The 216,661-nt window shown below is 48.0% G+C and overlaps 5 protein-coding genes across 11 annotated transcripts; 4 read left to right on the forward strand and 1 right to left on the reverse strand.

Annotated features, from left to right (window-relative positions):
• Positions 1-51,139: 51,139 nt before the first annotated feature.
• MYT1 (myelin transcription factor 1) lies at positions 51,140-115,630 on the forward strand. 7 transcript variants are annotated; one of them, XM_068207877.1, is made up of 24 exons: positions 54,991-55,057; positions 55,713-56,161; positions 73,517-73,617; positions 80,689-80,743; positions 82,639-82,669; positions 85,766-85,828; positions 86,542-86,789; positions 87,593-88,465; positions 89,094-89,228; positions 90,567-90,657; positions 91,137-91,250; positions 92,698-92,912; positions 95,431-95,636; positions 96,546-96,815; positions 97,545-97,699; positions 99,606-99,668; positions 99,875-99,943; positions 103,980-104,042; positions 104,613-104,696; positions 109,045-109,266; positions 110,008-110,099; positions 110,967-111,070; positions 111,170-111,313; positions 112,915-115,630. In XM_068207877.1, exons 4-24 carry the CDS (start codon positions 80,689-80,691, stop codon positions 113,053-113,055), a joined length of 3,438 nt encoding a protein of 1,145 aa, XP_068063978.1. In that variant the 5' UTR covers positions 54,991-55,057; positions 55,713-56,161; positions 73,517-73,617; the 3' UTR covers positions 113,056-115,630. The 7 variants fall into 7 exon arrangements, with proteins under 7 accessions (XP_068063977.1, XP_068063976.1, XP_068063975.1 ...); XM_068207880.1 differs by having other exon boundaries at positions 55,713-56,042; XM_068207876.1 differs by lacking the exons at positions 54,991-55,057; positions 55,713-56,161 and adding an exon at positions 51,140-51,248 and having other exon boundaries at positions 95,512-95,636.
• An 11,595-nt stretch (positions 115,631-127,225) lies between these two features.
• Positions 127,226-137,344, forward strand: PCMTD2 (protein-L-isoaspartate (D-aspartate) O-methyltransferase domain containing 2). The gene is made up of 6 exons (XM_068207884.1): positions 127,226-127,409; positions 129,729-130,057; positions 131,307-131,409; positions 133,174-133,345; positions 134,177-134,300; positions 135,814-137,344. The coding sequence occupies exons 2-6, from the start codon at positions 129,751-129,753 to the stop codon at positions 136,194-136,196; spliced, it is 1,089 nt and encodes a 362-aa protein (XP_068063985.1). The 5' UTR covers positions 127,226-127,409; positions 129,729-129,750; the 3' UTR covers positions 136,197-137,344.
• Positions 137,345-140,270: 2,926 nt separating this feature from the next.
• On the forward strand, positions 140,271-185,973 carry LOC137484206 (peroxidasin homolog). Its single transcript, XM_068207881.1, has 23 exons — positions 140,271-142,911; positions 152,182-152,253; positions 159,745-159,816; positions 160,061-160,132; positions 162,495-162,566; positions 164,072-164,143; positions 165,673-165,842; positions 167,918-168,035; positions 169,564-169,733; positions 170,206-170,478; positions 170,643-170,759; positions 172,871-173,029; positions 174,837-174,949; positions 176,199-176,355; positions 177,793-177,901; positions 178,657-178,814; positions 180,094-181,597; positions 182,060-182,194; positions 182,742-182,950; positions 183,730-183,844; positions 184,195-184,288; positions 184,484-184,601; positions 185,864-185,973. The coding sequence occupies exons 1-22, from the start codon at positions 142,748-142,750 to the stop codon at positions 184,577-184,579; spliced, it is 4,221 nt and encodes a 1,406-aa protein (XP_068063982.1). The 5' UTR covers positions 140,271-142,747; the 3' UTR covers positions 184,580-184,601; positions 185,864-185,973.
• A 3,084-nt stretch (positions 185,974-189,057) lies between these two features.
• LOC137484207 (tyrosine-protein kinase Srms-like) lies at positions 189,058-198,986 on the forward strand. Its single transcript, XM_068207882.1, has 8 exons — positions 189,058-189,818; positions 193,785-193,906; positions 194,749-194,915; positions 195,824-195,962; positions 196,418-196,576; positions 197,444-197,625; positions 197,773-197,929; positions 198,317-198,986. The coding sequence occupies exons 1-8, from the start codon at positions 189,463-189,465 to the stop codon at positions 198,508-198,510; spliced, it is 1,476 nt and encodes a 491-aa protein (XP_068063983.1). The 5' UTR covers positions 189,058-189,462; the 3' UTR covers positions 198,511-198,986.
• Positions 198,987-203,995: 5,009 nt separating this feature from the next.
• PPDPF (pancreatic progenitor cell differentiation and proliferation factor) lies at positions 203,996-206,664 on the reverse strand. Its single transcript, XM_068208311.1, has 5 exons — positions 206,529-206,664; positions 205,675-205,763; positions 204,812-204,886; positions 204,563-204,659; positions 203,996-204,348 (listed from the first exon to the last, which is right to left on the reverse strand). The coding sequence occupies exons 2-5, from the start codon at positions 205,727-205,729 to the stop codon at positions 204,240-204,242; spliced, it is 336 nt and encodes a 111-aa protein (XP_068064412.1). The 5' UTR covers positions 205,730-205,763; positions 206,529-206,664; the 3' UTR covers positions 203,996-204,239.
• Positions 206,665-216,661: the final 9,997 nt, after the last annotated feature.

Raw genomic sequence — 216,661 nt, forward strand, 5'->3', positions numbered from 1 at the left:
CCCTTTGCTTCCTAACCCAGCCCAGCTCTCCCTGGGGATGTTGGCTGTCAAGGGTTCTCCTGAAATGGAAGCCCACTTGACAAATCTAAGCACAGCTTGGCAAAATGTCACCGAAATGAAGCCATTTGGATTAATCACAAAACACCCTGAACTTAACAGGGCCAGGATTTTGTCCTGAAATCCCCCTATTGCTCTTGCATTTTAAAACAGTCCCAATCATGGAAAATGGGGGTGGAGAATGTGGTATTCACATGCCCTCTGAACAGAGAGAGACTTAGCTTTCTCAGAATTTCTCCTGAGAGGAGCAGAGAAAAGAGAATCAAAACAATTCTTATCTCATTTGCTGCTCCTGTCTTTGTGCCCATGTGGAAAGGTTCTGGAGATTGTTTACCCAATGTGATTGCTTGACTGGATTCTGGTGATGGTTGTTTAGATTCATTGACCAATTAGATCCACGTGTGTGTTGGGACTCTGAGGAGAGAGTCAGGGGTTTTCTGGTTAGTTAGCTAGTTAGTGATAGTGCTTGTTGGTGTAATATAGTGTAAAATAGTTATAGTATAATAAAGTACAATAAAGTAATTAATTAGCCTTCTGAAATCATTGGAGTTCAGACATCATTCTTCCCGCTGATCAGACACAGCATTTTACTATAGGAGAGGGCATCAGGATGTCACAGATATCTGCTCCTCCATCCACCTTTATCTGATCTATCATTTCCATTCCTGTTAACACAAATCTCGTAGACTTGGAGACTCAACTTTCCCCACACACCTGGCTCCGGTGCCCTTGTCCCTGGGGAAGCCTTCCCAAAGCCTGACTCCCACCTGCTGTGGGTTAGGGAAGTTCCAGAGGTGAGTTCAGGGTACAGATAACCTTGCCTGTCTTTTGAGAAGTGATCAAGTGGAATATTTTTGTTTTATAAGACACACCGTTGGGCAAGCTGATGGCTTTTTATGTATCAGCCCCAAATTTTTAAACCCACCTCTTTTCACCTGTGGCACAGCACTGCTTAAACAGAGCTGCTCATGGAGAAGCCCAGGACTGTTCAGGGGAAAGTCCCTTGGGAAATGCTCCTCTGGACCCCCTGTCCCCTCCCTCCTTGTTCCCCAATTCACATGCTCTGCAATCAGACCTGGTTCCAATCACAGCTCCTGTACTTATATTCTGGGTTTTTTATGACTGCAATTTTGTTTAACATTGCCCCCAAAGAGCTCTGTAGTGTTTTGCAGAGCTCCAAGTACAAGAACTTGAATTTTTCCCCTAAGTATTCCTGCTGCTGTCAGGAAAGAAATTAGAGGCGTGTGGTCCTGCCTTCCCCTCTCTCATTTGGAGGCTGTGATTCATGTTTTACAGCATCCTGCTCCCATTACCCAGCTCTGCTTTCCGTGGTTTGTTCTCTAGCATCTCATGCAGCAGCAGGACTAATGAGTTTTTCTGTCCCGTGGGTTTGTATCCTTCATCTCATATCTGCTCTCTTTGATTTCAGTAACCCTGATCCTGTATCCTGCCCCTTGGCTGTCCTGTCCAGGTGAGACGGGGCAGAGGGAAGGATGTTTTCCAGCTGCATGGATGCAGACTGGTCCACCAGCATGGTCTGACAGGCCAGCAGCACACTGCCACCAGAAAACGCAATTTTTGGTTGTTTCATTTACTTTACTCAGGCCATACTTTTCACAAAAGTTGTTTCAGGCACTTCCTGCCTTCCTCCCACCCACCCTTCCCCTCATAAATGAGTGATTTGAAACATTGGTAATGAACTGAACATGAGAAACAGCCAGAGCAACCAGCACAGTTGTAGAAACCTCTTCTCCTTTAGAAACCAGGATAAAAATCCAGCTGCAAGGACTTTGAAAATGCAGGGAGAGGATTCTACAAGCAATTCCTACCAGGGAATGCTTGTGAATGCCATTTGATAAGAGCTTGTCAGCATAGTGGGGTGGAACAGCTGAACTTGTTAATGAAAATGCCTTTTCTATCACCATTCAACTATTTTGTAAGGCAGGATTGTCTCAAACAAAATTATTTTTGTAAAGAAGAAAAGATTTCTCTACTATCACATCTAATTGTGGTATTAGGGAGCAAAATATAATTTTGAATGGACTTTTTGGAAGGGAACTGGTTATTTATAGCCATACTTCGTAAAAATTGGTCAGAGAAATTGTTTGAATTGAAAAGAAGCTCATTAATTTTGTTCTCTCCTTTTCTTCTGCCAGGGCAAACAGCTGCTCTTGGGCTGTGCCCAGTGTGGAGCTCTCTGCAGACCAGCAGTGCCACTGCACCAGTGTCAGGCTACAGCAAAAAGGTGGCAAAAATATAATCTGGATGATCATTATTTCATTTCAAACTCTTTTGGTTAGAGGAGGAGACTCTTGAGGTGAGGGTGAATTAGGAATATTCGTTGCTGGTGACTTCCCTGGGTTTGTGTGCTTGAGCTCAGGGCTGGGATTTCCATCTAAGGTGTCCATCACAGGAGAGCTCCTGGTGGCCCTGGAAAACCCAGCCATGCTCCATCACTCCTGCTGCAAGGATGAGCTGTGCTCCCCCTGGATCAGAGCTCATCCTCCTCGGGCCTCCTGCCCCTCTCCAGCTGCTGCTCTCAAGCAGGTCTCTGGTGAGCTTTGCCTTTGCTGAGCTCCTGAGAGGCTGAGCTTTGCTTGTCCAAGCTTTCCAAGGAGATAAATGCTGGCACAGGCCCTGCATTGCTAATTAGCACTCAGTAAATGAGCTGGCATCCCCTGCAACGGGCTCTGGTGATGCACTGACACTGGCTGGTCTTGCATGGTGATAACTGGCATCAGAGCAGGGATAGCAGGGACTGTTTTCACTGCACATCTCCCCTCGTGAAACCTGACTGGCATGGAGGGGGTGTGGTGATGGAGCATGACATCACCACCTCACCTTTGCTTCTGGATGGTGCAGCCCAAGCTCATTCCCAGGCCAAGACGCTGTTGGATATTTTCCCATGGATGTGTAGGAGGAACAGACAATTTCAGGCTGTGACGTGGACTCAGCTCACCCCAAGCTGGCCCCAAACCCACCCCAGAATCCTGAGAGCTTTCCCCTCTCCCAGATTTGTTCTGCACCTGAGCTGTTGGGGGTGGAAAGTGTTCGGCATCATGTTCACAACTCATCTTGCCACACAAGGGAAGCCCAAAACTCTGGTTAAAATATGAGAGGGGAGGATGGTCCTGACGTGCAATTAATGCAGGGATTGAGACATAAAAATCCATGAGGAAATGTTATGTACATTTGTAAAATGGTACTTGCTAGGTAGGAAAGAATGTAACCATGGTGCTTTATTTGAGAACTAACATGAGCCCATTTCACTGCCTGGGGAGAGCCAAGGGGAGAATGTGGCTCTGTGCTTAGATCTTCACACCAACTTCTACTTTCAACTGTTCAAACCCAGCACCACTTTAAACTTTTTGTACAAATAAGAGTGAAAACAACACTAAGCCCTTCATTGTGAAGTACAGAAACATCATTCTTCTTTGTAAGTCATCATGAATTACAGCAGCAGAAGCAAACAGTGCTCCACCTGTGTGCCCAGTAAATCAAACTAAGCTCCTATAAAATACAATGCTCTCCCCACGGACACAAAGTCCTTGCTGAAAAGCACAAGGATAACACGAACTGACCAAAGAAGTGAAGCACTTTAATCTTTGTTTTGAAATCCCCTAAATTGCAGCCCTGCCACTGCTCAGAGCCACCTGCTTCCTCTTCCCACTAATGCAGCCCAGGCTGTTTAGCTCCAGCCTCCAATTTTGCTCTTCATTATTTGCTGGCTACTCAGAGCTGCTCCATTTGGGAAAATTGCTGCTTCCATGTGCCAGCCTGGCTGTGCTGTGCTTTTTGCTTGGCTGCTGTGTGTGCAAGACTGCATCCAGGTGCAAACAGCTGGGAAACCTGTCCTGCAGAAATGCACGTGCTTCTCTTTGGGTTATTCCTTCCCCCTCTCCTTGGCTGTTCTGGAAAAGTTCTGTCTTAGGGCTGTGCTGAGGAAGGGGATTTTAGTGTCCCTGTGAGTGCAGTGGGGTGAGGTGTTCCCTGAGGTGAGAGCTGGGTTTGGGTGGGGTAAAACAAGCAAAGCTCTGGCTGGGCTTTCCCTATGGGAGGAAAGGTGAGAGCAAACCACAGCTCAGGCTTTGTGTTCCAAAATCTGGCAGTGCTGAAAACCTGCCGGTGTCTGGGAAGCAGGTGAGGAAGATGGTGGTTCCCAAGGGAGTCTCTTTGTCCTAGTTCAGGAAACTTAATTACCAGCAGTGCATGCTTTGTTTAATATGAGAGAAAGTTTTCTGTATCAGAAAAATTCAGGCAGCAGAACCCATGGAGGCATCACACCCAGCAAGAAGGGCAGATAGCATTTTATAACTCTTGCAGTATCCTTAATGCCACCAAGTCCCAGGAAGGAATAGGAGCAGACAAAACTTTCTCTGTACAGCACAAAGGTGTTACTAGAGCAAGCTGGAAGTGGGACCTCCTGGCATGTCAGTTTTTGGCTGGGGGAGATGTGGGGGTGGCATTGATTGCGTTGTGGCTTTGATGCATTGTCACTCCAAAGCGCCAAACTCCCCAGATAGCTCAGGATCTGCACAGATGTTGGAAGGTGATGATAAATCCATGCAGAGATGGGAAAACCCAGTCTTTGGGGAGAGCTTCAAAGCTGAAGCTGAGAACATTGCAAATGTTATGAAATATTTCAAAGTCTGTCAAGTGGGAGCTGTGCTTCCACCTAGATTAGGTTAAGAAATGTGTGGGCTAATTTTGTGAGACTCTCCAGCATTTACTGTGGATTATGGAGTCTCTTTTAATCTTTAAATGGCTGCACTTTTCTTTTAGTTTTCAGAAAAGGAAAAAAGCCTCGAAGAAACCTGACAGAAGTGTTTCTCCATACACTCAGTTTGAAGACAACTCCCAAATGACTGCAGTTAGTGAATTATACAGAGCCTTTTGCTAACAAAAATGGGCAGATGGATCAAATGGGTTCCCAGCTCAGAACCTGCAGCACTCCTGGCACAGGGAAGGAAACAGCATCAGGAGACAGCTGCAGAGGAACCACAGCCTGCTCACAGCTCCTCCTCCCATCACCTCCTGTTTTGCTTCTCTTGCTCATCCATCTTCATCTTTCCAGCTCAGTGTTTTCCCAGCCTCACAGGAGCAACACAGAGCTGAGAGCAACCTGGACCTCCTTGGCTGCTGCATTTCAGCAGAGCTTCTCCCTTACTGATACAATCCTGGAAGTGTTTGCGTTGGAAGGGACACAAAGATCATTTAGTTCCAACTTCATCTGCGACTTGCTCACCTTCCAGCCGTGTCCAGGATAAATCCCAATGCCGTGTTTCTTGCCGTGAATGACCTTTTAACGCTGCTTTGTTTAACTGCCTCTGCCCTCCAGCCAGATGCGGCACCCGCCTAATTTTAGTCCCATGAGTCAACGCTAATTTTTTGACAGGGAAATGTTTACTGCCCGTTAGCCGGTGTGGGAGCCCTCTCCACACACCCCACGGACCAACAGTTCCATTAGTGGTGTCACTGTAAACTCACCAGCAGCTTTGGGCTTGCAGGGACAGACTTTTAGCAGCGTGTGCCACCGCAGCCAAGAGCTCTGCTCATTAAAACAAAGTCAAGGACCGGCTGCTAATCGAGTGCCAAGTGGCTTTTTTTTATCCTCCTTTTCCTTTCTGTACACAGGAAGAAAAAAAAAAAGAGTGAGCTTCTTGAACCTCCTAATTGTAAGCTAATGTGTTACTCGCTCAAAAACCTGTCAAAATCAAGAGGAAAGAATTATAATTTTGATGTTCAATTGCACGATTTCTTTGTCTCTTTGAGTCAAAGCATTGTTTTAAATTATTTCATCCATCAAAGCTTGTTTAGCAGAGATTAAAATTCAAAATGAGTTTAAGAAGAGATAAAGAACCATTTGGCTTGTTTTAATTCCTGTTGTCTTTGTGGGAGTTAGTGTGAATAAAATAGAATAATACATTTGGTGCTGGAGAGCAGAAAACTGGAATTTGAGCCTAAAAATCAACACATACTTATGCAGGCACAGTATATTTTTTCAGGAATTCTTTATTTCAGATACTTAAGGGACCCAAGACATTACAGAAATGACAAAAAAAAAAAAAAAAAAAGGACAAATATCTTACTTTATAGCAGCTCTGGAGCTGTGGAGGCAGCTATTGCTTCTCTTGAAGGCAATTTGCAGTGTGGGAGCTTTGGTCTGTGCATTAGGCTGTAAACCTGGTATTGTCAGTACCTGCTGTACATTCAGACATCTAAAGGTGGTGAGCAGGGGTCACTGAGCAGGAGTGAATGAAAAAGCTCCTTTGGGATTTCATTTTGCGATAATTGTCGAGTTTCTTTTCGGTTAGAATAAAGCATTTCTCACAGCAGTGAGTCCTGTGCTTTTCCCAGGTTTCCAAACCGAGTTCATGAGCCTTCAATAAGGGAAACCATGTGAATCACTAAAATATAATGTTTGCTGCTGAGCCTCCGTGGCAAAGCTCGTTCCCAGGCTGCGAGGGGCACTGACATTCCAGAACCATGTTCCACCCGAAGGCTGGTGCCAAGCAGAGAGATAATGAGGCTCAGCCCTGCTGCTGGCCCTGCCTGCTGCTCGGAGAGGTGGAACGAGGTCCTGGGAGACAGCATCTTAAATCGATTCACAGCCAGCAGCTTTGGGGGATCTGTCACACCCTGGGTGATGCTGGTGCTGAAATGACATTTCCCTGGTGCTGAGGGGGAACTGGAGGGACAGTGGCTGCAGTGTCAGCTCTGCAGCATCACATTTCCTGTGGAAGCCCCTCCAGGAGGTTTTTCAACAACCTCATCTTGACCAAAGACAGGGCTACTGCTTCTATTTCTGTTTAAATTTCCCACTGAGGACACATTTCAGCAATGGGAGGTGGTTTTGCTCCCCAGACCAGCTGGGGTGGGATCCTGGGATTAGATACAGAAAACCAGTCCTGGTCCTTTCTGCATCTGTGCAGCAAAGGTGTAACATCTACATGTGTCCAGATGTTAAACAGGATTTATGGCAATGCAGCATAAATAATGTATGTGGATGTAGTAGTCTTTTTGTGAGTGTGTTAATGAGGATATGGAGAATGAAGATCTGCAGGGATAATATGAATCTCGTTTATATTTATGCCACAGAAAAACCCCAGCAAGGATTTCCCTCCACTTCAAACCAGAAGCCCCATAAAGGGTAAAGGAGAGGAGATTTATTCCCAAAGTTTGCTGTGTTCAGCCACAGCACAGCTCAGCAGGAGGAGGGCACTCAGCCTCCTCTTCCTTGGCCTGCCCTGAGCAGAGGGATCTCCACTATTGGAGCTGGGGAAAGAAATAAGCTCTGATCAGGTGCAGGTAATTAATGAATTCACCCTCCTCACCCTGCCCCTCCTCAGCCTCCTACCCAGCCAGCCCTGGAAAGGAGTGGAGCTGCTTCTGGGTTGAGGTGATGGTGAAAGTGGTTATTTTGTCAAGATTTTGGCCAAGATTCATTTAAATGAATACAAGTGAGGCTCTAGGGACAGAAGGGTGTGATTTTTTTTTTTTTTTAACTGCTTCTTGTACCTTGAAGTGCTGCCTTTAAGCCATCATGAAGGTCCCTAAAAGCCTCTCTGGGAAAGCAGAGCCTCTTCTCTGAGCAGTGGTGGGAAGTTATTGTGCAGTCAGGTGAACTTTTAAAGGATGAGTTGGTGTTAAAAGTCAATATTCTGTGCAGTTTTCTGCCAGGCATGGAGCATTTTAGAGCTACAGACTCTTACAAAGCTGTGCTGTTGGGCAGCTTTACCTCTTCTTTTCTTGTCCTGTGTCCTACAACAGGAAAAAGAAAATTAAGTGGGGACTGGTCATCCAGTGATGAAATGTGGGGGTGAAATGGGAGAGTCCCTGAGCACAGAGAGCTGAAGGAGAAGGGAAAGTTAATTAATCCATCAGGCTGAAATCCCCAGTGTTGAATACTCTTTTCCACCGAAGTTTGTTGACAGCTGGAGCCCATGAGCAGCCTGAGGATGACAACCAACAGGAAACCTGGGACCAAAATGAGGGAAGAAAACCTCAGTAGTGTTTTCTTGGTAAAACTTGTGGCAGACGCCACATGAGAGTCAAGAGAAATAAAAGAAGCAAATATGAGGTGCCAGGGGAGGGAAGGGAGAAGCTAGCATTTTTCTAATCCCAGAATTTGACAGCCAGTTTATATGAAATAAACTCTGAAGGCTCCTGCCTTCCCCAAGGTATTTTCTTTCTAAATAGATCTATAGAAACACTAATTAGTCAATGGAGAAGCACGGGAGTTAATCCCTAATCATGTAAATGGGTTGTTTCAATTAATTAATGCACGTGGCACTTGTGCTCTAGTGATCTGCACCCTAAGGAAAGGCAGAGGAAAATAATCATATTTAACAGTCTGCTCCCATTAATTCCTCCAAATGGTGTCAAAGCTTCCCATGGCCTTTCTCTATAATTCAGTGCTGTTTTGCAGTGGTGTGTTATAAATTAGCCAGAATCACAGGCTGGAAGTGACAGTTTTGGAAAAAAGAGGAAAACAAAAAAAATTTTGGAGGGAGTTTTTTGGGTTTTTTTTTTGATGACTCCATAAAGTGGTGCAGAGAAGGGGAAAAGTGAAACACTATTTAATGGGTGTTGATGGGGCTTTGCCTGTCTATAGGATTATAGGGGGATTGTTGGAGCAAGCAGAAAGACCTGGAAGAACAAGTCACCAAAGAGAATATTTTCAGCCATGAAACAACTCTTCCATTAATTAAGCACCTTACGACTGACCTGCCTAAAAGAGCTGCCCAAAACATTTCAACAGCTTTTTTTTTTTTTTTTTTTTTTTTTTTTTTGCTGAATGTTAGCATTTCAGCTCAGACAGTCATGATGAAGGTTAATAAAAAGCACATGTTTAAATAAACCTGAGGGGACTGTAATGTCCTTTTTGTGCTGTTACTGAGAACTGGAAGCACCAGAATCCGAATTAAAAGCTGTTTTGTTAAGGAAAAGGCATAAAAGCAATATATGAAACAAGGTAAGTGAGGGATGGATGAGTCCTGCAGAGCAGACAGCACAGAATGTGGCTCCCAGGAAAGTTCTGGCTCCTTGGCAAGATAAAAATACCCACAAATGGGGGGACAGAGGCATCTGTGGAGCCAGTAATTACCTCCTGACCACGCAAAGGCTGCTTTTATGAAAAGGCAGAGCTCTGTTTGGTTTGTCTGGGGTCTCTGTGGAGAGGTGTGATGTTTGCAGAGGTTGTTCTATTTTCTGTTTTATTTTCACTGACCAGCAGCAAACATGCCCTTATTGCAGCCCATCTTTTGGGATTTGGAGCTCCAGGGTGAGGGGTGATGCTCAGGATGGAGGATGTGCAGGTTGCAGAAGCAAAGTCCTTGTGGAGCTGGGGGGACCTGCAGAGTTTGGGGTCTGCAAAGCCCCTCGTGCTTGTCCTGACAGCAACAGCCTCCTCAGCCACAAAACACCCCCAGACTGATGGTTCTTCTCCAGCATAAATGCAATTATTGCAAATAACTGAAGAAGTAATTAAAGCAAAGCCAAGAGTCAACTGAATTGCAGAGGCCACTGTGGCTGTAAAAAGTGGAATTTTTGTGGCTGTTCTCTCACCATGTAGCTCATGGGCTGATCTGAGAGGAGCCCTGGGGCACTGGCAGCCCAGGGAAGCTGAGGTTCATGGCTCTTGGAGTACATTTGGTTTTGGCTGCTTTGCACCTGACTGCACAGTTCAAGGTCTGCTCAGTCCTGCTGGAAACAGCATTTTCTAGAAAACTCCTTGGAAATACACTGCACAGGGGCTGGGGGCAAATGCACTTGGACTTCTTTGGCCCCATGGGCCAAATCTGTCTACTATCAATTTGATTTTTTGGAAATTTTCCTTCCCTTTCCCGCAGAACTCACACTGCAGCTCCCTCAAAGGCTTCCTCCTTCTCCTAGAAAGTAGGCAAAGAAAGCTCTTCCCACATCAGCCGGCGTTTCCCAGCTTTTCTCAGGCTGATGAAGAGGAAGGGCTGGCAGTAACAAACTGTGAGCTCTGCCCTGGCTCTGCAGCATCCCAGCACAAACCTGCCTGAGCCACTGCACATCTGTGCACTCAGTGCAATGAGAAACTGTTTTTTCCTCAATTTACTGGGGGATAGGGGAATATCTGAGCTTTCTGTGACATTTTTTCCCACCTGTTGCTACAGTAACTGTTTTATCAAGCTGCTGATTAGGGTATTTGAGTGACAGAAGGTTTAATTTTGCTTTAGCAAATTATCTCTTTTCTTTGAGACCGATTTCCTCTGGTGAAAAATTCCTCCTGAAGCTTCCCCTCACTTCAGAGAGAATTCTTTTTAAAGATCATGTCTCTCTGATTTCCACTCAGGAGCACGAAGCCTTCCATTTGTCCATGTGCTGGACTGGCTGTGATTCACTGCAGCCCTGTCTCAGGGTTTGTGTCCTGGTGGTTATTTACAAGCAGAGTCCCTTGCTGAAATGTATTTATGACCAGTTTGTTGCCTGTTGTTTAACTGAGCTGGAGTGGGGCAGGTACCGAGAAGACAGGGAGGAATTTCCCATTTCTGAACGGCTTAGAAAGAAATCTGAAAATCTGAAATCCCAATTATTTTCCCCATTCACTTCTGGAGCACGGTTATAATTTACAAAAGCAACATTTTCCCGCTTGAGACTTTGCATTTTCTTTCCCAGTTTACAATTCCCTCGAGTGGGTTAAGAACTTCTTAATGGCTCCCAGCAAAATTCTTTTAGAAACCTCAATGCAGACAAAAAAAAAAAAAAATTTAAAAAAAATTGGAGTTTTTTCTGTTCACCCGTGCCCAAACCCCCGAGAACTGTTGCTCCTTTTTTCCGAGCACATTTACACCTGATTTATTCCCATTTTCGGGGAGCTGGGGAAGGCTCAGGCAGCCCAGCTGGGGGCCCCGTGGCATCAGCGCTGTCGCAGGGTCCCCCCGGGCTGGAGCATCCCGGAGCATCCCGGCAGCGTTTGGTGCTTCCAAATGAGCGATGGAGCTCTGCCACCTTGTGGGGCTGTCGCCGTGTCGCCTCATCTGCCTGGCAGGTTTCACACCCAAAGATCCCTTTTCTTACTTTATACCTCGCAGGGAGCTCCGAAAACAAATTTGTGAGGTGTTGGAGAGCATGGCTGGGAGTCCTTGGTGTCTCAAAGGTCAAACTTGATGCTGAAGTTGTGATTTCAGTGCAAGATCTTGGAAGAAATGTGACATGTACATTGACTCCAGCGCTCTTCCCTGATGGGTTTTTGGTGCTCCCAGTGTTGCTGTGCAGGATCTCGATGGATGTGGAAGGAGCAGGGTGAGCTCTGCAGGTCAGGACCGCAGGGTAGGTGGTACCCTGGGGTATTTGCTGGTTTTGGGAGGTGCCTGCTGCCAGCTGAACCCCACACTGAAGCAGTGCTGTGTCGTTGTGGAGGTACTGAGTGCTGACCTGTGCTCACATACAAAATGTCACCTTCCTCTGCCTCGGGAGGCTGATCAAGAGAGCGACCTGGAGCTCCCTGTGTCCACCCCAGCTGCAGGGGGATTTTTGAAATCCTCAGATTAATTGAATCATGGAATGGCTTGAGTTGGAAGGGAGCTTAAACTCATCTTGTTCCACCCCTGGCATGGGCAGGGACACCTTCCACTATCCTAGGGTGCTCCAAACCCCAACCTGGCCATGGACACTTTCAGGGATGGGGCAGCCAAAGCTTCTCTGGGCAACCTGTGCCAGGGCCTCTCCACCCTTACAGGGAACAATTCCTTCCTAATATCTAATTTAATCTACTCTCTTTCAGTTTGAAGCTATTGCCCCTTGTCCCACCACTATGGGAGTTCCAGCAATCCCTCAGAAGTCCCTCAGGTTTTGAAGATTCCTTCACTCCACAGGTGGGATGCTTTTGATGATATACTGTGGAGCTTTAGTCTGATCTATTGGACAGAAAACAAATACTCTAAAGCAGTTATTCTGAGGTAAAACTTTATTTTAGGAACATCCTATATGTCCTAGGAGTAGCAGAGTTATTCTCCCATCTCTTCAAGTTTACACCTGGGAAACTTTTCAGCCAGAAATAGTCAAGAGTTGCTATTTTGGATGTTCAGAGCTGTTCAAAACAAATAAAAATAACCCTCCAAAGCACAGAACAGATTTCTGATCTCTGCTGCCTTAGGACTGTGGTACTTTGCAGGAGAATAAATTCCCACAGATTTCATTTGTTTTAAAAGAATATAGGTGCTAGATTTGGAAGTAAATCTGCTCTGTTTTTGTTTAAGTGGTTGCTATTGTTTGCTCTGCTCTTTTGGGAAGGAATGACTCACCACCTGAAATCAGTATGTGCCCAGAAAAGGTTTCAATTTAACTAAAAAGTCAACAAAATTAATCTCCAAGCAACTATAGACAATTTATGATGTCAGGTCTCATTTGTGGAAATACAGAATATAAAAACACTTCCCTCCCCCAGCCAGAAGGAGTTGCAATTCTTAAAGGAACTAAAGCAAACAAAGGAGCTTGAGCTAACAGCACCAAACTGTAGGATAATCTGCAGGATTATCCTTTAGGTATTGATCTCAAGAAAAAGAGGAGCAGCTGCAGAATCCTCTCAGGGCAAAATAATTGTGTCTGAAAGCTTGTTTGCCAGCTGATCTGTATCCAGAGCAAAGGAATTATTTTGGCCTTTGGAGGGGCAGGGGAAATGTCAGACATGATCATTTCGTTTGCTGCTGGGATGATGCTGGGAAAGCCTCGTTACCTGCTGAAGCTTTGCACCACACTGAGTTTCCTCTCAAAATATGGCTTTTTAAATTTTTACTCCTTGGAAAAGCCATGCTGTCCTGGTGCCTTCTCAGATGTTTAATGGAGGGAAGTGCTTTCACTCTGCAAAATCCTTCTGGAACTGCTGGAAATGAGTGTTCACAGTCCTCTGCTCCCTCATTCCCCATCCTGTCCTGTGGTGGGAACAGCAGTGTGACGTTGGGGTGGCAGAGTCCCTGTGAAGCACAAAGGATGCTCCAGGCAGGCTCACAGGAGTGTGGGCAGAGCACAGATCTGGGTGGTGCTGGCTGCCAGGCTAAACTGAGCTGATATTTAGGCTGGGACTGTGAAATTGGTGTGTTATGCTGAGTGTGGCAGAACAGGGCTGTGGGAGGGGGCAGCTGGAGGAGGGATGTGCTCGGCCCAGCATCTGGGGGACATGCTCTGTGCTCCCTTTGTGCCATCCAACAAACCTGGCTCTGTTGCAGCCTTGAGGCTGGAGGAAGGCAGAGCAGGAAGGAATATTGCCTGTCCTGGAAGTGGGAGCATTACAAAGCCTGCATTGAAGGAGGGGGATGAACTGAGAGCATCCTTTTAGTCCTTGGAAACCTTCCTGAGTGAGACTGAGGTGCTTTGGGGTTGCCTTTGCTTGCTGAGGGATGCATTGACAGAGCCTGACCTCATTTCCCCTGGAGCACAGACCCCTGTGTATTCCCCCTGCTTTATTAATCCACAAGGTCTGTCACTTCCCTGTTTGTTTGAACAAGACCCCCACGCATCTTTCCTAGGTGGGGCCTGTCCTGCTCTCTTTCTTTGTGCATCTCCAAGCCAAACCACCTCAAAACTAACTTCAGAGTAATTTCTTATTGTTCTGTTCAACCTCAACCCCCCTTGCATTAGATTGGACACCTTTGAGCTCTCCAGAATGAACCCCGTTGCCAGTTTTATGACAGTTCTGGCCTGGGTGGCAGCTCCTTTGGGAAGCCACTTCTTGCTCTGGCTCCTGCTGCAAATCCTTGGTCACCTGAGGTCTGTGTGTCTCCTTGCCATTGCTCCTTGGCTGGAACAGCTCTGCCCTGGCCTTTTGGTGTGGTTTGACTTCCTCTCTCCCCTCTCTTGAATGGAGAAGGGACCCTCTCCATCCAACACACCACCCAAGTTGCACAGGGCATGAGAAACAAGCAGATCCAAAAGCTGCCTGGGGAGGATGAATGTGCAACTTAATCATGCAGAGGAAGCCAAAGATGATACAGGACGGGAATTTTGACTCTAAGCCAGGAAGTTACTCAGCCATTCTGCTCCTCTCTCCTTTCCTCCTGCAAAGGCTCTGCATGGCACCCAGGGAGACGCCGATGTAGGGATTCTTCCATTTGCCATCAGCTACTTCTGGAAGAAGATATGCAGGAGACTAAAAATGTTGGTGCTCCTGGAGGAGGAACAGGACTGAAATCCCATCTGGAGTTTGCAGAGCAGTTTTCAGAGTTGAGGGGGATGGCACTGAGAGGATATTGTTCCCTCGTGTCATTGCATCTGAGCAGGAGACCAGGGCAGGGAAGGTGAAGACCAGCCTGCTTCAAAAACACGGTGTAAGAGCTTTCAGTTCTGGGTGAGTTTTTGGGAGAAAAGGGGAAGGGCAGGCATCTTCCTGGACACCCAGCCCTGGGTGTGCATGTCTTGTTCCCAGGGTTTTGGCATGGCAGAGCTCTATTCCACCAGGACTTTGGAGAAAATCCCTGGGGGCCCTAAAATCACATTGGAGTGGGACAGTGTGGTGATGGAGACCAGGGTCACTGGGGTTCAGGGTGCTCCTCACAGCAGGGAAGGACTTTTTGAAGTGACAAATTAGTGCTGGAAAACCCAGCTCAAAGAAGGCCCAGGGAGGTGCCTGAGGGGGTTCCAGCCTTTGTCCTCCCACTTCAGCCAGGGAGAAACTGCTGAGCAGGACACGCTGTGCAGCACATCAAGCTTGAGGCTGGCTTTGGACTTCTTCTGAGGGAGAAGATTTTTCGAGCGGGGACTCAATCTCCCGTTCCAGTCTCTGGGGTGTGTGTCACTCGTGTGCCATGAAGTTATTTCCATCCTGCCTGTTGATCCCTGTGCCGGCCGCCCTCACATCAGTAGATGGCAGCAGCTTCCCGGGAGCTGGTGGAGGAGCCTTCGCTGGGAAGAGCTGTGATAGACACTGGAGTTCAGCCTTTCCCTTCCCTGCCTTCCCCTGGCTCTCAGCCCAGCCTCCTGCCACACTCCAAACTGTAGATGGCAGCAGGAAAAAGATTTTCCTATTTCTTTGTGACTTCTGCTCTGAGTGGTATTTTCCTGCTGCTGGCTCTTGGAGCCTGCTGGCTCTGAGTTTTTGGGTCACTTCGAAGGCTTTGATGAATGGGTTGAGAGAATTTGCGTGTTCCTGCTTCCAGCAATCTGCATGGGAAACACCTGCAAGTGTCCATGGGGATGTGAAGGGGGGAAGCGCCCAGCAAACCACACATCACAGCAGTTCAAAAGTTGTGGTACAAACTGGTGCCTCACAGCCAAGAGGGTAAAGTGGCTCCTGTTAAAGGAGACAGGGTTTAAGCAAGAATTGTTCAGGCAGAGAGATTTTGCCATTTCCATCCTTGGAGGTTTTCAAAGCCTGACTGGGCAAGGCTCCAACATCCTGAGTTAACTTCAAGCCCTGGTCAGAAAGGAGGTTGGGTCAGGGATATCCAGAGGTTTTCTTGGCAGTCACCCTGACTTTCTGCTCTGCTGTGCTGATCACACTCAGCTGGGCTAATGTACCGTGGTTTTCAGTGCCCTGTAGGTGATCGCATCGTCTGTGACCCCTTCTGGAGCTGGGGTAGATGAGTCTTCAGAAGCTTCATCCAGGCTGTTTGACACCTCACAAATAACAGTCAGTGTGTCCAGGTGTGTCTGTAGGACCCTGAGGCCACATCCATCCATCCATCCATCCATCCATCCATCCATCCATCCATCCATCCATGTCTCCCAGGTACAGCCATAAACTTTCCTGAGGTGCTTTTGAGACTCTGTTTGGTGAATTTTTTTAAAGTTTCACTCTTGATCAATGCAACTGGAGTTTAGCAAGCTGATGTCCTAAGGAACTTGGATCATTTGAAGAAAATACCTTGCACTGGAGGAGGAAATTTCACTGTGGCACTTGCCAGCTAAGAAGAAAAATCTAGATTAAGGTGAATCAAAGAAAACACTGCCTTGAAATGAGAGCTATTAGCTATTAGAGCAACTCATGAGGAGAGAATATTTAGGCTATTTAATGCACCATAAATTATACAGGAATTCTCCTGCTTTAACTCAGTAGTCATTTGATTTAAATCTGCCTCTCTCCCCAGCTTCCTATAATTACAGCATAGCTACCAGCCACATCCCAGCCACCTGCAGTGCCTGTTCCCAGTGAAAGGGACTCCCAGATGTTCGACACCTCTCGGCACAGGGTCCCACATCTATGGGGTCTCTGTGGTGGAGCTGCCGAGTCCCACTCCCGCCCCGCCAGTGGCTCTTGAACCGCCCGGCTGCTTTTCACTCTGCCTCTCTCTTTGTGGAGCTGGGAAAGCATCCAGAGCAGCTGTGTTAGGACCTGTCAATCTCAAATTGCAAAGTCATAAGGAGGGAAAATAATCATCGTAATAATAATAATAATAAAGTCATCAACTTGTCTTACCCTCTAACAGAAAAAAGGTTTTGGTTGGAGGTTTGCATTAGCTATAATTTTCTCCGAGCTGATTTCTCTCTGTGATGCCACTATACAGCCTCTAAATGATGCTCAGGCGAAATCTCCTCTGACATTCATCTCTGTTTACAGAGCTCATCCAAAAACAAGAGGCCTTTTCTTCACTTTATTCAGCATTGCCACGACTCGGTTGCCAAGGCATCAGCCTTTGATTCCTGCAGTTTGGCTCTCACCAGCGATGCCCCACACTTCCCCATCACTGACTGGTGAGTGCAGCCACCCCAGCACGGATCCTGCAGCCCATGGCACCGTGTCCCCAAGGTGGGACATCTTCCTGCACCTCCCAGCCTTGAGGGGCACTTTCCCTGGCCTGACATCGGGACCTACCTTCAGGCCTGATTTGTCAAGGGTTAAAATGCAGGTGGAAAAGGCTCTGGAAAAATATTTTGTTAGAACTTGTGCATTTATGGCTGTTCAGCCAAAATCAGCTTAATTCTCTGGCTGAATGGATGGGCTGGTCAAGAAAACCCTGAGGAAGGGCTCATGAAGCCCTTGATGGGTCAGGAGCAAAAGTGTGGCTGTTGTAAACTCTCCTGTCTGCTCACTCTTCCAACCGCACCACCTTCACCCCCTGAAGAACATCTGTCCTCCAACACCCTGGGATTTCTGGAAAAACAGTATCTCATTGCACTACCCCCTGTCCTGAGTCAATCGGTTGTTCAAGGTCTGATCTGATCTTGGATATGAGAGCTCTCTTAGCAGCCCCTCTAAGCCACTCATCCCTGCACTGCTGCTAAAACTGCCATTATTTATTAATAGCTCTGAATCCAAGTGTGATCCATGGAAAAAAGATCCATGGAAAACCTTTTCTGGTTTTCCACCAAAAAAGAAAGAAACATGTTCTAAGCTGCACAGCATGCCAAGGGAAAAGAGTGGAGGGAAGCGTGTTGGGAAGGGACAGAGAGTGAATCTTGATGCCTTTAAGTCACTCAGATGAAGTTCATTTCTCCTTGTCTGTACAAGGTTGGACTCTTTGCATTTTCATGGTAAATTTGTTTACCGAGCCGTTGTTGAAATTCTGGAAGCAGAGAAAATGCATTTGCTCCATAACCTTTCCGGATCTGACAAGTCCTATAAAATCTATTAAAGCCTTTAATGAAATCCCCGCTTGGAGCCAGCTCCCATGAATGAATGTGGAATCGGAATTTAAATTAAAATGTTGTTTTTGTAGTCTGTGGGCTTTAGCCTTGACAGAAATTAAAGGGACAGTTCACATTTTGGGGTCTGTTGCTTTCTCCCTGTAGTTTTTTACTGCCACAAAATGCCTCTCCTTGCAGAGGATGGGTGATTGAAGCTCTTTTCCTCCTGCTGAGCCTGTGGCCAGTTGTGAGCACTCAGCTGCAAGAGCAAAACCTGCTATACTGAATAATCTTAATTGGAAATGAGTAAATTGCTTAATAGGCAGCACTGTCCTTTAAACAGGATGCAGAACTCTCGTTAGCAAATGGGGGGGTTTTGGGTCCGATCGCCACTCTGAGGAGCATGGAGCTGGCCTTGCTGCAGGGATAACCACGGTGCCACTGTGGGCAAGAGCGTCCTCAAACACTTCTCTGTCCCCTGCCATCAGCCACTCAAGGACACGCTGTGACTCAGCCCACGAGCCTTGGCACTGTGGAGACACTTCCAAGCAAGCCTTGGTGAGGAGCCTGGTGTAAATCCACTGGCTGTGCTTGGCTTTGCCTGCCCAAGGATTTAATTTCCATATGTAAATACAGGTCTGCATATGCAGGAAGTGTGCAGGCAGTCCTTTATTTTTGATCTCTTCTGCACTGAGCAAAGAGAAGTGTCCCACTGTGGAACATGTGTCTGAGCCTGGAAAAGAAAAGGCTGCTCAGGGCTTGGATCTCCTTCTGCTGAGCTTTGACCCTGCTCCAGCCTGGCCCACAACAGCAGCAGCAGGCCAGGGTTATCTGGGTCTGTAACTCCTTCCCCCAGTGAAAATTTGCCAGGGTTTGCTGGGTTTGGCTTCCCAGGGAGTGATGCCACCAGCTGTCCTCGCTGCCTCTTTGGGTGTGTGTTTTCCAGCAAGAAGTGACAAAAGTCTGCCTTTGTTCCCTCATACAGGTTTGCTCTTTTTTGACATATTTTGTATTTACATATTTGCCCACGACTGCATCAGCTCTTTCTATTTCCTGCAAGGAATCAAGTCTTTATCAGCTCTGGGAGGAAACATCCATCCTCCTTTCCTAGGAGCCAAAACTGTTCCAGCTCTGGAGCTCCCCCAGCTGCAGCCGCTCATCCCTGGGTTGGAACCTCACCTGAGGGAGCTGCAAAGGTGCCCAATTCACTTAATTTTGGGGACTTGAGATTCTACTTACTCTTCTCACAGCTTGCAGCTCCTTCTGTTTATGTTTCTCCCTTTGCAAGGGTTATTTTTATCCAGAGGGGCCCTTTGGCCTGGATTGATGCCATGTCATGGGCTCCTCTTGCCAGGCTCAGGGGTCCTCACCCAGTGCCTCCGAACAAATGGAGGATGCCAGGTACTCCATGGTCCCGTGGACTTGAGTGTTACTCAGCTGCTTCTTTATGTCCTTTCCATGCAGACTGATTCCAGAAACACCTTCCCAATCCCCAAGCCTGCACTGGTCAGTGTTAGACTGCAGGGTCTCAGCACAGGACAGTGACTGTTATGAGCAAGGCATTAGGAGAAGGGTGGCAGACCACAAGTAAGTGCATAATAAACACATGTAAACAGTCATTTGGTTCATGGCTGATAAACTTTCATGGTCCATTTTATCGCTGTGTGTGCAGAGGAGGAGGGCTCAGGATGCTGCTGGCTGTGGACCAACCCTCTCCCCTCTGTCCTGCAAGAGGTTTGGCTGGGATACCAAGTCATGAATCCCAGAACGGTTTGGGTTGGGAGGGACGTTAAAAGACCATCCCATCCCACCCCCTGCCATGGGCAGGGACACCTTCTATTATCCCAGGTTGCTCCAAGCCCCGTCCAACCTGGCATTGGACACTTCCAGGGATGGGGCAGCCACAGCTTCTCTGGGCAGTCTGTGCCAGAGCCTCACCACCCTCACAGGGAAGAATTTCTTCCTAATATCCAATCTAATGCTGATCTCTGTCAGTGGGAAGCCATTCCTCCTTGTCCTGGCCATGCCCTTGTCCAAAACCCCTCTTGATCTCTCTTGGAGCCTGCTTAGGCACTGGAAGGGGCTCTAAGGTCTCCCCAGATTCTTCTCTTTTCCAGGCTGAGCACCCCCAGCTCTCCAGCCTGGCTCCAGAGCAGAGCAGCTTCAGCTCTTGTAGCATCTTCATGCCCTCCCCTGGACTACAACAGGTCCACATCCTTATGCTGGGGCTTCCCAAGCTGGACACAGCACTCCAGGTAAAGTCATGGACTCGTTTGGATCATGCACTGGTTCAGGAACTACTACATGCCTGGGATTCAGGAAGATCCAAAGTGTGGCCGGAGCCGAAGGAAAAGGGTGATTTCTGCTTGAGGGATAGCACAGAGAGAGGTTTCATTCTGCAGGATTCTCAGCACCTGAACAGCAGAGGATGAAGCTCATCTTCCAAGGAAGCTGCTGGTGTTGAAACCTCTTTGGGCCAGGAGAGCAGCAGTGGGCAGGAGATCATCCAGAAGGTGAGAGCCTGTTTTCAGTGCAGGAAAGGAGGGAAACTCATTAGTGCAATGTGAAGTGAAACAGAAAATGCCTAAAATTGTTGGCAAAATGACAGGAAGAGGGAAGAAAATGCTCTATGTCAATGTGTTGCTGGAAGGATGGTGAAAAGTTTTCTCCTTGTTCCTTTTTCTTTAGCTCAGGTTATTACAAAGCAATCCATGATGTTACTAAGAAAAAAAAATCATTAAGTTTCACTTTGAAAATGTCAAAACAAAATGTTTTGGCATTTCTGAAGTGAAACATTTCATTAAAAATGCTGCATCTGAGTGTTTTGACATTTTTAAAATTCACTCTCCTCCTCCTCCTCCCATTTTCTCAGACTGAATTTGTTAATATTTTTAGTCCTTCTAAAACTTAATTTCCCAGCAAACATAGTAGTACTGAAAAAATGAATTGCAGCTTTGTGTATACTGAAAGCTGTGAGCAATGGGTAACCTGGGCAGCCCAGCTGAGGTTGCCACTGTCTTCAACCTCAGCTGTCATTTCTGTGGTGCAAAAGGATTGTGCAATCATGGGATTGTGCAGTGAGAGCTTTATTCCCTTTTGATTCCTTGAGAGCCAGAGTGGTAGGAATACCTGACATGCAAAGTGGGGAGTGGAGCTGGAGCAGGTTGGGAGCTGGGTGATGATGCTGATGTCCCTTTCCCTTCCTTCTTCTCCCTTGTGGCACCACTGGTTCAAGCAGTGGCTGTCTTGGAACACCAAAATGACTGCAGGGAATTGTCCTGCTGCTGCATCCAGGGGAGCGTGTGGGGGTGGAGGGGGGAAAACAGCCCTGCAATACAAGAGGGTGGGCTGTTTCTGAGTGTTTCCCACCTGACAGCAGCTACCACCACCCTTCCAACCCCCTGGCACGCCCTGGGCATGCACAGGGCCCCTCCAGCCAGAGCCAACTGCTGCTGCTCCGAGGCTGTTCAAAAACGGGCTGAGTCAAATGCCATCAAAAGCTGCCTTTCAAGTGATGCTTTTTGTGCAGGGGAGGGAAGAGCTGGCAGGACATGTCACTTGTGGCAGAGTGTGATAGTCACCTACAAAGGCTTGAGGTGTTTGTCAAAGGGGCTGGGGAAGCCTCTGAAGCCAAGAGATGCTTTCAAGAGGAGAGCGCTCTGTGCGCACCCAGTCACTCGGAGATGAAAGGATCCAGGCTCCGCTGCATTGCTTGTTGCTGCAGCCCCAGCCATTGCACACCCTTTCCCTGCCAGCGCCTCAACACTGCCCAAATTAAAGGGGAAAATGGAAGAAAATGTGGAGGCTTTATATCTGGCTTCAAAGCCCCTGGCTCCAGGAGCTGGGGTGCTGATGGGCACAGCCCATACAGGCTCAGGGTAGCGCTGCTGCCTTGGCTGGTGTGGCTGGATGAGGGGAAATCGAGTCAGTTCCCCCCGATCCTCTTGTCAGGAACCTGCTGGCAGCCAAACCAGAGTCCCACCACCAGCTTCTGCCACAGGAGAGGCTCACACCAAGTTCTAGGTGGGGGTGATGGAATATGGCACTTTTGCTGCCCAAACACAAAGCACCTGGTCTAGTGCAAAGTGTCCAGGCTCCTGGCAGGGGCTGGGATCGAGATCACCTTTAAAGTCCCTTCCAAGCCAAACCATTCCAGGATTTCTTTGGTGACTAGTTGCTTTCTCAGGGCTGCAAGGACTTTGTCCTGCATCACTGTGCACTCGACCTCTGCAGAAATGACCTTCAAAGAAATGACCTTCCAGCCTAAACCACGCTTTACTGTGCTCATCCAAGCCCGCCTGTCTCCTTGGAGCCCTCCACTTCTCTTTCCTAAACAAACATTAAGAAAATAAGGCGGAAGGGAGGTGGTGGTTCAGGAACATAAAGTCCCACAAAGAAAATTATCTCCCTTTCACTTGAGTTTTTTGAAAGCTGCTGGGTTGCAAAGGCGGTTCTGTTGATTGCAGTTTTAGTCCTTGATTATGCAGTAATGGAAGCATCAGAAATCATCAAGCTTCCTTCCTCAATTTGAGTTTGCCCTTCATCCCGTGGTTTCAGACTAAGGATAAAATGGTCATTTGGAAGAGGAAGGAAGGAAAAAAAAAAAACGCGATATTGTTTATCTCCCTTAAAGTCACAGCTCTTTATTTGCCATTCCCGTTTTACAGCTTGGCCATTTGACAGATCAATTAGCAACTGCCTTGTACAGGAGCAATAAAACCTTTCAGAGGGAAACTTTTCCCCAGGCTGAAAAGTACTTTTCTGTCCTTCTGAAGAAAGAGGAAAGGTCAGGTGGCTCCTCAATCCAGGAATTCCCGGGTAAGAAGTTCACAGAGGGTTTCAGAGGGGCTGTCACCCCCTGCTCAGTGGGCTCTGGGCTGAGGGTTGGCATCAGTGAGCAAGAAATGAAATCAGAAAGTGAAAAAAGGAGGAAAGCACCTGCAGTGGGAGGGTTTAGTGAACCTGCCCATCCTCTCCCTTTCAGTGTGTTCATTCTCTAATGGTTGGGATCACCGGGGTAGGGACTAAGCAGTTAAACCACTGCATTAGGTTCATTCTTTCTGGGGCAAAAGTACAGCTTGTATTTTAAAGTTTATATATGTGCACATCTGTTTACCCACAGGATTTACATTTGTGTAGATAAGGAGGTAGATAAGGATGATCCAAAGTTCACAAAACAGGGCCAAAATTACTGCAAACCCCAATTGTAGGGCACTGCAGCTGAACAAACCCCTGGATTTTGGGGTACTGGAGCTGCTGAGAGTGACTCTGCCACCTTGGCACCTCATTTTTGGGGAGAAGGTGAAGCTTTGGCCATCCTACTATTCCTGAGAGACTGCTCCTGCTCTCATGGTGCCCCGGGCAGCTGATGGGTCTGCACCTCTCACAGGGGCTGAGCACTTTTCTCTCTCTTGTATTCTTTTTTTTTAACTCCAATCTGTTTGCACTTCTCCCCCCTCCCCATCACCATCCCTTAGGCCTTCTGGGGAAAGAAAGAAACAGCCTCTCTGTTTTTAATCAACCTAATTAGTGTATCTTTAATACAATTAGAGGGAAATTTTACCGCTCCCCCTCTCCCCCTGTATCAATTAAAGCCCCACAGTTGCAGGGTAAATTTTTAATCCATTTAGGACCATCTCCCCCAGCCCCACATCCCCCTCCTCCTCCCGCCTGGCAGAGTGTTGCTTCCTCCTCCGTTTTCTTTGGGAGTCTGTTCAAACAGCACATTGTGAGGAGTAAATAAATTACTCTCTGCCCCCTTGCCCTCTCCTCCACGGCAGCCGGCCCCGTTCCAGGCAGCTGCCCTGATTGTAGGGCAGGCGCAGGGGGGAAGGGGCTCGCACAAAGCCGGGGCTGCACGCTCCGGGTCAGGGGGGGTCGCGCTGTTCATCCTCCTTTCTTCTATTCTTCGTCCCCTCTTCTGCATCTTGATGGGGTTTGTTTTAATTTTTTTCAGATCTGGGGGTGGATGAGGATTAGTGTCTATTGTTTCTGGCATGTTTCCACCCCCCCTCCCCCAATCCCAGTGGGTTTTTCTCCCCTCGGGGGTCTCAGTGGGGTTGTAGGTTATGGTCCTGTTTCAGTGGTTGTGGCTCCTGTCCCCAAGGTGCTGCTTGGGGAGTTGTGGGGTCCCAGTGAGCCTGGCTGCCTCCCTACCCCACTGCCATTCCCATGTGGAAAGAGCCTTGGGATTAACTAAATTTGGAGTGGACAGCCCCATGCCAGCACCTACAAACCACCTGGCTCAGCCCCATCCTGCCCTGCACCCAGCGAGAGCTGCTTGGGGAGCACGAGGAATCTGCAGGTGGAGCAGCACCTAAATAACGAGAGCATTTTCTTGGGTTTAGGATCTTTTCATGTAATAAACACAGATGGCTGCTGGATCTGCAAAATGGGAAACCACCAAATGTGGCCTCCTGCAGTTGGAATCACAGAATTTCCCATCTCTGCTCTTCTGAAGCTCCCCAAGATGGTCTCTGCCTGGGATGCTTCACTTCAGTTTCTGCAGGACTTGAGGAACCAGCCCAGAGAGCTGCTTAATTAGTGTGTGTTCGTTTGCAGGCTCCTGATATAGACTGGGGGCTCTGGGCTGGGTACCTGGAGCGTGGCACCCTGAGGGGGTGGAAGCTGGAAGGGAACTAGGAAGGAGACTCCACTCTCCACTCTTCACATGTGAGTGTAAGAGCTCATTCACAGAGGTGTGAGGGAAGCTCTGGATGCTGTGGGGACAGGGGCTGACCCTACACAGTGCCTGGCACAGTCCCAGCATGGGCTGGTGGCCTGGCAACCCAACCACAGCCAGCAACTGAGCTGTCCTCCAGAAAGTCCTGCCAGTGGCTCGTTATCATCATGCAAACACAATTAGCAGCTTTGCTGCTGTCTTTTCGAGGTAGATGAGTGAGTCTTCCCCTCTCTGAATTTCTCCCCAGCTGGCCCACAACTACAAGGTCCTGCCTTTATGGATCACCGAGTCCCTGCGCTTTCTTAATGAACCTGTGTTTAATGCTTGACTTCTCCGTGTCGTGTTTAATTACAGCAGCTGTAACTTCCTCGTTGGCTGGCTTGAAATAATATCTAAGTGCTTCTGAGCTTTAGAGCCTTGTTATTCTTCTATAATTAGAGTTTTAAGGCTGGTGTGAGCCATCTCTGTAAAATCGGCAGCCATTTGCCAGGCATGCTTAGTGCCAGGCTTCAGGTTTCCCAGAGATGGCAAAGAGAAGCTGTTAATGAAATCTGGCAGGTTTAGGTGGAAGGAGAGGTGTTCCCGGGGTGCAAGAGGTGGCAGCCATGATCTGCTGCTTGCTGGCACTGGAGCATCCTGCTGAGCGTTTCAAAACTCAAATGTCATCAAGGAATAGACACAAAACTGCACTCAGGATGTATCAGACACAGGAGCATGGGGTTTCTTTTGCTTCAGGTTGAGTTTGCCTCCTTTCATCTTTGAATCTGCTGTTTTTCCCCTGGGAAGGGCTGGGGTTGGGGAAGATTTGGGGTCCTCGCTGTCTCTTCATGTCCCCTCTCCTTCAGTGTGTGCCTGGGGACCCTCCTGGGAACAGGGATGAGCATCAGCCTGCATGAATGATCTTTGAGACCTGAGGTGACACGAGGGGTGAGACAGCAGCCAACTTGCAGAACAAGCGGCCTTTTAGGACCTGCCAGCTCGGGAGAGAAGGGGGCTTTGAGCGGGTAGAGAGCACCCCATTTACAGCACATCTGCGCTCCCACAGAGGGGCCCGAGTGTTCCTCCTCTCAATCTCCCCCTCTATGTTTGCTGCCTTTTAAAGGAAGGGTTTTATTCCAGCAAAAGGGAAGGGATTGATGCCTTTTTCTTCACTTTCTCTTCAGGTACCTGCGTTGTTGAGGCAGCTGCAGTGAGAGGTCGAGCATGCAGACACACAGCCCAGCTGGAGGGGCTTCTGCTGGCCCTGGTGGGGGACTGAGCCCCAGTGACCCCCCCCCCCCAGCTCTGTCCTTGCTCTGCCTGGGGGGTCTGGAGCTTCGTGGGGGACACAGGGACTTCTTGGCCCAGGAGTGGCTCCTGCCCTGGTGGGTATGGTGTGTTCCAAAGTGTTCCACAGCCAGTGCAACTCTGAGAAACAAGGTGAGAAGACCTCAAATATCTATATATTCTCAAATAACTCTTCTGGTGTATATTAAACGCACACACTTTTTTAATTCCCATCAACTGGAGGGTCTCACTGCCCCAGATGAGGCAGAAAAAGCCCCAGACTGTGATGGATTTTGAGCCACCTCAAAGGGTGGCTCACTGAGGCTCAGCTCAATGAGGGTACAGTCTCAGCTGTGGTATGTGTGAGGATTGAGCCCCAGACCCCACAGTACGGGACAGAAATTTGGGAATAGACTGAGCTGCAGAGTCAGGGAAGCACTGGGCTCACAGGGGCTGGGGCAGCTGCAGAAAGGACACGCCATGGGCCACAGCAACTCCTCAGTGTGGCTTAGGGAAGGGCTATGCCCTCGTCCCTTCGGAAAGCTGTTCCTTCGCAGGAAAGGACAGCCTTCTGATCCATCCTTAAACTGGGATTAGTTTAAAAAGACCGGGGCAATCCACCCTGATACATCAATTTACACTGTAAACTCTTCCCTGAAGCATCTGCATTTGGAGGCAAGATCCCAAATCCATCGGGGCTCAGGATGAGTCCACAGCGTAGGACTTTGCAGTCGTGGAACCTCATCTCCTCCCAAGATCCCCATGGAGTACTGCGTATTAAGAGGGCTTTTTCCAGCGAGAAGGGGATGGTGAGGAGTGACAGTCTCTGAATTGCAATTTGAAGCGTTTACAGCCCAGTCAATCCTAATTCATTATTAGCTGTAATTGTTTCAAAGAAAGTGTCCACTGTTATGTAAAATGCAGTCCCAGATGCTGCTAATGGTCCAGGCTCTCTGATTGCTGTAATTTGCAAAGCTTTCGCCTTTTTGTTTTCCCCTCCCTCTGTAGTTATGATGTGCCTTTTATGAGCCAGCTAGGAAGAAAGAGAAAAGCAGCCATTAGAGGAAAATAATAATGTTGTACCTGAAAGGCCATTAGTGAGTCTCATATAGAAGTATGCATCTGGTCTGTGCCTGATGCTCCCTCACACCCGGACACTGCCTGGGGACCTTGGGATGGGGACACGTGAGGCTGGGGACAGCTCTGCTTGCAGGGCAAGGGCTGCAACCCGGGCGTGCAGCCCAAAGCTGTGCTGCCCTCACCCAGGCATCAGGATCTGTCAATGACAGCTTGCCTCAAAATTAATTTTCACGATTAATTTTCATGATTAGAGATGGATATGTGGATGGGAAATCAGCTGGGGTGGAGTAAATTTTGGCTGGTAAATTTGCTGTGGGGGGTGTGGTTTCTGGCGAGGGGGGTTTTGTCTCTTTTTGACATGAAGGAAACACCCATTTCCCATTTGCAATCTCTGATTCTCCTTTGTGCAAAGGCAGAGCCACAGGGATGTCTCTCACCAGGACACCCAAGCTGTGAGCTGGGGGGCATTTCAAAGCTCTCATGACTTGCTGTCTTTCGCCTGCACCTCTGCTTTCAGCTCAGGTGTTTGTTTTAGCCTGTCTGTGTCGATCCTGTCACCAGGAGCTTCTTAAGTCCATAATATCAACCTAATTTAAGGAAGGCTTTACTTGATGAGACAGGTTTCAGCCCCTGCTGTGTGCAGAGGAAAGAAATGAAGGTTGATTTGGTGTTTCCATCACACCCTAGCCGAGGCTGAGCTCCCATGGGATGAGGCATGATCCTTGGGCTGAGTTTGTCAGTGCAGTTTGCCTGGATGAGCTGCACTAGATCTGCAACTGGGATCAGACAGAGAGGCACTTTTAGCTCTTTTGGGGGTTATTTTTTAGGAAAAAAAAAAAGAAAAAAAAGGGAATAGAATAGTATAGAATAGAATAGAATAGAATAGAATAGAATAGAATAGAATAGAATAGAATAGTTCCGTTGAAATGGACCTGCAATGATCATCTAGTCCAACTGCCTGAATAACACCCAAATTTACTGTGATCAAGCCTAGAGGGTGTGAAAGCTGAGTTTAAGTCTAGTGTCCACCCCATGTCTAGCAGATGCTGTGTCCGTAAATTATCTGGGAGATAAATACCCCATGAATTATGCTGGGATTTCCCTCGTTCCGAGGCCAGGCTGGGGGAGCAGCAAGACAGAGCAGCAAAGGGCAGGAGGAGCGAGCCGAGGCGGTGGGGAGGGCTGGTGGGAGGGGAGCGCTGCCCTTTCACCCCTGCTCCTCCAGGACTCTCTGCCGTGCGACCCAGTCTTGACACTTCCCACCAGACAGCGCTGCCCGGCCCCCTCCCCAGGACCCGCTCCCCCAGACAGGCTTTGTCTGGGCAAGATTGAGAGGCTGCGGAGCGGGGCGGCCGCCGGCCCTTCCCCTCCGAGCAGGGTGGTCCTGGGGGTCATTGCCGGGGGCACGCAGGCCAGGGCGCGGTGGCATTGTCTGCTCGGGAGCCTCGGGACGGACCTTTGGCGGGGAGAAAGGCACAGAGAGCCCATTCCAGCACTTCCCGTGTGGCAGCGCCCATCCCAGCCCCTGGCGCTCCTTCCCCTGCCCCGCTGCTGGGGATTTCGCGGCGCTGCCAATACAGGGGATAACTCTTATTCATAGGGAGGGTTTTACACGGGTTAGCACGGGGGCCGTGGGTCTGGCTCTGGCAATTAGCAACATGCATGGGCTTGTCAATTAGGCTTTTGAGTCATTGTTTACTCATTAACACAAGGTCTCTAATTACCCTGACCTGATGCTCTGGGGCTGCTGAAGTTGGCTAATCAAACATGTAGAGCCTTCAAAAGGAAATTAGGACTCAGTATTGAGTGCAAATACCCTTTCCATGGCTAAGCCCGTGTTGTTCGGGGATTTATAACTTCACACTCTCCATCCCTGCGGAGGGCGAGGAGGAGGGAGCGGATGGCCGGGCTCTCCAAGCGTCTCGCACGCTGCCGGAGCAGCCGGCAGGGCTGGGATCGCTTTATTGCCTCCGCTGTCTGCGGCAGAGCGGGCCCGGCAGCCCTGGCTCCTGCGGGAAGTGTTAATGCAGGTCAGGGTACGGCTGGACTCGCCAGCCCCGGCGGGAGTGGACGGATGCGACGACAGCAGACAGGCAGCAGTGACATTCCCTCTGCTGCAGCGGGAGATGGGGTTCGTGTGGCTGGAGAACTCAGCTTAGCACCGAAATGCTGATTTTTGGGGTGAGGTAAAACACACTGAACTCCCCAAAATCAGAGCTAGAAAATGGATGCCACGATCGTGAGCACAATGGTCACACAGGAACCGAAGCTGCCTTTCTTGTTCGATCCCCCAGCCCGGCCCCCCCATCTCAATTAACTCTCTTTATTATTTCATCATGGCAATAGTTTGTGCCTTTAACGAATGGGAGGAACACTTGCAAATGCCTTTTTTTTTTGTCTGAAAGCAAAGCTGCTTGGTGTTACTGAACTTCAAGGGATCATTCCCTGTTTCCGCTCCTCTCCCCTTCTTTGCTGAGGCAGAATGTAGCGTAACTTAAAAGTCAGTGATTCAGACTGCAATTATAACCTAAAAGCACAAATAAAAGATAAGCTGGCATCCTACTGTTCCCCATTTGCATCTGTGTCGCATGGGATGAAGGGAAAAATAAAATCTGCTTTTATAAAGTGTTGAGCCAGAGAATCTCGTCCAGCAGAAAGAAGAAAATAAACAGATCCCCCGAGGCATCGGCTGTTTGAGCTGCAAATGATAACTGGGGTGGAAGATGCACCAGAGAGGCACGAGGGGTTTGCACACAGGTTGGTCACCCTGGCCACAGATGGAGCCAAACCATAAACCAGACCCTGGTCAAAAGCCACCTTTTGGGATTTTTTTGCATGTCCCGTAAGCACCACGCACCTAAATTGGGTGTTTCCCATTGCCCACTTAAATATTTGCTGTAATTTCCAGTAGTGAGGAAGGGAAGTGGTGGCTGTCCAGGTTTACCCAGCCCGTCAGTCACCCCACACAGCTGCTCAGGACCAGCAGCTCAAACCTTGATCTCTGTTTTGGGGAGCAATGGCTCGTTTTAGCACCTGCAGATTTCTAGTGCTCCTGTCTTGGTCGATTGAAAAATCACCTCCCAGAGTGTTTCAGGTCTCTGTTTGCAGAGATGGCTGGGAACTCACCGGGGCCTTGTAAACATTTCTTGCTGAAAATAAACTGTTTTTTGAGACAATAGATACTGTTGTGGCTTTTTTTTTTTTCCCCCAGAATGTGATGGGTTTTTAACCGAAAAAAAATCCAAAGAGAAGGTAGAAGGAGGAGTGGTTTGGCTGAGACACTGAAGAAATCCAAAGGTATTCTATCTGGGGGGACTGTGCTTTGTGTCTTGGGCTGGAGGGAACTGAAGCTCTGTCACCAAGTCCCAGCTGCAAGAAATTGTCTTCCAGCCTGGGAGCAGACTGTTTCCCAGGCTGGACAAGAGGAGCCACATCGATACAAAAAATACTCTGGTTTGGTCTTCTAACAAGGCATCGTCCTTCACCTTCTGCTTTCCCAAAGACCTGCCTTGATAGATCCTAAAGGCAGCTTGATTTTTTTTCTGTCCCTATCCAAGACCCTTCAACACTTCATGGCAGAGCCTGGCTGTGGAACCGGCAGCACGCAGAGTCTTTGCCTAATTTTGCACCATGCTTTAGTCGGTGTGGCCGCGTTCCGAGCCCCGCGGTGTGTCTGGCCGGAGGGGCTCGGCCCGGTCCGCCCGGCCCCGGGAAGCGGAGCAGCTGTGCCGGGGATGCTCGGAACAAAGTGCCTCTCCCGGTGCGTCAGCCTGTGATTTGCATACAGATGCGTAGGAAATCCTGTCAGTCCCGGCCTGAGGGGGAAGGGGACCTTGGGAGCGCGAAGAGAGGTGAGGCTAGGCAATGTGTGTCCCCCAAACCTCCGTCTTCTTTGGGCAGACGGGCCCATCAGCCCGGCAAGCCTGGGGTGCACGATGCTTCCCCCGGTGCAGAACCATCCTGCCCTGTTTATCCTTTCTCCCTTTCCTGCCACTTGTCTTGTTCCTCCTCGTCCCTTCTCCATCAGCCAGTTCTCCTCTATCCTCCTGCTGTTGTCTTATGCTGAAAATCTCGGGTAATGCCTCAAAGAGGTGTTTAGATCCTGCTCACCAGCTGTCTGACTGCTCTGCTGTCTCACCCAGAGCAAACCCCCACCTGACTGTGCAAATGGTGTCAAACCCTGTCCCACCACCCTTGCTCTTTGAGTCCCATCCTATGTCAAAGGTCACCACCAGCAGTGGATTTTGCAAGTTAAAGGAGAGTTGAACAAACCCTCCAAGGCAGGGATCAACTGCAGCCTGTGATCCCTTCACCTCTACTCAGCAGACCGACTCCAACTGGAGACTGCCATGGTCCATCTACTCGCTTTACTTTAAAGAAAAGTTATCCATCAAATCTGTTTGAATAGCAAATAAATGCAGGGAAGCTGTAAGTGGCCATGAAGGGTCCTTGGGCAGAAGGGGAGGATGAATTTTTCAAACCCACTGTTGGTACAGCTGAACCTCTGAGTGTTTTGCAGCATCTAGAAGGCCGAGGCTGACTATGAATGAAACCCTGAATTCATTCCCTGCTTTTTGTGTTTTCTTTCCCAGATGCTGATGGCTCCATGTTGCCTTTGCTGCTGGACTCCATATCCCACCTGACATGACACTGGTGACAGAGGGACTGGTGACAGAGGGACACACAGCATTGTGCAGCAGCACACACACTGGCTTCCCAAGCTTTCCAAAGGTCTTGGAGAGGTAAAAAAAAATGGAGATACAAGCATCACATTTCAGTGAGGAGCTCAGAAAATCCCTCTCCTCCACACATGCAATTAAAGAGAACAAAACCCCAACGCCTTGGAGGTGCTGGAAACGAGGCCACTCCCTCGCTGTCCTTGTCACTCCCATTAACAAATACTGTCCGTGTCACCCCAAACGCATGACCTCGGCAAACAGCAAATTGAGTCTGTTTGTCACGTGGCTCCTTGAGAGGTGCTTGCCTGGTGAATGGCCTTGGCATACATTAAGTGAATAAACCGCCCCATTGTTCCGCTCCTTCAGCCGCTCTGCTCAGTTGACCCATTCAATAACTGTTTGTTTGCACAGATTTCCCCCATACAAGTGCAACAAGCTGAACCCTGGATCTGAGCAGATGTGTTTGGAGTAGGCTCCCTCTCTTCGCTTCCTTCCCATCAAGGTGTATTGTTGTGTCTTTTGAGAGCTCAAACTCTCCCGAGCGTGACTCATTCAGGCAAAATTTCTGTGCTGTTCTCAGGCACCCTCAAGGATTTCCAGGCATGATTCACCTCTTCTGTGGCCATATTTTGAGGCTCAAACTAACCCACAACTTCCTAAGAGTTTGCTTTGTCTTTTATCACAGCACATCTGCACTTGAGAAAACAGGGAATACAATGGGGAATGGAAAAGATGTGCTACTGTTGTTTAAGATCAGAGTGTAATCAGATGTGTCAGCATCTCCTCTGCAAGGCTGTCTGGCTCTGCAGTAGGTGCCCTGAATTCCTCTGGGAACATTTCCTCCTCAGGCATGCTTTGCCTTGGCCTCACAGCACTGTGAGGTCATCCCAGCTCTTCCCAGCAACCTGGAGCTCTGCCTGGCCTTGGAGGTAGGGAAGGCCCAACCTGCACTTCTGCAGTGCTGGGAGTGCCGTGGGTTGAACTTTTCATTGCCAAAAATGACGTTAAACCATTTGGTTAAACCCTTGTGCTACAGCCAACGCTTGCAAGTGCCTTTGTTTCAGGAAGCCCATTTTTCAGACATGGGATCAAGAGAAATTTCACAACTATAGAACTTGGTCTGAAAACCATGATTTGACCCCTAAATTCTCTGACATACAGAACCCACTGTTCATAGATTGTGTCTTCTTTACCCAGAAGCACTGGGTAAATATCATGAGTTCAGGCTGATCAAGCACAGTCTCGCCTTGGTGCAGGGACCCAATAGCTGCAAGGTTCATGGAAAAACAGTTTTCAGCAGGAAAAGTGAAGGGGTGTACCCTTGTGCTTTAAAAACGTGGGTGACTTGATTTGCAGAAAGGGTACATTCTTTAAAACAAAGAAAAGCTCCGGAGTGTGGGATGTTGCTGCCTGAAATCAAAGTCAGCTCGAGGTTAGCTAAAAATACAGTAGGCACGTTCCGTGGGACTGTGGGTGCCAAGACTCTGTGAGCTATTAAAAGTTCTGGAGATTTTAAATGCTTTTTTTTCCCATTGATGCATCACATGAATCACAAATACCCTCAAAAGAGCCATTTGTGCATCTCCCTCCAGACGGAGCTGACAGGGGGATAAACCAAACGCATGCAAATATTATCTCAGGGCAGGCTGAGATTGGATGGGGTGAAAGAGAAAAGTTAAACATGGAAGCATATTTATTTCTGCATAATTTTGTCAGCTTTCTGCTGGCAGTGAGAGACTAAACTTCGGAGGAGCCTGACCCCGGGATTATCCGAGGGAAGACATGTGCTCGCTGCTTCGGAGTCACCATCTGTGAGGGAGATTTCGGGGAGTGAAGACGCGTGGCAGGGACACGGCTGCATCTGCCCAGCCGGGAGAGGAACCGCCGGGACGCTCAATTCCTGAGCATCCTCCCAGCCGTGAGCATCCTCCCAGCCCTGCCCCGTGCGTTTATCACCACGAGTTTCTGCTTGACAGGAGGGTTCTTCGGCTTTTCTGTTCCTTCCCCACCAACCCTCCAGCCCAGCTCCGGGGGACTTTCCCCCCTCCCTCAATCAGCCCCGGCGGGTCCATTTGCTTTTGTCTCCCATTAATTGCTTGCTACTTTTCATTGCCTGCTCCTCCCCCTTTTAAAGATAAATTTTAAAGCCCGAGCGGGGTGGAGAATGGCTGAGCCCGCTGTTATTTTTGACATTCGCCCCAGTGACAGCTGGACCTTGCAAGGCTGGGGCCGTTCGCACACAAAGCCTATTAGCTATGCCCACTCACTTAATGAGCCCTGAAGTCTGGAAGGAAAATTTCCTCCCCTAAGTGTGGCAGAGCCCTTTGTCATTGTAAACAGGCGCTGCTTGCCGAGCCCTGCCTTGCCTTTCTCCTTCCTGCCACCGTGGCTTTTCTATTTACTCAGGAAACAAAAGCGGAGCCGTGTCAGCGCGCAGGGAAGAAAATGTACCCAGCGACTGGGGTTCACACGGGCCCGCCTCTGCCACCCACCTACCGCGGCCGGGGCTCCCCGGTGCCACCGGCACCAAGGGACATCCCGGCCGGACTGCGGGAGGGCAGGCAGCGAGAGATGCGCCCGGGTTTGCAGCTCCTCCAACTGCTCCCTGTAGGGACCGGCTGTGCAGCTCAGAACAGCCCCGGGAAATCCTTCACCCGAACACGGTGATTCGGCTCTCCAGAAAATCCCGCATTCCGCTCGAAGTTGGTTTGGAGGGGTATTCTGTGAATTTCTGTAGAAATTTTCTGGATTCTCAAGAAAGGAGCTTCTGTCCCAGCTCTACAAATAATTCACAAAGGAATCTTTCCTTCTGCCTCTTTTGAACCTGCAGCCTGCCCAGGCTTGCTACTTTTTAAGCCCAAACATGTCCCATTTTATGCCCGTTTCCAGTGCAAATCACTACCCCACAGAATAAAACCTTAAGTGCCAATAAAGCATGTTAGCAATGAGAACACTTTGGTGTAACTGGCAGAATATGTTTATTGAAACTACTGGCGATTGCAAGGGAAGTGGGAAAAAACCCTACCCAACTGCTTGCACTGAGCAAGGCCACATCACAGATGGTCCTTCCTTGGGCTGAGGGTGACCAGTCACTTGACACAGACCTTCTCACCAAGGGCAAGCAAAGTTACTGGGGTGAAAGATATGGAATACAGGTCTGGAATACAGGTCTCTAGGTCTCATGATTTGCAACATAACCTTCAATATCTGCCGGCTGTAAAAATGAGCTGGAATATCTGGTCTTCATTCAGGCTGGGAAAGAGCTGTCACTGCTTTGTAGTGCCACTAAAGGAGCCTGAAGAACATTTAAATGTCCTGCTCTGAGTGTGTGTGAGGCTGCAGCAAGCATCACAGCCTGCACAGCCATGGTTTGCTTTTCAGGTTCAAGTGTGCTTGAGAGCTGGACCTTGAGGATGTCCTCATGCCATTGCTTTCCTGGGCTGTCCCTGGTGAGAACTTCCAAGAGGCTTCAGAAAAGCAGCTCCCAGCCTGTGACATCTCTATATTCACTGGCACCCCTTCCCCCACTTCTTTTTTGTTCCTTCTTCTCTAGGGATTTGCTTGCTAGTTTTTAAATATTTGCATATTTCAGTGCTTTCTTTCTGTTGGTAACCAAGACTGTTTGGTAAAAGCTGAGACATTTCTGAATGTAAGTCAGGCAAAAAATTACCTTTTCTGTGTGCTTTGCAATTATCACAGCAAAATGATTCCTTTCTTCCTCCTGCAGTCAGTAATTTATTTTTTAACAGAAAATCTAAAATGTTACTTCAAGAATGCTGGGTTAATGCTGTTCTTGTTTTGCCTGTGAAGTTAAGCTGGCTTCATGACTGAAGTGTTTGTCTTCAATTTATAAAATTGCTTGTGGGTATGTCCCAGTTTGGGAAGACACAAGAAGCATTCACAAGCAAGAAAATTTCAGGTTCCAAGTTTGCTGTTTGGTAATGAAAGGAAAAGACCAATCTTCATCCCGTGTTTTCAGCTTGCCTTTGCCAGCGTTTCTAAAGTGGCTCTTCCCTGTTTATTGCAAAAATCCTAAGGCGTAAAACTGACTGTCAGGATCCTCACAGGAATCTTTGATCACCTCTTTCAGCATCTCCTGCTTGTTCCTGCTGTTCCTGTGCTGGTGCCAGCCCACGTGGATGAGGATTCCTGTGCCCAGCTTGGGGCAGCCTCTCCTGAGCAGTGTTTCTTCAAGAGATGATGGAGACAGAACCGGAATAAATAATGTTGGTGAGAAATCACCAAGTCTTTCCCTTCCCAAAGCCCACAATTGTCTTTTTGGTCCATTTGAAGTTCTGTTGCAGCAGAAAAAGGGATTTTCTTCTCTTGTTTGTCTTTGTGTCCACTGCTGGGACTGCTGTGGCTTTTGGGGGGCTCTTTAGTGACCACCCTGACTCCTGCCAGCTTGGGCCAAGACCAGCCTTTGCAGCAGCTTAGTCTGTTTGGGGTAGTGAGGTCCTGAGAAACAATGGTTTGGAAGTCCAAGTGTCCCAGTTTAATGAGTATCCAGTTTAGGGAAATGTGGGTAAATGCTGATTGTAGGATAGGAATATGAAGGCCAGGGCAAAAATGTAGCTTTTCTGACTGCTTGAGCAAACTTTTTAGGTTCTCTGCTTGACAGCTGCTGCATGTCCAGCACACCTGAAATCCTCTCAGTCACAGTTATCCATAAATGCTTGGAAATTTTCCCCGATGGCAATAGAGAACCACTTTGCTGCACCGTCACCTTGTTATAGAATCACAGAAGAGTTTGGGTTGCAAGGGACCTTAAAGATCACCTGGTTCCTGTCACCTTGCCTAAGGTGGTGACTGGGGAGCAAGGAGCCTGCTGTGGCTCATTTCTTCTCGTTCTGCATAATTTGGGGGCTGGATTTTGACATGGAGAGTCAATAGAAGCCCCTCTTTCCTCTGGGGTCATTTAATCCCTGTGCAAGGGGATTAAGACATGGCAAAGGAGCTGCAGAAGTCAGTAAGGAGGTTGTGCTACAAACCAAAGTGAGGGCCAGGAGCCTTTCCCCACCGTTGTGGTCCCTCCATCTCAGTATCCTTCTAATATCTGCTAATCAGCTTTTCATTTGTAGGCTCCCTTTTAATTCACCGGTGTCCGAACCTCCGACATTAAGTTGGCAAGCTCGTGTCTGTGTAAAAACTGTAAGTCAGGACTGGGCAAACGGCTCCTGGAGTGCCGTGAGCCTGGCGTGTGTCGAGGGGATTTGCATTTTGAAGACGGAGCTAATCCCTTTTCTATGGTCTGCACTCGTAGGCAGCTGCCCCAGGAGTGTTTTGCCCATCCTCTTCTCCATCCACCCTCGCTGTTAGAGGGGATTTCAGAACAAAGAGGGCCGTGGGTCAGGGCTGGGAGCACGGACCTGGCATGCAGGGAGCTGGCTGCAGTCTCTGCTCTCACACAGCCTCTCAAGGTGACCCTGGATAAGTCCTGCAGGCTGCACCTACCGGGCACCAGGGCAGGCTTACGCATGCGGGCACCCGATCCATCCATGAACCTGGCCCCCAGCCCAGCCCTGGCTCTGGTGGCCGGCCCAGGCCAGGAGACCTGCTGGGAGACACTGCTGGACAGGAATAAATACATAAACACCTTAGCAGCACTTCCAAGCAGCCTGTTACATCTTGAATTGCCTCTGCTCGGTATTGCTGGGGGTTGTTTTGAGAGGTCCGTGGAAATCTGGGCAGGTTTCTGCTCCTCTGATCTGCAGAGCTTTCTAAAGAGCTGATATCCAGTGAGGTCGGTATTTCATATCATCTCAGCTTGATGATGCATGTGCTGCAGAATCTGCTCTACCCAGCAGCTGACGGGGGAATGTCCAGGGTCCCTGGATGAGACACGATGCTCAAAGTCAGCTGCAAGATGCAGATCCTCAGCACTCCCAGAAATGGAGTGTTAAAGCTAAATGTTCACCTGGCTTTGCCAAGCAAGCACAACTCTTGTGAACATCCCTTTTGCTTCTATTTCGTTAGGAGAATTAACCTCGAGATCTGTCCTGAAAGTAGGAGAATTGAATGCCAAGAAATTTGGCTGCGTTTGACTTCTGTGCTTCATTTACAGAGGCCACAATGATCTTCCCACACTATGGGCAATTATTTGCTCCAACCATGTGCAATGACACTTTTACACATTTGGGATGAGGGATTTGGAAGCTGAGGAGGATTTTTTGAACCATTTCCAGCCCCTTCTGTGTGACTCTGGAGTTACCCACCAGGTTTCTCTTAGATTCAAAGAGGGCAAGCTGCCTGCTTACCTTTTGTGGAAGAAGAGCTACAACACCAATTTCTGTTCCATGAATTCTTCCCTTTCCAATCTACATTATCCAGTTCTGGGAGGGAAAATGTTTCCCTTAGAAAATCTCCCTGCAGCTTCACAGCTCCACACCAAGCCCATCACTAGGTCAGGGAACTATCATTATCCCTCAAAAATTACAAAGTTTACAACTGTAACAAACAAATATTACCAAATACACATCTTTTAAAAAATTTAAAAAGATTCATGTGGCTATAAATACATTTTCAAATGCAACTTTTACTTCTACACTCACCAAAAAACCCCAACCAGTCATGTTGGTATGTGTGATAGTGTTTGGTCTCCGACCCCTTCTCTTGGAGTGGGAAGACTTGCACCAAAGCAGACAGTCCTCACCTCTGTGTTAGTCCTGCAGAAAAAAGCCCAGTGCTGACTATCTTTGATGTGATTATTTCATATCACATCTGGTAGATGCTGCCAGAGCAAGGAAACCACCCAGCACAGCACAGGCAGGTAGCTCTTGTTGGCCATGCAGGATTGAAGAAAACAGAGATGGGTTGCATTTGAAATAAAGCTCATGTGAAAATTTGCATAATAACATGTAAAAATTGTGCTCTGAAACTAAATATAGTGCATTGCTATTTTACCAACCTCTGGTTAATCAAAGTTAACAACATTATAATGTAACAGACGTTGTCTCACTGCATATCAAATTTCCGTTCTTCCAAACCATTGGCATGGCTCTACATAAAGAGTGCAGTGGAAACCAAAATCCCAGTGATACTACACTTCAAATCATGACTAAACTTGCTTTTACATGATTAAAAAAAAAGTTTTAATTCTTTCAGTCTCACCATGTGATCTGAAGCAAACCTGGGTGAAAGGATTGTGTAGAAGGGCTACTGGAAGGAAACACCTGTTTCCAGTGCTCTGGAAATAGTCAGGTTTGTCATGGCTGGAACAGACATATAAATATTTACTTGAATCAAACCCACAGTTTTCTGTAGAAAGAAAGAATGTTTTCAGGTAAAGCCTTTCAGCTTGCTCTATTTAATCTGCAGTGTTTTGAGGCTCTCATAGGAGCATTATCACTTTGAGCATTAGCCAAGGCTGGTCCTACAGGAAAGTCAGAGAAGAAAGCATCAATCCTTTCTTTGAGTTTTCTGTTTCTTTATCTTTTTTTTCTTTTTCTTTTTTAAGAAACTTGTCCTCTAAATCTCACATCTTTCCATTTTCTCCTTCAGTATCTATCACAAAGTGTGATCTCTGTCCTATCAAGTGCTCGCTGTGGCTCCAAGGTGCATTGCATGTATTTCTGTGTAATCTTGATTTGAAAAGCAGAGGCTGTGTTGTAAATCAGAGGCCGAGCAGTAACCCCGTGCAAGTTGGACAATCCCAACCTCTCGTGGCTATTCCTGTAGGAGCTAACAGCAGCTCTGATGGTGTTAGATCCCACACAAACCCCTCTGGAAACCGTGCTGAGCGAAACCCTCCCATTTCTGAGGCGATGACTGGGTGCCCTCAGCCAGGTTTGACGCCACAAGGACGCCGGTGTTGGGCACGTTCCTGGAAAACCCCGCTCGGAGCCCCTGTGGGCTGAACTCCTCCATCCACGGCTGCTGTTAATAGGTTAATGAGCCCCTCGTCTGGCGGAGTTAGAGTGCCTGGCTTTCCAAGATAAAACTATCCAGCCACATTAGGAGGATGGGCCTCTTTATGACTGAACGCCATTCATCCTGAGTACACAAGAGCTCGCAAATTTAATAAGCAGAATCCATTTCAGCCCCGTGGCCTACCATGGCAACAGGAGAGAGGGGCTCCAGCCTCCGCTGCTCAGGCATCATTATCTCCAGGGCCATCTGCTCCAGAGAAGCACAATCCCAAACTCATTTAAATAGAGCCAGCCTGAAATATGTGACGATTTTTCCCAGTCTCCCACCCCCTCCCCGCACACGGCTACACCTCCGCACACAAGCGGGAGGAGATGTAATATTCAAAGGGTGAGGAGAGGGTACGGGAGATAAGATTATAGTGATAATGAACTGAGGGAAGGAGAACGGGGGAGGGAGGAACTTTCTGCCTTTGGCTGCTGTTCCCTGACAAAGCAAGAGGTTCCAATAAATTATAAATGTATTTTTTCAAATTGTCTTCTTGGAAGAAATATTTCCTAAACAATGATTCATCATCTTCCCCAGAACTCTGCCTCTCTGGAACAATTAAGTAGTGAAGAAAACTCGTTCAGTTAATTCATCTCTTTCCATGTTTTCTGACTGACGGTTTACCGTCTTTGTCATAAGTGGATAAAATAAATTACTTAAATGTGTTCACCCCTCATAACTGGTGACACTTTAGAAAGCAAATTGCCATGGCTAGGGGGAAAAGGGTAAGGATTTGAACCCATGCACCTGCTGTCTCATGCTAGGGGCTCCCAAACCAAACTCTGGGAGAAGGACATGTAACAACTTGCTGAGATTAGTGGCCTCAAGAGACAGGGACTTTGACAGAGGGAGATGAACAAGAGCGTGCAAAGTTTCACCATGTCTCTGCTTCAGGACAAAGTTTTTCTGAATGGATCTTGTTTATTTCAGACACAGGCAAGGAGGCTGCAGGAGCTTTAAGGAGCCAAAGCAGGAGCAATGGGGGATGCTGGCAGGTGGTTCTACAAATCATTGCCCCAACAGTGTGTAAAGTTTGAAGAGCACTTCAGGCTGTAGCAGGGAGGATATGACCAAGAGCAGGCACTGCAAAGCCCTGAGGAGACATCCTGGTTGGCACCCAGGCTGGAACAGGTCTCTCTGCCTGGCCTGTCCCCCATGGATGTGTGTGGTGGGAGAAATGCAGTGGGCAGAGGGGAAAGAAACTACTGCAGGAATTTCTGAAAGATGCCATTTCTCGTTTGTTTGCTGTCAGGGCCTTCTGACCTCTGCTCACTGGGTCACAGGAGTAAATCTGTCATGGGCTGAAAGACGCGTCTCCTCCGCCGAGACGGAGGCAGCGCCTGCCCACCTGCACCCCTGACCCTCCCCAGAGTCTGCCCTGTGTCTGCAAACACTTGCCCTGCTCTCACATTTCCAGGTCATCAGGACACGTACAGCAGCGCGAGCTCACGTGCTCTGAGGTGCTCAGGTGGTTGATGGGATGGAATGGGATGGAACGGGATGGAATGGGATGGAATGGGATGGGATGGGATGGGATGGAATGGGATGGAAGCTGCATCCCCTGTAACTTTCAGGCCAGGCATGCAGTGGGATATATGACATTTCCAGCTCATATCCATGCCTGTGTGGTGCCAAGGTTTCTCTCACCTGAAGCTCTGACCTCACAGATCTCCCAGCTCTGCTCCTGGCACAAGGAGCTCGTGTGGATTATACAGAGTGAAGCCTCAGTACATCAACAAGACCAAAGTGCAGAAATGCATCTAGCAGAGGGGGGCGGAAATGAAATCATATATACTCATTACATTTATTTAGTGATGTGAAGCCTCCCAGAGCCCACAGCACCCCGTATCTGCCGTCATCATTCACCCAGAGTGTGGCAGATGGCCAGGAAGCCAGCACAGCACCGCCGGGGCGGGACGTGATGGATGCCTGCAAGGACAGTCATCTCCACGCCAGCCCCAGGGAGAGGGCAAGGAGGCAGAGTGGAATTATGTCCCCTGGAAATTGGAGGCTTTCCCCCATTCATTGAGTCCTGGGGTATTTCAGCGTCCCCTCGTGTGGAGAGCGGGGCTTGCTCAGGTGAGGCAGTTGTGATGCACACACGTGGAGGACACCCAGAAGGATCAAGGTGCCCGGTGTCCCCTGCTGGAAGCTGAAATGCTTTGGTCACATCACTTGGCACAGATATAACCTTTAAGTGTTCACTAACTCAAGGTGTCAAGTCATTGATTAGGAATGCAGACTCAGCAGACCCTGGGTGATAGATGGCCTGTGACATATTAACTTACACAGAGAGCCTCTATTGCTTGGAAATCTTTTTAGGTTGATAAATTGGAGGATCTACCACAAAATCTATAATTATGTGTTTTTCTCTGTAGCACAGTTAGAAATGATAAGGTACCAAATGTTATCAGAGATGAAAAAGCCTCAAAGTATTTGCAGAGGTATTTTAATTAATCGAATCTGCAGAATAGTTGAAAAAGTAATAAAAACAGTCTTGCTGCAAATTTCTCAGCATTTTATTTTCCTGGACAGGCCAATGCCTCATAAAGACCTGAACCTAATCAGGCCTTTGAGTTTTCATCCTGGGCAAAGATTTGGAAAACAAACAAAAAAACCCTTATGAAGATCCTTATGTTTAGCTCTTATGTAGAAGAAACATTATTTCCTTTAAAGGAATTTTGAATCTTTGTATCTCCTCATGTAAATCCTTGTCAGAAATGTTCCAGGAATTGATGCTCACAGCAACACTCAGTGTCTACTCCAGATAAAAGGAAATGTAGATATCTTCACAGAGAGACTGGTGCTGCCAACTCCAGCTGATCCTCTGTGAGAGCTTGGCCTGGAGTCACCAGCCAGCCTAGACCTTTGCCTTAAGCACATGCATTCAATTATTTAACAAGGAGAATGGGCTCCTGTAACTAATAAAATGTCTGATTTAGCCCCTTAATCCCACACTAACATCTTTAAGCCACTGCCAATACAGTTGAGACCTCTGGGAAAGCTAAAGATTGCTCCCTACCTCGTGGCTTGCTTTCAGACCTACATTTCATTCCATCTCTGTTGTTCAGAATTAATGTTGCAGGGAGAGTGGCAGAGAGCTTTTCTAGGAAAGCATGGCAAACACCCAGCTCCAGCAGGAACCAGCCTACCACCGTGCAGATCTGCTGGAACACGGGGAATTAATCTCATTCTGGGTGGCAAAGGCTGGGTTATTTTTTCTTTTTTCTTTTTTCTTTCTTTTTTTTTTTTTTTTTTTTTTTTTTTTGAATGCTCAACTTTTAGAATTATGAGAAAACCAACTCATAGGTCAAAGCTCTCAGAGTCAATCTTTCTGCCTTATTTTCCAGGTTTTAAGAGATAAAGCCCAGCAGGTGGGAAGGGAGAGATGGAACAGGGCAGTTTTTCATTCTTCCGTGAGTAAATTCTTGGTTTCAATCTCTCCAGCTCCTGGAGTGCAGGCCTGACGTAAGGAGACAGCAGAGCCCAAACCTTCCCTGCAGAGCTGTGTGCTTGGCTGGGCTGACACCGGGAATGGATTTGGCTCTCCTGAGGCTCAGCTGGAGGTGGGGGTGCTTTCAAAGAGCTTAGGCTCTGTCCCAGCATATCGCCCCGACTGATTGATCACTTTTACTGCAGACTCTGACAAGAGGTAGGAAATTATCATTAAAGATGCCCCTCAGAATGGCTCTGAGCCATTTTCTATCAGATTTACACGGTGTTGGGAGGAGTAAGGCAATGAGCTTCTCCCTTCACACCCTGTCCTAGGCAGCCCATAGAGCTGTCTGGGGTTAAAGGGATGTCACAGAGGGAAAACTGTGCTGTGAACCAGGTCTGGGAGATCAGCAGATACCAGTGTTCTGCTTTTGGTCTGATACAGGTCAGCTCTCAAATTTGATCACATTAGCAAGAGTAAAAAACAAACAAACAAACAAACAAACAAAAAACTGGCAGAAAGTTTGACATTTTCTGATTAACAAAAAATAACATTTGGGTTGCTCATAGTGAAGAAGCATTGGGTTAAAAGTCCAGGAAAATTTGGGCAGGCTGTAGCTATAAATGTACCGAGCATCCTTCCCGGTATCTGTTCTCACAGAGCCTCGGTTTCTTGCGTATTTTCTATTTTTGTTTTCTTTAATGGGTTTCAGCCGTGATATTTTTAAGAGCGCTGTTCTGTGCATAGCAGCTGCCATTGCCACGCTCCCAGCCCGGTTGCCATGGCTGATACACGGGGCTTGTGCCAGCATTTTGTTGGTCAACAAGTCACTGTCAGCGCTGTTGGGCAGCGTGTTTCCATAGCTATCCGTGGAGAGGGGCATCCTCAGCTGATGGGATGCTCAATCTCCTTTTTAAAGGACTCAGCCTAAAGCACTGCAGGTCTGTAGTGTTTAATGTGACTATTTAGCACCCTAACAGCTGAACTCTTTCCAAATTAGCCGGAAAAGCAAGTGAGACAATTTTTAACACAGCGCTGGTGGAGCAGCTCGTTTGTGCTAATCAAAAGAGAGTGATCAGCTTGAAAACGTCCCCTCTTAATTTAATTCATGGACTTCAAAAATAAGTTTCTTCAGATGCAGGTGCCTTGAGAACATCCGTTTTTAACTCATTTGAAGTAGCGAATTCCTCTCACTGGACTTAATTAGGGACAGGTATTAAAACAAATTGGGCAAGAAGACCTTAGAAGAGAAGCGATTTTATTAAGAAAGAACTGTAGGGCACTTTAATTAATGCCAGAACAGCTGTCCTTAAACTGTTTCTCTCTTATGAGCAGATTATCCCAGCAAAGGCTGAGAGGCCGTGGAAAACAAGGTGCAAGCTCTGTTCAGAGATTCTGTCCCTGCCTGTGCCACGGTTACCAGAAATCACAGAGCATTTGTCTGGTCCTCCCTTGGATTGCAGCATTTCTCTGTTTTCTTACAGTATAGACTCTTCACAGTTTGTTTCTGAGCAAATTGCTTTTTTGTTCATGTTGCATATTCCCCAAACAGTCGTATTAGTGGTGGCAGCATGTCATTTTGATGGTGTTATGACAGTGTGACGCCAAACTCGTATTAACATAACATTTCTTTTAAAATCTTGTCTGGAAACATATTGTTCTCCCTTGCCAGCGCTTCTCTGTTTCTCTCACCCCTTGCCATGGTTCTGGGTTGTCTTTTGCTTTAACTCAGTTGTTGCAAGAGGGCCAAAACACTGCATGTACAGAGGAATTTTACTGATCATTCAGGTGATGGGATCAAGGGAGAAAAGAACAAACCTGTTTGCCCAAAGCTGTCCAGAAGCCTCTCCTGCAGGAAACCTCCAAGCTCACATTTCTCTGGCTGGCATCCTCCTTCCTCTTATCTTTCTCTTTGATCAGATTTATTGAGTCTAGATTTATGAAGTTTAGGTTTCAAGATCTCCCATTGCTTCCACGGAGTTATTTATATTTCTTTGATATTTTCTTCTACAACCTCAATTAAAAGATGGACTCTGACATCCCCAAATGGTGAAGTCAGTCTGAAATTCAGAGAACTGCACCAGGAGCTGGCAGGGAGCCCCAAGACCGGAGGCTCAGCCTCCCTGTGGGACTGAACCAGCAAAATCTGGCAGAATCATCCCCCAAGCATCCTCACCTCCCAAGAGGGGTGAGGATGCTGTGCTCCAGGATGCCTTGGAGTACTGCTGGCTGCAGGATTTTCCTGGCTCTCAGCCCATTAGTGATGAAGGGAGGAGGGGATGTGACATGGGATATCTCCCTGACAGTCACTGATGGGGTGAAACACCTACTTTGCTCTGCAGGCACCATCCCCATCACCCTGGACCTCTGCACCCCACAGCTCCTCCTGCCCCTTGTCCCCAGCCCCTTCCTCAGAGCAAACCTTTGCCCAGGTTTGGTTTTCACCTGTTTGTTTTCCCACCCCTCCCTCTGCTCCCTGACCTGACAAGTGCTCCTTTTAGCAGGGTATTAATTATCATCACAGTGCTGGGACTGGTAATTATCCCTCCCTTGTGCTTTCTGGGCTTCCCAGCACGGGTTGTGAGGAGGACAGGGTGAAACAGCTCAGCTGGCAAGGGGCTCAGGGTTTGTGTCTCAGAGCTGTGGTAATCTTCCTGTGCCTGAGAGCAGGGAATGAGACCAGGAAGAAGAGGAAAAGGAGAAAATTGTGTCTTTGTAGTCAACGGAGAATGGAAGAACTCAGCTTGTAGCCTTTAACCAGGGTACTTTCTTCCCTGGGGCTCCCAGAGTTTATAATGGAGGAGAAAAATAGGAGTAACTTCAGACTGTCCACCAGGAGAGGGAGAAGCCCTGGAAGGCTGTGAGGATGATGATGCTTGCCAGTGCTGAGCTACTCCCTTGTAACAAGAAGCATAAGAAAAAAATCAGCATAAAGCTCTTGTGAGGGGTCAGAAGGAGAAGATTTCAAGGATGTGGGTACACCTCTTCCTCTGTGGGTGTTTACAAGGGGCAACTGCAGCAAATTCTGTTTTTTGAGGGTCACTCAGTCACTCATGTTTCCTCACAGGGCTCGTGTGGGCAGAGCAGGCATTGGTTCTCTCTCTGATATTAATTACCATGCCTGGTTTACTCATTTAGGACCTTGCATTTCGCTGAACATTTTAAATGAAAAATGCTGTGTTTAACTCTTCCTCCTCACACCAGCACAGTAATTCTCTGATACTTTGCTGTATTTTGATGCCAAAATTACCCAGCTAGGGCTGATGCTCTGAAATGTTCATTATTCCAGTGCTGCCCTGGCCAAAGGCACCTGCTCTGGGAGGTGAAGGCCATGCTGAGCCCAAGGAGGAGGCACCACGTGGGATGGCAAAGCCAGAGAGCATTGAGGTAGGAGTCCGGCTGCCTTCCAAGGCACAGAGCTACTGCCACTGCCAGAAATGCAACAGCTCTCTGACACCAACAGAGTGGGAAAAAAAAAAAAGAAAAAAAAAAAAAGAAAATACTCCTCTCTGTCCAAAACTGTGAATTTTTCTTCGGCAAAATGACAACACTGTGCTAGTGAAAATTGCCTTTCCTTGCAGCAGGGAGGGGAAAGGGAGATAAAAATGAAATAAGCTGTGCTTTCCTCCCCTTTATGTCTTTTTTTGCAAACCTGTAAGGATTCTTCCTGTGTTTCCCCCCACCACATTTTCCTGCAACAGTGAGACATTTTATTACAATTTATTTCAATTTGTTGGGCACTTGTCTAGCAATTTAGGGGTCTCTAGCAAATCACAGCCCCAGCCTGCTAAGCACAGCTAATAGTTGTAGTAAGAGGCAGGATGTGCTCTGAGGACCTTTTATTTGAAATAGAGAAGCCAGGTGTTGGAGGGAAAATGGATGAAGATCCTTTCCCACAGCCACCCCTCCAAAAATCAATGCCAGGAGTAGAAATGAAATTCACATCTCCCTCTGTGGGAAAACCTGCGCAATGGGGGACTTTCCCCCCAATATTATGGATTAATTGCAGCAATGGGATACTGAAGTCCCATGGATTAATTATGGATTAATTGCAGCAATGGAGCTGGGATACTGGAGTCCTGACAAGAAACCAGCAACCTGCCCTGGCTATTTCTCTGTCCTATGCTTGACTTTGGGACAAATGTCACATGGGAGACTTGAGGCCATGCACTGACCCACTTGTTCACTGTCAGCACACATTCCCACATGCAGTGTCTCGGAGGTTGGGGGATCAAACTCTGCAGCTTGTCCCTATAGCGGTCCAGAGCACACGAGGTTCTTGACTCCCTGGAGGACATTTATCCCACAGCGATGCCCTGAGCAGGTAAATCCCACCCCATCCAGGCTGGACACCTTGTCCCTGGGAAGTTAGGCAGGAACATTAATGGGAACAGACAAAAACATGGCCCAGGGCCATGATCAGCCCTTGGGCCAAGACAGAGTTATCCTGGGACATTTAACCCTCAAACACATAAACCTGGGACATTTAAGCCTCAAACTAATGGGGAACTCTGAGCCTCATCTCTTACACCATAGAGCCAGCCTGGCTTTTGGCCTTGGGGCCAAGGAAGATGATTCTTGGCACTGAGTTCTGCCTGCGACTCTCTGTGTAACTTTGGTCAAATCACCTTGAAGAGGATGGAGGAAGGTTCAGTGCAGCAGTTCCTGAGGGTGGACAGCCCCAGCTTTCCATGTGCTTGAAGGAATGGAGCAGGTAGGCAGCAAACTGGCGATGCTGAGAGTTCTCGCTTCATCCCCCTCCTCCTCCTCCTCCTCCTCCTCCTCCTCCTCCTCCTCCTCCCCCTCCTTCATGGTTGGTTTGGGGCAGCCATGGATAACAGGCAGTCTGCTTTGGCCGCCACTTTTTTGGCTGCTCTGTCTCCAGCTCAGCAAAGACAGTCTAAATACGATCCAGGATCACCACATGCCTCAATTTCCCCATCTGTTAAACAGGGAGAAGCCTTGATTCCAGCGTTGGGCTGTCAGGGTTGCACTGCCATGCAGAGCCTGACAGAAAAGAGAGGGGGATCAGCACCCTGGAATGAGCAACTCCCCCAGCTGGGCATCCCCCATCCATGGTGGCTCTGCTGATTTTGGGAATGTGCTCATCATTCACGCCAGATAAGGAACTGGCTCAGGAAACTGCATCCATCCTGCATCTCGTGCGAAGGCAGATTGTTCACGGGCGGAGGAAATCTCCTGGAGAGTGAACCTTGTCAGCAAAAATGCAAATATTTAGAGACAAAGTGTTCATTACAGCAGAACTTGATTTCAGGGTCAACCCTTTTTGCAGCAAATTGTTAGCCAGCTAAAATGTTTATTGTCACCACACTCTGGCAGTTTTGACAGTACCTATCAAGTTGAGCTTGACAATATCTGCATACGGCTTCTCCAGCTTTCCCTCACGCAGCCATGAAAGGGATTTAAGACAGAATAAAACAGTCAACAGATAATTGGAGCTATCCTCTCCTTTGTGGAAAAGCCGGGGTTGCCATTGGCCAGGGGAGATATTTAGGCTGTTGGTGAGATGGTGCTGGGGTACACAGAGAAATATCTTGGTGAATTTATTTATTTCAGATGCAAAACTGCACACATGGAACAATAACCCCCTCCCAGTCTGGCAGTGCATCAACAGAAATCAGACCACAAAGGGATGATATTTCCTTTGGTCTTTTTCTGTGTGAGCCACATGGCTTCCCAGGCCCCTCAGCAGGGAGCCACCCAGATACTAGTGGAGTTTCTGTGATTCTTCTCCATTCCCATTTGTGTTCTCTTCTGCTCCCCTTAATGACTGCACAGGACTAAGACTAGTGACACCTGGGAAGAGGATCACACTGCTGGCAAGCTCAGAGCTCTCAGGGATGAGCTCCCATCTCTGCATTGTGCTCCAGGCCTGGGAGATGGATGGGGCCAACTCTGCCTCGCTGCTGAACTGGGGAAAGGAGAGGCAGCAGCAGGAATTTTGGGATAAAAAGAACCAGGGTGAGATGCTGATGAAAACACCTAGGAGTGGATGAGGCAACTGCAGCCACAAGGCCTCTAATAAAATTTTGGGTCTTGCTCTGCTAGACAAAAGACAGCAGCTTTGCAGCTCAAGGAGGGACTCTTTTTATCCTGCTTTTTGCTCCTCCGTGCCTTTACCTCTTCTCCCAGCTAATGCTCAGGGAAGGTGAGCCAGTCTGGGGCCACTGTGAAGGGGTTTTATTTCCTTGCTTGCTGGAGCTGAGTGAAGGCTGTTTCATCTCAACAGGCTGCTCCCAACACCCCTTAATTTGAGAACTCCTGCATGCAGGAAGCAATGGAGTTGAGTGACCTTGCTGAATCCCGGCCGCTGCAGCTGCTGGAGAGCAGGGGAGGAAAAGAAAAGAGGGGAGGAGGAAGAGGCACTTTGCTGTCTCCCATTAAAGCCCCAAGAGGCTGAAGATGAGAGAGCGGAAGTTTCAAATTGCCAGAACGTAATTCTGAAAGTCATTTTCCAAGCGCAGAGCTCTCCGCAATGTCACCTCTCATCTTCCAAGGTGGGGATTGAAGGGACAATAAAGCACAGAATATTCTGCAAAGGCAGAGCTGCTAATTCAAAGAGGGAAGAGGTGCCAGTCCCCAAATGGGCTGTGTCACACCCCTTTCTGCTGGAGAGCTGTGCAGTCAGATGTAACCGTACGAGGGGCTCAGCTCCAGCTCCTTTCCCAAACCATATCCAGCCTGATGCAGGACCCAGCTGCTTTATCCAGGTCCTATTAAGAGTAAGGATCTCAAAAGGAGTCCCCCTATTCAACAGTTAGATTTTTAATTTGACTCAAACTCCTGACTTTCAATCCAATGGCAGTGATAATGATTATTGTGATCATTATTTTCTCAGACCTCCCCGAGACCAGCAGAAGACCACGTAGGATGTGTAAAAGAAAAGGTGCACTTTGCTATTCACACGCCCCCTGCCTCAACCCATCAAAGTTGTCCCTCCCTGCTCTCTCTTCCAGCCCTCTGCCTGCAAAGAAATCTGAATTAAGGAGTTAGATGTATTTGACAAAGACTTTGGCCCAGGGTCTTGCCTCAAAGAGTGAGTTCTCCTCTTTTTCTACACACTTTGTCAACCTTTATTCCAACTGCATCTCCCGCTATGTTGATTAAAAAAAAAATCCAAATATGCAGGCATGTCCTGCTGAGATGAATTGCTTTCAAATCTCCCTCAGTTAACATCAGCTTTGTCCCATCTTCCTTATTATTGGTGCCAACTGTCCCTCCAAGCTCAGGTTTTTTCTCTTTCCCTTTCCCAAATTGCTGGAGCTGAGACTGGATCAGGGTTGTTCTCTTTTTGTAAATGCACTTATTTGCTCTTCCAGGTGAAGGTGCTGAGTTTTTACACTGACATTCAATTTTTGCAGGAAATCCCTTCTCTCTCTCTCTCAGTTTTAGAAAAGACACTTTTCCTTCTCTTCAGGCCAAAGCTGATCCATGGAAAAAGCTGGCTTTGTTTTAACCTCAGGTGATGAGCTGGGAGCAGGGGGTCCACAACCTAGAGACAGCACTTTGCCCTCTAAGCCAATGGGATATTGAAGTTCAGTGCCATCCCTGGTTAGTAGTTTATTATTATTATTATTATTATTATTATTATTATTATTATTATTATTATTATTTCCTGGTAACTATTTCTCTGCTTTTCCATCTGGGAGGCCAATGAGAGTATTGCTTGCTGGCCTGTATCCAGTTTTCTCCAGCTGGGATCAGTTCAGTCCAATGTTGCCATCTGTCCTTTGAGGCAGGGGGACATCCTCTTCCATTCTGGATCTCTCCCAGAACCAATTCCTCCTTTCCCTTCCCCAGTACACCCTGGACTCGACCAAAGTGTTCAAAAAGCTCTATGTGACCATAATTAGACTTGTGAATTTCTAAATTGGCTTGGGCATGTGAGAGTCCAGTGACTGTTGGCTGTGCAGAGCGCTGCCACACTGTGGGTTGCCCTCAGGGTGGTGGCTTCTGTCCCTGTCCACTGGGTCAGCTGGGGGCTCAGGTGTGCACAGGCTGTCCAGAGAAGCTGTGGCTGCCCCATCCCTGAAAGTGTTCAAGGTCAGGTTGGACAGGGCTTGGAGCAGCCTGGGATAGTGGAAGGTTTCCCTGCCCGTGGGAAGGGGTTGGAATGAGATTATCTTTAATGTCCCTTCCAACCCAAACCATTCCATGGCTGGGTTCTCTGGGGATGCTTCTCCTGGGGTTGTGTGTCTGCCCCACCACCCCCCTGCGCTGGGACGTGCCCATTGTCACTACTCCTGTCCCCTAATTACCGGCAGGAGGGATGCGCGGAGCCCCCGCCCGCTGGGGAGGACGGGTCCCCTTCCCCTGCTCCCCCCGCCGCCAGCCCGGAGGGGGGGCCGGGAGGGGGTGCGCATCCCCGGGCCGGGGGGGAGCGGATTGGCCGCCGAGTGCGCTGCGAGGATTTTGCGGCGCGGCCCCATTGGCCGCCGCCGCCCATAAGTTTTTGCTCCGGACGGGAACTTTTCCCAGGGATGATGGAGTAACCCCGGGCGGCTCCGCGCCCGCTCCCCCCGCCACCCCGGGCCAGGCAGCCACCGCCACCCGGCAAGGATGAAGCTCTGCGGGACTTTCCTCGGTTCGTAGCCGTTCGCCGGGGGGTGCGGTGGGAGTGTAGGGAGGATATTCCTTAGTGGGTCTCCCTCGTTTCTCCTCAATTCTGCCGAAGTCACGCCTTGGCAAAGGGGCTCAGTGGCCGAGGGCGGGGGAATACGGACCCGCAAACTATCCCTCCTTGTTTTATAGTATTTTCCCTCCTTTAGGCGGTAGAAGGAGATTCCCGAGTACATTTCGGGGCGCAGGTCTCCCGTGTTTGCGTTTCCCGAGCCAGGTGCCGGTCTCACCCCGCCCCTCCCCGCTGCGCTCCGGGCTCAGCTGCGAGGGGGCTTCAGGTGCGGGGGGTGCGCGGCCCCCGGTGCTGCTCCGAGGCACCGGCGGGGCTTTGTCCCCGCTGCCGCGGGTTTCACCGAATTACAAAAGGCGAGGAGCGCAGGGGAGGGGGACGAGGAGAAAATCCTGTTTTCTGCAGCTTCTGGTAGCAGTTCTGCTGGGCAAGGGGTTTGGTTTGGCTTTATAGGCTCTTTTTCCACCCCTCTTGCACATTGCTGGATAATAAAGAGGTGAGGGTGATGTTATTAAATAAAAAGTTAGTTCGTGCCCGTTCAGCTGGGTGAGTATTTCAGCGCCTGCATTAACCGAGGCACAAAGGAGAAAGTTTTGGGATAATGCGAGGTGCCTTTTGCAAAAGATGGTGATTGCTCCAATTATTGTTCTTCAGGGAGAAAAGAGCTCTAGATTTGGCTTAGACAAAGGCATTGCCTCTTCGGGAAGGACCCGCCCAAATCGGAGCGAAGGGGCGCGCTGGAGAGCGAGCAAAGGGTTATTAAAAGTTTTTTTGTGCCTGTGCATGTTGTTCCATCTGCCAGGGGCCTGTAGTGGGCAGGTTTCTTCGCAACCCTTCAGCTGTTCCATATACAATATTAATGCTGGCCATTTCTATTCGGCATACAACAGCACTAATTGTAGTCTGAGGCATTAAGGCAGCCAGCCCATCTGCATAGAAGCTTTCAGAAAGAAACAAGGAAAAAAAAAAAAAATCTTTCACCCCCAGCTGGTAACCGGAGAAGTTGGTGCCAATTACAAATGCATAAAGTTTGAGATCTAATTTTCTTTGAAACAGACTCAAAGAAGCCAATGGAACACAGTGCGGTGGGTTTATGGCTGTGTTTACACAAGCAAATGGAGTTTTATTTAAAATAATTTCGAACTTGAAGAGCTTGATCTGAAAACACGAGGGGAAAAAAATGGCATGGAGAGCAGGGGAGGGGCGTGAAGGGAATCTGCTTTTAAAAATCCTCTCTGGGTTCAGCTCTGCAGGCACCCTGCAGGCAGGGACTCTTGGAGCCCCCGTCTTAAACCCCCTGAAGATGAAAATACATGAACATTTATTTTAGACCTCTTTGCTGCGCGGCTCCCTTTAGGGAAGCGACGGCTCTTTGAGACCTGGAAACCCACGATAATTATCTCCTCCCTGAAAACAGCTGTGGAGTGACTCTGGAGCGGTTTAGAGAGAGTGTGTGGGAGAAACACTATTTTAAAAAAATAGCTGAAAATTACTTTAAAAGGTCGAAACGGCGCAGGAGGGAGCAGGCGGAGCTGTCCGTGGTGCTGACCCGCCGCTGCCTGGAGCCCACGCGTGGCCTCGCGTTCTCCCGCGGGCTCCTCCAGCGCGGGGTGTGGGGCTTTTGGCCTAAGCCGGAGATTTTCTGGGGGTGGGAAGGGATTTGGGGGCTGCGAGATGGGCATTCCTGCCGCTGCTAAAGTTGGTAGCGGTGAGAAACTCGGGGAGAGGCGCCGCTTCTTTGCAGCATTTTGGGAGGAGAGCAGAGGGAAGTCCGGCGAGTTTGGGAACAAAGAAAAGCCAAACACCCTCTGGCAGCCCAGAGCTCAGCCGGATGCTCTCAGAGCTGTCAGCTGCCTTAGGGCTTGTAGGTGCGTCGCGTGTTAATAAATGCAACAGCAGCAGTAATAAAATCCCTCTCTTAACGCTCCGAGAGGCACATGTGTGTGCTCATATCCATGCAGGCTGCGTGTGCTCCAATTTATGGGGGAGCACACGCAAGTAAACACACTTCCCTGCTGCCTCCCAGGCGAATCTATTGTGCTTTTGTTTCTCAAGTTTTAGCATTACGGCTCTAAATGAAACAGCGGTGGAGAGGAGCAGGCAGCATTGTGAGCGGAGGGGAGCCGAGTCCACCCAGCCCTCCCTTTGATTCTATCGCGGGTGCAGAACAATGGAGATGCAGTGTAGCACCAGGCCTGCTGCCTGCAGATAAGAGTTTAATAGAATTTCTGAATGCCAAAGGTTTAGGATGTAAAATATCCCTGTCTTCGTGGTGTGTCCAAAGGAGATAGAAAACAGCTCTTCAGGAGTACTCTCTGCTGAATACTCCTTTATGTTAATGGTTTAGGTGCACACCAGGCTGGCAAGCCGTGGAAATTGGCATCCTAACAACCTCCAAAGCAGCCTCAACATATTAAAATTAGTATTTCTGCCACCCTCTCATCAATAAAATTCCTGAGATGGGAAATCAAATCCTTTCTTCCTGCCACGTGCCCTGCAATGGCCTGTGAGTGACACAGAGCTGCCGGCAGTACCCACCCAAGCCCAGTTTGCCAGGTTTTGGGCAGTCTGAGAGGCTTTTCCCATTCCTGCCTGCACCTAACCCGCCCAGGGTGCGGGTGAGCTGGAGAGGAGCCTGGGGCCCGTGCAGTTCCGGAGCTGGAGCTTCCCACAGGAGAGTGCATCCTCAGCAGGATTCAGCTTTCCCTGCCAGGCTCTGCCTCAGCTCTCTGAGGACTCCTGGGGTTTCTGTCCATTTGTGAGCTCCCGCATCTTTTTGGAAATCTTCATTAAGATGACAGGAAAGTCTTAATTGTCTCGGCGATGCTGGGGATGGCACGAGGGTGCAGGGGAAAGCGCTGGGTGGAAAAGTGTCGCTCCCCCTCTCCTCTCCCCAGCCCGTGGGGCTGCAGCCTGGCTGTGTTTTCCCTCGCTATTTCCGAAAAGTTGCGATCCAAGTGCTAATGCTCCCGTCTGGCAGCGGGCAGGGATGGGATGTGCTAATGCCCTTCCTGCCGCTCCGTGCCGGGGTCTCTCCCCAGAGCCTCCCTCCCTCCAGCTCGGCGAGGACTTTCTCCTCCCGGGGTGGCCGGATCGCCACGAAACAAGCATTTTCAAGGAGAAACGATGCTATCTCCTGGAAAGTATGACTCTTTCTGGGCGGAAAAGATGCATAATGCAAGAACGTGCACTTCTGTCACTTAAAACAGCCCCTAAACGGTTTTAGTAACAGTTTTCTTTCAGGACTTTTCATTATGTTGTTCTTCCCATCCCAACATCCATAATGTAAAATGTAAACCACCTTCCCCGTGGTGAGGAGTTGTCTGCTGGGAATACATTGTGTCTATTTTTTTTTTTTCTTCCTTTTTTTTTTTTTATTTTTTTTTTCTTTTTTGCTTTTAAGGGGAGGGAAAAAAATTAAAATATTTATCCACCTTTTAACCACCGGCTTTTGAATATGTATATCAGCTAATATGCAATACTTCCAGGTTCATAGAGGCGATAAATTTCCCAGTCTGTTCTTTATGGTGATAGGTCATCTTCCTAACCACCAATAAATATTGTAAAGTACTTTCGCTGGAGCTGTGCTAACCCAGGGCATCTGTCACTCGCTGCTTGCTGCTATTAGGAATTATTGGGCCGTACCACGCGCCGGGATGCGCGGGGGGGACACGGAACGGCGCTCGTCGCGCTCGCCGTCCTTTTGTGTTGCCGCTGTCAGAGGAGCCCCGAGCCTCGTGCATATTAATTATGAATCAGCTCGGGTAAAATCATTCACCTTCTGCTGGGTCTTGGGGAGGGGGGAGCGCGAGGAGAGAGGGGCCGGCGGGGCCGGGAGAGCCCCAACTCTCGGTGCACTCAAGGCAGCCGCTCCATCTCTCGCTCGCTCTCTTTGATGCTATACTGTAAATTTATTTCACCTCAGAGAGTAAACAGATATATTGCAACCCCAAGGGTTCATGGGTAGTGTATTTACAAAGGGAAGGCGCAGCAAGCCCCCTCTGTGCCATTTCCATTAATGAGAGCGGTCATTAAGTAAATGAGACATTGCCTTTAGCAGGCTTAAGAGTTCACACACTAAGGAGTATCAGATATTTAATTGAAACCAACAACCCGTCTTACACGCGTGTTACTGGTGTAGGGAAGTGGGCTGCCCTCCAAGAACTCTCCCCCCACAACCTCCCCCATGCAAATTTCATGATTGGTTTCCGTGATGTCATTTTGTAAAGGGGCAGACAATAGCTGTGGGGAAAGGTAAGTCAATATTATGTTCTTTCGCTGACAAAGGCAGATAATGCTGGCTTTTTTTTCTTTTTTTTTTTCTTTCTTTTTTTTTCCCCTCTTCTTTTTTTTTTTTTTTTTTTTTTTTTTTTTTTTTTTTTTTCCCTCCCTCCCCTCCCTTGCCTTGGATTGAGACAGAGGGGAAAGGCTTTCGGAGCACACAGTTGATGTAAACAGACGCAGGCGTTTCGCCTTTACAGCACGAAGGCTGGGTTGTTGTTTTGAAAATTGCACTGGAGAACCGAGGGGATTTTTATGATGATCATCATGCTCCTAGGTCCATCTTTGCTCGCTCGCTCTCTCGCCGGCTGCGAGACGCTAGTGGACATGTTATGCTTCTGACTGAAAAGAGGTTGAATAAGATGAGAAAGGAGGAGATTTATTAAAAAAACAAAAAACAAAAAAAGGCACAACGTCGCATTCAACCGGGAAACTTTCTGAATATTTCTGGAAGAGGATGCTTGCCGGGTTTGTGAACCGCGAGATCGGTGGATGTTTATCCGGAGGGAGGTGTTAGCAGAAGACGCTCCCGGGCGCCGGGAGGAGTTTGCGCCGGCGGCGGCCCCGCGGCCGCGGAGCTCTCGGAGGTGCTGACGGCCGGGCGGGACCGGGGCTCCACGCGTCCCTCACCGCGCTCCCCTCACCCCAGGCCCCTTCCTGCCAAAACTCCAGCCCAAGTCCGCAGCTCCGCACTCCTGGGGCGCTGGGGAGCTCCGCTCCCCCCCTCGCCCGGGGACGCGGGTGCGGAGGGCTGGCGGCTGCTCCCTCCTGCCACCGCCAGACTTTTCTTTTTCTCCTCTTTTTCCCCTTTCCTCCCCTCTTCTTTCCGATTATTGCCTACTTTAGAGCTCTCTATTTATAGCAGAGAAGCACAAGGGAAGTGTGCCATGTTTGTGGATTTCTCTCTATACGTTGACCACGACAGAAATCTGCGTGTTCTTATTTTTAGCTTGCTCGGAAGAGGCTTTGCTTGGCTAATCTCTTTACCAATTTTAGCAAAGTTTGTTGTTGCGGTTGTTCCGTGGGTTGTTTGGAGAGGGAGCGAGGGGCAGGGGACTGGTGCCGGAGGATGTGCTTGCGCTGCCATCGACCCCGGCCAGTTGGGCTGAGTTTGGGGTGCACTTTGCCGGCGGGTAGGACGGACCCTCCTCGGGGAGGCGGCCCCAAAGAGGGGTCGGCACCCTCGGAGGCTCTCCCACACAAAGGGGCAGGTCGTGGGGATCAGCTCTCGGAGCAGGAGCCTTGGGGCATGCCAGGCTCCCCGGAGCTGAGCTGGGGAAGGGGGCAGGTTGCCCAGTGCCCCCCTTGGTCGGGCCTGGCAGCGGGGGCACCCGCTCTCCTCCCGCTATTGTTGAGCCCCCTCGCTTCGAGCAGCCGCTGAAAACAAGTGCGAAAAGCCCCGGCTAAACCCTCGCCATCGCCCTGCCGCTACTTTTAGTTATTCTTTTTTTTCTTTCTTTCCCTTTCCTTCTCTCTCGTTGGCTCATCTGCTGTTATTATCAGCCTTTTCCATATGGCCACTTTAATTAATGGCAGACAAAAGGGAGTTTGGGGGGGGGGGAGGAGGAATCTAGGAATTAGAGTTTATAGTTGGTTTGTCTCTCTCTGATGCTGTCATAGAAACCAGAAGCAAAGATGCCGCCTTTCCACTTCTTTGTATGATCCTGTTTATTGTTCCCGAGCGGCGCAGATTGGAGCAGGCGCGTGTTGCAAAGCACAAACCAGCGCCGGCTGCTACCGCCGGGAAAGCCGGGCACAACTTGTCCCCTTCGGCTCTTTCAAACCTGCCTGCCCTTCCCCCTTCTCTGCCCTACTTCACCTGCATCGGGAAAAACAAGGAAAACTTGGTTTTCCTCTTTTTCCTCCTCTCTCTTTTTTTTTTTTTTTTAATTTTCCCCCGTGTTTTCCTTTTTTCTTTTTCATTTTTTTTTTCCCTCCAAGTGATGTTGTGGGTCTCTGGGATCCCCGCCGCACAAAGAGTAGGAAAACTCTGGAAAGTTGGGGTTTTGCCTTCCCAGAAAGCAGACGGGAGCTGTCCCCTGCGTGCCGCTGGAGGTGGGGTCCGGAGCGGCGGGTCCGGCTCTGTCCCGGGTGCTGTTACCGAGCAGTCCCGGCTCCCCCAGGCTGGGGGGCCGCGGTCGGGGTAGGCGATTTCCCGGGGGTCCCGTCGAGGAGGGGCCCGGGCTGGCAGCGCCGCTTGTCCCCTGCTCGGTCCCAAGTGAGGAGCGGGCATCCCTTTCCCCCGCAGGGTCGCCGCTGTCCCGGAGCAGCTCTCGGGGAGTCGGGGGGCAGCGGGTGCACCTCGAGCTGTCGGAGAGACAGAATTTCGGCCCCCTCTCTTCCCCTGGGAGTCCTGGAGCTTGGTCCGGCTGGAGGGGTGTCCCGCTGCGGGATGGTGCTTAAAGTCACAGCCGAGGGTGGCCTTGGTGACTTTGGGACCGGGATGCTCCCTCCCCTTTTGGCAAATCCTGGGCTGGAAGTGGGCGAGAACCCTCTTCCCTGAAGATCCCAAACCTCCCTTGTTCTCCTCCCCACCTCCACCACCTCTACTCCCTGTCTGTCTGATCTACTCGGTCCCTTTGCCCCCAGAAACATCCTCGTCCCCGAGGCGGGGCGGACACGAAGCAGGGGGAAGCAGCCCGGGGGTCGGGACGGCTGCCGCCCCTACATTTCCCGATTCTCGTTTTGGAGAGCCGGGCTACACCCGTGAGTGGGAGAGAAGGGGGGCACAGGGACCTTGTGGCCTGTGGCTGCCCCGCGGGGCCGGACTGTCCCCAACAGCCCGGAGTGACAAACTGGGGGCTGGGGGTGCGCAGGGGCAGGCGAAGCCCCCCCGGTTCTGCGCCTCCCCCGCCCCGTCCCGCAGAGCCCCGGGAACCGGAGCAGTTCCCGGCAGTCAGATGCTGATGATGATGGTGATGATGAGGGCAGGGCTGACTTCGCAAGACGCAGCTCGGCGTCAGAGCAGCTGCCATTTTAGCAGACGGTACTTAACCCCCCCTCCGCCCCCCGGAAGGCTCGGCTTTGGGGTGCTGCCTCCAAACTTGGGTTCTGGATAGGACACGCTGCTTTTCTTGGGCTTTGGGGGGAGCAGTGCACCCTAAGTCAGCAATACTCTCAGAAGAGGCTGAATGACACAGCTCTAGAGCTCGGGAAATAGAGACTCTTTTCCCTTCCTGAAATCCCACCGCAGTTTTGCCTCAGGGTTTGAGGAGGACAGATGAGGTTACACTCCTGAACCCCAAAATCAGTCTGTGTAATGCAGAATGGTCTCTCTCTCCTTTTGCAGAGCCCTGCTTTTGCAGCCTCGTGGGGGTTGATTTTGCCAGGGATGCTGCTGTCCTCAGCTCAAAGGCTGGGGGCACCGGGACCCTCTGCCCCTCGAGAGCAGAACGTGGTAGGGGAAGCGGAGGATTTACAGTAAAGGCTGGAGCCAGGGCTGGGCCGGGCTTCCCAGAAGACACGAAATGAGGAGTGTGAAGGGGAGGGAGAGGCGGAGAAGCATCGCCTTACCACGGGCAAGTCAGATGTGGAACTTTAGTGGCAAAGTGGGGTACAACCCACACTTTCCTTTGCTTTGTGAGTTTGTAAATGGAAGGGCTTTTTTTTCCCATCTGTAAACTCTGTGGCTGAGTTGTTAGAACCCTTTCCTTAATGACAAAGTGCATCTCCTCTTGTCACTTTATAGCTGTTCCCCATTCTCATACAGGGGAGCTGAGCATGAAGGATCCATGCTTCAGACTTCCAGAGCTGTGTTACTGTACCACTGTGTGTTACTCTTCTTTCCCCAGCAAACCCCCTTTTGGGTTATTTATTGTGCAGATGCTGCTTGCTCCCTGGCACTGTGGACAAGGAGGGAGCCTGAGGTGTCCCACACTCCAGGTTTATTTGGCTTTACTGTCCTACAGCAGCTGTGAAAGGTTTATCAGCCTGGGGTTTACTGCCACACAGCCTCTCAGTTCCCAGGTATTTCTGGAGTTTTGGCAGGGTGGAAGTTGCTGTCAAGAGCTTTTCCCACCTTTTTCTCTGCCTTTTCCTTCTTTCTCCTGTGTCTTACTGGTTGCTACAAATAATAATTCCACCCATGTTCCCATGCTGGTCTTCCTGGGTGTGTGGTGCAGAGTCCACTGTTGTCTCTGACATCCTTGAGGTGGGATAGTATGAAACTTCCCATCTTAAAATATTTTTTATCACTTCTGAGGCTGTTTACCTTTGCAAAGTAGAAGTTTGATCTTTAGCCCAGGCCTTAGATAGGATAATGGTGACTGGAGAATATGTGACTAGAGAAGTGAAGTGGTAAGTTTCTGGAGTGGAGAAAGGCCACAAATACTTTGTTCCTAGAATGAAATGAAATTATGTGAGAGTTTCTTCTCTGGAATCTGGGAGACAGGTCTTGAGTAATGGCAGAGAGCAGAGTTGGGACATCCCTTCTGCTCCCTTCAGAGCTGGGAAGGGAATCTGTCCCCTCCCACTCCCCACAAATATTTTCACCAAGGAGAAAAGGGCTTTGTGGGTTTATATTTGGAGTTTCCCCTCTTGGCAGGTTAATCTGTCAGAGGGGATTTCTGGAAGTGCAGTGTTTGCCCTTGCAGAGCTCAGGAGCTGCCTCTCTGGGAGCAGCTGTGAGGTGGCTTTGCCCTTTGGGATGTGGCTGACACACAGAAGGTGAAGAGCAGTTTCCAAGCATCTCCTCCCCGTGCAGGTGCCTTGGGAGCAGCAGCACAGGAGGGCATCCCTTGGCTTCCCTGAGCTGCTTTCCCACAGTATCTTGCCTGGAAGGGAGCTTGTTTCTGCCTTGGGAATAGCTGAAGTTGGGCACTGAGGTGAGGACATCTCAGGGTTATAAACATGTGTTGAACAATTATGTTTAAAGTCTGTAAACATTAAAAATCACCAGAGTGGAGCAGATCTTCAAAAACTTTAAACACTGGATTTTCTCAGGACTGTTTCATAGATGGTAGAAATTGGAGTTTTAAGGAAAAATGGCAAATATGCATCCCAAAATGAGTGATTTTCTATTGTTGAGGTTATTCATCCCTGCAATGCTCCTGTGACATTTTGCTGTGGGTTTGCAGGACAGGGTGGGGAGGCAGAGAAGATTTCTGGGCTGGAGAGGTCCAGGAAAACACACTGACCACTTTCTATGAAATGCTGGTCTCTTGAAGCAGGTGTTTGCCTTTTGAGAGGCTGTATTTTGAACAGCTCTGGCTGCTTTTTAATACCATGCACCCCTCCATGCTACAGCAGCCTTTGGGGAGGCAATGCCTGTAGGAAACTGGTCCAGCAGTGCCCTGGATGGGCCCAGCACTGGGAGCTGTGGCTGGTTTTGGGCAGACCCAAGAGGGGAAAGGCAGATGTGGCCGTGGCTTGTTTAGGGACAGGATGTGGCCTGGGGCTCTATCCCACTGCCTTGTTCCTCCTCTGCTCCCATCAGAGCACCCTGGGTGCCAATTGCCACACACACATTCATGTGTGACAGCAGCAAGGAAATGAATTAGCTGGGAAAGCTTGTCCAGGGAAGGTTGGTCTGGTGTGAAAGGATGTCAGGAATGGGAAATAGGGAATTCCCAGGCATAGTTTGGTTGAGGAAAAAGTGGCTGGGATCACCTTGTTCTGCCAGTTGGGCTGTTCCCAGCAAATGTCAGTCTTAGAGCAAAATACTGAAGTGCTGGGGTCTGCAATCCTCTGATTTTCTGTTTGGTTTGGTTTAGGAAAAAAAAAAAATCACCTAAATTAAAATACTTTTGATCTTTGTCTTTCATTGAACTTTTTGCTTCAGAGAGAATAGATTAATAAACACTTTCAAATGGAAAAACATAGTTTGGAAAGGTTCCCCTTTCATCTTTAACACAGAGCTTTAATGCTAACTGGAGTTTGAGTAGGCTGTTCCCCCATTACTTTTCCCTTGCTTTTTTTTTTTAATCTTAACAACAATACCTTTGCTTTTATTGTGATCATGCTGGCCTATACTGGTCACTTTTTATTCTTTCCTTTTTTTATTTTGAAGTCAGCACGATAAAAGAAAAAAAAAATCGCAATGTTATTTTAATCAGACCAAATGAAAGAGCAAATCAGAGCGAGAATTTTAATCTGCCCCAAGCAAAACTGCCTTGTACATCTGTCATGTTGGGATTAGTGGAACTCTTTAAAGAAGCTGCAGACTTTTTAAACAAAGTATTAAACATTTGTGACCTGATTTCCATTCTTACAATATTCTCATTAATAAGAGTGCAGGCTGAAAAGACATCTGTTAGGTCCTATTTGTTTTAAGAATATTAAAGGCTAATAAGAATATTGGAGGGTGGGGGTGTGTGTGAGGGAGTCTAAGTGTAATATTTAGAGCCAAATCTCAGAGCTGCAGTTTTCCAAAGTGATTTTGGATCTAACTTGGTGTAAGATAGAGGGAAACACAAATCTTGGACCTCGAATTGGATGCTCCATGTTGTTGTTTGGGATTGGTTTAGGCTGATGGTGCTTGTGTGAGGCTTCCCTTTGGGCTGGGAACTTTGCCTGGGGCTCCATCTCTGTTTAGGGAGTGGAGAAGGGGAAACTCTGCCTTTCCAAGATAAAATTTAGGCTGAAATGGTGCAGAAGCAGAGATAAAGTCTTAAATTGTACACAAACAAAACTAGCATGCGTGTGTCACCTGCACTCATCCAGTGCTGCTTTGGACTAGCCAGGAAACAGAGTAGAGAGGGACTGAAAATGTCCTTCATGGGTTTGCTGCTTGTTTCTTGCTGAATGGGAAGGTAGTTAAAGAAAATGGCCTATCTTAGACCCCTAAGGAAAAAATAAAGCCAGGCATGTGTTGGGTAAAGTACTCTCTGAAAGAAGCCTTCAGTATTAACGTGCATGTATGGTTTAAGAGAAGGTTGCTGTCGACTGCAATCTTTGCATCTTGTTTATGCTTGCTGGGTAAAATATTAACTAAAGCATCTGAACATAAAGTTCTGGTGTGAAAGAATATCAGCAGGGGAGAGCCATATGGTGCCAGGCTGCTAACAAAATACCAAACGCTGGAGATTCCTTTTTGCAGAAGCCTGAAAACTCTCGTTCCCATCCATAATACATGAGTTCACGCCTTTGATTACTCCAAACATTAGTCCAAGTAGTGCAGGAGTCTCTTTGGAGCTTACACAACTTAGGGCACGCTGTGCTCTTCCCCCCTCTTCCTTTACATAAAAGAAATCGATGTTGAGCTGTTAAGATACAAATATCCAATATGCTGTAAGACAATATGTTTCTGAAAGTGCTGCGTAAGCTGCCTTCCCTCTAATTAAATATAAACTGCAGCAGAGACTCGGCTTTCTTCGTTCCTCTGCTTGAAATTGTTTGGCAAGTGTGTGGCTCTCCCTAGGACAGCATCTGCAAGCGAGGCTGGTGCCAGTTTTGGGGAAGCCTCCTGCTCCTTGTGGGTGCAATCAGAACCTCTCTGACCAATGCTGGGGGCTGTAATCGTCTCTCTGAGCAGCAGCTGCCAGGCAGGTTTATCTGAGCCCTCTCTGCAAGGCCAGGGTCGGGTGTATTCAGCAGCAAAGGGTTCAAGCCCAGCATTAGGAGGATTCCCTTGGTGAATATTATTATAAGGTACAAGACATGGCTCAGGGGAGCTTTCATGCACACAGTATTTAAAAAACTAGTAATTGCTGGCAAAATCTATAGGTGACAGTCTGAGGGCTTTTGAAAATCTTTTCTCTTCTTTAAACAATCCCTTGAAAGCAACAATTTGATATTGAACAACTTGTTCTTGTTACTGGGCTCCCTGAGTGTGGCTGGTTAAGGTTTGTGGTGAGCACCCCATTACCTGAACACCTACAGCGTGCAGAGAAACCTCCCCAGCAGCTGTGGTTAACCCACATTTCAGAGCTGGAGCCTTTCCCTGCTCCTGGTGTTTCTCCAGCCTCGGAGATGCAGGTCTGGGGATTGGAAGGCAGTGGCTCTCTGGCAGCCATGGGTCTGGGGCCAAAGCTTGCATTTGAGTCACCTGTTTCAGCTCTTGGACATCCAAAACCTCTGGAAGCACATCAGGTTTAGCACCTAAATGCAGAATTAGGCTTTCCTTTTAGCATTGGCTCTTCCCATTGTGGCTGTGTGGGCAATGAAGGGTGATGGAATGGAATCAAGTCAGTGCCAAAATGCTGCTAGCTGAATGTTTGGCGGAAGTTTTACAGCAGGGAAGGGTTAAATCTGCAATACTGTGTCCCAAAGAAAGGCTGCTCTGGTGAGCTGCTGGGATAAGTGAAGGTGTCAGGTGGGCTTTGAGAGACGTTGTCTGATTTCAGCCTAAAACTGAATTCTAGTGGGGCTTGAAGCCTAAATTGAGCCTTCCTGAGGGACATGTGTCTAGTCCTTGCTCCCAAATGCCTGTGTGAGAATGAGAGGAAAATAAATAAATTCACTTCCACGGCAAAGCAAAAATATTCTTTATTTGTAGGAAATCAAAATCTTTGGGTGGGTGAGATTCTGGGTGAAATTAGGTTGGGTGCAGTTTGCCCAACTTGAGTGGCTCTGCAGAGAGGAAAGGGTTGATCTCTCTAAAAGCCGATGTGGCCATGAGCATGTCTGGAGTCCAAGCTTCTCCTGCTTTTGCATACATTTCTCTTCCATAATTCTGGAGCTTTGCATCTAGCGAGCTTCTGGCAAGTGGAGTTAAAGGTTTGTTTGTTGCCCTCAATATTTTGATGTAATTAGTCAGCGAGCAACTCACTGCTTTTGCCCAGAGAAATGTGCTCTCCAAGAACACAAGTGACAGGAGAGGATTAATAGCCTTCTGGAGAGAGCTGCTCTGTTTTTTATTTAATAAAAAAGAAAAAAAAAGTGCCTGGGAGCAATGTTGTTGCTTTAAAAAAAATGACATTTGAAATGGTTAACTCTGCCTGTGGTGTCTCAGCAGAGCACAGAGTTGTCAGCTCCTGTCCCACATTCCCTAGAAACTTTCAAGTCCCTCTCATCATGGAGCAGCTTTCCTGGCTCCCAGGGAGGCAGGTGGCTCTGGCAGGTTGGCTGCTCCTGCTGCACTCACCCACCCAGCAAGGACACCCTGCCAGAAAGGGGGGGATTGGGAGAAAATGATTTGGAGAGGAGAGAAACTTCCAACTTGTGGGATATGAGCTGGAGCCTGGCCGTGGAGCCTGGGGATGACTGCACTGCTGGGGACTGTGGGCTTCCCCTGCTCCTGGCTCAGTTTTGGGACAAAAAACTGCATTTGGGACAAATGCAGCACAGAGGGCTCAGCCCGTGAAAGAGGCTGGAAGTAGGGGTGAAAGCTGCTCTAAGAGCACTGCCCGTGGGCATCCAGCTGCTGCCTCACCCTCCTCCTTGTCCCTGCCTTGCATTCCCAAGGAAGTGAAGGCTGCAGGAAGGACAGAAAGGTATCACTCGCCTCTATTTAATTTCAATTACACAGAGCCCACAGGAGTGCTCAGAGCAGTGCCAGCAGGGCTATAAACTCAACATATTTGATGATTCTTCTTTTTTTTTCAGGCAAATGGTGCACAGCAGCCGCCCCATTCAGCAGCAATAATCCTGGGGGGCTGTGACGCTCGTGCTGCAGTGGTGACTGCTGTTTAATGAGCTGACCCTTCAGAAGGCACTAATTGCCTCATTTCGTGGTGGGCAGCGTGGCACCCTGTGCCTGCCCCTGGTCTGGGGGCTGTGGCGAGGGAATGGTTTGGTTTGAGTGTGCCAAGCCCGGGAGAGGGATTCTGGTGGGGGCTGAGAGCCAGCGGGCACTGAGCAGAGCTGCCTCGTACCCCTGGGGAGTTGTTGCTGCACGATGATCTCACCTCCTTTTATGCCTTATTGCTTCTGTCTCCCTGACTCCATATGACACACGCTTACGTGTCAAGTTTTCACTTCTTATATGGCAGCAGAGAGAAAAGGCTTAATATCGTAAAGACAAGCTGGCAGCTGGGAAGTAGCCCACTTAGTCATCTAACTTCGCGTCAGAGGCACTGCCAGCCCCTTCCCTGGCTCTTCCAGGCAGCTTCTCCTGCCTCGGCTTGACCTGGTGTCACATGTGGTAGAAATCCCTGTCAGGTAAACACCTCCCTGAGCAAACACTCTTGTTGGACCCCAGTCCTGTGCTGGGGCAAGGCAGTTTGTGCTCCACAAACACATCTGTGTGCCCAGCTTGGGCCAAATTTGGGCAGAAAAAATGTGGGGTTTTGTTTAAGCTTCTGGTGTTGTTTTGCAGTTGTTTGTTACCCAGAACCTACAGGGCTGAGGGTGAAGTGTCACAGATTCAAAATAACTTGGGCTGTGACAGTCAGGAGTATCTCAGGAGGTTTGGAGCCCAGAAGGAACCCAAGAATCATTGACAGCTGAATCTATGGATGGCTAAAATGGTACAGGAAAGATCAGTTCATATTTCCCCTGTTTCTTCTACTCTTTCCCTACACACTGGGGAAATCTGCATTTGCTGCTCAGAAGCAGGTGCTGAGCGCTGGGCTGCCTCATCCCAGGAAGGTTGTCTGTAGTTGGCTTTTGACATTTGGCTTCCCCTCAGTGCTCAGCCTTGTACCCTGCTGTGCAAGCACTGTGCTCAGCCTCTCTCTTCTCTCATCCCTTGGTTTCCAAAGTGATGATGGAGTGGTTTGGCTGCAGTGTGTCAGATACTTGAGCTGGATCAACGCCTCCAGCTCAGTCTGTTTGACATCCATCATGCTGGGAGTACTTCCCTGTGCAGGCTTACAGCAGCTGTGGGGAAGGGGACTTTGGTTTCAGCAGTTGCTGATGCCTTCTTTCACCCCCAGCTTGTGGGGCTGTGTTACCAGTTTGAGGACAGCCCTATCCCCATGCCCACAGGTGAGGAGATGCACAGGGGGCTGGTGCTGTGACTGCTGTTGTGGTGGAGGTGGAAGCTGCTTTCCACCAGAGGTGTCTCAACAGCTGGGAGAAAGAGAGGTGAACTAGGGGAGTCTCTGAGCTGAAATCCCCAGCTCTTATTTGTTCCTCTGAATTATTGCGGCTCCTTCCTCAGCGGCCCCTTCTTCAACCACGCTTCTCCCTGTTCATCTTCAGGCCCACAGTCCTAATGCTGCCCTGGAGCCCCTTTGTACAGCCCAAAGAGCACACACAGCCCTGAAGGTCATCCCAGACCTCCTCAGGTGGGGAAGGACATCCTTGCCCAACACCTGCACTGCCAGTGGACACGCTCTGTGTTCCTGTTCTCACCCCGGCTTACACAGCTTGTTTTCCCACTCCTGGGGGCTCCTGATCAGCAGCACCACGGGGAGGGTTTTACAAGACTCGTTACCTCACCCTGAGCCATCAGGTGGTTTCCTTCAGCAGCATCTGTCTTGAGGCTGCTTCCTTCCCACTGGTCTGAGACATGCTTGTCCAAAAGCATCTCCAAGAATTTATCCACACTGAATTCTCCTGCTGGTGTTTCGACACTTTGGCTCCACAGAGGCTTTCAATTTGGTATGAAAAGTAATTATTGCCAGAGTGCAGTTTAGCTGTTGTGTTTTACAGTGCTGGTAAGGTTAAAAGAAATAATAATAATAATACAAGAAAGACTCAGCCAGAGTAACTGCCTGCAACATGCTATTTGCATTTTTAAGGAAATACTTCTTTGAGACAGCTTGGGTGAAAGGTCGGCATTTGCATATAAATGGAAAAGAAAGTGTGTGATGCTGGAAGTTACATCTATATTATTTTCTCAGCAGTGAGCTGCTGTTCTGGAGATTAAGGGACGCCGTTTGCATTTGGCTTTTGTTGAATAGAGAAGGTACCAGGAAAGGCAAATTAGAACAAAATAATGAGGGAAATGTGCAAGAAGAAAGAAGCAACATCCTATTTCTGAGAGATGCTCTCGTGCGTTCCTGACACCTCACACGCCTGCTTGCACACGCGCCGGGCACGCGTGGATGAGTGTGGCTGAGAAGGGCTCCCTTTGAGTGTACAAAAGGATGGATGCTGGGGAGGGGTCCCTGCTGTGAATAAGCCTGGCAGAAATGAGGACGATGGTGCTTATCATTTGGAAGTGATATGCTGGGGTTTGCTTGTTTTTGTTTTTTTTTTTAATATTGTTATTTTCTATTTTCATCAGGCTCAGGAATTATCAACCATCTCAGTGAGGTTCCTTCAATTGCAGTAGGAACATTCACACTTTGTGGCTGGCAGGGCAAAGGCAGGAGACAGAGAAATCCACAACTCGGGTCTTGCTCTTGCCTTGAAGGGGGCCACAGTGGCCGAGGGATTTTCCAGGCCCTGTGGCTGCCCTGGGCCTTGGAAACACCAAAGGGATTCTCTGGTGGAGAACTCCAGTGCTTTGTTTCCCCTCTTGCTGGTGGCCTCGCTTGCCACACTCTGAGCAGCTTTGTGCTCTGACAGCTCCCCCACGGAGCTGGGGGAAAATGGGATGTTGAACAATGTTCACTCTTTAATCTTTGTGATCAATACTTAAGAACACCGTGCAGACAGCAGCGGTGCTGTGGGCACACGGCTTTTGTTCCTCTCTGAAGAGTACACAAGTGGTTCAAGGACGGAAAGTGAAAAACACCTCCTTTTATACCTTCTGCTGTGTCCTGCTGCTGTGTACTGTGCTGCTGCCACTTGGTAGGAAAAGAAAAAAGGCTCTAATAAAAAACTCTTATTAACTGGCCATGAACACTGGAGCATGAATATTGCTGCTAATGAGGAGGCACCACAGCCTCATTTGCTTCCCTTGCATTGTAGGTGCACAGGGCTTCAGCTCCTGCAGCCCTGGGTGATACAGAGAAACCAGAGGGAATGTTGGTCCTTCCCCACAGCACAGTTTGGTGTGCAGGGGTGCAAAGAGGACCCCAGATGAAGGGTGGCACAGCCATCACCAGGGTCTGGGGATGTCAGGTCCCATGGCAGGGTGGTGTCTGTACCCTGCTCCTGGTGGATTTTGAGCTTGTTAATGAACCCCGCCACTGAGGGTTTTGTTCCCCTCTCTAAGGAGCAGTTTTCCATGCTTCTTCCCATTGCAATATGTTTTTTATGTTTGGGAAATTTGAATCTTTTTGTGGTTCAACTAGTTGCTCACTGTCCTGTCCTCGAGCCAGGGGAAGGTGTGATTCCCTGTTCCCATCAAGGACCTGACAAAGAGTTCAAGAGCATGCAAAGGTGCCAGGTATGACAGGACAAAGCATGAGCTGGCAGGGCTGAGGTGAGCACAAGGGCTGACAGCTGCCTGGGCAGGGGTGGCAGCTGCCAGCATCAGAAGCAGGATGAGCCAAGAGGTGAGGTGGCAGGGGCTGGGAAGGAGGATGTGAGTCACTTGTGCTTCAGGCAGTGCTGGAGGAGGGAGGCAGACAGGGGATGCTCCCTGGGCTGCAGGAATGGCTGGAAGGAGACTGGCAGGTTCTTGTGGCTGGAAATGGGGAAGCAGCAGCATGGTGCTGGTGGTGACCTGTCCTCTTTCCCTTGGCACAGTCTGGTGCTCCCCTCCTGAGTCCTGAGCAGAGCTGAGCAGGCTGTACTTGGCTGTCAGCATCGAACACCTTGGAGCTGTGCTGGTGCTGAGCCAGTGGCTCAGTGTGTCAGCAAGGCACGCTGTGCTGCAGGGGGCTGCTTGGCAGGGAAAGCACTAGAAAGGCTTGTTCCTGCTGAAATCAAACCCTTCCTTTCCTTTGGGTAAGAGGAAAATAAAAGGTCAGAATGCACATCAGAGATTTCATGACATCACAGCATGTGGTTTGGTGGCAGGGTGGGTTAAGCCAGCACTGTGTGTTTGCTGGGGCCGTGGAATCACAAATGCAGTTCACTGGTGCAATGAGTGGTTGGGTCTCTGGACAGCCACGTAGTGCTCTGGCTCTGTGCTGCCGTGAGAGGAGCCCTGGCTGGGAACGATGCGGGGATGAGGAGCAGAGAGCTCATGAGCAAACTTGTGAGCAAGCACACACAGTGATGGGGTCAGGTCCCTACAACTCAGCCCCAGCTTTTAGGAGGAAGCTGCTCATGACCCCTTAATTTTTCTTTTTATGGAGATTACAAACATTGGGACTTCTTCCAGGGGTGAACGTCAAAGCTCAACATCCGCATCCCTGGAAGTGTTCAAAGCTAGGCTGGACGGGGCTTGGAGCAACCTGGGATAGTGGAAGGTGTCCCTTCCCATAGCAGGGGGGTTGGAATGAGATGAGCTTTGTCCTTTCCAACCCAAAACATTTGATTTGGTGATTGCCCAGCTCCTCTCTAAATGTGATAAAGAAAACTATCTTTAGTTTAGCAAATGAACAAAGTAAAACCACGATCCAGCCAGCCCTGCTAGATCTCCCATCCATACATCCCATCTTAACTAATTATTAAATCATATTTGCTGATAAGTATGAGATGTAATATCTATTACACAGCTGTTAAACCTCAATTAATATGTTTTAATGATCAGTCGTTTACTGTGCAGTATACAATTAACATCCGGTATTAGATCTTAAATTAAATGCGTGTTTGGGAAGCTAAATTTGCAGCACTGAACACAGCCCTGCTGCAGTAAACAGACATAATTGCCTGGAATAGGCAGCATTCCTGTGCCCTGAGAGGGGGCTAAACCAACCCTTCTGGCATTGGAGATGAATGGAGGAGAATTACTGAAGAACCTGGGTTCTACTTGTTCAGTGTATTTTGATTCCTACAGAGGTTTTAATTCCTTTCCTTTGGAAAAAGCACCCTGATGCAGAGTTGCTGTGTTCCTGCAAGTGGGGGGGTTGAGTTGCGTGGGGTGCTGGCTCGGAAGGGTTTTTACTTGGCAAATGTTGAGCAGGAGCGTGGGGCAATTGATTGTGCTGAGTCCTGGGGCTGTGTGAGGGTGTTCAGTGCTGCAGTTTGGAGCTGAGACTGAGGCCTTACATCAAAGATAAGGCTCATGTTACCTGCCGGCAGGAAAGCTCTCATTGCACCAAGGGCTTGGGGCCATGCAGGGAAGTAAATTCACTCATTGGTGTTCTCCAGGCAGTGGCCACAGAGCTGCGTGTGTGGGCAACAAACTGCAAAATCACACAGGAAGACATAATGGCCTGGGCTGGGACCTTAAAGGTCATCTTGTTCCAGTTCTCTCCAGTCAGGGACACCTTCCATGGTTGCAGAATGCTCCAAGCCCTGTCCAACCTACTCCAGGGGTGGAGTGGCCACAGCTTCTCTGGGCAGCCTGTGCCAGGGCCTCCCCACCCTCTGAATAAAGAACTTCTTCCTGACAGTGAACCTAAATCTCAGGTTTAGTTTTAACCTGTTGCCCCTTATCCCATCACTATCTACCCACGTAAAAAGTTGCTCCCCCTGTTTTCTATAAAATGCAGGGGTGCCAGGCAGCCAGCAGTGCAGAGGGGTGCAGCAGCCCAGGAGAGCCTTCACCAGATTAGAGAAGGTGTAAAATTTGGTTTTGAGATTTTTTTTTTAATTTCACATAAAAGTTGGAGCCACAAAATTCTCCCTCTGATCCCTTACACTGCTGCAGTGTCTACTCTGAGAAGTGGGCTCACATTGTCTGGTGGGATGCTGAAGGACCCAGCCTGCTCTCAGCATGCTGCTGCCTCCTTAGCTCAGGATTCATCTTCCCTGTGAAAAATGGGCCTGAACAAAAATGAAGAAAAATTTTCCTCCCTTTCTTTTTCCTTTTTACCCTTGGAGGAACAAATGAAGATTGATATGTTTTCCCTTTAGTCTTTCAGTTTGAATATGCAGTGATGCATCTTACAAGGAAAGGAAGCCTTCACCCCCCATGTTTTGTCTACAGAACCTTCCCCTCACCCCATCACTTTGTTATAGCAGGTGTAACCTCTGCAGAGATTTGGGGATGGGGTGGGGCTGCAGCTGGGGCTCCTCTGGCACTGTGAGGACATGTGTGAGAGCTAACTGCCACCAGGCACCCCCCTCCTCATTTTCTATTCATCCTCACCCCAAAGCTTCCTATAAGGTTTGTTGTGTTTATTTTTTGGGGGACTTTTTTGTGATTATTTAGAGTTTTTTTTTTTTCCTGGCAAATTAATGCTTTCTTCTCTTTTTGGAGAAAAGAAAAAAACACACATGAGTCTGATTAACACTCCAAATTGCTGTGGTCTCCCTCCCAGGTTTGCACATCATCTTGTTTGGGGTTGGATGAAGGTGACTCAAACCACCAAGGAACTTGTTCTTTTGTACCAGGATTCCACAAAACTTGCTGTGCTTTTTTTCACAGCTGTAGATATCCCAGAAGGGGACAGATAGTTTCGAGGTTTGGGAAGAACCTCATTTAGCAGAGGATGGTGGTGGCTTGTCACAAATGTTGATGGGGAACAGCAGCCTAAGACTGTGTGTGCTCCAGCCTTGCCTGGGTGAATGGCACTGGGGAGGGAGGTGGTGGGGGAAAGCTGGTGGTTTCCTTTGGGATTGATCCATCAGACCAGCTGAGCATCTCAGTAATTTTCCAAGGGGGTGTGGATGCAAGTGCTGCAGGCCCTGAGCTATCACTGTCCAACCTCAGTGCCAGGAGGGGACCCCAGAATATGCTGCTCCCTCTGGGATCTGCTTCCCATGGGCTAAAAAACATGTTTAAGGCAGTATCCCACAGCTGCTCGTGGGTGGCCCAGGCAGGGGTTAACAGACATGTCCTTCACACAACCAGTGAGCTTCGTTTCTGCTGAAGCCAGGATCCAGAGGGAGGTGGAAAGGGCAGAGCCAGCAGTGCAAGCTGATCCTCCCTGGAGACCAGCTGCATTTAAGCAGCATGGAATAGAGGAAATCTGATTCCAGTGTTGACAGAGCTGCCTTGGCCATTCCAGCTGGGCTGGGCAGAGAGACTGGAGCAGGCTGGAAGGCTCTGAGCTTCCAGCTTGTGGCCAACACACCTTCAGCCAGGCCAAGGCTCCTTGCCCCAATACTCAGTCCTTCCTCACCTCTTGCTTAAAGGGATGAAGGCATGGGACATCAGGATGGGGCCTTTGGCAAGGATAAGATGGCACTTTGAGCCAGATTTAGCCACAGCAGCTTCCAGGATTCACCTTTTACTTGGGCTCACATGAGAAAACAGGCCCAGAGAGGATGAATCTGCACGTGTTGCTAATTTTTCCTCCTTGTGGTTGAATCTCATGACACCTCATCCTTTCAAAATTCTTCTAAGCTATCTTTCAGGTTATTCAGGATCCATTGTTCGTACAGTTTAACACTCTCTTTGCTTCTGCCCCTACTGTATCCCATAGAGGATGTTCCTGTTTTAAAATGTGCAGTTGGGAGAGGGATGCTGAGGGAAATGCTTTAGATAAGCAGGCAGGCAGTGCTGATTTATGAATGGGCTATCGAAACATCTTTATTTCTTCTTATTTGATACATTCCCCTTTTGTTCTCCTTTCTTCTGTCCATTTCTAGCTTCTTTCCCTCTTTTTTTTTTGGTTTTCATCATCTGCTTGGCCATCTGTGCCTCCCCACTCCCTTTCCTCAGAGCTTCTCCAAAGCAGAATAATGTTTCAGCAACTCTTGGATTTTGTCTGCAAGCCCTGAGCCTTTTCTGAAGGTCCAGGCCAGAACAAAGTGCTTCAAACAGGGTTTGGAGTCTCTAACACAAATTATTCTCCTGTGACACCTAGAAAAGTCCCCCCAGCTGCCCTCTTTACTACAGAACAGCTGTTTTAGGACAAATACATAAAGGGGACTTTGACAGTCACCTATCCTAAGAACCATCTTGGAAGTACATCACCCTAAGATTGAATTATCCCAGTCTTTCCATGTTTATTTTCAACTGTTAACAGTGGGTTTTCTGACTGAGGACCAAGCTGAGCAGAGCTGCATTGTTTGGGGTAGGCTGAGGGTGGAAATTCTTTATGGTTTGGGCTCTTGGCCTTGGCACAGTACCCTGGGGTCTTGCTTGGGGCATAGAGACCCTCAGGATCTGTATGGCCATTAAAGAAAGCAGGAATAAACACTGCATTTCTACCTATCATTGATGCTGCTGAGGGGGGCTGGGCTGACTCTGGGTCCTGACCCTGTTTTCCTCTTTCCTTGCCCAGAAAATGAGTTTCGGGGTGAGCTGCTGAATCAGAGGTGGACCTGTGGAGAGAAGATCAGCAGCTGCGAGGGAGCCGCTGGCCTGCACGGCACACGCATCAAGGTGAGTACACAAGCAAAGACATTTTTAGGACAGTGACCCCCACACCCCAGGAGCTGGCCATGGGACAAGGGCCACATGAGCTCCAGCTCCTTCTGGACCAGCTGCTCCTGGGGGAACGGAGCCTTTCCGGTACCCACAAAGTGATGGGCAGGACTCGGAAATCTCTGTCTCCTTGCTACAGCCAAACCTCCTGTATAGTGAATCCGGGCAGGGAGGGCTTCCAGCTGTCAAAGTTTGGCTTGGAGTCCAGATATTTAAATCCTTGCCTTCCTCTCCGGTGCCATCCTTCAAGGCTGGCTCAGATCTGGGTATTTAGGTCACCCCCAGGCCTGTTAAAATAGGCCCTTTCTCCAAGGCGCCGGCTGGTCGGAAGGAGCCCCTTGAACACCAGGTGAAGCTGTGGCGCCTTTGGAGGGGACAAGCGAGTCATTCATCCCCACCGGGACCCTGGACAGCTCCTGGGGCTCAACACAGCCACTTATTTACTGCTGCAGCTGTGGCTGATGAAAGAGGTACAACTAGGGCTGTCAAACCTCCCGGCAGATTCACTGCCAGCAGATTAGGAAGCTTTAATTAAGGAGAGAACTGGGCTGTTCACTGCACAAGTGGTGCTTCCTGTCCTATTTTGGCCTCTCGGTAGTCAGGCACCGCCTCCAGTGAGTGGATGGACCCACCTGGGTGATGAGGAAGCTTCCTTAGGTGACTGATGTTACCAACTCTTCCTGTATCCCTAGATAAACCAAACCCTGGGAAAAACTCCAAACCAGCAAAAATCCACACTTAAAAACATCCTTCTTCACTAACAAGCTGTCAGCTGCACGCAGGTGTCACCAGGAAAGCTCGCACCTTCTTAGAAAGCAGAGTAAGCAGTTGTTGCTATATTTAAAATGAGCTCAATTAAGGCTTTTCTATTGAACCTGCCAAATAAGCACTTAGGTTAGGTTTAATAAGATTGTCGTATGTTAATAAAGTAATGATTACAAAAGGTAACATTCCCAGTACCTGGCGCTCATCTGGTGCTCTGTCTCTAACAAGCACATCACGAATATTAACCATTCCTTGCAATCCTCAGCTCTGCTTATCCATGTTTTATCTGAGTGCCTGGCTCAGGGGTGACAGGAGGGGATGGGGAGGGGGAGTCTGAAGGGAGCCTGGATATTGTGCGAGTGTGCAGCCCTCTTCCCTCACAGGGGGAGAGGTCCTGATCACTCTCTAACCTTTGGATCTGCATTGTGTGCACATGCTTGCACTTTTCTGTGTGCTCATAAATATATATTGTATTTAAATGTAGTTTTTCATGCCAGTCACAGCTCGTAACCCACAGGATGCGCAGTGGTGAAGGACAATGGGATGTGGGGCACATTTACTTATTTATTTTTGCCTCTAAAGAAGTCCAGGCATGGGATAAAATTTCCCATGACAGGTTTGAAATGAGATCTCTGCAAGTGCTGGGGAGAGCTGATCTCTGCATGGAGCCAGCTGAGCCCAGACGCTGCTGCCAGCGCTCATCCTGGACCACGGTGTCTGGTGGCGAAATGAACCTTTGCCTCCCAAATCTCTATTTTCCTGTGCCATTGGGATCTAGCTGGGAGGCAGCTGAATAGCAGACAGGTTGTTGGTGAGGGCTGACTGCTGTCAGGACAGGTAGGGTGGATGGTGGTGGGGACACCAGAATCCATCCCTGCCATCCCTTTCGCAGAGATGAATCTCAGCAATCCCCTCACACTGTGCCACCCAAGGATAATCTCATGGAAAAGGCAGCTGGCTTATCACAGAGCTGGAAAACAATTAGATTGAAGAACTACAGTTTCCCCCCCCCTCTTCCCTACCCCTCCTCTTCTGGCATGAGAGCTGTTGGCACGTACGGAGCCACTTAGGTCTCGCTGGCATTGGGTTTGCGTGCTGTAGCACTTCCCAAGAGTCGAGAGGAAGGTGTGTGTCAACTCCAACCACAGCCTCTGAAATCAGCCAGCCCAGTGCTGGGCTGCCAGCGCTGTGGAGGCAGCGGTGCAGATGCGCCTGTGTCAGACGTGATGCTCAGGAGCAGCTTTTCTGCTCCGCTTCCCTCGAGTGCGGAGGATGCTGCTGCCATCGCGGCGGAGCAGCAGCGCTCGGGAAGCGCTTCACTCGCAGCGCTGGGTGATACTGGGGGGGCTGGACTCTTTCTGCAAATGCAAAGTGACAGCACAGCTTCAGGAGTATGTTTGTGACACAGCTGGAGTGTCAGGTTTGAGGTGGGTACATGCTGTGGGTTTGCATCTCGACATGTCAAGGCAAAATCATCCCCCTTCCCCGACTCTGAGCCCGGGAACACCGTGCAGGGTGTCCTTTCCTGGAAGCAGTCAGAGCAAAAGGCAGAGGAGAGCTTATTCAGCTGAGAGCAGGACTTACAATAGGTGGAACGTCAGGGGGATTTAAATCAAACAGCTAGGAAGACCCTAAAGGAAGAAGAGGGAAAAAAAATCCTCCTAATCTCAGAGTGTGGTTATAAAATAGCAGCTGGGAGCTACTATTGAGCCTTTTTTTAAAAGTAGAGGTACACTGTTGATCAAGAGTATTTCTTCCTCCATCACCCTTTTTTTATTTATTTAAAAAATTCACAGCTAGAGAAGGTCCAGCAGGACAAAGTCCTCCTCATTCTCTGCAATGAAAAAAGATGTCATGGCACTTTATAGAGAGGAAAGGGGAGAAATTTGGAGAGCCAGATCCAGGTCTCTCCACCTGTGTTCAGCCTGCAACAGCAAAGGAGGAATTCCTCATAAGAAACAAAAGGGAGGAGAAATCAGGATAGGACTTCAAACCCATCCTCACTGAGAGGCAGTTTTGCTGCCTTTTCCCTAGAGGAACTAAAGCAGGGACTCTTTGGATCTTCAAGAGGGGAAGGACCAAGCAGAATACCCCTTTACAATAATTCTGTAGGAAAAAATGTCATTTCTTCTGGCATTTTCTTTCTGCTGCTAGGCAAATATAAGTTGGGGGGGGGGTTTAAAACTAAAAATAGAGGCCGTGTGTGTCTGTCTGTCCCTCTAAAGCTCAGATGCTGCTTCTTGCAATTGGCATTTTGATACATCTACAAATAAGCACTGATGGAAGCTCTGCTGCTTTCAGTATAAAATAAATATTCCTGCTGAATCCTCACCTCCCTTTGTCCAGCTGAAGGGTTTTTCAGCATGTTTATTTTCTCTGAGCTCCGTGGTGCTCTTGAATACATATAAAGTATTACTGCTGACCGGGGGGAATTTCAGCAGGGCCTTTAATGGCAGATTTGCATAGAGCTGTCGAAGCCCAGGCACACCTGGGCATCAGCACGTGCTGGACTCCCAGTGGGTTTGTGTTCTGTTACGTTCCTCGGGCTTCCAGTGGAAAGGAAATGTGTATTAAGACAAGAAGGAAGAAGAAAATGTCAACCCTGTAGGTACTCCATAAAATGAAATTTCAGATCTGTGCTGTATTGCTGACTTGGCAGCAGAACAAGACCTGGACTGTAGACTCTGGCTGTTAAAATTCACACTGTGCTTGGGTTAAACTCTTTTTCAAGTTTATCTTTCTGAACATCATTGATTTCAGTCTGCAGCATTGACAAATTTTCATTATAACTTGTATTCTGTTCATGTCAGGGAGCTCCTTAGTGCAGGGTAAACAGGGTAGGGGACATTTCTTACTTTTAGAGAGAAAAGAGGGGGAAAAGGGAAACATAGAGATGAAGTCACGTTCCCAAGGTTACCCTGACTACCACTGATCTGGATCCTGAAGGGAGTACCCTGAGACCCAGAACAGGGTCCTTTCCTGTAGTGTTGGGCTAGGAAACTTGGGAGATGCTGACTTTAATTTAATCTTAGAGATAACCCATTGATAAGGTGAGGAGGTGTGGAATAAACCTCTGTCTTTTCCAGCCAGACTAATGTGTTTGTGACTGGCATCTGGCAGCAATAATTTATTTGCAGGTTTCCTTTTGGGCTGCTTTGTTTTCATTCAGAGTTAAAGCAATAAGACTGAAATCCAGACAGCTCCTCAGCCTGGCTGTTATGTGAACAAGAGAGAGACCTAATGAAAATAGCCTGTCGGTCTCCAGGACTGCAAACATGCACTGTGTGACCTGAAATTTCACATTAAAACGATCTGTCTAGAGGGCTTCTGGCTGAGAAGGCAACAATAAAGGACAATGGTTTCATGTAACCTTCCTGCATCCGAGCCTGATATCACGGAGTCTCCAGAAGCACAGTCAGGGCTCTGCCAGTTGTTTAGGTTGCCTGGGAGGAGCAGGGGCTGAGCTCCGAAGTGGATCCTATTCCTGGTGTTTCTGCACTTTGGAGGGAAATGCGGATTTTTGAGGATGATCCTGATGTTGGTTTGAACTAAAAAAAGTAGCTTGATGGTAGAAAACAGAGTCTGGGAGCACAGAGCTCACCCCATCCCAACAGTGATGTTAGTGAAACATTATAAATACACAGCAGTGAGGCTGTGTCAGGGTCTCTAAACAAGTAATGAGGTCTTCTCTATGGAGAAAACTCCCAGTAATCTAGGAATTTGGAGTTGGGTTGTTTTGGTTTGTTGTTGCTGTTGTTGTTTTTGGCGCTTTTTTTTTTTTTTTTTTTTTTTTTTTTGTAGAATAGGCCAAACAAGGCAGCCTATTTGGCTTTTCCATTCTTTGGTCCTTAGCAAGGTTGGGTCACCAGATGTCCCTTCCAGCCCTGAGAATTCTGTGACTCTGTGGGTCTATCCCTGCCTCAGGTGGCTCCTGTCCCCTTTGTCCCTGTGGTGACTGAATCTGCTCCTGCCTTCCCAGGGTGTTAGATCCTGGCTTCAAAGAGGAATGGGAGGCAATGGGAGGAATTGCTCTGAGGTGCTTCAGTGTAGTGAGGAGCCTGCATGCCAGCTCACATGATATTTAACTCCCAAAGACAAATGTGACCTGAAATGGGATCTCCTCTATTTATAGATAAGCAGCTTGAGCTCATCCCACCTGTCTGGCTAAGAAAAATGAAATTTTGCTTTGCTTTTTCATGCTGTCTGCGTGGGTCCTGGCCCCTCACAGGCACTGCCCATTGCCCTTCCCACAGCCTGACCTCCTCTGCCCCTTTGAAACCCATATTGCTAGGTCACCACCCCAACACACACCAATTCCCTGTGAGAATAGGCAAAACAGGAATAAAAGAGAGAGAGAAAAGAAAGGAAAAGCCCTCTGTGACATTCCTGTTGGTTGGAGGCTCCCAGCGATCCAAGGTGCCATTGCGTTGGTGGCGTGCGGCGGCATTAGGGAGCGAGCTCAGCGCACGCCGGCGTTGGAAGGCTCATAAATGTAATGAAGTCCCTGTGACACCTGCTCCTCTCCACACTTTAAATGGGAGCCATTGGTCCGCAGGGAACTGGGGCTTTAAAAATACAAATTATAGTAATTGTCTGCTGTGTTATTGGGAAGATTGTAATAAACGTGGAGCACAACACTGCCGTGCCATGAGCTGAATGCTGACAGGATGCATAAATTACTCCAGGTTTTGATTCCACTCACACCCCCCCCCACTCTTATTTTTTTTTTTCTTCTTTCTTCTCCAACCCCCCCATCTAACAAATCATTGCACGTTAACAGTGCATTTGTGGAAGGTGGCAGTGAGAAGGAGAGAGGCGCCTGGGGAAAACTTCATCCCTCCTCTGAGGGGTTTTTAGCTGTTATGCGCCAAGGAGACCTTGGTCCCCTCTCCCTGCCTAATCCAAAAGCTTCCTTCCCTCTTTGCTGCTCCCAAACCTCAGGGAAAGCACCAAGCAGTGCCTCTTTTTAGGGTGAAGAGCCCTGGTTCTTCTGCTGGGAACTGCGAGTAGCATTCCTCAAGATGTTTCTAGGGCGCGTGTAGGGATTCAGCAGCACATACCCTACCTGCACCATCCCTACTGCCAGTGGAGCAGCACATGCTCTATGTGCATGTCCCTTCCTGCCCCTGGACCAGAGAGTAGAGGTGGTGTCCCTGCTCCACAGGGGTGCTGGAGCCATGGAAACTCCTCATTTAGGAATGATACAGGAGCTGGTTTGTTCCTTCTCTAACTGGGCCTGTAGAGGGTATTCCAAAGAGTTGTTTTTTTTATGTCACATCACACTTGTAAATGGTTCTTTCATCTCTTTTTTTCTCTCCTTGTAATCTCTGGAGGAATGCCCCACATGGTAATGCTGCAGTAAAACCCAAATTGTCTTCCCAACATGGGAGGCTCTGATCCCCTTCCCTGCTAACACCCTCATCTTGCCATTCCCCCTTGGCATTTACTGCCAAACACTCCTGCCTGCAGAGAGAGCACCTGTGTCAAGGGTGAGATGGAAAACAGTTCTTTGACCACTTCAGCAGCTCCTTTGACAACTTTATGAAATCCCATTTGTATCATTCCAGCCATGCCATGGAGGTCCCTGCTTTCCTGCTCCCACCTCCAGGCACTGCCTGGTTTCAAAGGTGCTGTACCCCAGAGGTGACTGCACTTCAGACTTCTGATACCTTGTGGCATGTGGTGATGTTTAATTAATACCTAGAACTTTGAAGTCCCCGATGTTACTTATTCATGCCTGTGTTCCCTGCAGACCTCGTGTTTGATGTCCATGTTGTGAGTTATTTAGATGCAGTCATCTTTGTGGCAAATTTAGGCAGAGAGGAGAGGTTGTTCTTTAGGGCACTTGTGAAAAATTGCTCTTTTCAGGCAGAAGATCAGCTCATACACATACTTGGAGATTTCTGATTCTGTGTTGGCATTCCACCCAGGTGCTCACAGCAGTTCTCTGCTGTAAATCCAGAGAAATCAGCTCTGTCTATAATAAGGGCTATCTCATATACAGCCAGCACATGTGGATGATTGTCCCTCTGTGCTACTCAACAGACAAAGTCCTTCCTGTGTCCCAGGATGTGGAAATTAATTTAAAATTGCTAAGTCTGCGCACTGTGGGTTGAACAACAGCATTAAGGTAAGAAGTTTCCATCTCAACAACACGGGAAAGCTTTGTCAGCCACCCACAAAGTGACAACCACATACGAGCTTGTCCTTTAATGATGATTTTCTGGTTAACTTTCAGTAATGATTTTTTTATTTCTGTTGCAGATGAGTTTAGAAAATGATGATAAGAGAGCACGCACACGATCCAAGTCTATCCGAGGTGAGTGGGAGCACTGGGCTGTGCAGACCTCAGCTCCCTGCACTTTCCTTGTTCCAAATAGGCTTTGGTTTTCCAAGTCCAGGCTTAACTCTTCAAGTTATGCTCATGACCCCTGCCCTAACCACACTGAAATTTGTCTAAAAAAACCTGCAAAAGTCCCACCCACAAAACTTCATAAGTCTTTATGATACTTAACCCTCATCCTCTACACTCAGCAGAAGGAAAATAACAAGCAAATAAGGAAAAAAAGCCCCTGTGCCTGCTTTGCTGTAGGGGATGGCAATCACTGGAGCTTCAGATCAGCTCCCAGGGCTTTCATCAGGCTCATTCTGCCAGCGGCTTTGAAGTCACACATCTGAGAGTGCCTGGCAGAAGTAGCTCATGCTGGAGAAGCAAATGGGCCGTGACCCAGCAGGGATGGGAGGACAAACAACTGGTTAATGCAAAGATTGATTGTGATTTATTTCCGGATTAGAAACAAAACCAAAAGCAACAACAACAACAACAAAAAAGAACTGAAATTCTGTGCATGTTTTCTCTCCGGGAGAAGCGAGAGGCTCTGATAGAGCCCAGGGTGTCACCTCAGGTAGTCCCATAGCCATGGGTGATGGTTACAGACCAGCGTCTCTATTTTTTGGTTCATTTTTGTGGCTGTAGATGTGACGAGTGACAAAGGTGGCTGGAAGTGAGGAACCAACAGGGTTGGAAAGGTGTGATGGCTGCAGGGACTGTAGCTTCATCCTGCAGCTGGGCTGGGCCACCTTCCTTTTGTCCTCACCTTCCTTCCTCCTTGCGCTTTACAGCATCTGCACCTTTTAAAAACAAAACCAAACCCAGATGTTGCCAGCTGTGTTGAACTGAGCTTGTATATTTGGATTTCATTGCTTTGTTGCACATACACAAAGGTGCTCATTCAGGTTGCAAATGAGAGAGCCCTGATTCTATTTATTTTCTCACACCCTGCCTTTTCCACACTTGAATCTGGGTTTCTCGATGTGAAAAGGTAATTTATTGCCTGCACCCTGGGACTCGTCACTGCCTCCAGTTTGTTGAAGCTTGTGAGTCATCCCACTGGGAGCTGGATCCCAGGAAACCCAATTAGCTCAAACAAATTGAGCAAACGTGTTATGGTTTTTAGCCTGGGCAAATTTAGACTTGTGCTGAGGGATTTTTTTTTTTTTTTCTCCTCTTGATTATTTGGATTCCTGGCTGGATGTAAGGTTTCAGCTGTGATGTGAGGTTGTTGTATATTCTTCTTGTGAGCAGTGAGAAGCCCTCTTATTCACAAGTGGGGAGTAATCCCTAAAAATCCTACAAACTCTTGTTTACCCCACATCCCAAGTAACAAATCCCCACCATATGTCTGAGCACTGGCAGGGACACCTGCATCAGTCTGATGGGACAGGGAGAGAAGAAAAATGCTGGTCTTATAGAAGTGAATGTGTCCTTTGCAGGAAAACAGTTGTGAACTGTGAAAGAAAAAACTGATGAGCAGCTTTAAAGGGCAAAAAAGAGAGATGAAGGCATTAGAAAACTCAGTCTTTTTTTAGAAGTGTTTGAGTTACATGCATGCATGTCAGAATAGTTCCATCGACTTCAAAGTCATCACGGATTCAAAGAACAGAGGTAGTCCCTGATGCTGCCAGTGTGCACTCACCTCCTTGAAAATCAGCACAGGCGTGAGGATTTACAAGGCACGATTATAATTTGCTACAGGCTGGCATGCAACAAAGGACAGCAGAATAAATTGGCTCTTTCTTTTCCAAATGGGATGTCCGGGGAGGAAATAGAGACCCAGCTGCTGGCAGGAGAGCTTTGGTCTTGGGGTCTGGGCACCTCTGGTTTGTTTCTGACTTTGTGTTTGTTTCCATTGCTGCATCCTGCCCTTTGCCCAGTGCCCACGGAGCTCATCGGCCAGGAGGTGAGGTAAGGACCCTGCTCCTCCTCGGCCATGGGAGGGATGGGGGGGCACATGGTGGGACTGGCTTGAGAGAAGCCCCTCAGCTGGGAAACCTGGGTGAGGGGAGCAAACCCATAGGACTAATGGGGTCTTGCTGGGGGGCTTCTATTGGTGGTTGTGTCCAAGTCCTCAGGGTACCAGTAGACAACACATCAGGGGAATCACAAGAGTTAAAGAAATAAACTGCAGCGGTTTGTATTTCAGGATCACTGGGGACACCATCCTACTAACCAGAGGTTTTTTCCACATATTTGTCATGTCACTTCTGGTGCTGGATGCTCCTTCAGCCCCCCCGTCCTCTGTTCAGTCACCAAACTCCTGTTGTCACTCATTTAGCAGTGCTGGGATGCCAACAGCAGCAGCCAAAAGAGCAGGAGCAGAGCCTGTGCAGCCCTCCAGAGCTTCTCATTAGATGTAACAGCCTCCCCCACCTGCAAGCTCCCACTAAACTTGGCACAGGGGCTTATGCCAGAGGTAGGAGCCTTTAACCTGAACAGGCACTAAGAGCAGGGGCTGCCTCTCCCTGCAGCCTCCCGCGTGTGTCAAAGAGTAATTGGACCTAAACCAACCCAATTTTAGAGCATTTTGCTCCTCCACTCTGGAGGATTACTCTGGAGAGCCGGGAGGAACCAGCACTGGGCATGCCCCTTCTCCAACTTTTATTGCTGAACACTTGAGTGGAGGTGGTAATTGGAGCAGGTGACATATCTAAGGGGCAGGACAGAGTGCTCCACAAAGCCATCTCTGCAGCTGTCACCTAATTGCCTGAATAACTGGACGATTAATCGACTAATTGGAAGCAGGGCATCGTCTGCATAACAATAAGAAGTCCTTTTGTCAAGCAGATGAAGGCAGCGGAGAGGGGGAGAGCTGTTCGGTGTGGTGGCTCTTGAGGGATGGAGAGCAGCTTTAATAGACCTCGAAGCCCGTTTCCTCTTTCGGGACTCCTGCCAAAATACACGAAAAGTCCCCAACGGAGAGTGGGGAGGGGAAGCCTGGCCCAGAGCATGTAGAGCATCACCTTTGTGCTGGTGCTTTTTAAAGGCATTAAATCAACAAAGTGAAGCCAGAAACATCCCGAATCGACACCTGCTTTGCAAACCTCGATGCTGAACCACTTGTCTCTTTCCTATATACTTTTTTTTGCAGGCTTCATTAAACCACATTAAAAATGGGGTGTTGGGTAATCTGCATTTATTGATACAGGGAAACTTATAAAAGCCTGTAACATCATCAGAGCTGCTCCTGTTTGCCATTGAATAAGGCCTTTTTCAGACAAGTCACTGGTGACATAAACACTGCTCTGTCTTTTGGTGTGCAGTCATTGAAAATGTGGCTGGGGCTGCTTGGGACAGAGCTGCCTCAGTCAGGCCTGAGGGCAATTAAAATTAAATAGACTTTTAGATCATAAGCAGCAAAGAGGGAAGCTCCCTCTTCCAATTGCACATGTTAGTGGGATGAGACCTTGTTCTCTATGACCTCGAGTGTCCTGCTGGAGAAGGGACACCGTGCTGTCAGGCCAGACCCCAGGTGTGGTGGGGCTGGAGCTGTGTGTGGATGCCAGAAGAGCTGGGAGCCATGCCACAAGAGATGGCACTAGAGGATGTGCAGCATCACGGGTTCAAGCCAGGTCACAAGCAAAGGGGACAGCAGGAAGGGGGGACTTATCTGGAGGAGCCAGGAGGTGCAGCTTCCACCTCCCCAGAGCACTGTGTCCTCTTAGGGGATGTGGTGCCACCAATTGCCCTCTCAGCATTTGCTTTGCCAACCTAAAGCCAGTCAGTCTCCCTGAAGGAAGGATTCCCTCTATCCTGACAGCTCAGCAGCACTGTCCTGCCCTGGTTTTGGGTTGAATTATAATTTTTGAACACAAATATCTGACTTGTATCCTAGAGAGTTGAACCATTAATAACCCACCAGTGCTCCCAGAGCTGCTGCACCCATTAGTGCAGCCAGACCCTCCATGTCCTCAGCTTTCTTCAAAGGCTGAGCTCTGCTGAGAGCAGAATTGGAGTCCCTAAAGCCTGACTTGGCACTTGATGCTATTTAATGTTGTCCCATGTCTTTTACTCTGAGAATAACAGCCTGGCGAGATCCCCTCTGGGCTGGCAATGCCTTCTCCCTTTGCACTGTCATCAAGAGATTTCATTAGCGCTTCCAGCTTCCCAGGCTGAGGGTGATACTGTGCTAAATGAGGTTATTAATCCTACATGACTCCAGAATTCCTCAGACATCAGGCAAGTCACTTGGGCATCCTATAATCAATGCCATAATCTGGTTTTGCCAGAAAATGTTTGCTTTAATGCTTCTTATCTGGAGCCCTTACAGCTCCTGAAGCTGGGACTAATTACCCCTGCAGGGGAGGCGCGTGGTCCCGTGCAGGGATGCTCAAGTGAAGGCAGCAGTGGCTGTGAGCGGGCTCAGAGCTCCCTGCAAGCCTTTAACTCATTCTCTTCTGCACAGCAGCAAGAAAAAATTGCAGGGATTTGGGACATCTAGTCATCTAAATCCCATCTCTTCCCCCAAAAGTGAGGTTTTGAGGATTTTAGTCCTGGGGATCTGCATGCAATGTGTCTGGCTAAAAGCTCCTTGATAAAGTCCCAGTTGCTCTTCCCCAAAACACACACGTTTCTTACTGTAAGTGGCCCCAGTTCCCTGACAAGCCACCAAACAAGGGAAAATCCCATGTTTTCCTCCTGAGAAAAAGAAAAACTGGAGAGTAGCAGCGGGGAGGCAGAGTGCAGTAGCTGTCTGCCTTCAAAAGCTTGCTCTCACACATGCAAATCTTTAATTAAACATACTCATAAAACTATAGCAAACTGTTCATCTAATTAACTGGGGTGAGTAATTTCATTAGATTTTAGCAAACTGCAAGGCTGCTCTCCTGCCCTCCTCCCTTGGAATTCAAAGGGACAAACTGAAGCATTTGAAGGAAATTAACTTCCTGTTTGCAGTTAGCTTCTTCCTTGGGCACAGGACCTGTTTGACTGTGGATTATACAATCCTAAATAATTCTTTGAGTCCTCTTGCTGTTCCTGACGGTTGTTTGTTTTCCTCCCAAGCTGTCCAACCCCAGGCTGTAATGGCTCAGGACACATCCGTGGGAAGTATGCGAGACACAGAAGGTGAGGTGGGGTTGGAGGTAGTGGGGATGGAAAAATGTGAGCAACAGAGCCAAACACAGGTGTTCACTGGAGAAAGTCTGGTTCAGAGCAGCAACCCAACTTGTGTGCCGCAAATCTTTTTGTCTCTGGCTCTCCATCAGTCCCTAAGGGATCCCAGGTGGATCTGCTTCTCCAGACTCATAGCAGCCTTCCTGTAGACCCAAACTTGGCCAGAAGTGTCTGACTCAGCTGTCTGGGGTTGGTGGGAGCTGCTGATGGGCAGAGATTTTGGTCTACCTGGTGCCTCTATGGATGGAGAAGGCAAATGAGAACACATTGGCTGCCTTGGAGGTTTTGCAAGCTTTAACTGAGGGTTTTCATCACCTCATGAATAATGAAATTGGAGCAGTTGGTGGATGCGTCCCAGAGGCTGGTTTTGCATCCTGTGCCTGGTTTCATGGTGCCCATCACCAACATTAGTCCTGGGATGCCACATCCCAGCATTTGGGTGCTGATTTCTGGAAAAAAAAGTGGATGTAGTTGCACCAAGTCAAGGTCTCAGAGCACATACAGCCACAGAGGTTAAATTAGCTACAAATCTGGGGTGCTGGATGACTTTTTGGTAGTATTTTTGTATTGTCCTATTTACTTTTGCCTAACTGGTTGGATTGAGAGGTAGCCAGGCCTTTCTCATTCAGCAATGCCTCCTCTCTGCTCCTTGATTCCATCTGCAGTTTACAAAGCTGCCCTCTAGCCAAGAAGAGGAAACTTCAGGATGCTGAGGCCGAACATCTGGTGTCCAAGAGGAAATCCCATCCGCTCAAACTGGCCTTGGATGAAGGCTACAACGTCGATAGCGATGGCAGCGAGGAGGCCGAGGCCAAGGAGGAGTCGGGCTCCGATGAGTCGGAGGGGATGCTGGAGGAGGACGAGGCAGAGGCGATGGAGCAGGAGGAGACCCGCAGCCCCGAGGCAGCAGAAGGTGCTTTATCATTATTGATTGCAGAACTGTGTTCTGCAGATGAAGAAAGGGCAGAAGTGTTAACAGCCAGGAGTTATAGCTCCTCTGAATTATGTACAGGATAGGTCCCTCAATTACCGGGGGACCCATTGTTGGGTAGAAGAGAATGGCAATGCTCTGGTCAAGCTGAGAAAGCACAGTGCCTCCAGTGTTTTAAAAATGAGAGCTTTTCCTTTAGGGATGCTCCCTAGGGAAGGACCCATGGAAAGAACAGAGGAGCTTGCTGTGTGGTGGGGAAGACAGCCAGGGTCCCACACAGGTGCCAAGAGGGGCTGAGCAGGATCTTCCTCCCTGGACAGATCTGGCCACTATCCAAGAGCAGAGGAATGGCAGGAAAAGGACAGGGAGAAGGACATGGATTTTCAGCTGGGGTCTTGACACTGCCTTGCTCACTGGTTGGAGCCCTGGCCTGGGGAGCACTGACATTGGGGTGGCAGTGGGCAGACGGAGCATCGGAGTCTTATGTGGAAATCCACCTTCCGCCTGCCATCCCCAAATTCAATAAATTAGAATGCTCCAGAGGTGGAACTTCCAGGCTCTAGTTTCAATTAAGTTTAAGCACAACAAAGTTGTATTTTATGAGTTTATATAATTACTTACTTTGCCTCCTTTTTGATTCCCTCTTTTTTTCTCTTCCCCCTCCTTTTCTCTTTTACTCCTGTCTTCTTTTCCTCCTTTTCTCATTTCCTCACTTTTTTTTTTGTTCTTTTCCATCTTTTGTTTCTTTTCCCTTTCTTTCTTTATTCCTTCTTTCCCCCCTTCAGAGAGAAGCCCAGCAAAATCAACCCACTATGGACAAAACACAGCAACAAATACATCTGGGCCCAGCAAGGCCAACTACAGCAGCTACCAAGAAATAATCGCCAACTCTCTCCTAAACTTAGGCCAAATAGCAGAGGAAACCCTTGCCATCGAAGGGCAGCTGCCCGAAGCGGAGCTGCAGGGCTCCAAGCCGGCGTCCAACGTCGTGCATTTGGTCCATGAGGATGCAGGAGAGGAGTTGGTGGAGGAAGAGTGCGACAAGGAGATCATCATCCAGACGGAGGACGCGGAGGAGGTCATCGAAGTCACCAGCGAGCGCAGCAGCGAGTTGTGTCCGGAGCCCCGGGACGAGACGAACGGAGAGGAGTCCTGCAAACTGGAAAAGGCTGAAGCAGAAGAAGAGGATGAGGAGGATGATGATGAAGAGGATGATGAGGAGGAGGAAGAGGAGGAAGAGGATGAAGAGGAGGAGGAGGAAGAGGAAGAAGAGGAGGAGGAAGAGGAGGAGGAGATGGCTCCTGAAGTGATCTGCGAGGAAGCTCCTCACACTTCTCAGGACCCCCAGAAAAGCCACTGTGAGGGGCAGTTCAGCCCCAAGCCTGAGTACTCCGTCATCGTGGAGGTCCGGTCAGATGATGACAAGGACGACGATGCCCGCTCCCAGAAATCAGCAGTGACTGATGAGTCGGAGATGTATGACATGATGACCAGGGGCAACCTGGGGCTGCTGGAACAAGCCATTGCCCTGAAAGCCGAGCAGGTGAAAATCGTGCGGGAGCCCAGCCGGCTGCCAGGAGAGCACGTGAAGCACTTCCAGGTGGAGGACAAACAGAACAAACCGCTGGACAGCATCCGGAAGAGCTACTATGGCAAAGGTACAGGACAAACCTTTGTGTATCTCCCTCCTTCCCATCCCTGGTGGAAGAGCTGAACTTGTCTGCTCAGCATGGACTACCAGGCTGATGTGGGGGGAGTTCACAGCCCACAGGGCGAATTCAACCACGAATCCTCAATGCCCAAAGGGATGGGGACATCCTTGAGGTCAACAGTGAATGCATAAAATGATGGTGTCCTCTACACTGTCATGAGGGTTCCTCCCTCTGTGTAAAGAAATTGCTTGGCTAAATTGTCAGTTGAAAATTTCAGCCTGAGAAGAAGGGCTGGTTTAAAATCAAAGTGGGTTTTAAAGTAGTAGTAGGAGTCTAGCCACAGAATCATGAGGGCAGGGGCTTCAGCATCCCCTAGCTCTGAGCCAGGCTGCCTGCTCAGTAGCTGTGAGTGTCTCCATGCCCTGAGCTCTGTCAGTTCCTAAAATCACTTTACTGATTTCAATTTTTGAAAATTCCAGTGTTACACTTTCAACTCCAGGAAAAAACCCTCCAAACCCAAAGGTTTCCCCCTGCTTGACTTGAAGGGTGGTGAGAAGCATCTTCAGCACTTTCCACTTCTTTGCCTCCAAATCCACTAACCTGCTTCCCTCTGCCCTTTCCCCACAATCCTTAGATCCCTCAAGACCCGAGAAGCGAGAAATCAAATGTCCAACTCCTGGCTGCGATGGGACTGGACACGTCACGGGACTTTACCCCCACCATCGCAGCCTCTCCGGTTGTCCGCACAAAGACAGGATCCCCCCCGAGAGTGAGTACATGGTGGGATACCAAGGACTGCTTCAGTTAGTCTGGGGCCTAATTTTCTTGGGGGAATTTCTCAAATGATATGAATTTCATGACGGAGTCCCTAGACCAAGTCTGATGTTATTCCTTGGAGTATAACAAGAGTTTTTGGCGTGGGATGGTGCTTTTCCAAGTTGATCCTGGATGCTGTTATCCACCAAAGTGTTATCACTAATCACAGGAAACATTATGGGGATTTACTTGGAAGTCCTGTCCTTCTTAAAGGATTTTTAGCACCATCCTGTGGAGAATGAGATCCCTTCTCTGAAAATCAAAGAGGGACTTTAAAAATGCCTGCCCATGTCCAGAGGTGTGTTAAGCAGTTCCCATCTTTACACTGGAAGTCACGTATTTTTCCCTACTTGGGACATCATGTTGGGAAAAAAGGGATATTATTCTTCTTTGCTGACCAAATGTGTTGCCATGCAGAAAAGGAGTGATGAGTGATTTAGGATGTGCAGGATTGCTGAGTCTCCTGTGCCCTAATCACTACAAAATTCCCAAACTGCTACACCAATATTCACCTATTCTACAGAAAATATTTATCATCCTCATAACAGATTTTTGTATATACATATGCACAGAGAGAGACTGTGTTTCCACCTCTCTACCAGCATCCTAAATAGCTTTCCCTGTATAGATACATAAAAATCAATGTTGTATGTTTACGATAATGGCATAATAGACCAAAAGAAAGAGGATCCCTTCCTTATCAGTAATTTCAAAGGTTGCAGACCTGACATAAACACAGAACTGGAAGAAACAAGGAGAAAGTACAGTTATCTTCACAGGCTGGAATCCAAGCAAAAATATTAATAAATAATAACACAAGCTGTGGGCTTTACAAAAGCTTGCAGATCAAATTATTTTCTTTACTTTTAAGGTCAGCACTGCAGGAAGCAATAATCCTGAAGATTAAAAATAAAAAAAATCAAACAAAGACTAGTCCTAAGGATAAAAGCAGAGCTACAACTTCAATCACTTAAAACTACCTGAAACTGGAGACCTGGTTCCAAAACAGGGGTGGGGAGGAGGGGCTGGATGGGGGAAACTGGATTGCAATCAGAAAATGGGGAGGCTGTGTGCAGAGATGCTAACCTAGTGCTGACCTGGGCACTGCTGCCTTGTAAATCCTTTATTTTTCCCTCTGCAAACTCTAATTACAGCATTTCACATTCCCTGATTTCTAGGAAACCAGCGTACAAGGCTTGATGATTTTCTCTTTTTCTTTTTTTCCTCTCTGATTTTTATTAAGTTGTTTTTCTTTCCCTTCCCTTCTCCCCTTCCCCTTCTTGCTCCGAAGTCCTGGCGATGCATGAGAACGTGTTGAAGTGCCCCACGCCCGGGTGCACAGGACAGGGTCATGTCAACAGCAACCGCAACACGCACAGGAGGTACCGGCTTTGGCTTCTTCTTACACAGGCACGGGGTGGCAGGATGGGGGAATGGCCTCAAAGTGACAGAGGACAGGGTTAGATTGGAAGAAATTTTTCCCTGTGAGAGTGGTGAGGCTCTGGCACAGGTTGCTCCATCCCTGGAAGTGTTCAGGGCTGGGTTGGATGGGGCTGCAAGCAACCTGGGATAGTGGAAGGTGTTCCTGTTCATGGCAGGGGGGTTGGAATGAGTTGAGATTTAAGGTCCTTTCCAACCCAAACCATTCTATATCATTCCATGATTCTGTGTTGATGAGGTGCAGGGTGAATTTGTCTTGTTTATAGAACTTGTTCAGTGTGGAGGAAGCAAACACTTTTCTCACAGGCTCAGTGTAGCTCTGGGTCCATGAAATGAAGGTTTTTGTGCTCATTCCTCATGCTTGGTTTCCTTCTCTCTTTTTCTTCTCCTTCAAAAAAAAAACCCCAACCAACTCCCACAGTTTATCTGGGTGCCCCATTGCTGCTGCTGAGAAATTAGCCAAATCACATGAAAAGCAACAAACCCAGTCTGGTGATCCTGCAAAGACCAGCTCCAATTCTGACCGGATACTCAGGTAAGGGGGACAGGAAGGCTCAGCTCCATGTCCCCACGCTGCCCCAGCCCTCTGTGCCCTGCCACGCTCCCAGGAAGAGCAGCCACGGCTCCAGCTGTATCTTGATACTGCTGAGTCCTGTGATTATGATCATAGGTCTCGCCAAGGTGGGGATATATTTAATTGATGATCCCAGGGAGAGCATTGAGGACAATGAATTGCTTCTGTAGCATCAATTAATGCTGAGGCTACAGGCCAAAGGGTTTTAGCAGTGCAGCAGAAGGCACTTGTGCCGATTGCTCTGCAGCACATACTGCCAGTGAGGGCTGGTTATTATATCAGCATTATAAGAAGGGTGGGCTCGGGGAGGGGGTAGGAGGAGGAGGAGGAGATTTAGGCTACACACAAATCACTCCATGGCAGTTGTGCATTAAAGTCCACCTGCTTTTCTTCCTTAGCCCACAGGTTTCAGAGGAGAGGAACCTGCCGCTCGTTTCCAAACCAGTCACATTAATTTTGATACTTTGCCCATCTCTCTCTTCCCGGGAGAAAGAGCTGTCTCCCATTAAGGATGTCCCTGATAGATGCTGGCTTCCGTAGCTGATGTGATTCATGAGGCTACAGATGGATTGGAATATGGTTGGTTATTTTGCAACGAGAGCAGGATAAAAACCACGGCGCGAGCCCAGAGCAGCCCTCCCACAAAGGCATTGAGCTCTGATTCATTTATTTATTTGCTCCCCAGGACTGCTGAGCACCCTGGTGCTCCAGCTCTCGCTACTTTGGAAAGGCCATTTAGAGCCATTACTTATTTATTTGCAGCGGAGCCCGCGCAGAGCACTCTGAGCGCATCACGAGGATGATCCATGCTCCAAGGAGCTCCCGCTCCAAGGACTCTCTGGTGGAAAGAGGTCACGGGAAGGAGAATAACAATGGGCCATTTATATACAATTTATATGCAAGACAAATTGATTCATGATAGGCAGCCCTGTAGCAGTGGGTCTCGAGGAGGGGCTGAGGCAGGGGAGAGGCCCTGGTGCCTCTGCAATGAACCTGCAGCAGGGAGCCGAGCTGAACTGGGGTCCTCATGCCTTTGTGTGCCACCCTGTGTCATGGGTCCCATGAGGGAGTTATTGCCCAAGTTTGTTCTCTTCTGGAAAATGCTGCCACACCATGACAGCCTGCAAGAACATTGTGCTGGATGAGGTTGACAACTTGATGTTTTACTTAAAAAGAGGGGGGACAAAAAGAAGATAGAAAAGGATAGAAAAATAAAACTGTAGTCTGTGAGTTCCAAATCAGATGCAGACTTGCTGAGGGAGAGCAAAAGGGCTGTCACTGCCTCCTCGTTCTCAGGAAGTCTTTAGGAAGAAGGTGCAGCTGTGCCCCCATTGTGTCTGGTCTCCTCTCAAGAGTCACCTCATCAAGGAAAAAAAGAAATAATTGCTGTTTTTTGTTTCATCCTCAGGCCTATGTGCTTTGTGAAGCAACTGGAGATCCCTCAGTATGGAAGCTACAGGCCCAACATGGTCCCAGCAACCCCCCGGGCCAACTTGGCCAAGGAGCTGGAGAAGTACTCCAAGGTCACCTTCGATTATGCAAGTTTTGATGCTCAGGTTTTTGGCAAACGCATGCTTGCCCCAAAGATTCAGACTAGCGAAACCTCACCTAAAGCCTTTAAATGTAAGTTGGGAGCAGGGATGGACTCAGTTTTTGCATTTTCTGCCTTTCTCAGCATGTTGTGAAGCTCTTGGGATTGTGGCTTTGGGGTGATGGGAGACTCTTGGTGCTGAGCTGTTGGACCCTCCTGGGATGGGGAGGGTGAGGGGGGTCCCAAGGTGGGCACCTTTGATGGTGAGGGGAGTCCATAGCTGCTGGGAAAGCTTTGTTTGGAAGAGAGTCGCTTTGGCTTTGGCTTTGGGAAGAATTGTGGTGGGAACATTAATCTGAGTGATGTCTTGAAGTAGGATAAGTTACACAGTTGTCCTCAGTTGGTCCCCATTGCTTTGCAGCTCATATCTATTGATCTGGCTTTCCTCATCTAGCTAAATGGATTACAGTTTTCTTCTCTTCCATCTTATATATGACCCATTCCCCCCATTTGTCTTCCCTGCCATGCTCTGCTCTCCAGCTCTACCTATCGATCACCCACCTCTGTCTTCCAGCTCTTTCCTATCGTAGCCACCCACGTCTGCTCTATTCTGAGGACTTTGCACTGATTATAGCTCTGGGTGAAAATGAAATGGCTGAAAAAACCCTGAGGGGTCAGGCTGCCAAAGGCAAGAGGGACACTGCATGGGGACACAGCCCTTGCAAACGTGTTATTTGACACTAATTGTGTACCTCAAGACATTTTTTTGAGGGGCAAAAGAAAATATCTAGGAGCCCAGTTTGTAGAAATCAGCAGCCTCAAGAGGGCTTTCTGTCTGGCTAATCCCACTTCCACAATCCTGTTTAATCCTGATGCAGCTGCTCTCTAAAAAGTGCTCGTACTTGAAAGCATCCCGGTTGTTGCACTACAATGGGAGCGCTCTTTATTACAGTACTAAATCTGTACAGGATCAGACAATGAAATTGGATGGAGGCCAGAGAGCACAACTGCCACTGTCATCCTGGGTTAGGGCTGATGGAAAAGTAATTTGTTTCCCAGTACAAGTGATTCTCTCTCTGAATAGATTGTGTTATTTGCAATATTAGCAAAGAATTTTCAGGGTAATTGTACTGACAAAAATAATTCCAGCAGACCCACTAGGATAATCCTTTCTATTTTTTCTCATCGCTTATTTCACTAATTTGCTGATTGCGAGTCTATTAGTGGTAGAAATACTTATGAAATGGAAAAGCATCACTGAGCCTACGGTGTGAAATTGAAATTGGCATCTCCCAATCCTGGATATTGTCAGGTTGGGTTGGCGAATACTCACACCCCACCTCGAAGACATGGATTAAACCGGACAGGAAAACAAGCAGCCAGACACAAGAATAACCATGTGGGCAAGCCTCCAATGAGTTAATCAAAGCGACAGGATGAATATGATTGCCAATCATAGCAGGGAAATCTGCTCCTTTCGCTGAGAACTTATTTTAAAGAGATCTTCATCCAGAGGGATTTATATTCCCCCGCATGTGTGTGCGTAACTCCCATTAATGTCAATATGCATTATATACACACGCAACGAGGAAGAAAGCAGTGCTGGGGAAGATTAGTATTTTATAGTGTCTTATATTATGAGTTTGTAATGGGAATAATGAAATCACTTTGCTCCGTGGCTGCATCAACTGAGGTTGGCTTTGTTTTGCCATGATCAGGCCAAAGCTGATGAGTCTTCCCTGGGTGAGCCTCCCACTAAAGTGGGGATGGTTTCCCTCAGAAAGAGCATGGTGGAATGAATTAAGAATTTGAATATTTTGATAATTGATTCAGAATACAATCTGTGTTCTAAATCAGATGATCTCCTGTTTGCCCCCACTGAAACTACTGAGGGCCCCTAAATGGGATCAGCTTCGAGTTTTTTATTAGGGAATTATTAGTTATGATTAGGGAAAGTTTTACTGTGCATCCACCCTGAGAAATACTTTAATTTCACAGGCTATGAAGAGAAATTGCCTCTCCAGGCTGGCTTTGCTGCTGCTGTGACATACAGGAGCAGAGCAGCAACGTGGCTATGTGCAGCTGTGCAATAAATCCTGTTACTCTGGCATATTTAAATGATATGTCAGCTGTCAGAAAATCCATATTTCACCAGTGTCATCCTTGGAAGCTCATATTTTATGACCATGCTTTTTCCATTAATGTAATTTTATAAATTTAAAATTTTCAAACATGCTACTAGAAATCTTACTGTAAGGCAACCCTGCAGATAAGTTATGGACAGAGAGAGAACAATAAAAAAAAGAGTCAGGAAGCTTCTCTAAGCTTTCTCCTTTAGCTGCTTCCACTGAGGAGCAGATCTAGTGAAGAAAAGAACTTGTGTTTTGGGTATTTATGGCAGACTCAGTTAATGAATTAACCTTTCACACCAAGCACAGGCTGCAGCCACTACTGCTCCTGTTGCACGTCCCAGGCAACAAACCAGTGTGTGGATTGGGAATAACCCCAGGAACTGTGCATACATTAACCGTGTCACACTGAATAACCTTCCCCTGCTGCTCATGCTGCTTATACATTAGCCTTGTGTTGTTCCTTCTCTTTTTATTCCAGCCAAACCTTTTCCAAAGGCCTCTTCCCCCAGCCACAGCCCCTCAAGCAGTTACGTGAAGAGCACTTCATCTTCCTCCACAGGCTTCGACTACTCCCACGACGCTGAGGCTGCGCACATGGCGGCCACCGCCATCCTCAACCTCTCCACCCGCTGCTGGGAGATGCCCGAGAATCTCAGCACCAAGCAGCAAGAGGCCCCTGGCAAGGTGGGTGAATGTGGCCAGTAACCACTGCTCAGGGGCCAAACTTAAAATTCAGGATGGGAGAGACACCTTGTTTTCCCCTTCCTTTCATTTTGTTTTTTTAAATATAGAGGCAATGCAGGCACTCATCCAAAATCACCCTTTTGGCTCCCCACTTTGGGTTTGGAAGAGGGAATATTGGCTTTTTGGGTGATGTGGAGATGCCTTGTGGTTCAAATTACCGGTGTGAGATGAGCATCAATCCCAAGACAAGTCTTGGGCTGAGATTGGATATTAGGAAATATTTATGATTTATGATGGTCAAGCCCTGGAACTGGCTGTCCAGGGCAGTCATGGAGTCACCATCCCTGGAGGAATTTAAAGGACATGTGGATGTGGCACTTGGGAACATGGTTTAGTGGTGGGCTTGGCAGTGCTGGGTGAATGTTTGGATTTGATGGTCTTCAGAGGGCTTTTCCAACCCAAACAATTCTGTAATTTCATGATTCTCAGAGCTGGTTTCAGTTGTTTCCTGACCTGTATCTGATGCCATTTGAAGCTCCCCAGTTGTGCCCTGTCTGATCTCCAACTGCTTTTCAGAGGAACACAGGTTTTCCCAAAGTCCCAAAGAGCACTCCCAACCTAGAGCAAATGTTTTGGATACCATGAGGCATCCTAAGTGGCACTAGATGCCTTCATTCAATCAACTGAGTCAAAATGCCACCCTGCTGGTAGTAGAGGGGTGCCTTTGCATGACATGTTCCTGAAATATTTAGGAAAGAGCAACGCTTTTTATTCAGTTTCTCCTACCTGACCGTGGAGAGGCTGGGACATGAATACCTGCCCACTGCACTGCAAAAGACAAATAGGGGCAAGATCCCCATGGGGACTTCCTGGCAGCTGCTAACATTGGTTGTGTTTCAAACCTTTCAGTCCATGGACATTGAGGTGGATGAAAATGGAACTCTGGACTTGAGTATGAACAAACACCGCAAACGGGAGAGCACCTTCCCCAGCAGCAGCAGCTGCAGCAGTAGCCCCAGCATGAAGTCCCCAGATGTGTCCCAGCGCCAAAACAGCACCAGTGCCACGAGCAGCACCATGACCTCCCCCCAGTCCAGCCAGACCTCCCGGCAGGATGAATGGGATGGGCCCATTGACTACACTAAACCAAACCGTCAGCGGGAAGAGGAACCAGAGGAGGTGAGCAGCGCCTCTTGATGCTTGAATAACATCTCAGGGGACACTGAATGCCATGTTTGTCTGCACAGTTGTCCTGTTTTTCCCAGAATCCCCAGTTTGTACACTGAGCCAAGGACAGAAATACTCCTGGCTTTGTCAGTGTTATATATCAACCAGGCAGGAAGCAACTGCTCTTGGATCTGTTGCGATTCCCTTGCAAAGGAAGAACCCACCATTTTACTTGTCCTGGGTCTGCAGTGTTTTCTTCATGGTAAATCCTCTCAGCTCCCTTGCAGCAGTGCTGCTTCTGGTGGTGTTTTTCAGGATGATTTATATCTGCCATTAGCAGCTACAGCCCTGCTTGTCACTGACATTAATCCTGCAGGTGGGGAATCCAGCCATGACTCAGAGCTGGGGTGGGGGTCCTGGCTCTGAGAGCATTACCTGCCTCTCCACCCATGGGGAGGCTGCTGAGGAAGAGTGTGAGGGGGTTGAACTGATCTTCATTCCTTCAAGACCTTGGGAAAGCCACGTGTAAATCCCTTTACAGACGTGGTTAACACAATTCTCCTAAAACCCCAGGAAATTACAGGCTGTTGGATCTCCAGGCTGGGTGCTGTGAGGTGCTTGCAGGGGGCTCAGGAGTGCTGGCAATGCTGCACTAACCCTTAGCTGTGATGAACTTGGGATTCTTTCCCACTACAGCTCAGCAGCAATGACCACACCACATCTCTGCCCCTTTTCTTGCAGTCAGAGCCTGCTGCTCACTCTTTCGCCTCCTCGGAAGCTGATGAGCAAGAAGTGTCAGAGGAGAACTTTGAAGAGAGAAAATACCCAGGTGAAGTTACTTTAACCAACTTCAAGCTGAAATTCCTCTCCAAGGACATCAAGAAAGAGCTGCTCACGTAAGTCCTGTCTTGTCTTTTCCACCAAAATCTATTAATATGTACTTAGCCAGGATGGTTCGAAAAAAAATAGTAAATACATTTCAAAATAAGGAATGTAGCTCCCTTTCCTGCTGTGATTGATCTTACTCATTCTCCTGCAACTGTTGATCAACGAGGCAAAATGTGTTCCTGCATTACTTTGCAGTGATGAAGGGAACCTGAGAGCTTCATGGTCCGTATTCATGGACAGGGTTCTGGGAAACTCCTTTCAGAGCCAGTTTTTCCTGGTATTTTCCTGCAAGAGTGTTTCTGGCACAGTGATGGCATCTACCCAATGTCCTAATCCCCTGTTTTGGAACACTTGCTGATGTTGTGGAGCCAAGGGCACCCAAGGGAACTCAGCACCTTCTTGAAGAGGGTGTTGAACACAAGATGTCTCATTGAGAAGATAGAATCTCTTGGCTTAGAGCAATGGGACACAGCACTGTGATACTGCAGGAACACAAAGTGTGACCTTAGGCTGCAGCAAGTTTGCTATTGTGTTGCATTTTACATTGGAGAGAGATCTTGACCCAGCTCACATCTGTCTGTCCATCGTGACGGTGGAAGCACAGACCCAGAATTGCCCTATTGGATGGAATATGGCTCTGCATCCACACTGATTCCCACAGGAATGGCTAATGTTTAAGGGTTTGAGCCAAACATGGCAGCTTGGACCTGGCTCTGATCTAAGAGCCTGTCAGGATCAGCCTGGAGGTTGTGATGGGGAGATTTCCCCTCCCAGGCATCCCAGCTGTTCCTGGCATCTTTCCTGTGCATCTGGCCCTCCCACACATCACACAGGGAGTTGGTGGGCACCCTTTTGCTGATCTCATCCAACTCGCTCATTATCTGCAGGCAGAAGGCTGAGGGAGCAGCCAGGCAGGAAGGAGATCTGTGGGGGCAGAGCAGCAGCATCATCTTCCCTAAATGAGCAAAGCTCAGATCAGCTCTAAAGGGTTTTTCAAAACCCACCAGTGATGTGAACAGCAGTTTCTGAGGTAGAGCCCTGAAGTTCTCCTGTGCTTTAATTTTATTGTGATGGTAGAGAAATATCCTAAATGCAAACTGCTCTGGAATAAATAAATGGTGTCATGGGCAGCCCTGAGCCTTCCCTCTCCATTTAATATCCCTGTTCCTCTCTGGCCCAGGGGCTGTAATGAATTAGCTGTAGTTAACTCAAGAGCAGACTCACCCGCTGTGTCTGATGCTCTGTGTCTTGTTCTTGTGCCACTTCCAGGCAGGTGCCCCTCACCTGTATCTGCCCATCACCCCCAGGCACAGCCAGAGATTACTGTCATTCCCTTCCAGCAACAAACAGTCCCTTCTTCACAGCTGTAAGGGGTGGGGGAAAAAAAAAAATGTTTCAGAAAGCTGAAATCTGAAGCACCTTATTCAGATCTGAAATCTAAACGAGATGATTCCTGCAGCCAGAGCTTCAGCACAGCAGGAATGATCCAACCTGGCAGCAGCAGCCAGGGGTGGCAACATCTGTCAGGCCGTGCCACCCATCAGGCTATGTCAGTCCCCCACTGCCACCAAGCCCTCCCATCAACTAAGGCTTTTAAACACTTTCTTTGCCTTTGCCACAATTTTTTCTCAGTTTTTTCTTTTCTAAATATGTTTTTAGGATCCTTATTATCTTTTAAAAGTAAAAAGGGAGGAAGGGGAGCTGAAAGGGGAACAGCTGGTTTATATCCATGCAAACATAGAAACAAACAACAAGATCTGATGGATGGGACTGGTGTCAGGGGTCTGGCAGCAGGGCTGGACTAAGATGACCCAGACAGACCCTGAGGGGGCTCTGCTGTCTCTGCCCACCCATGGGTCTTGGGGAATCCATTCTTTTCCCACACTTATGCTCTTTGTTGTTGTTGTTGCCCAGTTGCCCAACCCCAGGCTGTGATGGCAGTGGACACATAACGGGGAACTATGCCTCTCACCGCAGGTGGGTCGACATTTTTTATGTGGTTTGAACTTTGAAAACAACTTTTTTTTTCTTTTGGTATAGTTTGTGACCATGTGGATAGTTTGGTTCTGTTTCCTCCCCCCTTCTGTTGCCCCTCTCCCTCCCCATTCCCCAGCCCTTTTTCTTTTTCTTTTTTCTTTTTTTTTTTTTTTGCTTATCCAGATATTCCATCTCTTCTCTTTCAGCCTTTCTGGTTGTCCTCTTGCTGACAAGAGCCTCAGAAACCTCATGGCTGCCCACTCTGCTGACCTCAAGTATGTTTGCGCTCAACTTGGAACTCCCTTTTTTTTCTTTATTTCCACCCTTTTTTTCTCTCTTCCTGCCCCCACACCTCTTGCTCTGCTTTTGCTTTTCCATCCCCTCCCTTCTCCTTTCAAAGAGCTGATCAAAACCTGCCTGCAAGGAGCTGTGGTGAAGTCCAGCTTCCAGCTGCTGTGTTGAAGAGGCAATGGTGTGGAGGAAGGATAATTTTGGGGAGGGGGCTGATTGCAATGATTGGAAATAACCTGGATGCCTGGCAGGTTTCCTCTGGGCATTGTAGACATGTTATTTTCTTTTTCACTTGGCATCTTTTCTAAGCTCTTGTTGCCTAGTTTGGGCCATAACACTTTTCATTTAACATTTTTGTCCATCTCAAATATTCCAAAGCCTGGATTTATTTTTGGGTAGAGACACAGCTGGGAGCTCACCGCCAGCACACAGCAAAGCCAACTCTTTTGGAGAATCTGGGGTGCTATTTTTATGCTACTTTTTAGGGGCTGTTTGGGATGTAGTGAGAGAGGTTCCTCTTAATTTCCATGCTTTGTGAGGGAATGCAAGAGGGAGTGAGCAAATGCTTGGTGAGGCCAGACCCTGAGCCGGTGGTCGAGGGCTCACAAAAATCCAAACTTCCCCATTCCCATTGCTGTTTTTGAAGGGAGGAACCTGGTTTTGACATTTTCATTCAGGTATCTTCCTCTGAATCCCATATTCAACTTTGCTGATGCCTTCTCCAAACACCTCCTTTTCAGTAGGAGCTTATTCTTCACAGATGGGTTTCCCAAACACTCTCTTAGGTTGGCTTCCCTAAAACAAGGTGAAATTGTATTTAGTTGGGTACACTGGGGAGACCCCAACCCTCTCCACCCAATCTGCATCTCTGGTGTAAAGTCCATTGAGAATTTTTTTTCATCATCTCTTTCATGACCCCAGCCTATCCGTGCAGGCTGAGTCTCCTCTAGGTTCCCAGCCTTGCTTAATCCAGTTTTTGGATCATTTAGACACTGAGCTAAGTGAGGAGCCTCCACTGAGAGTAAAGCCTCATGAAGGGCTTTACATTGCACAGGGTCATCAAGAAAAAACCCAAAAGTGCTGTTCCCTGTGAGCAATCAGGGATTTCTGGAGCCATAGATGAGCCAGTGGCAGCCCCTCTGGTCCCTAAGGCCATTGGAAAAGTCCCAAATCTCTCTGTGGTGGCTCCTGGACTTCTCTGTGCCCTACCACCAGTGTGGGGCTGGTGCCAGGAAAAGTGTTAGTTAACCACCTGCTCCTTATCACAGAGGTGGACAAAGTGGCAGGATTAGCTGATATTAATAGAATTTGCTGGTGGATGGTAAGGACTGCTGTGATTAGTGCTAAGCACACTTAATCACGCACTGTAGACCATACACATTTTGAAAGGACCTCTTCAAAGAGCTTTGCTGAACTGGTGTTTCTCCAGCAGTTTGAAAGAACAGCTAAGTGATCATCAGACAATTAGTGTTAAAGATATTAAAAGCTCTCAGGGGCAGTGGCCATTCCCAGTAAGGGCCAGACAAAAGGCAAATGGGCTCATCCCTGAGACTGAGCATTGTGTCCAGCCTTGCTGCACAGCATCCTGTGTTCCCCTCTGCCATCCAATGTCAGTGCTTTTTATCAAAATACTTTGTAAAAAAGGAGACTTCTGGCCTAAAAAAAAAAAAGCTTTATAATATTATTTCCTCAAATACCTCTTTTTTTCTATATCCTGGTGAGGATGGGAGCAGAGGAGGGAGGAAGGGATTTTGAGATATTATAGATTGCACAGTCATAGCTTTTCAGAACTCCAGATAAGACCATGTCAGTGTTTCTATTATAAATTCTATTTCAGGGGTTAATATCCCTGATATAAAAAAACAGCTCCAGGCTGGAACATGCAATAAAAGGTCTCTATTGGTATGATTTGTCTCCAGATAATTAAAAATAAAAGTCAAATTACTTCTCTCTCCTCTTTAAAAGTCCTGAAAGGAAAAAAGAGTTTGCTGCTAGTGTTTTCATAATTTCCTCCCGCCCTGAAGCTAGAACAACAGAGAAATAGTTTTGCTTTCTACTACAACAGTGTAGAGCTGGGAAATATCACAATCATCTCCCAAACCTGTAATTTCTAAACCAGCTGAAGAATTTGCACCCTCATTGAGGTCCTGCTGGATGTGTCCTGCCCTTATTGCACCAGCCCCATGTGCACTTATGTTTTCCTGGCTCTGAGCCTCCCTGTTACCTCTCTAGGACCAGGCCATGTCCCTGCTCTCTTACCCGAGGTGAGGTGCCAATTTTTTTTGCCAATGAAGATTATTCAGTGACCTGCAAACACCAAAGTCTCCCTCAGAGCTGCTGCAAAGAGGAGAATTTTGGAATTTTTTGAACAGAAAGACTTTTTTTTTAAAAAGCTGTTCTCCAAGATGCCAAACTAAAGTCACCTCTGGAAACCATTGCTCCACTGACTCTCAGAGGGCAGAGCAGCAGTGCAGAATCACAGAATAGTTTGGGTTGGAAGGGACCTTAAAGGCCAAACCCCCTGCAGTGAGCAGGGACATCTTCAGCTACATCAGGCTGCTCAGAGCCCTGTCCAGCTTTAGGGAAAGCATTCTGCCTTTCCCAAGGGCCCTGACCTCAGGGGCTGCCCGTGCATCACCATAATTTCACTGGCATGTCCTGGAGACACCAACCCCGCCCTGCTGCGGATACCAACCAGCCACCCAAACCAGGCACCGGTGGCTTTAAAAACAGGGCTGGAGAAAGTGGGGACACCAAAAACCCTTCCCTCGAGGAGAACGGGTGCTCTGCAAGCTCCTGGATGTGCCCTGAGCTTTGCTCAGAAGGAGCAGCGAGCATCTCCCCCTGCTCCAGCGGCAGCACCGCGGATTTCCTCCGCACATCCCCTCCCCCGGCCTTAATCACTTGACTCAAAAAGCCCTGGCTAATTGGCAGGCCGGCGTGCACATCCTCTGCAAACACTCCTCGCCTCTCTTCCTTGTCCCCATGACAACTTTTATGTCCGCCGCGTCACCCTACAGCCCTGGGAGCAGATCTTTGTGCGGTGCTCCTTTACCTCCGCTCACCGTCCCGGCTCTGGGCCCCTGATGCGGTGCTTACCTCGGGCCGTGCTCTGCGTGCCCCGGCCGGCCTTCGTGCGGTCTGGGTGGTCACAGCAGCGATCTCCAGCCTTTGCTGGAGAGCTCTGGGCGCTCACCTGGAAGCTCAGGGCCGCGGAGGCGCCTCCAAAGGTCGCTGTGCAAGGCAGCGGCTGAGGACTGAGGGGAGAGCCTGCACCAAAAGCTGCTGGGGCACCGTGTGTGGTGACCTGGTGGTCCTCAGCCCGAGGCCCCTCACAGGCTGACTCCCTGTCCCCTGCCCATGGTGTGGTGGAAGGAGGGGACCTAGGGCTAACCTAACCTTTTTCCTCCTGTTTCTCCATCATTTTCCATCAGAATCATTGGCCAGTTTTGCACTCTGAGGACCCTCCTGCCATGGGCTGCCCACTTGCCCTCACTGAAGGCTTCCCAAGTCACCCAGACCCGAGCCAAAACCTTCTGCTGGTGGTGGCCATGGTGGCCCTGCTGTCCAGAGCTGTCAGCTCTTTTTCTGGATTCTGGTCACTGCTTGGGTCCATCCTGCTGGCCCTGGATGGCCCTTGCTGTCTCCTTATGCCTTCTTCAAGATGGCAAACATTGTCCTGGAGGAGCATTTTAGCTCATTTTTAGCTCCTGAGCTGTCCCCTTCACGAGGGTGGGGACACAGTCTGGGACCTGTGCCTTCTCATAGAGAGCAGCTCCTCACTGTGCTCCCAACATCCCACAGATGTTCCTCTCCAATGTCACATCATGCAGTGATGCATTGACTTCAGTACCACGGATATTACAGACCAAATCTTGTCCTTACAGAGGGGGAAGGGGCAGGAAAGAAAAACCTGCTCGTGCTGACAGTGCCCAGATTTCTCTTTGAGAAGAGCTGTCACAGAGTGTCAATCCCCTGCTCATGTCCCCAGGCTAATCCAAGCCTCCCTTGCCTCTGCAGGTGCCCTACTCCTGGTTGTGATGGCTCTGGTCACATAACAGGAAATTATGCATCACATAGAAGGTAAGATCTCCCTTAAATTATTTTCTCTCTTGCCTCTTTCTGTGTTGCTTTTTTTTTTTTTTCCCTGCAGTGGGCAGAGTTGTAAAGTTCTGAATAAAACATTAATGTTACTGACAAGTGAAGCCTATTTTCATCTCTTTAATCTTTCTTTTTTTTTTTTTCCTGATGTTTTCAGAATCTGATTAGAAGCTCCTTTCAACAGAATAAAAGACAAAGGGTCAGATTTTAGCTGATGCAATGTTCCTGTTAATATTGCTACCTATTTATGACTTCTATTATCACTTTAGAACATTAATAGCACAGATCTGAGCCTTCTGTTTCAACAATTCCATTAAACATTGCAGGCTGTTAGCAGATATCTTCTTATCTAGACACCATTAATTACTGTCCATCTCCCTCAATTTTTTACTATTTTTTTTCCTTCTGACTTCTCCTCGTGATGTGAAGCTGCAAAACGAGAGAGATCAAAAACACTGTGCCAAATTCAAGGGAAAGATGACTGAAGCGGGGGAATAGCAAATGCAGAGATTCTGCCAGTGAGACAGGCCTTTCTTCTCTTTTTAACCACAGTCTGTCAGGCTGCCCTCGTGCCAAGAAAAGTGGGATCAAGATCACCCCGACAAAGGATGATAAAGAGGACCCAGAGCTGATGAAGTAAGTCTGGAAATAACTCCTGAGCAGAGATGCTCACTCCATCCACTTTGCCTCACACAGATTTATGTGGGCGATCACTCAGCACCTACCCCACATCCCCCCTCGCTCGTGCTGCTTTGAGCATCCTCTACCAAAGCTCTTTGCTGTGTTTTGGTGTTGCAATTTTGATATTTGATGGAAAAATTGGGTGGTGGGGAGGTAATGGTGCAGTTTTCTTGCAGATGTGAAAGGTAGGTTGGTAGGGCACAAACAGTTTCTCTGCTAGCTGTACTTTATATAATTCCTGGAAAACCACACCGGTGTTGTAAATGAGGGTAAAGCCCCACAGTCAAGTCAAACATAGCAGGTTTTTGGGAAGCAATAGGCAGGCAAGGGCTGATGGACTGGCTTAACTGCCAGGAGTACAGCAGAAGTAGAACCTACCCAGCACTGAGCTGGGTCAGGATCTGGTAACCCTGAATAAACTGTGTTTTGTGGAGTCTTTGCCAGAGCAGAATATTTCAGTTAATTTGAAGTTAACTGAAAAAAAACCTCTCTCTGCTGCCTCAGGCTGAAGTTTTCAAAATATCCCAGGGGGTTTATTCCTGTGGGGAATAGAGATTTGAAATTGCTTAGTCCACCTCAGGAGTTTTCATGCGCTGTGAAATCCATTTGTCCTGACTTTTAGCAAGTCTGAACATCACAGGCTCAGCATGTGGGGTCTGGGATCTGTATCTCCTTACACAGCTACAGGACATGAAAGGCAGCACTGACTCCAGGACCCTAAATTTTTTTTTTTTTTTTTTTTTTTTTTTTTTTTTTTTGTTACCTCAGAGCATCTCCAGCCTTTCTAAAGCCTGTACACTCACCCAGCAAGTGCAGGTGGAAGGGGGTAAAAAGAAACATGGAAAAGATTATCAAGAAATTCCAAGGGTTTCTGGTTGCCCATGAGTGCTGGCATATCTATCCAAACCCCTTTGCCTCAGCAGACTGCCTCCAAATGGATCTTTTTTAAAAAAATATTTCACTCCCAGGGCAGGTCTTGCCCTCACAGAGGAGCAGAGGTGGATATCTTCATGTGCCTAGGTTTTGGCCCGGAGCAGAGGCTGAGCCAAAGCAGGACCCAGTGGGGGTGGAAGAACCCTGCGGGGGCCGTGGGAAGCTGGGATGCACCTGCTGGGGGGGAAGGACCTTTCAGAAAAAGATGATATTTGAGCCATCTGCTCTGTTCTTCCTACTCAGTCTACAGGAAGGAAAGCCTCCCAGTTAAATGAGCCGTGTGATAATTAGCAGGAGTTTGCAGAGTTTATTAAAAATTAAGCAACCTACTCGAGAATCTGCAGGAAAAAAGCCTTTTTTGGCTGAAATACACTGAATTGCTGGTGGTGTTGCAAGGCTGTGCCATTAACCAGTGACACAGGGAAGGGAAGGGAAGGGAAGGGAAGGGAAGGGAAGGGAAGGGAAGGGAAGGGAAGGGAAGGGAAGGGAAGGGAAGGGAAGGGAAGGGAAGGGAAGGGAAGGGAAGGGAAGGGAAGGGAAGGGAAGGGAAGGGAAGGGAAGGGAAGGGAGCAAATTGGTGATGTGCAGCTGCTGGCTGTTGTACCTTTGCTCTCACCATGGTTGGAGCCCCCAGTTGGGAGGTCACCCCTCTCCATGGTTTCCCTAGGGACACGTGCCCTGTGGGGCTGGGGAAGCTGTGGTTTTGCTCATTTGTGCCTTCCCCATTCAGGGCAGGACAGGGCAGGAATGTGCCAAGCAGTTTCCCCATTGTGGTTTCTCTGCACAGAAATCTCTTCCCAGTGCAATGAGAAAGGAGTTTTTATGTGGCTGTTTTGTTGTGGGGCACACGGGTTGGGCTGGCAGGACACCCCACAGCAGAGTGAGGGTTCCCACCAGCATCCTCACCAGGGACTGGCTTTCTTCTAGTCCACCCTAAAGATGCAAACACTGGGAAGATAAAGTTGCAATAAATCATTTAATTGTTTGGGTTGGAAGGGATCTTAAATCTCATCTCATTCCAACCCTCTGCCATGGGGTGGGACACCTTCCACTAGACCAGATTTCTCAGAGACCCATCCAGTCTGGCCTTGGATACTTCCAGGTGTGGGGCATCCATAGATTCTCTAGGTTCCAGGCTCCAAATGGGGCTGGATTTTCTGACTCCTAGGAAGCTGGTGCCATCCACCCCCAGACAGGTCTTGGTTGAACCATGGACATGGGTGCAGGAAATGTGAGATGGGCTGTGAGGGCCTCTGCAGCAGCAGCAGGAGGAGGCATTCCCTAACATCCCATGGCCCAGACAGCAACCCCTCCTCTTCCAGTACACCCAGGAGGAGCAGAAGCAGAAGCTCCTCTGAGTTGTGCAAAACAACATGGCACAATAATCCCCGGCTGGTGCCTCCCCCCATCCTCTGGCAGTGTTTGTCCCACCACCCACGGCAAGGTGTGCCTGGTGTGGGTTTATGTTAAGGAGCTTTGGCTCTAAATCCTTCCTCTGTCTGCACTGAGCTCCACTTGGAACCCAGCCGAGTGTTGCACATCGTCACCGAGGAGAAAGTCATTTAGTCCCTGTTGTTGGTGCTGTTCATCCTTCAAGTAATTTGCTGCAGATGTGATTGAACAGATCACCTCAACCTTCAGCCCAGCCCATACAGTGGAAGCATCCACAGGTGTCTAATTGATCAAACACTACTGGGGCTCCCATTAAATAATAATAATGTTTAAAAAAAAATTAAAATATGTCCAAGACAGCTGTTTTGCACAATAAGGCTCTGGTTTATTTTTTAACAATGAAAATGTAATAAAAGTTAAATTAACGGTGTAAAATATGTAATGGTTGGGCTGTAACGGCTGCATACGAAATGCTGGGGTTTGTCTCTTTCTCTCTTGTTCTTCCCCCCTCTCCCCCTTCTCCTTTTCCTCCTGAGGATTCAGTAATTTGCTCGTGATCATATAAAAGCAATGATGTTATGAATTTACTGAGGATCCTGCTGGCAGGGATATTATAAGTGAATTGTGCTGCATTTGCAGCTGATTAAAATCGAGATCAGCATTTTTCAAATTATCTTGGGAAAAGGCTGGGTGTAGGGCCCCCCCTTTTGCTGTCATCTCCCTTTTGTGTGGAATGTAAACAATCAGGGCAATAATTTCTGCGGTGAAATGCAGCTTGCGATTTTCAGGAGCAGCTCCCTGAATGCTTTTGCTGGAGAGCCTCAAAGTCCCTAATTGTTTCCAAACTAAGGACATGGGGGCTATTTTTGTCATTTCTTACCTCCTTCCACCTCCCCTATTTCTGACTAACCTCCCTTGAGTAATAAACGTTTAACTGTATTTACAATTGACAAGCATTTGTAAAGCAAATGCAAACCACAGCAGAAACCATGATAGGTACACTGGACTCGTAGAATGGCTGGATTTAGGGAGAATGCCATTAGGTGAGGAGGGACAAAGTGGTGCCTTTTAGAGAGCCACTCGTGTGCTTGGCAGTAGCACAAGTTGTGTTGGTGCTTCCACAAGGCCCCTCACAGCTCCTGTGTGTTTCAACTGGCCATAAAGAGGCAGAAGGGCAAGGCTCATGTGCTGTCTTGATGATAATTTCCACTTTATCCCCTTGAGAGCGTGGGTTGATCTCCCCAGAGAGGCAGGATGTGAACCAGGAGGAGGAGGAGGAGGAGGCAAGTGAGGCTATGCTGTGGCTGCAGAGTGAGTGGCGGCCCAGTGATTTGTCCTGTCTGACAGGGTGCAGGCTCAGACACCCCTCAGATGCTCTCCTGGCAGGAACAGGGCTGCAGCTCTTTGTGCACAGCCTGAACAGCTCCTGGCTCAGGGACCGGCTCCTGGGGAGGGCTGTGTGCCCAAGGGCACAGACAGTGCCCCTATGCTGTGTTGACTGTGCTGATGCAGGGTGATAAGACATGAGCCTGTGTTCATCAGCAGTGGCACTGGGCAGAGCCAGCAGTACGTGTGTGATGGTTCAGTGTGAGTGCCAGCCTTAGGGTCAGGATCCCATGTCAGCCAGCTCAGTCTGCCATTTTTGTCCCCAGTGAGGCACCCAATACCTGGTTTCTGACACCACTGGGACCTACATTTGCCGCATGTGACATGACCTCCACAGACTTCCCTCCTGCAGAATTCTCCTTGATTCTCTTTGGCTCTTTTGAAGGAGCAGTCGTAGCTCTTAATTTCCCATCTGCTATTTCCATCAACCAAGTATCTCCCCTATAAACTCCAGACGAGACCCAAATACAAATGCTCTCTTCCCAGGCTTCCTCATTCCTGCTCATCAATAATTTCCTTGTGCCATTATTCCTTCCTTCTGTTCCTTGCCCTTGATGGCCGTGCTGTAACTTTGGGTGGTTCCCCTGCCCAGGTGTCCTGTTCCGGGCTGTGTTGGGCTGGGACACATCAGCGGCAAGTACGCGTCTCACCGGAGCGCCTCCGGGTGCCCGCTGGCAGCCCGCAGGCAGAAGGAAGGATCGCTCAACGGCTCCTCGTTCTCCTGGAAGTCCTTGAAGAATGAAGGCCCAACCTGCCCCACCCCAGGCTGTGACGGTTCTGGCCACGCCAACGGGAGCTTCCTCACTCACAGAAGGTAAAAATCCTGGGGCTCAAGTCAGTGTGAGTGTGATGATTTTTCTGTGGACAAACCTACTTGCTCCAAATTGCTGCCTGAGCTGCATTCAGCTCTTCATGCAAGGCTCAGGAACTGGTGCTTTTGACACTGAGTTCAGTCAGGCTGAAGTTTACTGAATGGAGAAAATGTGTGGTTGTTTTAATATTCACAGAATCACAGAATGGTTTGGGTTGGAAGGGACCTTAAAACTCATCTTATTCCAGCCCACTTCCACTCCTCATTCCAACACCTTCCACTATCCCAGGTTGCTCCAAGCCCTGTCCAACCTGGCATTGGATGCTTCCAGCAATCTTCCACAGTTTCTCTGGGCAGCTCTGGCCTTCCCACCCTCACAGGGAAGAATTTCTTCCTAACCTCTAATCTAAATCTCTATTTGCACACTGGAACAGAATTTGAGCACCACAAATAGGAGCTTGGTGCCCACGACAACCAGATTCATCTCACCCTCCTCACCTGGCACACCTCCTCTTTTAGGAAGCAATGTGTTTTTAATCTTTGCTTAAAGAAACTCTCTCTCACTTTATAAATGGGGTGTTTTGAGGCATTATTCATAAAGCAATTTCCTCTGTACCATAAAAAGCTTTTAGAAGAACTGTCTCGCAGCTTGAATTCCACCAAATGGCACATGTTCTTATGTTGGGAACATAAGCACCTATAAATACTGAGAGTTTATGAAACCCATTTTTACTTGTTTTTCAGTTTGTCAGGGTGTCCAAGAGCTACTTTTGCTGGGAAGAAAGGAAAACTCTCAGGGGATGAAATTCTCAACACAAAGTTCAAGACCAGTGATGGTAAGATTTTTCACTCCTTTGCCTTGCAGATGTGTCAGGGTGTTGAGCCCATAGATCTCTTTCTTTTTAGACTGGGGAGGTTTAAGCTGGAATCTGGGCACAGATTTCAAGGACATCGTGTACTTTGAAGACCCATTCCTTGTGTTTTCTGGGTGTTTGTGGTGGCTTGGTACCAGTCTCACTCCTTGAGTCACATATTTTAAGGGAGCAACAATAAAGAAGGCAAAAGAAGTAATGCTGAAATTCAGATTTTTTTTTTTTTTCATATATTCACTGGCATTTTTACAAATCCCTTGCAGTCATTCAGCGATTTTCACCTATTCAGGGCTTTTAGTACTGAGATATTTCTGGATCTGGAATTTTGTAAGCGATGGCACTTTGCATTTCCAGTGCTATTACTGAGCTTTCTGTGGTATTTGACAAGGTTCAAGCATTGAACTTGATAGTTTGGAACGTATAAATACCTGCACTCCTCTAGAAATATTGCTTTATTTTATGGACCTCGTAATTTCTCATCAAGATATGCATTAGTTTTTAAAATGGCATCATTCCAAACTCAGGATCGGAGAGAATGACCTGACTGTTCAGGACAATCAACCTTGCTGGGTGTGGGGATGTGTTTGACTCCAACTGCTCTGCTGTCCTTTGCTTTTGCATTTACATATTGACCTGTTCAAGTACCATTGAACTGTGATAATAAAAATATTTAAAAAATAGAAAGAAAAAGGCAGGTGAGAGGTACGTCCTGTTTCGAGGCTGTAAAAGCCAAGATAAGGACGGTGCAGCAGGATGGACTCAGCAGAAAGCCCACCACTTTTTCTTTTCCCAAGAGCATTTGTTGACTGCCCATGACCTTCCCTCCTGCAGTTCTGGAGAACGATGAGGAGATCAAGCAGCTGAACAAGGAGATCAGTGAGCTGAACGAGTCCAACTCAGAGATGGAAGCGGCCATGGTGAAACTCCAGTCCCAGGTTTGTGTCCTTGGCCATGCATTCAAGCCCAGGGGTGATGGATGTTGGTGGGTGCCACTGGTGAGGGTTGGTAACCCTGCCGTGCTCCTTGCTCCGCAGATCTCCACCATGGAGAAGAACCTGAAGAACATTGAGGAGGAAAACAAAATCATAGAGGAGCAAAACGAAGCCCTGTTCCTGGAGCTCTCAGGGTTGAGCCAGGCTCTCATCCAAAGTCTTGCCAACATCCGCCTTCCGCACATGGTAAGAAACTTTGACAGTGCTCAGCCCAAGCCGGCGTCATTGAGGGAGCTGTGCCAAACCCAATTCATGATAAGGCTTTTTCACAATTAAAGAGTGGGGGAATGTCTTTCCATACACCTATGTGTCCTTTATAAGATCAGTACTTTTCTCTTATCTCTGAAGCTTGCATTGTATCTCCCTTTTGTTGTCATTTTCTGCTGATCTCCCTTTTTATCTATTGTTCTGTCTCATTACATCTGGGAGCACTATCACAAAATAGGAAACTTTATCAAGGGCACCCAGTGCCTTTTAGGCTAAGACAGCACAAGCAGAGATCAGGAGGGATTGGATTTCAACGTCAGAAAGATCTTAGAGCTCCTATTACAATGCAGGTAGTTTCAATTCAGTTTTGAATAGCTGGCAGCTAAAGAATAGCATTCTTAAAGAGAGTGTATTTTGTTTAATTTAACAAGGTCTAACAGCCCACAGCATGTTACCATAGAGTTACTGAGAAATGAAAAGACTGCATTAAAATAGTAAAACCACAAAAGGCTATTAATTGCCTTCTCTCTATTCCCAGGAATGTAATTACTGTTGTCAAAACCAGGTGTGTGGAGGTGGGGCTCATGTTGTTGAGGAAGCTGTCCTCTTACAACTCATAGAGACCATTGCAATGATCAGAGGAATGAGCTTTTGATTTATTTTTTCTTCCATCCTTTTTTTTTTTTTTTCCTTTTTTTTTGGGAATCCTTTTCATTGGGGTTTGTATTTAAATTCAGGCTAGTTGGAAAGAAGCCATCCTCCAGCAGAGCAGTTTTGGATAGTATTCACCCAGCTGCCTAACTGGCAGAAAACCACTCACTGAGAGCTTTTTTGTAAAGTATTTGACACATAAAGGTCAAATAAACTGTTCAGCAAATATTTTTTCAAGGTTTCAGGCAACTCTAATTAAATGATGCCCATGAGACTTTTATGCTCATTTTATTCCTGTTCTTTTTCTTCCTTCCCCTTCTTTTTTTTCCCCCATTAAGCCCAAGTTAGGTACTTGCAATGCCCCTCAAAAGCAGAAGCTGTACTGCAGCAGAGAGCTGGGCAGCTGTGAGCCCAAGGTGACCTGACTTTGCCTTTGGTTCCCTCCGTGATGTTTCAGCAGTCCTGTTGTCCTCCAGCCCTTCATTTCCATGCCTTAATTCAGCCTCCAGCCTGTCAGGCTGCCTAAACACACTTAACCTGATGTTGTTAATAGCTCCACAAGGCCAGTGCATAAAACTAAGGACCTGGTTAAGATCCAGCGAGATTAGGGCGATGATGAGATTCCTGTAGATGCAGCACTGCACACAAAAACCCTTTGATATGGAGACCTTTGGCTGTCGGTACATACAGAGAATCATGGAATGGTTTGGGTCAGAAGGGACTTTAAAACTCACACTGTTCAAGCCCTCTGCCATGGATAAGGACACCTTCCCCTCGACCAGTTTCTCCAAGCCTGGCCTTGAGCACTTTCAGGAATCCACAATTTCTCTGGGCACTAAAATACACAGATGATTTATTGCAAAGACTCTCATCCTCTTCCTGCTCTTCTACTAATGCTTTTATTTGACTTTTTGTTTTTTTGGCTGCAGGATCCAATTAGTGAGCAGAACTTTGATGCCTATGTGAACACACTGACAGACATGTACACCAACCAGGAGTGCTACCAGAACCCAGAGAACAAGGACCTGCTGGAGAGCATCAAGCAAGCTGTCAAGGGCATCCAGGTGTAGTGCCATGGGATGGAGAGCAGCAAGCAAACAGACTGTAAGATGGAACTTCCCCTCCAAGTATTCAGGTTTACAAGTTAGAAAACTTGTTTAATGAATGAAAAAAAAAAGAAAAAAAAAAGGACCAAAATATAACCAAGAGGCCATTTCTGAGACATGGAACTGATCAAACTCAATGTTCTCGTTTACTTAACTTTGGACCTTCTTGAGAAAAGTGGGATTTTTTTCCACCTTGACCACGAGGTAGATCAGGATGGAAGGTTAAATTCTCCAGTAGGCTGTGGGGCTTGGTAGCAGATGAAGAGCAGGCATCTTCCATGAGTTGCTTGTTCTTGCAGAATAGATCCAAGGGTTAAAACGTTACAAGAACAGGGTCTTGTCTGATCCAAGACTACTGTATGACTGGCTTAAACCCTCATGTTGTCTATGGTCGTATGTCCAGATCACCTACTCACACATGAGTTATGTTCTATGTTGCTACAAGTGCTGGAGCTGCAAGCTACCTGTAAATCTGAACCTGTGCTGGGCCTCCCAACCCCGAAGTGTTCAGATATCCACTGGGCATGGGAACTCTGAAGTATTATAAAGTAGCTTATTTTTTATTTTCTGAAAGAAATCTGAAGAGCAGTTCTGGATCTCCAGTGGAAAGCGCAATGGAAAAAAGGTTCTCAGGGAAGCTTTTGGAGTTTGCAACTACAGTATTCCTTTGTCTGTCTTAAATATGAGAGTAGCTATTATGAATAGGCCAATTCCAGATATTTCAAACAGAAGAATTTCTTTAATGTGTCATGGTCCGGTGTATATGATTTTTTGGAAATCTGTTTGATGACAGTTCTGGTTCTTTTCATTATTGTGATCATCCCTACAGTGGCGCAGTACTGCCAGTCCAGAGATCATACATCAATGCCAGAGAACGGCTGAGATTGAGGTGAACAAAACAAAACAAATCAAATCAAAATGAAGCAAAAACCAACAAAAAGAGAGATGTTAATTGATGGCCAGAAAAGTGCTTACGTAGCGTGAACCAGGAGTTGATTTCTTACACATATCCACAGGGCAATGAGGATGGTTTGGTTTGGTGTTCTAGGATTTGCGTGAAATCACAGCGCCAGCGCCATTCTGCTGCAAAAAAAAAAAAAAAAAAAAAAAAAAAAGAGCAAAAAGGAAAAATAAAAGAGGATGCAGGTATTGGGAATTCTTCCAAAGAAGCAGTTGTAAGCAGCTGGGTACACGCAGCCCTCTGTGCACTTGGAGAACAACTCTATGAATGTCTTTGGGGCACTGTTCTGCAGCACTGCTCCATGGCCAGTGCTGGCTGTCACCCCACGGGCTGCTCCCCACCTTTGCTCCCATCTGGAGCTCACTTCCTTCTCAAACACTTCAGTGGGGCAGAACCCCCCGAGGGGGCCCAGCGTGGGGGCATCCCATGTCCCATATCCCATATCCTGCATCGCTCCCGGCCATGGGGCAAGCAGACCTACGGAGGATCTTGTTGACCCCAACAAAAGGCAAGAGTGTGGTGTCATTTCAAGCCAAATCCTGCAGATATTTATGGTATAATTCTTGATTTGGGGAAGTCAGTGGAAAGTTCCAGTGGCTACCAGGGCCACTGGATCTGGCCTGGAAGCCCATGAGTGGCTTGATTGGAGTTGTTCCCTGTGTTAAGTTCCATAGGGCAGTTGGCCTGGGTGGGCTTGCTCCCATACTTAGGTGTTTTCAGGATCAGACTCCAGGAGTTCACTTATTTTAGAACCCATTCCAAGTGCAAAAATGCAAAAAAAAAAAAAAGGGAAAAAAAGTATAAAATTTGAGGTGTTAAAAACACAACATTCTTAACATGTAAATAGAGTCCAAATTGATTGTGACTGCAATTCAGTTAGTATTTAAAAGTAGAGAAATTGCACTTACTGGAAGAAAGAGAAGAAAAAAAAAAGTAGTTAGTTTAATTATGCTGTAAATTATTTAATTTTGGCAAGATGTATGTAATTTATATTTACAACACCTTATGTTAACTTTTTGCTATTTATTTAACTTTTTTATTTATTAATTTTATACTTATTTTAAACTGGACACTGCACCATAGAAATGAAGATAAAAGAAGCAAAAAAAGTTAAAAATTAAAACTTTTGACCGTAAAAAAATGATATTCCAAAAAAAGAAAAAAAATAAAAAACCCCTATCTACAACTCCTCCTTGTAATTTTGATGCAACCAAGTTATTTTTTATATATTTTGTTATTTATTCTTTTAATGATGGGAATTTTTTTAAAGATATTTTATAACTGAGACATTTTGATAATTTTTTGGTTTGTTTTTTTGTGGGGGCAGGGGCACTGGGGGGAAGAGAGACTTTTTCAGTTTTTCTTTTTTTTCATTCATATTGTTTCAGGCACTGATAACAGGAAATGAAAATTCTGTATTTATTATTTATTTAATATTTAAGTCGGGAAAAAAATGAACTGTGCTCTTGTTGTATATTTATTTTGTTGTTTGTGTGTTGGTTATGTGATGACTGAGTACTTGTTTATGTGAAGGAATACTGTTAATATTTAAATAATAAAGAGTCACATTGAAAGTTATAGCAGGCTACATGTTATTCTGTGAAAACGAATACTGTGATCTACTTTCCTCAGGAAATGTATTTTGCAGACAGAACTTCCTTATGTACTGGCAGGGTTATTTCATAATAAAACCCAGTTCTGTTTGTGACTTTAGTTGCTATGGTCTTTCTTCAAGCTGTTGCCAATGTGTCCCCACTGGGCTTTCCCCTTGCCCTGCACTGTGGCTTGGGGGTGGTCAGTGTGTCCCTGCTCCCCTGCAGTTCTAGCCAGGGACTGTGCACCTCCCACCTGGCTCTTCCCACCTCCTAAGCTGGGGGATTTCAGGGGAATTTAGGTTTGGTATCTCTGAAGGCTTTGGAGAAGAAGGAGCTGCCACCATCCAGCCAAGTAGGTGCTTAAAATCTCGCTGGTGCTGTGATGGGAATTTTAAGTCCCAGGAAGGCTGGAGGCAGAATTCCTCTGGGCAGGACTTGCCCCCTGCACCCCCAGGAGTGCAGGAGCACCTCTGCTATGGAGACAGGCTGAGAGAGCTGGGGGGTTCAGCCTGGAGAAGAGAAAAGAAGACCTTCTTCCAGTGTCTGAAGGTTGCCCAGGAGAGATAGAGAGGGACCTGGGGCAAGGGTGTGTAGGGACAAGACAAGGGGGATTGGATTCAGACTGACAGAGGGCAGGGTTAGATGGGATATTGGGAAGGAATTCTTCTCTGTAAGGGTGGAGAGGCCCTGGCACAGGCTGCCCAGAGAAGCTGTAGCTTCTCTGGAAGTGACCAAGGCCAGGTTATACAGGGCTTGGAGATACCTGATCTATGGAAGGTGTCCTTGTCCATAGCAGGGTGTTTGAATGAGATGATCCTTAGGGTCCCTTCCAACCCAAACCATTCTAGGACTTCACGATCTTGTAGTTTTGTGCTTCCACAGGTGGTGTGTGAGCAGAGGAGATGCCATCGGAAGCAGTAGAGGAGATGCCGGCCCTGGGATGCAACACAGAGATGGACACTTTTCCCTCCTGGATTTCCAAAAAAACTTCAAAAACTGATTTTTGTCAGCAACATTTGCTCAATTGCATCAATCTGACTGTGATGTTCACAGATTGCCCTCTTGGAAGAATGGAGACTTTTCTCTGGTAAGAGTTTATGTTTTGAAGCTGTGGCAATGAAGAGAATTTTTCACTGATCTCTCTGTTGGATAATTTCTAAAGTTGCTAAAATTCAGTTTTGCTCTGCTGTAGCAGAGGTGAAATAATGTAAATCATGTTAAGGCCATTTGGAGCTGTATGAATTGGATCAAATGGGAATTTCAGGCAGGTTCATCACCAAGAAATTCAATTGTCTGATTAACTGAACTCTGTCTGTCCCTGCACGGGAGCACAAGCACTGCTGGGTTTCAGCAGAAGGAGGTGGCCCTACCACAGACACGAAAGTGAAGGAGCAGAGTAAAACAGAGCTGAAAAGGTAAGAACTGTAGTCAGAAAAATGTGGAGAAAAGTTTGGGTAGAAGAAAGATTTCCTAAAGCCTTTTCTTGAGCATGCGCATGCCTACGGGTGTTCACGGGAAGTTTTTTCTGCCTTCATTTACTGTCTGCAAGATGTCCTGGTGCAGGACAACCAGCAGAAGCTTAGGACAGGCTTAGGATCCCTTAGCCAGTGGTCCCTGAGAATAAACACCCCCGGCAACGAGGACTGCTGGAGATGGAGTCCAGCTTGCACAGGAGCCCCAAGAACAAAGTCTCTTTGAGGCTTTGCTGGACTTAACTTGGAGTTGATGGGATTTTGCCTTTTTCTCAGAGGAAGAAAAGCTGTCGGACTCATGTTCACCTCACCGTCTGGCACGCTGTTTTCCTGAAGGGCACATAATTGTTTTATGGGGGTTTTGCTCGACTTTGCAACACTGAGCAGTTCCTTGTGCCAATATTTGATTATGATGATCGAGCTAATAGACGTGCTTGCCTGTCCTTCCTTAACGAATTGGCTGAGCTGGATAATAGAGCGCTCAGATTTGTGCTAAATTGCAGCTCAGGGAGCCATCACTGGGATATGTTATCTTCTCGGAACTGGCGTCCTTTATCGCAGGGAAGGGAATTGAATTGGTTTAAGATGGTACACTGTCAGTTTATAGGTGTGCTTAGGAAAGCTCTTAAGCCTCCTCCAACAGGGAGTAGGGTGAGAGTGGAATGTCAGAGCAGAGGGGGCCTTTGGCTTCAAGGATGCCAGGGAAAAGACACTAGTCAGCATACGGTTGTCTGTAAACACATCAATAAACCATTGACCAACGAGAGTCATTTGGCCTCACTGATGCTGCTGTTAATTGTTAAAAGCTGCTAATGACCCATTCCTCCAGTGGTACCTTCCACTTGTCAGCATTGACCTGATCTCTACCAGAGAGGCTTTCCAGCTATGGCATTCAGCTGTAAGCAGAAACAGGGGGGTCTTTCCCAGTCTTGTGCATTTTTTTGATTTTTGTTCCCCTTGCCCCACAGTTCCTCTGAGTGAAGGCTTGAACCAACTCACCCTGCTCCCGCAACCAAGGAGTCCTGAAAAACACACAGCTGGGTGGTCAGGAAGGGGTTAGCTTGTTCCCACCGGGCTGCTGGGGAGAGAAAGCAACTTTGGTCTTCAGAGATGCCATTTAGCATCAAATTCATCCCTCCTGGGCCTCAGAAAGAAAATGTGAGGCTGGGGAGCAAAGGGATGGGCTTGAGATGACACTGCAGCCAATAGAGCAGCCCTGAGCTGGAAATTGCTCCAGCACAGCTTGGTTGGATTCAAAGGCTCTGGCCTGCACTTGTTAGCACACTCACTTCTCCCACGCTTTTATGAGAAGATATATCCTGAAACGACCTCCTGCTTTGTACAGAAGGGCTTGTGGGACTGAGGCTTTGGAAAGCACAAGGATGATGCATTCTTCAGACAAATAGCTCTTGTTATTCCAGCTGCCTTCATCTCCATCCCTCGGTGGGATGAATAACCAGCAGCTGTTGTAGAAATGGCAGTATCTGTTTTAAAGACATTTTTGACCCTGTCAACAAGGAAATATAAGAACCTCTAAAGCCTGCCTTCATATCCATGACTGCAGTGCTCTTTTGTTTAAATGACAGGGACTATCTGTGATGACCCAAAGAAACATGAGCCACAAAGGGGTAGAACAAAGACACACGCTCTGCCTGAGCTTCCTAGAAGGACCTGTCCATGCTAAGATGCCCTCGCAGCATCCTGCCCACTGCAGGTTAACACCAGCACATCCTTATTGAAACCAGGATGTGCCAGAACTTTTCCTTGCTTCTTCCTTACTCACAACAAGTCCCAAAGTCCATCTACACTGAGCATGAGGCAATGGTTGAATGGTTTTGACTCAAATAGGAGCTAACCTGGCCTTAGCACTGCGGGGAAGTTTGTTTTGATAAGCTGAGTCCAAGATCAAGCTCCTCAGGTTTTGCCATTTGTTAAAGGACTCCTACTCAGGCTCCAGCATTTAATATTCCAGCCTAACCATGCTGAGGCTGTTTAGCAATTAAATAACATAAATCCAGAAGCTAGATTAATAAACAGTCTGGTCTGTCTAGAGCAGTCTACAGGGTGGAGAGATAAAACTATAAAATATTTATTACCAACTTGGGGATGAAGTCATTAATTTAATAAATACCCATTGCTTTGCTTCTTACAGTTTTTAGGAGTCTGAAGGTTGCAGAAGATTAGGTGGGAAACTTACTGCTTCCCTGCTGAGTGGAGCTTTTCCCATGAAAGCCAGGGCCCAGCTCCCATCTGTCACCCCATTACGTTTGGAAGTGGTGAATATATTACTGTGCTGCTTCCCAAAATAAAACAAAACAAAATTTCTGCTGGCCACATGGCAAGCCTCCGCAGGATTTAATGAGGACACTGCCCTTTGTGCACGAGGCCACTTCCAACAGCTGTAAAGACGAAGGCAGGGGGATCTTTGACCATGCTCATGATGTGGCTCCCATGGCGAGCACAGCCCTGGCAGCACTGCCAGTGCAGGTGCCTTTGAGGACCAAAGCTTTGGCTGCCTCTTGTCCTGAGAGGTCGGGAGCACTGTGTGAGCCTCCCTCACCAAGGATTTCTCAGTGGGTCTTCACGTTTTCAGGAGAGGGAACAAGGGTATTAGTTGGGTCCCTGCTGTGATTTGATATTGGGGAGCATCCAGGACTTAGATCCACACATCTGCTTTGCAGTGATTATGGCTGGAGTCCCCTGATGAGTGTGTTCCCCTGCTGACAGCTACAATTTGCAGCAATGCTGTAGCAAAAGTCATGGGGGGAGAGGGAGGGAGGGCAGCTGTGCGCCCTCCGCATGTTTTGTCATCGGTTTCATCCAGGGATAACAAAGGGGTGCCAGCTGAGGGAGTGGGGTTTGAGCAGGAGCAGTGTGTGATGTGGGACATCACTGCTGATGAGGGGCTGAAGCACTGTTAATCCTCCCCAATAACTGCACTGACAGCAAAGGTAATCAAATTCCCTAAATAATTGAGTTGAATCGTTAGCCTATTTTGTAAAATAAACCAAAAACGGGCTCAGCCTGTGAACACCAACCACAGCATGGGTGAACACAGGGATGCAGCCACCCAGGCCTGCCTGGCCTGTGACTGCTGACTTGCCAGCAGCACTTAGTGTTCACCCCTGCTCCTGAGAAGGGCAGGGGAAACAGCTCAGGGAGTCCTGAAGGCTGCTGGGGGGGCTCCTGATGGGACAGAGCTCAGTCACCAGCCTCGGAAGAGCCCCGTTGTCCATGGGCATCTCTGATCCTCCTCCAGTCCTGGCGAGCTGCAGAGCCACGGAACTGATCCCAGGCAAAGCAGCAATGAGTGGGAATCCCAAGTGGGTGCCTTGAGGAAGTAAGAAAGGTCAACAGGAGAGATGGTCACCAGGGATGGAGAAAGGCATCTGTGCTCTCCAGGTGAGAAAGGGAAACAACAGCTGTAAAATAATGCTCTGGCTTCTGAGACTCCCACAAAGGAGATTCTTGCCTGAGGTTTGCGGGCAGCTCAAAACAGACAAGTCCGAACCTGGGTGGCCAGGTCCTGGACATGAGAAGCTCTTGGTGGGTGGATCAACTGCAATATCTTGGCCAAGACTTTGTACCACAAACAGAGTGAGATTTTAGGGGTACTTTTAGCAGGGTAGGGAGGAGAAGGAAAGAGAAAGAGAAAATTCTTGTGAATCACAACAGACCTGCAAGATATTTCTATTGTCACCCAAAAAGTAACAGAAAGGTTTCTGCAGAGCATTCACCTCAATTTTTCTGTCACAACAGACTAATTTGAAACTGTCAGCACAAGCATCTTTGTCCTGACCATCCTGCACTGCAGTACACATCCAGCACAGGCAGAGCTAACTGCAGAGGCCCCACTCCAGTATCATGTCATCACATTACCCTTTCATTTCTCTTATCAATGCTGCCAGTCAGTTCCACTCCTTATTCCCAGCCCTTATCACAACAAGCCAAAAAAGTGCAGAACATCAGACAGGAGGGGGAAAAAAAAGAACAGGTGAAATTCTGATTTTGTCAGCTAAAATACTTTCTAGATGAGCTCTGCCCACAAAGCAGCTGAATCTTGGTGATATAGTTGCCAAATTTTAAATTTGCCCCCCTCCCCCATCTCTCCCCTCAGCTCTTAGCTCAAAGTGGAGTCCTGACATTGCAAAGTGTTAATAGAATTAGTCTCCTGCTATAAACTGTTCACTGGGGCTTGTTAGCTCAATTGTTGATGCTAAATTCTTATCAGCAGAGCCACCTAAAAGAGCATTAATCAAGAAAGCCTGAACTCCCTGCCCGGGTCACAGAAATTTAATTAAACCTCGAGTAAAACTGGAAAATCATTTTGAAAAGAGAAGAGACAAATGCAAAATGTTTTTCATCATTTGACTTTGCATCTCTGCAGTCAGCTGTGATTTCAAAGGGTGTTTTGCCACAGCAAAGGCTGAGGGAAACACAGAAAAGACTTTCCTCAGTGCCTCCTTTAATACAAGGTCCTGGTGCTCATTCAGGGTAAATGAAATATGGAAACTCACCAATTGAGGCCTGTTAAGGACCTGCACCCACAAATGCAAAGGAGCAGAATGCAAGTTCAAGTAACACAGTGATCTCCATGAGTAAGGTTCTGTTATGTTTAAGGTAGTGTTATGGTTATTAATTTATGGATTTGCATCTATTTTCCATTTGTTCTGCAGAAAGTCTCATGCAACAAACTATTTATTTGGCAGTCACAGAGAAATATCGGTATTGGTACCACCTTATGTGAGATATTGTGTGTAGTTCTGGGATCTCTCTTTGGAAAAAGAAAAGATTAATTTATCCTTGAACAGGTGCGGAGAAGGACTGGCAGAGTGATTAGCAGAACTGAGATCCTGTCTTAGGAGAGGAGATTAAAAGAGCTTGGCTTGTTTAGCCTAGAAAAACAAAGGTTAAGAGAGGATATGATTACTTTTCATAAATACATTCAGGGTGGGAGGAAGGGGAAAGATTTATGTTAGATGATAATACAGGTGGGAGATCAAATAAGGCGCATCTTGGCCAGGAATAAACTGGGAAATCTGAAGATGTTTTCCCATTGCTGGAAGAGAGAGGTTTTGGAAGACCCTTCTGAGCACGATGGATGAGTCCCCGTGGTCTTTGAGAGGACAAATGTGGCTGACTCAGCCCCACCAGTGAGTCTGCAGGTGGGACACGTAGGACTGCCAAAGGCAAAGGAGGGAAGTGTGATATGCCTGCCATCTGATGGCATTTTTATTGTTTATAGATCCATAAAACCCATTGATTTTATTTAATGCATGAATCACTTGAAAGATCCAGGAATGGTTTTCTTCCTCCATCAATATGAAAAGCTTGATTTCTGAGATTTTTATTTGGGAGCTGCCTCCTAAATCATGGCAGATGGGTCACAACAAGGCAACAGAGGGACAGGACAGAGAGCTGGGCTTGCTGGTGCTCCTGGCAGTACCAAAAAGAGATGAAACACCTCTCTGCTCCATGTCCCCACTGTCCGGGATGTCTGGTGACACCTCCTCCCACTCTCAGCCACGCTGCAGCATCTCCTGGCTGCCTTCCTTCGATGACACACTTAAGTGAGATGAATCCAGGGCTTTAGGAGTCCTTTTTCCATGTGGCACTGGTTATGTGCGGTGCAATCCAGTGGAAATCAAGACATATGCTCTTCCTCTTGCTTCAGCAATTACTCACAGAGCCCTGAGATGAAGTGAAGCAAGAGGACACACACACACACACACACACACATATATATATATGCAAATATAGAAATCCTTTGCATGGGCAAGAGGATCTCAAGCGATTTGCTGTCGGTGTGTTAATATTAATTCTAGTGTAAATGCATATGTCTGCATGTATTTGCATATATGCATGTGTGTGCATATGCATATTTAGAATATTTGCATATGAAAGTGGTATAGAGCCAAACTGACCACAGAAAAGGCAACACGGCATATTTTAGAAAATGAAAAAAAAAAAAGTGGTGAAAATATACCCCCTATGATTTAATGCTCCCCCAGCTCTTAATTTATGTGAGTCCTCCTGTCACTCACTAATTACCCTGCTGACTTAACCAACCATCTGTATCACCATGCTGCAGGTCAGCTCAGACTGCTGGGCCCTGGTTTGGGGGCTAAAATGCATTTCTGCTGTTTGATCTTCCAAATAAATGAAATAATCTCATTTTAACTCAGCATCACTAAGAGATCAGAAGTTAATTCATGCTGACTGTTGTTCTGAAAATATTTATTAAAGAAACTGGATTTAAAAAAATGAAGTTGGAAACCGTAAAACGTGGGAAAATAAAGACAAGGAAAATCTTGGCTTCAGCTTGGCCTTGTGAAAATTGCTCGCTCCCAGCAATTATCTCAGCTAATGAAGGATGGAGACTGATTCTCTCTGGTGAGCCTGTGTCTGCTGAGAGCAGGGACTTGTGCCTGTGAGGGACCCTGCCCCAGCCCGGGAGAAGATGCTGAGGTGCCACCTCTGAACCCCGCGGCAATGCCTGTACTGCTGGGGACACCTTGTGGTGCACGGCTGGGACAGAAAGGCTGCGATGGAAGTGCCACCAGGCCCTGCTTTCCTAATCCTGCTCCGCTTTTTCCACTCCCAGGGGTGCTGGGGCTCTCCAAGCCAGGGGCAGCTGCCCACAGGCGTTTGTAGGCAGGAGAGAGTCACTGATCTGTTGCTGACTGGAACTCCTGGCTCACAAAGCCCCAGGGAGCTGTAAGGAGGAGAGGAAGGACTTTGTAAAGAGCAGGGAAAGAAGAAACACAGAGAATCAGCAGCTGGAGACCCACAGAATGATGGAACACCCAACCTTTTTTTTTCTCTTAAATGTAGGGATTTTTGCAATATTATCAGGCAATCTTTGGTATCCCCCAGAGCTGGAGCCCTGTGCTCTGGCACCCATGGAGGTGTTTTCAGCCACAGCTACATTCTCAAAGAAAAGAGATGGGAAAAAGCTGCCAGGGGAGGAGAACCAGTGGGAATCTGGGGATGAGCCCATGGAGCAGTGACAGTGTGGCTGTCTGGGCACGGCGTGCCTCGAGAGATTTGGGCCACGTGCAGCAGAGACGTGCAGGAGTCAGAGGTGCAGAAAACAACCTGTCCCTTGGGGATGATGTGACCTTTCAGCTGCTCCCTCCCCATGGCTCTGCTCCTGACAGATTTGGGGTGCAGGCAATGAGGTGGGGACCTGCAATAGGTAAATATCCTCCCTGTGGCAGCAGCTCTCTGGCCACAGAGAGCAGGCACAGACTTTCCCAGGCATTTTCCTGGGGAAGGCTGTGAGAACATCAGAGAAAAGAATGAGAAACAATTCTTATCTTCACTTGCTGCACCTGCTGTTGTGCACATGTGGAATGTGCCATGGAGATTTGTTTAGCAAAGGGTGATTTCTTAATTGGACACTGGATGGTGTTTGTATTGATTGACCAATTAGATCAAAGCTGCGTTGGGCTTGCTGTAAGTGTTACTGAGTTTCTTAATAAGTATAGAATAATATAGTATAAGATGATATAATAAAGCAATTGATCAGCCTTCTGCAATTAGGGAGTTAATGCTAATGATTACCTGGCTGGGGGCCTGCGGGGACATCCTCCCTGTGTGTTTCTCTTGGCTAATCCCTGCAATTCTCTGGAAACAGAAGCTGCAAGCCTCACTGATCTTGGCAGTTTAAGGCTGCTAGGAGTCATGAATACACCCGGGAGGGGACAGGGTATTTGGGAATCCCTAAAACACCCCTCAAGTTCTTACTGGCCTTCCTGAGGACTCACTGCTGCCAGAAAGAAGCACATGCAGTGCTCTCCTCTGCCCCTGTGAGCTCTCCGTTGGCAGCACAGCTGCTTTAGCAACAATTGCAATATTTTTTTCTTTTAAACCAGCTTTTATTTTAACAATTTTTGAAAAAAAAAAACCAAAAAACCAAACAACCAAAACCCAACTGCTATTTTCCAAGTGATTCCAGCAGCAAAGGGAACAGATGCTGAATGGAATCACACGTGCAAGGAGTTTGTGTGTCCTGCGTCTGCAGTTTCCAGTGCATTGCCATTATCCCTGAGCATTCTCCGTGTGAAAGATGAGGAGAGTGCAATCACCACGGCCTGTTTCGGTTGAATCAGCAAGGAGGAGTTTCAGAGCTGGCTCTCCACGAATAATCCCATTCTCCCAGGCAGCTGTCTTCTGCAAAATGAAAGTGCAGACATCTACAGTATTACCCTGCGCCTGTTTGCAGAGTCTGCTGTTACCACGTTAATGAAGGGAGCTGAGATAATCACCTTAAAGCATAAATAAATCTCGGATGCTGACTCACTTTCTCCTATTTGAATCTCATTTACCAGGGTAATTCTTATTTTTTTCCACTGCAGGCTTGTTGTGTCTGCCAAGACAGCTTTTTTTTTCCACAATTCATCTCCAGAGAACTTGAATTAAGAGGCCTCTTGTCTTGTTGCAGTTATTCCTTCTTATTTTGCAGCCACCCGAAGTCCTAGATCCAAGGCCAGGCCAGACAATTTGATTTCATCTGCAGCATCAGCCAATGCTGAGTGGGTCACTTACACACGAAAACAAACATGCACTTTTGGAGGATAATTTCTCTCAGTCTGAGACAGGTGACAGGAGACACCTTTTCCCCAGGTCACTGAAGGAGCTCCCACAGGTGTGTAAAATTTAAGTTTGTGGCCTAACACTGGGATCCCTCACTAAATGAATGGCATATCAAATGTTGTGAAGTTTCACAATATTCCATGTTTCCTTCAAGCCCCTGGAATCAGGTGAATCTGCATCTCACTTAATTATCCCTCAGTAAATTCACATCTGGAACTTATGCTTACAGAGGAAAAAAAAAAAAAAATCAGAGCATGTGACTAAATTTGGATGTTCATCAGCTCAAAATGAAGAATATCAACCAGTTCCCACCACAATTTTTTTTCCCCTAAGTTCCCATGATTTTTTCCCAAGCCTGACTAATGATACCAGAACATCTGGTGCTGGCCAGGCTTCACTCCGGAGGTTTGGCTGCTGTGTCTGTGCCAGCAGCTCACTGGCATGCCCCCTGCCTCTCGCTCCTGCATCCCTCCCGCATCCCGGGATGCCTTGTGAGGTCTGACCTAGAACAGAGACTAGACAGAGTTAAAGAATAAAGTAGGGATTTAATAAAAGGATCTCTTCAATGGATCCACCTTGGGCAGCACCAGAGCCCAGCCAGGGCTGCACCCAAGATGAACCAAAATGGTCACAAAATGCACGAGCGCTCCCGGGGGCTCTCACTGTGATCAGCTCTGCTCCATTGGCACGTTGCAGTTCATTGTCCCATTCCAGCTCCAGCCCATGCAGTCCCATCCTGCTTGTTTTCCTCTCTCCAGCCCACGTTGTTTGTGCTCCTGGGCCTGAGGTTTGCATCATTTGTCCTTGGTCCCCAGCTAGGGAAGGAATTGTTTTGTCTCCCTGCTCTGTGAAGAGAGCTCACCATCCCCTAACATGAAGCTCAGAAGTACACACTAAAGCAGTACAGAACGTGAAAAATATAACAGCTAAAACCTGAGGCATCCCCGGATGCCCCGATGCCACCAGGAGCTGGGACAAGGCTGTCACAGAGCCATCGCAGGCCACCAGGCCTGGGACAGCTGGGACAACTGGGCAGTGAGCTGGAGGAGCGGGTGTGGAGATGAAGCCTCGTGCTGGGAACAAAAAGTTTGGGAAGGGCAGAGAGTCCGGGAATGGAGAAAGGCATCCACGCTGGGATGGGGAGATGTGCCCAGGAGCTTTGCGATGGAAAAAACGAGAGTCACAGCCTGTGTCTGGTCCTGATACCTTACACTGAGTGTGCACGCCAAGGTTTGGGTAGTGGGGTGTCTTTTGGCAGAAGCTGCTGGAAGTCTTCCAAGGCTCTGCTGGAGCCATTCCAGCCGGCTCCAGCCCCGAGACTGCCCTCACGGGACCAGCCCCGCTACCGTCCTGCCCCCGCCGGCTCTGGTGGTACGGCCCAGACCGAGCAGTGGAGCGCTCCCTTCCACCCCCCGGCCCGCGGCGGTGGTGCGCTCCGCGCATGCGCAGTGCCGCGCTCGGAGCTCAGCTGGGCAGTGTTTACAGCCCGAGCGCGCCGGCCTGGGCCGAGCCGAGCCGAGCCGAGCCGAGCCGAGCCGAGCCGAGCCGAGCCGAACCGAGCCGAGCCGAGCCGAGCCGAGCCGAACCGAGCCGAGCCGAGCCGAGCCGAACCGAGCCGAGCCGAACCGAACCGAACCGAACCGACCCGACCCGACCCGGGACGAACCCAACGGAGCCGAGCCATCCGCTGAGGTACCGCTTTTGTCTGAAAGCACGGAATAACCTCCCCTGTGCCCCTCCCGGTGCTGGGTCAGGGCAGGGACTGGCCCGGGGACCTGCCGGGGGTGGGCAGCCGCAGTTCTGTGCCTCCAGCATTGCTCTGAGCCCTGCCCGAGCGGGGCTGCTGTGCCTGGGCAGGAGCCGCGGGTTCCAGTGCTGCGTTCCCGGCGTCGGGCTGCGCGCTGGGCTCGGGTTCGGGTTTGTTTTCCTCGGAGGGGAAGGTGGCAACGAGGGGATGTTTCAACACGCAGAGACACCTTTGATGTCTCTGTTTGGGGCAGCGGTCCGAATTTCTGCCTGTGGACTTTGTCCCTGCTCAGGTTTGGGGAAATCTCTGTTTTGTGTTAGAAGCGATGAAAATGCACCCGGGGTTTGCTGAGGAGGGAGAGGGTTTTGTTTTGAAAAGTTTATTAAAAGGAAGCCCTAGTGGGTTCCCATTTCCCACCAAGTTACGTGAGGCTGTGGAAGAGAGGAGTTTGAATGCCAGAGTTTTAAGTTGTTCCTGTAAAACATGCATGTTACTGGAAGTAAGATAATGTCCAGGGAAAGTGATGGTTTCAGAAGTGACTGACACCTGTCACAGCGCGGGTATTCCCTGATCCCATTATGAAAATGTCTCAGCCAGCTGTGTTTGTTGTTGTTTTCTGAACATGGAAGAGCCCTTGTTGTCCATGGAGCTGAGCTGAAACCAGGTCAGACCAGTTGTCCCAGTGGGGCTTGCGTACATCAGCAGGAATTTGTTGGTGATCCAAAGTGGAGCACTGTTAAAGGCACAACTTCGTGCTTTAAATCTAAAACTGTAGATTTAAATTTTTTTTTAATAGCAAAAAGAGTGGAATAATGAAGGAAGCCTAAGAACATAAAAGAAAGTCAAGGGAATCAAGACCCTTGGTGAAGAGGGTGTTTTAATGTGGAATGTTAAATAAAAAACTGAAGATACAGGCAGCCCTGTGTTGCAAATGCAGTGAGGTTTTGTGTATGCAAGAGGAGAGGGAAAAAATAATTGGTACATTAACCCACCTGAACCTTTAACCTGATGTGTTCCCACTGTGAAGTAATAAAAGAGAGTCCTTTTTTTATTTTTTTTGTAGAGAAAATGAAATGGAGGAGTAACTGGAAAGGAGAGGGGTGACGTTTTATTTCAAGTGTTATTAATGGTCTTGAACTGGATTGATGTGTTTGAGACATGAATGGATTAAGAACTGGCTCTAGTTCCCTGCCTAAGTATATCCTATTTTGTGTGCCTCTACAGGTAATCAGAACGGTGTGTTATTTGAACAACTGTGAAATCTCCTTGGAGTCCTGTAGCTTTGCTTTATTTCCTCAGAAGATGAAGGTTCATAATTTGCTGTGGCTGAAAGCAACAAATAAACCCCAACAATTTCGCTGTAGGCAGATCTTCTGATCCCAGGAATGAACTCCAAAGCTGCTGCTTCGTGGTTATTACTGTGAGCAGGGAAAGACATTGTAAACAAACACATCTTAAATCATGTTGTGCTTTCTGGAAAGGATTTTTTTTTCCTTAATGTATGAGAAGGGGAGAAGAAGCCAGGTTAATTTTGAGTGGTTTTGTTCCCCTGTACGTTTTCCTTTAAAACGTGTAGGCTGCAGTGGGAATTCTCTTTGGAGCTGCTGTCTGTGTCATTAAGTGCTTTACTAATGGTGGTGGCTCAGGCTCTGGAGATGAGCTGTGTGAAAGTGCATTTGCTAAAGTGCATTTACCAAAGTAAGCAAGGTTGACAGGTCAGAGTTTTGTTGGGTTTTTTGAACCTCTGTGCAGTCAATGTCCTGATGCATGTTCAAAGGAAATGCAGTTTGAGATTTTTCTGGATTTTCTGCCTGTGTCTTAGTCTCGTCAGTTGCCATTGGTGCTGTTAGAGGTGGAAAGTTTGTGTGACAGGAGCTCTGACAGACAGCCCAAACTTGCCCTGTTGTTTGGGCTTGCATTGAAAAATGACCCCCAAGGGCAGGAGCTGGAATAATCCTTTGTATAAAAGGGTTCAGTGGAAAAGCTGATGTGCTGGTAAAACGGTGGGAGGGTTTGAAGACAGGCCTTGCACACTGAAATTGCCTATTGTGATTTTTTTTCCCCCACTGCTGTCAGGTACTGGATGCCAGATCTGCTGCATTTTGCTTTCCATTGTTGGGATGGGGGACGGGAGCACTGGGGTGAGGTTTTTCCCTTGGAGCAGGTAAAAATCTCTCTCAAAGCACTCCACGTACAGCAGCATGATTTAGTGTTGGAATGCATGTTCTGTACCTCACCTTGCTTTGTTGTTATCTCACTTTTAGCGTTTATAGGAGGCTGCTGAAGATGGGAGGCGCGGTGAGTGCGGGAGAAGATAACGATGAATTAATTGATAACCTGAAGGAGGCCCAGTACATCAGGACAGAGCTGGTGGAACAGGCATTCCGAGCCATTGATCGGGCTGATTACTACCTGGAAGAGTTCAAAGACAATGCCTACAAGGATTTGGCATGGAAGCATGGAAATATTCATCTCTCAGCACCATGCATTTACTCAGAAGTGATGGAAGCTTTGGACCTGCAACCAGGGCTGTCGTTTCTGAACCTTGGCAGTGGCACTGGTTATCTGAGTTCCATGGTTGGACTCATCCTGGGTAAATACCTCTTCAGTCACGTTAACTGGTTGTGTTAGAGCTTTGTAAACAGGTTTTGAAATTGGGGATGAGGTATTCTTCCACTAATGAAGCTAAAAAGGTAGCTGGGAAAGTAAAGAAGGCATTAATCCAGCTTGGCAATTTATCAGGATTCTCACAACCTTCTCTGGAACTGGATGGGATCCAGATTTCTGTGGCAGATCAGAACAGGCAGCAATGTATTTCCAAAGGTGGCTGTAGTCGATTCCTGCAGGTCTGGACACAAACCTGGGTTTGTTTCCCCTTAAGCAAGACCCCAGGTCAGGATCAGGAGTAGAGTTGAAACTGGGACTGAGCAAGTCCACAAAAATCTGTGACCGCTCTGTGCCTGGTTTGTGTTCACAGCCCTGTCTGGACTGAGACATGTTTGAGATCCACTTTTGACTCTTAACTCCCCAACACACAAATGGGAATATTCTCTGGAAAACACTTTAGTGCAGCAGAACTGATTTTTTGACCACATCTACAGTGGCACAAAGCAAATTATCCAAGTGGAATTGGACAATTTAAATTCTCCGTGCAGTGTTTCAGTCAGAGTTGTGCTGCTAGGATAGATAGCAAGTGGCTATAGGCTACTCACTTAAATTTTGGAGGGGGGTGGTGTCCAGGGTTTTAACTGCTGGGATGTTTATTCTCAGGGTAAAGTTTCATTTCCCATTTGTGATTTTTCTCCTAGGTTTGTTGACAATACTTTGAATTCCAATATATAACTCCAGGGCTTTTATATTCTTTTTGCAGAAGTTACTCTGTCAGTTCTGAATAAAAAGCATGAGTGCTGAACAACTTTTGTATTTCCCAGTTTGTTTTTGCTGTTAATTGAGGTACAGTGTATGATGACTGTTCCTGATTAATTGAAGATATTTTTAGCATAAAAATAACATGGATGTGCTAAAACATGCAGACCTTTGAGATTTTTTTCCCAGTGGCCACTTTCACAGCAATGGCATCAGTGTTTCCCTCCTATAGAGAAGTTTCCTGCATAGTTAAGAGCAAATGATTCAGAATCAGCTGTGCACAAGAGGCTCATTTGCTGCCAGAAATTGCAGGTATATGGTTGCAAATCCCATTGTAGCAGTGAGAGAGCTGACCCTACGCAAACACTGACTGACACACATGGAACAATCTGCTGGAGGAAGGAACCCAAAGTGTGTTAATCCTGCTGGATTGTGTGTTGTTGCTGTTGCCATTCCTTGGTGTTCTGCACTTGCAGGTCCTTTTGGGGTTAACCATGGCGTGGAGCTTCACTCTGACGTGATCGAGTATGCAAAGCAGAAATTGGACTTTTTCATTAAAACAAGCGACAGCTTTGACAAGTAAGAATGCAAAATGCCTGTTGGGATTAATTTGGTGCTTTTGGCTTTACTCAGGGAAGTTCTTGCTCCCATGTGGCCCCTCTGGATTCAGGGTAATCTGAGGATTCAGGCTCCTTAGGCTTGCTGAGCTGCAGTGTGTGACCTTCGAAGCCTGTGTGTGTCATGGAGAATTTTCAGAAATGTTTGCAGAGTTTTTAATAGCAGTGCTGATGTTGCAGGGCTTAGAGGGAGCTGAGGAAGTTTGTTTATTTTTAAATGCACTTGCAGTAACAGCTTAAAACTTGCAAGTAACAATACTTGGTTGTGCTCGTGATCTGAGACCCTGCATGGTGATGAGATTATGAACTGGTTTTTGTGGCGGCCTAATGTGTTTTATCTGAGAAGAAGGAAAAATGGCATTTTAAAATATGAAGGTAGTTTTATGATGATTAAGTTGGTACTAAAACTGCCTGGGATTTGATTTATGTTCTTCCTTAGACCCTCCATTCTGCTGCTGTCACAAGTAATAACTTCCCAGCTAGATAACCATTGCCAATAGTAACCTCAGCAATAAAAGTTGTGGCTGTCACATTTTTGAATCTGTTTCATACTTTGTTCAAGCAGGGAAGCAAAGCATCTGTGAATACCTGATATCCTCCTCTCCTGGGAGGAAGAAAATTAAAATCATGGCATGCAGGATTTTAGGCTACTCAGCCTTTTGCTCCTCCTGCTGCCCTGGGAAGCTGCTGAGGAGGGGGTTGTATTTTTTGCATGTTGGCAGAAGACTGAAAGTTTCTAGTGCTCAACAGGGTTTTTTTTTTCAGTCATGTTGCTGTTGTTTGAGGAGATGTTTTAAGAAAGACTTTCTTCTCTCTCCAGACAAATATAGCAATGGAGCAAAAGCAAGCTGAATTCAGAAATTAACATGCCTGGAAAATTGGCTTTGCTGAGTGATGTCTGCTGGGTTGTGCTCCTGGAACAGTGTGTGCAGGAACTGTTCTCTGGCTGCTCTGAATGTCCAGCCCTCTTTGCAAACCCAAAAAGCTCCAGGAAGCATTTAGGAATAAATAGGTGCTGTGTTGAGCTGCCACTCAAGATACCAGTAAAAGAATGGATGTGTTGAACAACTCCTTCCAAAATCAGCCTTTAAACATAGGCCTTAAAACTTAGGGAGTTTTGGAGCTTGTAAGAAAACCAGAGGCATCAAAGAAATTTTTCTTTTAAACCAAGTCAGAAATAATGTAGGCAAAAAGTCTTTTTTATGAAGGGTGAAATCACAGTTCTTTTGAAGCTGATGGGAAAACTTCCATTGGCTTCAGCACAGCTTACTTCTGTATCATCAGGTGGTAATTCCCCACATCTGGAAACCAGTTAAAAGCTTTCGAAAATGCAAAAATAAACCCAGGTGCAGTCCTTAAAAGACTTTGGCATTTGGAAGCGCAGGTCTAGTATTTGCATTTTCATTTTATAACTGAGTCAGCATCAGGAGACTAAAAATAGCTTGTTCTGAAGAGTTACCTGCAGCTCAAATATGAAATTATACATCCTTATCCTTTGGAGATTTTAATCCATGAATTCTGACCTCATTTTCCTGTGGTTTTGAGACTTCTAGCTGTAGTCTGTTACAGTAATGTCTAGAATAGATGGGCTTTGGAGGAGAAAACCTGTAAAACTGTGGGCTTTTTTCAAGTGTTTTCCATAGTTCAATTTTTCCAGAATTGTGAAAATAATTTATTTGGATAAATCGTTGTATTCTTGTCTAATACAAGTATTTTTCACTTTCAGGTTTGAATTTTGTGAGCCATCCTTTGTCACTGGCAATTGTTTAGAGATTTCTCCAGACTGCACTCAGTATGACCGTGTTTACTGTGGTGCTGGAGTCCAGAAAGAGCATGAGGACTACATGAAGAACCTGTTGAAAGTTGGGGGAATTCTTGTCATGCCTCTAGAAGAGAAGGTTGAATGCCTTTTTGCTCATATTTCAGTTATTCTTAATTCTGATCTTGGTTTAGTCAGTAGCTGTTCCTTTATCTTGCCCTTGTATCAGTCTGAAGAAAGAATTAAGTGCACTGGTTTTCACTATGACTGAAAACTGAACTCTGCACATTCCTAATATTTAAGAAATTTGTAGTTTTGCAGTCTTCCATATATTAAAATCTGTTGTTAATTGCATTTTTACTTCCACACTGCAGAAAATGTGAGCAAAGCTTTGTTTGATTATATAATTTAGAGTTGTGCTTAATGGCAAAGCACAACTTTTTGCACCCTGACTGGCTCTTGAAAGAGTGTGCAGGATATTTCTATTTATAAGTGTCTGTGGATTCTTTTAGTAAAAAGTGGGTTAAATGCCTGACCTTCTACCACTGTCAGGGAATGTGAGAGGAGCAGCGTGCAGGGTTTCTTCCCAGTAAGAGGCTGTGCAGTGGGCTGGGGTAGGAGATTTGATCTGTGACCTTTTCAGGAGTGAGTGCTTGTGGTGACTCAGGAGTTTTCCCAGAGGTCAGACACAGTTGCTCTGGTCCAGCCTGGAGGAAGATCTGGGCAAGCAGAGTGACCCAAATTACCAGTGCCCATGCTCTGTTGCAATAGATGAAGTTACTTGGGGCTAGTCCTGCAAGGAGTTCCCAATATTTTTTTTTAAAAAGCAACATTTTTTCTCATCACCTTTTACTGTTGCAGCTTCCAGTACTTCAACTTGTTCAGACAGAAAAGTCATTTGTTCATTTTTTTGTTCAAAAATCTCATTGTAGTTCCCATAATGGACAATAATCTCCATGTTTTCCTTCAGTTGACTAAGATAACTCGGACTGGTCCTTCTGCCTGGGAGACCAAGAAGATTCTTGCTGTTTCCTTTGCTCCTTTGATTCAGCCAAACCACACAGATTCAGGAAAATCAAGGCTCGTTCACTTGCGTGAGTACAGACATTCCTGAGCTTGGGGGAATCCCTTCTGCTTGGCTGTGAGCTGTAGCATCCCTGGGAATCCTTTCAAGGAAAACTACTCCAAGTCCTTCATTTTTTAGAACAGTTGCTTGTCTTGTGCAAGCATTGGAGTTGAATGAAATAGATTCTAAATCACAGACTCACAGAATGAGCTGGTTTGGAAGGGACCTTAAAGATGATCTATTCTAATATTACTGCTGTGGGCAGGGACACCTTCCACTGGGCCATCATTCTAAAGAGAACTTATTTCTTGTGAAGTTGTACCTGAACTTTGCAGGGTGTTTTATCTTTGTTTTTGCACATTCTGTTCCAGTCCTGAATGATTGAATCCTGTCATGGTTCTCAGGCACTGTGCCACAAGGAGAGGAAAATAAACAAGCACTGCCTGTGAACAAATGTTGTATCTACTCAAAGACTCTCACCCACAGCAATCCAGAATTATCCTGAACCTGGAATGCTTGAGGGATACAAGTTGTGCAGTTCTTGGTTAGCTGTTTGAAATGCAGGTCGTATCAGTGGCCCCAATCTTTAGATAAAGACTTCAGTGTCAAGAAGCCTCTTAAGAGCACATGAAGACAGAGTTACTTTCATAAAGAGATTAGTCAGGCTTTGGTCTTAACCTGGAAAGGTGTCTGCACCACAAATGGAGCTCAGGAAACAGTCCACAGCATGCTATAAAGTCCCATAAGTGCATGTTTCAGCATGTTCTCACTTTGTAGTGAGACCTGCCCATAAATTCTATGTAGTTATTTTCTTCTTTTTTTTCATTCAGGTCCCAGCAAAACTCACTTGTTGGCAGAGGACAGGGACTTTTTCTGTCAGTTTTAATTCATTTTAGTTCATGGATCTGTGTGCATCTATACATTTTTTAATTCTTAGCTGCATTTCTAGGCTGGCAGCAAATAAGTGCAGAAGACAGAATAGTCTTCCAAGCCATTAATGTGGGAGGCATTTTAATACAGTAACTTACTGTAACATTGCTATAATTACTTCTACAAAATGGTTTCCAGCCTGTCTTCACCCACTAAGTCTGAAGCAGTTTTTGAAGAGCATAAATAGTACTTGTGTTTTATAAGTGCAGAACTTGGCAAAGCTGAAGGAACTGTACAATAGAAAAATCATTTTATGGAAGAATTCAACAGACTTCAGGTCTAGTTATCTACCACAGGAAAATACCTGATTCTAAGGCATGAAACAATCACAGCTCCCATCACTAAGTCTGCATTCATACAATCTTTAAGATGTGCATCTCAGAATAATTGAGAACTTGAAATCAAGGCAGGAGATTTTTTAATGAGAGAAACGCACAATTAAATTTCGTTTGGAAAGTTGCAACACAGTTTATCTGAGTTGACAGGAGCTGAATAGAGCTGTTTATGTAATCCCAGCAGGGAATTCAAATGGCCTGATTTAATCTGAGCAAACAGAACTTTTCCTGGGAGTACTTTCTCCGTCTCAGCTCACAGGTTTCGTTTGCTTGCAGCCCCCGTGGCCGTTCGCAGCCTGCAGGACCTGGCTCGCATCGCCATCAGAGGCACCATCAAGAAAATCATCCATCAGGAGGCCATGAGCAGAGCTGGGAACGGGCTGAAGAACCCGCCCAGGTTCAAACGGAGGCGCGTGCGGCGTCGGCGCATGGAGACCATCGTGTTCCTGGACAAGGAGGTGTTCGCCAGCCGCATCTCCAACCCCTCGGACGACAACAACAACAGCGAGGACATGGACGAGGAGAGGCCGGAGGAGGAGGAAACCAAGCCCTCTGAACTAAAGCCAGACCCTCCCGTAAACTTTTTGAGAGAAAAGGTCTTGAGCCTGCCATTGCCCGATCCCTTGAAGTATTACTTGCTTTATTACAGGGAAAAGTAGATTTTCTTCTTTTATAAAGTGGGAGGTAGGCAGAGAATAAAGTATTCCTTAGGGCTTGACAAACGTGTCCCACTTGCTTGCCTGCGAATGTGACACCCGAGGCAGTAGGCTGGCTGGGGAATGTGGCTGCTGTAAACTTTGACATTATAGCTTCTTTGAGTTCCTTCTTTCTTCTCAGTTGTGTGCTCTAGTTTTATTCTACAGCAGGGATTCCTTAGGAAGCAAGTTGGTGAAGTGCTCAGCTGCTTATGGAAAGGAGGATTTAATTCCCTCGAAACTGCAGGAGATATTCCTAAAAATCTCATGGCTGCTCTACCGAATATCAGTTGGGAAAAACTCCTGAGCAGTTCCCCAAAGACCTTTCCTGTCTGTGCTCTCTCCCACTAAACCTGCCATGTATTTGCCATGGTGTGCGTATAATGGAGGATGAAGATTATTAGTTAAAACCTGACCTGGCAAATCATGTTTCTTCCAGTAATCTGAAAAGCACAACTTTTACAGAAAGGAAAATTTTTGGAATTACCCTTGTGGCATCCAGGTTTTGAATGAGAAGGAAAGCATCGGCTCCCCTTTGGCTGGTCTGCTTTGCTTGTAAATAATATATAATTTTTCAGTAAGAAGTGTTTTACAAAATACTGGTTTTTTTAATGGAAAACCCCTGTTCTGGAGAACGAGTTGTTAGATTTTTGTGCTTCTTTTAAAACGATGGAGGCGAGTGAGGAATCACAAAGCTGTTTAACTTTGACAGGATGCAAGGGTAGTCAGGGTTGGGACTGCTGTCTCTGAAAATGTTTACAGAGAAATTCTGAGTGGGGAAAAAGGTAAAGAAAAGCTGCAGAGCAGTGAGTTTGTGCAAGCTGAAAGCAGTATCCGTGGGTTTTGCTGTCATGTGAGATAACTCAGATTGTCTGGGCTGAGCAGAGTGAGGTGCAGAGCACCAGCCTGAGCAGTAAATCGGTCAAACAGAGTTTTGGGGGGGGTCTGCAGAACCTGAGAGCAGCCTAGAGAGCCAAACTGATGCAGTTCTCAGGTGTTCCTGTGTGTGTGTGTGCCCTGCTGTGGTAAGGTGGCCAGAATACAACTTGTTCACGAGTGTTCCACAGCAGGGTGGAGCTGCTCAGCTTGGTAGGTGATTTTATTCCTGCAGCGATGAAGTGGAAATTTTAACAGGTTCTTATGGAAGGACTTGTCACTCTGCAATTCTGTGGATGTGAGCTGTAATTTTTATTTCCAAAACTCTCTGTCATGGTGATGGAGGGGGATGCCATGGAATCATAGGAATCATGGAATCATAGGAACAGAATGGTTTGTGTTGGAAGGGACCTTAAAGACTGTCTTGTTCCAACCCCCTGCCATGTACAGGGGCACCTTCCACTAGGCCAGGTTGCTCCCAGCCCCATCTAGCCTGGCCTTGGGCAGCTCCAGGAATGGGGAGTCCACAATGTCTGTGGATAATAAAATACTGTGTTTAGAAGAGGTTTACTTGGTTCAGCCTGTTTGGAAAATGTACCTAAACTGGTAAAGGCCAGAAAGAAAAGCTGGAGTTTGTGTTGATGTGAAATACTCCTAAAGCTGGGAGGAATGAAAAGCTCTCTTTCAGCAGGTAATGAAACTGTATTAAGGCATTGCCCCATCAGAAGCACTTAAGTTGGTATCACTTTGATATCTTTTGGGTTTTGTGCTGTCTCCTCATTTTCTGAGGAGGAATGAGTGAAGACTGCCAAATGGTCCTGAGTTGTACAATTTTTCACTTCATGAAAAATAATTTCCAAGTTCTGTGTGGCTTTGAAAATAAATGAATAACATGTATGTCTGAGCCTGAAGTGGAGAACTTTTCCTTGTTTAACAGGATTTTTGTGTCTCTTTGGGAATATTGTCTGATAATCCTGTATCATGTGGCTGCTGGCATGTAACACAGTCATAGGCTGGGTTTTGCCTCTGTTTTCCTGTCTCCACTTCTGGTCTCAATGGTACCCCAAGTTATCTTGCTCCCTTGGATCCCGATTTCTTTATTTGCAGTGGGGCAGTTCTGTGGCCACTGAGCTGATGTTTCTTGTAAAGATGCACGTCCCCATCATTGGATTCTGGCAACTCCCATGAATTTTTTTTTCTACAAATGCAAGTCCTGAATGTGGTGGTAAATAGAGGGTTAACAGAATCTGTGTATAATTATTCTCAGTGCTTCCCTACAGGCTGTGGCCTCTTATTTGTTGGAAAAGTCTGTTTAAGGGGTGTCATGCCAGGTATGTGCCTTTCTGGATTGTGGCACAATTTCCATGCCCCTCCATAGTCCAGGGTGCCTCCTGCTTTTGGCTACCAGGTCATTCTTCAGTTTAATCACAACACTTCTAAAGAAGTCCCTTTAAAAATGACATTAAACTTCAGGTTCCTGTTAGTAAGCCTTGCAGAGATTCTGTTAAAGCTGACCAGTTGAGGGAGGATTATCTTTCATTTATCCCTTGTTTGGTTTTTATCCCCATCCCACCCCCAGTTGTAAAAGGTATTTTATCAGATTTTTCACCAGATTTGCCTTTTTTACTACATTTGCTAGAATTTTTGTAGCTTTCTATAAGATGCATAAATACTGCTATTTTTTTCCTGGATAAGGTTGAATAAATAAATAAATATATATATAGGAAATTTATGTTCTAGGTTGTCAAATTGTTCCCTTGTCCAAAAAACTCCCACAGATCTAAACAAATAGTAGAAATTTTATGTATAATATAACTGTGAAATAGTATTGCTTATAGCCTGTAAATAAAGGGGAATTGTAAATACATTTTCCCTGTGCACAAGCACTTGCACTGTAGTTTTGTAGGCATTTCTAGCAGAGGGATTGAGGTAGAGCTGGGTTTGTATGGATCTGTGAGCTGTCCAGGAATTGTACCTGCTTTGTTTCCTTTTGTGTTCTCAGTAGTTGTCACTTTTTTTTTTTGTATGTGACTCCTTTTAGGTTTCGATCCTGCAGCAAACTTGCAAAGAGAACTGAACTTCAAGCTGCTTTAGTCATGAGTGTGTAAGCTGAAAAATGTCTGTATAGAAACTAGAGTTCAGTTGGTCTGAGGCATGCAGAAGTGTTATGCAATTTCAACTTTATTAATAAGTGTTTCTGTATCAATAAATTCAGTAAAGACTTTTTAGCCTTCTTAACGTGGCTTTGCATTATATTGTGATTAGAATACTTTGTAGGTGAGTGCATATTTCCATAATTGGAGGTCAAGACACAAAAACAGCAGAAAAAATGCTTAACAATATGGTGCAAGTGCATAGTTTTAGATGAACTCCTCAGAATGTGCTCTCTCAAACCTGCCCAGATGATGATGAGTTCCAAACCTTGAAGTAATGCAGCTGTGCAGGATGAATTTTGGGATCAGCACGTGCAGAACTGATGTATATTTATTGTGTCAGAGTGGTTAAAGAGTGGACTTAGTTCCCTGGCTGTTTGACCTGTAAATAATAGACACCAAAAGGCGATTTCATCCATTTCTGTACTTCAAGGAGTTGCCTAAACCAAACGTGTCAGGAGTTTGTTCTGTGCATTCTGAACTGCAGCTCCCTTCTTGTCCCCCGGGCTCTGTCTGAGTGTTTAATTAACGTGGAATTTTAAAAGCGGGTGTTCAAGGCTTTCATTTCTCCAGTATTGAGAACAATATTTTGGTTTCAGCTGTGCTAGGAATCTGATCATAATAGCAAATACAGCTGCTGCTAATTAAATGAATCTGTTAACCTTTATTCCATAGGATAATTGCTTGTCTGTGTGTTTCTTCCTGTCATCTGTGTGTATGATAAATGTCCTTTACCCAGCTATAACAGGAGATTAGTTTGATGTTAATGTTTTCCTTCACGTGATGCGTGCTGAAAGAAAATCTTTTTCTGCTTTGGAAAGCCGTGGATGTGTCATACAAATGGTACTGAGGAAATTAAATTTGTCAGATGATGTTTATGTTCACTTCATTGTAAAACATAGAACATCAGTGTTCCCTGGGGTGTAGGGAGGGGGCAGGTCCCTTGAGGGAAATCTTTCTGCTGAAGAAAAAGGGACAGAAGGGAGAGTTAAAAATAAAAAATACAAAGGGTGAAGGGGAAAAAAACCCACCTGAGGGAACCCCCCCAATTTTCTTGCTTTCTACAGGTGTGAAAAGCCTGTGCAGCAGAGGCTGGAAATGCTGGAACATGGGACACAAGGGTTGATATCATTCCTGGTGTTCAGGAGACAAGTTTTGGTTCTTGCTCAGAGATGCACACTCCTTTATAGAAAAATTGTCATGTTGATGGAAAATAAGACAAATTAATTTGAGAGTAAGGGGCCTGGGATTGCTGGTGTTCTTAACCCTCACCAACATCCCATTTATCACGAGGGGAGATGAGATGAGCAAGGCAGGAGGGAAGTGGTGAAGATCTGCTGCTCAGAAAATGTGTGGGATGCAGAATTTGCCTTCTTGCATTGAAACGATCCCCATGCTCTGTTAAATCTGCTGACTTGGCTCAAGATCCCATTCCTACAAAGCAGTGGGCAAATACCCCTCAATCCATCCCAAAGCTGCTCCCCCACAGCACAGCCAGGCTTCAAAATGCAATTCCACAGACAGGACTCATCCCGCAGAAATAGGACTGAGCCCCGGCCCAGCCCTCCTCTTTGCAACACAAATAAAAAGGGATTTTTGTTGTTGTTGCAGAGGGTTGGTTTAGAACTCAGAGTTTATGCACCACAGAGGCAGAAAGCAAAAGCCTCCTATTTGCAAAGTGGCCAGATGTGCCAGGGGAAACAATGGCTCCAAAAGAACTGACATTTGGAAAGAACGTTTTTGTTTATCTTCCCAGCTTTGCAGAACAGCTCCTACCAGCTGTGCTACCCTGTCCTAGCGGAGTCCAGTGTGCCTCAGCGGGAGGTGATGCGAGGAGCAGTGAGGCTGGAAGGACAGAACTTCAGGCAGGAGGATTTTCATGAGACGTGCGTGTCCTGATGCACATGGAGGATGTGCTTCTAACGCACTCAATGCCTCTGGAATTAAAAGCTGTCCTACTCACCAGAGCAGTCTGGTTTTAGCTGCCAGTTGTTGTATGAAGGCTGAAGATGGTAATTTGGCTTTTTACAGCCCGTTTTTATGAGCAGGGTTGGCCCTGGTTGGGTTGGATGGCCGCTAGAGGACACTCTGCCCAAAACCTTGAGTTCAGTGAACTTGCTTAGATTTCCAAGTGCTGGCAGAGCAAACAAACAGCCGATTGCCTGAGGGCTAAGTGCAGAAAACCTGCAGTATCATTCTCTTTTACAGCTGGACAAACGAATACATGTTTTACCCTCCATGGCATGAAATATTAGGTGAAACCCCAAACCCAATACTCTCCCCAAATGCTCAAGTGACAGAGAATCTGAAGCAGGAGGGTTTAAATTTCACTCTTGTCTTCTTTGCCCCATTAATTTTTTTGTAGTGTACACTACAAAGGAGATGTGCAGGTTGATGGGAAGCTTTCATTTGACCTGCCAGGTTATGTGGGATGATGCTGTGTTGGAAATTCCTCAAGTACATTTATATCCTATTGTGTGTTACTGCCTCCCTCATGCTCAACCCATACATTTAGGATATTGTGTAGTTATAGCTTGAAACCTAAAGATAAGCTGCTTTCACTGCAGCTTCTTTATAAAGGTGATTAATCCAACTGGAAATAAATCCCGCCTTTTACATCTCAATTTTATCTTCCAGTGGGGAGAAACAAATGGAGGACTGCATTCCCTACAGTTTAAACTCAGTTGATTTCATGTTTTTTACCCCTCTTCGCCCCTCAGTTGCCTTGAATTTCTCAAAAACATTTTTCCAAATGACATCCTTGTTGAAAGAAATTATACTTGGTCGAAGACCTTTGAAATTAATCGCCTTTTACTCTGCCTGAGAAACTTTACAGATTCCAGGGTGGGGTTTTGTCTTTATTTGCAGGTTATTTATCCCTGTTAGTGATCTCCCTTTTGAAATCCCTTATCTGTTACATCCCATGCCCACTCAATAGTTGTAGGCATATTTTTGCTTGATGTTGTAACTACATGTAATAGGAGACAGCCTCTATCCTGAAAGTCTTACAGCACTATACATTTGACGGGCTGTTTGATAAAACTCTCTTTAGTTTGCACACTGTGCTAGGGAAAAAAAAAAAATGACATAAAAACCTTGGCCATGGATTTTTTGCATCCCAGCTCAGCCCTGGAAGCACAAGGTCATTTTTTGGTTGCTGTCCATGGAGGTGCATTGTGCTTTCAGACAGATGCCTGAGGAGAAGGTGAGGAGTTAACTTGCTGTTTAAAAGAAGCAACAAGGCTAAAACAGATCCAAACGAAGAGTTTGTATTTCAGCGCCACAATTAGAGAGGGGTGGGGACAGTGTGATCTCCAGTGATGTGCAGAATGGCAGAGAGGGTGGGCGGTTGGACTGTCAAACTGCCTTAATTTAATTGCAAACACATGCTGATGAGTCCCCTCCTCCTGGACCTCAGGGCTGGGAAACTTTTTTTGTCAGCTCCCTGCAGCTCAGAATTGAGGCAAATACGATCCAGCAAACACCATGCTGATCAAACTTTCAGTTCTTGGAGGCTTTTTGTATTTTCTCCTCCTGCCTGGTTTCTCCTGCTCCTGCCCCAGCCGCTGCCTGTGCTTCAGGACTACAGTGAGATGCATGCATCTGATGTTGGAAACCATCCCCGAGATCCCGCCCCAGACAAACATTCTGTGAGTAACCACTTCATTTTCCTGCCTTTCTTACCTGCATGGTCTTTAGAAAGAAGGAGAAAAAAAGAAAAAAAGTCAAGGCCAAAGGCATACATTTTATCCTCTTTTCCCTCTGCAGAATTTTCAGCCTCAAGAACGGTTTTGTGCTTTTAAAGCACGAAACAGAAACTGCATCTTCTGGCATCAGTTAATTGCTAATGGGACAATCAAGGGAATTGAAAAATTTAATGAGAGTAATTCCAAGCAAGCACTGGAAGACAGTTTTGGGGAATCAAAGGTCAAAAGTGTTAAACTGATCTTATGGAAAGGAACACAGTTTGCATTTTAGAAGGCTTTGTGTAGGGGAGAGAGGAAATAGAGCAGCTCAGGCTTTTGTCTCCAGTGACATGAACACTTTCCTTATATATACAACACCATTTCAGTACTGAATTTCTATGTACTGGTTTTCCACTTTCTACTTGAACTGTTCAAATCAAAGTTGAGGCTTATTTGGAAAGTAACAGCTGTGGTAACTCACAGATTACTTGAGAAATAAGAAGGAGAGGGAGCTGGTGGCTGAGTCCATTCAAACAGGAAAGGTGGAGGAAAAGGACATTGAATTCTTGGAGACTCCTAAAGAGCTCTTACTGATAGGTGCAGAAGAGCACTTCCCTGTGATTCTAACTAATCCTAAATTTAAAGGTAGATTTAAGATGCAGTAGGGCATGGCAAAATCCTTCCCTTTGTGCTACTCTTATCTGATCCCTTGTCTTGGATGACCCTTTTTTTGTAAGTAGTTGGAAAGACTTGTCAAAATGAATCTTCATTCTCATCCTCCTTAAACTGCTGCTGGTTGCAAACCTTTTCCAACATGAATTTGAGCAGCTTTTCCCTTTGCTTATAACAACCTCGCTTTTATCTCAGCTGGCACATCCATGCCAGCATTTCTCCCACGGACATCTCACTGATATTGCTAATGCACCTTCTCTGCTGGCAGCCAGAGGAACATGCCGTGGGCAGGATGCTGGCATTGGACTGCTGCCATCCAGGTCTGCTTTGGTGGGTGGAGACCACAGAGGTTCTTGCATTGGTGGCCCACAGGATGAGATCTACACTTGCTACAGCTGCCAAAGCTTTCTCACTGCCTGGGCTGGTGCTGGAGTGATTATTTGCAGTGTCACCTTGCTCAGTACTTGCTCACTGGTTAGTGCTTATGTACTCTTACAGTAACTTGCAGCATCTGACTCTTCACACTCTTACCAACCTTTTTCTCCCCCTTATTCCCCTGCATCTTGAAATATTAATATATTTAAAGTACCCTGACACTGATTTTAGCAAAGTAACTTGCTCCTCCTTGTTTAGACCTAGATTTTATTGAGAGAAAAGTTTGTTCCATTGGCTGAACTATTTCTGAGATCATTGAAGCTTAATTCCTGTTCTCTGTTTGCAATGAGGCAATGTTTGCTGTCACAGTGGAGCCTGAGTGTGTTTCTGCTAGAGATCCTTTGAGTGCAGAGGGAGGGAAATTTACTGTGTCACCAACTCTTTCCTACTCTGGAGTGGTGTGCTCCCTCTGGCAGCAGCACACTTCATTCTCTGCACCATCTTGGATGGGAAACTGGCCTTTAAAACATTAAAGAAATAGTATAGGTGTGAGATATTAAAATTGCAATATTGCAAAGGAAGATGACTCTTCATGAACCAGTATTTTTAATGTGATTTATCCATTTTATCCTCTTTTACTACTGTCTGCATAATTATAAGCAAACCACATATTGGTGATCAGAGATCCTCATAGACATAAAGACAGATGAGCCTGGTGAGTGCTCTCTGTTGGCAGATCATGGGCCTTTGTGTGGCAAAGAAAAATCTTGACTGTCTGGCTATCCTGAAGATCTAATATATGCAAATGCATTTCCCAGCCAGCATCCCATTTGTATCTGTTATAAATAGCATTTGAGTAATTAAACTTTTTTTGAATTGTGGAAGATCAAGGAATGCTTCTTAACCAAGCCCTGACTCCTCCAGCTTTTTGGTATGTTAGTGTTTCTCCTGGGAGAACCCTTGTGTCAGACTGAACATTTGGAATTATAGAAAGAATAGTCTTGATCACGGAGCAGAAAATGTGGTATTGGGATATTTTCCACAGTTAATCTTTGGTGTGAACAGGACTGAGTCTATGACTGCAGCTCCAAACACCGATCCCAGGCTCCAGCTCGGTTCCCTTGAAGAACAGCTGCAGTTTCCAGATGGAGTTTGCTTTGAAGTTGGGAGTTTGGGACTTTCTGACCTCCATGACTCCGTGCCACCCTCTCTAAGAATCTTGGAAGAGTGGGGAAGTCTCCTAGCTGGCACAGGCTGTGCTTCACCATTGGCAGATAGCCCCTGGGGCTGCAGCCAGCTGGCGGCACTCGGAGCCGCCCATCGCCTTCTCTGAGCGATGCTGGGATTGGCATGGAACCAGCTCCAGGATTGATGAGCTGTTACTGGCTCCTCTTGGGTCGCCATTTCCCTCCTCCCTTCCCAGTCCCAGCTGGGTACAGCTGAGGATCTGGCCCAAAGTCTGGTTTTAGCAGTAGACTATTTATCTTTGGTAATGGAGACTGCTCGCTTTATCCCGAGCAGAGAATGGGATGGCAGGAACGACTACACGTGTACAGATAAGCCATAAAAATTCATGGTGTAGAACTGCAAACGTATTTTGGCTGCTGTCTGTTCAATTGGAACACGATTATCCAGATGTGATCTGCTGGTTGCTGCTGGCATTCAGGCAGTTCTTCCAGCCAGCAGCCCAAGGAAGGGAACAGCTGTTCAACATACACTCTGAAAATTTCAATAGGTCCTTAACCTTCGCAGCCATTTGTTCTGCAGTGTGACATTTAAAACAATAAACTTGGAAACGTGTGGACATGAGTAGAAGAAATCCATGGAAAGAAGTTCCCCTCTGGCTGGCAGCTAATGGATTGCAATCCAATTATCCATGGGCTATTCTTCTTTCTGCATTATGCAGGGCACATAATGAATGAGTACTGCTGGAGAAACATAGCTGAGGGCACAGGGCAGGATCCAGGATCTGAACACATCGCTGGCATGAACTGAAGGTGACCCAGTTGTTCACAGACCTGGTTGCTAATTGGGCAGTGTAAGCATGGCCAGCTGGACAAGTTCTGTTTCCCTTCCTCGCTGTGCTGCTTTTGGTGCCTGCTCAGCTCGTCTCTTCCTCCCGCAGGAGGAAGGCTGGAGTAGGACAGGGTGTAGCTCTCTTAGTCTATTAATAAGCACATTTTGAGAAGGAATTTTATACATTTGTTGGGGAAAGATTTACTGAGCAAATGAGTTCTTGGAAATGCTGCTCCGTTTGTGGTCTCTGTCGTGTGTTTTGGGTTGAAGAAGGGATTACTCATTTCCTCTGTGTGTGATAATCTTATATGCAGCCATTAAATGCACACCCACACATTCTGCATGTGCCAGGTAGAATCTCTTTCTGACTTCTTGCACTGTAGTATTTAATCCTTATTAAACCTTCTAGAGGTGACCAAGAACTTTATGTTCTATTTTTAGAAGTCTCTTCATTGGCAGGAAAATGAGGAGGGGAGGTATTTAAAATGTATTTTCCTTCTAGAAACATTTCAGCATCTTTTGATACAAGCTTCCTAAGTCTTGTGACCATAGCTACCTTAAGTGTTTAAAATCCTGCTTTCACTGAACTTCCCAATCCTTCAGCATCTGGTTCCCACTTGAGTATTTTTATTTTTGTTGCCCTCACTACATCCCTCTCCCTGTAGGGATACCAGGGCTCTTTCCTGTTCTTTTTAAGGAGAAGTCAGTATTTTTTGGTGAAAGAATGTGTGTGTATTCTGGGAAAAAACTTTAATGATCATGCTCGTAAAAAAGTGGAAGACTGACACTTAAACTACACGAGACATATTAAAGTGTTTATTTTACTTCCTCTGAATCAGAGTCAGAACATAGTTCAGGAGGAGGGAAAGTTTTCTTCCTTTGATGTAGTCAGTATCTTGGATAAATGGTGCAAAGGAATTAAGCATTAAGAGAGTCATGCTGTCATGAATGCCCAGCTGCTTTGGGTAGGATCAGACCCTACTCTTCATCCCACTCCTAATAAATAATAGCTCAAATTATCTAACATTGATGAATTCAGCATCTTTTTATGTAATCTTCCAACTTGAACATGTGTTGAGGACCAAAACTATGTTTTGGAGGTATTCTATGTCCCTACCCTTCCTGGAAAGCGCTAAAGGGATGCCAGGTGGCATTTGAAGTGATCCCACCAGGAATGAGGCACCAGCAGAGCCCTCCTGCACTGGCACTGCCTTTCAGGCAGAGGATTCCCAGCAGTTTATATGGACAGAAAAAGTGAGATCACAACAGCTTGGTACACTGGCTGCTGGATTATGGTCAAGTTCCTGCCCCAGCTGACGCAGAGGGAGACCTTTAGAAAACCTGACTCCTGTTTGTGGGAGCTGAAATCTTAAAAAGCTGAGTTCAGGAAGGCCTGTGGTAATTTTCTTAATTAAAATCTAGTGTTCCTGAATCTTCAAAATAAGTGGCATGGCAGTGCAGCAGGGAACCACAGCTTGTTCTGCAGAGTGAGGCTCCCTGCAGCTGCTTGCTCTCCACTGTTTCAGCCATGATCCCATCATTTCATTTCCTTGTATCTCCATGCTCAACATATTTTCCTTCCTCTTCACTCTTTGAACAGTCAGATCTTGATGTCTTAAGCTGGTAAGGCCCAAAATAGCCAGGACTTGGAAAATCCCCAGCCCTGAGCCTCCCCATGGTCTCAACTGCCTTGCAGGGCTGGCAGGGCTCAGCTGTCCATGTAAGGGGTTCTGGGATGAAGGCTGTCATTTATTAAAGCCATTTGGGGACTCGTGTGGGACAGGGACATTCCTGAGTTGAGGAGCTGATGACAGTGAGTCTGGAAGACTTCATTTCCATCTCAGCAAGGCAGTTTTCCCTTCCTGCCAGGACTGGAATGGTTTGGCAGGACTGGGGAACCTGCAGAGCTGACTCTGATGTGCAGATAAATGTGAGGGATGAACATCTTTCTGGTAAGTGTCCTGGCTCTTCTTGTATATTGGAAACTTGTCTTATATATTTTTCAGGATGTGTTTAGGATGTCTTTCACGCCCTCCCTTCCTCTGGAAACACAGGGAGGAGCTTCAACATCCTACCTCTGTCAGAGCACCTTTACTCTGGGTGTCATTGTTGGTGGTGATTGTGTGACTGCCACTTTCCAACCAGTTTTGGGCAGAACCGTCAGCATCACTGCTGTGCACAGAGTTGGGAGCACAAAGGATTCTTTAATTATGCAAACCCAGGAATTTCCAAGGAACTGCAGTAAAACGCCTCTTGTAGCTAATTATCTGCTTAGTTAACATAGTAATACATGAGTCTGTGAAAGCCTAAACAGATTAAACAGAAGTGGAAGTTTCTTGTAAAAGCCATTGATTGCTTTGTGTGCTAATCACTGATAATTATTTAACACAAGGCTTGCAGGGATGATTATTCTGCTAGCAGCTGAGAGGCTCAGATTCGAATGCCATTCTGTAAAGACCCATTTCCCCATCCATGTGCAAATTCTGTCATTCTTTGTAGTCTCTGTCAATAATTCCCAAATTCAGAAAGGTGACTAATTTCTACAGCAGATCCTGGATTATCCACATATTCCAGGTCACTTTCCTGTCAGAGCATGAGGGCTTGGTGAGATTTTAGGCTGAGCCAGTCAAACTGGGGTTGTCCAGAGGGATCTGTGGTGGGTGATGCTGCTGTCCCAGGCCTCCACTCTGTGTGAAGGTAGAAAAGGATCCAGAATCCTTTAGCAGCAGCTGTTCCTTGTGGGAAGGTCATTTGTAATCCCAGACTGCCATCCTTGAAATCATGGAGGAGAGTTAAATCACGAGGGATTATGTTTTCCCCCCTTTTTTCAAATTCCCGGGTGGAAAGAAGTGGGCAGGAGGGAGGGAGTCCAGCTGCTGTGGAGCAGCTGCCCTGGGACAGGCTCCGTGCTGGGTCCCTGTAAAAAGCACATTTGTTCCTGAACAGAAACGTGAATTTCCAGAGTGAGTGCCCTGGGAATAGAGAGGAACAAGTGTTTCTGTGTGAGAGGAGACAAACTCTGTGGGGAAGGTTCTCAGTCAAACACATACAAGCCAGGGAATTCCCAGTGCAGCCCTTCACTGCCGGTGATGCTTTAGGCTAAAGCAAGGTCTGGAGTGAAAAGTAAGGATGAGCCAAAGTATTGGGGTTTTTATATAGAAAAGAGGAGTATGTAGGTTCCTCTTCATGCCCAGGGACATTCTTTGCTGTGCAGGGACATCAGCACTGGTACCTTTTAATACTGTCTGGGGTGCATGGAGCAGAATAGCCTGGTCCATCCTCCAGGGCAGGATCTACCTACCTAAACCATGTATGGGTAATGCCTGTCTCACCAGAAGTCCACTGAGTGTTTTATGAGCCTTGCTAATTGAGATATTAAAAAAAAAACCAAACCTGAATCTGCAGTTTCAGTCAGTGAATATTTGCCCTTTCTATTTGTAGCAATTTCCTGCCATAGTTATTTTATCTATGGTTAAATAAGCAATTTAAGTTCTTTTCATTGTCATGTTTTCTAGACTTCATATCATTCCCATTGCTTTATTTTGGATTCTCTCCAGTTATTTCACATCATTCCTTGAAATGAAGTGCTCAGAGAAAAGATGCAGTGTTTCTGTTCCTTTTTTGTCTGTGGGGAAAGCTGTTGCCTTTGTGATGGAGAGCAAACCAAAATGAACTTTCCAAAGGACTGAAAGATAGCTGGGGTCCAGAGAATCATCTAAAGGCCTTACCTGGAACAGAAAACAGAAGAAAAATTAAAATATTTTATTAAAATAATGAGCTAAGCTTTATTACATGCTCCTTGGGGTGGTGTAGTTTAAAAAGAACTCTAGTTCTGTGTGGTTTAAAGGACTGCAGTTGTCTTTGTTCATTAAAACACTCAGAGGCTTTTTGTCCCCACCTGCAGCCTGTGACCTGAAGTTGGATTTTACACTTCCCTGCCTGCTGCCTTCCCTGAGCATGGCCAGCTCCAGCCCTGACCCCTGTGTGTTCCTCCCATGTATTTGCAATATTCCCTATTACCTGCAGCCAGCTGCCTGCACTAATTACAGGGCCCTTTACAACCCTCCGGGGCAGCAGGGTTGGTGTTTGTGCATTGCAGGCTGTAAATCAACTTTGCATTTCTTCACCTTTTTTCCTGGTCTAGTAAAAGTCTTTGCTGGTTTCCTTTTAACGAGGCCGTGGAGAAGAGGCAGCACGCTGTGCTGTCACTGCTGCCAGTGTTTAATTGTGTTTGGCTTTATGGTGGCAGCCATTGCCTGGAAAAATCCATAAAGATACCCTCAAATTCACATTGTCAGGGAAGAAAGATATAGAACTCCGAGAAGAAGGGCAAGAAATGCACATTTGAAGCAATGCAAGTTAAGCCAAACGCACCTGAAAATGTCAGAGGTGATCCTTTGGAGCTGCAGCTTGCAGTGGACAACCAGAGAGGGTGAATTGCAATTAGAAATATTGGGGTTTTTAAATATTCTGAAGCTGTGTTTGTTTCTGCCCTCTAATTCTTCTCTGTGCAATATTTACCACTAAGAGAGGTGAAAGATTTCTTTCTATATTAGACTTTTCAATCCTTTGGTCAAAGCAGAAAAGTTAAAGGAAAAAAAAAACACAACAGAAAAAACAACTTCTGCTGGCCCGTGTGCTGTGTTGCATCCAGTGATAACAAAGGGGTAACAAGGCAGAGATTTGATTTTTCAGAATAATCTAAGTAAAGCTGCCTTGCATTTTCTGCCTAAAAATTAAGAAAATTTATTATGAATTTTTTAGCATAGAATGACTACATTTTGCAAACTGTTAAGCTAAAGAAATGTTACATCTTGGAGCAATGGTTTTATACTGAAATAAGTCAGGTTTACATTAGATATTAACCAGAAAGCTTTTACTCAGAGGATGTTGAGGTCCTGGCACAGGTTGCCCAGAGAAGCTGTGGCTACCCCATCCCTGGAAGTGTCCCAGGCCAGGTTGGACAGGGCTTGGAGCAGCCTGGGATAGTGGAAGGCGTCCCTGGCTATGGTAGGGGGGGTGGAATGAAATGAACTTTAAAATCCTTTCCAACTCAAACCAACCTGTAATTCTATGATCCCATGATCTTTAAATAAAATCAGCTTTACTCATTGTGCAGCCTCTTCCTGAGTACTTGCTCCAAGCTGTTTTAGAACCCTTGGGTCCTCTCTCTCTGTTTGAGGTTACCTGCAAGGACAGCACCTCTTTCTAATTTGAATTTTATAAATGCCACAATTCTTGTTGATGCCTGTCTCAAGACAAGTTGAATTTGCAGCTATTTGTACAATCCTTGTTTTAAACTCTGCCTCCAAGTGTGACTTTACTATCAGAATGGTCAACTCGTGCTGTTTTCCTCTTAAAGAAAATGCCCTTAAAAGGCTGCCTTAACCTGAAAAATCAGCTGTGTATTCCCTAAATGTGATGGATCAAGCAGTGCAGGAGAAAAAAAATCCACTTCAGTGTGTGCTTTGGACAGAAACTTGCAGCAATCCCCGTTTGTCAGCGTCTGTGATTTGTTATAACACACTGGGCCATGCAAGGTGCCAAGTCAATGCACGTTCCCTATAGATGTGTTTCTCCTTGGTTAACCAGGTTAAACCACTTAGCTCTTATTCCATTATCCCATTAGCAATCCAAACCCCATGGTTTTGGGTTCCAAGCTGATGTAGTTCCATGGGCAGCCCTTGAAAGTTGCCAGAATCCCCTGGACTCCAGTAATTCTAATTGCAGTTGGCACAGATCTGAAATGCAGGCAGAGATAAGCTGTTGTAAGTCTTGGAGCACTGCAGAGCAAAATGGGAAATTCTTATTATATGAGGTTATTTGAGCAGATTTAACCATTGTAGGGCAAAGATAGTTTTAGTAGGGAGCTAAATCATGGGTCCACATGATGATGTGTGTTCCTCTTCAAATCAGGATGAGATGCAAGAGTAATTGCATGTGAACTTGGGGTGTTTTGCTGCAGTCTCTTTTCTGGTGCTCATGGGAATGATCCCTTGAGTCCTTTTAGTGTCTGGTTTTCTGTGGAAGTAGAATAAAGAATTTTGTCACTATAGGCTTGTCCCAGCTACTGGCTGACTTTTCAGACAAGAGCAGACCCCAACCATTGTCCCCACTCCTTCTCCACTCCCTTCCCTGGTCTAATGATTTGTTTATATCCTCTGCTTTTAGAGATTTGCGCTTCAACCACATCAAGGAGATACAACCTGGAGCCTTCAGGAGACTGAAGAACCTCAACACATTGTAAGTTGCACTCCAAGGATATCCATTTAGTACTTCTGTTAGTACTGTCCCCTAAAATGGCTTAAAGGTGGCCTTGGGCTTTTATTTATTTCACTCAAGTTATGCATATCCAGACAAAGCTTTAAAATCCCTGTGTCCTGTTTCTTACCTTCTTTTATTTAAATGTGGTGTTCAATAACTTTCATTTTTCACAATTAACCTCTCTGTTTAAAAATAAAATATGATGAGCTGTAGCACTGACTGAGGAAGTTTGAGCACAAACAGCAGGACCAACTGTTTATGCTCCACATACTCTAAGGTATGGCCTTAGAGTAGCCCATAGAAGACATTCTCACCTGGGATCAAGACAGTGGAGGGATGGATTAAAATCATCTTCCTTTCCATGGTCTCCTCTAACACATGAACCACATCAGTTGCTCTGTGTGAGTTCCACTGAGCATCCTTCAAATGCCATCTTTCCCTATGCCTTGCCCTAAAAGAGGTGCCTACATCTACCCTACTCCAGGTAGGAATGGGGGTAGAAGGCTGCCCCTCCAGCCTTGTATCACACTCTCACGTCACTGCACACACTGCTCCACTAACCAGCTTCTCACTCTTCCCAAAGGAAATCCTGGGATCCTCTGCTCCTTCTGGCTGCTGCAGGGCTGAGGGCTTGGAGACAGATCTGAGTGCATCTGCACCCCGTAGCCAAGGAGCTGCAAACACACCAGCTCCCAAATCAGAACCAGAAGCTGTGTCAGCACAGCACTGTGCTGGATGCAGTTGGGCTGTTGAGACTCAGATCTAATTACTCGAGCTGTGACATGGTGCTAACAGCCATAGGATTTCCAGGTCCAAGCCAGAATTCCTCAGTGAGGCAAAGCAGCTCCTTTGGGAGCCTGACAGATGTTCATACATTCATGATCCCAAATGGTAACAGAAAGTTCAGGTCATTTTTTTCTGTCTGGCCTTGAGCGATCTGAAGTCCCTGATCCTGAGAAGGTGGCAGAGCTGAAGGAAGGCAAACCTGGGCAATAAGGCATTCAGTCAACACTAAGTAGTTGTAGGAAAAGTGGGATTACAGCAGGACTTTATTACTGAGACCTGCTGAAGTGTTATCTTTGAAAAATCAGCATTTGCCAGAGATCCTTCTACTCTGTGTGTGGGGCTGAGTGGCCAAGCCATGAGTGCAGGATGCTCCAGAGTACCCTGGCTGTGGCCCAGGACACGTGGTCATCAAATGGACTGGTCAAAAACTTTATTGGCACTGATGCTGTTCATCCAGAACAGCCCAGGTTAGTCTCTCAAACAGCATAGTGTGGTACTTAGTTGCCAAAAATAATAGAGAAGAAAGGATGCTTTGGATGGATTTCTGTCATTTGAGATAGAGAGAAACGAGAGAACACTATCGAGAGAGATAACAGAGTCCATGTCTGTAGGGTTTTGTCTTATCACAAAGCTCTGCTGAGGCCTCTTGATCTCCAGCCCTGCTCTTCCACCCCTGGAGCTCTCCTGAGTGGAGGAAACAAAGGGTTCCAGATGATGTCATCTCAGTGTGATGCAGGCAGATGTTTGGCAGCAGCTCCCAGGACCACCAGGCGAGTTTCAGCAGAGCCCTGGGGAAAAGGAGGATGCTGGCAGGGCTCCACTGGGAGAGAGGCTCCACCCAACCTGCTGAGCTTTGTAAGGGGACCCAGTTCCTGCCCTGCCAGCACCTTGGACTGGGCAGGACTCTGACCCATGCAGGACTTTTGCTTCTGTCTTCTGACTCCTCCACTCTGTGCAGAGGTAGATCCAGTTAGAGCCTGAGTGAGGGGGAAGGACCTGTCTTTCTCTAACACTGTTTGTGCTCCACAAATGTCTCCAGTTCTTTTTCCTTTTTGTCTCCACACTCTCCTGGACAGAGACCTCAAGGACAGCAAGTCCATGAACAGACGTTAGAGGGAATAGGCAGGAATGCACCCCTGACATCCCTGAGCTCATGATTTGGGATGCCAGGGCAGTAAGAACAGTGTGTTTTCACAGATGGTGTGCAGACACTCCTGCTGTCCCTAAACAGGGTCCTATGGCCATTGTCAGAGCTGGAATACTGGACCAGGTGAAACACTGCTCTAACAAAATACTGCATTTTTATATTTGGATTCTGAAAATCAACCTGATTTGCCAAGGAAACTTTTCCATTTAGATAGTACTTCTTATGGTTAGCTGTATTTCCTGGTCTGGCCAGCAGGCTGGAACACTCAGTTATTCTCACACTTGTAGTAGTTAACTCCCACAGCTGAAGAGTTTGATAACTGACTGAGAGAACATTGGACCTCGCACTTCTGAAGCAAATTTCTCTCCAGGAACTTTGGTTTGTCCAATTCCCACATTAACTGACAAGAGCTGAAGAATTTGCTGATGTTTCTTAGATGGTAAATTTTGCCTGAGGACTTAGATAGCTTTTCAAGTGATAAAGAGAATAAATCCTTTAAAATCCCTGAGAGGCTTCCTGGGAAAATTTGTCCAGAAAATTTGAAGTGAGAGGTTTGGAGGCTGGAATAGCTCAGTTTCCACGTGCAGAGCTCTGAGCTTGCAGCTTTCTGCCATTGAATTTAAATAAATCTTTCATAAGCAAATAAATGTTTTTTAAAGAGCTTTTTCCACTAATGGCAGAGGAAAAGCAACAGATTCTGGTGAAGCTTCTGTTCTCCGTCTCCTTTAGGGCAGGGTGGCTGTTCTGTGTCCAAGTTTGACAGTTTATAAACCACCCTGAAAAGGAAACCTTTGTAGCCTGGATGCAGGGAAATGGGTTGAGATCCTGACAGGAGAGGAGCCTGTGTGGATGTCCAGTGGGGCTGTTCAACAGTTCAAACCCTCCCCTGGCTCCTCTCTGCTTTCCTCTGGTGTGGGGGATTTGATAAATCACAGAGCACTACTTGAGCATTAAAAACAGGAGCTTTGTTTGTGGAAGAGTCACAGTCACTGTTTGCTTCCAGCTGGGCACTCCTGGTGCAGCACCACAGGTAATGAGCAGCTATCCTAAATCCTGCACCCCTGGGAATTTCCTGTGGCTGTGTGCAGGTGAAGAAGTTCTCTTGGGCTGAACATCTCAGACTTGTAAGATTTCCTCATTCCCTTCTGGTGGCTCTGTTCCCATCTGTGCAGATGGTGCTGGGTATTTTTAAAGTCTTAATATGTCCCCTTGGTAAAAAAAAAAAAAAAAAGTGAGGCAAAACCCCCTCTTGTATGCCATCCACACCTCCCCAGCTCCAGGACAGCTGTTTTGCTGCAGTTTGCCATCACTTGCTGCAAGGCTGAAGCCAGCATTAGCTCAGAGCAGGTGCTGGGCTGTGGGAGAGAGAGGAAATGCTGTGAGCCCGTGGTGAGGCACAGCCTCTCACTGCTTTCCAGTTTCTGCTCCTTTAGGTCATTTCTGGGTGGGGATGGGTGATGACACCCCTGTGATTCCCACAGGAGTCAGCACTGGCCTGTCACCCCCTTTGGTTCACTGCTGTATTCTCAAACCACAGCCAAAGGGCTGCTGCTCCTTGGGTCTCTCCAGCACCACCCATAGAAATGTCCAACCCAGGGACCAAAGTTTCTTTGCATCCCCAGTGGGTATTTTGGTATTCCTGAGGCAAGAGCACCCTAGAGAGCAGGGACTCTGTGGAGACCACATTGCTTGTGCCTCTGCCTGGCCCTTTGCCCTGTCACTGCTCAGACATATTTCTCTTTCTGCTCAGGTGAGAGCAAAACACTTGTGGTGAGCCCTGCAGCTCTGCTTTACATGCTACTGGTGAAGAGTCTCAGAGTGAACAGAGCAGCAGTGTGGAGTTTCTGTCTTTTACTCTATAGTAACTCTTGAGAGAATGTGTTCCTGCCAGCAAGGAGGGGATGTCAGAGCCTGCTTGGATCTCAAAATAAAAGTTTTTCCCTTAAATATAGGAAATAACTATTCCAGATCATTCTGTCAACAAGGGGGAATGTGTGGTTGAACATAAAACTCAATTTTTCTCCCCATCTCAATACACTGTGTGATGATTTCTTTTAATGGCATGAGGAAAAATAATAGCTGTTTTGTCACAATGGCTGTAGCATGTGGATTGTCAGATGAAAGGAGGAAAGAGAACATGGTTTGGGTCTGAATTCTGTCCTGTCACATCATTTAATGCATTCTTCAAAACAGAAAACCACTCATTTAATGCAACTTAAGCCTCTGCCTGGCAACCTGGAGAGAGGGTGGGGAAGGAGAAAGGAGAAGCAGTCAGCACATAAAACCTAGAGGAAACTGAATGTAAAATGTTCTCTTGGTGAATCTGGGCCAGATCTCATGGTGCTTGTATATCTCAAACGTCCCAGAAGGGTTTTGCAGGAATAAAACCTGTGTGATTGAGTTCTCCTACTCATGTGGAGTCCAGTTCCTGGGGCATGAAGGGGAGTGCCCCATCCTATTGCCAGGAAACATGCTTCTGATACTTTTAATTTAGCCTGTTTTGCTACAGGGTGTGGTTAAGATAATGAGAGTGATAATGATCTTCCCAGCCTCTTGTCTGCTAGAGCATTTATTCCCAGCAGATGTGGGGTCCCATCTTTCAGCCCTCCAAGGGCAGCAGGAATTTGGGCATTTTTGTTATGGATGGCAGCTGGAACCAATAGCCAGGCCATGCCAGGACTTTGCACACTTCTCTGCCTGGGTGAATTGTACAGGAGTCAAGGAGCAGACAGCTGTGCAGGAGCCATCCAAACTCTTTCTAGGAGCCAGCTGTGCTGCCTTGTCCATGGATTTCTCTGAAAGCAGCATTTTGGAATAAGTGGGCTATTATGGACTTCATCATTATCTCACTTTCGAGTGGTTTCCAGGGCTTATCCTTCCATTACAATGGGGAATCCTGAGACAGGAAGCAGAGATGGCTTCTTCCATGCACTTTTTATTCTTAAATCAGGCAATGAACAGATTTTTAAGTATCAGACGATGAGATAAGAGCCCTGTGTGCTGCTTGCCATCTGAACTTCCAGGATTCATCTTGTTTGGCTGGGTCAGTGATTACACTCCCTTGAACTGTACAGAATAGCCAAGACAACAAAACAGACTGGGATAATGCTTTTAAATAGCCCCAAAACACAGCCAGACAACATAATGGAATTTGAAATCCCAGTGGAGATCAGTCCTGGTCTGAACTCTGAGCATCAGAGATAACACTTGGCAAAGGGCTCCAGACCATGCTGTGCGTGGGGCTGCTCAGGCTGTTGGTGTGACCCTGCTCATGTGGTTGCTGTCACCTGTCACCTGGGAGGCAAAAGGCCAATGCCAGGTGTGTGACAGGTGCTCACATCCATGGGAATGACGTCGGTGCTGGCACCCCTCTGTCAGCCCACTGTGTGCTCAGAAGTGGGGCCAAGGCTCAGATAACAGAGAAGGAGCTGCCTTGTCCTGCTCTGGCCAGAGATGAAAGCTGATGGGGCAGGGAGGGAAGCACGGCTGGTGCCTGGCTTGTCTTTGTCCTGCGGGCAAATAGACAAAAGCCCTCTCCCACAGTGTTCCCAGGCGGTCATTTCCAGCCCTTAGGTGTTCAGCCATCAAATAAACTTTTGGGTTGATGCTCAGGGACTGTATTTCCACTCAGCATAGCTGGCTGTCAAAGCAGGATTGTGTGTTCCAAGGACTTGACATCATTTTTGCATCCTTAAGAGTGAGCCGGGGCTGTTTGACCTCAGCTGTGTGTATGGAGCCATTGCTTCCAGCTGTGCAGGAGCTTTCCAGCCTTAACCTCTTCAGGCTGCCTGTGCCCAGCCCTGGGATGTGCAGCCTGGCAGTGGCACCCACACCCGTGGTATCAGGGCAGCTAATCCAGGGAGGATAGTCAAAGCTAGGGTAATGAGGTTTTTTGCAGCCCCTCATTGCCTGACTTACCAAGTTGTTTGCTCTTGAGTTTCTCACATGCTTTTTCTGACTCTCAGTGTAATTCTCCACCTGAGAAAAAGCTGGTGGAAAGCTGGTGTGGCTCAGGTGCCTGGAGAGAACTTGTAAAGCTGCCATCACAGGTGTGTGCTTCTGACATCTTTTATCTCTTCTGTCATCCCTGAGGTGTTTGATTTCACCTCCATCTTATTTTCCCACAAGTTTTTGCCATTTATCTCCATCTCTTTGTCTTTTCTCTCCATCCTTTACCTGCACAAACTGTTTTTGGCCAGGAAAAGACCTTGGCTTTTAATGAGAGAGGCTGGCTGCTCTTTTTTGTCCAGAAGAGTGGAGCAGAAGATTCGGTTTTGCTGCTGGGAAAGTGCTGAACTGTCTTCTCACCTGCTGCCTGGTGGCAGATCTTTCCTGAGGAGCAGAGCTGTGGCAAAAATCAACTTGTAAAATGCACATCCAGTGCATGTATTGAATGTGACCCAACCTAGTACAGTCTGGCTGCTTGCACAGGGAATTGCTTTGTCCTACAACACCTGAAAAAGAAATCTTTGCAGTACACAGTCACTGATTCCTTCTCTGCCCACAACTCCATTTAGGAATTTTTAAAATTAGTGGTGGCTGGTGAAATCCTTGCTCTGGGCTATTCAGCTCTAGAAGCTCCACCAGCTCTGAGCTTTGCCAGACCTGAACATCAGTGGAACCCACAGCGAGAGACCCACGGGAGTGCGGCCGGGCAGCCACGAGGAACAGCTAAACTTTGTGTATTAGGGAGCTATTTATAAGTGATTTATTGTGTTTTCTCCGTGTTGGGCTTGGCAGGGGCTGCAGCAGAGCTCTGCAGGGCTGAGCTGTGTGGTTACACTGCTGCACAGCGTGGCTCTTGCAGGCTTGGGCTGTTTCTGGTCGCTGGCACTGGCCATCAGTTGCACACATAGTCATGGCAACTGCACACACAAGTGTCACACAGCTTTCCAGTGCCATGTGGCCCAGAGGTTTTGTATTAAAACCTGGCACAAAGCTCCTGAGATTGAAAGGGGTTGTCTCTGAGCAGCCTCAGGAGTCAAAGTTGAATTTATTTCTTTCTTATTTGCGGGTATCAGTTACAAAGTGATTAGAGCAAAGCTATTAGCATTTTATGGCTCCTATAACTCCACTGGGAACTGGTGTTTTAAACTGCATTTGTACTTCTAAAAACTGGCTCTGCACTCCCCTGCTCACTTGTTGAACACAACCAGGCACCTCCAAAACCATCGTGGTTGTACAAGAGTGGCAGCAATGATTTAATACCTCACTCCCCACTGCTTCTTTCTGCCTCTCTCCCATCCCGTCATCCCTTTCCTGGTGAAATTGTCACTTTGGGATGAAAATTGTGGCAAAAGGTAAGGAAAATACTTTGAACACTGCAATATTGGAAGTATTGTCCCCTCTGGGTGAGAAACCTTCACACTGTCTTGGCTGGTGTGAGGACCCAGACTTTGACTGGCTAACCTCATTAAATCTTAATTTCTGTGACCCCTGGGCTCAGAATTTTTCAGTGGGCATCCAAGAACAGAAATGCCACAAATCTCGCATGTCCTGACTTCACTAGCTGTGTTTTTCTTTCTTAATTTGAACAGGCTGCTGAACAATAACCAGATAAAACAAATTGTGAGAAGATCCTTTGAAGATCTGGAGAACCTGAAATACCTGTGAGTTGGTGGCTCAGTAATTTCTTGACCTCTTCAAAAATCTAACAACCCACTTTTAATATCTGCCAGTCAAGGATGTACTGTGTGTGTTTGGAGTTCAGTGTCAGAGGTGTAAAACATTGCCCTTGAATCCAGGCTGCAAGTTCTGCTTTGGGTTGAGGGTCATTGCTGATTCCTGTGACTTTTTAGAACACAACTGCTGATCATTTCACCTAATGTTGTTTCCTTTCTCTCCTTTTGAAAGCTACCTTTATAAAAATGAAATTCAGAGCATCCAGCAACATGCCTTCCACGGGCTCCGTTCCCTGGAGCAGCTGTAAGTACAGATGAGCCGTGTTTGCACGCTGTGCTCCCAGGCTTGGAGAGCAGCAGGCACTTAGCGAGGGGTAGGATGAAGCTTTTGCTCTTTTCTCATCCAGATTTGCCAGGCTACACTGGGTTCATTTGAAAACAGCTGTTCTGAGTATTGGTTTTGGTTAGCTGGTGCTGAAGTCTCTTCCTACCGATGTTCCATGTTTCCTCCTGCCCGCAGTCCTCTGGAATGTAGGAAGAACCCAGCTGTACTTCTGATGGCCTTTATTTCCAAGGACCTTATGAGGGAGGAGAGAGGGGTCTGCAGAGGGCTGGGAGCAGAAGGCTCTGCTGGGTTTGTGTCTGGGGATTCCTTGAACAGAGATTCAGATCTGGTCCTTCACTTAAATTGAGAGTGCTGGTTGGGTTTCTCTCTCATCCAAAGCTCTGCTGGGAATGGATGGATGAAGTTCAAGCTGGGAGCTGGGGCAGCTGAGTATTCCTGGGAGCTACCAGGATGGTGGTGCTCCCATGCTGCAAAGCATCTGGAAATTTCAGAGGGGGGAAGATGATGGATCCAAACAAACACAGTAATGACCTTCCCTCAAGCTGTGTGGCACTCTGTGCTGAATCTGGGATGGAGGGAGCCTCGTGTGTTTTCCTGGCAGCTGGAGTCCAGCTCCAACAGTCCCCATTTGCTCCCCTTCTGTGTACAGCAAAACTCTGCTGTTTATTCAAAGTTTTGGGTTTTGACTCTTAGTGCACCACTCTTGAGGTGAGATGGGCAGACTGAGGTCTGACTCTTCTGGAGTACCTTCCTAAACTGGGATTGGATTTTTCTTACTGGTGGAGAGAGTGTGAGCTTGGATATTTGAATCGTAGATATGTGGAATGGTTTGGCTTGGAAGAGATCTTAGAGCTCATTTCATTCCAACCCCTGCCATGGGCAGGAACACCTTCCACTATCCCAGGTTGCTCCCAGGCCCATCCAACCTGGCTTTGGACACTTCCAGGCTGGGGCAGGCACAGTTTTTCTGGGCACCCTGTTCCAGGGCCTCAACACCCTCACAGGGAAGAATTCCTTCCTAATGATTTATTCTTCCTAAATAATTGAAATACAGGAATTACTTGTATCATTGGAGAGCAGGGACCAAAGGTAAGGCTGGTCTCATTCCTGAATTGTTCCCAGACGCAGCATTTATAGGGCTGGAGTGTAACCAAGGATTTTGCTGTAAAAGGAATGGGATCCAGCTTGTTCTCCAGATTGACAGCACAAGAGGACAGAGCATAATAGGAAGATTCAGGCAATCCTAACAATAGGTGTGCCACCAAGCTTGTGTACAATGTGGTTTTTTTGTCAGCCAACTCAGCAAGGATGCCTGGGAGAAAATTTAGGAAGCTGAAACTGGCTCTAAGCTAAGCTTAGAGAGCTGATGCTGCCCACAGGGATATTTCAGCAGTGAGCATTCCAGACCTGATGTCACGAATAAAAGAAAAAAAAAAAACAAAACCAACAAACCCACAAAACCAACAAACAACCCGCTGAAAGTCCCATCTGTTTTCAATCTCAGGCAGGCTTAACTCCAGAAGAAATAGCTTTGCTCAAATCCTACCCCGTTTTCCTGTCCCCACAAGCCAGCTTTTCAAGAAAAAGTATAACCCGAGTGATGGACAGGATCAGATGCTTTCCTCAAGGTCCAGAGCAATCTCAGCAGGCATCTGAGAGTGATTAGAGCACGTCCCTGTGTTCCCCACTGTGACCCTCCAGTGCAGAATCTGAGTCACCCTCTCAGATACTGGACCATTTATCATGAATCCTTCCATTACAAATCAAACAGCCATGTGGAGGCTTAGGCAATTATTTCTCAATGCAGTCAGCTACAATAGCAGAATGAGTATTTGTAGATCTGTGATTAATCTGTGTCTGCTGTGAAATTTATGCCTGTGTAAAATAAAGGGGAACAGTTTAGGCAATTTGGGGACTGTAAAAAATCCATCTGAAGGCCAGGAATGTGTCAGTTGTGCCAGTGAATGTCACAGCTCATGGCAACACGGCAAGTCAGGTATTGTGGTGAGTTACTCTGCAGGCACTGTCTTTCTTTTCTTGATGGCAAGGGGTGACCTGGGACAGGCAGGAGGAGCCCTAGGCCTCTGGAGTGGCAGATCACACTTTGGATTTCAGTGGAACTAAAATATTAGTCTGTATTAGCAGAAAAGCCATGTTGGCTACTGTGTTTGCCTGTGGAAAATGGAGACACTAACATGGATTCTGGCTTCTCAGCACCTGCCCTGAGATGAGTGGTGACCAGCTGGGGGACATGGTGGGTTGATCTGGGAAGATCTTCTGTCTCTGAAATTGCAATCTGTATGTGATTTCTGTGTCACAGGTACCTGCATTTCAACAACCTGGAAAGTCTGGAACTGGAGACTTTTAGTGACCTGCCTAAACTTGAAAGGCTGTGAGTAAAGATGGGATATTTCTTGGGACTATGAGGGTGAGGAGAAGGGGAAAACCCCTTTTATTTAGTGTAGCAGCTTCAGTAGCATGGAGTGTGGTCTCCAAAATGCAAAAAGAAACTTCTTTAAAGAAAGAGATTTTACATAATTGCCGAGTAGGAGGGTGACTGAGGATGTGAAGGGAATTTCCCATTTTATGTTATGTTCAGGTTTCCATCTAAATAGGAGTAAATCTGCAAAAAGTCCTACAGCTGGTCAAGCCAAGTGAAATTTTACTCTGAGCATAAGGTCAGCAATGTTAGTCACTGTTGGGCAGAGTGAGCTAAAAAAAAGGGGGTGGAAAAGGGATAGAGTCAGAAGAAAGTCTAACAAGAAAAACACCCATCCTTCTTGAAAGCAGTAAGGAAATGTAGTCTCCTGCTCCCCAGGATTGCTTCTAGCAGTAATGGAGCCACCAGCACAACAGTCCATGTGTGGGTTCCCACTCCATGGAGAAACCAGCAGTCTTTTCTGGGCTCTGTGGAAATGTGCCTTATATCCATACATGCCAAAGAAATAAAATTGTGGGATCCCACACCCTTAGGAAAATTCAGACCTGGACCAGTACATGGCTGATCTCAGTCACTGTATTGGATCCAACTAAAATTCTGGATTTAAATTTTAAAGGAAGGTTTTTCAGCCTCCAAGCTGGGCAGCCAGGCTGGACTCTGGTGCACACATGTGTGTGCAGACATTTGCACTCGAGCTGTGCTGCTTTTGTGTTCTCTCCTGTTCCCCCACCTACCAAAATTGCTTCATCTCTTTTATCAATAGTCTCTTATGAGTTTTAGATGTAACCAACACAAGTAAATTCCCCCACCATTATGGGAGTTAATTATCCTCTCTTGGTCTCCACAAAGATTGTGCATTTTAGTGCTGTCAGGATTTCTCCCTAAGAACTGGAGAGTTTTATGTGTGTGCTAAGATACTGGAAGTGAGAATTTGCCTCATTTTTGTTCAAAAAGAAGCCCAGTTTAGGTGGCTGTTGTCTGAATTAGATTTGTTCATGGATTTGGGCTAATAACTACATGGAATCTAAGGCAGGAGTTGTCTAACATCAATAGCTACCCTTGTGGAATTGTCACGCCATCTGCACGGGGGAAGGAAAAGGTCCCTTCTAAACTGGAGCTGACCCAGGCCCAGAAAACAGAGGGTGGGTCCAGTCTGAGGGGATTTTGTGTCCTTTCTCCTCCCCGTGCAGAGAAACTGGAAGGGTCCATTTTAAACCTGTTCCATCACATCCTGAGTCACTGTTTCCAGCCCACACCCGCTCTCGGCTTTGGCAAATTACGTCACACCCACCAAGGGATGCAATCCCTCCAGCTCATGGAAACAAACATGGAATTTAAAAACTGAGCTCTGTTTTGATGAGTGGCCTTTGCATTTAAAGTGAGTTGTGAGCTGGGGCGTTATCATCCTCACAGTGCAAATACTGAATCATGTTTTGGCATGGCTTCTCCCACTGCAGATTCTTGCACAACAACAAGATTTCCAGGATTCATCCGGGGACATTCTCTCAACTGGAATCCCTCAAGCGGCTGTAAGTAAAAAATATTGCCTGCAAAGAGAACTTGTTTATCTTCAATCAGATTGGCAGGACCTGAGGAAGAATGTGCCTGGTTTGCAAAGCTTTTAGTTGTTGCACTTCTAAGGCCACTGCTAAGTTTATAAAACAGTTTTGGTTGGACCTGAAAGCTTATTTAAGCAGTTAGAAGTTTCTTTATGCTAGTGTCTAATTATAATCAGCTTACAGCTTAATAATGCCACAGGAATGAACGTTCCTGGAAAGTCTTCACAACAGTTTGAACCCATAAAACATCCTTGAAAAATGTAGAAAGTCCAGGTCATGGATATGACCTTGAACATGTCTGTAGATCAGTATCTAAGATGCTTAGAAAAATCATAGTCATAAAAGAAAAGGCTGGTTTTCTAGATTGAAATTAGTCAAAGGAGTGCCAAGGGGCATGATTTCCTTTCCATGCAGGAATTCCCCAGGGTGCCATTCCCACATAACCTGTCTGTCTCTTAAGCTTACTTCTTTCTTGCTTTGCTTTTATGATCTCTGGAAATAAGTTCTACGATGTGTTTTGGAGGAAAAAAATGCAGAAGGTAAAGAATTTTGGTGTTCTGCCATGATTTTCAAGTACAAAAAAGTAATGTATTTCTCACTGCTGCCCTCAGTGATTTCTGCAAGCAGGTAAAATGCTTCACATCTCTTTAACAGGGAATATCTTGTGAAATGCTATCTGTAGGTGCCAGAGAAAAAGATGGGATGTCTATAAAATACTCAGTCATGGCCCTGTGTGAAATCTCACATTCTCAAATATGTGACCTTGAAAGTGTTAGAATTTTCTTCCTTTCATTTAGTTTGTTTGTTTGCTTGGTTTTGGATGCCTGTGCTGGTTTTGAAAACCATGACAATGGCCCAGGCCCATCGACTGCAAAACTGTCAGTGGGGAAGGAGGCACAAACTAATCCCCCTGTAGTCCTCATTTATCCTCATGGCTAGCACTGCTCCTAGGAATGAGGTCAGTGCAGGGAAGAAGCTGAGGGCACTGGGAGGTCACTGGAGCTCCATTCGCTGTGGTTCAGGCTTGTGTTGCAGTAATAAAAGTTCTTCCAGTTGTGTAGAAATGCTGCAAGCCCTCACGGCTGGTTACAGGAAGGCTCTGATTCCATCCACACGTAAATAAATGGGAAGGGTTTTTTGGAGTTAAAAGAGAAAAGCTGCAACAGAGGCAGTTCTCAAAGAATTCAGTAAAGGTTGAAATCTCCATCCCGGGGTAAAATCCAACATTTCAGTGTCTCAAGTAGTCCAAAACTGCATAATCCAGTTTGAATGAATCATTTCTATTTGAAACTGGAATGGTTGGTGGTAGCTTTTCAATTAAATCTTTCTAATTGGTCAAACATCCTAGCTAACCATCATGGCAATGAGATGTCTCAAATTTTCACCTGGGATACAATCAAATGCAGGGCAAACCACCCAGGTGACCCATCACTCTGGAGAAGGAGGCAGCACAGCATCTGGAGGCTGGGCACTCAGCTGCCTTTTCCTGGCTGTTGCAGGCGGCTGGACTCCAACTCCCTGTTCTGCGACTGTGACCTGCTGTGGCTGGCAGAGCTGCTGAAGCAATATGCAGAGCAGGGCAGCATCCAGAGCGCTGCCACCTGCGAGGCTCCGCGGGAGCTGCACGGCCGCTCCATCGCCACCCTGACCGCCCAGGAGTTCAACTGTGGTGAGCGAGGTCACCCCCCTCCATCGGCCACCCTCAGCCCCTGGAGCTGGGCTTTGCTCTGGGAATTGCTTCCTCCAGCCCTTTTCTTCCCTCTGCCCTCTGCTGACATCCTGATTTCTCCCTCCTTCGCTGCTGAAATGGGAAAATCCCAGTGGGGCTGCAGGAGGAAGCTGATATTCCATGGGGTGTTGGAGGCAGCTCTCCTTTTGGCTGCTGGGTGTTGCCTTGGCTTTTTGCATAGAGTAGGGCTGCTAAAGGATTGCTGCTCCAGTGGCTAAGCCAGGAACCAGAGGAAATACCCCACATTAGGCTGAACAGAAGGGAACACTGGGAGAGCTGCAGTGGCAAGAAACACAACTGGAAACCTGAGGGGAGCATTGTGGATATGGAGCTGAATGCTGTGTTTGACTGTGGTGTAACTGATGGATTTTGTTAGGCAGTGATGCTTTAAATATAGAATTTTAAATCAGACTTTGTTCCAAAAAATCTGAAAATTTGTTATTTCATATAGAAAAAGACAAATCTCTGATTTTTAAGTGGAGGTAAGATAAAACTCCGATTTTTAATTGAAGGTTGGCACAAACATTGGCTGTAGTTCCATGGTGCTTTGCTGCTGGTAGAGTCAGTTTGGGAAATTCCCACCCACATGGGCTGGCTGTTAGCTCCCCCCCTTGGATATGTCAATCCAGATGTGCATGGCTCTGCTGTGAGCCAAATGTCTGAGCTCAGCTGGATTTTGAAGAGCTCTCCACTGAATTTAGTTTTCTCTTATGACTTCATTATTAAAAAAATAAAAAATTGACCATTTCACAGATTAATTCAGGGCACAGCCATGTAAAGATTTGAGTTGGCACAAACAGGTCTGTGACCTCGAGGGAAGGGGGGATACAAAGGGCCTAGGGAAAGCAGCTGGGGACACATGGAGTGGCTGTGCCACACAGCAAGCTGTCCCCAACACACTCCCAGTGCCACAGTACAGCTGTTAGTGCAAATTTGTTCTGGTTTAGGCATGGAAACACAGTGGGGTGTCTGTCAAATTACCAGGGCACCTGGTGGGAAGATTTTGCTGGCATTTGGCTTTCACTCTGGTGGTGTGCCAGCTGGGAAGACAAATGATACAGAGTTCAGCACAGAGCTCTACCCATGCAGGTGGCTGATATTTGAGTCAGTCTGAAAGCTGCTGGTACCATTAACCCATGGCTTTGAGCAGCTGTGAGCCACAGGGTCAAATCTGCCCTGGGTCAGTGTTTTGTACTGTGGGGCTGGGTTGGGTTTGAGCTGCGCCGGATTTGCTTTTGGGGTTTTTTTCTGAGCCATTAACTTGTGGTCTGAGGGGTGAGGACACTGCCCTTCCATTGGAGGAGGTGACAGATTCTCAATTTTAGGAATAATCCAGCTGGTTTTACTGGATTACTGGTGAACATGCAGATTGTGAAAAGGATAAGCTTTTTGAATCAAGCTCAAGCACTCCAGGGCTTGTCTATAAATTCCTCCCTATTTCAGCACATCCTTTCAATGTTTAACTTGCTTGGTGCTTGAATACATCTCAAAGTGAAGAACACAGTGAAAGGCTTGGCTGGATAGGGACAGGATGATGAATTAAGCCATAATGAATAAAATCCTGTTGGGAAGGAAGTGGTGTGGTTTGCAGGGAGCTGGCTTTGTGTTCAGGTGGAGCAGAAAGCTGCAGGCTGCCAAGGGCAGAAAAACAACCCAAGTGAGGATGCTACTGACTTCTTTGCTTCTTTGGGGGGAGACTGGTACCAGCTCCTTAATGAACCACTGTATAGCCAGGACTGTGGGAAATGATCCACTGCCCAACTACTGGGAATAGGCACAGCAGCAATTCCCCAGGGCCTTTGAGTGAATAATGATGCCATTCCTCTGTGATATTTGCAGGTGTTAGTGAGTTTTGGGGTGGTTCTGAGCGGATGCTGCTGTCCCTGGGGCTGTGCCTGGTGCCTGTTTCTTGGGGCATTGCAGGATGGGTGTTGTGTGCCCCACCATACCCCAGCTGGGCTGCAGGTAGTTTTGTGCTGCTTTGGACAGGCTTGTGTTCAAATGATGTTTTGCAGAGAGGCCACGAATAACCTCAGAACCCCAGGACGTCGACGTGCTGTTGGGAAACACAGTTTATTTCACCTGCAGGGCAGAAGGCAACCCAAAGCCTGCCATTATTTGGCTGCACAACAAGTAAGTCACATACAAGGAGCCCTGGGGTGGCAAAGGCTTTCAAGCACTGAGCTCTTCGGTGCCTGCCTGTAATTACAAAAGTTGTTTCACACAATGGTAAAAACAAAAACAAAAGCAAAAAAAAAAGAAAAAGAAGAAAATAGAATTTTTTTCATGAGTTATATTTACCTTCTTTTTAACAGCATTCTCTGGTGACCATGTAATCCAAGTGGTGTTTTCATCTGCATTTGAAATATTTCATCTGTATTTGTAATGGATTCCAAGAGCTTATAACTTTCCTATAAACATATTCTGCAGGCTGCAAGCAGTTGTCTTTTGATCAGGAAAAAAATAAAATTAGAGTTCCATGTTGCTCTCAGCCACCATTCTTGCCATTTGTTAACTGCTGCAATGCTTCTCACTAAAGGCTGATTGTGCTAGGTATGAGGTTTCTTTCCAAAGGGAAAAATTGCTGTGCTCCACTGAAGGACAGAATTTGCAAATTCGTGTATAGGTTATGTCCTAGATGCCAGAGTGTTCTGGGAAATGCTGCACAGTAAAATATTCTGCACCCACTGTGGAAGTGAAGCTGCTTTGCTGCTCTATGAGCTTCTTGTCTGGTGAAGCCTGAGCAGGGCTCGGTTATTAATAAAAAATGATCAATGTGTGCTTCTTCAGCAAGCCCCTCACCAGGCAGAGTTTCAGCCCAGAGCAAAAGTTTATGGCTGAGTTAAGTCCCTTTGGAAGGAAGGTTTTGTTAGGGAAATGCTGGCAGGCTCCCAAAGACAGCATTGTAAGAAGGATAATGATAATAAATGTTCAACAAACGAGATATGGCCGGAGTGAGGAGACACCAGGGGAATTAAATAAATGCCCAGCAAGCAGATTAGATTGCATAGTGGGTTCAGCCTTTGTCCTAGGGGGAGAGGGGTCCCTTCTTCCCTTTCCATCATCTGCAGCCATCCAAGATTCCTTTGTGCTGGGACAAATGGGATGCAGCACTGGGACCTTCTGCCACGGGCTGGGATCCAGGAGTCACAGGTCATTGCAGAGAGAAGGAAGATGTTACACAGCTCTCAGGCTGGGTTGGAGTCCAAGCTGTGTTGGGGTCCCATGGTGACTTCTCAGAGCTTTTTGCTCCTCTCAGGCCTTTGAGCCTCGAGTTTGGATAGCAATGGCTGCCCACCAGAACAGTATTAATTAATTGTTAAATTTGCACTTAGTGAGTAAAGAGAACAGGCTTTCCGGGCCGGGACGCCCTGACAATGGCAGTGATGCTGTGACATGGGAACAGAGTGCTCTCCTCATGTGCTGCAAATGTCCTGTGTAATCAGCGGGGAGAGAAAATGCAACTCACCCAGGGAGCAAATCAGAGCTGGAGCTGCAGTTCAGCACTGTGAATCAGAACTCTTGCTGCAAATTTCATGAAGTCTCAGAATAGCTCCAAGAAACACCATCTTACTGCAATGCAAAACTCCCAGATCCCCCTAGGGGGGACCACCAGTCTTTATTCCTTTCAGATTTTGCCTGTTTGTGGCTGTTTTTTCAGCAATAAGATTGACATGAAAGATGACAACCGCCTGAACCTGTTGCAAGATGGTACCTTGATGATCCAGAACACCAGGGAGTCGGACAAAGGCGTCTACCAGTGCATGGCCAAGAACGTTGCTGGGGAGGTCAAGACACAGGAAGTCGTGCTGCGCTATTTTGGCACCCCATGTAACTGAGCTTTGTGCACCCCTTTATGACCTGGGCAGTTGGGGATGGGAATGGAGCTAAATCAGAGTCAGTTCCAGCTTTGTATGTGCCAAGATGTTCTTGGTGAGCTGGGGGAGAGAGTGGTGACAGCCAAGCGAGGCCTGAGCTTCAGGGACTCCCACTGGAGTGGGAAGAGGGGTACTCAGAGATTGAAGGTAATTTGGGACTGGGGAGGGAGTTTGAAGTTTGGGATGAATTCTGCAGCACCAGGGTGAAGGGGACACAGGCATGGGGATGCTCCAGCATTGGGTGAGTGGGTGTGAGGAGGTGGCAGGAAGATGCTGGGGGCATTGCTCACAGCAAGGATTTGGATGTCAGGGAAGAACCAGAGTGGCTTGCTGGATTCCACTCCCCAGAGTGAGAGTCCAAGCAACTTCTGTCCATCAGTGAGCAGGCAGCAGAGCTGGTTCCTAAAGCTCTCCTTTCCTTCCAGCCAAGCCCACTTTTGTGATTCAGCCACAGAACACCGAAGTACTGGTTGGGGAAAGTGTCACCCTGGAGTGTGGGGTCTCTGGGCACCCCCACCCTCGCATCAGCTGGACCCTTGGCACGGGCTCTCCTCTGCCACAGGATTCCCGTTTCACCATCACCAGCTCTGGAGGACTCTTCATTCAGAACGTCACCTTCTCGGACCAGGGGCAGTACAACTGCAATGCCAGCAACTCCGAGGGGTCCATCCAGGCCACAGCAAGGATCATAGTGCAAGGTGAGGGCTCCCAGCTGATCCTCTGAGGGTTCTGGGACATTTCTGGGACACAGCATTTGGTCAGCAGGCTGTATTTGGGTCTTGTGACTGGTTCTGCTCCCGTGAACTCCCTGAGTCTGCTGCCTGAGTGTTTCCTGCTGCCCAGTCATTGCTTTCACTTCCAGATTCTCCCAGGTTTCTCATCATGCCCACGGATCAGACAGTAACTGAGGGACAAAGTGTGGATTTCCCCTGCTCTGCTGAGGGTCACCCTCCCCCAGTGATTACCTGGACAAGAGCAGGTACTGCCTCACTTGACTTGTGTTTTCTCTCTCCCATGCCATATTCCACGGGGTGAGGGTGGGAACAGCTGAGCTGCTGGTCCAGGGTGGTGGCTTGCAGTGGTGGCAAGGACAAATTTTGACCAGCACAGACCCAGTCCCACTTTCCTAGTGTGCTGTAGATCACCAAGGATGGTGTTAAGCGCTGCGGAAGGAGCATCTGGGGTCTCTGTCACAAGGAAAGAGTGTGATGGTTTTCATCTGCATGAAACCAATGGAAAGCCTTACACTTCTTCCTTCAGTGGCTTCCCACCTCCTCTGAAAAGGCAAGGTCTGGACACTCCCAGTCAGTGGATATCAATCACAGAATTGTTTGAGTGGGAAAAGACCTCTAAGATCATGAATTCCAGCCTTTAACCCAATGCTGCCACATTCACCACTAAACTGTGTCCCTAAATGCCAAAGCTATTTTTTTTTTTGACACTTCTGAGGACGATTTCACCTCTTCCTTTTGCAGTACCACCATGTGCCAGCTCTGTGTCATTGTCCTTGATTTGCTGCCCTTGTGGAGCACGTTGCAGAAGGGCACCTTTCACTGGCACACCTCAGAGTTTTCTCATAGCTTAGGAAAAAAGATTTTGGGACAACAGGTGGTGGTGAACTTTTAAAGTCTCAAATAATTGTTAATGCTGGCTCCACCGAACTGATCTCATCCAACACTTTCTGGGACAGAAGCCAATAATTCTTGGCCCAGAGGTCCTCCAACTTTTCCTTATGCTTCACAAGCCATAATTAATGGTTTAGGGCTGTGGAGAGTTTGTGGGTATTGTGTTCCAGCTTCCACAGCAAAGGCCCTGACATGGAGTTAAGAAGGACCAGCTGAAATTCTGCTCTGCCAGCATGTTCTCCATCTCCTTTAACCTGTTTTCCTCCACTTCTCAGAAAATGTATCTTAGGCACGTGGAAAGGAGCACAGTGAGGTTCATAACTGCTTTGTAACCAGGTTGGCACTCAGCACTCCATAAATATAAAAACAATGAAGCTTTACAGTGCTTTCACATGCTGAAAGCAAGATGAGGGGAGCATTGAGATGAGCATTGCTCATCTCAAAGCCACTTTTGAGAGCGTAGGGGCTTTTGGTACTTGGGATGAATAAGCAGGGGATGAATAAGCAGAGGATGAATAAATGGAGGAAAATGGAGTATATAAAAAAAAAAGTTGCTAGCCTGACAAATTTTGATAATTTTATTTGTGTTTATTAAAGTGTTTAAGTTTTCAGCTTTTGTCCTGAAATAGAGAAAATAATGAAACAACTAATACCAAACCAAAAAATCAGACCAACAAATTTAGAAAGACAATGCCAAATATTTCCATTTATTTGATGAAACAGAGTTTGGATAATTGAAGAGTGATTTGCTATCCATCAAGGGTCAAAAAGTCTTCAGGTTGCACTAAGGAAATACTTAGGAGGAAAGAAAAAGGGTTCCAGCTCTTCCCAGCTGATCAGACAAGACAACTCAGTGTGTAAAGGTGGTATTTCACGGCAACTGATGCTGGGAAGGAAATGAAATGTGTGACTGTCACACAGACCCCTCCAGTGATGGCGATGCCTTCAAAATCTAGAAACAACACAAACACTTTTGAGACAATATTAATACAGGAAGTAATATAAAAGCAGGTCATTAACTGGAGGCATCCAAGTGCAAATATGGCAAATTGCATGCTGAAAATGCCCACGTGTCAAAGCACACGTGACATAGGGCAAATACAGTTTTATAAGTTCAGCAAATTCACAAAATTGACAAGAATCCCCAGTTAGAAACACAGGTAATGAAGTCATTCCCCCTCTTGGTTCAACCCCTTCTGAAGCCTCCCTCATTTCTAGTTTTTATGTCTAATACATGAGAAAGTGTCTTGGGAAGGTGTCTTGTCCTTGATTCCCATAAGAAGCAAGATCAGAACCGGCCCTCAGGAATTTGTTTGTCTAATAGGAAAAGCGCCACAGTTAGGGACCTTTATAACCATCCAACACCAGCCTCCAGAGCCACGAGTAGATACGAAGAACACACAAAAGCAAAAACCATTTTGGCATCAATGGGATGAGGGAATTAACAAGCTGCTTGCTCACCCAGGTGGGCCCTTGCCGAGTGACCGGCGGCACAGCGTGCTGGCCACGGGCACGCTGCGGGTGGGGCGGGTGGCCCTGCACGACCACGGGCAGTACGAGTGCCACGCCATCAGCGCCATCGGCGTCAGGACCCTCCCGGTGCAGCTCTCGGTGACCCCGCGAGGTGAGCTGGGCTGACAGAGGGGTGGTGTTCTGTCGGAGTCCAGGACATCCCTCTGGCTGCCCTGGCTGTCTCGAGACCCCGACAAGGGTCTTGGACCCTGACATGAAGTCAAAAGTGTCTGTGGCTTCGATTTTAGCCTGTGGAAAGGGCTGTCAATTTTGTATGAGGAATTACAAGCCACAAGGGTTTTAATAGTGTGATATTTGAACTAACACAGGATGGAAAAGTAGAATTTGGGGATTTTTAGAGTGGGGTTCAATGGCGTACAAGATGGAGGAATTTGGGCGTGTCCTAGCCTTCTTCTCTTTTCTTCTTGTCCTCCATGCCTTGGTGTGATGGTGGAACTTTTCTATTGGTTTAAGGTAGAGATTCACTGTCTAACGTAGATGATAGGAATTGGTGAATTGTAAACATAGACACGTAGTTTTGAGTATATAATGTGGGAGCCGCCCAGGGCTCGGGGCAGATGGCCATGGTGGACTTCTAGCCAGAGCTCGTCAGGTCAGAGAAAGAATGTTTAGATAAGAAGAAATAAACAACCTTGAAAGCACAATCGGAAGCGTTCCAGGCTCCTACATTTGGCTGCGTTCAGGCTAGGGAAGCAAAGACTCTCTACGATCTCACTTGGGGTCACCCTTACCTTAGGAGCCCCAAGAGAGAAATCCACAGTGTTCATTTGGTTTTGTGGTCAATAACCATGTGAGCAGGCAGGGAGCTGCCCCCTCTCCTATGGGGTGGGGTTTTGCTCTTCCCGGGGAGCAGGCACCCGGCTGCAAGGGCTCCATCAGCTGGTGGGAAATATGGGAGAGGTTTCCCAAGAGCCAAGGTTTGTAAATTGGAATAAGCTGCTGCAGTTTGGGAGTTGTCGTCGAGAAAATTGTTTTGGTAAAGGAAAATTGGATAATTTTCCTTTAAAAACTGGATAATTTGCAAAAAAAAAGTGTATGAATTAAATTCTTACTAATATTTCAATTTTAAAATTTTATGTTTCCTATAGAATTATTAGCAAAATTCTTTTCCAAACAAAACATTCTGCAAAACATAATGCTTCCTTCTAGCAAACATTTAACTCTGGCTCTTGATACATTTGTCTTAAACATTCCCTACCAGGTCATAAGTTCAATCTAAATTTAGGTTTCCTAAAATCAAGACTCTATAAAACACAAGTCACACAGGGATGCTTTTGCTTAATTAAAGCTTTTTTTTTTCCTGAATTTTTTTAAAGCTCTTTATTAATTTTCTTTTTTTTTTCCTTACAAATTATTCTTCTAAATAAGCAAACATCCCTTCTTGTCCACTAATAGGGCAGGGTTTTACTAATGGCAGACTGGAGGGAAGGAAATATTCTAGAAGCATGAAATTAGTGAAGCTTCAAGCACAGCATTCACAGAATATTTTAAGATGAGCAAGATCAATGTAATTACTTAATCTAGCCTGACTAACACTTCGAGAGAGCCTCATCCAATAATTCCTGAAGCAAGTAATGATCCCTGTTTCAGCTGGAGCATCTTTTCTAGAAAGCCTTTGAATTAAGGATTTTAAATGGTGCAACACATTCCTGTGTAATTGCCCCAAGTAGAGATGCAGAGGAGCAGAAAATAATGAACATAAATTACCGAAATTTATGAACAGAGAGCGTGGTAGAGAGACAGAGAGCACAGGGTGAGCTGCTGCTGCCCCTGTGCAGAGCCCTTGCAAGAGCAGCACCTCTGCTTTCCCCATGCTGAGATGTTTTTTCACACACAGATTTCTCTATTTTCCTTGATGCATTTTTCATCCCAGTGACTTTGCCCCCTGTGTTGCACAGTGATCCCGGTGTTCCTTCATCCCCCCCAAGACCTGGTGGCAGAGACAGGCCAGGACGTTTCCATTTCCTGCGCTGCGCAGGGAGACCCTCGGCCCACCATCACCTGGGTCAAGGTACGTGGTGCTTTCACATCACTGGGGAGAGGGACAGCTCCTCTGGGGGAGAATTAAACAACTCTCTCCTTCAACACCTCTCCCAGTTTCATTAGTTTTGCAATACATGTGGATAAAGACCAACATTTCCACTGATTTGGGGTTTTTAAGAGAGCATTGCAGTTTCTCAGGCTCAAAGCCTTGCAGCAAGTTCTTCCTTCCAAAAGAGTCACTTGAAGCCAGTGATATTCCAGGATGTTATAAATACTTGATTGACCATCCCTGGAAGAAAAAAAAAACAAACAAACAAACAAACAAACAAAAAAAAAAAAAAAAAAAAAAAAAAGAAAAAAAAAGGATTTTTTTCCTAAGTAGTTTTTCCTTATATCCAGGATTCCTGCTGATGGTATTGGATGATGCTTGTTGGCTCCAGCTTTGATGGGGCAAAGCCATGATCCCTCAAAATCACACGGCAGCCTGGCTGCTCTTTCCAAGAATTCATTAGATTAAGTTCTTCTGACTTTTTTCCTGCTATTCTGTAGTAGAACACTTGGGACCTTCCTTGTTACCTGCCCTCCCTTTGAGCACAGTCAGGCACAGAAAATGCTTGAGCCACGCTTACCCCACAAAAGTCTGGTGGGAGGTGAACCAGCTTTCTTTCTTTGCATCTTTCTGTGGGCTCAACCATCAGTGGGAGCAGAAGGAAAGGGCCTGAGAGGACAGCAGAGCAGGCTTTAGGTTGTGGCAGTGTAGCAAAAAGATGTTAAGAAGCAGGAGAATTAAAAAAGTAAAACCTCAAATCGCATCTGCCACCAGCCAGGCTGACAGGTCAGGTTTGAGTGATGCTGTCAGAGCCAGCAAAAGCTGGGATCTGCAGATCAAGGCCAGCAAAAATCCATCAGTTTCAGGTTGTCCTAAAACTGAAAACATTGCAGTTTAATTCTGTGCCATGAAACTTCTGTGGGGGCATCAGGGTCTGGGACTTGTTCCAGCCAGCCTGTCTGGGTGGCGTGTCCTGTGGGGTATCCTGTGGGGACAACCTTGGCTGGGCCAGGGGAAGGAGCTGAGCAGGGACCTCCTCACTGCGGGTCCCATCAGGAACAGGTGTCCTTGGGCTTCTCTCTGGTTTCTCTGGAAGAGCAATGCTAACATCTGGTGGCCACATTTGTTCATCACATCCATCCCCGGGTTTGCTGAGCAGGCTGAAGGCTGGGCTGGTGGGAAGCTTCCCTTGCTCTGACACAGCTTCTGTCTTTTGATGGTGCAACAGGAGGGCATCCAGATCACAGAGAGTGGCAAGTTCCACATCAGCCAGGATGGGACCCTCTCCATTCAGGACCTGGGTGTGGCTGACCAGGGCAGATACGAGTGCATAGCAAGGAACCCCTTTGGCTTCACCTCGAGTGCCATGCAGCTCACCATCACTGGTACTGTATCTCCCCCTGAACCTTCTCTGGCTCCCGTGTAAGGACGTGCTGTGCTCTGTTGACAGCTGCACTTTGAGCAGACAATTATGTAAGAAATTATTTCTTCAGCTTCTTTGCAGACAGGTCCTTTGGATCAGATCACCTCATTGTGAAAGCCCACGCACCTCCCAGCTGCCCCTTGGTGTTTGCTCAGCTGAGCTGCAGTTGCGCCCTGCAAAGCCAGAGGTGTTGTCTTAAACCTCCTCCTGCAAGCCCAGCTGTCAGTGTCCATGTAGTTATTGCCTTTGCTGGGAGGGAGAAACTTATTAAAATGTGCCAATGTGCTCACAAATCATCATCTGACCAAAACCTCGCACGCCGGGGAAGGGAGGAGCAGAACAACATTGTCACTGTAAATACAGGGGTTGAAATGTCTGCTCAGTCATAAAATCCTTCACTCACAAAATCAGTAAGGCTGGAAAAGACTTTCAAGATCATCAAGTCCAGCCTTAGACCGTGTACCTCTCTTGGGAATGGGAACTAGGCCTGGTTTTCAGTCTCCTGCTCTGTGTGTTAGGGAAGCTGTAATGAACAAGGAGGAGTAGCTGTCCTCTGCTGGTCAAACCGGAGGTCAGGAGTGGAAATTGTACCTCTTAGAGGGTAAGAAAACTGGCAAAGGAAATCAAAGGCAAGCAAAAACGTTTAAAATATAAGTAAAGAGCTGTTCCAACAATAGCCACAATGGATAGTGAGTGGCTTATTAGATGAATTCAGATATATTTTCCATGCAGGGGCTGTAAGCAAGGAACTGAAAACGGTCAGAAATGTCTCTGTTGTTTGAAATAATTCCTGAGATAATTTCTGTGGTTTATTCTTGATTGGTGCCTCATTCACCAGCTGGCTGTAGCATACAGCAATAGGCAGCTGAGAACTGGTTTGTTCAGCTGTGACAAAGGCCCTGGCTTAAAAATGCATCCTGTAGTAATTTTAAAGGAGTGATGTCTTTACTTCTGAAGGTATTCCAACAACAACTTTGATATTTTTATCTAAAATGATGTAGCAAATGTGTTAACAGTAAGTTTGAACTATTATTATAATAAATATCTATTAAATACTAACAATAATTAATAAGTAAAGTCTTCCACAAACAGAAAATTAATGTATGAGCAATATATTTAAATTAATTTCATTATTTTGAGAAGTATCTTTGTGGGAAGCAAATATATTCTTTTGGATTAACTCACTGTGATTTTTACATTTTCTTTTTGCAGGCAGTTCCCATTCTTCAGAATATTTGTCTTAAAAAATAAATCCACGGTGTTAATATTGCAAGCGGAAACGCGGTTTGTTCTCCAGCGAGGTCACTGGAGCTGGTGCACAGATTTTCATGAGCTGGGAGGGCCAATTAATATCGAAGCAAATTGAGGGTGTTTTGTTGTTTCTTTGTGCTTTGGGCAGCCACGGACGTGGGTCGGAGCGGGGACACGTTTGTGGCCACGTCACTGCGCGAGGCCATCAGCAGCGTGGACCACGCCATCAACTCAACACGTACCGAGCTCTTCAGCAAGTAAGTGTGGGAAGGGCCTGGAGCTGGGGCCTGAAGCAGAAAAGTGATAAAACCCCACAAGAAATGAAGCTTTCTCAAAGCTTATTTTATCACTGGCAGCCTGCAAAGGAAAGCTACGGGATTTTTTCGAATGCTGGGGGTTGAAGCTGCACCAAGTAGGATGTGACAGAGCTTCCCAACAGATTTGGGATTCTGGAAAAATGAGATACACAAGCATCATCTCTTATGTCACTTCTATCTGCATTTTGTCAGCTGGAGTTGGTTGTGGAGATAGGGAATAAAAAGGAAAATAATCAAAGTCGTCATTTTATGAATGCAACTGATGTTGTGGAGGGTGTACAGAAATAATAATATAAAAATTCCAACCATTTCCTCAATAAAAAATAAATTCTCGAGTGAATATGATTCAATCCTTTTCTACCCCAATATATGTTTTTATTGGAAGGATGGATAGTTTGTATTAAGCCAGAAACCGTCTGGGTTTCAGCTGTTGAAAAGTGAAAAAATAAATTGCTATCACAGAAAAAACCCAGAGAAACTGAGGGAATTAAATATGTGCATTTCATTGGGGAAAAATATCCTTTCTTTAATCATCTGCAATGTGCAGGCAAGCCAAGTAGGTCTTATGCACTAAACTGGGGGCCAAGCACTAGACCAGCTTAGAGCCTGACTCTTGCTGCTTGTAGGGTCTCACTGCCCTGAGCAGAGCTGATTAATTTTAATGATACTGCATCACTTTTGATTCCTGGAAATAGGCGCCCCAAGACTCCCAATGACCTCCTGGCCCTGTTCCGCTACCCAAGGGACCCCTACACCATCGAGACAGCCAGGGCAGGGGAGATCTTTGAAAGGACCCTGCAGCTGATTCAGGAACATGTGCAGCAAGGGCTGATTGTGGACATGAATGTCACAGGTAGGAGAGACTTCATTTCCCTTCTTAATTTTGTGCACAGGATGAAATGAAAACAATGATATGTAGACATTCAGGAAGTTTAAAATGTGAAGTGGTGTATCAAAAATCCAGATAAATGTTGGGTATATCAAGAAATGTGTTGTCTGGGTGGCAATTCTTTCTATATCTCATGGGTTTTTTTAACAGCTGAAGGGCTGGTCTTATCTTCACTGAACCAATTTGATACCCAGGAAAATGTTTTAATTCCCTGTTTTGGTAAGGTTTCTTAGATGGCTATAAAAGCCCTATTCCTTAAAAAAAATATTAGCCATCTAACTGATAAAGGAGTATCCTTGTGGGTCTGAAGTTCAGACCCTCAACAGCACGGTCTGAGATGTTTCCTGCCCTCCAAACGGCAACGAGAACAGTGCTGCGAACTCCGAGGTATTTGGGTGCTGCTACAGAGGAAGTGGGATATCCCTTTTCTGTCTCTACTACTTTGACCTCGTAGCTACAAACTCAGATAAGTCCCAGCAACTTGGGTTCCTTTTATTGAGGTAAGATAGCAAACAACAAAGCAATGTAACACCAGAAACACCTAATGAGGTTCAATCATGCAGCAGCTGGACCCCAAAACTTCCTACCTGGCATTTCCTTGATATACAAAGAACATTCCCGTACACTGTGTGCTTCTACCTATACGTGTGATTCATCATGTAGCAGGCATGTGTGTTTGGGGCCTGTAAATATTTTTTCCTGCCTGGATGTATTCCAGGGTGCAAGGAATGTCTCTCCAGGCGGCAGGTCTGGTCTGGGCTGGTTGGACTGCCAGCCTCTCCTCCTCATTGCCCTGTCAGCATCCACACAATGCAGCATCATTCAGCGCTTTCACATGGCCCAGCAGTGCCCTGGCAGTCACCCACGGCTTCCTGCTGCTCGTCACGTAGGGCTTGGGTGGGTGATGGAGCTTGTGGTGGCAGGAATAACCCCGGCAGCCATAAAATAAACCTAGAATAGGGACCAAGACCACCCCCAGAGTTTGCTCTGCCAGTCACAACATTTCTGGTTTCCAGCTCTGTGCAGTTAAACTCTTGTCCCTTTCTTTTTTTGCTTTGTGGGTCTGATGTGATCTTGTGCTTCCTTTACTTCCCATAAATTCCACAGCAGCACCATGCTCAGAGACCCAGCCGTCCCATGCCCATCCCAACAGGGGTTTTCACGCAGAGCTGTTCCATGGGACAGTGGGAATCAGCAGGCTGCAGGTGATGCCTGACCTGGTGCTCTGCCCTTCCCTCTGCAGGCTATCGCTACAATGACCTGGTGTCCCCTCACTACCTGACCATGATTGCCAACCTGTCGGGCTGCTCCGCGCACCGCCGCACGCCCAACTGCTCCGACATCTGCTTCCACAAGAAGTACAGAACCCACGACGGCTCTTGTAACAATCTCCAGCACCCCATGTGGGGTGCATCCCTCACAGCCTTCCAGAGGCTCCTCAAACCTGCCTACCAGAATGGATTTAACCTGCCCAGAGGGTTTTCCTTGGCAGAAGATGCCAGGGATCTGCCCCTACCTCTACCTCGCCTTGTCTCCACTGCTATGATCGGGACTGAGACCATCACCCCCGACGACCAGTTCACACACATGCTCATGCAGTGGGGCCAGTTCCTGGACCATGACATGGACCAGACAGTGGCAGCCATCAGCATGTCCCGTTTCTCAGACGGAGCCCCTTGCAGCGAGGTGTGCAGCAATGACCCTCCCTGCTTCTCCATCACTGTCCCTGCCAACGACCCCCGCGTGCGGAACGGGCGCTGCATGTTCTTTGTGCGCTCGAGCCCCGTGTGTGGCAGCGGGATGACTTCCCTGCTGATGAACTCTGTCTATGCCAGGGAGCAGATCAACCACCTGACATCCTACATCGACGCCTCCAACGTTTATGGCAGCACGGAGCAGGAATCGCGGGAGCTGCGGGATCTGAGCGGCCAGAAAGGGCTGCTGAAGCGAGGGCAAGTTGTACCCAGCTCGGGGAAGCACCTCCTTCCCTTTGCCGTGGGGCCACCCACGGAGTGCATGAGGGATGAGAATGAGAGCCCCGTGCCGTGCTTCCTGGCAGGAGACCACCGCGCCAACGAGCAGCTGGGGCTCACAGCCATGCACACGCTGTGGTTCAGGGAGCACAACCGCGTTGCCACTGAGCTGGCTGCCCTCAACCCGCACTGGGATGGGGACCTCCTGTACCATGAGGCACGGAAGATTGTGGGTGCCCAGATGCAGCACATCACCTATGCCCAGTGGCTGCCCAAGGTCCTCGGGGAGGCTGGGATGAAGATGCTGGGTGAGTACAAAGGCTACAACCCCAACGTCAACGCGGGGATTCTCAATGCCTTTGCCACGGCCGCTTTCCGCTTTGGGCACACCTTGATCAACCCCATCCTGTACCGGCTGAACGAGACCTTCCAGCCCATCCGACAAGGCCACATCCCCCTGCACAAGGCCTTCTTCTCCCCTTTCAGGATCATGCAGGAAGGGGGAATCGACCCCCTCCTCCGTGGGCTGTTTGGGGTTCCTGGGAAAATGCGGGTGCCCTCTGAACTCCTCAACATGGAGCTGACAGAGAAACTCTTCTCCATGGCACACTCTGTGTCACTGGACTTGGCTGCTATCAACATCCAGAGAGGGCGAGACCACGGCATCCCACCCTACAACGACTTCAGGGTCTTCTGCAACCTCTCCTCAGCGCAGGAGTTTGAGGACCTCCGAAATGAGATAAAGAACTTGGAGATCAGAGAAAAGCTCAGGAGGTACTGTAGCCTGGATGTGGAAGGATCAAAATGGCTGGAGACCAGTCAGTGAAAAGTTCCTGATTCTTCCAGTACACCCATGGAATAACATTCCCAGATATTGCCCCCCACAGATGTTAAGATAGGGTAATAACTGTGGTTTAACAATGAGGTTAGACAAATGAAGTTTCTCCAAGTGATCAGTCTGGTTTTGGGTGGAATGTTGTCAGGCACTGCTGTGGTGCAGTTTGGGAGCAGATTGAGCCTTGGAGCTATTTTCCAGTCAGATTAAACTGTGTCCTATCTGTCCTGTCTGCCTCTTCCAAGGCAGGTCTTTATCCTATTGTCTTTTAGATAAAACCATTAAAAATATTGTCCAGATGAGTTCCTGACATAAAAATTTCTATGTTGGTATCAGATTTATATTATTACCACTCTTCTCAACCTGTTAACTTTTTTTTTTTAATATCTGTTATCCTGCAGTTTATATGGAACTACCAAAAATATTGACCTGTTTCCAGCACTTATGGTGGAGGATCTTGTCCCTGGGACCAGAGTGGGACCAACACTGATGTGCCTGTTAACAACTCAGTTCAGAAGGCTGAGGGATGGAGACAGGTATTGCCATTGCAATCATACCAAATCCTTTGGTATTCTCTTTGGGAGGTTTTTTTGCCTTACAGGAAGAAGCAGAATCTGTATTTTTTCTTTTATTTATTGTCTCATGATATGAGGAACAGTGTTCTCTGTCCAGTGTTCTATTTGCAAGAACACTTGTCACAGTTACTGTCAAGGTGTCCTTTCTTGATTTCTCATTTTACTGCAGAACACTGGGAATCATTGAGGATGTTCCCAACATCTCATGAAAATCCTAGAAAATGTCCACAGGAGCTTCTTTCTAATCCCTGTTTGCTGTTTGTGTGAACGAGACACCTTTGCCTGGCGATGCACTTAGGGCAGGAGTGTGGGGGTTTGTGGGTTCAGAAAAAGCCATCAGTGTTTGCAGCCACCTGACACCAGAGCAGACGCTCATTTTGAGGGGTGTGGGTGCTGCCACACAAATGTCAGGGAGCTCATCTTCCTCTCCCAGCCTCACTCACTCACTCACTCACTCACTCACTCCTCTCCCACTCCTGAGTCATGCTGTGATTACACCCCACTGCAGATTTTGGTATGAGAACCCTGGAGTCTTCACGCCGGCGCAGCTGACTCAGATCAGACAGGCGTCCCTGGCTCGTGTCATCTGTGACAACAGTGACCACATCCAGCAGCTGCAGAGGGATGTGTTCCAGGTGGCATCATACCTGCAGGGCATGGTCAGCTGTGAGGAGATTCCTGCTGTGGACCTCCGCCTGTGGCAGGACTGTTGTGAGGGTAAGGACAGGGATGCTCTGGCACCAACTGATGTGGCTATCACTCTGGGTGGCATTTGTCACATGCCACAGCAGCTTTTATGAAATTGTAGCTGATTTCTGGCTGCACCATGAGACCCTTGTGTCAGCAGATGGGTGCAAAGGGAACTGAAAATTGAATAGAAATAGAAATAGAAATAGAATAGAATAGAATAGAATAGAATAGAATATTTCAGCTGTAAAGGACTTGCTTTCAAGTCCTTTACTTGAATCATCCTGTCCAATCTCCTGACCAATTCAGGGCTGATCAAAAGTTAAGGCAAATTATTAATTATGTCTTATTATTATATCCAAATGCTTCTTAAACCCCAAGAGGTTTGGGACATTCACCACTTCTCTAGGAAGCCTGTTAACTCTGTTAGCTTCATTTAATTTGTCTGAAAGTCCACCTCACTGACGGCTTTGGTCTCTGGCTGAGGAAGAGACTGAAACAGGACATGATTGATCCCCACCATGTATCACTTCACAGATTCATTTGGGAGCCTAAATCTCTGCCATTAAACCTCAGATCCTGCCATGGTCCCCTTGGGCTGCATTCTGGTTCAGATGTCCATTTGAGACATGGTAATCCACGAGTGATGCACACCCTTTTCCACACCTTGGTTGCCTCCTTCCCTCTGGCCCAAGAGATGTGTCCAGGGTGGATGGTGCAGGAGGGCAGCACTGCCTTGTGCTGCTGCCATTGACTCACCACTGTTTCAAACACCACTGCTCACTGCAGACTTTCCCTTCCTTCCCAAGACTGCCGGACACGAGGGCAATTCAGGGCTCTTTCGCAGCGGTTCCGAAGCAAAAGGTCGCCTGGCTTCAGCTACCCAGAGGAAAACCCTGCAAAGCACAAGCCTGCCTTGCCCAGGTGTAGTATCACCCCTTCTACCTCCAGTTTATGAAACAGAAGTTTTAGTAACTCAATCCATTCAGTCCTCTGAATCTGGCGCTTTGCAGAGATCTGGGGTCAGGGGTGGATCAGTAGAGAGATGCTGAGCTCAGCCAGTCCTCCACCCTTCAGTGCAGAGCCCAACTCTGATGTGTAAATACCTGGGCTGAGGGACTCTTTGGCTGGCATCTCTTGGCAGGTGAATCTGGCAGTTGGGCCCTTCCCTTTGATGCTCACTTGGAGGCTGATGTTAGAGAAGGGAAAATGATTCCCTCACCTAGGAAGCTGCTGTTTGCATAACCCCTTTCACTTTTTATCCCTGACCCCAGAGACGAGGCACCCTCTCCAAGCTCTTCCTCCAGAGAGAATCTGGAGTCCCTTGTGGCTGAACTGGAGAAGACAGTCACTTCCCTACGGAAACAGGTAAAACTTGGTGCCCCAATGTTTGTCTTTCATGGAGTCATGAACCTCAGCAAAGAAAACTTGAGCCAGCATTTTCTTCTTGTATTTGGGGCGGGTTAAAGATTATCTGTGCGATGGTGCAGACTCCTTGCATTTGGGGCAGGTTAAAGATTATCTGTGCAGACTCCTCTCAGGTGAATGCTTTCTCCCACCCAGGTGCATGCACTAGAGAGCCAGCTGAGGTGGCACCACAGGAGCACCAGCACACATGGACAGGGCAAGAAGACTGGGGACAAATGGAGAAAAAGATGACCACGTTGCCTCTTTGTATAAGGTCAGTGTGTTTGTTCTGGGCTGGGGCCCCATAGGGTCAGTGTGGGGGGACACCTCAGCAGTGTTCCCATGCAGGGAGGAATGGAGCAATGAGGTGATGAATGGGACATGAGGTAATGGACTTAGACACTCGTTTCTGCTGGCAATGATTAGTGACTCACTGGAATGGGCTGTCTGGGGACGTGGTGGCGTATCCATTCCTGGAGGTCCTTTAAGAACTGGTTTGGCAAAGATGGGGAAAGACATAAGTATAGGATGGACCAGGTGGTTTGGGTGGGGTCTCCTGGGCCTATTCTCCTGGGACTCTGGGTAGGTTTATTCTAACAACATTTAATGTCATAACCCCAAATCCAACAGCCTCGGAAGGACCTTTGTGGGAAGGGATATCACAAAGCTCAGTGATGGAGTGGATGGACTGGTTCCTCCCCAGGGGAGCAAGGACATCTGGGCAGATGGAGCAATCCATCATTTGCTTACAAACTGGCAGAGATTTCCCCCTGCCCATCTGAGTCACTGTGCTCCTCACTCCTGAAGGCACCAGTCCTCTGTTTGCTAAGCCCAAGCCAGGGCAGCACAGCTATGAGGTGACTGTGTAAAGTCCCTGTCAGCCCCTGCCAGCCTGGGGGCTCCCACTGCTTCTCAGCAGTGACACAGTCCTGGCCAGAACTCCACTCCAGGTGTTCATGGGCACGGGGAACACAGCCTGAGCTCCCTTCTCCTGCTTCCCATGGAGATCCCTGCAGCCTTGACAGAGAGGCTGAACAGCTCCCTGGCACCTGCCAATCTGGGGAATGTGGTGAATGGTTTTTATGGTTACATCAGGGACAGGAGCAGAGGAGTTTTGAGAAGTGCAGTTCTGCCAGGCAGTCAGTACTAGGAGAAGCATTCATTCTCTGGAAGTTAGATTAAAGGATGGGGCAAGTGAAGGCTGGTCTGTGCTGATAAACACAGGAAAAAGCAGAAAGGGAAAGCCTGGAGGCTGGCCAGGCTGTTTATCAGCATGATTTGGTGTTTTGGTCTTTACAGATTTTCCACTGAAACAGGGACTCTGCTTCAGAAATGTGACAGAGTGCAGTGTGATATATGAATTGGCTTTTCCTTGCCATTGTTTCAGATCCTTGATGAGGCCTGGGTTTACAGGGTCCCTGAAAAGTATTACTGTGGGTTTAAAGGTTTGCATACCCCAGACCTGCCAGGTACAAACAGCTCACTCTGCCTCCAGCTGCTCCTACAGAGCTTTTCTGCTTTCTTGTGCCATTTCAGGTGCCCTGTGACCTGCACTCCTGCTCTCCACCAGCCAGTCCAACCCACCCCTACAGGGCTCAGAGAGCCACCATGAGACCCCCTGGTGCTGTGCCTGCTCTCACACCTCCCTGCCCCAGGACCACTGAACCTTTGCCTGTATTGGACCCTCTGCACTGACTATGAGCCCCTCAGGCCCTGGACCCTTCCTGCCCTTGTCAGCCTCCCAGGGATGGGCTCTGCCCTTGATGGTGACAGCCCAGTGTCTGCCAAGATGCCTCTTTCTTCCACAGACCCCAGGAAACAGAGACAAATTGAAGCTGCTTTAATGCCACTGTTCTACTCTGGTCCTCTTCCCATCCACTGCTGTCATCACCCACCAGCCCTTGTCTGAGCTGTCCCGTGGACACCCATCCAAAACAATACATTAAGAGGCTAAACCTTCCTCAAATGCACTGTGGTGCCAGGAAACATCTGGAGAAATCACTAAAAAAAAAAAAAAATACAAAGAAACATGAAGCCCAGAAGAAACCCCATCCATGAAGCCCAGAAGAAACCCCAGCCATCTTCTGGTGCCATCAAAAAGACCAGGAGGAACCTCAGGGTTGGGTGTTTCAGGGTGAGGTGCCAGGTACAGTGTGGCCACCCTTGATCTCCAGCTGGGCTTTGCCAGTCGTTGGTGACAAGTGGCACAGCCCATGACCCCAGAGTCACCAGCCATTCCTCAGAGCCATTTTCCTCAGCATGACATGCATTCTCCAACTTTCTTTCTTTTAGGGGCTTAATTGTAATTATGCTCCTCTTCCTTTTTTCCCCTCCAAAAAGGCTCTTTGCTGGAAGATGTATTTTGAGTGTAAACGTAACAGGACCTGGAACAGAACCTCAGCTAATTAGGTGTAATGGGCGCTCTCATTAGTGGAGGGGAGCTGCTGGTTTCTGTCAATTAGGCTGGGAGGCCACGCTGTGGTGTTTGACACGCGGGTGGATGCACAATGCTGTTTGTGTTTATGGCTGGCTGGTGCTCTGCAGCCAAACCAGGGCTGTGCAGGCAGCTCTGCTGGTTTTGGTGCTCTTTGGAGGTGCTCTTTAGTGGTGCTAGAACTGAAGTCCCTGTGTACCCACCACAGCCCCAAATCTGTGGACAGATTGGTTTTTAATACGTCTTTGTAAGCTGGTCACAGGGACTGAAGAGGAAATACTTGATCCATCAGATATCTGTGCCTTCCTTATCTTTATCACCTTTACTGCATCCTCTCACTTTCTTCCCCACAGCACAAGGACCAGAAACTTCTATGAACATGCTTTTTTTTCTTTATTTTTTTAGGTGTTTTATAGTACTAAAAGGGATTCAAAGCAGCAGGGATGCTCCTGGAACTGAATAGGAAAATAATAATAAAAAAAAGATACTAGAAAAAGGTTGTGATTTATCATCTCTTTCCTGGCATGGGGCTGAGCTGTGCGTGTGTGTCCTGTGCAGACAGAGGTTTGCAGGGATGAGTCTGTGCTCTGCATGTCTGGTAGGCTCAGCTCAGAGGCAGTATTTAGTCCTCAGGGATGTTTGTCATTTGAAAGTACTCTTTCATTTAGGTGCAAATCAAGATCCAAAGCCTTGTGTGTTAGAAATCAGCTGTGCTCGTCTATCGCTCGTACCACTGGAGGATCTAATCTGGCAAAGGTCAATAAAGGTAAATCAGTTCACAGTCTCCTTTTGCAGACCAGAAGTTCGGTGAGACCTCATTCAAAACAGTGAGGCACAAGCTCTCTGTGCTGCATCTGGTCAGATTTTTTTTCAGGGCATAACCAGGCAGCCCTTTTTGCTCCTGATGGAGTGTGACGTGAGGAGTACACTTGTCACAAGGGCTGCAGAAGGACAGCAGAGGGGTGTCCCTTCCCTTTGGTCTGCAAACCCTTCTGTGCTCCATCCTCACTTCCCCTCCTCATGCTGAAGTGAGAAATAAGCACGGAGACATTACACAGTGGGGAAAATGCACAGAGACTTTGCACATCCCTGTGTGGCACTGTGAGCTGGGCAGGGGGCAGACCTTGGGGAACTTACCCATCTATTCAGGTGCTACTTGGGTAAGGAGGGAGCAGAATATTTTATTAGAGACTCCCTTTCTTCCCAGTTCTCATCAGTTCAGGAATGCACAGGCCACGCTGAGGAGCACTCTGCACTCCTGCCCTCTGCCCTGGCCATCTCTGCCTGGGAGAGGGTGAGGAAATTGCTGAGTCCAAAACCCAGACAAGGAAATCCTTTTGCAATTTTTTTGGCCATCATGGGACACGCAGGATGCAGGACACAGCATGTCTAGAGCCGTTGACCCAAGGGTGGGTCCAGCTTGTTCCTCACACCCCACATGGTTGCAGTTGGCAGACCAGACTCCTACAATTAATTTTTCATATTTCTTTTTAAGTAGCCTCCTTCAAATCCCAACTACATATTCAAAATGAACTACACAGACCAACTGCAAGCAGAGGAGAATCAAAATAATGGGCTCAAGGCTAGGAGTGGGGTTGCCAGGCACAAAACTCCCACTAATTAGTTGGAACAGTTAAATGACGAAGTCCAGGTGGAGGCTGGGGTGTTGGAGTTGGGATTCCTCACCAGAGCAATCTTCAGGTGGCTTAAAGAGCACATGGAAGATGTCAGGGAGTAATCTCTGTCTTTTGAGTGATGCCTGTGGGTGGTGGGATTTGGGAGGGGGTTTGGAGCATGTCAGTGTCTGAGTGTGACCAGGGCTGGGGAAGTGTGGCTGTGCTGACACTGTGAGAGCTGGGGGTTGCATTTCAGGGCTTGGCTGTGGATGCCATGCAAGCACCTGAGGCTGATTCAGACCCTGCATCGGGCAAAGATCTGATTCTGAGGGCGACTCATCTCTGGTGGAGGCTGAGTGAACACCAGATCCTGGTGGATCTGTGATGTGAATTCCCTAGCAATCCTCTGCAACGGGGAATTAGTGCGAGGAGGCAAATGCTTTAGTGGGGTAACACTGGGAGGTCATTGTAGACTGAAGGAAGAAAGGATCTTGTGTTATAAGCCCCCCAATATCCAGCCAGGAAATATCCAAACACTTCAGATCTCTTCTAAGGTTATTTCCTTAATTCTGTTTTAACTCTCCCACATTTGTGGATGCAATTATTGTCTTATGGAAAAAAAAATATCCTCCCACACAAGTGAGATGAAGACTATTAACTGGAGTCAGCCACTTGTGACAAGAGCTGCTCAAGAACAGAGAGCTGTGTTTATGGTGCTCTGGTAAGAAGCAAAGAGCACACTTTAAAATAATGATTAAATGAAACAACAGCCGTTCTCCTTCTTCTTCGAGAGCAGCAAGCCCGGCTGCAGCTGTGCCTGTCTCCCAGATGTGCCCGTGGGTCTGAGCGTGGGACTCCTGCCTGCAGACTCGTCCCGCCTGCAGACTCGTCCCACCAGATGAACCAGTTTCACTTTCAGAAATAGGAAGTTCGCCGGGAAGGGCCGGCGAGCGCCCAGAAGCGTGCGGGTAACGCGGGCCGGCAGGATGAGCTTCCCGGCCGGCGGCAGGAGCCGCGCATCCCCCCTTCCCCCGGCCTCCAGGAGCGCGGTGGCATAGCCCACCGCACCCAGCGCATCACCGGGCATGGAGCAGTTCGTCAGGAAGCGCTTGACCTTCCTGACATCCTTCTGGAACAAGCTCCGTCCCCGCTCCGTGACGGAGAGCTGCTCGCTGGGGTATCTTGGCTCCGATTCCGTTTCGCTGAACTCGGAGGCGACTTCCATTTCCTTCATCCCCAAGTCCTCTCTCTGTATCGCTTTGTACGCTTTCACAGCCCGCAGCGCCGAGGAGCTGAGCATAAGCGCAGGGGACAAGCTGCGTGTCCTCAGAGAAGAGGGCGAGTATGTCTTAGCCCGGCGGCTGCTGGGGGAGCCGGCCATGGGCTACGTCCCTGCTGCCTACGTGGCCAACCTCAGCCAGGGCACCTCCGCTCACCGCCCGTAAGTATTCCCTGCTCTGGATCCACAGGGAGATGGAGGCTGGTTTAGGTTAGCACATCCCGCGCAGGGAAAGGCAGTGCTCGCCCTCCACAGTGGTGGCGAGCACCAGATCCTCGTCCCCTGCTTTGGCCATCAGCCTGGGACTGGGACTGAGCGGGGACCTGCCCTCCCTTGGGCACCCCTGCAGCCCCTGCAGCTCCTGCAGCTCGTGGCAGGAGGGTGGAGGTGTTCGGCAGAGGAAGCGAGATTTGGGGGATGCTCCAGCGGGGAGAGATGCCGGTGTCCCTTCCCGGCTGCATCACCCTCGCACGGGAGGGGCTGGCTCTGGGCTGGGGCGCGGGGTGATGCTGGGCAGGCTTGCAAAGGCTCCTGCTTGCTCCGGCTGCTTTCCCTCTTGTTAAAGGGGACTCCACAGGGAGAGGGAGCCGGGGAACTCGTACCTGAGCCCTGCCAGCTCCAAAGGGCTTGGGAACACGGGAAGAAGCATTTTGGATTGGTACCTGCCGGGAAGCCCAGAGCTCTGTAGGGCCAGCTGTTGCTGCCGTTGCCATCCTGCTTATCCAGAGCTGGGGTCTTCCTCCCCGTCGGTGCCTCTCCCAGCCGACAGGGAGCTCGGGGCATGTCTCAGCCCTCTGGCAGCCGGGGAAAGCCCAGGCTCCTCGTTGCATAAGGCAGCCTGGTCCCGACACGTCGGGCAAAGCGCCCCGAGACACAGCTGTTCCCCCCGTGCCCTGAGTCACCGAGCGCGGGCAGCGCGGGGCTGCGGCGGGCGTGGCACGCTGGGGACCCCTCCGGGCTCGCCCTGCGCTGAGTGGGGTAAAGGAGAGAAGCCCGGGGAGGGTACCCGGTGTGCAGGTGGGATGGGAGAGACCCTCCCTGCGTGTGCTTTGAGGAAGAAAATTCCAGTCCGGTTGGGCTGTGCTGGGACCACACCGGTGTGGAGCGTGGGGTCGGCTCCCTGCCTTGTTCCCATGGTATGGGGCAGTTGGACAGGCTACAGCGGAGCGTGTACATGTGTGTGTACCTGTGTGTGTACCTGTGTGTGTACAGGGGTGTGTACCTGTGTGTGTGTGTGTGTACATGTGTGTATGTGTGTACATGTGTGTGTACCTGTGTGTGTGTGTACCTATGTGTGTGTGTACATGTGTGTGACCTGTGTGTGTGTGTACCTGTGTGTGTGTGTGTACATGTGTATATGTGTGTACATGGGTGTGTACCTGTGTGTGTACAGGGGTATGTGTGTACCTGTGTGTGTGTGTGTACATGTGTATATGTGTGTACATGTGTGTGTACCTGTGTGTGTGTACCTATGTGTGTGTACCTATGTGTGTACAGGGGTGTGTGTGTGTACCTATGTGTGTGTGTACATGTGTGTGTACCTGTATGTGTGTGTGTACCTGTGTGTGTGTGTGTACATGTGTGTGACCTGTGTGTGTGTGTGTACCTGTGTGTGTACAGCGGTGTGTGTGTACCTGTGTGTGTGTGTGTACATGTGTATATGTGTGTACATGGGTGTGTACCTGTGTGTGTACAGGGGTATGTGTGTACCTCTGTGTGTGTGTGTACATGTGTGTATGTGTGTACATGTCTGTGTACCTGTGTGTGTGTGTACCTATGTGTGTGTACCTATGTGTGTACAGGGGTGTGTGTGTGTACCTATGTGTGTGTGTACATGTGTGTGTACCTGTATGTGTGTGTGTACCTGTGTGTGTGTGTGTGTACATGTGTGTGTACCTGTGTGTGTGTGTGTGTACATGTGTGTGACCTGTGTGTGTGTGTGTACCTGTGTGTGTACAGCGGTGCGTGTGTACCTCTGTGTGTGTGTGTGTGTGTACATGTGTATATGTGTGTACATGGGTGTGTACCTGTGTGTGTACAGGGGTATGTGTGTACCTGTGTGTGTGTGTGTACATGTGTGTATGTGTGTACCTGTGTGTGTACCTGTGTGTGTGTACCTATGTGTGTGTGTACCTATGTGTGTACAAGGGTGTGTGTGTGTACCTGTGTGTGTACCTGTGTGTGTGTGTGTGTACATGTGTGTGTGTGTACCTGTGTGTGTACCTGTGTGTGTGTGTGTGTACATGTGTGTGTGTGTACCTGTGTGTGTACCTGTGTGTGTGTGTGTGTACATGTGTGTGTGTGTACCTGTGTGTGTGCCTGTGTGTGTGTGTGTACATGTGTGTATGTGTGTACCTGTGTGTGTACCTGTGTGTGTGTGTACCTATGTGTGTGTGTACCTGTGTGTGTGTGTGTACATGTGTGTATGTGTGTGTACATGTGTGTGTACCTGTGTGTGTACCTGTGTGTGTGTACCAGTGTGTGTGTGTGTACATGTGTGTATGTGTGTACATGTGTGTGTACCTGTGTGTGTGTACCTGTGTGTGTGTGTGTACATGTGTGTATGTGTGTACATGTGTGTGTACCTGTGTGTGTGTACCTGTGTGTGTGTGTGTACCTGTGTGTGTGTGTACATGTGTGTATGTGTGTACATGTGTGTGTACCTGTGTGTGTACAGCGGTGTGTGTGTACATGTGTGTGTGTGTACATGTGTGTGTGTGTGTACATGGGTGTGTACCTGTGTGTGTACAGGGGTATGTGTGTACCTGTGTGTGTGTGTGTACATGTGTGTATGTGTGTACATGTGTGTGTACCTGTGTGTGTGTGTGTACCTATGTGTGTGTGTACCTATGTGTGTGTACCTATGTGTGTACAGGGGTGTGTGTGTGTACCTGTGTGTGTGTGTACCTGTGTGTGTGTGCGTGTACCTGTGTGTGACCTGTGTGTGTATGTGTACCTCTGTGTGTGTGTACCTGTGTGTGTGTACCTGTATGAACACCAGCAGTGAGCAGCTGGTGCCCAGCCCCATGCTGTGGACAGGGACAAGGGCGATGCCACGGCGTGGGAGGGCCGGAACGTGCCCGGCTTCCCAGGCGGAGCAAGCCGTGAGCACGCAGACTCCGCGGAGCCGCAGGTCGGAGCTGGGTGGTAATTTGTTCACCCCATCATATATAATTTCCTGCGTGGCTTCTCAGACGCTGGCGATCCCAGCTAATGAAACTTTTGTCTTCTCACGTCCTGGCTGCCTTAGGCTGGATGGAGCTGCGTATTCCTGTGCATCCCGCTGTGTCGAGACCCAGGCAGCCAACATGCCTTTCAGTGATGTGACACAGAAAAGGGGTTTGGCCGGGTCCTCCCACGGCTTGGTGCTGTGAAGTCCCCAGCCAGGACTGCCACAGCTGGAGCAGCAAAATACAACCGCCAGAGATGTTTTCATCGATGCCATTTGCTCATGGGCTCAGAGCCTGTTCTGCCCATGAGCTGCAGGTCAAGAAGTGCAAAGGGATCCTGTGCCTGCCGAGGTTGCTGTCATGGCAGGACACAGGGACAGCCTCACCAGAGCATCTTCCACACAGCACCAGGTGGTTGCTGCTTTATTTACCACAGGCTGTCAGCCCAAGAGTATAAACCTCATGGTTTGGGATGGAGCTGAGACTTGGACAGCAGTGTCCAGAGACTGGTGAAGGAAATGCCCCATCCCTGGCAGTGTTCAGTACCAGGCTGGATGGGGCTTTGAGCAGCCTGGGCTAGTGGAAGATGTCCCTGTCCATGGCAGGAGGGGTTGAATAAGATAAGTTTTAGGGTCCCTCCCAACCCAAACCATTCTGGGATTCTCTGATTCTGAAATGAAATGGTCTGCAGGCACTGAGCTGCAATAAACTGCAGCAAGTGTCTGTAAAGCCCACCCAATGGAACAACCCTGGTGCATACAGGCAGCCACATGTACAGGTTTTGAGACAGGTTCTAGCCATCATGCCACTTGGTGGCTGTAGGAATGGGCAAACAGTGGGATCCCGGCAGCTGCTCCCTCTCTTCAGCTCAGAGGGTGCAGAATCCCCTGAAATGGATACAGAACCATCTGTGCAGCATCCCCTTGCCCTGCTCTGACCCCTCTGCTCTGCTCCCCAGCTGGTACTTCAGCAAGATCAGCCGAAACGAAGCGGAGCAGCTCCTCCTCTCGCCTCCCAACCAGCACGGCTCCTTCCTCGTCCGGGACAGTGAGAGCAGCAAGGGCGAATACTCTCTTTCAGGTGACCTTGTGGCAATTATCCAGACAAAATTAGCACCGGGAAAGGAAGCAGGCTGTTGCTTAGGGGCAGCTCCTGGCTTGCTTAGCATGGGGTGAAAACAGGAATAAGTTTAAAGCACTTTTCAGCACATTGTTGAAGGGAATGGGCAGCTTTCTGAGGGTGAGGGGAAAGTTTACAGAGCAGGCATGGATTATTGAATCACCGTGGCAAAGGAAAGTGCACTGCTCCTGTCTGGGGTATGAAAGCCATAAACATTTCACTGCAGCTTAATGATGGTTTCGTGGCACCAACTCCCAGGATTTCATTCCAGCAGCTTTTGTCATCTGAAGGTTGTTTAAAAATATGCTGCCACTCCAGATTACCAGGGCCTGGGCTGCTCCCACATACTGAAATCTGAATTCAGGGGGTTTGGACCAGGCAGTACCATTATGATCTGGTTTTATCCCCATAAAAGTAATCCTAGGAAAATTCATGACCAACTCTACATCCCACCATCAGTCCCTGAGCTGTGGGAGTCACAGCCGTCCCTGGTTTATCCTCTTTGAGCAGCTCTGCTGCTCTCTGAGCAGTTCATGGTGGAATTATGCCTGGGAATAAAGCTTATTAATTATCCCTGATAATAAAGCATCACCTCTGTGGTCCAAAGGAGTGCTCTGGGCCAGGAGGTGGGAGCAGAAGGGAGGTGGGGAGTGGGATGAAGCAGTCCAGGGGAGAGTTGCGCTGCTCTAACTTTATTAAAAGACTTGGAATATTTAAAGGAGAGAGGGTGGAGCCAGCAGGGAGATGGGGAGGGACTGATCTTTGCATGAGTTGAGTTTTCCCCATCCTGGGCTTCCCCACAGTGCGCAACCACGCCAAGGTCAGCCACTTCCGAATCTGCAAGAGTCCCAGGGGCAGCCTCTACATCCAGAAGGGACACCCCTTTCCCAACATGGATGAGCTCCTCGCCTTCTACACGGAGCACTGGAAGGTCATCCAGAGCCCCCTGCTGCAGCCCTGCAGCCCTGCGGTGCGTACGGGCACAGCTCGGCCCCGCTCCCCGCCATGGCCGGGATGGGGAAAAGGAAAGGGAAACGAGGGAAACTAGAAATAATTAGTCTGTCCGTTTGGGTTTTGAGCTTTATTTAACTAATTTGAAAGCCCACCCTTAGTATAGCTGCCAGCATCGCCTTACATCAGCCACGTTAAGCCTGGGCATGGCATTTATATGTATCTTTGACCAAGCCAAAATGCACAGAATTTTCTGAAATGTGTTGTCCATCTCAAAGACTGGAAACCAAGTTGTTACAATCCCATTCAATACGGATTCTGGAAATACCTGCGCTTCCAATTTTTTCCTGAGATATAAAACAATACAAATGGCTTTTATGAAGTTTTCATACCAATTAGTGCAACACTCATAAGTCTAATTACAGTATTAATCCCAAATTGCCAGCTCATTTCCTGATTAAAGTTCCATCCACTGATTATGACTTGGAAATAGCAATTAACCATGTGAATAATCCAAGAGTGAAATTGAAAGGTATGGGATAAAAGAAATGCTTAATGAACTGAAGTCTAAATCAGCCATAATGTGCAGTAATATTAATTCATGCATTTTTATTTATTGGTGGAGATGGAGAAAAGCCACTTTTGAGGTCTGATAAGGCCTGAATTATGGCTTGAACTCCTGGTATTTCATGTAGTCTCCAAACTCTCCCCCCTGCACACTTGAGATCCCAGCAGGGCTCATGCAGAGGATGCCCCATGTGCTCTGTGCCTGCAGTGGATACTGAGGGAAGGGCAGTGCTGAGGCTCAGCCCCTGGCTGGTGGAGCACCATGTCCTGCTCCTCTGTGGGCACCAAGGGCTGCTGCAGGCTCCACCAGCAGGTCCTGGCTGGCTGGTCTGAGCGTGCCATTCCATGTCCATCTGACAGACTCCCCCTGAGAGGGACGGCTGGGAGCGCCCGCGCTGGGAGTTCACCCTGCGGAGGAAGCTGGGAGAGGGCTACTTTGGAGAAGTGTGGGAAGGGCTGTGGAGGAACACGGTGCCAGTGGCCATCAAGATCATTAAAGGTATGTGGAGAATCAAATGTTAACGGCAGCCAACTGAGTCTCTTGTTCACTGCCATTATCATTGACCCGCCTTTATTTCCTCATCCTCTTGGCCACTGTGACTGTTTTATCATGCAACCTGCAGTAGGACCTGGTGAGGAGCCACTGGAATATTTCTGTGCACAAACCTAAGCTGGGCTCCAGCCAGTGGGTGTGTGACAAGTGACATCACATCAAATCAAATGGGTTTGTGATACATCAAGTCCTGATGGGGCTATGACCCTGAAAATGAGACCCAAAGCCCCATGGAAAACATCTCGTTGGCTCTGAAACACAGGTTGTGCAGACCTGAGCTTTGAGAGCAGGGATGGGCTGTGAGCAGGTAAAGAAGGTCCTTATCCCAGTTGGAGGCACTGAGGTCCCAATGTCTACATGAGAAAGTGGCTCACAAGGGCTGTGTTGGCTTTCTCCCACAGCTGACATGAAAGCAGAAGACTTCACCAAGGAGATTCAGAACCTGAAGCGCCTGAGGCATGAGAAGCTGATCCAGCTGCACGCCGTGTGCTCCCTGGAGGAGCCCGTATACATCATCACCGAGCTCATGCGCAAAGGCAACCTCCACAGCTACCTCAACAGTGAGTGCTGTGCTGGCCCCACGGGATGGGGAATCCTGGGTCACTGCTTACGGTGCCTCAGAGTGGCCCTAAGAATCTGAATGGGGACCCTAAGAGAGTACCAGCCTGGTTTCTGCCCTGTTTGATCAGTGGTAACACGGAGCAATCCATGTGCAGATGGATTGGTGAGATGGTCTTGGGATCACTAAGTCTGGCATGATCCTTTGGGTGTCCATGTGGGCTGGGTCTATATCAAGCCCTGGGAGCCCAGGCCCATTGGTAGGGACCTTCATCCCTCCTCCACCTACCCATGATCTTCCAGCTCCCACCAGAGCACAGAATCTCACTGCTGTGTTTGGGCAACTCCACCTTCTTTAGGAATGAAACTGCCAAACCTCCCCATGGGCTTGTGCGTGTGCAGAGCTCGTAACATGCCGTGGACCACTCATCACCCAGTTTGATTTTCTTGGCCTTTCTTTTCCTGACCCAGCACAATCAAACAAGACCTGTTTTTCTACAGGGTACTCCCCCTCCCACCCCCGCTGACCTTGTTTCTGACTGGGCCTCCAGCTGGAGCTCACAGGTACAACAGGCTGAGAGACCTGCAGGGAGATTTGCATGGAAGAAGGTCACCTTTGGCTTTGAACAAGCCATGGATATGTGTGACCTTGGTGCTTTTCAGAGCCCACCCCTGTCCCATGCCTGAGGAGCACATGGCTGTGCTGAACTTCCCACACAGCACAACCAGGAGTTAGGCAGGAGCACAGATTTGAAGTTTTATATGATCCTCATGTCCCACACTGCCAGCACAAGGTCTCCTTCCAAACCAAACCACCAAAAAACCTATTGGTAGATTGCCCCCAATGCTTGGATTATCTGGATTAACAGGTCCTGAAGGGAAGTCCCTGGGCACCTCCCACCTGCTCAACATTGCCTGCCAAGTGGCGGATGGGATGAGGTACCTGGAGGAGAAGCACATTGTCCACCGGGATCTGGCAGCCAGAAACATCCTGGTTGGAGAGGAACTCACCTGCAAAATTGCTGATTTCGGACTTGCCCGGCTCCTCAAGGTCAGTTCAGGGGATTCTGTGGTCCCTCCCTCCCACCACTCGAGCTCATAGAGCTGTCCCATGATGGAGGCAATCCCCGCCATCCCCAAAAGCTGTGTCTGTGTTGTTCACCCCATCCCTCATGTCCCATCTCCCATTTCTTTTCAGGATGACATTTATTCCACCAGCAGCAGCACTAAAATCCCGGTGAAGTGGACGGCCCCAGAAGCAGCCAACTACCGCACCTACTCCCTCAAGTCCGACGTCTGGTCCTATGGGATTCTGCTCTACGAAGTCTTCACGTATGGACAGATCCCGTATGAAGGTAGGGCTGCTGCCCCACTCCTGTGTCCTCCATCCACCTGCTGGGCAGCTTGCCCATGGTCCCCAAAAGCCAAAGGGTCATGAAATGTTATATTGTCCCTTCCCTAAGGGACAATATCCCTAAGGGATATGGAAGCAGTTCCTGGAGAATGAGCAGGTTATTGTCCATTTAGGGATGGCTTAGAGGGATATTCAGTGGTTGCAGAGTGGGTGTAGGAGCTGGGGGCAGGAAGTTGGTCTGGATCTCCCAGATCCTCTTTTCAACCACCACTCTGGCAGAGAGACACTGTTTCACAGCACCACCAGTGACATCTTGGCCACTGCAGGTGTACCTTCAGGGCATCCTTTGGGGACATCAGACTCAGGGGCATCTTCTCCTTCCTTGCAGGAATGACAAACCAAGAAACCGTACGGCAAATCACCAGGGGCTACCGCCTCCCCCGGCCCAGCCCCTGCCCTCCTGAGATCTACAGCATCATGCTGGAGTGCTGGAGTGGCAACACGGAGGAGCGTCCCACCTTCCTGGCCCTGCGGGAGAAGCTGGGTTTCATCTACAGGCGGCTGCTCAGCTCCCTCTCCTGAGGGACCCCTTCCCACCATCCTTCCTGCACAAGCCCCTCCAGGCCAGCTCTTGCCAAGAAGTTCCTTCCTTCTGGTTTGCCCTCTGACAGGGCTACAAGGAAAGCACATCCCCCCAGAAAACAGCCTGTGGTCCCTCACAGCCAGGGTGCAGGGAGGTGGCCAAGGGAGAAAGCAACAAGTTGTGGAGAACTCATTGCCAGCACTTGGCTGTTTAACAGTTTGGAGAAGCCCCATGGAGGCATCACTCAAAGTTTACATCTTCGTTCACTCAGTAGGGTGAGAGGTCCCTGCTGCTCCCCACACAAACGTGAAGGTTTGCAGTTCATGTTCAGTTGTGGCTCTGCTTGATTTATCTTGTATTGTGTGTTCGGTGTATTTATCAATAAATGTGTGTGCATCCACCCACAGGAGTCCTTGCAGGGCATTGCTGGATGCTCCTCCCTCAGCACGACACTCCATTCCCTCCCAGGAATCATGGAATGGCTTGGGTTGGAAGGGCCCTAAAGCTTATCTTGTTCCAACCCCCCTGGCATGGACAGGGACACCTTCCACTAGAGCAGGTTACTCCGAGCCCTGTCTGACCTGGATGTGAACACTGCCAAGGATGGGTTCAAGGAGCCCACCAAGGATAGGTTCAAAGTAGCACCGATTTGCAACCAGCCCCACTCTTGCAACCACAGATAAAACTATTCTTGTGTCTCTTTGGACTCTATTCACCCAAGTACCCCTGTGTGCCTCTGCCACCCCTTTCCCAGATAGCAGCCCCACATGCCCCGAGGACTCTGCACAGCCAGCTCCTGACTGGGCTGCTCCACTCTGGATCCTTGTCTCACTCACCATTGTGTGGTTATTCCAAGAAAAATGAATGTCTGTGTTCTCATATTGAATGCCTTCGTATGCCAGGTGCAGGCAGCAAAGGTAAAACCCTGCATCACCCTACTTTGCTCTTTATCCCACCCATGGGGCAAGCCAAGAGATACTCCCATCACCCCCAGCTTCTCCCTAATTCTAGGATATGGCATTGTAGAGGAACCTTGAGCCTCTGGTCGCTCCCTAGCTGTGGCAGAGTTTGCTCCAGCCAAGTCCCTGTTGCCCCCTGCCCATGAACACTCCCAGAGGCTGGACTGTCCTTGGCAGCAGTAGAAGAACACATGGAAAAGCAGGAATTGGAGCAATGGCAAGGCTCCATGCTGGTGCAGGCAGGGGTGCCCGAGTGGGGCTGTTAGAACCCTAACACAATTGTGGCACTGGTGGCAGGAGCAGACAGGCTGTGGGTGAAAGGCAACTGGCAGAGGCTTAGAATTCCTTCTGACAAGCCCATTTTGCCCCTTTGCAGGTGACCAGTGGGACTGAGCCAACAGCAACGTTGGAATTTATAAAGTTAATAAAGTTTATGTAACATTCCCCACGCCGGGGCAGTGTCCATGCTGTGCAGAGCAGCAGAAACAAGTCTGGCTGTTGGCTGAGCAAGTCTCAAGCACGAGGGGCCTGGAAAGGGGAGGCAGGAATGTGGTTAGGGGTGGGATGAAGCCTGCTCTGTTCCTGTCCACAGAGCTGCAGCCCTGTCCTGGGAAGGCAGCAGCTCCTGGTTAGAGTGTTTCCAGATGGAAAAAGCAGCAGGTTGGGTTGGGACATGGTTGCAAGAGGAAATCCTCTCCTTGCACAAACATTTTGCAGCCTGATCGAACACCTGAGCAGAGAGCACAGCTATGTACAGCCCAGGTCCTCTCCTGCAGGGAAGTAAAGACTGAAGGCACATCCAGCAGGTGAAGGGTTGTGGCACACTAAAGAAGGGCAGGGACACGGGGTGGGGGAGGCTGCTGCACCTCAGAATCACAGAATGGTTTGGGTTGGAAGGGACCTTCAAGATCACCTTGTTCCAGCCCCTTACCACGGGCAGAGACACTGTCCACTAGACCAGGCTGCTCAAATAGCAATAAAGACAGTAAATTTGCAGGTCTGGCTGCCACCAGATGGAGCTCAAAAATAAGCAGGAGGAGAAGGGTGCGCGTGGGGTGATGGGGCTGGTGTGGGGCACAGCCATCCACGGTGGGGTACCTGGAGATGCCAGCGGGGCTGGCAGGGCACCAGCCCGCAGGTCGCATGGCCCAAAACCAGCTCACTCAGCAGTCACGGTGACCTCTTGGGGATGTGGAGGGGGAATATGGGGATGTGGTGGCACGGTGCTGCCCACAGCAGTTTTCCTTCCTCCTCCTCTTCCTCTGCTGCATGAAAAGCCAATCCACAGCCTGGGTTTGCCCTCCAGCACGGTCTGCCGGGTTTTGGCAAGAGTCATTACTTGTTTTCTAAAAGTAAAGAAATTTGGGGGGGCGGGGGTGGAGAGGGGAACCCAAATTTTCCTGCCTGCTCCCAGGATCTCAGCCTGAGCTGGGCACTGCAGCCCTTCCCCAAAAACTGGACCAGGCTTTTTTCGAAGTCCACTCCACAAAGGCAGGAATGCTGGGGTCTCAGTCCCTCCGGAACTGCTCCGGAGTGGGCATTGCAAATCCTGCTGCTTGAGGGCACTGCAAATCCTGTTGTTACAGGTGCCTCCTGCTCCTTTTGCAGCCTCCTTGTGCCCGTGGGAGGATTCAAGGAGCCTTGCCCCAGTGGCATTTGGAAGCAGCCTCAGGCTAATGCGATGTATTTCAGCTGCACAGCTCATTTCTATTTTTAAGGTCCCACATCAGCGTTTGAAGGGTGAGGGGGAAGCAAATCTGCTGGAGGGAAATAAACCAAACCAAAACAACCCCCAGCAGCAAGAGGCAGGGAATGTAAAGAAATACTTCTCACTGGAGGCGGCGGGGTGGCACGAGGGCTGCTGCAAAGGACGAGTGAGCAGAAAACACCAGCGAGTTTTTAGCAAAGATGTGGATTAATCAACAGTTAAAACACCATCAAGGGAGCAGAGGGGAGACATCAGTCCCTGTGGAGTTGATGCCATGGGAGGTGGGTGCTTGCCCCTCCCTAAAGGAAGAAGGGGATTGATTAGGGAAGTGTGCAGTGTATGGGGAGCCCCTTTCATTATCTTGCTTCTACTGCACAGTTTTCCTTTCTATCCCACCACAGCAGCAACATGAGGACACATGAAATCAGCTGGAATCATAGGTTGGAAAAGCCCTCTAAAATCATTGAGTCCAACCTTTCCCCCAGCACTGCGGGACCAATCACTAACCCATGTCTCCAAGGGCCACACCCACAGGGCTTCTAAACCCCTCCAGGGATGGTGACTCCCATGCTTGGTACCTCTTTTCAGTGTGGAAATTTGTCCTGATATCCAACCTAAACCTCTCCTGCGACAATTTGAGGCTGTTCCATAGAATTGTGAAATGAGAGTTTTCTCTCATCACTTGTTACTTGAGAAGAGAGACACCCACAGCAGTGGAGATGGAAACAGAACAAAAATAAATGTGCTTGGCTGTCAGATGCTTTTCCAAAATGTCTGCAGGCTGTGAAGGGGCAAAAAAGGCCCTAAAAGCCTTTCAATCCCAAGCAAAAAAGGCAATGCCAAGGGCTTTGCTCTCAGAAATGCCATGAAGCTGCCCAGGAGCACATTTGGGGGGATCTGGACTCTATATCTTCACTCCTAGCAGAGGATTCTGAGTCTGTGACACTTCAGAAACATTAAAAACAGCCTTTAACTCAGCAGGGTTTTTCCAGGCAGTTTTGCTTCACTGCACAGGGAACCATGGGCAGAAGGTTTTGCAGGTTTTGACAGGTTTTGCAGTCCCTGCTGAAAATCCAACCCACCTTGGAGCACTGTGGGAATGAACTTAACCTCCATCCAGCATCCAAAAACTGGGTAAGGGAGCATCTATGTGCTCCTGGCATCACAGAGCAGCTCACTTAGAACTGGATCAGGCTGGGGAACCTGCCCAGGTGAAAGCCAGGGATGTAGGATTGGTGTCTTTGCTCTATCACTGCCTCCCCTGGGTGCCTGAGGGCAGTTGCTGGGTTTGTCCCTCCATGATCACAAGAACAACAAGCAAATACAGTAATATTGACTTTACCTTTGTGTGTCCACACTGATTCCCAGGCTTGGAAAAAAAATATTTGTCTTTCCAAAATATGTGGCTTTTGCTGGCAACCAGCAGCAGAGGAGATCCCTGAGGCATCCTGGGGTTGAGCAGCACCCCAAGGGCTTTGCTGGGCCCTGGGAAGAGCCTGGAGCAGTGCCACAACCACGTGTCCCTGCCAGCCAGCCCACCTTGCCTTGTCTTACTCAGAAAGGGTTTATTTTATCTTGATTTTCCTGTGTTTCATGAAGTTTAAAGGCTGCCGTGTGCAGCCCCACAACAACAGTTTGCTGCCTGTCTGGAAGTCACATCAGATCCGTGGCTGCCATGGACATGGGGGTCACCTCAGGGTGCTGGCAGTGCCCAGACTGCTGGAACACCCCTGAAGCCATCCCCTTTGGATGCACACACTGACACAGGGGGAGCAGAGGTGCCAGTGCTGCCCTGGCCCCTCGGAGGGACAGGTGACACAGACACTGCCCGGCAGACAAGGACCAGTGCCTGGGGAAGCAGAGCTCAGAGAAAAGCTTACTCAACACTTTCCACTGTAAAAACCACGGAAGTGACCCTGGATGCCCCCGCAGAGCAGCCACAAAGCAGAGCAGCCACTTGCCCCCAGCTGCTTTCTGCCCTTTGCCCTGCCAGCATGGGACACCAGGAGGCAAAGTCACAGCTCAGGGGTCCCGTGGCCTCAGCTGCCATCGGGGCTGCAGCACCCCGTGCCGACAGGGACAGCCCCACACCTCAAGCTGTGGCTGGGAGCAGAGCTGGAAGATTTGCCACCTTTAAAGGAACCTCTGCAAGGGTTTTTTTTTGCCTCCAGCAGGAACAAAGGCACTCCCTTCATGCATGCTCTTGTATTCCCAGCTATCGGGCTGGTCACGGAAGGATCAAACAGCCAAACTGAGTAATTGAAGGCAAAAATCAGGCAAAACAGCACTTGGGCCAGCTGGGATCCAGGGCTGCAAACCCAGAGCAGCCTCTGAGCTGCCATCCACACCATGAGCTCCAGCCTGCTAGCCAGGTCCATTAAATGCATGTCTTGAGCAAGTTTTATCTCTCTCCTCATTATGCAGGGGTCACCGTGCACCCAAATCCTTTCCCCAGCCCAGCCACACCTGCTCCGGCCCTGGCACTCACTCCTACCCCTCGAGCTACCACCAAAGCACTGCAGAGCAGCAGTGTGTTCAGGGAACAAAACGAGTTCAGCGCCAGCAGGGACAGGCTGCGTGGCCAAGTAAGGAGAGAAGAGGGTGAGGGAAGGCGCTTGCAACACCACCCCAGCCCAGCCAGATCCTGCTCATGTGCCAAACACACACGGCCCAGCGAGTCAGGTTGGCATGTGATAGCTGGCACCAGCACATCCTGCTGCTGCGCTCAGGAACTGTGCTGTGTCCTGGCCCAGCCCCACCAACACCCCCAGCACCGCTCTGCCCTCCCCCTCCACGGACAAAAACAACCCACAACGCTTTAAAAGGCTGCTCAAGTTTATTCACTGCCATTGTACGAGTTTAGGGTAATAAAAACGAGTTATCATCTGCTTTGAGAGGGCTTAGTTACACCGGGAGAGAGTAAAAAAGGCAGGAGTGGAATCGGCGGGGTTGCTGCGCTTTTCCATCAGAAAAGCAGCACCTTTTTTGCTCGGAGCAGCCGGCTATTCTACAGGGGAGGGGCTGTGCCCGCCGGGGTGGAAGGGAGCAGCCGCGGACCCGCTCACATCGCACCCGCGCTGGACTCGCTGGCGTGGCGCCTCCGTCCTGCGCCCGGGGCCGCCACCAGCCCACAGGCGATCGGTCCTGTGGCTACCCGCAGAGCTCCCGGGCTGCAACACACAGCAGAGAGAGAGAGTCAGCCATCGTGCTGACCCCCAGATGTGGCACTACTGCTCTGCGTTTATTCCTGCAGCAAAAGCGGGGGAGCCCTGGGCATGGACACGGTCCATGGGGTCAGGATGCGCCCTGGGGATGCAGCAGGGATAGCCCCGAGTGCCTTGGGTGCTGCACTGGTGCTGCCCCGTGTCCCCTCAAAGCACTCACCTCTCCTGGGACTCTGACACCGTTGTCATGGCTGGGTGAGCTGTCTTCCCAAAGAAGAAGCTGGCCCACCACTGGCCGGGGTCAGACTTGGGCAGATCTGAGCAAAGGTGCATGACAGGGAGAGTCCAGGTCAGTGCAACCTGGGCCACACCAACCTCACCCCACAGGAGAGGCTGGGTCACCTCCAGCAAGATTTCCCAAGGAGGGACTGGGAGCAGAGTCCCATGAGCCAGGACAGGCAACACTTACCTGGGCCATGGGGGATGACCTCCCCAGAGTACTCTGAGCTGCAGGAGCTGGTGCTGGATGTGGAGCTCAGGCGCCCTGTGGAAAAATCATGGCCATCAGAACCACTGCTGACCCATGGCCGTGCCACGAGAAGGAAAACACAGTCTTGGTGAGGCTGTGCCTGGGTGATAGGGCTCAGCCTCATCACTGACTCATGCTACTACTTGCCCAGTTTAGTGCCAGGCCAGTACAACCCACTAAGAAGGGAATTCTGGGGAGATTCCAACTGCAGGGAGCAGAAAAACATCTGAACACCTCTGTAGGAAAAAACCTGCAACCCCAAGGACAAAATTTAGTGGCTTTGAGAGGCCTTTGCAGATGACTTGAGGCCAAGAGGATGCAAATTTCTGTGTATAATCCATGGGCTTTTAGTATAACAGCTACATTCCTGCTGCTTGTTTCATCTTGGGGGAATCTTTTAATTCCCTCTGGTTTAAGCAATCCATTAAACCAGAAATTCTCTCCTGGGTAAGGTACCAGGAGCAACCATTGCCCAGACTGGTTTTGGAGCTCATTTCTGAAGCAACAGTGCCAGGTGAAACTGTCCACCCCATCCCCTACAACCTTAGTAACAAGTGAAGGAGATTTGAGCCCCCTCACCAGCTGGTACAGATGGGCTGGGGGGCCCCAAGGAGGGTCTGGGCAGCAGCAGGGACACTTCTGGCTGTCCCCTTTTCTCATCAAACACTCACTGGAGCTGCAGCTGAAAGCACAGACCTGAGCTCAGCTTCACTGCTGCTGGAGCCACATCCCTCCACAGCTGCCAGAGACCCCCACGTGCTCACCCACCACCCCAGGCCCCCCGGCCCCCAGCCTGCCCTTACTTCTGCGATAGTTGTGCGTGGCCACGAGCGAGCCGCTGGATGGGATGGATGCCATGGTTCCTGATCTTGGTTCTTGTGCAGATCTAAACCTGGGAGCACAGAGGCAGCTGTCAGCACCCACCCTGAGCCACCCCTGCACCCCCAAAAGCTGCAGGGGTGTAAATGGAACCAGTGTGACTACTGGACGTGCAACCCTGCACTGGGAACAGCGGCTGGTGCTCACTGCACATGGATTAAATCCACAACGCTCCTAGAGCTACGTGCAAAGCCAAAATAATTCTGTCATCCACAACTGCCTGCTCAGCGCACAGCCTGGCACAGCCCCTTCGCGACCCCTCCTCCCCGGGTGTTTTTCTCGCAGGAATCCTGCTCCCCTCCTTGGATCAACATCTGCAGTTACAAAATCCCAGGCGGATGTTGCATAAGAAGCAAAGAAATGTTGAGCTGGGGCACACACCGAGGGTGTTCCTGCGAGAAGTTCCAGCCCCAGCCTGTCCTGAGCATTCTCCCCATCACCCACAGCCGGGACAAACCTGCCCGCCCTTCACCTTTGATGTGGTTCAGCTCCAGCTCTGAACTGGAGAAGTTCTTTCCCTCTTCCGGGTACAAAACACCTTCCTGCCAGCAGCTCACTCTTCCCACAGTCTGACCCCTTATTCTCCAAGAAAGCTCTAAAAAACGCTCAAACGCGCCAGCTGCCAACAGCTGGCGGACACCGAGCGCCGCCCGGGAGAATCAACCTTTCCTTAGCGGGGAAACTGAGGCACGGGCAAGTTCCGCCCGACAGCGACCCAGCGCAGCCCCCCGGCAAAGCAAAGGCTCGGGGCCGCCCCGCTCCCCCCCCAGCAGCGCACCTGGGCCGTGTGCGGGGTCCGGCGGGGTCCGGCGGGCCGGGCGGTCCGGCACGGGGGCCGCGGGTCGCTCGCACCGCACGGCCTGAGCCGCGGCGCTGCCGAGCCGCCCCCGCAGCGCGGCTTTATCCGCTCCGGACCCGCCCTGCCGCGGCATCGCCAATGGCAGTGCCCCGACACGCCCCTGCCATCGGTCGCGGTTGTCGCGGCCGGGAGAGGGGACACCCCCCAAGGGCTCGCGGAATGGCCCAACAACGCCCGGAGCCCGGAGGGAGGGGGTTCCTCCCAAAAATCCTGCCCACCCTTCTCCTCTGAGATGGTCCAGCTCCAGCTCCCAACTGGAGAAGTTTCTTTCTCCTTTCAAGCAATGCTGCGTTTAAAATGAGGGTAAACATGAAAAACAAATAAATACGGATTCGAGGGATTCTGAACTGGCTGGGTGTTACCAGTTTTGGAAAAGAACTCTTTATTTCGGAGGAAAAGCTTGCAGCAAGGCCAAAGTACAACCCACAGCACAGAGCAGCTCCTCCGTGTTTATGTACCAGGCTAGCATCCTGTACAGGTGCTGCTCCATAAACCACTGGTTTTGTGGGATGTGGGGCTGGGAGAGCCAAGGCAATGGATGTGTGTATGAGGAAGCAGATCTGTTGAAGAGGAACAGAAACTTCACAGAAAATTTCTTTCTGTTTGGAATGGAAATAGGGTTGAGAACAAAACACTTGAAGAGATGCCAGAGCCTTAAGGTATCTCCACAAAGGCAGTTTGGTACTTGGTATACCTAAAATGTTGCTCATTTTCTCTCCCCTAAAAGTCAGTAATGCTCCAGAGCAGAGCTTTGCAGACCAGCACGCTGAGGGCTGCTGTAAAACCTTGCAGTTTGAGTGCAGCTGTGGAAAAGAACATTTTTGGGGGGTGATGCTTTAACCATTTCAGGGATGGAAGGCAGACGGGAGCCCACATCCCAGCCTGGGGTGGTTCTGTCACAAACTCCCCATGGAACAAGCTTCATTCCTCCCCAGTCTGTTTTATTTTTCTTATTAATCTGGAGTTATTCTTTAATCATCAGGATGAGGAACCAGTGCCAGGGGAGGCTGCCCTGCCTGGGTTGCTCCAGGACATCGATCTCCCTGCACAGCTCGTGGGCAGTAAAAAGGCTGAGCTACCCTCAGGGGTGTGTTTCTCAGTGGGGTATGACCACCCCAGCATGGGGACACTCCATGTGAGCCACGTCCCCAGCTGACCCAAGAAGAAGGTCACGCTGTCCACTGCCATGGCTGCTGGCATGGACATTGCATGCACCCTCCGAGGAAAGCAGCCAGGACAGCTTTCAGGGAAAGCCTTGGCACCACAAGTCTGTAAATAAATAGATTATTTCGAAAATTTACCCCAGAGGTTAAAGGGCCAACACAAGCACATGTGTGGTCCAGCTGGGGACTGAGTTCCTCCAGCCGTGCCTCAGTTTCCCCACTGATAATACTGACTCAGCGCTTTCCAGGGAAGGATTTGGCTAAAGGTTGAGATGGACTTTGAATACACAAATTCCAACAGGCAGTTTAAACAGACACGTGGTTGTTTTCATGTCCAGCATAAGGCTTTGCTTTTGTGCTGCGTGACTGGGTTTGATCACTGGTTGGATTTCACTGGTCCTGACACTCCCAACCCATTTACTCCCAGCCCTGCCTGGCTACACAGCATGGAGAGTTTCAGGGCACAGGCTTGGGAGATCTTTCTGGCCTGGAAGGGAATGATAGAAGGCTAAAAATTCAGTGCTTCAGACATGAAAAGTCACTTTTGTTTTAGTGTAGCCTGTGTCATCTCTCAAGTTTCTCCTCAACTCCCTAGAGATGTATTCCTGCATCCTCCACCCCCCTAATAATGTACAGAGCAATTAGAGTGTATTGATAGAAAGATTATATTCTACAGTGGATTATATTCTCCCCAGCAGGTACAGGATGGCTGTGTACCCCACCGAGCCTGAGCAGGCTAATTGCTTTAATTAACGATAGAGCAGAAATGAACAAACCTGCCCAGTCCCTTTGTACAACTACACCACTTACACCCACATTTGGGGCTGCTTTTAAAGGATCACCTCATTAAGCAGATAACACTGGGGGTGTGATGCTGCCCCCACAGCCATGAGGGGTGAACAGGGGCTTTGCTACTTCAGGGGGATTAGCCTCCAGCAAATCGTGCCTTGTTCTGCTTTTCCTCTCAAAATCAATTCCATTTTGCCTTAATGATGCAGCAGGAGCAGCATGGGTAGGACAGAGCAGCCAGGGGAGACTGAGCGGCCAATCTGGTTTCCCAGGACAAAGCCTGTTCATATCAGGTGTGTTGAAAAGAGGAACATACATTTCATTTATATTGATCAAGAAATGGTACTTTTTAAGTGAGCAGATGACAAGATTTGGATAGATTTTTCTCTTTGATTTTCCTGTCATTAGAGCCTCTAGGCTAGAGCCCAGGACTGCAAGGCTCTCCAGTTTGCTTTTTAGCAAGGTTTCTGTGCTTTTTTTTTTTTTTTTTTTTAATCTGGCTTTTATCTTCTGGCAACTGGCTTTTGTTATCTGCCATTTGTGTGGGCCATTGAGGAAGAGTCTTTTGTGTAATTTTGAACTTGGCAGAAATTTCTGGAAGCCGGCAAAAGCTGCAGAGCTGAAGGACCTGCTGCCTCTGGACTCCACCAGCACTCGTGGGGTGGGGCAGCATCAGTGAGTGTTTGGGGATCTGCTACCACAGTCCTTCTAGGCATGTGACATCCCAGTGGCTTCAGGAATTTGGTCAAGAAAAGGTTGCCCAGCAGCCCCTTCCCCACCAGAGTATGCAGCAATTTTCTTCCTGGGTAAGGCAGCACTTAGTCCTGGAACAGCAGCAGAACCACAGACAGGTTTGGGTTAGAAGGGACCTTAAAGCTCATCTCATTCCAGCTCCCTGCCATGGGCAGGGACACCTTCCACTAATCCAGAGGTCTCTGAGCCCTGTCCAACTTGACCTTGAACACTTCCAGGGATGGGGCAGCCACGGCTTCTCTGGGCAGCCTGTTCAGTAACACAGCGCCACACAGACTGATCTGCCCCACGGAGTCATTCCCCTAACTCCCCTCTGTTCAGGACCTCTTGCTGCAGAGAAGGGAGCAGGCAGGACCTGTGGTCGGGCTTGTCCTCCTTTTCCCCTCCTCCCTCTCTTGCTCCTCCTCCTCCCCTGCCTTTTCCCGGCTCTGTTACTCATCGCCAGGTTCGGGATTAGGGCAGCGTCCGCCCGGCACAGGCAGCTGCTGCCACCTATGGATAATAAATACCCAAAATATTCATCCCAGACGCCACACTGGGGCCATCTCTGGTCAGAGCCAGAGCAGCTGTGACACCAAGCCCATGCTCAGGTTGTGGCCTGACAGAAGTGCCTGGACATCTTCCCCTGCCTAAGTGGGTTTAAATGGAGAAAGGGAATGTGCTGGAAATGCAGGGAAAGACTTTCCTAAAGCACAGTGCTTGAGCAGCATATTTTACCTGTCATGTGGAAATCGTGCTCTGCCTTTCTGGGACATGTGCAGCAGTGACCCAGGTCCCTCCTTGGCAGGAGAATAAACCAAAGTCAGATCAGGGCATGGATCACTGTCCCCATGGTGATGAGAGCAGATCTGCTGTCCTCACCTGCAGTCTGAGTTCCCAAAGGACACAGGGAACTGGCATCAGGACCCCCAGAACTGTGAGTCTGATCTGAAAATACTCACATTGTGGAGAGAGTTAGACAGAGAGTCACAAACTGTCTGATTTACCTGTGCAAAAGGGATATCTCCAGTTTGGAAAAGCAAGTGAAGAGTGATGACAGCTGCTTGCTGTAATCCAGAGGCTTGTGGTGAACTTGCTTCCCCAAGTTTCTCACTTATGGGTCATCTCTTTCTCTCTAAAAACTGGAAAATAATTTTGCAGAAACCAGCAGCAACACTGAGCAGGATCCATGTCTGCAGAAAACTCCTAGACCAGCAATTCCTTTGTGGGATCAGGGGAGATGCCACTACCACCACATGAAAACAAATTATTCACCAGTATAAACCCTAGGACTTTGATGGGGGCTGGTTCAGCAAAAAAATTTCTCATTAAATTCTCTGATCCCCTTTTCACCCTTTGGATGCACCCAAAGCTTATGCTGTTATCCAGGTATCTCCTTTAACATTCCCACTAAAGCCATCAGAAGATGTGGGCGGCCAGGGCTCTTTTCCCTCAGTGGCTGTGGTTTGATAGGCAAAGCCATCCCTGGGATTAATCAGGCTTTTCCTAACTGGGAGATGTGCACAGCTGCCAAAACAAACACATCAATCTGGTGTAGCTGTGTAGACACAGCACCAGGCATCTTTGCTGAAAACTCAGCATGGTCCAGGGCAAGGCAGCATCCTGCAAACAGCGCTAAACCACAGGGCAGAGGTGCCTTATCTCATTTGGGCTTGACCTAGATTGGGCTCTGCCCCATCCTCAGCTCACGAGGAGATTTAAGGGATCAGAGTCTCGCAGCGCCCACAGATGCTGCATCCAGGCACCACAAATGTCACAGTGTCCCCGATGAGATGTGGATGAAATGGTGTTTGCCTCCTTCCCTGGTGCTAAAAGATATTTCAGGGCATGAAAATGTTCATCCTGGCTGCTTCCCAGACGGACAGCAGCTCAGGCTGAGCAGTTTTATCCTGCACAGCCTCAACCCCATAACTCAGATATTTGGTGGAAATGGGGTTCCTGGAAGCACGTCCCCTGGAGCCATGTGCTACCACTGACACCCAGGATGAATGGGGACAGTTTTCAAGGCCTTTAAGCACTGTCCCTCCAGCATTGCTACCTCAGATCACCTTGGACCCCCAATGGCTGTGGCTAAACCCCACTGGGCAGGTCCCAGTGGTGTGAGCACATGGTGTGTCCTAAGGAGCAGCCCACCCTGCACTGGGTACTCTGCTGTCCCATCAGGGATGACACCAGACTCTATCCCCAGCTGGCCAAGTGGCTGGAGGACTTGGATGTCTTGTTATCACTTCCAATGTTTATTTTTAAATCTCTGGCTCCAATTTAAAGGTATTAGCAGCATGTACTGAGTGCAGGACCTCAAAACACTCCCTTTCTCCTCCTCCCCCTGCCTTCCTGTCCCATAAACCCTGTCTTTATCTCTCCTCTCCAGGTCTACAACATGAGCATGAGCTGAAAAACCTGCTCATGTTAATAGTCAATGAAATCTACTCCATCCCTGGAAGTGTTCAAGGCCAGTTTGATGAGGCTTTGAGCAAACTGTTCTAGTGGAAAGTGTTCCTGCCTATGGCAGTGGGGTTGGAATGAGATGATGTTTAAGATCCCTTCCAACCCAAACCAGTCTGGGATTCAATAATCCTATGATTTCTTCCTATTTGGTGCCTTGGGCCAGGAGTGTTGCCAGGCAAACACACTGGGAGGGTCATGGCATGTAAACACAGGGACCTGGAAAGTTTGACCTCAAAGCCAGCCCCAGGTAAACATGCTCTAGAAGCCCCTGGGATGTACAGCAGGGAATCCCATCCTGTTTTAACACCAATTAATCTGGGGTTTAGCTGCAGTGGGAATGCCTGTTTTTTGTGCACTAGCAGTCAGGATTGCCACAGGATGCATGATGTGTACACGAGAAGAGGATGGTCAGTGCCTCTGTGTTTCGAGCTTGTCCACTCCCAGCAGATGGTAAATGCTGAAATATCAGGGTGCAAAGCCTTGAAAAAGCCTCCAAAGCTGGTGTGGAAGGAGCTGAAAGCCTGAACATAGGAAGAAGGAAAGCTAACAGCCTCCACTTTGTCACAAACTGCCTTTTAGAGGACAACCACTGCCCTACCCACCTTGGATCTGCTTTTCTGATGGCTCTTGCATGACGCCAGGCTGCACTTCTTCCTTCCAAGGACTCTATTTCTTTGCATAGAAAGAAAACAGCAATTTACAGCCATCCCTCTGTCCAGCCCCAACTTCTCCCTTGTGAGACCAGAGCTTCTGGAGTGACATCTGGGCTGGCATTCCTCGTGGCTGCCATCTGCCCTGTGCAAACCCCCTTCTTCAGAGGAGACCTGCTGCATTTTATAACCACAAACACACAATTGCTCAGTGAGCTGAACACTCATGGGCAGAAACACCCCCAGAGCCAGGCAAATCCAGGCAGGCAGCCTGAAGTGTTCACATCCCAGATCCATACAAATTACCAGCACTGCAGATTGTTCCCTCTCCCAGTCACACTGTGAGGGCCTCTTGGGGGAAAATATAAATTCCAGTTGTTATGTCTGGGCAAATGGAAATGTTAGCCTAGTTTAAAGCACCAAATCTCAGCCCAGGGGCTGTGGGGCTGGGTGGGGTGGAGGTGATGATGATGAGAGGAGTAAGAGGCCCCTGCCATGTTTGTGTGCAACCTGCCCAGCCCTTCTGAGGAAGAGGGTTTCTGTTTTCTTGAGTCATCCTAAATCATTTGGTGGTGGCTTACAGGGAGGGTGAATCAAGCCTCAGTATGATGTAGGGGAATTGTTTCAGTGGCCATGGATCTGACACCAGATGGAGGGAGACGAGGCGCTAAACTTCAGCCTCCCTCGGATTTCTCTTGCTCGGGTCTCTGTTATTTTACACGCTGAACATTTAAGGGCAAATTTACACCATTTTTTGTGAGGGAAGATGATTCCACTCAGGCATGGCAGTTGAGCTTGATGGTCCCCGGGACCACACGTGCCCAGTGAAGTCCTTTGCCCCGGGTGCCAGCCAAACCTGGGCACACAGCTGTGGCCTTAAGCCTCTCGAGGCTGGGGTAAAGTGGCTTAAGGGAGCCGGGATTAGCCAGGTCTGACAGCCCTCTCTCCTGCTCAGGTCCTGGACTATTTATAGGCTGATGGGCTGTCAGGCTCTATTTCAGTGCAGAACAGGGCACTGCCAAGTTCCCTTCTGCCTGCCTGGGAAAAGGAGTGGAAACAAAAATTCTTTTTACTGGAGAAGAAAAGGAGGCAGGAGAGGCCCATCCAATGCTCACCTGGCAGAGGTGACCAGGATTTACTCCATCCCCATCTTCATTATTAAACTCAGCCATTGCCCCACTGAGGGCAGTTCCCAGGCTGCCTCAGCCCTTTTGTAAAAAAAAGGGCAAAGCACTAAAATATGGATAGAAAGAGTAAGGGATTTATAAACCTCTCCCTCCTCCATGTTATCACACTTGCTGTCCATCTCCAGCCCACCCAGACCTGTGGTAAAGCTTCTACCCCTGTCCCAAAACAAGGCTGGGGTAATCTCTTTAAATCCTCTTAGAGCCTTCTCCTTGGAAGTTTCTTTTTATTTTTCCTGGCACTCAGTGCATTTTATGTTGTGCAAGGAATGCTTCATAAAAACAAAAGATAGTTTGATTATCATATTTCTAAGAAAATACCAGTGAGCTATGATATTAATTTAAAAAAGGCCTCCCTTTAAGCAATAATGAAAAGTTAGGAACATTTTTATCCACATGATGAGTAAGTTTTTAACCATTAGTCTAGGAAGGTAAGAGTATCATCATAAAGGTATCTAAATTAGCTGTTGAATTCACTGGAAGGATGGTTTGGGCCATAAAATTGTTCTGAGTTATTTCATAGTTTTAGTCAAAATTAGCTTTCTTTTGACCTATATTTGGCTTTGGGACACAGAAAATTTTGGATTGGCCTTGGAAATGCACAGCTGACACAGACATATATATTCTGACCACTACTTATTTTTTTTTTTAATGCAAAGAAAATGTCATTATATTACTGAAGATTTATGGCTTCCTTGTCCTCCTAGGACTTGAACCTCACTTCCCATTAAAAATGAGATGATGTTGTTAAATCACGAATTCTTGAGCAGCCCCTATACGTGCTGCAGGTGCAGAAATGTGTTTTGTTGTGTTTGTCCCTTGCTTTGTCACTTGCTCCTGGACAGATGCGTTCCCAGCGAGGCAGAGATGTGGGGCAGTGCCCTCAGGGTCTGCCCAGGGTCGTGTTTGTGCCCTGCAGGGACCCCTCTCCTCCCAGCCCCTGTGGGAGCACAGCCCTTTGCACCACTGGGGGCAGAGCAAGGGATGTGGGATTTGGTGGCCCCTTCCAGAGCCAGCCCTGTCCCTTCACTCCCAGGCTGCCACAGGGAGTCCAAGTCCCCCTGGGCCAGCACTTCCATCATTTTCCCTGTCTTCCAAATAGCCCTTCTCTCATCTACCTGTCTTCCTCCCATCCCTCTGTCTCTAGTCTCTCCATCTCCTCCATCCCGTCTCCTTGTCATATCTTCATCGTCCCTCTCTCCTGTTTCTCCATCTTTTATCCTTCCGTCTTTCCCCCATGCCTCTATCTTCCATCCTGCTGTTTCCCTCTGATTTCAGCCTTCATCTCTCCATCTTCCCATCCCTCCATTTTCCACCCCTCTGCCTCTCCATTTCTCCTCCATTTCCCCCATCCTTCCATCCTTCTGCCTTCAATCTCTCCACCTCTCTCTCAAGCCTTCATCTTCCATGCCTCCTGTCTCTCCATCTTTTCTCCTTCCACCTTCCTCCCATCTCTCCATCTTCTGTCTTGGTCTCCCTCTGACTTCAGCCTTCCAGCCTTTCACCTTCCCATCCCTCTATCTCCCACCCCTCCATCTCTCCCCACCTCTCCATTTTTCCCATCCCTCCATCTTCCTCCCATCCCTTTATCTCCCATCCTTCCACCTCCTTCCCATCCCTACACATTCCCTCCCGGTCCCCCGTCTCTCCCGCCTCTCCCTCCTTCTCCTCCTCCTCCTCCTCCTCCTCGTCGTCGTCCTCCTCCTCCCCCCGTCCCCCCCGCGCCTCCTCCTCCTCCTCCTCCTCCTCCTCCTCCTCCTCCTCCTCCCCCGCCCGGTACCGCATTGCCGTAGTGCGGGGGGGGCCGCTGCATTGCGCTGCCGCCGTCGATAGGTGGGCCCCTCCCGCGGAGATAAAGCCGGCGGAGCCCAAGCCGGCAGCCTCTGGCCGCCCCGACCGCCGCCCCGGTAAGAGCTGCGGGACCCCGGCGGGATGGGGGGGACAACGGGGATGCGGGGGGGGGTGTCCTGCCCCAGGGGCCGCGGGGGATCAGTGCCCTCCTCCCGTGTGTGGGTGCTGTCAGCCCCTGGGGTGGGGGGTACCCCGAGGAGGGAAAGGATGGGGCCGGACCATTCCTTCATCCCGCAGGTGCGTCTTCCCGCAGGTGGGAAATAACGCGTAAGCTGTGGTGCTTCAAGACGTGAAAAACCTTCTAAATGTTGTGCATGAGGAGGAAAACCTGATAATCCCCCCAGCTCCCCCCTCCCATCCCCCCACCCTGCCTTTAGAATCACAGAACCCTGGAATGATTTCAGTCGGCAGGACCTTAAAGATCATCTCGTTCCAATTCCCCGGCCATGGGCAGGGATGTCTTTAGCTCCTTGGGGAAGGAATAAAAAAAAAATTCCCCAATTCCCAAAGCGATCCTGCCGTGTGCCTTGTGCCAGGGGTCTGCAGGGCAGAGAGGGACCCGCACCCAGGACTGGGAGCTCCGGGACCGAGCATCTCAGTGGAGCCGAAAAATGGCCAGATCCGGGCTGGGTTCAAGGGCAGGAGGGACGGGACAGCCGCCGCTCCTGCTGCCCAGGGAAGCTTCTCGCTGGGAATGTTACCACCCGCATGACTGAATCGCTATTAGAGCAGCAAACTCCTCCTGACCTCCTTTACTTCTACGGGCAGATTCGTGAAATTGGATTTTATTAGACGTCAGATTAAAGCTCCTAATTGTGCTCGGTTTGTGTGCAGCTGCAGAGCCATGGCAACGCCGGGAGATGCCAGGACAGCTCCCCGGATATATCCGTTTGCGTTTTTAGCCTCCTCCCTCTGTTCCATCCAGTTCCACGGCAGCAAAATATAATAAAGCCCCCAAAGTGCAGGCTCAGAGGAGCCCTGGGCAGCCCCGCTATTCCAGCCCTGCTCGGGGGAGCAGGCGAGGGCTATTTTTGTCCACCCCGTTTTGCAGACACTCTGCTGTCACCTGAACTGTGCCCAGCTGGGGAGTGGTGAGGGCAGCCCGGGAGGACGGGCACCCTCGGCTCCTCCCAGGGCACCCACGACATGGAGGAGATGCCCTCGGGTTTGGAAAGAGCGAGAAGGCAGCGGGAGCAGCCCTGAGTCGCGGGAAG

The sequence above is a fragment of the Anomalospiza imberbis genome, chromosome 17, assembly GCF_031753505.1.
Source record: "Anomalospiza imberbis isolate Cuckoo-Finch-1a 21T00152 chromosome 17, ASM3175350v1, whole genome shotgun sequence".
NCBI classification, from domain to species: domain Eukaryota; kingdom Metazoa; phylum Chordata; class Aves; order Passeriformes; family Viduidae; genus Anomalospiza; species Anomalospiza imberbis.

Coding starts and splice junctions, on each gene's coding strand:
- MYT1 (XM_068207874.1), top strand. CDS start 51,224: ATGAAGCTCTGCGGGACTTTCCTCG. Junction 92,913..95,430: donor CTCACCTAAAGCCTTTAAAT/GTAAGTTGGGAG, acceptor TTTTTATTCCAG/CCAAACCTTTTCCAAAGGCC. Junction 99,669..99,874: donor AACTATGCCTCTCACCGCAG/GTGGGTCGACAT, acceptor CTTCTCTTTCAG/CCTTTCTGGTTGTCCTCTTG.
- PCMTD2 (XM_068207884.1), top strand. CDS start 129,751: ATGGGAGGCGCGGTGAGTGCGGGAGAAGATAACGATGAATTAATTGAT. Junction 133,346..134,176: donor TCATGCCTCTAGAAGAGAAG/GTTGAATGCCTT, acceptor GTTTTCCTTCAG/TTGACTAAGATAACTCGGAC. Junction 134,301..135,813: donor ATCAAGGCTCGTTCACTTGC/GTGAGTACAGAC, acceptor GTTTGCTTGCAG/CCCCCGTGGCCGTTCGCAGC.
- LOC137484206 (XM_068207881.1), top strand. CDS start 142,748: ATGCTGATCAAACTTTCAGTTCTTGGAGGCTTTTTGTATTTTCTCCTC. Junction 142,912..152,181: donor CCGCCCCAGACAAACATTCT/GTGAGTAACCAC, acceptor CTCTGCTTTTAG/AGATTTGCGCTTCAACCACA. Junction 168,036..169,563: donor ATTATTTGGCTGCACAACAA/GTAAGTCACATA, acceptor CTGTTTTTTCAG/CAATAAGATTGACATGAAAG.
- LOC137484207 (XM_068207882.1), top strand. CDS start 189,463: ATGGAGCAGTTCGTCAGGAAGCGCTTGACCTTCCTGACATCCTTCTGG. Junction 189,819..193,784: donor GGCACCTCCGCTCACCGCCC/GTAAGTATTCCC, acceptor TCTGCTCCCCAG/CTGGTACTTCAGCAAGATCA. Junction 195,963..196,417: donor GGCCATCAAGATCATTAAAG/GTATGTGGAGAA, acceptor TTTCTCCCACAG/CTGACATGAAAGCAGAAGAC.
- PPDPF (XM_068208311.1), bottom strand. CDS start 205,729: ATGGCATCCATCCCATCCAGCGGCTCGCTCGTGGCCACGCACAACTAT. Junction 204,887..205,674: donor CACGCACAACTATCGCAGAA/GTAAGGGCAGGC, acceptor ATTTTTCCACAG/GGCGCCTGAGCTCCACATCC. Junction 204,660..204,811: donor GGTCATCCCCCATGGCCCAG/GTAAGTGTTGCC, acceptor ACCTTTGCTCAG/ATCTGCCCAAGTCTGACCCC.